Source organism: Rhinoderma darwinii, chromosome 5 (assembly GCF_050947455.1).
Source record: "Rhinoderma darwinii isolate aRhiDar2 chromosome 5, aRhiDar2.hap1, whole genome shotgun sequence".
Lineage (NCBI taxonomy): Eukaryota > Metazoa > Chordata > Amphibia > Anura > Rhinodermatidae > Rhinoderma > Rhinoderma darwinii.
Genome location: NC_134691.1, coordinates 161,616,479 through 161,896,269, shown reverse-complemented (window position 1 = coordinate 161,896,269; position 279,791 = coordinate 161,616,479). Strand labels below are relative to the sequence as shown.

At 42.8% G+C, this 279,791-nt stretch overlaps 1 protein-coding gene and 3 long non-coding RNA genes across 9 annotated transcripts; 3 read left to right on the top strand and 1 right to left on the bottom strand.

Annotated features, from left to right (window-relative positions):
- Nucleotides 1-45,630: 45,630 nt before the first annotated feature.
- Nucleotides 45,631-195,068, top strand: MYLK4 (myosin light chain kinase family member 4). 2 transcript variants are annotated; one of them, XM_075826693.1, is made up of 14 exons: nucleotides 45,631-45,947; nucleotides 151,075-151,171; nucleotides 152,228-152,816; nucleotides 158,738-159,123; nucleotides 164,591-164,696; nucleotides 164,899-164,992; nucleotides 177,813-177,922; nucleotides 180,363-180,504; nucleotides 182,845-182,915; nucleotides 184,083-184,211; nucleotides 188,509-188,661; nucleotides 188,809-188,899; nucleotides 190,676-190,748; nucleotides 193,389-195,068. In XM_075826693.1, exons 1-13 carry the CDS (start codon nucleotides 45,810-45,812, stop codon nucleotides 190,721-190,723), a joined length of 2,154 nt encoding a protein of 717 aa, XP_075682808.1. In that variant the 5' UTR covers nucleotides 45,631-45,809; the 3' UTR covers nucleotides 190,724-190,748; nucleotides 193,389-195,068. The 2 variants fall into 2 exon arrangements, with proteins under 2 accessions (XP_075682808.1, XP_075682809.1); XM_075826694.1 differs by lacking the exon at nucleotides 45,631-45,947 and adding an exon at nucleotides 98,664-98,738.
- On the top strand, nucleotides 59,961-61,460 carry LOC142651692 (uncharacterized). Its single transcript, XR_012847697.1, has 2 exons — nucleotides 59,961-60,051; nucleotides 61,325-61,460. It is a non-coding gene; the product is annotated as an uncharacterized LOC142651692 (long non-coding RNA).
- Nucleotides 181,981-234,383, bottom strand: LOC142651691 (uncharacterized). Of its 5 annotated transcripts, none has more exons than XR_012847692.1 (7): nucleotides 234,293-234,383; nucleotides 231,013-231,147; nucleotides 203,242-203,361; nucleotides 188,747-188,910; nucleotides 185,951-186,037; nucleotides 184,790-184,858; nucleotides 181,981-182,067 (listed from the first exon to the last, which is right to left on the bottom strand). It is a non-coding gene; the product is annotated as an uncharacterized LOC142651691 (long non-coding RNA). The 5 variants fall into 5 exon arrangements; XR_012847694.1 differs by having other exon boundaries at nucleotides 181,988-182,067; nucleotides 184,794-184,858; XR_012847695.1 differs by lacking the exon at nucleotides 188,747-188,910.
- A 75-nt stretch (nucleotides 234,384-234,458) lies between these two features.
- LOC142652798 (uncharacterized) lies at nucleotides 234,459-269,787 on the top strand. The gene is made up of 3 exons (XR_012847930.1): nucleotides 234,459-234,536; nucleotides 255,677-255,760; nucleotides 269,571-269,787. It is a non-coding gene; the product is annotated as an uncharacterized LOC142652798 (long non-coding RNA).
- The last annotated feature ends 10,004 nt before the right edge of the window (nucleotides 269,788-279,791 follow it).

Genomic DNA, 279,791 nt, shown 5'->3' with positions numbered 1-279,791 from the left:
GCTGAGCTACGCAGTATCCGTAACCCCCATAGCAGTTACGGAAGCAGCTTAGCAATCTACAAATGAATGCAAAGATTTATGAGAGAAAAAAAGGGGAAAAAGTGTTGTAACAAAGCTGTTCAAAATGCCAGAGGTCAGATTCTAAAAATCCCAACTATTATTTCATGGTGGTGGACTCATGAAGACCGTTATTAAATTGTCACTCCATTGAATTTTGGAGCTCTGTATCAGAAAAACTGAGCTTCGACTCACATAAAGATATATAATGAATAAGCCCGGATAAAGTTACCAGGGTGGTATGGATTAATTGTATAAAATTATATTTTCAACAACTTAGGAGTGGGTTACTTAGTAGTCCATGGTTCAATTTGACACAGATGAGTGGTTTTAAAATATCTAAGCATATTAGTACCAGATGCACATCATTGAGATCTGTGTATCATGAAAGATTTTCTGTAAGCCCAAAGATTCTACATTTCTCCCATAATATGGGAAACCGTTTCTCTAATGCCAGTCTATCCAATAACCAGGTTGTACCGATGATGGGAACTTTTTTCCCCACAGTGTTTGCTTAGCCCTCTTGGTATCCCTCACTCATATGTTTTCTCCTTGACTTGTCATCAGCTTTATAGGGATAACTTAATTTTGGCAATGTTCCTGTGATGCCACATTTCTTCAATGTATTGATGACAGTTTTTCATGGCACATCGTGTCAAATTATTTTATGCCTGTCTACTGATTAGTAACTTCTAACAATTTGATCCTGTACATGTTTTGTAAGCAACTTGAAGGACATGGATATCTTATTAGGATGCAGCCAAGAAAGAGCAAAGAAACCATATAGAACAGCTGATCTTTATTTGAGGTTAATCGGAATCACTTTTATCGGTGCCAGGTTTATACTGAAAACTATTAACTTAATTTTGAATTCTGTGATTGGTTAAATAATTGATTCCCCCTTTGAACCCCATTTTAAAGTTTATCTATAGATATTACCTACATATTAATATCAACACATTGCATGGCTTGTATACCATAGGCTGATGCAGCCCGTATAATAGTCCAGAGCTGCATACACAAGTCTGACAGTTGTTATTGGAAACAGTCGACAACATTGTTGACATACACATTCTTAACCCCTTAATGACCAGCCTATTTTAGACCTTAATGACCAAGCTATATTTTAAGTTTTTCCATCGTCTCATTGAAAGAGCTATAACTTTTTTATTTTTACGTCGACATAGCTTTATAAGGTCTTGTTTTTTGCGGGACAAGTTGTAATTTTTAATAGCACCATTTTGGGGTACATAGAATTTATTGATTAACGTTTATAATTTTTTTGGGGGGGGATAGAAAAAAACTGCAATTTCGCCGCACTTTTTTGCGTCCCTAATTTACGCCGATTACTGTGTGGTATAAATAACACAATAACTTTATTCAGCAGCTTGTTGCAATTGCAATGATACCAAATTTATATAGATTTTGTATGTTTTACTACTTTTACACAGTAAAAACAAATTTTTTTCAAAATTATTTGTTTTTGTGTCTCCATATTTGAAGAGCCATAACTTTTTTATTTTTTCGCCGATGCAGTTGTATGAGGGCTTTTGTTTTGCGGGACGACTTGTAGTTTTTATTGGTACCATTTTGGAGTAGATGCAACTTTTTGATCACTTTTTAGCACTTTTTTTTAAGGCAGGATTCAAAGAAAACAGCAAGTTTTGCATTGTTTTTTTATTTTATTTTTTACGACGTTTAGCCTGCGGGTTAAATGATGTAATAACTTTAGAGTTTGGGTCATTACGGACGCGGCGATACCAAATATGTTTACGTTTTTTTACTTTTTTTGTTTTTTAATAATAAAGCAGTTTTTAAGGGGAAAAAGTTTTTTAAACTTTTTTTAACTTTTTTACTAGTCCCACTAGGGGACTTCACTATGCGATCGTCCGATCGCATTTATAATACACTGCAATACTTCTGTATTGCAATGTATTATGCCTGTCCGTGTAAAACGGACAGGCATCTGCTGGGCCATGCCTCTATTAAGCCCCCGGCTGCCATCGGAGGCACAGACAATCGGCGATCTTATCGCCGGGTGGGATGAGAGGGAGCTCCCTCCCTCTCTCCAAAACAACGCAGATGTGGCGCTCGCTATTGAGCGCCGCATCTGAGGGGTTAAACGGGTGAGATCGATACTGATATTTTTCTCACCCGTTTGAGCAGGGATGCCCCCAGCCCTCAGCTACCAGAGGACATTTAACGGCTCCCTGCTCTGTTTATTTATTGCGATGCAGCGCCGTAAAAAGGCTATTGCATCGGAATAAAGCCCGTTAGTGGCCGCCGTAAAAACACTATGGGGCGGTCACTAACGGGTTAAAGTGGTAGTCTGGTTTCAGCAAATTAATGTTGTTTTTTTGTATAATTTAAAGATTTTATAAAATTTTTCAATATACTTTCTGTATTAATTCTGAACAGTTTTTAACCCCTTAATGACCGGGCCATTTTGCACGTTAATGACCAAGGATTATTTTTTGTTTTTTCACGGTCGCATTCCAAGAGTCGTAGCTCTTTTTTTATTCTGTCGACATAGCCGTATAAGGGCTTGTTTTTTGCGGGATGAGTTGTATTTTGTAATTGTACCATCTTTAGATGCTTATAACATATTGATTAACTTTTATTAACTTTATTTTAGGAGAGAATTGAAAATAAGCAGCTATTCCAGCATTGATTTTCACGTTATAAGTTTACGGCGTTTACTATGCAGCGTAAATAACATGTTAACTTTATTCTATGGGTCGGCACGATTACGGGGATACCAAATATGTAAAGGTTTTATATGTTTTTCCTACGTTTGCACAATAAAAACCCTTTTAGAAAAAAATTACTTGTTTTTGCATCGCCGCGTTCCAAGAGCCGTAACGTTTTTATTTTTCCGTCGATGTGGCCGTATGTGGGCTTGATTTTTGCGGGCCAATGTGTAGTTTTTATTAGTACTATTTTGGGGTACATAGGACTTATAGATTAACTTTTATTTTATTTTTTATGGGGGGAATGGGAGAAAAGAGAATTTTGACGTTGTTTTTTGCATTTTCTTTGGACGCCGTTCATCCGGCGGTTTAATTAATATGTTCATTTTATTGGTCAAGTTGTTACGATCGCGGGGATACCATATATGTGTATGTGTGATTTGTTTTGACCGTTTTACTAAATAAAACCACTTTTTGGGCCAAAAAAGTAGTTTTATTTGACTTTGACTGTAATTATTTTTATTTTTTTTTCACAAACTTTATTTAACTGTTTTACTTTTTTTTTTTTAGTCCCACCAGGGGACTTCACTATACGATGTGCCGATCGCATATATATTGCTTTGGTATACTCAGTATACCAAAGCATTATTGCCTGCCAGTGTAAAACTGACAGGCAACCTGTTAGGTCATGCCTCCGGCATCGCCTAACAGGCAGATGCTGAAGGCAGACCTGGGGGTCTTTGTTAGACCCCCGGCTGTCATGGAAACCCGACGGCGACCCGCGATTTGTTTGCGGGGGCGCCGATGGGGTGACAGAGGGAGCTCCCCCCTCTGTCAAACTCATTAAATGCCGCTGTCACTATTGACAGCGGCATTTAATGGGTTAAACTGCCGGAATCGGCGCGCGCTTCGATTCCGGCAGTTGCAGCAGGAGCCAGGCTGTGTATAACAGCCGTGCTCCTGCTGCTGATCGCGTGGGTACAGTGACAGTACCCGCGCCATCACAGGACGGATATATCCGTCCTCCTGCGCGAACTAGCAGCTGCTGAGGACGGATATATCCGTCCTTCGGCGTTAAGGAGTTAAGATATCTGCTTGCTGTTATTTCATAGAACCATTCATTGTTTACATCCAGTGGATACAATTATCCCAACCCCGCCCCCCCCAACCTCTTTCCCGACATCTCCTTCCCTCTCGCCGTGTTTGTTTTCTCTACCAATCGACGTGTCATTGCTTTTTATGTAACACATTTGTACATCTTACAAGCAATATGGTTCTATACACAACACCAGAACCAAGCTCAGTACATAAATACAACACCAGAACAAATACAGCTCAATTTAGTGCAACCCCTGCTGTATAGGTGTGTACAGCGTAAAACTACAGCTCCCAGCATGGCCCGAACAATGGTAAAGATATGCTGGGAGATGCTGTTTCACAAAAATAAATCCTATCATAATCACTTCAGATCATACAGTGACTACATTACTGATTAGAGGCAGAATAAACATTTACATTAGGTGACTCACCGGTGACGTCTCAGATTCTAGTTCTTTTTCTCCATCCGGTCCAGACCTCTATGATGAATTCTCCCGGTCACAGCCCATTTCTGCAGTTTGCCGCTCACATGTCTTCAGCTTCTCACTTTACCAACATTTCTGCACCTATAAATAAATATAAAGTTATCATTATACCACACACTACACCCCTAAATATAATAGTGCCATACACTGCACCTCTAATTATAATAGCACCATACACCGTGTCCCTCACACACACTGTGTCCCCTGTAGATAGTGCCTGCCATAGAGCCCCCTGTAGATGGTGCCCCCATATAGCCCACCCCTGTATATAGTGTCCCACAAATAACTCCCCCTATAGTGCTCTACAGATAGCCCACCCCTGTATATAGCCCCCTGTAGATATAGCCCAGCCCTGTATATAGTGCTCCACGTATAGCCCAACCCTGTATATAGCCCCCTGTTGATATAGCCCACCCCTGTATATAGTGCTCTACAGATAGCCCCCCCTGTAGATATAGCCCACCCCTGTATATAGTGCTCCACAGATAGCCCAACCATGTATGTAGCCCCCCTGTAGATATAGCCCACCCCTGTATATAATGCTCCACATATAGTCCACCCCTGTATATAGTGCTCCATATATAGTCCACCACTGTATATAGTGTTTCACAGATAGCCCATCCCTGTATATAGTGCTCCACATATAGCCCACCCCTGTATATAGTGCTCCACATATAGCCCACCCCTGTATATAGCCCCCCTGTACATATAGTCCACCCCTGTATATAGTGCTCCACTAGATAGTCCACCCCTGTATATAGTGCTCCACAGATAGCCCACCCCTGTATATACTATATACAGGGGTGGGCTATCTGTGGAGCACTATATACAGGGGTTGACTATATGTACAAGGGGTCTATATACAGGGGTGGGCTTTCTGTGGAGCACTATAGGGGGAGATATTTGTGGGATACTATATACAGGGGTGGGCTATATCTACAGGGGTGGGCTATATCTACAGGGGGGCTATATCTACAGGGGGCTATATCTACAGGGGGACTATATCTACAGTGGGACTATATCTACAGTGGGACTATATCTCCTGGGGGACTATATCTACATGGGTGGGCTATATACAGGGGTGGGCTATATACAGGGGTGGGCTATATACAGGGGTGGACTATATCTACAGGGGGACTATATCTACAGGGGTGGGCTATATCTACAGGGGTGGGCTATATCTATAGGGGGGACTATATACTATATAGCCCCCCTGTAGCTATAGCCCACCCCTGTATATGGTGCTCCATAGATAGCCCACCCCAGTATATAGACCCCCCCCCGTAGATAAAGCCCCCCGCGTGTAGATAAAGCCCCCCCATAGAAAAAGTCCCCCTTGTAGATGAAGGCCCCCCCCCCCTTCAGTATTAAGTTCAACTGTGTCTGCGACCTAAGGACGCAAACACAGTTGACAGCGGGACATACCCCCGCCGCACGGAGCAGTGGGACACCGCCTGGAATCCGGGACTGTCCCGCTGAATCCGGGATGGGTGGGTAGTCGTCAGGGGCTCTGGAGCGGAATCCCCGGCAATGCTATGACCGTGGATTCTGCTCCTAGTTCACATCCGGCCACCTATAAAGTAGATAGGATACTGCGCCAGACCTCCCTGGGAGCCGGAACCAAAAACGCTGCAAGTAATGTTTTTGGATCCGGCTCCCATGGAGGTCCGGCGCCGTACGGCACCACAACGGATGTCCCCTGTGCCAGAACAGATCCCATAGAAAGCTATGGGATCCGTTCTAGCATCAGTTTGCCTCCGGCTGTTCTTCAACACGCCGGAGGTAAACTGAAGCGGACTCCGTGCATATGTGAACGGCCCCTAACTAACCCATATTATGAAACCATGTACAATGAGATTTATTATATATTACTTTCTGTTAACTTTTGTTGACTGAAATGTTGCATTATTACTGAAAAAGTTCTGTCATGGTTTATCTTGAGTTAATCTTGAGGCGTTACATCATAAAAACCAACAATTTCAATACATACATGGGGAGATTTGCTTAGGCTGCTGTTTCATACGCCAGTCTTAGTATGAGTAAAATGCGCCTAATTTATTAAAAGACGCACATCTCTTAAGAAATGATGTGCATCTCTAGCCGTCCATGTGCCTGAAAGGGAAATCTATGCCAGTGTTAGGGATCTGCCAGGTACTTCATCTAGGTATACTCCTGGGATTAATCAATCCACACCTGAGGCCAGACCTGTTCGACTGACACCATCTCCCACCAACCAGGGTGGCAGGCTCAGGAGTGGGAGAGCCTATCGCGGCCTGGTCTGTCGGAGTTAGCTCCGCCCCCTGTCCTTTATTACCTGCCCTGTTCTCTCCCTCAGTGCTTGTAATTCTTTTGGATTCCTGGCCCCACTGCTGCTTGCTCCAGCCTGCTTCTGCCGTGCTTCTGCCTTGCTGCAGTTCTGCTTGACCTGCTTTGCTTTGCCCCTGGCTTGCTTCTGTCTCCGTGCCCGCCCGGGTGTACTTGTCAATTCGATTGGGTCTCATTCCTTCCCCTTGCTGAATTTTCCCTGAATAACCGGGTCAGTAACTCGTCAGGGGTCTCCCCGTTTTTCTGTAATTTCGGGTTTAACACAAGGTTCTCCTCCGTCTCCCCTGGTTGTTCCAATAATCCTGAGGTAGAGGATGTTCATCGGGAATTGTGCACTGTCTGGGCCCAGGTTCAGAAGAACCTAGAGGCGTCCCAGAGAGCACAAAAGATTCAGGCGGATAGTAGACGTTCTGCTAACCCCCGGTTTGTCGTCGGGGATTTGGTCTGGTTGTCGTCCAGGAACTTGCGCCTTAAGGTCCCGTCCAGGAAGTTTGCTCCCCGATTTATTGGACCTTATAAGATCATTGAAGTCCTCAACCCTGTATCCTTCCGTCTGGAGCTCCCCCCATCCTTTCGCATACATGACGTCTTCCATGCCTCCCTCCTTAAACGCTGCTCCCCGTCCTGGTCCCCCTCGAAGATACCTCCTGTTCCCGTTCTCACCCCTGAGGGGGTGGAATTCGAGGTGGCCAAGATTATGGACAGTAGGATGGTCCAGGGCTCCCTCCAGTACCTGGTCCATTGGAGAGGATACGGGCCGGAGGAGAGGACTTGGGTACCTGCCCGTGATGTTCACGCTGGGGTATTGATCAGGAGGTTCCACCTTCTCTTCCCCACTAAACCGGGTCCCCTTAGTAAGCGTCAGGTGGCCCCTCATAAAAGGGGGAGTACTGTTAGGGATCTGCCAGGTACTTCATCTAGGTATACTCCTGGGATTAATCAATCCACACCTGAGGCCAGACCTGTTCGACTGACACCATCTCCCACCAACCAGGGTGGCAGGCTCAGGAGTGGGAGAGCCTATCGCGGCCTGGTCTGTCGGAGTTAGCTCCGCCCCCTGTCCTTTATTACCTGCCCTGTTCTCTCCCTCAGTGCTTGTAATTCTTTTGGATTCCTGGCCCCACTGCTGCTTGCTCCAGCCTGCTTCTGCCGTGCTTCTGCCTTGCTGCAGTTCTGCTTGACCTGCTTTGCTGTGCCCCTGGCTTGCTTCTGTCTCCGTGCCCGCTCGGGTGTACTCACTTCGTCCTGGTCCTGACTGTTCGTTCGCCGCTCCGTTTCCTCGTGGCGTTCCGTGGCTACTGCCCCTTCCCTTGCGTGTTCCCTGTTTGTTTTCCTGTGCACTTAGACAGCGTAGGGACCGCCGCCCAGTTGTACCTCGTCGCCTAGGGCGGGTCGTTGCAAGTAGGCAGGGACAGGGCGGTGGGTAGATTAGGGCTCACTTTCCCTTCACCTCCTTCCTGCCATTACAGCCAGCTATGACATGGTGTACATTTTCACTATAATTTACGCCAGTAAATTAAAGTAAATTTGTTGGCTATGGCAGGCCACAATCCATAATAAAAATAAAAAGGTTTAATACATGAAATGATACTTGGCTGCAGTAACGGATGAGTATTTTTTCCACAATGAAATGGGGAGCCCCATTGTATATTATGTATTAATATGCACCATTTCCTGTTGATGATGACCAAAAGGTTGCTGGTATCTATCCTGTTCATGGTCTCAGCTGAGGCTAACTAGATAAAACAAACCCCAGTCTTCAAACTAACTTTGGGTAGGGGCTTTCAGTACTGTCTGTGTAGCTAGGTAAGTACTAAGAACTATGAATGGATAAGAAGCAAAGCAATGTACATAAACTAAACAAAATAATACATACACAAACTGACCATGAGTAGATAAGTTTAAGAGCATAAACAATAAAGGACGCAAACTGACCATGACATCATATGACTAGAGATGGACAAATAAGAAAGTAAGGATACTATCAAAAATAGAGCTGTTAATATTTTTTTTTTTTGTTATCAATTAACAAAATACAAAGTAAATGAACAGAATATAAATCTTAATCAAATCAATATTTGGTGTGACCACCCTTTGCCTTCAAAACAGCATCGATTGTTCTAGGTACACTTGCACCCCTCAGGGTAACGATGATGTGAACACAGCCTTAAACTGGGTGAAAAACAGCCAAACTCTGCTACAAAGGTGAGGTTGTGGAAAACTGTTTCATGTCACAGGTCCACCATGGCAAGACTGAGTACAGCAACAAGCTACAAGGTAGTTATACTGCATCAGCAAGGTCTCTACCAGGCAAAGACTTCAAAGCAGATTGGGGTTTCAAGATGTGCTGTTCAAGCTCTTTTGAAAAAGCACAAAGAAACGGGAGGACCGTAGATGCAGTGTTCGGCCAAGGAAACTTAGTGCAGCAGATCAAAAACACATCATGCTTACTTCCCTTCAATCTTGTCCAGCAGTGCCATCAGCTCAGAACTGGCAGAAACCAGTGGGACCCAGGTACATCCATCTACAGTTCGGAGAAGTCTGGCCAGAAGTGGTCTTCATGGAAGAATTGCGGCCAAAAATCCATACTTTTGATGTGGAAACAAGGCCAAGCGACTCAACTATGCACAAAAACATAGGAACTGGGGTGCAGAAAAATGGTAGCAGGTGCTGCTCTGGACTGATGAGTCAAAATTTTAAATATTTGGGTGTAACAGAAGGCAGTTTGTTCGCCAAAGGGCTGGAGAGCAGTACAATAATGAGTGTCTGCAGGCAACATTGAAACATTGTGAAGTCTACTTGCACATTTGGGGCTGAATTTCTGCAAATAGTGTTGGCGATTTGGTCAAGATTAACCCCTTCAGGACACAGCCTGTTTTGGCCTCGTGGACACAGATGATTTTTTTCAAATCTGACGTGTCACATTATGTGGTAATAACTTTGGAATGCTTTTACGTATCCAAGCGATTCAGAGACTGTTTTCTCGGGACATATTGTACTTTATGTTAGTGACAAAATTTGGTTGATAAATTCAATATTTATTTGTGAAAAACGTCAAATTTTATCAACAATTTGCATTTTTCTCAATTTAAATGTATCTACTTGTAAAACAGATAGTAATACCACACAAAATAGTTACTAGTTAACATCCCCCATATGTCTACTTTATATTTGCATCATTTTTTTCATGTCCTTTTATTTTTCTAGTTTGTTACAAGGCTTACAACTTTAGCAGCAATTTCTCATATTTTGAATAAAGTTTAAAAAGGCTATTTTTTCAGGGACCAGTTCAGTTCTGAAGTGGCTTTGAGGCCCTTATATATTAGAAAGTCCTCACAAATCACCCCATTTTGAAAACTGCACCCCTCAAAGTATTCAAAACCGCATTCAGAAATTATTTTAATCCTTCAGGCGTTTCACAGGAATTAAGGCAAAATAGAGGTGAAATGTAAAAATTTTTTTTTTTTTGCTGAAATTCATTTGTAATACATTTTTTTCTGTAACACAGAAGATTTTACCAGAGAAACACAACTCAATATTTATTGCCCAGATTCTGCCATTTTTAGAAATATCCAACGTGTGGCCCTAGTGTCCTAATGGACTGAAGCACCAGCCTAAGGAGCAAAAGGAGAACGTAGTGGATTTTGGGGCCTCCTTTTTTTAGGAATATATTTTAGGCACCATGTCAGGTTTGAAGAGGTCTTGTGGTGCCTAAACAGTCGAAACTCCCCAAAAGTGGAAACTACACCCCTCAAGGCATTTTCTAGGGGTATAGTTAGCATTTTGACCCCACAGTTTTTTTGCAAAATTTAGTGGAATTAGTCTGTGAAGATGAAAATCACCTTTTTTTTCTTCGAAAACATAGAATTGTTTCATTTTTACAAGGAATAAAGGAGAAAAGGCACCCCAACATTTGTAAAGCAATTGTTCCCGATTATGGCAATACCCCATATATGGTAATAAACTACTGTTTGGTCCCACTGCAGGGCTCGGAAGGGAAGGAGCGCATTTTGGAGCGCAGTTTTTGCTGGATTGGTTTCAGTGCCATGTCGGGTTTGCAACACCCTGGAAGGACCAAAACAGTGGAAATTCCCCAAAAGTGACCCCACTTCGGAAACTACACCCCTCAAGGAATTTTTCTAGGGGTATAGTGAACATTTTGACCCCACAGGTTTTTCGTAGAGTTTTGTGGAATTAGGCCGTGAAAATAAATATCAACATTTTTGTCCACTAAAATGTTGAATTTTTTCATTTTCACAAGGGATAAAAGAAAAAGCACCCCAACATTTGTAAAGCAATTTCTCCCAAGTACGGCAATACCCCACATGTGGTCATAAATGTTTTTTTTTATTAGAAATTAATTAACCCTTTCAGGATTGATCCCTTTTTGCGTTTTCATTTTCGTTTTTCACTCCCCGCATTCCAAGAGCCATAACTTTTTTATTTTTCCATCAATAGAATGGTGTGAGGACTTAGTTTTTGCGGGAAGAGTTGTAGTTTCTATTAACACAATTTAAAGTACCATAAAATGTACTGGGAAACTGAAAAAAAATAATTTGCGGGCTAAAATTGGAAAAAACTGATTCCTCCATTGTTTTCGGGGTTTTGTTTTAACGCCTTTCACCGTGCGGTAAAAACGACAACTTTAGTTTTATTCTGCGTCTCAATACGCTTACGGTGATGCCAAATGTATATGTTTTTTTAAATATTTTACTACTTTTACAAAGAAAAGACTATTTGTTAAAAAAAATGAATTGTTTTGTATCATCACATTCTGAGAGGCATAACTTTTTTTATTTTTTGATCGAGCGCTGTGAGGGCTTATTTTTGGTGGGATGAGCTGCAGCTTTTGGTCGTATCATTTTATGGTACATACAACTTCTTGATCACTTTTTATTACATCTTTTTTAGAGCTAATGTGACCAAAAAACATTGATTTTGGCGTTTTCAATTCTTTATTTCTTGCAGCGTCCACCGTGCGTAATGAATTACGTTTTACTTTATTCTGCGGGTCGGTACGATTACGGCGATACCATATGTATATAGTTTTTTTTTATGTTTTGCAGCGTTTGCACAATAAAGTTACGTTTCTATAAAATAATTTATTTTCTGACACCATATTCTGAGAGCCGTAACTTTTTTATTTTTTAGTCAAAAAAGCTGTGAGAGGTTTGGTTTTTTGTGGGACGGGTTGTAGTTTTTATTGGTACTATTTTGGGGTAAATGCAACTTTTTGATCACTTTTTATTCTACTGTATATCTTGGGACGGGTGGTAACCAAAAAATAGCGTTACTGGCATAGTTTTTCGTTTATTTTGTTTACGGCATTCACCATGCGGGAAAAATAACATGATAGTTTGGGTCGTTACGAACGCAGTGATACCAAATATGTGTACATTTATTTCCTATAATAAATGACTTATTATAGGAAAAAAAAAACACTTATTTTTACACTTTTATAAAACATTTTTATTAACTTTTTTTTACATTTTATACTTTATTTTTTTTATCTGCAGCTCTGATTGCTGCTAGAATACATTACACTACCTAGGTAGTGTAATGTATTCCAACTGTCAGTGTGACGTCACAGTCACTCTGACAGTAAGTCTACGAGGACCAGCCAGAGGCTGGTCCTCATAGGCTTCCGTACATGGCAGACCCGGAGGCCGTTGTCTGGCCTCCGGATGCCATCACAAGCATCAGCAACCCCCACAATTGCATGGGGGCTGCTAATGTGCTACAAACCCCCTAAATGCGGCGATCGCAATCGAGCGCCGCATTTAACGGGTTAATTGCCAAAATCAGCGGCGATGAGCCGCTGATCGGCAACACTGGAGTGCCAGCTGTCGGGAACAGCTGACCTCCCGGTTCCTTATGCACACCTTGTCGCCGACAGTGTGCATTGGGAACGACACAGTGACTTCCTGTCACTCTGACAGGAAGCCTATCAGGACCAGCCGGAGGTTGGTCCTGATGGGCTTCTGTCCATGGCAGACACGAAGGCCATTGTTTGGCTTCCGTTTGCCATGCTAACTATCGGCAAACCCCGCGATTTCAGACTGGGGTCTGCAAATATGCTAGAAACCCCTAAAATGCGGCGATCGCAACTGATCGCTGAATTTAAGGGGTTCATTCGCCAAAATCAGCGGCAAAGGACCGTTGGCCGGCAAGAGTGGAGTGTCAGCTGTCGGCGACAGCTGACCTCCCGATTCCTGGTGCACACTGTCGGCGACAGTGTGCACCGGAAACAACTCAGTAACCATACGTCCTCGTGCGGGAAGTAACCTCCTGCGACAAAGTATAGTTACTGACTCGTTCGGGGAGGGGTTAATGGTGTCCTCAATGCTGAGAAATACAACCAGATACTTATCCATCATGCAATACAATCAGGGAGGAGTCTGATTGGCTCCAAATGTATTCTGCAGCAGGACAACGACCCCAAACATACAGCCAATGTCATTAAGAACTATCTTCAGCGTAAATAAGATGATGATCTTGCCCCCACAGAGCCCTGATCTCAACATTATCAAGTCTGTCTGGGATTACAAAAACTGTGTGCAAGTGTACCTAGAAGAAGTTATGCTGTTTGCAAATGGTAGTCACACGAAATATATTGATTTAGATTAATTTTCTGTTCATTCACTTTGCATTTTGAAAAAACTATTAACACTTCTATTTTTGAAAGCATTTTTACTTTGCAACTTTTTTCCACAAGCGCCTAAAACTCTTGCACAGTACTGTATATACAGCATATATACAGTGAAGGAAATAAGTATTTGATCCCTTGCTGATTTTGTACGTTTGCCCACTGTCAAAGACATGAACAGTCTAGAATTTTTAGGCTAGGTTAATTTTACCAGTGAGAGATAGATTATATAAAAAAAAAAAACAGAAAATTACATTGTCAAAATTATATATATTTATTTGCATTGTGCACCGAGAAATAAGTATTTGATCCCTTTGGCAAACAAGACTTAATACTTGGTGGCAAAACCCTTGTTGGCAAGCACAGCAGTCAGACGTTTTTTTGTAGTTGATGATGAGGTTTGCACACATGTTAGATGGAATTTTGGCCCACTCCTCTTTGCAGATCATCTGTAAATCATTAAGATTTCGAGGCTGTCGCTTGGCAACTCGGATCTTCAGCTCCCTCCATAAGTTTTCGATGGGATTAAGGTCTGGAGACTGGCTAGGCCACTCCATGACCTTAATGTGCTTCTTTTTGAGCCACTCCTTTGTTGCCTTGGCTGTATGTTTCGGGTCATTGTCGTGCTGGAAGACCCAGCCACGAGCCATTTTTAATGTCCTGGTGGAGGGAAGGAGGTTGTCACTCAGGATTTGACGGTACATGGCTCCAGCCATTCTCCCATTGATGCGGTGAAGTAGTCCTGTGCCCTTAGCAGAGAAACACCCCCAAAACATAATGTTTCCACCTCCATGCTTGACAGTGGGGACGGTGTGCTTTGAGTCATAGGCAGCATTTCTCTTCCTCCAAACACAGCGAGTAGAGTTAATGCCAAAGAGCTCAATTTTAGTCTCATCTGACCACAACACCTTCTCCCAATCACTCTCAGAATCAACCAGAAGTTCATTTGCAAACTTCAGACGGGCCTGTACATGTGCCTTCTTGAGCAGGGGGACCTTGCAGGCACTGCAGGATTTTTATCCATTACGGCGTAATGTGTTACCAATGGTTTTCTTGGTGACTGTGGTCCCAGCTGCCTTGAGATCATTAACAAGTTCCCCCCGTGTAGTTTTCGGCTGAGCTCTCACCTTCCTCAGGATCAAGGATACCCCACGAGGTGAGATTTTGCATGGAGCCCCAGATCGATGTCGATTGACAGTTATTTTCTATGTCTTCCATTTTCTTACTATTGCACCAACAGTTGTCTCCTTCTCACCCAGCGTCTTACTTATGGTTTTGTAGCCCATTCCAGCCTTGTGCAGGTCTATGATCTTGTCCCTGACATCCTTAGAAAGCTCTTTGGTCTTGCCCATGTTGTAGAGGTTAGAGTCAGACTGATTAATTGAGTCTGTGGACAGGAGTCTTTTATGCAGGTGACCATTTAAGACAGTTGTCTTTAATGCAGGCACCAAGTTGATTTGGAGCGTGTAACTGGTCTGGAGGAGGCTGAACTCTTAATGGTTGGTAGGGGATCAAATACTTATTTCTCTGTGCACAATGCAAATAAATATATATCATTTTGACTATGCGATTTTCTGTTTTGTTTTTTTCATATATAATCTATCTCTCACTGGTAAAATAAACCTAGCCTAAAAATTCTAGACTGTTCATGTCTTTGACAGTGGGCAAACTTACAAAATCAGCAAGGGATCAAATACTTATTTCCTCCACTGTACATACACAACAAAGCAATGTAATAAATATCTCTTACATTTAACATATTGCTGTCTAGTAACAGAATGGAACCCCTTCAAAAATATATCAATAAGACGCTTTCGTTTGTCAAAGATGTCCTATTACATAAGCCCAGCCCACTTTTTGGAAAGCTGCTGTGGGTGGTGTAAATGCATTACAAGTCAAATTTCTTTGCGTAAAATGCGACTTTTAATGTATTTAGAAAACTGGCATAGAAAAGATGATTACATTTCCCCCACAATATGTGTACATTTTTTATATCCATGGTAGATAAATGTCCTCCTTCAACTGACCCTCACCTAGTAAAGCTGTAGGTTACATCTGCCTTCCTTTGATTCTACATGTTTTACACAGAGGTGTGAAATGTGAGATATTATCAAACTTTACTTATTCTCTTTACCTAGTTATGATCACAACTCTTACATGATGACAAATAATATTGTCCATGCAAATTTGTGTAGCACTGCAGTCATGTAATAATACATCATAAGTCAAGTCAGAACACTTTATAAGGAGTAGTATTACATGTGTCAGACATTCTTGGGTCCACTTTCATCTTCACGAACGCACCATGTTCTTTTCAGCCATTGCAATGCAGCCAAGTCATGTATCTAGCTACTCTGTTACTCTGAACCATATCTGCTTGTTTTTCTGCCATGCAGGCCAAGTCAGAGGTAAACGCAAAGAAATGTTCCTCTCAAAATTTACACTGCCTGGCTATGCACATTATTAAAAGTGTACCTCCACTATATATTTTTTTCTGAGATTGTGAGAAAATCAGCATTGGTATGTGCCCATGATCTGGGATTACATTTAAATTTCGTTGTACAGTCTTTAACCTAAACGGAAACTTATTTTGTCATGAACATTCTAAAAACTGATCTTCCGACATTTGTTCTTATTATTGTCAAAATACACATGGAGGGAACACACACCACACTGTGCTGCCATGTGGTGTATGGCCCCTTATTATAGAGATATTCTCCCCTAGAAGCAATGTTTCTAAAGGAGAATAACTCCATTATACAGCGTCCAGCGGAACGTGCCATGATTTTTCATGGATCGGACACATAAAATCTCTGTATGCCGCCATATATAATCAGAGCCATAGGTATGTAGTTTGGACCTAGCGTGTTGTTTATTCTATTTTACAGCTCCGTACAACTCAGAGGTTGTACAGAGTAATAACACACCTGTGTGTACGAGTATTAAAGGCTATGTAAATGTTTGAAAGTTTTATTTATATATATATATATATATATATATATATATATGTGTGTGTGTGTATTAGTATGATAATAAACTTTGTAAATACATTTTATTAAAAATTATTTTTAAGATACAGCTGCTCTGTATTCTTTAAACAGAGAAGCTGTATCTAGCGCATTTTACTGAATCCGTCAGTCCCGCGGACCTGATGGGTTCAGTGACATCAGGTCCTGCATGTCTCTGACACCCAGGATTCACCTGTAAACTATCACATCTAAATTATGAACTTAGATGTGATCGGTAACTACTCTATCCTGTAAGCCAGAGACACGCAGGACCCGCTGACTTTGAACCAGTCAGGTCCGTGGGACCGACAAATTCAGTGAATAGCGCTGGATCTTACAAAGTAAAAATAATTTTTAGTAAAATGTATTTACAAGGTTTATTAACACACACTAATACACATTTTTATTAAAAAAAACAAAAAACTTTCAAACATTTACATATCCTTTAACCCCTTCAGGACTGAGCCTGTTTTGGCCTTCAGGATGAAGCCGATTTTTCAAATCTGACATGTGTCACTTGTGGTAATAACTTCGGAATGCTTTTACATATCAAAGTGATTCTGAGATTGTTTTCTCGTGAGATATTGTACTTTATGTTAGTGAAAAAATTTGGTCGATAAATTCAATATTTATTTGTAAAAAACACCAAGATTTTGAGAAAATTTGCAAAAATTAGTATTTTTCTAAATATAAATGTATCTGGTTGTAAAACACATAGTAATACCACACAAAATAGTTACTAGTTTACATTTCCCATATGTCTACTTTATGTTTGCATCGTTTTTTGAACATTCTTTTATTTTTCTAGGACATTACAAGGCTTAGAACTTTAGCAGCGATTTCTCATATTTTCAAGAAAATTTCAAAAGGCTATTTTTTTAAGGACCAGTTCAGTTCTGAAGTGGCTTTAAGGGCCTTATATATTAGAAAGTCCCCCTAAATCACCCCAATTTGATAACTGCACCCCTCAAAGTATTCAAAACAGCATTCAAACCGTGTTTTTAACCCTTTAGGTGTTTCACAGGAATTAAAGCAAAGTAGAGTTTTTTCTGTACCCGAGAAATGCAACTCAATATTTATTGCCCAGATTCTGCAGTTTTTAGAAATATCCCACATGTGGCCCTAGTGTGCTAATAGACTGAAACACAGGCCTCAGAAACAAAGGATTTTTGGGCCTCCTTTTTTTAGAATATATTTTAGGCACCATGTCATGTTTAAAGAGGTCTTGTGGGGCCAAAACAGTAAAACCCCCCCAAAAGTGACCCCATTTTGGAAACTACACCCCTCAAGGAATTTATCTAGGGGTATAGTTAGCATTTTGAACCCACAGTTTTTTTTGCTAAATTTATTTGAATTCGTATGTGAAGAGGAAAATCTACTTTTTTTCTGAAAAAAAGGTACACATTTTTCATTTTTACAAGGAATAAAAGAGAAAAAACACCCCAACATATGTGAAGCAATGTCTCCCGATTATAGCAATAGCCCATATGTCGTAATAAACTGCTGTTTGGACACACAGCAGGGCTCAGAAGGGAAGGAGCACCATTTGGATTTCTGATTTTGCTGGAATAGTTTTCAGTGCCGTGTCGCATTTGCAATGCACTGGAGGGACCAAAATAGTGGAAACCCCGAAAAAGTGTCCCCATTTTGGAAACCACCCCTCAAGGAATTTTTCTAGGTGTAAAGTTAGCATTTTGACCCCACAGTTGTTTTGCTGAATTCATTGGAATTAGTCTGTAAAGGTAAAAATACACTTTTTTTTCTGAAAAAACTTAGCCATTTTTAATTTTTACAAAGAATAAAGGAGAAAAAGCACCCCAACATTTGTAAAACAATTTCTCCCGATTACAGAAATATGCCATATGTGGTAATAAACGGCTGTTTGGACCCACAGCAGGGCTTAGAAGGGAAGGAGCGCTATTTGGCTTTTGGAGCTCAAATTTAGCTGAAATGGTTTTCAGGTGTCCTGTCGCATTTGCAAAGCACCAGAGTGGCCAAAACAGTGGAAACCCACCAAAAGTGATCCCATTTGGGAAACTACACCACTTAAGGAATCTATCTAGGGGTATAGTGAGCATTTAGACCCTACAGGTCTTTTGCAGAATTTATTAGAATTAGGCCGTGAAAATCAACATTATTTCCACTAAAATGTTTAATTTTTTCAATTTCACAAAGGATAAAGGAGGAAAAAGCCGCCAAACATTTGTAAAGCAATTTCTCCCAAGTACGGCACTACCCCACATGTGGTCATAAATGTTTTTTCATTAGAAAGTAATTAACCCTTTCCGAACTGAACCATTTTTTGCATTTTGGTTTTCGTTTTACCCTCCCCGCTTTCCAAGAGCCATAAAAAAAAAAAATTTTCAATTTTGTGTATTTTTCTAATTTTTTTACATTACTTTAGAGAACAAAATGTGAAAAGGTTTTTTTTGGGACTTTAAATAGTTATTTAATTTTTTTGACTAATAAAAACTATTTACTTTTGTTTTTACACCCGCAGAGTATGGCTCAGCGCGAGAGCCCGCTCCATACATAACCACCCACATTCTATGTCGTGGTGCGCAAAATTACAATTTTCCTCTGATATGCCATTTTAGTGCACAATATGTTGTGCCCAGTTTGTGCCACTAAAGAAAAATACCTCATAAAATATTAACCAGTTTTTCCTGGGTATGGCGATGCCAGATCTGTGGGCGTAAACTGTTGTTTGGACACACTGTAGGGCTCAGAAGGGAGGGAGTGGCATTTGGCTTTTGGAGCGCAGATTTTGCTTGGTAGTTCTGTTTGCCGTTTTGCTGGTATTTCAGTTTATAATGTGGGGGCAAATGTAAGCTGTGCGGGGTACATCAGGGCATAATAAGAGGTTATAATAATGGGGTAAAGAAATAATAATCCGCAGATATGTGGCCAGTGTCGCACTGATAAATGGCACCCGATCTTTTCCGCTTTTGGAACACTTCACATTTTGCATCACCATATTCTGAGAGACAGAACTTCTTTATTTTTTTTTCACCTGAGCTGTGTGAGGGCTTATTTGTTGTGGGACAATCTATAGTTTTCATTGGTACCATTTTGGGGTACGTGCGATTTTTTAAAAATCACTTTTTATTCAATTTTTTGGCAAGCAAGGTGACCAAAAACCGTCAATTCTGACAATGTTTTTTGTTCTTTTTTTTTAATGCCGTTCACCCTGGGCTATGAATGACCATTTTACTTTATTCTGCGGGTCAATATGATTACGGCGATACCATTTGTATATCTTTTTTTTATATTTTGCAACGTTTGCGCAATAAAATCACTTATTTATAAAATAATGTATTTTTTGTGTCACCATATTCTGAGAGCCATAACTTTATTATTTTTCAGTCAAAAAAGCTATGTAAGGGCTTGTTTTTTGCAGGACGGGTTGTAGTTTTTATTGGTACCATTTTGGGGTACATGCGACTTTTTTATCACTTTTTATTGTATATTTTGGGATGAGTGTTGACCAAAAAATTGTGATTCTAGTGTTGTTTTTTTACTTATTTTTTTTTTACGGTGTTTACCGTGCGTGAAAAATAATACTATAGTTTTATCGTTTGGGTCGTTACGAACGCGGTGATACCAAATATGTGTACTTTTTTTAACGTGTTCATTTTTTCCCTATAATAAAAGTTTTATTATAGGAAAAAATGCAGTGTTTGTTTATGTAACTTATAACTTTTATTTTTACACTTTTTTTAAAAACATTTTTATTATCTTTTTTTGTCTTTTTTTACTTGTCCCACTAGGGGACTACGAGACTTGCAGCTCTGATCGCTGCTAGAATACATTACACTACCTATGTAGTGTAATGTGTTCTAACTGTTATTGTGACGTGACAGTCACTCTTGACAGGAAGCCTATGAGAACCAGCCTCTGGCCTCCGGTTGCCGTGCCAAGGATCACCAGCCTCCACAAATGCATGTGGGGGGGCTGCCGATCTGCTCTAAACCTCTTCAATGCGGCGATCGCAATCGACCGCCGCGTCTAAGGGGTTATTTGCCAATTTCAGCGGCGACGGGCCGCTGATCGGCAAAGGGGAGAGCAGGGCAGACACTTTGCACAGTTAACCGCCGCTGAGGTGTAGCGCCGCGCGGCGGTTAACTGTTAAAGCACGGACGTAACTGCACGCCCAGGTGCACGAAGTTACTGCTCACCTGGACGTGCATGTAGGGGTTAAAGGGAACCTGTTACCAGCATTTCACCTACTAAACCAGCAATACCTGGTGGAAGAGGGTGAAAAATCATTTTTATGTAACCTTTTCTATGTAGGCTCTGAACCTTTAGTATTCAGTTTTTTAGTGTTCCTGTGCTGTATGCTAATGAGCATAAAAGAGTCATACCTTCATTCATCAAGCATTTGCGAGTTTACCCCGCCTTCTTACTTTTGATTGACAACTTTTCGTTTCCCCCAGCACATTAGAAATCCAGCGCTTGCGCAGTAACTAGATTTGAGGCCTGGACGAAGCAGGGAAGTGTATCGGACCATACATGACGGGTTCATGTGCGCTATCTCAGACTAAATTTTGGCATTCAGGGCAAGCCAGTTTTCAACGGTGGGTGGGCATAAGAAGACTATACTGCGAGATTACTACAACAAAATGTTTGCAGACCGTTATTTATGTTCTGAGGGGGAGTTTAGCAGAGGGGATAAATTAATGAACTTCTGACAGCAGCGGCCAGCGAGGGGTGTGTAGAATTCAATAGGTGAAATGCTGCTGACAGGAATGTGTCATTCCTACCACAATGCGGCTGTCACGGCACGCGGTGTCGACCCACTGGGCTGTACCATGTAGCGGGATAGCAGCTGGCCAAACAGGTATAATGCAATGTCTATAGTTCTGAAAGGGTACCTGAGGCAATGTAGACAGTAGCGGTGGTTTCAGGCTAAGATGAGGCTCTGACAGTAGACAGACACCCGGCAGAGTGCAACACAATAGATGCAGCGGAAGACACAACACGACTCTAACTCTTGAAGGCACAGAGGCACGGGATACGGGGTACAGGCAGCAGGAACGGGAAATACTGGGAACTGGAATACACTAGGAGACTATTTGAAAGTACAAACTTAAGGTAACACAACAACGCTCGGGCAATGATCGAGAGGGCAGAGCCCCTTTTATAGTCCAGAGGCATTCTGGGCTAATTGCAGCTATTCTGCAAATGTGCGCGTACCGGCCCTTTAAGGCCAAGCAAACGCGGGCGCGCGCACCCTGTGGGAGACAGTGTCCGGACCAGAAAGTGAGTGCCGGCGACTCCCAGGAGGGAGAGGTCTCCGGGAACTCGCTCATCCATGGCCACGGCCATCAGAGGGTAAGTCAGGACGACGGTCCACGGCCATAGACGTTACAGTGGCTCATTCTTACTTTTTTACTGTAAGCTGTTCTTGTGATTTAAACTGATCAGTTAGCTTTTTAAACTTATTCAATTTAATTCAATAACATAGATTTTTGCATCCCATAGGAACAAATGGAATCCGTCAAAAGAGCCTTTTAAAATTCTTCTTTACAAAACATATGCTAAAAGAAACATATTGGAAAAGCTTGTTAACTTCATATAACACCTTGATCATTTTAGTGCCCTTACATTACAAATATGTTATGTTAGTGTTGATTACATCTAGGTGATTGACAGACATCAGTTAAATAAATCTTGTACAGATGGCTCATATTTGGAGGTTTATAAAAACCTGGATGTTTTTTTTGCTGGTCTGGCTGTAGGACAGAATCTCTTCCCTATCTCTGGACAGACATTCTGTAAGAGAGAAGAGAATGCCAAAGCCTAATGTCTGAACTCGATGGACCCTGTGTCGTCTTTCAGTCTAACTTTCAGTGTAACTAAATTCCATGCCTAGAGATCTAACTGATATCTTTCTGCCAGTATCGGTGAATGTGATGAAAATGTTTAGGACTTGTAGTTAACCGCATCAAGAGAAATAATTTAATGTTTAACTTCAGCTTATCAAATATTTACAAGGATTATATTGATAACTGACAATTCTACAGTTTGTCCACTGGACTGAATTTGTATGCTCCGAAAAAAAATTCACGTTTAAAGATCCACTGTTAATGATGTTAATGGAGTATTCCCAAAATCATAAATGATCACCTATCCATCATTTTCTGACTAATAGGACCCCCACCGATCGTGAGAGCAGGGGTCCAGAACCCCTAGATCCTCTTCACTGCACTCCCCACAGTGAGGAGGAGCTTGAACGAAGCGACGGTCGAGCATGTTCCTGCTGCTTTATTCACTGTCTATGAGAATGACGGAAACAGCCAAGTACAGTGCTCATTCCCATAGGCTTTGTATAGAGTGGCAGCGCGCATGCTCGATTGCTGCTCCATTCAATGTCCTCATTGCGGTCCAGCAGTGAGGTGGATCTTGGGGTTCGGGACTCCCTCTCTCACGATCGGTGTGGGTCACAGCGGTGGATACCCAGCGGTCAAAAATTTTGGGAATATCCCTTTAATGGAACAAAATCACAGATCTCTATAAACTTCCCAATGTTTAATGGGTCTCACAGTATTATATAAATAAAGCTTATTTGTTGTATAATTAAAAGTTTTGCAATTTTCGGATACACTTTGTACAATTTCTTACAGTTTTCAAGATCTCTACTTGTAGCAAGTTAATGCAGACATACATTGTTTACATTTAGAGGCTTAACCCTTTAGTGAACACTAATACGACTTTTTTATTGCAGTCACTATCACCCATCGGTGGCTCGCAAATGGGATTGTGAACCACTGATGGGTTTACAGGGACCGAACATAATCCCCCAGGTTGTAATGGCTGTATGCTTATTAGGCTGTCCCCAGAGGCATGGCATCATAGACTATCTGTGAGTTTTACACTGAAAAGATCGCATAGTGATGTCCCCTAGTGAGACTAACAAAGAAATAATTTATGTGAACTAAAGTTTATTAAAAAAAAAAAAAAAGTGCACAGTAGAAAGAAAAACAAAAAAGTGGTTTTATTTTGTAAAAGTGTAAAAAATAAAAGAACGCATATATTGTATCGAACAATGGTATAGAACAATAAAGTTAACACATTATTTAAACCACATGGTGAACAGCGTAAAAAAAACCTGCAAGAAATGACGACAGAATTTTATATCCCCCCTCCCCCCAAAAAAATATGAATAAAAAATAATATACCCCAAAATGGTAGCAATGAAAACTACACTTTTGCCACACAAAAAAACAAGCCCTCAAAATGTCCAGATCAGACAAATTAAAAAGTTATGGGACAGTTGAATTGGGCATTTAAATTTCAACATGCCTGATCCTTTGTTCTTGTGAAAGTTAATTCACTGCCAGAGGGGTCTAGCAGCAGCTAATTCCCATCCTCCATTTAAAAAACCAAAAACATGCCCACTCGACCGACAATACCCAGACCAGCGTAATTGTGTCCGTCTTCACAGTAGAACCCGGATCAATATCAATGTGACATCATCATGGCAGAACCCAGGCCACAACACTTGTGACATCATCATAGTAGAAACCAGAAAGCACTATTGTGACTTCATTACAGTAGAACTCTGGCCAGCATACTTGTGACATCGGAGTAGAACCTAGACCAGCACCATTGTGACATCATCACAGTAAAACCCAGACCAGCAGCATTGTGAGGTCATCAACGTAAAACCCAGAGCGCAACTATTGTTACATTATCACAGGCAAACTCAGACCAGCACCATTGTGACATCATCACAGTAGAACCAAGATGAGAACCATTGTGATATCATCACAGTAGAATATAGGCCAGCATCACTGTGACATCATTACATTACAGTAGAACCCAGGCCAGCACCATTGTGACAATATCAAAGTAGGACCCAGACCAGCACAATTTTGACATCATCACAGTAGAACCCAAGCAACCACCATTGTGATATCATCACAGTAGAACACAGGCACCATGGTAGCACCGAAGCCAGAACCATTGTGACTTCATCACAATAGAAACCAGACGTGCAAAATTGTGACTTCCTCACTGTAGAATCCAGACTGGCACCATTGTGACATCATGACAGTAGGACCCAGGACAGCACCATTGTCACATTATCGTAGTAGAGCCCAGGCCATCACCATTGGGATATTATCACAGTAGAACCCAGACCGAAACTATTGTCACATCATCAAAGTAGAATCCAGAGCAGCAACATTGTGATATGACAGTAGAAATCTGGCTTCACCGTTGTGACATCTTTACAGTAGAACCTATGTCAGCGCCATTGTGATATCATCACAGTAGAAACCTTGCCAACACTATTATGTAGCTGTATTATGGTAGGATCCAAGCTAGCAACATTGTGATATCATCACAAAAAAACTCAGACAAGCACAATTGTGATATCATTACAGTAGAAACTGGACAAGCACTTTTGTGACCACTTATGGGGTATTTCCGTATTCCGGAGAAATTGCTTTACAAATGTTGGGGGTGCTTTTTTTCCTTTAAGACTCTGTGGAAATGAAAAAAATTCTATGTTTTATTGCAAAAAGATTTTCATTTTCACGGCCTAATTCCAATAAGTTTAGCAAAAAAACTGGAGTAAAAAATGCTCTCTATACCCCATGATACATTTCTTTGGGGATGTAGTTTCCAAAATTGTGTCTCTTTGAGGGTGTTTCTAATGTTTTGGCACCACAAAACCTCTTCAAACCTGACATAGAGCCTAAAATATATTCTAATAAAAAGAAGGCCCCAAAATCCATTAGGTGCTGCTTTGCTTCTGAGTCCTGTGTTTGAGTCCAGTAGCACACTAGGGGCACATGTGGGTTATTTCTAAAAACTTCAGAATCTGGGCAATAAACATTGAGTTGTGTTTTCTCCTGGTAAAACTCTCTGTGTTAGGCCTCATTTACACGAGCGTGTGCGTTTTGCGCGCGCAAAAAACGCAGCGTGTTGCGCGCGTTGGCATTGCGTTTTGGCTGCGTATACGCAGCGTTGTTGCGTTTTAAACGCGCGCACGACTAGCGTTTGCAACGCGCGTCAAAAACGCAGAGGAGATTCATGGCAAGCCAGCCTACAAATAGGCCAGCTGGCCCAACCCCTGCTTGCTGGGAGAAGCAGGTTTAGCACCTTAATCTCCGCCTCTGCCGAGCTCGTCGATGTGTGGAATGTGGCTTTGGCATTATGTCGCACAGGTGGCGTGTCTTTGGGACGACAATGCAATTGTCCATGCAGAATGTGACACGTGTTATAGAATTGTGTGTCGGTCTGCATAACTTCTGCTGCATTAATGATGCTACCTTTGATGCAGCAAATATCCTTACAGATGCAGGCAGCAGCCTCAGTGTCCCGGTTATTCCTCTCGGCCGATCTCTCTCATCCTGCCTTCGCATGAGGGATACTTTGGCGGCATATTTTGAGTGTCGATCTGGAGCCGCACCGTGGGTGCGTGATGACCTTTGAAGGGTTCTCTGTTTGTCGGCTTCCCTACACACGTCACATGTGGGCTGGGGTTTTTCTGTTTTTCGTGGTTGTTGTTGGGTTAGGGACTTGCAAAACAAGAGGAGTCTTGACGCGGGCTGCGACCTTACATCTGTCGGGGTTTGAGCAGGACTTTAGAAAGTTGGCAACCTTCTTTCTGGAGATAGAATGTTGTGTGGGCTAAAGTTTGGAAAGGCCAATTGCTAGTGTACATAGTTTGCCTCGGGGCCCATGACATCACCTAAACGTCCGCACCTCTTGCAAACCATATCAAACCCCGAGTGATTAACTAAAACCTCATATCACGTGTGTATGCATTGGACCCAAATCCCAGAGGTGTGCGAGGGTATAGGCCAAGGAAATGTGGCCCAAACATTGTGTTGAGGGGTATCAATGAAAAACAACACGAAATATAACCATTCAACATTCAAGTTTTTAATACAGGGTTTTGCAAAAGCCCAAAAATGTTTCATCAAACAAAAAACACCAACATGGTGTATAATATAGATCCAACAAAAAAGAGGACGGCGAGTTGGCATCCCTGCACCAAAAAAGACTGTGGCGTCACAAATTCTGGCCTCCAACACACTTAAAGGTGTTGGTACTGGTGGCCCGGGGACGAATAGGCCTGCATTTCAGCACCACTATGCTGGACCTGGAGCTGTGTAGGTTGTTCCTCGGCAGCATAGTGGTGCTGATGTTGCCCGGGGTATGTTGGGCCAGGGAAGTGGGGAGCCATAGGGCGCATATACGGATGCGGGCGTTGCATCTGGGGGCCTGGGTGGAATGGGCCCGGCACCTGGGGCGTGGTGGCCGGCATGGCTGAACTGCGCCACTGTTCAATGGCCGTGAAGCACACGTTCGGATTGTGGGGCGGTCTGGAAGCGTCGATCAACGTCACGATCGACGCTTGCAGACGGCCCATACGGTCCATGGGGACCAGCCGGAGGAGGGGAACGATGCTTCGGCCAAAGGCGTCGTTCCCGTCCTCATCAGCGGCTCGCCTTAGATACTCCAGGACCCGGGCATCTACTTGCCCCGCTGCGGAGGCCTGTTGAGCACGGGCCCGGCGAGTGCGGGCACGCACGGGGTGCTCCTCTGCCGGAGAGGCGACGGCCCGTGCAGACTGGCCAGGGGCGGGCTCCAGGGGTGTCGGCTCTGGGCTAGGGCAGGACAGGGGCAGCAGGAGGTTCCGGCCGAGACTCGCCCACGTCTGTCTCTTCTGCGGTATCCTCCAAATTGTCTGTGGTTCTAGAATGAGGAAATTACGTTAGAACAGAATATATAACAATGCCTACAACAACACGATGGCAAACAGGACATGGGCGAACACACATTAGACACATGCAATGGCAGAAACTCTTACGTGCGCATCTCCATGATGTCCTTCAAGAACATCAGCTGTTGGGTATACATATAGGGTCGCTTGCGAGATGCGCCATCCCCGCTGCGTCCCCTTTCACCCATTTCACGCCGGAATTGGTCACGGCAGCTCCGCCACCGTGTTTTGATCTCTTGGACTGTTGGAGTTAAAAAACAGATATCATGCCATCAGAACTATTACCTCTCACTTAAATGAAGGGCCCTGCACTGCCAATTACGTGGTACACGGTGATGCGCCTGCTCCACAAAAGTTTCTCGTGAAAATGCGCAGAAGACACATACAGGGCCCCAGTTCTTCAAAAGGGATGACATGCTTTGCCAGAAAATGCCTGGTACTCACCCAACCGACTGCGGTCACGGGTTCGGCCACTCTCCCACTCCTGGCCGAACAGCTCCTTTGCGACCTCCTCCCAGGCGTCCTCCTTGGCCGTCCGGTTGTGGTACGCCTCCGAGCGAGTGTCCCAAATTTCTGGATGTCCCTGGACCAGGACGAGGAGGCGCTCCACGTCCATCCCACGCGGCATGGCAGCAGATGTTCACAGTGGAAGATACCTTCACAGTCTCCAGTCACTAGCCCTGCCCACTCGCAGTGGAAACTCAAGCACTTCCTGGTTTTTGTTTGCTTTGTCCAGCTTTATAGACTGTTTTTCATGGACATAACAAGTGATGCGTGATTTTCGCGCATGCAACGCAGGAGCGTCCGTGTGTCATGCGTTGTTTTCACGCACCCATTGACTTCAATGGGTGCGTGATGCGCGAAAAACGCACGATTATAGAACATGTCGTGAGTTTTACGCAACGCACGCGCACTGCGCAAAAATCACGCATCGTCTACACTACCCCATAGAGTAATATAGGTGCGTACGACACGCGTGAAAAGCACGCGCGTCGCACGCGCGTATATTACGCTCGTGTAAATGAGGCCTAACAGAGAAAGACGGATTAAATTGAATTTCTGCAAAATAAATGAAATTTGAAACTTTTACCTTCACTTTGCTTTAATTCCTGTGAAACGCCTAAAGGGTTAAGAAACATTTTAAATGTTGTTTTGAATACTTTGAGGGGTGCAGATTTTTTTTTTAAATGGGGTAATTTATGGGGGGTTTCTAATATATAGGTCCCTCAAAGCCACTTCAGAACTGAACTTGTCCCTAAAAAATAGGTTTGGGAGATTTTCTTGAAAATGCGATTAAAAGTTATAAGCCTTGTAATGTCCTAGAAAAATAAAAGAACGTTCAAAAAATGAAGTCAAAATAAAGTAGACATATAGGAAATGTTAAATAGTTGCCGTTTTGTGTGGTATCGCTATCTGTCTTACAAGTAGATACATTTAAATTGTAAAAAATGAACATTTTTCAAAATTTTACCAAGTTTTGGTGTTTTACACAAATAAATACTGAATGGATCGACCAATTGTTACCGTTAAAGTACAACGTGTCACGATAAAACAGTCTCCGAATTGTTCAGATATGTAAAACCACCCAAAAGTTATTACCACATAAAGTGACACATGGCAGATTTGAAAAAATGGGCTGTGTCCACAAGGCCAAAACTGTCTCTGTCTGTATGGGGTCAAAGTTAATAGTAAAATATAATATTATTTTAAATATTTTTGTAAAAGTAGTAATATCAAAGTAAACTATAGTCAAATGTATTTATTGCATATGTTTTTATTTCTTTTAAGGCAAAGTAAAGGAGACATAGAAAACCAGAAGGGTACATTAATAGTGGATGAAAGAATGGATAAGAATCAGATCCATGAGCAGAATTGTGACCTAAATGGCAGTATTTGTATGTCAATAAAACTTCTGAGAATGGACAGTATGGACATGTGCTGTACCAGTAAGAAAACTGAAGATATTGCTTGTTCCCACTTCCAAAAAGTCCAGATCATGAGATGTGTTTGGGAAGACAAAGAATCTGAAGATGGCACAGACAGTGAAGAGGTACAATATTTTAGATTTTCTTGCCATCTAATAAATGTTATACTTGTGATGTTGCTTGGCAGTTATTTGTTTAATCTAGTCAAACATGCATTCTCAATCTATCCTATTGGAAGAACATGTTCTAATGTTACTGCATTATCTTATCACTATATATATTTTTAAAAATAAATAAGTAGAATGAACTGTTGCGCCCCACTTTCAGGATATTCTGTAGAATTTTCTTGTGGATATATCCTAGACAGTGGCGGATTAAGTAGACCATAGGCCCTGGACTGTCCCACAAACATGGGCCCCCCTTCCCCACCGCCGCTCTGCCGTGTCTATAGCGAACACCACCTTTCTGTGCGAGCATTGACAAATGGGTGTTAGGATTCCCTTTGTCAAAGGAATGTGTCCCTACATGCTGGCAGTCTCCAGCCATCGCTTACTGCATCACACTGCTTAGGGACAATGGGAATGGTAACACCCATTTGTCTATTAGTCCTGGACTACACAAAGACTTTATGTGGAATACAAGGATTTTCTACAACAGACATGTCAGGAGAGGGGACAGACTCTCTATAAATCCAGTGACTTACAAGTGATGTCTTCTCTGATGGGAGTCGTTCTCTTTTCTTCTCCATCTGACACAGACCGTTATGGCGACTTCTCCTCATGAGACACCTTTGCTCCTCTATAGAAACACAAAAATTCAGACACCAAGGCCCAGGACCATACATTAAAGGGGTTGTCCAGGCACGGACCGGTTTTACATACTGATGGCCTATTGATGTGCCCGGACAACCCCTTTTACTCAGACTAATAAATTCAGACCCCAGACCAGATCCTAGAATACATACAGACGCACAGACCTTCTAAACTATTGCAGTCCCCAGACCAGACCCCCCCTAAATACAGACCCCAGAATAAGCATCCTAAATACAGACCTCGGACCAGACCCCTAAATGCAGACCCCAGACCTGAGCCCCTAAACAAATAATGACCCCAGGCCCCCTAAATAAAGACCCCTAAAGTAATACAGACGCCAGACCCCCTAAATACAGATCCCTAGACCAGATCCCCTAAATACAGACCCCAGACTCCTTAAACTAATACAGACCCCAGACCAGACCTCCTAAATACAGACCCCAGATCGTTAAACGAATACAGACCCCAGACCAGACCCATAAATACAGACCCCAGACCAGACCCATAAATACAGACCCCAGACCAGACCCATAAATACAGACCCCAGACCAGACCCCCTAAATAGATCCCAGACACCTTAAACTGGTACAGAGACCAGATCCCCTAAATACAGACCCCTTAACCCTTACACTCATACAGTGGCATCACTAGCACTGGGCTTTCGGGGCCCAAGCCCCGGACGTTTGGCCCGGAATGCTGGATCCCGAGGCAACTGCCACATTAGCTATAGGAGTCGCAGCCCACCACACCACGTCTTTAAAAAGTTAATATAGTATCTGGGTACTATGTAATAAACAAGGGTCCCTGTTTGTATAGTAATCATAATAATATACTTACCCTCCTCATTCCCGAGCGCAGCGGAGGTCCTGGTGTCTTCCCGCGTCATGACACCACGATGCTGTGCGCCACACACAATGTCACAACGCTGGATGCCGTCAGGACCTCCGCTGCGTCTGGATCTGAAGAAGAGGGTAAGTATAACGTTACTGTCTGCTGGGGCCCTGTAGCTAAGCCTACCTTGTGGTAGGCTTAGATAAATGATCTAACAGAGAGTATCACACATAGGACCTGTTTCTAAGCCTAACATATGGTAGGCTTAGATAGAGGGTCCAACAGACAGTATCACACATGGGCCCTGTATCTAAGCCCGCTGATTGACAGCGTCCATTACTAAGGCAGGGCTTAATGTTAGCCAGTGAAAAGGCTAACACTAACCCCCATTATTACCCTAATACCCACCGCCACCAAGGGTGCCAGTAAGAGCCGGCTACGATCCAGTACGATCCATCTGTTGTGATGGTCGGGTACTGGGGCGGCCGCAGCCTAGTATTATTAGGCTGGGAAAGCCCAAAAACAGTGTGCTTTCCAACCCTGGTAATTCGAGTCTGCTGCTGCTGTGTTGTATCTGGCTGGTTATAGAAAATGGGGGGGACCCCACATCATTTAAAAAAAATAAGTAAATAGATAATTAAAAAACCGATGTGGGGTCCCCCCCATTTTTCATAACCATCCAGAAACAACATAACAGCAACAGACTAGCACTGCCAGGGTGAGAAGGACCATTGTTTTTGGGCTTTCCCAGCCTAATACCAGTCTGCGGCAGCCCCAGTACCCGGCCATCTGTACAGATGGTCGGGTACTGGATCGTACACGGTGCTTACTGGCACCCCTGGTGGCTCTGGGTATCAGGGTAATAATGGGAGTTAGTGTTAGCTTTTTCACCGGCTCACATTAAGTACCGCCTTAGTAATGGACGCTGTCAATCAGCCAGCAGCTATTAATAAGGCAGTAGTAATAAAGTTTAAAAAAATACGAGGACTTAGAAAAAATATTTTATTGAAATAAAAAAACACCACACGACCCTCTTTAACCATTTTATTGAGAATAAAAAAACACCGTTATCGAAGTAGTCCTCGATAACAGCAGCATTTAAATCGTTAGAAAGAGGGGGCAAACCGCTCATCTAACAGCTCATCGCACCCCCTGCAACGCAATCATGGGGGGACGATGGCTACTATGGCTGCGTGGGGGCCTAATGAAGGCCCCCAGATCCGCCATCTTTGTGCTCCTATTAAGCCCTGCCTCCAGCAGGGCTTAATAGAAGCCTGTCAGAATCACGATATACTTCAATACATTAGTATTGCAGTATATCGTGGAAGCGATCTAACAATCGCTGGTTGAAGTCCAATAGGGGGACTAATAAAAAAAAAGTAAACATTTGTGAAATAAAGATTTTTTTTTTTAATGTAAAAAAAAAATGTAAAAGTAAAAAAAAAAAACTTTTTCCCCTAGAGCATAGTAAAAAAGTAAATAAATAAATAAACATAATTGGTGTCGCCGCGTCTGTAAAAGTCTGAACTATTACAATATACCATTTAACCCGCACGGTGAACGCCACAAAAAAAAATAAAAGTAAACGCTAGAATCAAAATGATATCATTAAAAACTGCAGTTTATCCCACGAAAAATAAGCTCTGATACCACTTAACCCTTTCATGCCGACAATCTGTACATACACGTCCTTTTCCCACATACCCCGTGTTACCAGGACGTGTATATACAGATCTCTGTTCCATCCGGCATAGCGCTGTGAAAAGCGCTCAGACACCGGCTGTGTCAGTGTCCCCGGCTCCCCAGCAACCTGCTCACTGACAGCTGGACCGATTGGTTCGGCTGGTAAGCATGTGATCTCCATGATTAACCCCTTCCCGACATTTGCCGTAAATATACGTCATGGAAATACCAGTGCTTCCCGCAAAATGTCGTATACTTACGCCAAATGTTTGGCACCAGCTCAGAAGCTGAGTCGGTGCCATAATCGCCGGATCTCAGCTGTATCTTACAGCTGACATCCGGCTGTAATGGCGGGGACCGAAATTAGCTTCGATCCCCGCCATTAACCCCATAAGTGCAGCGCTCAAACGCGATCGCTGCACTTAAGGTGTTTGCAGCTCATCGGAACCCCAGCAATGAAATTGCCGGGGTTCCGGTGGCTGCAATGGAAACCGGAGGCCTAACACTGGCCTCCCGGTCTGCCTAGCACCGAAGCCGATCAAGATCGGCTGATCGGCTTCCGTAGCTGCCGGCAAGATGGCGCCGGGTCAGGAGCTGATCCGGCGTCATCAGCGGTGGAAGTCAGCTGTACTGTACAGCTGACATCCACCTGTAACGGCAGGAACCGGAGCTAGCACCGATCCCTGCCATTAACCCCTTCGATGCAGCAATCGAAAGCGATTGCTGCATCGTAGCGGTTACTAGCAGATCGCCAGCCCTGACAGGCAATCAGGACTGGCGACTGCTGTTATGGCAACAGGAGACACAATGGTCTCCTGCTCTGCCATTACGGAAGCCGATTTAGGCCCCGCCGGGAGGCGAAGCCTAATCGGCTTGCTGTCAGTGAATGACTGAAAGATCTAATACATTGCACTACATAGGTAGTGCAATGTATTAGAAAAAATAAAATCTGACCGTTGGACCTTCAAGTCCCCTAGTGGGACTTGAGAAAAAGTTTAAAAAAAAGTGCAAAAAATAAAAGTTTGAAAACAATAAAAGTTTCAAGTAATCAAATAAAACACAATCCCCCTTTTACTCTTATCAAGTCCTTTATTACTGAAAAATAATAATAAACCATATGTATTTGGTATGGTAACGACCAGAGGTATCAAAATATTATATTATTTATTGCACGCGGTGAACAGCGTAAAAAAAACCGTAAAAAACTTTACCAGAGTTTCTGTTTTTTGGTCACTTTGCCCTACAAATATTAGAATAAAAAGTGATCAAAAAGTCGCACGTATCCAAAAATGGTACCTATAAAAAACAAGCCCTCATACACCTCCGTCGACAAAAAAATTAAAAAGTTATGGTTCTCACAACTTGGCGAAAGAAAAAATACATTCTTTTTACAAAAGTCATTTTATTGTGCAAAAAGTTGTAAAACATAAAAAAGTGCTATAAATTAGGTATCGCCGGAATCGTACTGACCCGCAGAATAAAGTTAACATGTAATTTATAACGCATGGTGAACGCTGTATAAAAAAAACCAAAAAAAGCTGTGCCAGAATTGCGTTTTTTTGTTTAACTGGCATCCCAAAAAATAGGATAAAAGGTGATCAAAAAGTTGCATGTACCCCAAAATGGTACCAATAATAACTACAGCTCGTCCCGCAACAAACCAGCCCTCATACCGCTACGTCTATGAAAAATAAAATTAGTTATGGCTCCAATAAGTCAGGAAATAAAAAAATATGCAGTTGTGCCCGAGGGGAACATTTCTTCTGTTTCAAGAGGCGATTTATCAAGGACCTAAAATTAGGGAACCAGGAAGGGGAGAGCCAAAACATATCCGCTGGAAGCGACGGTGCCCGTATTATACCAGGACAACACTTTCCCAGCAAAATTCCCCAAACTACAAAGGTGCGGAGTGTGGACCAAAAGGGGGATAAGAAATGACACCATTTATCAGTGCGACACTGGCCTGTGCAGAAAGGATTGCTTCACAGCGTAACACACATCTATGGATTCTTTTTTACCCCATTATTATACCACCTGACTATGCCCCTTATATACTCCGCCCCGCTTACATGTACGCCCACATTATAAATGGAAACACCAGCAATACTTAAACAAATATAGTACCAAGCAAAATCCGCTCTCCAAAAGCCAAATGGTGCTCCCTCGGCTCTGAACCCTACAGCGTGCCCAAACAGCAGTTTCCTTCAACATATATGGCATCGTCATACCCGGGAGAACCCTTTTAACAACTTTTGGGGTGTGTGTCTCCAGCGTCATAAGCTTGGCATGACATATTTGCCACTGAATGGCATATCTAGGGAAAAATATAAATTTTTAATTTGCACCATCCGCAGTGCATTCATTTATGGAAAAGACCTGTGGGGTGAAAATGCTCACTACACCCCTTAATAAATGCCTTGAGGGGTGCAGTTTCCATAATGGGGTCACTTCTCAGGGGTTTCTTTTTATTATTTCACATCTGAGCCTCTGAAAAAATCGCCAAATTAGGCCTCCACTCCGCATGGTACTCTTCACTCCTGAGCCCTGTCATATGTCCAGGCAAAAGATTAGGGTCACATGTAGGGTGTTTCTAAAACCGGGAAACACCGCATAATAATTAGAGAGCTGTCTTGTTATGGTGGCACAAGCCGGGCACAACATATTGGCATATCTATGGAAAAAAATCCCATTTTCACTCTGCAACATCGAGTGCACACTAATTTCTACAAAACACCTGCAGGGTTAAAATGCTTACTACACCCCTCGGTAAATGCATTGAGGGGTGTAGTTTCCAAAATGGGGTCACTTCTGGGGGGTTTCCACTGTTTTGGGCCCACAGGCGCCCAGAAACCAATCGAGCAACATCTGCACTCCAAATGGCGGTCCTTCCATTTTGAGCCCTGCCGTTTGCCCAAACAGCAGTTTATGACCACAAATTGGGTATTGCCATACTCGGGAGAAATTGCTTTACAAATGTTGGTTTCTTTTTTTCCTTTATTTGTTGAGAAAATGAAAAAATTTGCGCTAAAGCTACGTCGTCTTGAAGAAAAAGGATTGTTTTTATTTTCACTGCCCAATTCTAATAAGTTCTATGAAACATCTGTGGGGTCAAAACGCTCACTACACCCCTAGATGAATTCCTCAAGAGGTGTAGTTTCCTAAATGGAGTCACTTTTTGGGCGTTTTCATTGTTTTGTCCCCTCAGGGACTTTGCAAATGTGACATGGCCTCCGCAAATCATTCCTGCTAAATGTGATCTCCAAAAGCCAAGTAGCTCTCTTTCCCTTCTAAGGCTGGGTTCACACTACCACATTAACGTCCGTAATGGACGGACGTATTTCGGCCGGAAGTCCCGGACCGAACTCAGTGCAGGGAGTCGGGCTCCTAGCATCATAGTTATGTACGATGCTAGGAGTCCCTGCCTCTCTGCAGGACAACTGTCCCATACTGTAATCATGTTTTCAGTACGGGACAGTAGTTCCACGGAGAGGCAGGGACTCCTAGCATCGAACATAACTATGATGCTAGGAGCCCGACTCCCTGCATTGAGTTCGGTCCGGGACTTCCGGCCGAAATACGTCCGTCCATTACGGACGTTAATGTGGTCGTGTGAACCCAGCCTAAGCCTCGCCGTGTGTTCAAACAGCCGGTTATTAACACATGTGGGGTATTGTTTTACTCGGCAGAAATTGCTTTACAAATTTTACGGTGCTTTTTCTCCTTCAGTCCTTGTGGAAATGAGAAAAAATTAGCTAAACCTACATTCTTTGAAAAATTTAGATGGTCATTTTCAGGGCCTACTTCCAATAATTTATGCAAAAAACCTGTGGGGTCAAAACACTCACTATACCCCTAGATAATTTCCTCAATGGGTGTAGTTTCCAAAATGGGGTCACTTGTGGGGGGTTTCCACTGTTTTGTCCCCTCAGGGGCTTTGTAAATGTGACATGGCCTCAGCAAACCATTCCTGCTAAATGTGAACTCCAAAAGCCAAATAGCGCTCTTTCGCTCCTAAGCCCTGCCGTGTGTCCAAACAGCCGTTTATTACCACATGTGGGGTATTGTTTTACTCGGGAGAAATTGCTTTACAAATTTTGCAGTGCTTTTTCTCCTTTAGTCCTTGTGGAAATGAGAAAAAAAATCGCTAAACCTACATTTTCTTTGAAAAAAAATTTAGATTTTCATTTTCACGGCCTACTTCCAATAATTTCGGCAAAAAACCTGTGCGGTCAAAATGCTCACTATACCCCTAGATAATTTCCTTGAGGAGTCTAGTTTCCCAGATGGGGTCACTTTTGGGGGATTTTTACTGTTTTGGCACTGCAAGAGCCCTTCAAACCTGACATGGTGCCTAAAATATATTCTAACAATAATAAGGACCCAAAATCCACTAGGTGCTCCTTTGCTTCTGAGGCCGGTGCTTCAGTCCATTACCACACTAGAGCCACATGTGGGATATTTCCTAAAACTCCAGAAACTGGGCAACAAATATTGAGTTGCATTTCTTTGGTAAAACCTTCTGTGTTATAAATAAAATTGTATTAAAAATGTATTTCTGCAAAAAAATATGAAATTTGTAAATTTCACCTCTACTTTGCTTTAATTCCTGTGAAATGTGTAAAGGGTTAAGACATTTTCTAAATGCTGTTTTGAATACTTTGAGGGGTGAAGTTTTTAAAATGGGGTCACTTTTTGGGGGTTTCTAATATATAAGGCCCTCAAAGCAACTTCACAACTGAACTGGCCCCTGTAAAAATAGCCTTTTGAAATTTTCTTGAAAATGTGAGAAATTGCTGCTAAAGTTCTAAGCTTTGTGATGTCATAGAAAAATAAAAGGATGTTCAAAAAACGATGCCAATCTAAAGCAGACATATGGGTGATGTTAATTAGCAAGAATTTTGTGTATTATAACTGCCTGTCTTACAAGCAGATACATTTAAATTGAGAAACATGCTAATTTTTGCAATTTTTCGCTAAATTTTGGTGTTTTTCACAATTAAATACTGAACATATTGAGCAAATTTTGCCAGTAGCTTAAAGTGCAATGTGTCACGAGAAAACAATCTCAGAATCGCTTGGATAGGTGAAAGCATTCCGGAGTTATTACCACATAAAGTGACACATGTCAGATTTGAAAAATGAGGCTCTGTCAGGAAGGTCAAAAGTGGCTAAAGAGGGAAGGGGTTAACCAATCATGGTGATCTCTGAAAAGTTTGTTTACAAACAAACTTTTCCCGCTTGTCATCTCCTGTCAGCCTCCTTCACTCGGACTCATTGTGGAATTTCTCCATTGACTTTAATGGAGAGAGCAGGAGACTGATCGTGAGAAGGCAGAAGAAAAGTGAAAAATACATACATAAATACATACAGTTGTGTATATATATATATATTTACAAAGTATATAGAAACTATATACTTTGTATTCCCTGTGCCTCTTAGTTTTAGAATAGGCAGGCAGGAATAGTAGGTTAGTTAGGCTTTATTCAGACGAACGGAAAATACGCGCGTGCAACGCGCGTGATTTTCACGTGCGTTGCCCGTAGCTATATTTGTCAATGGGGCCGTGCAGACATGGCAGCGTTTTTTGCGCAGCGTTGCTCCGATGCCAAAAACTCACGACATGTCCGTTGATTCAGCGTTTTCAACGCATCACGCACCCATTGAAGTCAATGGGTGCGTGAAAACCACGCATGTGCCGTGCGAACTGCGTGTTTGCGCAACAGCTGTCAAAAGGATGAATGTAAACAGAAAAGCACCACGTGCTTTTCTGTTTCCGAACATCCAAACGGAGTGTCTTTGCGATTAGCGAACCCCGACAACCGAAGCTAACTTCACCGGGTTCGGCCAAACTCGGCAAAAAAATTTCCGGTCCGCGACGTCGGGAGACATTCACTGTGCATGGTGCTGAAAGAGTTAAACTGTTTCAGCACCATGGACAGTGACTTGCGATCCCAAAATACATGAACCTGTAAAAAAAACCGAAGTTCTAACTTACCGATTACTCCTGTGTCCTTCCTGCAGTCCGACCTCCCGGGATGACACTTCAGTTCAAGTGACAGCTCCAGCCAATCACAGGCCAAGCACAGGCTGCAGCCAATCACAGGCTGCAGCGGTCACTTGGACTGCCGCGTCATCCAGGGAGGTGGGGCCCGATGTCAAGAGAGGCGCGTCACCAAGGACGCGTCACCAAGGCAACGGCCGGGAAGTTCTCGGTAAGTAGGAACTTTATCTTTTTTTTTAGAGGTTTTTCGCTGTTGTGTTCGGCATTCACTGTCGAGGGTGCTGAAAGATTTAGCTCTTTCAGCACCTTGGACAGTGACGGGCGTCGACAAGCCTCATCTCTATGATGCCGGCTGCGCGAAAATCACGCAGCCGCGCATCAGACACGGATGACACACGCAGCTGTCAAATGGTTTTTGCGCGCGCAAAACGCTGCGTTGTTTGCGCGCGCAAAAACGCAACGCTCGTGTGAATCCAGCCTTAGCTTGATAACAAATAGTTAGTTAATTAGTTAGTTAATACATTTATTTATTCATACGCTAACTATTTAGTGTCATTTAATAATTTTTTTTCACAATTAATTTATCTTAATTTGTTCTGAGGAGTGATCTGTAGTGCGGTTTGGCGAGTAAATCGCAATTCATTATACGTGAACAGTTATAAAAAAATATCAGGAAATTATTTTTGGAAAAATCCTGTTTACTGCCAGACGCCCCACTCGTCCCTTGGAATCAGAGGAAGTGGGTAGGCTCACAGAGCGGCACTTTGTGGCACCTATCCCTGCAACAGCAAAGCAAACATTTCCACAGAGAAAATGCTGTGTCTGCACCAAAAGGGGCAGAAGGAGGGGTGCTCGATATCATTGCCCTGATTGCCCTTCCCTGCCACCCCTGTGTCTGATTGAATGCTATAAAACCTAACACACTAAGGTCCGCTTTTAATTCCCATCAGCAACTTTAGAAATATATGGCAACATTCTTTTATTTTTTTTATCCTTATTTTGTGTTTTCATACAAACGTAGCCACTTAAACTGACGAAAGTGGGTGGAATAACTTTTGCTTTCTGGAAAAAAATGAAAGAGCCAATTTTCCAATATATCCCTCTTTGAATACTGTAAGTGGTGTACTTTACTAAGTGGAGTACTTTTTAGGTCACGTTTGATTTTACTCCATAGGTGGAATGCAAAGACCATGTGGCATCATAAAATGGTTCATGCAAAAAACGCAACTTGAACGTTAAAAGGTACATGTTTGACTCTGGGCGTCATACCATGGCCAAAAAGCGGGTTACATGCACAAGTGGGGTATCGTTTTGCTCAGCAGAAGTTGCCATATAATTAATATGGTGATTTTTTACAATGGTGTGTGGAGTATACAAGAAAAATGCAGCCGAGTTGACACCAAAGTAGAAAAAGTGACCATTTTATTTTTTTGGTCTCATCCTCTAACAAAATTAGAAAAAAAATTAAAAGTGTGAATTTTCTAATACACCCCTTTTTGAATACCATAAGTGGTCTACTTTTCCAAATGGTGTACTTTGCTGGCCACTTTTGATGTTTTGGTACCACAGGTTTAGCACAAAGGCAGTGTGGTGTGATAAAATGGTTCATGCAAAAATTGCAAACTGAAAGTAAATCGGGGCATCTGTGATTTTTTATGCTATAACATGGCGAAAGAAAGGGTTGCGTGCATTTTTGTGGTATCCTGAAACTTAGGAGAAGTAGCCTACTATGTTTTAGGCCTTGATTAAAATTTTCTACAAATTTAAATAGCAAAAAAATATAGCCAAAATAACAAAAAATGGATCAATTTTTTGTTAGTAATATAAAATATGTGTTGCGTATGTAGTAAAACGATATATTTTTTGAAAGTGTGATTTGTTCTAAAAAATAAACCCCAAAAAAATTGTTACGTTACCCAAAGTAGTTTAACAGTTATGACAGTTTAAAAGAATGTTTAAAAGTTATGGCTCTCGGAATTTGGCGACACAAAATAAATTTTATTTTTTACCCTTTAGGTTTTTTTCTTGTAAAAGTAGTAAAATATAGAAAAAACGATATATATTTGGTATCACCGTAATCGTATTAACCCACAGAATAAAGTTAACATGTTGTTTTAATTGCATAGTGAATTCCGTAAAAACGATGCGCAAAAGACAATGGAGGAATCGCTGTTTTTTTCATTTTCTACCCCACAAATAATAAATTGGTGCTACGAAAAACTACAACTCGTCCCGCAAAAATCAAGCCCTCATAGGACTATATCTACGGAAAAATAAAAAAGTTATGGCTTTTGGAAGGTGGGGAGGAAAAAACTAAAATGAAAATCTGAAAAAGGGCTGCGACAGGAAGGGGTTAATGAAAAAATGCATATAGGTAGACTAAATGCCCTTAAACAAAAATAACAATGATTTCTTTATATTGTTGCACCGCTTAAAGGGGTTTTCCGATATCTATTTTTTTAAAATTTTTATCTCTCCACCTCTTATTTTCATCAATAACCCCCCCCCCCCACTGAATAACGTTTTTAATTTTTTTTATTTTTCCTTTGAGAAACACTTATTTGATTACATCTTGAGGTTTATTTACCTCTGTCTCTCTCTTCCGTCGCTCTTCAATGATCAGCGTATGCGTGATTCAAATACAGATTTGATGAACTTCGCACGGGCAAGTTTGCTGCGTCATCTACAGGAACTGCCCGCTACAGGAACGTCACTGATGACGCACCGTTCGTGGAGAAGCCAGCAAGAGGAGTTCGTCCGGAAGTTAAGAAGATAGAAGATCGGTCGGGACGTCATCGGAACTGCTAAATTCCATTAGTTGCGGAGTCATGTGACACTACTCACAATTAGAAGATATCAAGATCTTTCGATAAGTTAGTATATTAGAATGTTAGTTTAATATATATTTAAAATGTGTTCGGAAATAGTTTGTAAAAGGTGGAAAACCCCTTTAAGAGTAAAACATGGCTAACTGTAATCAAGACACCTGTCACTATATCATACTGATAACGGTTAGGGCAGCATAAATGTACTGACAGGTTCCCTTTAAAATGTAAAAAATGACATCCCTCTATGGCTCTGTTCACATAACAACATACAGTGACATTCTGTACATCGCTTATAGTCTCCCATGTTAAAAACCGTATACCGCACACTGTACATTTTATCCGGGATGTCTCAGCATTGAAAATGTAGTAGACTACGCTTTTCTATACAGCAAAAAAAAATATGTATCAACGTATACTAACCCTACAGCAGCCAAAAGGACACTCTTTTGGCCTCCACCGGGTGAATGAAGCCTTATGGATACATTTGGCGCATGCGCTGGAAGCTTTTCCCAAGGTATACGTCAAACGTAGGGCTCAAACTAAATGTCTAGTTATTTGTTTTTTAAGTAGAATCTTATGCTTAATCTGATGAAGGGCATACTGTATTGCAGTAGCAACAATGTTTGCCAACACTAAGGGCATGACCAGACGTGGCGGAATTGATCTGGAATTCCGCTGCGGACAGTCCGCTGCGGAAATCCGCAGCGTACACGTTTCTCCATTGCTTTCCTCACCTTTTTAGTGAGGTTCGTTTACACGTTGCGGAAAACTCTGCTGCGAACCATAGGCTGCGGTGCGGAATTTGGTGTCCGCAGCATACACTGGTTGTTGCGGACTTGTTGCGGACTCATTGCGGAATTTCTCAATTGACTTCAATGGAGAGTCAAAATTCCGCAATGAAGTCCGCAGATGTTATGTGTGCTGCGTAGCGTATTTGTTTTACGAACATTACATTTATTCATTCTGGCTGGACCTATGTATTTCTAGGTCTACAGCCAGACTGAAGCCCCATGCACACTAACGTAAAAACGCCCGTAATCACGGGCCGTTATTACGGCACGGGCAGGCCCATAGAAGTCAATGGGGCTCCCGTAATTACAGGTGACTACGTGTGTGCACCCGTAATTACGGGAGCGTTGCTAGGCGACGTCAGTAAATAGTCACTGTCCAGGGTGCTGAAAGAGTTAAACGATTGCCAGTAACTGTTTCAGCACCCTGGACAGTGACTACCGATCACAATATACATCAACCTGTAAAAAAAATAGAAGTTCCTACTTACCGAGAACTCCCTGCTTCTTCCTCCAGTCCGGTTTCCCGGGATGACGTTTCAGTCTAAGTGACGGCTGCAGCGGTCACATGGACTGCCGCGTCATCCAGGGAGGTCGGACTGGATGTCAAGAGAGGGACGCGTCACCAAGACAACGGCCGGTAAGTATGAAATTCTTTTACTTTTACTAGGGAAAGGGCTGTCCCTTCTCTCTATCCTGCACTGATAGAGAGAAGGGAAGCCACTTTCACCTCAATACGCAACGGCTAGTCCGCATCAATTTAATGCCCATTTTAGGCAGAGCCGCAACAGAATCTGCAACGCAGATTATGTGCGCCATTGATGCAGACAGTGGCGGAAGAAATACGCCACGTCTGGTCATGCCCTAATAGTAACAAAACTTGCCTTGTAATACTTTTTTATTCAACTTCATACTACGTTCACACGAACGTGCTTTTTCGGCCGCAATTCCCCCGAAAATCCACAGGAGAATTCATTTCATTCATTCATTTCTATGGGGCCATGCACACGACTGTAGTTTCCACAGTCCGTGCATGGCCCAGGAGCCTGGACCGCAGAAAGAATGGGCATGTCTTATTATGGCCGTGTTCTGCGGTCCGGACTCATAGAAAATAATGGACACGGCCATGTGCACGGCACAGGATTTGCGGGTGGCTCGCGGGTGACACTCCGCTACCGGCCGACCCGAAAATCACCACCGTGCACATGGCTACGGTCGTGTGCATGAGGCCTTACTCTTTCTCCATTTCCAGTGACACGAACACACGAAAGTGCTTTTGCGGCCGCAATTCCTCCGAAAATCCGCGGGATAATATATGTGTAAAAAGATCAGTTATACATCAGAGTCTCTCACAGTAATAAAGTTTATTTCTATCCTTTTAATCATTCATATTTAGTTTCAAGGCTGAAAAAAACGTGTTTGTATTAATATATTTCACTAGATGGCGATATAGTCTAGTAGCTTTCTGGGGCCTTAGTTATCTCTATGAGCGTATTATCCAGTCTGTCACTGTTTTATGTACTATGGGGGGAATATAACAAAGTTTCTATGCCAGTGTTTATTCAGTGGTGAACGGACAGCTGAAGATTCAACAAATTTGTTAAGAGGCGCCGCATAGCTGACCTAGAAACCGCAGCGTGTGCCTGGCAGCAGCGCATAAATTAATTGGGTGGCAAAGTGAGTGGGTAGCATATTATTTTATTTCAACAAAAATCACCTTAAATAGTCCACGTATATATATTTGTATAATCCCACATTTTAGTAAAAATACTTTTCTTATTACTAAAACTTAGTGCAAAAACAACCTTATTACCAGTGAAGCTGGACCATATTTAGTGTAATTACAAAGCTAAACTATGCTTTAGTTATATAATCTGTTATGTGATGGCTCCCTAAATAGAGTACTGCCTATAGGGAGTGAGTTTACACAACATACCATACTTTTCTAGTTAATCGTTGGGTTTTTCGATTTTTCAAAGGATTCGATTTGTAAGATTCTTATTTCAAGAAGGATTTTATTTTTTGTGCTACACAGAGAAATGCTGTCCCGTAGCCAAGGTAGCAGTAGATGATGCTTAAGGGCACATTCACACGTGGCGGAATTGCTGTGGAATTTCGCTGCGGACAGTCCGCAGTGGAATTCTGCAGCTGCCGTTTTTTACATTTGTTTCTATACATTTTTAGTAAAGTTAGTTCAGACGTTGCAGAAAATAACTGTGTGGAAATTAGGCTGCGGTGCAGAATGTTCCCTCCGCAGCATGATCATTACATTGCGGAGAAGAAGCGGAATTTCACTGCAGATTTCAGCCTTTGCAATGCAAAAACTGAAATCTGTGGCAAGTCCGCCGTGATATCTGCAACGTCTGAATTACCTGTCAAATATGCAAATGTTGGTGCAGATTTGTTGCGTAATTGCCTCAAATCCGCACCAACATTTGCAGTGCAAAAATTCTGCCATGTCTGAACGTGCCCTAAACATAGCTGGACATAGCTAAAACATAGGTAGTTGCAGTCATGCAAATTAGGAACATGTAACCCCACAAAGAATACAGTACCCAGCTCCCCTGTATGCTTCCTAAGGAATATCCTTATGGTTTAGTGCAACACCCAACTGTAAGGGTGGTTTTACACGTAGTGTTTTGGGGAAAACTGCAATGTTTTTGTTTTTTTTTTCCTGGAATTTTTTAGTGAAATATAAAAAAGGATACAGTTTAAACATTGCTTTTTTGTTTGTGGCATTTCTCTGGCCTTTTTTGGGTCAGTGGCGTTTTTTCCTTTTTTTTTTTAAACGCCTTATGTTCTAGGTATGGCATTATTTATGGTGTTTTACCCGTAGGCTTCTTTATAGGATTTGAAAAATGCATATTATAAATGTAATGAATAGAAAAAACGCCATAAGGAAACACATCAACAAATACGTCTGCCATTAAAAAAAAATCAGGCGTTTTTTAGATGCTTTTTTAAAAATAGTAGTAAATAATTGACACTTGGCAAGATTCCCTAATTTGTGTCATGACTGAATGAAGGTTATGGTACAACTCCGTAAACATTTTCATTCCACTGGAAAGCAGTCTTGGCTTCTAAGGGTATGTGCACACGATAGCAGGCATTTACGTCTGAAAAGACAGACTGTTTTCAGGAGAAGACAGCTGCCTCGTTTCAGACGTTAAAGCTCCTCCTCGCATTTTGCGAGGCGTCTCTGACAGCCGTAAATTTTGAGCTGCTCTTCATTGAGTTCAATGAAGAACGGCTCAAATTACGTCTGAAAGAAGTGTCCTGCACTTCTTTTGACGAGGCTGTATTTTTACGCGTCGTCGTTTGACAGCTGTCAAACGACGACACGTAAATTACAGGTCGTCTGCACAGTACGTCAGCAAACCTATTCAAATGAATGGGCAGATGTTTGCCGACGTATTGTAGCCCTATTTTCAGACGTAAAACGAGGCATAATACGCCTCGTTTACGCCTGAAAATAGGTCGTGTGAACCCAGCCTAACATTTACTACCCCAGCAAAGTATTCCCTCCAACTTTTCCATTGGGAAGTTGTAAAGGAGAAATCCTGTGCTGTTCATTGGGAGCTTGTGCCTAATACATTCTGCTACTGCTGATGGTGCTTGGCGTTCCTGCGTAGTCGACAAGTGCTAGAGTATCACAGTAAATATCTGTCGAGCATTGCCTCCCTCGAGCTTGTTCCTTACCCTAGCATCTGCTTCACACTTGTCATCTACTTGTCATATTATACCGTTTTAGGTACATTGAATTTGTTGATCCCTGTTACTGGATACAATCTGTCCGTTACCATGCCTCCTCTTGGAGCCTAGATTTCTTTCAGCTTGGACAGAGATTAGAGCCGTAGAAAAGTGTAAAATAACAAACCGAATATTGGAAATATGGACCTGCCGTTTCGGGGTAGATTTCTGTGGATTGCAGACAACCTGTGCGTTTTAGCATCATTACTCTGGCAACTATTGCGGAATGTTCTGCATATCAAGCGAGACCAGAGGAAAGCTGAGTCCGGAGAAACACAGGTAGCCCAACAAACTGCACAGCACAATGTATAGTAAAATACATTCTTTTCTGTTTTGAAATACCAGAGTATTTATTCTGTTATTGATTTATTCATATTAATAGATAGACTATAGGTGATTAATGACAATTAAGGTTGTATATGTATGATCACTATCTGTTTCTCTGGCTTTAGATCATATCAGGCCAAGTCCATAAACGTTTTGTAAATAAACCACACTTAATATTGTTATAGCACCTGCTATATTTTTGTTTTAAGTACAGAAATATTTGCTAAGTGCATATATTTATATTATGTTGATGTAATTTTGTGGCAACTAATGGTGAGTTATAGGGGCACGTATGTGTTTTAGCATGTTAAGTGCTGTATACGTTGCGTACATAGACTTTATAGTAAGGAGGGCACCCATAGACTTACCGTAAGAAATTTTGTATACAAATATGCACTAACATAGAGCATGGTCCACGAGGTCTTGGCTCCGGGACCAAATTGCTGTAGTAATTATTATTATTATTGTTATTATTAATATTATTATTATATATTTGTAGTCTAGATTCTTCTGTTATGACCTTCATGCCTATAACTGTTTTCTTCATCCTGAAAGAAACATGCACACATTGCGTAATTTAGTGCAGAAAATCTGCATCAAAACCGCAGGTAAAATCTGCACCTAGTAGTGCGGGTTTATTTTATGCGTTTTTATGTGCGGTTTATACATTTTGATGTGGAAATATGTGCGGGTTTTATGCTGCAGAGTTTGGTGCGTTTTTTAAAAAAAAACTTGTCAGTATTAATTCGCAGGCGGAAATGCAAGACAAATTGACATGCTTCAGATTTTAAAATACGCACAGCAGGTCAATTTACATGTGGGAAAATTCTGCAACGTGTAGATGAGATTACTTAAGATGTAATTTACTTTGCTGGTACTGTATTTTGCTGCAGATTTGCACAAGTGGAAAAAGGTGGTTTGTTTAATATATATATATATATGCATATGGATTAAACATACCACTTTTTTCACTTTTGCAAAATTGGAGTTCTGCCTTTTCCTTAATTTTATTTTAAGAAGATCCCTGGCCTGGATCTTGGGATTTGCACCCTGAATGTTTTTCAGTGCTGCTTTGGGCTATCTATCTATCTATCTATCTATCTATCTATCTATCTATCTATCTATCTATCTATCTATCTATCTATCTATCTATCTATCTATCCTCCTCCTCCTATCTATCTATCTATCTATCTATCTATCTATCTATCTATCTATCTATCTATCTATCCTCCTCATATCTATCTATCTATCTATCTATCTATCTATCCTCCTCATATCTATCTATCTATCTATCTATCTATCTATCTATCTATCTATCTATCTATCTATCTATCTATCTATCTATCTATCTATCCTCCTCATATCTATCTATCTATCTATCTATCTATCTATCTATCTATCTATCTATCTATCTATCTATCCTCCTCATATCTATCTATCTATCTATCTATCTATCTATCTATCTATCTATCTATCTATCTATCTATCTATTCAATTCAATTCAATTCAATGAAGCTTTATTGGCAGGACCAAATACATATTAGCATTGCCAAAGCAAGTAAGAAGTAAGGGAATGAGGGATAGGGACTGAGGGCTTGGGGATAGGGACACATCTAGGGTCGGGGTTATACAAGTCCATGGCATATCATGTCTCTCTCAGTCCATGGCATGCAGTGACATATTGTGCCGCTGTGCCCACTGTGGTTTCCTCTTCACCCAGCAGGATGTAGAGTTTCTCTTCCTCTTCCATGGAGCTGAAGTCCGGTAAGAGATCAGAGAGTCTCCTGAAGTGAGTGTCCCTTACTGCTGAGTATTTGGAGCAGTGTAGCAGGAAGTGGGCCTCATCCTCCACGGCCTCCTGGTCGCACTGTTGGCACAGTCGGCTCTCCCTGGGCTTGTAGGTCTGTCTGTGGCGCCCGGATTCGATGAGCAGGTTGTGGGCGCTCAGTCTGTAGCGGCTCAGGATCTGTCTGTCTCTGGGGTTTGGCAGTTTCTCCAGATATGGCGCCAGTTTATATTCCCGCTGTAGACTCCGGTATATTGTCAGTTTCTGGGATGTCTTTATGTCGTTCCTCCAGTCACTGATATACTCCTCTTGGTTCTCGTTTATTGTCTTCTTGATTTCGGCTTTTGTGAGGCCGCGCTGAGTGATATTTTCTTCAGGCCGGGTGAGGGTGAGATGTTCCGGGGGGCCTGGTTTACCTGGGACCCCTTGGTGTAACAGGGCTTTATGGTGATAGGAACTTTGCCTGCTGCTGTGTAGATGGGCCCAGAATGATAGCGCCCTCTTCTGGATTGTGAGGTGTAGTGGGAATCTGCCCAGTTCTGCCCGACAGGCACTATTTGAGGTGCTCCGATGGACTTGGAGAAGGTGTTTGCAGAATTCTAGGTGGAAGATTTCTGTTGGGCTGGAATCCCACCTTGACCAGTCTGGGTATGTGTCCGGACCCCAGACTTCACTGGCATACAGGAGGATTGGGGAGATGATGGAGTCAAAGATTTTCAGCCAGACCGTCACTGGTGGTTTGAGATGATAGAGTTTTCTTCTGATGGCATAGAAGGTTTTGCACGCCTTGTCTTTCAGAATCTCTATGGCTTGTTTAAAGCTTCCTGATTGGTTGATTTCTAGGCCCAGGTAAGTGTACCTGTCGGTCGCTGTGATTGTGGCGTTATTTAGTGTGAAGGTCGGGTGCTTGGGGGATTTTGAGTTTCTCTTCTGGAACACCATGATGTTGGTTTTCTTTGCATTGATGGGTAGTGCCCACGTGGAGCTGAATTTTTCTAGGATTTGCAGGTTGTCTTGGAGACCTTTCTCGGTTGGTGATAGTAACATAAGGTCATCTGCATACAACAGGAATTTCACCTGGGTGTCATGGAGGGCGAGACCTGGTGCTGAGGAGGATTCCAGAGCTGTGGCCAGTTCATTGATGTAGATGTTGAAGAGCGTTGGACTGAGGCTGCAGCCTTGTCTGACTCCTCGGCTCTGCTGGAAATCAGCCGTTCTTCTCCCGTTCACCTTCACGCTGCATCTGTTCTCTGTGTAGGAGCTTCTGATGACGTCATAGGTTTTACCTCCTATTCCGCTCTCCAGCAGTTTCAGGAATAGGCCCGGGTGCCACACTGAGTCAAAGGCCTTCTTAAAGTCCACAAAACAGGCATAAATCTTCCCATGCTTTGTATTGTGGACGTGGCTCTTGATGAGGCTGCGCAGTTTGTAGATGTGGTCAGTGGTGCGGTGGTTTGGCATGAACCCAGCTTGGCTTTGGTGGAGGACATTGTGCTGGGTGAGGAAGCTGAGGATTCTCTTATTCAGGATGCTGTTGAACAGTTTCCCCAGGTTGCTGCTGACACATATCCCTCGGTAGTTGGCCGGGTCGTACCTGTCCCCACTCTTGTGGATTGGTGTTATAAGGCCTTGGTTCCAGATTTGCGGGAAGTAGCCGGCACTCAGCACCATATTAAATAGTTTGACTATTGCGGCCTGTATTTCTGGCGGGCTGTGTTTTAGCATTTCTGGTGAGATTCTGTCTAGGCCGCTGGATTTTTTACACCTTATGTCTGAGGTTCTCTCTGTTACTTCTTGCAGTGTTATTGGTGTATCCAGGGGGTTTTGAGAATCTTTAAGTGTTTCCTCCATCGCCTTCAATTTTGATATTATTTGTTTTTGTTCTTGGCTTTGTTCTTCTTTCGGGATATCTTTGTAGAGGTCCCTGAAATATTGGAGCCAGATGTTGCCATTTTGAATATGAAGGTTGTTTTTCTTGCAATTTTTGCCCATGTGTTTCCATAATTCCCAGAACGAGTTGTCATGGAGGGCATCTTGGAGTTGGGTAAGTTTGGTGGAGATGTGCCTTTGTTTTTTCTTTCGGAGGATGGTCTTGTATTGCCTCTGTATGTTGCTGTAGGCCTCCTTCAGACCGGTGTTGTTTGGGTCTCGGTGCTTCTTATTTGAGGCATTTCTTAGGGTCTTCCGTACTTCTTTGCACTCACGGTCAAACCAACCGTTAGGATGTATTTCTTGTGGCCTCTTGTAGTCACATCTTTTCAGGTCAGACTTCTCTGCCATGGTATAGAATATATTATTGAGGTCATTTACGGCCTGATTGACCCCTCCTGGGCTTGTCTCATACACCTTGTTGTCTATCTATCTATCTATCTATCTATCTATCTATCTATCCTCCTCATATCTATCTATCTATCTATCTATCTATCTATCTATCCTCCTCATATCTATCTATCTATCTATCTATCTATCTATCTATCTATCTATCTATCTATCTATCTATCCTCCTCATATCTATCTATCTATCTATCTATCTATCTATCTATCTATCTATCTATCTATCTATCTATCTATCTATCCTCCTCATATCTATCTATCTATCTATCTATCCTCCTCATATCTATCTATCTATCTATCTATCTATCTATCTATCTATCTATCTATCTATCTATCTATCTATCTATCTATCTATCTATCTATCTATCCTCCTCATATCTATCTATCTATCTATCTATCTATCTATCTATCTATCTATCTATCTATCTATCTATCTATCTATCTATCTATCTATCTATCCTCCTCATATCTATCTATCTATCTATCTATCTATCCTCCTCATATCTATCTATCTATCTATCTATCTATCTATCTATCTATCTATCTATCTATCTATCTATCTATCCTCCTCATATCTATCTATCTATCTATCTATCTATCTATCTATCTATCTATCTATCTATCTATCTATCCTCCTCATATCTATCTATCTATCTATCTATCTATCTATCTATCTATCTATCTATCTATCTATCTATCTATCCTCCTCATATCTATCTATCTATCTATCTATCTATCTATCTATCTATCCTCCTCATATCCATCTATCTATCTATCTATCTATCTATCTATCTATCTATCTATCTATCCTCCTCATATCTATCTATCTATCTATCTATCTATCTATCTATCTATCTATCTATCTATCTATCTATCTATCTATCTATCCTCCTCATCTATCTATCTATCTATCTATCCTCCTCATCTATCTATCTATCTATCAATTCAATTCAATTCAATTCAATTCAAAGAAGCTTTATTGGCAGGACCAAATACATATTAGCATTGCCAAAGCAAGTAAGAAGTAAGGGAATGAGGGATAGGGACTGAGGGCTTGGGGATAGGGACACATCTAGGGTCGGGGTTATACAAGTCCATGGCATATCATGTCTCTCTCAGTCCATGGCATGCAGTGACATATTGTGCCGCTGTGCCCACTGTATTTTCCTCTTCACCCAGCAGGATGTAGAGTTTCTCTTCCTCTTCCATGGAGCTGAAGTCCGGTAAGAGGTCAGAGAGTTTCCTGAAGTGAGTGTCCCTCACTGCTGAGTATTTGGAGCAGTGTAGCAGGAAGTGGGCCTCATCCTCCACGGCCTCCTGGTCGCACTGTTGGCACAGTCGGCTCTCCCTGGGCTTGTAGGTCTGTCTGTGGCGCCCGGATTCGATGAGCAGGTTGTGGGCGCTCAGTCTGTAGCGGCTCAGGATCTGTCTGTCTCTGGGGTTTGGCAGTTTCTCCAGATATGGCGCCAGTTTATATTCCCGCTGTAGACTCCGGTATATTGTCAGTTTCTGGGATGTCTTTATGTCGTTCCTCCAGTCACTGATATATTCCTCTTGGCCTTTGTTTATTGTCTTCTTGATTTCGGCTTTTGTGAGGCCGCGCTGGGTGACATTTTCTTCAGGCCGGGTCAGGGTGAGATGTTCTGCGGGGCCTGGTTTACCTGGGACCCCTTGGTGTAACAGGGCTTTATGGTGATAGGAACTTTGCCTGCTGCTGTGTAGATGGGCCCAGAATGATAGCGCCCTCTTCTGGATTGTGAGGTGTAGTGGGAATCTGCCCAGTTCTGCCCGACAGGCACTATTTGAGGTGCTCCGATGGACTTGGAGAAGGTGTTTGCAGAATTCTAGGTGGAAGATTTCTGTTGGGCTGGAATCCCACCTTGACCAGTCTGGGTATGTGTCCGGACCCCAGACTTCACTGGCATACAGGAGGATTGGGGAGATGATGGAGTCAAAGATTTTCAGCCAGACCGTCACTGGTGGTTTGAGATGATAGAGTTTTCGTCTGATGGCATAGAAGGTTTTGCACGCCTTGTCTTTCAGAATCTCTATGGCTTGTTTAAAGCTTCCTGATTGGATGGTTTCTAGGCCCAGGTAAGTGTACCTGTCGGTCGCTGTGATTGTGGCGTTATTTAGTGTGAAGGTCGGGTGCCTGGGGGATTTTGAGTTTCTCTTCTGGAACACCATGATGTTGGTTTTCTTGGCATTGATGGGTAGTGCCCACGTGGAGCTGAATTTTTCTAGGATTTGCAGGTTGTCTTGGAGACCTTTCTCGGTTGGTGATAGTAACAGAAGGTCATCTGCATACAGCAGGAATTTCACCTGGGTGTCATGGAGGGCGAGACCTGGTGCTGAGGAGGATTCCAGAGCTGTGGCCAGTTCATTGATGTAGATGTTGAAGAGCGTTGGACTGAGGCTGCAGCCTTGTCTGACTCCTCGGCTCTGCTGGAAATCAGCCGTTCTTCTCCCGTTCACCTTCACGCTGCATCTGTTCTCTGTGTAGGAGCTTCTGATGACGTCATAGGTTTTACCTCCTATTCCGCTCTCCAGCAGTTTCAGGAATAGGCCCGGGTGCCACACTGAGTCAAAGGCCTTCTTAAAGTCCACAAAACAGGCGTAAATCTTCCCATGCTTTGTATTGTGGACGTGGCTCTTGATGAGGCTGCGCAGGGTGTAGATGTGGTCAGTGGTGCAGTGGTTTGGCATGAACCCAGCTTGGCTTTGGTGGAGGACATTGTGCTGGGTGAGGAAGCTGAGGATTCTCTTATTCAGGATGCTGTTGAACAGTTTCCCCAGGTTGCTGCTGACACATATCCCTCGGTAGTTGGCCGGGTCGTACCTGTCCCCACTCTTGTGGATTGGTGTTATAAGGCCTTGGTTCCAGATTTGCGGGAAGTAGCCGGCACTCAGCACTATATTAAATAGTTTGACTATTGCGGCCTGTATTTCTGGCGGGCTGTGTTTTATCATTTCTGGTGAGATTCTGTCTAGGCCGCTGGATTTTTTACACCTTATGTCTGAGGTTCTCTCTGTTACTTCTTGCAGTGTTATTGGTGTATCCAGGGGGTTTTGAGAATCTTTCAGTGTTTCCTCCATCGCCTTCAATTTTGATATTATTTGTTTTTGTTCTTGGCTTTGTTCTTCTTTCGGGATATCTTTGTAGAGGTCCCTGAAATATTGGAGCCAGATGTTGCCATTTTGAATATGAAGGTTGTTTTTCTTGCAATTTTTGCCCATGTGTTTCCATAATTCCCAGAACGAGTTGTCATGGAGGGCATCTTGGAGTTGGGTAAGTTTGGTGGAGATGTGCCTTTGTTTTTTCTTTCGGAGGATGGTCTTGTATTGCCTCTGTATGTTGCTGTAGGCCTCCTTCAGACCGGTGTTGTTTGGGTCTCGGTGCTTCTTATTTGAGGCATTTCTTAGGGTCTTCCGTACTTCTTTGCACTCACGGTCAAACCAACCGTTAGGATGTATTTCTTGTGGCCTCTATCTATCTATCTATCTATCTATCTATCTATCTATCTATCTATCTATCTATCTATCTATCTATCTATCTATCTATCTATCTATCCTCCTCATATCCATCTATCTATCTATCTATCTATCTATCTATCTATCTATCTATCTATCTATCTATCTATCTATCTATCTATCTATCTATCTATCTATCTATCTATCCTCCTCATATCTATCTATCTATCTATCTATCTATCTATCTATGTCATATCTATCTCATATCTATCTATCTATCTATCCTCCTCATATCTATCTATCTATCTATCTATCTATCTATCTATCTATCTATCTATCTATCTATCTATCTATCTATCTATCTATCTATCTATCTATCCTCCTCATATCTATCTATCTATCTATCTATCTATCTATCTATCTATCTATCTATCTATCTATCTATCTATCTATCTATCCTCCTCATATCTATCTATCTATCTATCTATCTATCTATCTATCTATCTATCTATCTATCTATCTATCCTCCTCATATCTATCTATCTATCTATCTATCTATCTATCTATCTATCTATCTATCTATCTATCTATCTATCTATCTATCTATCTATCCTCCTCATATCTATCTATCTATCTATCTATCTATCTATCTATCTATCTATCTATCTATCTATCTATCTATCTATCTATCTATCTATCTATCTATCCTCCTCATATCTATCTATCTATCTATCTATCTATCTATCTATCTATCTATCTATCTATCTATCTATCTATCTATCTATCTATCTATCTATCTATCTATCCTCCTCATATCTATCTATCTATCTATCTATCTATCTATCTATCTATCTATCCTCCTCATATCTATCTATCTATCTATCTATCTATCTATCCTCCTCATATCTATCTATCTATCTATCTATCTATCTATCTATCTATCTATCTATCTATCTATCTATCTATCTATCTATCTATCTATCCTCCTCATATCTATCTATCTATCTATCTATCTATCTATCTATCTATCCTCCTCATATCTATCTATCTATCTATCTATCTATCTATCTATCAATTCAATTCAATTCAAAGAAGCTTTATTGGCAGGACCAAATACATATTAGCATTGCCAAAGCAAGTAAGAAGTAAGGGAATGAGGGATAGGGACTGAGGGCTTGGGGATAGGGACACATCTAGGGTCGGGGTTATACAAGTCCGTGGCATATCATGTCTCTCTCAGTTTATGGCATGCAGTGACATATTGTGCCGCTGTGCCCACTGTGGTTTCCTCTTCACCCAGCAGGATGTAGAGTTTCTCTTCCTCTTCCATGGAGCTGAAGTCCGGTAAGAGATCAGAGAGTCTCCTGAAGTGAGTGTGCCTTACTGCTGAGTATTTGGAGCAGTGTAGCAGGAAGTGGGCCTCATCCTCCACGGCCTCCTGGTCGCACTGTTGGCACAGTCGGCTCTCCCTGGGCTTGTAGGTCTGTCTGTGGCGCCCGGATTCGATGAGCAGGTTGTGGGCGCTCAGTCTGTAGCGGCTCAGGATCTGTCTGTCTCTGGGGTTTGGCAGTTTCTCCAGATATGGCGCCAGTTTATATTCCCGCTGTAGACTCCGGTATATTGTCAGTTTCTGGGATGTCTTTATGTCGTTCCTCCAGTCACTGATATATTCCTCTTGGCCTTTGTTTATTGTCTTCTTGATTTCGGCTTTTGTGAGGCCGCGCTGGGTGACATTTTCTTCAGGCCGGGTCAGGGTGAGATGTTCTGGGGGGCCTGGTTTACCTGGGACCCCTTGGTGTAACAGGGCTTTATGGTGATAGGAACTTTGCCTGCTGCTGTGTAGATGGGCCCAGAATGATAGCGCCCTCTTCTGGATTGTGAGGTGTAGTGGGAATCTGCCCAGTTCTGCCCGACAGGCACTATTTGAGGTGCTCCGATGGACTTGGAGAAGGTGTTTGCAGAATTCTAGGTGGAAGATTTCTGTTGGGCTGGAATCCCACCTTGACCAGTCTGGGTATGTGTCCGGACCCCAGACTTCACTGGCATACAGGAGGATTGGGGAGATGATGGAGTCAAAGATTTTCAGCCAGACCGTCACTGGTGGTTTGAGATGATAGAGTTTTCGTCTGATGGCATAGAAGGTTTTGCACGCCTTGTCTTTCAGAATCTCTATGGCTTGTTTAAAGCTTCCTGATTGGTTGATTTCTAGGCCCAGGTAAGTGTACCTGTCGGTCGCTGTGATTGTGGCGTTATTTAGTGTGAAGGTCGGGTGCCTGGGGGATTTTGAGTTTCTCTTCTGGAACACCATGATATCTATCTATCTATCCTCCTCATATCTATCTATCTATCTATCTATCTATCTATCTATCTATCTATCTATCCTCCTCATATCTATCTATCTATCTATCTATCTATCTATCTATCTATCTATCTATCTATCTATCTATCTATCTATCTATCTATCTATCTATCCTCCTCATATCTATCTATCTATCTATCTATCTATCTATCTATCTATCTATCTATCTATCTATCCTCCTCATATCTATCTATCTATCTATCTATCTATCTATCTATCTATCTATCTATCTATCTATCTATCTCATATCTATCTCATATCTATCTATCTATCTATCTATCTATCTATCTATCTATCTATCTATCTATCTATCCTCCTCATATCTATCTATCTATCTATCTATCTATCTATCTATCTATCTATCTATCTATCCTCATATCTATCTATCTATCTATCTATCTATCTATCTATCTATCTATCTATCTATCTATCTATCTATCTATCTATCTATCTATCTATCTCATATCTATCTCATATCTATCTATCTATCTATCTATCTATCTATCTATCTATCTATCCTCCTCATATCTATCTATCTATCTATCTATCTATCTATCTATCTATCTATCTATCTATCTATCTATCTATCTATCCTCCTCATATCTATCTATCTATCTATCTATCTATCTATCTATCTATCTATCTATCTATCTATCTATCTATCTATCTATCTATCCTCATATCTATCTATCTATCTATCTATCTATCTATCTATCTATCTATCTATCTATCTATCTATCTATCCTCCTCATATCTATCTATCTATCTATCTATCTATCTATCTATCTATCTATCTATCTATCTATCTATCTATCTATCTCATATCTATCTCATATCTATCTATCTATCTATCTATCTATCTATCTATCTATCTATCTATCTATCTATCTATCTATCTATCCTCCTCATATCTATCTATCTATCTATCTATCTATCTATCTATCTATCTATCTATCTATCTATCTATCTATCTATCTATCTATCTATCTATCTATCCTCATATCTATCTATCTATCTATCTATCTATCTATCTATCTATCTATCTATCTATCTATCTATCTATCTATCTATCTATCTATCTATCTATCTATCTATCTATCTATCTATCTATCTCATATCTATCTCATATCTATCTATCTATCTATCTATCTATCTATCTATCTATCTATCTATCTATCTATCTATCTATCCTCCTCATATCTATCTATCTATCTATCTATCTATCTATCTATCTATCTATCTATCTATCTATCCTCCTCATATCTATCTATCTATCTATCTATCTATCTATCTATCTATCTATCTATCTATCTATCTATCTATCTATCTATCTATCTATCTATCTATCTATCTATCTATCCTCATATCTATCTATCTATCTATCTATCTATCTATCTATCTATCTATCTATCTATCTATCTATCTATCTATCTATCTATCTATCTATCTATCCTCCTCATATCTATCTATCTATCTATCTATCTATCTATCTATCTATCTATCTATCTATCTATCTATCTATCTATCCTCCTCATATCTATCTATCTATCTATCTATCTATCTATCTATCTATCTATCTATCCTCCTCATATCTATCTATCTATCTATCTATCTATCTATCTATCTATCTATCTATCTATCTATCTATCCTCATATCTATCTATCTATCTATCTATCCTCCTCATATCTATCTATCTATCTATCTATCTATCTATCTATCTATCTATCTATCTATCCTCCTCATATCTATCTATCTATCTATCTATCTATCTATCTATCTATCTATCTATCCTCCTCATATCTATCTATCTATCTATCTATCTATCTATCTATCTATCTATCTATCTATCTATCTATCCTCCTCATATCTATCTATCTATCTATCTATCTATCTATCTATCTATCTATCTATCTATCTATCTATCTATCTATCTAATAATATCCAAAAAAGAGGCAGCACTCCGCAGAAAATATAATAAAGGGTGTATTTATTGCCCCCTGTGCGTGCAACGTTTCAGCTCTATCCTCTAGAGCAGGGGTCGGGAACCTATGGCTCGCGAGCCAGATATGGCTCTTTTGATGGCCGTATCTGGCTCGCAGACAGGGCTCCTACCTGTCTATGGGAGGGATGCACGTTGCAGCCGCACAGCTCAGTATAGTACACATGACTATGAGAGCGGGGCTGCGGCTGTGTAATTCAGCCACAGCCCCGCTCCTGAGTCCTGACATATGCGCGCGGGGTCAGCATCATGTGATGCGGCCGGCGCTGCACTAATGATCTGCGGCATTGAAGACAGAACATGGCGGGCGCGCTACAAAGCACCCCCATGTTGTCTTCAGTGCCTGAACTGCCGCTCATTAGTGCAGCGCCGGCCGCATCTCCTCATGCTGACCGCGCGCGCACTTCCTGTCAGGAGCGGGGCAATGGCTGTATTACACAGCCGCAGCCCCGCTCTATAACGCCGGAGATCAGAGAACCTCTCATCTCCGCCGTTATTCCCGTGAATGCTGCGATCACAGCTGACTGCAGCATTCAGGGGAAAGTGAGAAGGGGGGATGCCCCTGGATCGCATCACAGGGAATTCCTGTGACGCGATCGAGGGCCATACCATATATGGGCAGACAGCCCAGGGTCTATTGACGGACCCCAGGGCTGTCTGACCATATCTCTTGTTGTTAGGATATACCCAAGTATGTCCTAACAACAGCCTGTGTACTATCTGTCCACAGGCTAATGTACTGGCACATATCTGATATATGTCAGTACATTAAAGTTTAAAAATAAAGTAAAAACAAAGTATGGTTACATTTTTAAAAAAATATACACCTTCACCTTTTTTACAATAAACATTAAAATAAGTCTCAATACATAAAATACACACATTCAGTAATGGCGCGGACAACAATGTTTTTGCATCATTTATGATGTGTACGCTGTAAAAAAATGAAATAAACACGGCTTTCATTCACTTATTAATGTGAGGCGCGAGGTGCGATGAATTTACCCTCCATGTTCCTCACATTAATAGTAATTAACCCCATCATGTACCTCGCCTATCTGCGCATGCGCGAGTTCAAAGAGACAGAGAGTCCTGGGTCCTGCCGCCGATGGCCATAGTGAAGCGCTCCTGCACGAAATGGTGAGTATATCTTAAATTCTATATTTTAAGGGTAAAAGTTGGGGGTCGTCTTATACGCCCAGTCGTCTTATACGCCGACATATACGGTAGTTCTTTGATGGCCTGATAAGCATTGGCGGCAGTGGTGAGCGGCAGGGAGCATGGACTACATTTCCCATAACTCCCTGCATAGCCGCGCCGTCTGCAAGCACGCACCTGCGTCCCCTAGTGAAGCGGCATCTGCCTCCTCCCTTGTGTCTCCCTTGGACGTTCCAGAAACCCCTGGCTGTGCTGCTGCTTTGAAGGTGAACATTATAACATGGAAATTGTTACACAGCCTCATGGTCAGCAGCAGTGAGCTGCATCAATAAAGGGGCTGTGTAATACAGTGTGTCCCACCAACCCCCCCTTCCCACTTCACCCCTGAAAATAATCCCACATAATCCATAATATAGCCCCCCCCCCCCAAAAAAAATAAAAATATGGCCTTAAAAAACATCTGCCACCCATATTACACTCTTGGGGGCTTTAAATTAATCTCTTGTGGGCATAAGAAACTGATTTAAAGGACCACTATCAGGGCAAAAATCTGTTCTGAGCGCTTTATTACAGCTCTGGAGGTCTCCCAGATGGGTCTGAGCCTCTCTTTTTTGTTCATTTTCTGTAAGACCAACACTTTTAAAAGGGCCACTGACAGATACAATTGCTCCAGCGGTCACTTAGTACACAAAGGAGTGTTCCTCTCTGCTGCACTAAGCCACCGCTGGACCTAAACAATAATTCGCTGTAAAATAATAAAATAGATAATTGACATAACTGACAATGCGTTGTGTGACATGTCCAACATTCCAGCTTCTTTCTTCTGCGAATGCCTCAAAGCTGGCATTCTCTCAACATCAGGTGGGAAGAATGCCAGCTTCCAGTCATGCGCAGGAAAAAGAAGAAGCCAGACTGCTGGACTGATGTCATGCATCGCAAGCTCACAATGTAAGTTATTTATTTAATTTTTTTACTGCTAATTACCATTGTTTCAGTCCAGTTGTGGCTTTATACAGCAGGGAGGAGCATTCCTTGCTGTACTAAGTGAACATTGGAGCGATTGATCTGTCAATGGCCCTTTAAACATATTGTACGGCTCTCGCGGAATTATATTTCAAAATATGTGGCGTTTACGGCTCTCTTAGCCAAAAAGGTTCCTGACCCCTGCTCTAGAGCCTTTCTCAAGCAAATAACATGTGATACATTCCAAGTATATAACATGGTGACAATTAAATCAGTGAATCAATAGTAATCAGAAAAAAAATGTACATCAGCATAACATACATATAATAATAAATATATAGTGGAAAATAACACAATAATATCAAACATTTAGTGTAAAGATAAGATGAATAATCAACGGTATATATGTCCAAAACCCATAATACAGTTAAAGTATCCAATTAAAGATAGTGTCCGCACATGTGCGTATCATGTGTGTGTATTAAAAACAAATTAAAACAGGAAGTCACCTCTTGGGATATAGTATCACGGCGCCGCCATGGCGATATGTAAGAAAGCGCTATTGCGCATGCGTAGGAATTTTGCAATGTATTAATTACTCCGGATATCCGGTATGTGAATCGCGCATGCGCAGAAGAGCGCAGACGCAACGCAGCCATTTTTAAATAGGGAAAGAATATTTCGTAATAGGGAATATATAAAAAAAGGTATGTATGAAATGCCAGAACATACCCAAATAGGAACAATATCGCTCCCAATCTAATTTAAATTAGAACTATATCTATAGAGAGTGCGTATATATCTCAACGGATATCTAAGTAGGATATCCAAAATAAAGCTAATAGGGAGGTAAGAACGCAGTTCACATTCAGAATTAAAATATTTTAATGAACATTGGAGTATATAGGTTGGTCAATGGCCATTTTATAAATGCCCATCTCCACCCCAATAGTGGAGGAACATAGACAATGAGGACATGTCATATGCCTCAATATCATAATGTTCCCCCGTAACCCCTATATATGTTATTTAGAACTTCAAAGTGAATATCGTATACCTCATATACGTCAAAAACCTCTCAATACCAAAATTGTTCAAAGTCTGTATATTTTTTACACCCTCTAAAGATAACGTGGCAGAATATATGTAATAGCATAATATTTTATATATTTTCATAATTCGATATCCGTAGAAGGATACAATGCAAAAAAATTCCATAAAATTTTTTTTTTATTGTTTTATTATTATTTTTCAATAGTGTTGATATATAGAAAAAATCGTGATGTACTTCGTCCGTAGAGGTGATCTTCCAACAAGTTCAAAAGAACGCTCTAGAGTAAAAAGAAGAAGATAATAAAATTAGTATCTCAAAAGGTTATAACCCTATGAATCAACATGTTAGTATTTATATCTATTGATAAAAACATCAAGCGCATCCACAATGGGGTATGATGAAATAAAGGAGAACTCACACCACCCCACTCAACACATAATCAACATTAAGTCCATTTGGTTTAAGGGTATTGAGCCTCTTAATCCATTGTAACTCCCTAGTTTTTAATAGTGTAATCCTATTACCACCTCGTCTTAGGGGGGGAATATGATCCAAGATCCAAAATTTTAGTTGATGTTCTGTATGGCCCATCTCCGAAAAATGTTTCGAAACAGGTAAGTCCAAACGTTTTTTCCTAATCGTGTATCTATGCTGATTTAGTCTGATTTTCAACTCTAGTGTGGTTTCACCCACATATAAAAGATGACAGGGACATCGTAGAACATAAATGACAAAATCTGTGTTACATGTTAGATAGTGTCTAATCTGAAAATTTCTTTGTGTAGTAGGATGTACAAGAGTTGGACCTTTTAACATATGACTACAGTTTATACAATTCAAACATGGGAAACACCCAACCTTGGGTTTAGTCAAATATGTTTGTCCAGTAGGTTTAAGGGACCCAACATCAGTTTTCACCAATCTGTCCCTGAGGTTTTGAGATCTGCGATATGATAGCAGTGGGTATCTCGAAAATTCCGGGATATGTGTCAAACAATTTTTTAGCATAGGCCAATGACGTCTGATGATTTCCGTAATGGCCTTACTCTGGTCCGTATATGTAGATATAAATGGGATACGATCAGTTTGTATTTTAGTTACTTTAGGTCTAAGGAGAATATCCCTATCTGTTTGTGACACCTTAGACTTATGTTCATTCAAGATTTTCATGGGGTATCCCCGAGTACGAAAACGGTTTACCATTTTTTCAAGGGTTACAGTGGCAGTATCTGTGTCGCTAACTATTCTTTTAACCCTCATCAGTTGACTACTTGGTAAGTTTTTTACCATACTGCGTGGATGATTACTGCTGTATAAAAGGAGATTGTTACAATCTGTTGGTTTAGTATAGAGCTCAGTACTAAAAATGTTGTTATTGACCTTAACCAAAACATCCAAAAATTGAATTTCAGTATCCGACTGTACCAGTGTAAATTTAATCTTGTCATCATATTCATTAATACATGAGAAGAAATCCAATAGCATATCATTATCCCCTGACCATATCATGAAAATATCGTCTATGTAACGCCACCACTTAATAACATGTTTAAAGTGGTTTGATCCATAGACGAACGCCTCTTCAAATTTGCGCATGAATATATTGGCGTAAGTGGGGGCAATATTTGACCCCATCGCCGTTCCTTGCAGTTGAAGATAAAAATTATCCCCAAATAGAAAATAATTCATACCTAAAACGATCTCTAATAATTGTAAAAGAAAGGTGCGGCAGTCAGGTGTGTAATCTGACGTGTCAAGAAAATTGCTGACAGCTTGTATACCCTTTTTGTGATCTATAACAGTGTATAAATTGACCACATCGAACGATACCAATGTAATTTTTAAATCTACGGGCAGAATTACTTCATTAAGTTTATTTAAAAAGTCGGATGTATCTCTAATATATGAAGCTGCCCCAATAGCATATAACCTCAAAATCTTGTCAAGAAAGATAGCAATGTGGCAAAAAATAGAATCTATCCCTGACACAATGGGTCTGCCAGGAGGATCAACCAGAGATTTATGTATTTTTGGAAGCATGTATAAAACAGGTGTTCTAGGTTGCATAATGTGTAGGTACTCTGCCAATTTATCATCTATGATTCCACCCAATACTGCTTCATCCAATAACTTTTTGATCTTTCTGCTAATTTCAAATTTGGGGTCATATGAAATCTGTTTATAAACTGTGTTGTCATTAAGCTGTCTCATAATTTCCTTAAGATATCCACTAGTATCCATTACCACTACCGCCCCACCTTTGTCTGCCGGTTTTATTGTAATATCTGAATCCCCAGCTAGTTCCTCTAGTGCTTTGGACTCCTCTGTAGTCAGATTAGGATGTGCAAATCTAAATACATCAGTACATTTTACTTTAAGATTCTCAATTTCATCTTTCACCGCTGTAATAAACGCATCAACAACCGGTAAATTGGTAGATGGCATAAAATTACTCTCTTTAAACAAACCAAACCTCCTAAGATTCAATTCAGAATTGGTAACGACATTTCGATCTAATAAGGGTTTATCTGAAAACCAACATTTTAGTTTAATAGCTCTAAAAAATTTAAACAGATCAGCTTCAATTTGGAACCAGTCTGTCAGAGATGAGGGGCAAAAAGAAAGCCCCTTCTCCAAGAGACTAAGTTGTGGTTCAGACAATACCTTAGTGGATATATTTACAACTAGCGTTTCCGTAGTGCCATCGAGCCCCTTTTCATCATCTGTCTCGGTCTGTTGCCTCTGTAATTCACGTCGCCAGTGGTGCCTTGATCCCCCACGTCTGGTACGCTTCCTGCTGGCGTTGAAGTTGCCGGGGTTTCCCCCAAAAAAGACGGGGAATCAGTAGTAGTAAGTCCACTTTGTAAAGTAGATTTTTTCTTCCTTCTGTTGTCCCGGTAGTTGAATTTGTCTCCATTCTCTATATTTTGCCAATTGTAGACACGTCCTTTAGAGTAATCCTCTGCATCTCTATTCCATTTTCTTCTTTTAACCTCTTCTTGTTCCATCCTTAATCTTTGAACTTGTAATCTGAGATTATCAGAGAACTTGACGTACTCCTGGTCATCAATCGTAGATTTTAATGTGGTATCAATCTCTTCCATATTTTTATGCACCGTCTGAATCTCTTGTTGCAAAAATTCCAGATTAAGTAAAATGACGTCAAAAGCATACTTGTTGGACATCTGTTTCAACCTGTTGCAATAAAATTCATTTTGAGAAAATAAATTTGGGCTCACGTTAGAGCGTAATCCTCTTGGTATTCGTTGATGTTTATAATATTCCCCCAGGGTCATCAAATGGAGTTGTAATGTAGTAGCTCTTTTTGTTTCATTTTCCATCCTTCTTTTAAGATCAGTGGAAGAGGGAGTGATGAGAAAATCCACCTCACCATCAAGGCCCATAAGAATCCGCTTGATATCCTCATCAGTATAGACAAATGTTTCAGGAGGCAAAGCATCTGTGGCTTCAGTAGTAGTGGTAGTCATATTTATAGAAAAAACCGTGCAAGCTAGATAGGTCAACAAGCTAGTGAAACAAATATATCCAGCAGCACCAGTATACGATGGGTGCAGATCCTCAAGAACAGACCACGTTCTAATTCCAATAATATCCAAAAAAGAGGCAGCACTCCGCAGAAAATATAATAAAGGGTGTATTTATTGCCCCCTGTGCGTGCAACGTTTCAGCTCTATCCTCTAGAGCCTTTCTCAAGCAAATAACATGTGATACATTCCAAGTATATAACATGGTGACAATTAAATCAGTGAATCAATAGTAATCAGAAAAAAAATGTACATCAGCATAACATACATATAATAATAAATATATAGTGGAAAATAACACAATAATATCAAACATTTAGTGTAAAGATAAGATGAATAATCAACGGTATATATGTCCAAAACCCATAATACAGTTAAAGTATCCAATTAAAGATAGTGTCCGCACATGTGCGTATCATGTGTGTGTATTAAAAACAAATTAAAACAGGAAGTCACCTCTTGGGATATAGTATCACGGCGCCGCCATGGCGATATGTAAGAAAGCGCTATTGCGCATGCGTAGGAATTTTGCAATGTATTAATTACTCCGGATATCCGGTATGTGAATCGCGCATGCGCAGAAGAGCGCAGACGCAACGCAGCCATTTTTATGGAATTTTTTTGCATTGTATCCTTCTACGGATATCGAATTATGAAAATATATAAAATATTATGCTATTACATATATTCTGCCACGTTATCTTTAGAGGGTGTAAAAAATATACAGACTTTGAACAATTTTGGTATTGAGAGGTTTTTGACGTATATGAGGTATACGATATTCACTTTGAAGTTCTAAATAACATATATAGGGGTTACGGGGGAACATTATGATATTGAGGCATATGACATGTCCTCATTGTCTATGTTCCTCCACTATTGGGGTGGAGATGGGCATTTATAAAATGGCCATTGACCAACCTATATACTCCAATGTTCATTAAAATATTTTAATTCTGAATGTGAATGGGGTTATACCACTGCGTTCTTACCTCCCTATTAGCTTTATTTTGGATATCCTACTTAGATATCCGTTGAGATATATACGCACTCTCTATAGATATAGTTCTAATTTAAATTAGATTGGGAGCGATATTGTTCCTATTTGGGTATGTTCTGGCATTTCATACATACCTTTTTTGATATATTCCCTATTACGAAATATTCTTTCCCTATTTAAAAATGGCTGCGTTGCGTCTGCGCTCTTCTGCGCATGCGCGATTCACATACCGGATATCCGGAGTAATTAATACATTGCAAAATTCCTACGCATGCGCAATAGCGCTTTCTTACATATCGCCATGGCGGCGCCGTGATACTATATCCCAAGAGGTGACTTCCTGTTTTAATTTGTTTTTAATACACACACATGATACGCACATGTGCGGACACTATCTTTAATTGGATACTTTAACTGTATTATGGGTTTTGGACATATATACCGTTGATTATTCATCTTATCTTTACACTAAATGTTTGATATTATTGTGTTATTTTCCACTATATATTTATTATTATATGTATGTTATGCTGATGTACATTTTTTTTCTGATTACTATTGATTCACTGATTTAATTGTCACCATGTTATATACTTGGAATGTATCACATGTTATTTGCTTGAGAAAGGCTCTAGAGGATAGAGCTGAAACGTTGCACGCACAGGGGGCAATAAATACACCCTTTATTATATTTTCTGCGGAGTGCTGCCTCTTTTTTGGATATTATTGGAATTAGAACGTGGTCTGTTCTTGAGGATCTGCACCCATCGTATACTGGTGCTGCTGGATATATTTGTTTCACTATCTATCTATCTATCTATCCTCCTCATATCCATCTATCTATCTATCTATCTATCTATCTATCTATCTATCTATCTATCTATCTATCTATCTATCTATCTATCTATCTATCTATCTATCTATCTATCTATCTATCTATCCTCCTCATATCTAGATAGATAGATAGATAGATAGATAGATAGATATGAGGATAGATAGATAGATAGATAGATAGATAGATAGATAGATAGATAGATCTATCCTCCTCATATCTATCTATCTATCTATCTATCTATCTATCTATCTATCTATCTATCTATCTATCTATCTATCTATCTATCCTCCTCATATCTATCTATCTATCTATCTATCTATCTATCTATCTATCTATCTATCTATCTATCTATCTATCTATCTATCTATCTATCTATCTATCATCCTCATATCTATCTATCTATCTATCTATCTATCTATCTATCTATCTATCTATCTATCTATCTATCTATCTATCTATCTATCTATCTCATTATGTCTGTCTGTCTCTCTGTCTAATCTATCTATCCTGGGAGTTGTGTTTATTTTGATTTTTATTGATTGTTTTCTTGGTCTAAGGCCACATTCATATGAGCGTACTTTGTCGGTATTTTGCATCAGTAGGTCTTAAACACATAAGAGGTCCAAATCTTTCCATTATACTTTTACTGTTTACTCCCCATTCCCGATTTGGCCTCTTTCTCACAGCAGTATATTGATCAGTATTTTGCTTCCCTCAAAACCAAGAGGGAAATAATACAGAGAAAAATACAGATCCACTCCTAGTTTAGGCTGAGGCTGGGTTCACACGACCTATTTTCAGACGTAAACGAGGCGTATTATGCCTCGTTTTACGTCTGAAAATACGGCTACAATACGTCGGCAAACATCTGCCCATTCATTTGAATGGGTTTGCCGACGACCTGTGATTTACGCGTCGTCGTTTGACAGCTGTCAAACGACGACGCAGGGCACTTCTTTGCAACGTAATTTGACCCGTTCTTCATTGAAGTCAATGGAGAGCAGCTCAAGATTTACGAGCGTCACAGACGCCTCGCATAATACGAGGAGGAGCTTTTACGTCTGAAACGACGCAGCTGTTTTTTCCTGAAAACAGTCTGTCTTTTCAGACGTAAAAGACAGTTCTCATGTGCACATACCCCGACAAATACTGACACAATATAATGACCAAAATACTGCCGTGTGAGGGTAAGGAGAAAACAGCCCTGTCATTTCAGCCGTAACGGCATGTGCAGGCGCTTGAACGCCGCATCCTTTACGGACGTAACTGGAGCTGGTTTTCCATGGAGTCCATGGAAAACGGCTCCATTTACGTCTGAAGAAGTGACATGACACTTCTTTGGCGCGGGCGTCTATTTACGCGCCGTCTTTTGACAGCGACGCGTAAATATACGCCTCGTGTGAACAGACAAACGTCAGCCCATTGCTTTCAATGGGCAGATGTTTTTCAACGCTTTCAAGCCGTATTTTCGGACGTAATTCCAGGCGTAAAACGCCCGAATTACGTCCATAAATAGGCCGTGTGAACATACCCTATGTGCACACGGGGTGGATTAGCTGAGGATTTTCAGCAACGGATTTCATTGTGGAAAATCTGCAGCATATTACAGTAGCAGCAAGTGGATGAGATTTGCATAAAAAATTTGCTGAAGAAATTTGCATAAATTGACCTGTGGTGCAGATTTTTAATCCACAGCATGTACATTTTTGCTGCGCAATCGCTACACTTTTGTTCCAAATTTTGGCATTGAGTTCATTGGTGAGGCAAAAGATGCAACAAATAGCAAACGTTTTGCGGCAGAAAAGTTGCAAATCTGTGGAAAAAAAAATACTTTTTCCTGTTTCGATTTAATTTTAAAAAAAAAGTCCCTACTTACTTCCCTAGCGTTGCCATAACGACCAGCTCCTTGCCCCCCAAGACCTCCTGGGATGACGTTTCATCCCATGTGAGTGCTGCAGCCTATCACAAGTAGTAGCGGTCACATGGGCTGCAGCATCATCACAGTAATTCGGGCTACATGGAGACCAGAGATGGGGGGCAGGGATGCGTTGCTATGGCAACGCCAGTGAGGTAGTATTGTTGTTTTTTTTCTGCTCTGATTTTTGCAGCGGCAAAGCACTGAACAAAATATCCCTGTATAAAAGTGGACAATTTTTCATTCTCCCTCATATAGCAATAACAAACATCTATTATCCAGTATTTTCTGTAACTATAATACTAACAATAAAAAACACCTACTGTATTTGTTTTAGACCTGTCTCTCTTCCAATCTTTACACCATGGGTACTTGACTTTAAACTAGAAATTGCAGCCAACGAGGGATTATAGTTATCAGATTTTATTCATGGCTTTCATTTGATTTCTCTCCAAGCTCCATCAGCACAATACCGGCACCAGTCACACTATCTGAATATAGCCCACAGACAGCTTGTCTCAGCCTACTGAATGGCAATAGCGCAACCCAGCTGCAGGTTCCATTCACAGAAAACATACCCTGTTAACCCCTTAGGACACAGCCATTTTTTTATTTTTCATTTTCGTTTTTTACTTCCAAGAGCCATAAAGTTTTTATTTTTCCGTCAATAGAGCGGTGTGAGGGCTTATATTTTGCAGGAGGAGTTGTAATTTGTATTGGTATCATTTAAAGTACCATATAATGTACTAGGAAGCTGACAAAAAATTATTTGTGGGCTGAAATTGGAAAAAAAACTGTGATTCCTCCATTATTTTTTGGGTTACTTTTTTACGTCTTTTACCGTGTGGTAAAAACAACAACTTAACAAATTTATATAGATTTTTTTTATATTTACTACTTTAAAAAACCCAAACTTTTTGATAAAAAAAAAATAGTTTTGTTTCACCACAATCTGAGAGCCATAACTGTTTTATTTTTCCGTGCATTGAGCGGTGTGAGGGCTTATTTTTTGCAAGACGAGCTGTAGTTTTTGTTGGTACATATGACATTTTGATCACTTTCTATTAAAAAATTTTTGGGAGCTAAGGTGACCAAAAAATATCAATTTTGGCAGTTTACATTTTTCACGGCTTTCACCGTGCGCGATAAATAACGCTATATTGTAATGGTTCAGACTTTTACATACGCTGCAATACCAATTTTGTTTACTTCTTTATTTTTTACATTACTTTAGAGGAAAAATGGGAAAAGGGGGGTTTTCTTTAACGTTACATTTTTTTTTCCACTACTAAAAACTTTATTTCACTTCTATTTACACATTTTATTAGCCCCCCTAGGGGAATTGAATCGTTAGATCACTGGTACAATATACTGCAATACTAATGAATTGCAGTATATCGTAATTTTCAAAACGGCCCGTCGGAGCAGAATGCCGTTTTTCCCATTGCAATCATTGGGCCGATGTTTGGAGGCGTTCTGCTTCTGATTTTTCGCCGTGTGAACATACCCTAATAGCAGCAGTCTGTCTATAACAAAAATGTCACCATTGACTTCTATTGAAAAATGACTTGCTGCGGTTTAAAAACGCAACATAAACGCACCATGACCGCACCGTTTGGCCTTACCCTTAGATTAAGGCCAAACGGTGCGTCGTTGACGCAGTTTTGTTGCGTTTGACTGCGCTATTGATTCCGTCAAAACAACGGAACCCATTCACAAAACATTAATTTAATTAAAAAAAGCTTACACAAAAGTGTACATAGACTTTAAATAGACTTAATAAAGTAAAGATGGTCAATGAATAAACATATTTCTCTAGGGGTCAGTGCACACGTTGCATAAATACTGCTGTTTTTCCGCAACGAAATTCGTTGTGGAAAATCCGCAGCAAGTACAGTAGCAGCAAAGTGGATGAGATAAAACAAATCTCATCCACACGGTGCGTAAATACTGAGTGTAACGTCTATGGCGCGGACCTTCGTTCTGACTTACCCTCTGACGGCCGCGGCCATGGACGCGTGAGTTCTCGGCGGCATCTCCCTCCTGGTTCAGAGGCTGTCTCCCACAGGGCACACGCGCCCACGCATGCAAGTCCATGGCCTTAAAGGGCCAGTGCGCTTCCAGTTGCAGAGAATCTGCAATTAGCCCAGAATGCTGCTGGACTATAAAAAGGGCTCTGCCCTCTTGAGCATTGCCTGAGCGTTGTTGTGTTACCTAAAGTTTGTCTTGCAGATGGTCTCCTAGTGTTTTCCAGTTCCCAGTGTTACCCATTCCTGCTGCCTGTACCCTGCATCCCGTGCTACCTTGCCTCTGTGCCGTCGAGAGTTGAAGTCTAGTTGTGTCTTCCGCTGCATCTACTGTGTCACACCCGCCGGGTTTCTGTCTGCTGCCGGAGCCTCATCTTAAGCCTGATTTACCGCTACTGTCTACATTGCCTCAGGTACCCTTTCTGGACTATAGACATTGTATTGTACCTGATTAGCCAGCTGCCTTCCCGCTACGCGGTACGGCCCAGTGAGTCCACACCCCACGCCGTGACAGTACGCTCAGGCCATGGACCCCGCTGGTCAATTCAAGGGCCCGTCACCCTCCCAAGCCATGCAGGCGGACCTGCAGGATCTGTGAGCACGACAGGATCAACTTCTTGTGGCAGTAGACTCCATGGCACAGCAGCTAGGGGCGCTAGCTGCTTACTTCTCTGCTCCTGTTCAAGCTCCTCCGATTGATCCTCCTGCTGCACCTCCTGGCAACTCCGGTTCTGATCCTCGATTCTCGCTGCCATTGCCACCTCGTTTCCATGGAGACGCAAGTACATGCAGGGGATTTCTTAACCAGTGTCATATCCACTTCACCCTGCACGCCAGAGCATTTCCTTCAGACGGAGCCAGGATCGCCTTCATTATTTCCTTACTTGCCGGCAAGGCCCTGGCGTGGGCGACCCCAATCTGGGAACGTCAGGGACCCGAGACTTCCTGGGGTTCATGCAGTTATTCTGTACGGTGTTCGAGGAGCCTGGACGAGTCTCATCGGAAGCTACTGCTATGCTGAACCTTCGCCAGGAGGATGCCTCCGTGGGCAAATACACCATCCAGTACCAGACCCTGGCAGGAGAACTGTCCTGGAACAACGAGGCGATGGTAGCTTCCTTCTGGCATGGCCTATCATCCGAGATCAAGGACGAATTTCCTGCTCGAGATCTACCATCTACCTTGGACGACCTGATTCTACTTGCCACTCGAGTGGACATAAGGCTCAGAGAAAGATCTCAAGAAGTTCGACAAGAGAGACGGCTTCCTAGACTGGTGCCCAACTTCCAGCAACCCCTCTTGCCTTCTTCTACTGCTCCACCCGAGGTCCCAATGCAGGTGGATCGGCTTAAACTGTCAGGTCAGGAGAAACAGCGCAGGCACACCTCTGGACTCCGTCTATACGTGGCCTCGCTGGCCATGTCGTGCGTCTGTGTCCCTAGAAGCCAAACAACCCCAACTCCTAGGATTGGTTGGAAAGACAACCCTGAGTGATACAGCATTTAATATTGAACTCTCCTCCAAAATGTTCATTCCTGTGACCATCGTCGCTGGCGAGAGGCCCCATCTGGTCTCTGCCTACCTGGACTCTGGCTCTGCAGTCAATTTCATCTGCCAAGACCTTGTGGATCTTCTTCAGTTGCCCACTGTCCTGCTGGAAAGGCCGTTGATCGTTGCCTCGGTAGATGGACTGCCGCTGCCTGACCCAATTTTGTCTGTGACCAAGCCGTTGAGGCTTCAAATGGGAGCCCTTCACTCTGAGCTCATCTCCCTGTTTGTCCTGCCCAAGGCCGTCAACCCCGTGCTGCTGGGTTTGCCTTGGCTCCGTCTACACGCCCCAGTCCTGGATTGGAACTCCGGAGAGGTTCTCCAGTGGGGGTCAAGTGTCTCAACTGCTGTCTGGGGCATATCCATCCACCTCAGTCTCCTCCACATCAGTCATTGGCAGAGTTGCCTCCTTGTTACTCTCTGTTCTCAGATGTCTTCGACAAGAAGGAAGCAGAGGCATTGCCACCACATCGAGCGTCTGATTGTCCTATTGACTTGGTTCCTCATTCGTCCTTTCGCGGCAGAGTATACCCTCTCTCCTTACCTGAAACCCAGTCAATGTCGGCCTACATTAAAGAGAATCTTGAGAGGGGCTTCATGCGTAAATCCTCAACCCCGGCCGGAGACGGTTTTTTCTTTGTCAAGAAAAAAGATGGATCCTCAAGAATTTGTCAATGACATTTTTCGTGATCTCCTCTATGTCTGTGTTGTGGTGTATCTCGATGACATTTAGATGTTTCCCCCGATCCAGTAACTCATCAGACACATGTCCGCCAGGTTTTGTTTCGATTAAGGGAGAATCACCTTTATGCCAAGCTGGAGAAGTGCGTGTTTGAAAAAAATTCTCTACCCTTCCTGGGATATATCATCTCCGATCAGGGCCTCAAAAAGGACACTGAGAAGGTAAAGGCTGTCCTGGAATGGCCACGCTCTCAAGGCTTAAGGGCCATTCAACGCTTCCTGGGATTCGCCAACTTCTACCGGCTGTTCATTCCCAACTTCTCTTCATTCACAGCTCCCATCTCTACCCTAACCAAAAAGGGCATGAATGCCAAGGTGTGGACTCCGGAAGCAGAAGGCCTTCACGTCAGCCTCTATTCTTCATCATCCTGATGTATCCCTACAGTTTTCGTTGGAGGTGGACACCTCCTCTGTCGGTGCTGGCGCACTTTTGTTACAGAGAGGTTCGATAGGCAAGACTGTGGTATGTGGCTACTACTTCAAACTTTTTTCTCCCGCAGAGCGCAACTACTCGATTGGGGATCGGGAGTTACTGGCCATCAAGCTGGCCCGGCAGGAGTGGAGACACCTACTAGAAGGTGCAGCTCATCCTATCCTGGTCTTCACGGACCACAAGAACCTGATCTACCTTCAGACGGCTCAACGGCTGAATCCTCGTCAAGCCAGGTGGTCGCTGTTCTTTGCTCGGTTCCAGTTTGAGCTCCACTACCGACCTGCCAACAAGAATATCAGGGCCGATGCCTTTTCTAGGTCATTTGAGACAGAGGACACTGTGGAGTCCCTACAGAATATTATTGACCCTTCCTGCATCTTCTCTGTCAACCCTTTGCTAGTTAGAGATATTCCTCCGGGAAGGACTTTTGTACGTCTGGCAGACAGAGGAAGAATCCTTCGCTGGGGTCACAGTTCCAAGCTGGCAAGTCACGTGGGTGCCCGTAAGACCCGAGACCTAATTGCCCATCAGTTCTGGTGGCCCACGCTGCCCAAAGACGTCATGGACTTTGTCTCCTCCTGTACGGTATGCAAAGCAAATAAAGTTGCCCACTCCAGACCAGCTGGCCTGCTCCAACCACTGCCTGTGCCTGATGTCCCCATGCGACATATTGCAATGGACTTTGTTACAGATCTTCCTCTTTCTGCTGGATGCAGTGTGGTCTGGGTGGTGGTGGATCGATTTTCCAAAATGGCTCATTTTGTTCCCCTGACTGGCCTGCCTTCTGCTGCTCAACTGGCCAATCTCTTTGTTAAACACATCTTCCGTCTGCACGGCTTACCTCTGCATATTGTCTCGGGTCGAGGGGTCCAGTTCACCTCGAAGTTCTGGAGAGCACTCTGCGGTCTCCTCGGTGTAAAGTTGGACTTCTCCTCGGCCTACCATTCCCAGTCCAATGGTCAAGTCGAAAGGGTTAACCAGATTATGGAGAAATATCTGCGGCACTTTGTCTCCAGGCGGCATGATGACTGGGTGCAGCTGCTCCCGTGGGCTGAGTTCTCCTATAATAACCATACTAGTGAGTCCACCACCTCCAGTCCATTCTTCATTGTCTATGGCCAACATCCTCGAATATCTCTTCCTGTCTCTACTATGTCCTAGGTGCCTGCAGCTGACTCCCCAGTTTCTTCCAGGTACAAAGGTCTGGCTGTCTTCCAGGAATATCCGGCTGAGGGTAACGTCTTGCAAATTTGCCCCCAGGTTCCTCGGACCCTTCGAGATTCTGCTGCAAATGAATCCTGTTTCTTACAATCTTCGGCTGCCTCCTACCCTCAAGATCCCTAACTCCTTACATGTCTCCCTGCTGAAGCCCGTGGTCCTGAACCGCTTCTCCAGGACTGCTAGTTCCGCAGTGGCTCCTGGCGGCTCGTCAGGGACTTTCGAAGTGAGGGAGATCCTGGCCACCAAGAAAGTGGGAGGAAGGACGTTTTATTTGGTGGATTGCAGGGGATTTGGTCCAGAGGAGAGGTCTTTGTTTGCCAGAGGAGAATGCCCCTGTCCTCGTGATGAAGTTTCTGTCCCGCTCTGGCCCCAAGAAGAGGGGGCGTAAGAGGGGGGATACTGTAAGGTCTATGGCCGCGGACCGTCGTTCTGACTTACCCTCTGATGGCCATGGACGTGTGAGTTCTCGGCGGCATCTCCCTCCTGAGAGACGCTGACACTCACTTCCTGGTTCAGAGACTGTCTCCAGCAGGGCGCGCGTGCATGGCCTTAAAGGGCCAGTGCGCGTCCAGTTGCAGAGAATCTGCAATTATCTCAGAATACTGCTGGACTATAAAAAGGGATCTGCCCTCTTGATCATTGCCTGAGCATTGTTGTATTACCTAAAGTTTGTCTTGCAAATGGTCTTCTAGTGTTTTCCAGTTCCCAGTGTTACCCATTCCTGCTGCCTGTCCCCTATATCCTGTACTACCGTGCCTCTGTGCCGTCTAGAGTTGAAGCCGAGTTGTGTCTTCCACTGCATCTACTGTGTCACACCCGCCGGGTGTCTGTCTGCTGCCGGAGCCTCATCTTAAGCCTGAATCACCGCTACTGTCTACATTGCCTCAGGTACCATTTCTGGACTATAGACATTGTATTGTACCTGTTTGGCCAGCTGCCTTCCCACTATGCGGTACGGCCCAGTGGGTCCACACCCCACGCCGTGACACTGACTTTGGTGCGGTTTTTCACCCAGTATTCCCTGCGGCACGCAGGGCGAATACGCTGCGTGCTTTTATGCAGTGTATCTGCCCTGTGTGAACTCAGCTTAGATGTGTGCCAGAATTCAGTGCAAACAACTCCAGTGTAATACAGTTGCTAAATTCAAGACTATATAAAGACAAAATGAACTTTGAAATGATGACATGTTCTGTGCATCATGGAAAACATACTAATATTCTCAATGAGGCAGCAGGTGCCCACTTGCTGAAGTAACAGTCAAGTAAATGGAGAAGTGAAAATGTGATGTATGTTGTTGACCTGTGCTCTTTCCTCACAGTACCTAATAGCAGAAACAAGATGCTAATGTACCTTCGTCATACACAGAGCCTTATGTAAAAGGAACATTCTGTAAACCTGAAGTCTTAATCCTAAAGAGTAAATAAAACCACACTTAAAGGGATTGTTCAGTTGTTGTTTTTTGTTTTTTTACGTATTTGTAGAATAGAAGATCATACAGTTTTCTAATATACATGTATTAAAAAATCTGCTCACATCCCTTTCTTATAGTGCATGAGGCCCCATTCACAGTGGAACGATACAGCCCACAGATTTGTCCTGTGTAATGCATCCACAGGCTAACTGAATATGACTAAACATGGCGTCAGTCATGTGACACACACACACACACACACACACACACACACACACACACACACACACACACACCATGTAACACCTATCATTCAGTTAGCAATAAGGTTAAATTACATGCATGTGTTTGGGCAACATGGAGATCACATTCATACGATTAGTGAGTAGGACTAATGATGATAAACAACTACTTCACTGTGTGTGTTTTTACTGTCCCTAGATGATTTTTAAAATGCCCACCTGTTTTTACGTGATGTTGTCATGTTGTTAATAAAGTTTAATATAAAAAAACAACACACACAGAGGAAACAGGGACAATAATATAAGAACTGCTCCTCACATACACTGACAGACATGATGAGACGTTGCTGTAGGTAGAAATACTCTGTAACTTCTGCTCATCAATAATCTACTATTCACCTGTTATATACCTGGACGGTGTTACCTGAATGCCAGTGGTCACCTGATATGGGTCACATGACTGTCGCCATCTTTAGTCCATTCATTTACCCTATGGATGCATTACTATGAACTTTGGGCTATACCAATTTTTTTTTTAAAGACAGAGGGAACTGCACTGATATAAGAAATGTATGTGACCTGAATTTTAAATACATGTATATTAGATATCTGTATGATCTCCTATTCTATAAATAAACTAATAATAAAAAATGTAGGCAACCGCTGGATGGTTCCTTTAATACAGATTTAAATTCTGGCGGTCATGGTTATAAATAAATAAATAAATAAATAAAGTGGTTCTGGACTATACAGATCCACTATTTATTTGACTTATTATTAACCTATGTATGGCATTCATGTGTACAATAAATAGCATGTATCATATTGAATACAGCAGGTTTGTGTATTCTTTTAGCAACCAATGACAGCATTGTTGATCTTCAGTAAAGGGACAAGTTTGTATTGTTGTGGATTTTGCATGGCGGGTCCCGCAAAGACCACCGCGGAATTATTCCTCCTAGCATTGACTTCAATGGTAGGTTCAGGCGGAATCCTCCTGAAGATCAGGCAGGATGCTTCTTTTTTCCGCTATCTGAAAAAAAAAAAGGGAAAAAGAAGCATCTGACTCCCATTGAAAAGTACACAGTGTATACATCCTGGAAACCGCAGGGAATTCTGCCTGAAAAACCACACCAATTTAGGGCAGAATGTCTACTGTGGAAATACTGCAGGAAAATTTTTTTTTTTAAACTTGTCATTGTGATGCGTCCCTCTGTTTTGGGTACAGTCCGGCCTCCAGGGATGGAGCTGTAATCCTTGTGACCGCTGCAGCTGCCTTTGATTGGCTGCAGCAGTCATAATGGATGAAACGTTATCCCAGGCTGTCGGGCTGCGCTCAGAACAGAGGGCCGCGTAGCTATGACATCGACCGGGGGGGGGAGTATAAGCTTTTTTGATTATTTTGAATTTAAAAAAAAAGCTTTTTTTCCTCATTTGCTATTTTTGCGGCGGAATCTGTTGCGACACACGACTCTTTGTTGCAGGTTTTACCTCCCCATTGAATTTGATAGGGAAAACCTGCAACAGAAGAGCGTAAATCGATGTGCTGCGGATTAAAAAAACGAATCGCGGGTCAATTTATGAACGCTTTTTCGGCTGATTTTTTTCCGCTTTATGTGGATGAGATTTCTTTAAATCTCATCCACTCTGCTGCTACTGTACCATGCTGTACTCATACTGTACTCATTCCGCAATGAAATACGCTATGTGTGTGTGTTCCTACCCTTATACGTTAGATATTGAGTTCAATATTAGCTGTATAAATCCATATGCATAAGCTCTCCTTAGTATATCACTTGTAATTTTTATATCTTCCTGTCATATAGATGGCATAAGCTAAATAAAACGGCAACATGACTTGTTTTATTTGTAAAGTAAAGTTACATTTTTTTTTTAATATATAGATATAAATTTTTAATTGGTGGACTAAAACCAGAAACATTTAAAATTCGCTAAATACAGTCAAAAGGTACACTAATGTATATGATCTAACACTTCATTGAAGCCAGATTCTTTTGTATTATTCCACATAGCGGCTAATATTCATTGAGACCTCATTGGTAGGACACTGTTTGTGTGCCCAATGACCAGAGGCTCAGAAATTACACCTTTGGTAGATAATAATGTTTATATCACAAAGTATGTTAATAACTTGTTGACTTGTGTTTTTGCTATTCAAGTACTTTGACCAATATGTGTCAATTTAGATTCACTGTAAATATTAGATTCCTTATAGTTTTCCCTCGAATTTGTGTCTAGTATTCACTGCGTGTCATATCAAAGGGGATGTACTTTACCATCTAACCGTGGTTCATTCATTTGCCATCTTCACACAGTCAAATTATGACAATACATTAACACCATAAATATAGTAAGGTAGATCAAAATGTATTATTCTGCCTGTCTGAGTAATAAAGTCTTTTTCTGTTGTTTATATTCTTATTTTTATATATATATATATATATATATATATATATATATATATATATATATATATATATATATATATATATATATATATATATTATATTATTTATTTATTTATTTTTAAAAATTTATATACATTTTTAGATATATATCAATTATTCATGCAATTGATTTGCAAAAGATTTTTCCAAAGAATCAAAAAATGATGAGGATCTGGTAGCCTCACCTCCCTATGCTTACTATTCCACTCTGTTTGCTAACTCCTTACACCTAAAAAGAGTGCCGGAGATCAGGGGATATAGCACAAGTGCAATCAGACGGCACTATCTATGTATCTACCTACTACCAGCCCTACGCGTTTCTTTACTAGATTGTATATCTGCCGTAAATCATCAGGGCCTTGCAGAGTCAGAGTATGATAACTTCTAGCATTCTAGAAGCGTACAATGTATTAAACACAGAATCGTTTGTAGCGTGGATATTAATGCCAGCCCAATATGTGTCACTTTAATACCATATTTTAGTAACATATGACACTTCTCCGATTCTCAAACATTGTCCATTTTTCTTGATCAAGTTGATTGAAAAATCATAAAAACAAATCAATTCGGTGCGAGACACATATGTATCCATCCATTCTATAGATAATGGGAAATCATTATAATGAAAATCTGCAAATGCATAGAACAGTTATGGTAACCTTCCGTGGTGTATTATATGTATGGTATAATATGGTGTAATCTATTGTCATTCACGAAACATAGCTTGAAGATCCTGTGCTCCAAAATATGTAAAAAAAAGATCACGCATTACTTTTAGTACTGCTGTCTTCCTTTGTAGTAGAAGTAAAGGGACCTTTGGGTCTCCTCCGGCCCTACATAGTTAGGCCTCATGCACACGATCATATTTTTTTCCTCCCGTAAATAAGGTTCCTTGGTCACACGTATTCGACCCGTATTCCACCAGTATTTACAGACCCGTGCCTGTAAATACGGGTCCGGTGTCACCAGTATTCCACCCGTATTTACGGACCCGTTTTCTCTGCACTAATCGGCAGCCCCTTCTCTCTATCAGGATAGAGAGAAGGGGCAGCCCTTTCGGGCAGACTTTCCGCAGTGATTGAAAGTAAAAGAAGTTCATACGTACCCCGGCCGTTGTCTTGGTGACACGTCCCTCTTTTGACATCCAGTCCGACCTCCCTGGATGACTCGGCAGTCCATGTGACCGCTGCAGCCTGTGATTAGCCTGTGATTGGCTGCAGCGGTCACATGTGATGAAACGTCATCCCGGGACATCGGACTGGAGGAAGAAGCAGGTAAGTTAACTTTTAATACTATTCACTCCAGCGGTAGTCACTGTCCCGGGTGCTGAAAGAGTTACTGCCTATCAGTTAACTCTCTCAGCACCCTGGACAGTGACTATCCCCTGACGTCGCCACCTATAATTACGGGAGCCCCATAGACTTCTATGGGCCTGCCCGTGCCGTTATTACGGCCTGAAATAGGACATGTTCCATATTTTTCAACGGCACGGGCACCTTCCTGTACGCAGACGGGAAGGTACCCGTGGCCAATAGAAGTCTATTGGCCTGTAATTACGGCTCGTAATTACGGGCGTTTTTACTTTTGTGTGCTTGAGGCCTTAGTACGGTTGAAAAAAGACACATGTCCATCAGGTTCAACCAAGGGATGGGAAAAGGGAAGGTCTTATTTTATTACAACTGGCTATACATCTGTAGAAAATTATTTTTTTGCTCTAAGGTTGCTTTTATCCCTTCTGGGTTAAGCAGCTGTTGCAAGTGAACACTGAGTTACAAATGTGAGATTTTTTTGCTTCACCTTTTGCGGTTATTAGATTGTTTTGTTTGTTCGCTGTTGAAAGCTTTCTATTTGACATAGGTTAGTCATGTGGCATACTGTACATTTTCAACCAATCTACTGTATCTCAAGGGGCATATAACTTTTATGATCTGATGAGTCCTTTTCCATGTTTGGTATGTCAACACAATGAGGGGATTTTATTAAGACTGACCTTTTTGAAAAAGTGTCGTAAGCAGCGTGATATTAAAATGATGCAAATTTTTTGCACCAATAGAGATTTTTTCATAAATTTTGATTTCCCTATGCCAGAAAGCTGGCGTAGAGTGTTTAATAAATTCCCCCCAACAGTTTTTCATTTACGTATGTTGCAAGACTAGACACATGAATGTGCCTATAATAAAGGATACTGGAATTGTAGCAGTTGCAAACTATAGGGTTTAACATTTATCCATGACCATGTAGCCAATATTTCTGGGTCCCCTTGACACTCTCAGCCTCTATGGCTTTATGAATTGATAGTATACTACCCGATGTATATATATGGAATGTGAATTAATTTTATGCATATGAATTACAGTATCTACGCAATATCTATGAATTACTGATGTACATTTATGCATTTTGGTGGGGTGTATTTACATGAAATTTGTGGATGTTTCTTGTCCTTACCCAGCCGGGTGTGGGACGTTTATTGTGATGCAGGATCACCTTATGAAATTTGTTGTAACATATTTAAATTTATACTTATTAATGATATTTATTAAACCCTCTAGCCGAGTGCCATCACTTCTATTTCTGTCCAATCCCCGTTTTCTTCCATTTTATCCTAAACTGTAGGGTTTGTTAGATGAACCTAATGTAGGGACTTCAAAACATTTTCTTTTTCAACAGGGCTACCTTGAATGTTCATTAAACTGACAAAATATACGTACACTAAATGGTTTTAATTGATGACTGTATATACATTTTGATAACAATCTATTTTATTATGACCTAGTATACAAGCAATATGTTTTAATTATCTATCATGTATGTATCGCTGAAATACCTCATGTATTTTCTTATATTGGCACTCTGTTCACTATACAGGGTGGGCCATTTATATGGATACACCTAAATAAAATGGGAATGGTTGGTTATATTAACTTCCTGTTTGTGGCACATTAGTATATGGGAGGGGGGAAACTTTTCAAGCTGGGTGTTGACCATGGCGGCCATTTTGAAGTCGGCCATTTTGTATCCAACTTTAGTTTTTTCAATGGGAAGAGGGTAATGTGACACATCAAACTTATCGAGAATTTCACAAGAAAAACAATGGTGTGCTTGGTTTTAACGTTACTTTATTCTTTCATGAGTTATTTACAAGTTTCTGACCACTTATAAAATGTGTTCAAAGTGCTGCACATTGTGTTGGATTGTCAATGCAACCCTCTTCTCCCACTCTTCACACACAGATAGCAACACCGCAGAAGAAATGCTAGCACAGGCTTCCAGTATCCGTAGTTTCAGTTGCTGCACATCTCGTATCTTCACAGCATAGACAATTGCCTTCAGATGACCCCAAAGATAAAAGTCTAAGGGGGTCAGATCGGGAGGCATTTCTTCTGCGGTGTTGCTATCAGTGTGTGAAGAGTGGGAGAAGAGGGTTGCATTGACAATCCAACACAATGGGCAGCACTTTGAACACATTTTATAAGTGGTCAGAAACTTGTAAATAACTCATGAAAGAATAAAGTAACGTTAAAACCAAGCACACCATTGTTTTTCTTGTGAAATTCTCGATAAGTTTGATGTGTCACATGACCCTCTTCCCATTGAAAAAACTAAAGTTGGATACAAAATGGCCGACTTCAAAATGGCCGCCATGGTCAACACCCAGCTTGAAAAGTTTCCCCCCTCCCATATACTAATGTGCCACAAACAGGAAGTTAATATCACCAACCATTCCCATTTTATTTAGGTGTATCCATATAAATGGCCCACCCTGTAGTATAGTATATGTTTAATACTAAAGACAATTTCACTTAAAATTTTGGAAGGAGGGTAAAAACCAATGCAAACCGCATACACTCTCGAAGCAGGTGTTGTCCTGGTCACACCCAAACCCATGATTCTGGTGCTGCAAGGTAGTGATAACCTCTATGGTACTCAATAATGTAAGATAGCAGCAATAGGGTTGTTTTATATGGATAACCTTACTTTAGATTGCAGGTGCCCTTTAAAACAAGGTGATTTGAGGGGGGGCGACTGGTTGTTTGATGTCTGAAATGTAAATGTTTGTTGTCAGAGTATTACACGGCTCCTCCTGAATCGACAGTTGTCAGTACATTCATTTCAATACATGTTAGGCTATGTTCACATCTGCGTCAGGGCTCCATTCCGACGTTCCGTCAAAGCTTTCTGTCAGAATGGAGCCCTGACTGACACAAACCTTTGCCTCTGTTATTCAAGGGTTCCGTCGGATTAAAAAATCTCCCACTGTTTTGTGTATACATCTTTTTGGCAAAGCTGTGTCTCTTCATAACATTGACTATAAAGAAATCATGTATGTAGTTAGATTCTGAAATAATATTTTACTCTACTCTATCTGACACCAGAAGAGTGAGCAGAGGGAAGGGGGTAATACATGCGCCTTTTGTTTTTAGCACAAATCAACGTAGACAAATGTAGTATTGATTTTGCACCCCACTAGACACTTTTCTAAATTGTCTAGGAAAAGGGGCATAGCTTAGCGGAATGGTGCGTTACTTAAAATGCACCCATGTGCACCAAAATTGCAACAAAATTTATGTGCAAAAAACTGGTATAAACTAAGCCAACTACGTCCTTATTCAGACTAACGTATTTTATGTCCATGTGCTGTCCAATGAAATAGCTTACAGCACACGGCCCCATGCAAATCAATGGGGCTATTCACATATGTGTGATTTTTCACGCAGTGTGTGCCCGTTGCGTGAATTTCACTGCATGTGCTATTTTAGTCCATTTTTGTGGACCACATCACCCATTGAAGTGGGGGTGTGTGTGTGTACTTGTTCACACAGTAAGGCCTTATTGACATGAGCGTATTTCACGTAAATAACTTTTGGTCCATGGTCAATAAACGTAAAATTATGCACGTCACACGGACCTATGCAAGTCAATGGGGCCATTCAGATATTCAGTGTTTTTCACGCAGCGTGTGTCCGCTGCGTGAAACTCACTGCATGTCCTATACTTGTGCATTTTTTGCGCATCACGCACCCATTGAAGTCAATGGGTGCGTGAAAATCACGGACAGCACACGTACGCACATCCGTGTGCTGTGCGTGATTCACGCAACAGTTGCTAAAGAAATTATGAGAAAAAGAAAAGCACCTCCTTCAGTTTATTTTGCTGACGTAAAAAACGCATAACATACGGATGACATACGCGCGTAAAAAACGCTGTCAAGCACCATACACTGATGTCACACGGAACTGCAACACAGGAAAAACACTGCATTTTTTACACGCGCAAAATGGACACGTTCGTGTGAATAAGGCCTAAAGGTTTGATGACAATTTTATTTTTTTAAGCCAATATCAGGAACGGAACCTAAAGATAAGAAATATATAAAGGAAGGCCTTAAAATATCTCCTCAGCTGGATCTAATTATGCTTTTGACTTAAAAAATGCATGCAATATCTGCATCAAATCTGCAGTGTGTTAACAAGTCCTTAAGGTACTTTTATACCAGCCAAGTTTGGGCGGTGCAACTAGCGCCGATCAACGAAACACCTCGGTGATCAGCGCAAGTTTGCTACGATCACAGGGAGCTAGTATGGGGATGAGCAATCGTTACTCCAAACGCTCGTCCCCATACATTTATATAATGTCGGCTGCATGTCTCCCTGTTTACACAGGGAGATGTGCTGCCGACAATGATAATATTTTCCACATTTAAAACGATATGATCAGCTGATGAACGAGCGTTTGCTTGTTCATCTGCTGATCTCTGCCCTGTTTACACAGGGCAATTATCAGGAATGAGCGTTCTTTGAACACTAATTTGCCCGATAATTGGCCAGCGTAAAAGAGCCTTTAGTCTCATGGAGATAACAATCTGGTAGATTTTCATGTCCTACATGCTAAAAATGCAAATCATTATGGCAGATAAACAGTCTCCATCTGGGTTTCTGTCTCTTTTGATGGCAAGAATAGTGCATTATCCACGGAGCACTCAACAGAACTGCAAGAGACCCCATTATAAGCCAATAAATTTGTCACAGCATCATGGCTCAACTATAATCTGAAGCCATGACACTAGTGTGAACACAGTCTTCAACCATTATCCTGGAATTCTTTGTAAATGAAACAGTTCAAGGAAATGTTCATTGAAAAAACACACTTGCTTCAAAGAGGCTTCCGCTTCTAGAAGTGTTTCCTGACGTTAAACTGATCACATGGTGTCCTGCTGCTGGCATCCCCATTCCTCAGCTTGAATCATTGGGAGACCGTATGTATTTAACCCGTTCCCAACTGTCTCCCAACGGTTGGCGGTGCAGGTGTGGAATCTACAGCGATGTCTTTTGGCATTGCTTTAGAGAAGGCTTATGAGCACTCCGGTGAGCGCCCATTCTCTAAGCAGGAGCTGTCACTAACAGCTCTTGTTTTTAGAGAAGTCTGCTGAATACAGCTGGGATTAGAGGAAACCCTGATCCCAGCTGTTTGACCATTTGATTGACACAGTCGGCGTGACTGCGGGCCTGATTAAAAGGGACTCCCTTCTTCAATTGTGTCAACAGAAACCCGGTGACGTCATCAGAAACTGGGGGAACCCTCTGCTGTCAGCCCTGGGGACCTAGAAAGGACGCTAGGGCTGTCTGTTCTGTAAGCCTTCTGGTACGGCATACTATTTGTTACCCTAACAGCAGCCTGTGTCATAATGACACAGTGTAATGTATTAGCATACAGGAGTATGCAAATACATTGTAAGTATAAAATAAAGTTACTAAAAAGTTATCCCTTCATAGGATTAATTAAAAAAAATGAACAAAAAAATAATAAAGGAATGTCTACAGAAAAAGCTATTATTTTCTATAAAATATATTTTACTGCCCATACATTACTTAAAAAAAACCTACACATATTAGGTATCTAGACGACTATAATAACCTGAAGAATTAGATAAACAGGTTATTTAGTGTAAAAAAGTGAACAGTATAAAAAATAAGCAAAAAAAACAATGATGAAAATAGCATTTTTCTATAGTCAGGCCAGAGCTACACTGAGACTTTTTGTAGCGCTACTGATTGATTTTAACTATTGATTGATAGCAGCACTTCACAAAATTACATGCAGCTCAATGTATGCATTTGGACCCCAGCTGTACTTTAATAGCTAAAATCAATCAGTACCAATACAAAAAGCCTCAGTGTAGTCCTAGCCGCATGTCGCAAAAATACATTATAAAAATGACACAGTAATTTATTTGTACCCCAAAACTGCACAGGTAAAAAATACAATTTCTCCCCCATCAAACAAGGCCTCAAATAGGCACGTCCGTGAAAAAAGAAAAGGCAGAAGGGCAACAAAACAACATTTTTAGCTAGTCGTTTGAACATTAAGGGGTTAAAGAAACAAATTAAATATTTATTTGTGACAAATTGGGAAAAAAATCCATAGAGACGTCACCTTGGCTGCCAATAGCAGCCTGCCTTGGTTATGTCAGTAGGACACCCCCTTTAAACACTTCCATAGACAATGCCTAATTGCTATTTCCATTTATTGTTACTGTTTATATATATATATATATATATATATATATATATATATATATATATATATATATATAGCAAATTCTGTAGTTTTATACTATAATGTTTCTGACATTGTTTATGTAGTTGCGGTGTAAAGGATAGGTCATACGTGTGCAGCATTGTTAAATAAATTCAGTTTGCACTTTGTCACTATATGTTCTGTGTAAAAAGATTGCACTCACAAAAAATGTATGTAAATAGACATGACTGCCAATACACAGGCTGTAGATACAGTACTCCAAATGTTATATAAAATGTATGTAAATAGACATGACTGCCAATACTACACAGGCTGTAGATACAGTACTCCAAATGTTATATAAAATGTATGTAAATAGCCATGACTGCCAATACACAGGCTGTAGATACTCCAAATATTATATAAAATGTATGCAAGTAGACATGACTGCCAATACTACACAGGCTGTAGATACAGTACTCCAAATATTATATAAAATGTATGTAAATAGACATGACTGCCAATACACAGGCTGTAGATACAGTACTCCAAATATTATATAAAATGTATTTAAGTAGACATGACTGCCAATACACAGGCTGTAGATACTCCAAATATTATATAAAATGTATGTAAGTAGACATGACTGCCAATACACAGGCTGTAGATACTCCAAATAGTATATAAAATGTATGTAAGTAGACATGACTGCTAATACACAGGCTGTAGATACTCCAAATATTATATAAAATGTATGTAAATAGACATGACTGCCAAAACACAGACTTTAGATACTCCAAATATTATATAAAATGTATGTAAGTAGACATGACTGCCAATACACAGGCTGTAGATACTCCAAATATTATATAAAATGTATGTAAGTAGACATGACTGCCAATACACAGGCTGTAGATACTCCAAATATTATATAAAATGTATGTAAATAGACATGACTGCCAATACACAGACTGTAGATACTCCAAATATTATATAAAATGTATGTAAGTAGACATGACTGCCAATACACAGGCTGTAGATACTCCAAATATTTTATTAAATGTATGTAAGTAGACATGACTGCCAATACACAGACTGTAGATACTCCAAATATTATATAAAATGTATGTAAGTAGACATGACTGCCAATACACAGGCTGTAGATACTCCAAATATTATATAAAATGTATGTAAGTAGACATGACTGCCAATACACAGGCTGTAGATACTCCAAATATTATATAAAATGTATGTTTTGCATCAACCCCATAGAAAAAGCATTTCACAGACTCTCTCTGTCTTTTAGTAGGTGATATATTGCATTTAAAACACATTCTGTTTTGCGTACTGTAGTAAGAAAGGAAACTGCCTTCAATGTACATGTGTTCTTCAGCTAATTGATTTGATACATGAAGTGTCATTTTTCCTTGTAAACCTTTCATCTACATCAGTTTTAGACACAATTCAGAGGCTTTTATTCTTTGAGCACTTATATCAAGTTGCATGAAACAAGCATAATTCTGACATGCAAGAACAGAGCTGCAGAGACCCTGTACAAAATGAAGCTTCTCAAATGTCCGGCAGGCCCCTGGCTGTCAAATTACATTGAAGTTAGAATAGAGACTCTTCCCTGTTGTACATCTGACGTCAGAGAGCTCAGTGCTTTTAGGACATACATTTGTCAGTCCTCTCCCTAATTATGCTTAAACTGAATAGGGCACCACTGGTTCTTTACAAGCCAGTGTTCTATCTTGTGAAAATTTTTCACCATCATCAGGATGAATGAGAAAACAACGTAAAGGAAGGAAGCCCTCTCCGGAGTTTAGACTGGTCAGTAAACAGCTGAGATTTACACAGAGGAAACAGAGAACTTCTTGTAGCCTCATCTTTTGAAATCTCAGCAGAATATTGAATTCCACAGAGTAAGCATTCACAATGAGTGCAGCCAATAAGATTTCCAAGACTTCACTGGTTAACTCTCTGGCCAAAAGGTATGATCCAAAAACGATACAAAATCAAGGGCCCACCAATATGCAAAAGACATCACAGACTCCCTTATCCACAAAGACTCCAACAAGCATAAACATTATGGATACAAAGCTGGACTCTGTAAGCCATAAAATTGACGCAATTCTGGTGGAACACGACAATGTTTTTGAAAAACTTGAAAATATCTCACAGGATATTGTGGACATTGAAAAAGACCTCCAAGGGCTCAAGACCGAGAGCACCAGAGCTGAAAAAGTGAATGAAAAATCGGACGTAAAAGATATGTTTTTAGAAATGAAAGGCCATTTTTTGGAAATGATCAGTTACCTTTCTTCAATAAATAGATATTCTGAAGAGCAGGCAAAAAGACTCGATGGAGTTGAAAAAATACTACTTGGCACACAAGGAGTGATCAATTTTCTAATGGAGCAGATTAAGTTATCTACATTGTTTGAGATGCTACAGAGAAGACAGTATTCAACACCGCCACCAAGAGCTGACCATAAAATAAACACAAATGAAAAGAAAGGTAATGAGAAAAATAAGGGAAAAAACTGTATAAAAAATATGGAGACCAAGAAGAAAAAAGATGCTAGCTTAAAAAAAAGAAATCACAAGGTGAGATCCTGCGTATAAGTCCAAATATATGGAAACATAGTTCCGTATACAGTACTACACCTGCTACTAATAATAGTAAGTGATAATTCTAAGGATTTACTGCTTTCTTACATTGACCATGCTTACAGTTACTAGTATGTAGTTTACACTTTGTAATTTCTAGTAGAGAATATTGCATTATTCATTTGCTATATAGAATTCTTGTATCTTTATGATTTGGGATGTATGTTTGAATAAGATTTGCATTATAGCAAAATGGCCTCTCAGTCAATAAATAGTTCTATAATTTAAGGGTGTTTAGAGTATTTTGATTTAGCTGTGAATAGTTGCTCATACATTTCATGTTGATTTCAAGTCGAGTTCATGTTTCTATTTTTTGATTAGACATCTGATGAATAAACTGATATCAATTTGCATTAGGGACACTTTTTTGCCGCATCTTAAGTGGAAATAAGTGCATCTACTGTGTGCGTTTATGGGGTATTTGTAGCAAAAATAACTACTGTTTGTGCTGTGTGCACCACTTTGTGATTCCTGTTAGACAAGTGGGCGTGGTCATGGGCAGAGTTACTTTTTAGCCATATTTATGAAATGTGACTTTTTTTCTAAAAAAAAGTCACAAACCAGTTCCATTTGCACACCACCAACAGGTTCAAAAAATAAACCAAAAGTACCACACTTTTTACAATATTAAAAGCGACAAATTTAACAAGTGGTGTGAAATTAGATAAATTTGATTTAAAAAAAAATGCTACAAAAAGACTGAAACAAAATGTGGACCATTTTCTGCCGCATATATGGATCCTGTAAAAAAAAAGTATCCAGGTTCAAAATGATACAAACGGATGAATTTTGGCATCACTTTGAATTCCATAGAATGGATGTTATTCATCATACCATCCTTTCCTTCGCATTTTTCCCAAAAGTATAAAAATAAATGCTAGGCTGAACTCAGCCTCCTTGTGTTCCTTGTTCTACCCAAATACAGAGCCCCAACTTGTCTCACACAATTCATAGATTATTTTTTGCATCTGTTTGTTTTTAAATATTTATATTGGCAGTTTATAATCTATATAGTGTGTTACTTTAATTAGAATTGAAAAGCAGCATCGGATTATCAGATTGACCGCTATTTATAACCGTGGTACATTTTGTAAATACTTACCCAGATGGAGTTTCCACTTTGCATGGTGAAAGTTATTTTCTGTTACCAGCTCAGTAGGGTCCACTCTCTACGTTCTTTTCATGGCAACGCTGACTAATTCCCTGTTTGTTTTATTGAAATCTCTTGCTAGCAGATGCTTTTTGAATTCAGAAAAGGCAACATATGTTGCTGTACAGAGCATACCACCTGTTAGTTAAAGATATGATTCCACATGGCTGTGAAAACACACTCTGCCGACCTTCCCTAATATGTGACAGCTCTGAACCAGAATGTTATTTAGGTTCTTTGCACATGGACTCTTCAAAGTCTTTTAGTAAAAGCATGACATATTTAAAACATAGGTAAGTGGGAAGAAAATACATAATTTATACGCTTATATAGTAATCTATTCCCTGATATAATATCAGAGTAATTTACTTTCGAAGAGGGAATGATTTAAATTGCCTATTATTACCCTACAAGGCTATCAGCAGAATACAGTTCAATTACAAAAGCCAATATTCTGCCTGAGTAACAACAGACACAGGCTCAACAACATCCTATGACTACTTTTAGGCAGCGGAAGAAGCAGGGAATTAGAATCTTCCCACTGCTTCCTGTTCTATTATTGGATCAATAAAGGTAAACCTACTTTTGAATGCCTTATAGAAACGCACACAATTGTATGTAGCACATTATTTCCTCAAAATATAATGTACTTATTGAGCCTCATCACTGGTCGAAGTCCATACCAAAAATTACAACTGTTTCTCAATTTATCTTTCATTTGTCGACTGAAACCAGTATAACATTAAAATAAACACAAAAGGAGTCAGTTATCTTGCTAAACAGAGATGGCTATACGTGTACGTAGCCCAAAAAAAGACCTTCTCAGCATATGATCACTTATCAAAACTACCTCCCCAGCTGCACTTCACCAACAAATTGGGAGCACAACACCAAGGAGGCCTTTTTTGAGAGACAAATATGAGAAGAATAATAATACTTCTTTCCTTTATACTTCTCTCTCCATTATGATATGGTACACGTTTTGGCACAAGAAAACACATGGAAAAACTGTATCAATACTGCACTCTGAGAATAAGGCCTTATGTTGTGGTCATGTTCTGATTTAATATTGTAGTGAAACCTATAATTGGCATTATAGAGGAAAATAGTATTAATCTAAAAGGTGTTATCCACTGTGCCTTAAGCCAGGTTTCTTACAGAATATAGCAAATATGTGCAGTATCGTGGCCATGTTTGCTAGAGCATTTTAAAATATTGTTATCAATATAGGGCCCAAAAAAATGTACATATATACAGTACTGTGCAAACGTTTTAGGCAGTTGTGGAAAAATGTTGCAAATCAACAATAATTTTGTAAAGGATCTGCGAGGCACAGCTTCTGTGTCAACGCCCATAGGTAATCAGTATGCACCTGCTTCTATGTCTGTGAGACTGACTCCATCTTCCACCACTCAGGATGGCAGGCTTAGGAGTGGGAGAGCCTATCACAGCCTGGCCAGACGGAGTTAGCTCCCGCCCTCTGTCTATTTATACCTGCCTTTCCTGTTCCCCCTTGCTTGTGATTCTGCTCGTTTGGTTTCCTGGCCCTGCTGCAGCTTCTGAACTATTTGACCCTGCTTCATACTGACCCTGGCTTACTGACTACTCTCCTGCTCTGCATTTGGTACCTCGTACACTCCTGGTTTGACTCGGCTTGTTCACTACTCTCCTGCTCTGCGTTTGGTACCTCGTACACTCCTGGTTTGACTCGGCTCGTTCACCACTCTTGTTGCTCACGGTGTTGCCTTGTTGCTCACCAGGTCCCTCACCCATCTCCGTCCCTGTGCCTACTTCTCCAGGAAGTTTTCGCCCACTGAGAGTAACTATGATATTGGCAACCGCGAACTCTTCGCCATTAAATGGGCATTTGAAGAGTGGCGCCACTTCCTGGAGGGGGCTAGGCACCAGGTAACGGTCCTTACCGACCACAAGAATTTGGTTTTCCTAGAATCTGCCCGGAGGCTAAACCCAAGACAAGCTCGATGGGCGTTATTTTTTACCAGATTCAACTTTTTGGTTACCTATAGGGCTGGGTCTAAAAATATTAAGGCTGATGCACTGTCGCTTAGCTTCATGGCCAGCCCTCCTTCGGAGGAAGATCCTGCTTGTATTTTGCCTCCAGGTATAATCATTTCCTCTATTGATGCTGATTTAGTCTCTGAAATTGCGGCTGATCAAGGTTCAGCTCCCGGGAACCTTCCTGAGAACAAGCTGTTTGTTCCCCTGCAATTCCGGCTAAGGGTACTTAGGGAAAATCATGACTCCGCACTATCTGGTCATCCAGGCATCCTGGGTACCAAGCACCTCATTGCCAGAAAACTATTGGTGGCCTGGGTTGCCTAAAGACGTTAAGGCCTACGTCGCCACTTGTGAGGTTTGTTCTAGGTCCAAGACTCCCAGGTCCCGACCAGCGGGCTTACTACGTTCTTTGCCCATTCCCCAGAGACCTTGGACCCATATCTCCATGGATTTTATCACCGATTTGCCTCCATCTCAAGGCAAGTCGGTGGTGTGGGTTGTAGTAGACCGCTTCAGTAAGATGTGCCACTTTGTGCCCCTCAAGAAACTACCCAATGCTAAGACGTTAGCTACCTTGTTTGTCAAACACATCCTGCGTCTCCATGGGGTCCCTGTCAATACTGTTTCGGACAGAGGGGTACAATTTGTTTCATTGTTTTGGAGAGCCTTCTGTAAAAAGTTGGAGATTGATCTGTCCTTCTCCTCTGCCTTCCATCCTGAAACTAATGGCCAAACTGAGAGGACTAATCAGTCTCTAGAACAATATTTAAGGTGTTTTATCTCTGACTGTCAATATGATTGGGTCTCATTCATTCCCCTCGCTGAATTTTCCCTTAATAACCGGGTCAGTAACTCGTCAGGGGTCTCCCCCTTTTTCTGTAATTTTGGGTTTAATCCACGGTTCTCCTCCGTTTCACCTGGTAGTTCCAACAATCCCGAGGTAGAGGTCGTTCATCGGGAACTGTGCTCAGTCTGGGCCCAGGTTCAGAAGAACCTAGAGGCGTCCCAGAGCATACAAGAATCTCAGGCAGATAGAAGACGTTCTACTAACCCCTTGTTTATGGTCGGGGATCTGGTGTGGCTATCGTCTAAGAACTTGCACCTTAAGGTCCCGTCCAAGATTTTTGCTCCTCGGTTTATAGGGCCGTACAAGGTCATTGAAGTCCTCAATCCTGTCTCCTTCCGACTGGAGTTGCCCCCATCTTTTCGAGTACATGACGTGTTTCATGCCTCCCTCCTTAAACGCTGCTCCCCGTCCTTGGCTCCCTCGAGGAAACCTCCTGTCCCCGTTCTCACCCCTGAGGGGGTGGAATTCGAGGTGGCCAAGATTGTGGACAGCAAGATGGTCCAAGGCTCCCTCCAGTACCTGGTCCATTGGAGAGGATACGGGCCTGAGGAGAGGACTTGGGTACCCGCCCGGGATGTTCACGCTGGGGTATTGGTCAGGAGGTTCCACCTTCGTTTCCCCAATAAACCAGGTCCACCTAGAAAGGGTCCGGTGGCCCCTCATAAAAGGGGGGGTACTGTAAAGGATCTGCCAGGCACAGTTTCTGTGTCAACGCCCATAGGTAATCAGTCTGCACCTGCTTCTATGTCTGTGAGATTGACTCCATCTTCCACCACTCAGGATGGCAGGCTTAGGAGTGGGAGAGCCTATCACAGCCTGGCCAGACGGAGCTAGCTCCCGCCCTCTGTCTATTTATACCTGCCTTTCCTATTCCTCCTTGCTTGTGATTCTTCTCGTTTGGTTTCCTGGCCCTGCTGCAGCTTCTGAACTATTTGACCCTGCTTCATACTGACCCTGGCTTACTGACTACTCTCCTGCTCTGCGTTTGGTACCTCGTACACTCCTGGTTTGACTCGGCTCGTTCACCACTCTTGTTGCTCACGGTGTTGCCGTGGGCAACTGCCCCATTTCCCTTAGCTTTGTGTATCCTTGTCTGTTTGTCTGTCGTGCACTTACTGAGCGTAGGGACCGTCGCCCAGTTGTACCCCGTCGCCTAGGGCGGGTCGTTGCAAGTAGGCAGGGACTGAGTGGCGGGTAGATTAGGGCTCACTTGTCTGTTTCCCTACCCCCATCATTACAGATTTCAAAAATAGAAGTGTTAATAGATTTTTTTTATCACTAAGTGAATGAACAGAAGAGAGATCTAAATCAAATCAATATTTGGTGTGACCACCCTTTGCCTTCAAAACAGAAAAAAAAATTCTAGGTACACTTGCATAAAGTTATGGATTTTTAGGATTATATTTAGGTGTATAATTAACCAGTTATACCAAACAGGTGATAATGATCATCATTTTCATATGTGGGTTGAAACACAGTCATTAAATGTAACAGAAACAGTTGTGTAGGAGGCTTAAAACTGGGCGAGGAACCGCCAAACTCTGCTGCAAAGGTGAGGTTGTGGAAGACAGTTTCATGTCACAGGTCCACCATGGCAAGACTGAGCACAGCAACAAGACACAAGGTAGTTATACTGTATCAACAAAGTCTCTCTCAGGCAAAGATTTCAAAGCAGACTGGGGTTTCAAGATGTGCTGTTCAGCTGTTTTGAAGAAGCACAAAGAATAGGGCAATATTGAGGACTGTAGACGCAATGGTCGGCCAAGAAAAAAGTGCAGCAGATCATGCTTACTTCCCTTCGAAATTGGAAGATGTCCAGCAGTGCCATCAGCTCAGAACTGGCAGAAACCAGTGGGACCCAGGTACCCCATTTACTACAAGCCATGACTAAGGACGCAGAAAGCGTCTGAAACGCGTAGGCTACTGCCTATATTGCCTATCATCCTTTGTACTCTGGACGAAACCCGTACTTACTTCACTGCTCTTAAAGTTTATGAAAATAAAACTTGGAAGAAGCTTCCCGTTTTTAATAGATGCACTAAATTCCAGCCCTGGATCCATTTCTTTACTTCCTTTGTCTATGCAAATCCGTGTGCCGACACGAGGACCCGTGCGCTAACTACCACACCCGTGATAAGGTGAGCTGGAGGAACCCTCCCATTTTTTGTTCTACACCCATTTACTGTTCAGGGAAGTCTAGCCAGAAGTAGTCTTCATGGATTTGCAGCCCAAAAGCCATACCTTCGACATGGAAACAAAACCAAGCGACTCAACTATGCATGAAATCATAGGAAGTAAGTTGCAGAAAATTGGCAGCAGGTGCTCTGGACTCATGAGTGGAAATTTGAATATTTGGCTGTAACAGAAGGCAGTTTGTTTGCCGAAGGGCTGGAGAGCAGTACAATAATGAGTGTCTGGAAGTTTGCGGCTGCATTTCAGCAAATGGAGTTGGGGATTTGGTTAGGATTATGGTGTCCTCAATGCTGAGAAATACAGGCAGATACTTATCCATCATGCAATACAATCAGGGAGGCATCTGATTGGCTCCAAATTTATTCTGCAGCAGGACAATGACCCCAAACATACAGCCAATGTCATTACTATCTTTAACGTGAAGAAGAACAAAGTGCCCTGGAAGTGATAATATGGCCCCCACAGAGCCCTGATCTCAAAATCGAGTCTGTCTGGGATTACATTACAGACCAGCCTACATCCACAGAAGATTTGCGGTTGGTTCTCCAAGATGCTTGGAACAACCTCCCTGCGGAATTACTTCAAAAATTGTGTGCAAGTTCACCTAGAAGAATTCCTGTTTTGAAGGCAACGGGTGGTCACACCAAATATTGATTTGATTTAGATCTCTATAAAAAGAAACTATCAACAATTATATACACTACCGTTCAAAAGTTTGCGGTCACCCAGACAATTTTGTGTTTTCCATGAAAACGCACACTTATATTTATCAAATGAGTTGCAAAATGACTAGAAAATATAGTCAAGACATTGACAAGGTTAGAAATAATGATTTTTATTTCAAATAATAATTTTCTCCTTCGAACTTTGCTTTCGTCAAAGAATGCTCCATTTGCAGCAATTACATCATTGCAGACCTTTGGCATTCTAGCTGTTAATTTGCTGAGGTAATCGGGAGAAATTTCACCCTATGCTTCCAGAAGGCCCTCCCACAAGTTGGATTGGCTTAATGGGCACTTCTTGCGTACCATACAGTCAAGCTGCTCCCACAACAGCTCTATGGGGTTGAGATCTGGTGACTGCGCTGGCCACTCCATTACAGATAGAATACCAGCTGCCTGCGTCTTCCCTAAATAGTTCTTGCATAATTTGGAGGTGTGCTTTGGGTCATTGTTCTGTTGTAGGATGAAATTGGCACCAATCAAGCGCTGTCCACAGGGTATGGCATGGTGTTGCAAAATGGAGTGATAGCCTTCCTTATTCAAAATCTCTTTTACCTTGTACAAATCTCCCACTTTATCAGCACCAAAGCAACCCCAGACCATCACATTACCTCCACCATGCTTGACAGATGGTGTCAGGCACTCTTCCAGCATCTTTTCAGTGGTTCTGCGTCTCACAAATGTTCTTCTGTGTGATCCAAACACCTCAAACTTCGATTCGTCTGTCCATAACACTTTTTTCCAATCTTCCTCTGTCCAATGTCTCTGTGCTTTTGCCCATATTAATCTTTTCCTTTTATTAGCCAGTCTCAGATATGGATTTTTCTTTGCCACTCTGCCCTGAAGGCCAGCATCCCGGAGTCGCCTCTTCACTGTAGACGTTGACACTGGCGTTTTGCGGGTAATATTTAATGAAGCTGCCAGTTGAGGACCTGTGAGGCGTCTATTTCTCAAACTAGAGACTCTAATGTACTTGTCTTGTTGCTCAGTTGTGCAGCGGGGCCTCCCACTTCTCTTTCTACTCTGGTTAGAGCCTGTTTGTGCTGTCCTCTGAAGGGAGTAGTACACACCGTTGTAGGAAATCTTCAGTTTCTTGGCAATTTCTCGCATGGAATAGCCTTCATTTCTAAGAACAAGAATAGACTGTCAAGTTTCACATGAAAGCTCTCTTTTTCTAGCCACTTTTGAGAGTTTAATCGAACCCACAAATGCAATGCTCCAGTTTCTCAACTAGCTCAAAGGAAGGTCAGTTTTATAGCTCCTCTAAACAGCAAAACTGTTTTCAGCGGTGCTAACATAATTGCACAAGGGTTTTCAAGTGTTTTCTAATCATTCATTAGCCTTCTAACACAGTTAGCAAACACAATGTACCATTAGAACACTGGAGTGATGGTTGCTGGAAATGGGCCTCTATACACCTATGTAGATATATTGCATTAAAAATCAGATGTTTGCAGCTAGAATAGTCATTTAGCACATTAACAATGTATAGAGTGTATTTCTGATTAATTTTATGTTATCTTCATTGAAAAAAACTGCTTTTCTTGGAAAAATAAGGAAATTTCTAAGTGACCCTAAACTTTTGAACGGTAGTGTATATATATATATATATATATATATATGAAATAATCTTTATTCATACAGCACCAACATATGCTGCAGAGCTTTACAATTTTGAAAGCAATTAACAACTAAAATGACAAATAATCAATACAAATCAACAAATAGTGAGACAAAAGGATAAAGGTCCCTTATCATTAGAGCTTACAATCTGAATGGAATGGGAGGTGTGACACATTAAAGAGGCTCTGTCACCAGATTTTGCAACCCCTATCTGCTATTGCAGCAGATAGGCGCTGCAATGTAGATTACAGTAACGTTTTTATTTTTAAAAAACGAGCATTTTTGGCCAAGTTATGACCATTTTTGTAGTTATGCAAATGAGGCTTGCAAAAGTCCAAGTGGGTGTGTTTAAAAGTAAAAGTCCAAGTGGGTGTGTATTATGTGCATACATCGGGGCGTTTTTAATACTTTCACTAGCTGGGCGCTCTGAAGAGAAGTAACATCCTCTTCTCTTCAGAACGCCCAGCTTCTGACAGTGCAGATCTGTGACGTCACTCACAGGTCCTGCATCGTGACGGCCACATCGGCACCAGAGGCTACAGTTGATTCTGCAGCAGCATCAGCGTTTGCAGGTAAGATCGACTTACCTGCAAACGCTGATGCTGCTGCAGAATCAACTGTAGCCTCTGGTGCCGATGTGGCCGTCACGATGCAGGACCTGTGAGTGACGTCACAGATCTGCACTGTCAGAAGCTGGGCGTTCTGAAGAGAAGAGGATGTTACTTCTCTTCAGAGCGCCCAGCTAGTGAAAGTATTAAAAACGCCCCGATGTATGCACATAATACACACCCACTTGGACTTTTACTTTTCAACACGCCCACTTGGACTTTTGCAAGCCTCATTTGCATAACTACAAAAATGGTCATAACTTGGCCAAAAATGCTAGTTTTTTAAAAATAAAAACGTTACTGTAATCTACATTGCAGCGCCTATCTGCTGCAATAGCAGATAGGGGTTGCAAAATCTGGTGACAGAGCCTCTTTAAATACAAGGTACAAATTTTATGGACCTGCCTCTGGTGTTGGCAAATAGAACAAAAAAATAAAGCTGCATGAACCTGTTAAAGGGGGTATCCCAGAATCTAACTATTTTTTAAAAAGCCCTATACCCTAATAACATACCCAAATATGTCACAAATACCTACTAGCTCATTTCCAGCTAGTCTTTCTGCCTCTGGCTCCACTGTGCCTCTGTCTCTCTTCTCTATGTAAAGTGGGCAGTCCTTTAGGGCTGCTCAAATGACCACTGTTTGCTTGTTTTTGCCCTCAAAAACTACTAGAGGACGTACCCCTGGGCAACTAGGTAGAAATAAACTTCTATCATGAAAAATGAGAGACCTGAGGTATTTTTGCTTCAGTTTTCTGCTATTTGGCATCTGATGTCCTCAGTTTATAGATGTTGTTAATCTGTATGACACGCGACCAATTCATGGACTCTAAAGTTGAGTGGGGCACACAGCGTTGCTGTGCTATGGAGTTGTCATGCGCCATGTAAGTAACATGGATGTGTTTATTGATTATTATTATACATACAGCTGCCTATATCCTTCACTCCATAGGGTGACTTGACTTTTCCTGCAAGTTTTATTGGTCATGATTATAGACTATCCCCAAATTGTGTCACTATATATGGCCTCCTTTTTCCTTCCCACCTTGAGAAAGCTGACGTCGAAACGCGCATTGGTGTCCTGAGGTGGTGGTGCTTCCAGTGGTTGGCTGTTGGAACGTGTCCCATGATGGGTCAGCATTGATTGGCACAATATGAGGTGCATATGTATGTATATGAAAGCACATTTGCTTTTATTAATGGGTATTGATATTCTATATATACAATAATGGTTTCCATATACCTCACTTGGGGTGCCCTTCATAGCTTGGTACCTTCCCTGAGTGCAAGTGTTGTGGGTTCCAAAAATTGTGATACATTTACTATATGTCTAATTTTTTGGCATATGTATGACTTTTTGATTCCTGTAATTTATACTTATGCTGGATAGTTGACCACCACCTTGGTTTGGTTTTAGTGACCTTTAATGTTTTTATCTTAAGACAGTTTATGTCCGTTTTTTTTACATCTAATAAAGATTTATTGTCATAATTATGATGGATATACAGTGTCAGGTATTGATCCAACAATGAATACAGACTAGGTCGGTCCTCACCAGTCTTCTCCAGCTTTCAAAACAGTCGGTCTCTCTCTCTTTCCACCTCCTCAGCAGCTTTTACAGCTTTCACCTCCTTGCTGCAACACCTCTCCTTTTTTCATACACGATAGTCACGCTAACTTTCTCCCAAAACTGAACATCGCTTGACGGTCTAACCACTGTTTTATACTCCAATTTCTGCCCCTAGACATGATGATGATCACATGCTTATGGGTCCGCCATCACCTTGTTACGGAACAGTAAATGCGGCCTTAAAATTGAGCCCGGGACGTACATCCCAGTGCACTAAATTTAGATGTGAACAAGAGAAAGCACCTTACCCACCCTCTTCTCCAAAGCAGCATATGGTAGTATATCTTCTCCCATACATTGACAGACAGTGGCCGTTTTCACCACTGCATAAATGCTACCTAGTGGAGGGATAAATAAGACAGCAGTACCCACCACACTTCACAGATTATACAATTAAAAAGTTAACATGTCGTCTTTACCGCATGGTGAACACAATGGAGGAATCTTTTTTTTTTTCCCACTCCACCACACAAAAAAAAAAATTTACATGTACATTTTTTTTTTCAGTTTCCCAGTATATTTAAAAATTACAAATTGTCCCGGAAAAAATAAGCCCTCATATGGCTATGTTGACGTAAATATAAAAAAGTTATGGCTTTTAGAATGCAGGGAGGAAATAACAAAAATGAAAAACCAAAGGGTTAAAGGGTTGGGAATTCTGCCTTATACTCTTACTGATGGATATGTCTGTCATTAACTTATGCAGGCTAGTATAACTTTAAAACTAGTAAATTTAGAGCAGTGAATGGCTTACATTACATATAATTTATGTATCGGTGAGTATGTAGGGCATTCATGTCTGCTTGTGTGGCATCATATACATCGGGGCTGTGTGGCATCATATACAGGAGGGCTGTGTGACATCTACAGGGGGCTGTGTGGCATCTACAGGGTGCTGTGTGGCATGTACAGTGAGGCTCTGCGGCATCTACAGTGAGGCTCTGCGGCATCTACAGTGAGGCTGTGTGGCATCTACAGTGAGGCTGTGTGGCATCTACAGTGTGGCTGTGTGGCATCTACAGGGAGGTATGTGGCATCATATACAGGGGGGCTGTGTGGCATCATATACAGGGAGGCTGTGTGGCATCATATACAGGGAGGTGTGTGGCATCATATACAGGGAGGTGTGTGGCATCACATACAGGGAGGTGTGTGGCATCACATACAGGGAGGTGTGTGGCATCACATACAGGGAGGTGTGTGGCATCACATACAGGGAGGTGTGTGGCATCACATACTGGGAGGTGTGTGGCATCACATACTGGGAGGTGTGTGGCATCATATACAGGTAGGTGTGTGGCATCACATACTGGGAGCTGTGTGGCATCATATACAGGGAGGCTGTAATTAGTGTCTAGGTGAACATGTGACCATCCTTTGGCTGTTTTCAGGGGGTTGGGACAAAAAAAGTCTGACCAATGAAATTCATCAGTTTCTTTAACGGCCATGAAAAACTGATGCAAAATGGATGTCAAACGGCCATTAAAAACGGACGGATGGACTGGAAATGGAGGAAAATTTAGAGACACACTGATTCAAAATGGCCATGAAAAACTGACCCTTGATCAGTTTTTAACCCCTTCCCGTCGTAAAACAACTTTCAGATTTTCATTTTCGTTTTTTCCTCCCCACATTCCAGAAGCCATAACGTCTTTATTTTTCTGTCGATATAGTACTATGAGGGCTTGATTTTTGCGGGACGAGTTGTAGTTTTTCGTAGCACCATTTATTTTGCCGTATAATGTACTAGGAAACGGGGAAAAAATTATTTGTGCGGTAGAAAATGAAAAAACAGCGATTCCTCCATGGTTTTTTGCGCGCCGGTTTTACGGAATTCACTGTGCAATTAAAACAACATGTTAACTTTATTCTGGGGGTCAATACGATTACGGCGATACCAAATAAATATATTTTTTTCTATATTTTACTACTTTTACATGTAAAAACCTAAGTGTAAGAAAGAAAATTTATTCTGCGTCGCCAAATTCCGAGAGCCACAACTTTTTTATTTTTCCGTCGATTAAGTGGTATGAGGGCTTATTTTTTGCGGCATAAGCTGTAGTTTTTAATAATATCATTTTGGTGTACATGCGACGGTTTGATCACTTTTTATTTCATTTTTTTGTGGAAGATGAGGTGACCAAAAAATAGACATTCTGGCGTTTACAATTTATTTTTTTTACGGCGTTCACCGTGCGGGTTAAATAATGATATATTCTAATAGTTCAGACTTTTGCGGATGCGGCAATACCAATTATGTGTATTTATTATTTTTTTTTACTATGCTGTAGGGGGAAAATGGGAAAAGGTTTTTTTTTTTAACTTTTAATTTTAAATTTTTTATTTTACACCCAAAAAAACTTTATTTAACTCATTTTTACTTCTTTTATTAGTCCCCCTAGGGGACTTCAACCAGCGATCGTTAGATCGCTTGTACGATATACTGCAATACTAATGTATTGCAGTATATCGTGATTCTGACAGGCATCTATTAAGCCCTGCCGCAGGCAAGGCTTAATAGGTGCACAAAGATGGCAGACCTGGGGGTGTTCATTAAGCTCCTAGGCAGCCATAGCAACCATCGACCACCCCCCCCGCGATTGCGTTGTGGGGGGCGCGATGAGCTTTTAGAGGGGGTTGCCCCCCTCTTTCTGACGATTTAAATGCTGCAGTCAGTATTGACTGCAGCATTTAACGAGCTAAACTAGCGGGATCGCGCTCGAGCGCGATGCCGCTAGTTACTCTGAAGTGTCGGCTTCCCCTACCCGACTTTGGCGTATGGATACGTCAAATGTCGGGAAGGGGTTAATGGACATTTTTTTTCACTGTCGTGTGAATATATATCATTCTGATAGTAGCCCGTCGCTTATCTTTGAAACACCTAAAAAGCGCTCATCTAACACTTTTTTTCCTGCTGCGTCATATATTACATATACAAATATAGACAATGCTTGTCTTTAAAATGCCTGGAAATAACTCATCTAGGTTAGACAATGTGCACATATTTAGCATTGCTATGCACAGGAAAATTAAACCATTCATTTTTGGGGTAGATGTTGATTAAACAAGCAACCTATTTTTTTTTCTGGTTTTGTCCATGTTTCCCTATATAAGACCTACAAAATAAAACAATATCAGTTACAAATGCAAGCAATAAGGAAGCCTATGTGACTTGCAAAAAAAAACCTTTTAGCAGAACGTAGTGTTAAAAACAGGGTTTATATAAAGGGTTTATATAAATTATGAAGTGCAAACAAGCCTTTAGGAAATATATACAATGCGTACCTCATGCACAAAATCACAGAGCTATATACTCTATGTCCTACTATATGAAATTGGAGGCATAGAAAGGTATAATAGAAGCCCCACCTGTATGGAAGCCCCATTACAGCTCCATGCCAAACCTACAGAAAAAAAGTACATGAGCTTTTAAATAGCCTTATGTTAATGAGATGATCACGCTATGGAGATAAAAATAACAACAAAGCGCACATCGTGCCTGAATCTGTATAGGTGTGGAGGAAAAAGAAAAGGGGTCAAATATACTGACCTGGTGAAGTTATGCTAGGAGCACAACATCCCAAATGGTGTATTCAAAGGTGCCCTTATCAGAGCTGGTTGCAGCCACAGTTCCCGATCCGGAGATTTGGAGTACACAAAATCCGCTGAACGAATCAAGTAAAAAGGAAAAAAGGTCGGAGAAATCCAAGGGCGCAGCCATATAAGAATGAGATACTTTAATTGTACATGTAACAACAAAATACTGTGTTTCGAAGCCGCACCGGCCTCTTCGTCAGGTCAGAGTACAAGTGATTATTCAGAGAAGGTTCACTGTTTATATAACCCAGAGAAACCGGATGACTACCGGGTCAGGTTAAAGGTCAGAGCAGGGTTGCAGGGTTGCAGCAAAACAAAGTCACACGACCACTGGCACATGACGTACATAACGACGGTGATGAAGACGGAAGCGAGAAAAACCAAAAACGACGTCTTCATCACCGTCGTTATGTACGTCATGTGCCAGCGGTCGTGTGACTTTGTTTTGCTGCAACCCGCCCCCTGCTCTGACCTTTAACCTGACCCGGTAGTCATCCGGTTTCTCTGGGTTATATAAACAGTGAACCTTCTCTGAATAATCACTTGTACTCTGACCTGACGAAGAGGCCGGTGCGGCTTCGAAACACAGTATTTTGTTGCTACATGTACAATTAAAGTATCTCATTCTTATACGGCTGCGCCCTTGGATTTCTCCGACCTTTTTTCCTTTTTACTGGATATGTTATTGAGATGTCACCCTTATATATCTAGGGTTTGAGAGAGATGTGATATCTACAACAGTGGAATCTATGAAAGGACAAAGTCTAGCAAGTCGATGGACGACATGAGACACGTGTAACCTTGGAAATGGGATCTCGCCTGTGACTCTATATGTGGCTCAGTACCTGGGATTATGCGGTCATTCACTGCACTCGTTTTCTTTCAAGTGACCAAAAACACTTAATATAGTTCCTGACAGCTGAAATATTACTGGATAAATCCATGACAATTAAAAAATAACATGGAATTAGAACACTTCAATACCATGTTCCTGCATCTTATCTGCATGAACAAGCTGCGGATACAAACAAAGGTCTTGGGAACTGCATTTCAGTACATAGTTTTTTAGTTCATTGCTAAACATAGCTCTCCATTTCACTTTACTCGGATTGGGCTGACAGAGTGTCTGCCAGATTACTGTAAGGCCGGGATCACACACACAGTTTTGATGCAGTTTTTGGTGCAGTTTTGCCAAAGCTAAAACTGTATCCAAAAGGAAGGAAAGGTATAAAGAAAAGAATGATGCATCTTTTTTCTTTTGTGTCCACTACTGTCTTTAGCTAAAGAAAGCAGCCAAAAGCTGCATTAAAAGTGTGTGTGTGATCCTGGCCTTATGGTGCTAGCTTCCCATTACACTTTGGAAATATATTCATATACATGCTAGCATACAGCATTTGCCCCATGTTCATAAATATACATATTGGAAAGGAGGTTACAGGGCCTTAGGGGGTTACACTGATACACAAAAGTATTGGGACACACCTCTTAATCATTTACTTCCGGTGTTTCATTCAGTCCCATTGCCACAGATGTATAAAATCCAACACCTAGCCATGCAGTCTGTCTTTACAAACATTTGTCATTTTTGAGAAAGTTATGAACAATTTTAGATTTATGCTAATTAGTTCTTAATGACCAACTGGGTGTTTTTAGCAAGTGGGCATTGTAAAGAGAAGTGTATGACACTGACCAATCAGCGTCATACACTTCTCTTCATTCCAGCCCAGCTTGTTTCACTGCACAGCGTGATCTCGCGAGATCACACTGTGACGGGACTTTCTCCCACAGGTCCTTTACCGGAGCGATGGAACAGACATCGCCTACAGCCATGCCAGTTTATCCAAATCTGCAGCAGCTGGAGGCGATGTCTGTTCAGTCTTCCATAGCTCCGGTGAAGAACCTGTGGGAGGAAGTCCCGTCACAGCGTGAACTTGCAAGATCACGCTGCGCAGTGAAACAAGCTGGGCATGAATGAAGAGAAGTGTATGACGCAGATTGGTCACTGATTGGTCAGCGTCATACACTTCTCTTTACAACATCCACTTGCTAAAAACACCCAGTTGGTCATTAAGAAACTAATCAGCATAAATCTAAAATTGTTCATAACTTGCTAAAAAATGATAGTTTTTCCAAATAAAAAACACTGTTGTTATCTACATTACAGCGCCGATCACATTAGGTAGGAGATACTCTTATAAACTGGTGACAGAACCTCTTTAAATGTAAAAACACCTTATCTCTACGACAAGGAGAGGATGTAATATATGAGAGGATTATTATAGCTTTACAAAAAATTACCAGAGAAATTTCCTCAGAGAATTGGAGAGAAATGTATTGGAGAATAATACATCAGACTATTTATGCGTTTGACCTTTGCAGCAATATATCCATGGATGTAAACAGAAATGTGAAAAATGTATGAAGAAAAAGCTGACTTACTACACGGGCTATGGTTTTGCCCGGAAATACAAGGCTTCTGGAAAGAAGTGCAGAGAAAATAAATAACTTAAATGAAATAAAAAATATCCATGGATATATAGTCGCATATTCTACGCTCAGATAGTAATGTGACTGTGAGAGATAAAACCCGATTTAGAGATTACAGTAGGCATGTAATGCTGATGACAGCAAAATAAGCCATTCTAGATCATTGGATATATATGTGTCCCGTCCCCCCCCCCAATATATGCACACTTTAGAACCATCGCAGGGAGGTTGATAATGCTAGAGTATAAAAATAATATGTACACAAAAGAACAAGGAAAAAAAAGATTTAATAAAAAATTAAGGAACATGATTATTTTTTTCTTCTCCAAAAGAGAAATAGACTTTACATTTAAGGAATTTGAATATAAAGAAAGGATATAAAGACAAAAGCAAGGTTGCAACAGGGGTGGGGAAGAAACCTGTTCGAAGAGAAGGTATAATTTAAGATTATCTATTTTTGTTTAAAACTTATGGAAATGTAATTTATGTATACAAGGAAAAAAACAAACAACTGTATCATTCTTTATATGCTATTAAACGGAAATAATAAAATATTTATAAAAACAAAAAAAACATCCACACAAAAAAACTGTCCCCCGGAAGCTTCATTGCATGGGTTTCCATGCCGAGGAGCTGCATGCAAGCCTTACATCACCAAGCATAATGCTAAGCGTCGGTTGGAATGGTGTAAAGCACTGGACTCTGGAGCAGTGGAAATGTGTTCTGTGGAGTGACGAATCACGCTTCTCTATCTGGCAGTCTGGTGGATGAGTCTGAGTTTGGCGAATGCCAGGAGAACGTTACCTGCCTAACTGCATTGTGCCAACTGTAAAAGTTTGGTGGAAAAGAGATAATGCTATGAGGTTGTTTTACAGAGAATGGCCTTGGGCCCTTAGATCCAATTAAGGGAAATATTAATGCTTTAGCATACCAAGACATTTTGGACAATTGTATGCTTCCAACTTTGTGGGAACAGTTTGGTGAAGGCCCTTTCTATTCCAGCATGACTGTGTCCCAGTGCACATAGCAAGGTCCATAAAGGCATGGTTGGGTAAGTTTGGTGTGGAAGAACTTGACTGGCCCGCACTGACCTCTTCCACATCAAACACTTTTGGTATGAACTAGAATGGAGATTGCGAGCCAGACACTCTTGTCCAACATCAGTGTCTGACCTCACAAATGCTATTCTGGATGAATGGGCAAAAATTCCCCCAGACACATCCAAAAATCTTGTAGAAAGCCTTCCCAGAAGAGTGGAAGCTGTTTTAGGTGCAAAGGGGGACCAACACCATGTTAACCCCTTCCCACATTTTCACGTACAGTTATGTGATGGGAGCTGGTGTTTTCCCGCAATTCCACATAACTGTACGTGAAAGAGATGGAGCTGGCTCAGGAGCTGAGCCAGCGACATCACCGCCGGGTGACAGCTGTATGTTACAGCTGGCACCCTGAGGTATCGGCCAGGACCAGAGCTAGCCTCCGAGCCGACCGATTAACCCCTCACATGCTGCGTTCAATAGAGATCGCAGCATGTGAGGAGTTTATAGCCACCGGCACCCCAGCAATGTGATTGCTGGGTTGCCGGTGGCTGCAAAGGCCTAATACTTACCTCCCGGTCTGCCAGTAACGGAATCCTCCTATGCCCCGTCATCGGCAGGGCCCAAAAGGCTTCCGGTACCATCGGCAAGATGGTGCCGGCTCAGCTTCCGGCTCAGAAGCTGAGCCGGCGTCATCAGCAGTGGGTGTCCGCTGTATGTTACAGCGGACATCCCATTGTAAAGGCAGGAACCAGAGCTAGCTCTGATTCCTGCCATTAAACCCTTGAATGCAGCGATCCAATGCAATCGCTGCATCAAAGTGGTTTGTATGAAATCGGCAGCTTGCCATGCGATAGCAAGGCTGGCGACTGCTACTATGGCAACAGGAGGCCTAACAATAGCTTCCTATCTGCCATTACGGATGCCGATTAGGCCCCGTCCGGAGGCGGAGCCTGATCGGCTTGCTGTCAGTGAACAACTGACAGTTCTAATACATTGCGTTACATAGGTAGTGCAATGTATTAGAACATCAAACAAACAGTTGGAGCTTCAAGTCCCCTAGTGGGACTAAAGAAAAGTGTAAAAAAAAGTGTAAAAAAAGTAAAAAAAAAAGTTGTAAAAAATACAATAAAGTCTCAAGTAATAAAATAAAACACAATCGCCCTTTTTCCCTTATCAAGTCATTTATTATTGAAAAAAATAATAAAGCAATACATATTTGGTATCGCTGCGACCGTAACGACCTTAACTATAAAAATATTATGTTATTTATTCCGCACAGTGAACACCGTAAAAAAACAACTTAAAAAATACTGACATAATTGCTATTTTTTGGTCACTTTGTCTTCCAAAAATTTAAATAAAAAGTGATCAAAAAGTCGCATGTACCCAAAAATGGTACCTATAAAAACGATAACTCGTCTCGCTAAAAACAAGCCCTCATACAGCTCTGTCGACGAAAAAATTAAAACCGTTATGGCTCTCACAACTTGGCGACAGAAAAAATTCATTCTCTTTACAAAAGTTATTTTATTGTGGAAAAAGTTGTAAAACATAAAAAAGTGCTATAAATTAGGTATCACCGGAATCGGACTGACCCGCAGAATAAAGGTAACATGTAATTTATAACGCGTGGAGAACGCTGTAGAAAAAGAACTAAAAAAATATGCCAGAATTGCTGTTTTTTGGACACCTTGCCTCCCAAAATAAAATGGATAACAATCAAAAAGTCGTATGTACCCCAAAATGGTACCAATAAAAACTACAGCTCGTCCCGCAAAAAAACAGCCTTCATACCACTACGTCTATGAAAAAATAAAATTAGTTAAGGCTCCAATAAGTCAGGAAAGAAAAAATATGCAGTTGTGCCGACCCGAGGGGAACATTTCTTCTGTTTCAAGTGGCGAATTATCAAGGCCCCTAAAATTAGGGAGCCAGGAAGGGTAGGGCCCAAACATATCTGCTGGAAGTGAGGGTACCCGTTTTATACCAGGACAACACTTCCCAGCAAAATCCCTCAAACTGCAAAGATGCCGAGTGTGGACCAAAAGGGGAATAAGTAAGGACCATTTATTAGTGAGACACCGGCCTGTGCAGAAAGGATTGTGTCACAGCGTAACAAATATCTATGGATTATTTTATTGTTTTTTTTACCCCATTATTATACCACCTGACTATGCCCCTGATGTACTCTGCCCAGCTTACATGTACCCCCACATTATAAACGGAAAAACCAGTAAGACTCCAAACAAAACTACCTCCATTCTGAACCCTACAGTGTGCCCAAACAGCAGTTTACTTCCACATAAATGGCATCTCCATACCCGGGAGAACCCTTTTAACAATTTTTGGGGCGTGTGTCTCCAGTGGCACAAGCTGGGCACTACATATTTGCCACTGAAATAGCATATCTAGGGAAAAATTGAAATTTTTACTTTGCACCTTCCGCAGCGCAATCATTCATCGAAAAGGCCTGTGGGGTCAAAATGCTCATTACACCCCTTAATAAATGCCTTGAGGGGTTCAGTTTCCAAAATGGGGTCACTTTTCAGCAGTTTCTTTTATTATTTCACATCAAAGCCCTGCAATTGTGATCCATACTTTGTAAATTGCAAAATTAGGCCTTAATTTTACATGGTACTCTTTCACTCCTGAGCCTGGTCGAATGTCCAGGCAACAGATTAGGGCCACACGTAGGGTGTTTCTAAAACCGGGAAACACAGCATAATAATTAGAGAGCTGTCTTGTTATGGTGGCACAAGCTGGGAGCCACATATTGGCATATCTATGGAAAAAATCCCATTTTCACTCTGCAACATCGAGTGCACACCAATTTCTGCCAATCACCTGTGGGGTTAATATGCTCACTACACCCCTAGGCGAATACCTTGAGGGGTGTAGTTTCCAAAATGGGGTAACTTCTGGAGGGGATCCACTGTTTTGGTCCCACAGGGACTTTGCATATGCGAAATCTGTACTCCAAAAGCCAAATGGCGTTCCTTCCCTTCTGAACTCTACTCTGTGCCCAAACAGCAGTTTATGACCACATATGTGGTATTGCCGTACACAGGAGAAGTTGCTTTACAAGTGTTGGGGTGCTTTTTTTCATTTATTTGGTGAGAAAATGAAAAAGTTTCAGCTAAAACTACGTTTTATTGAAGAAAAAGGATTTTTTTTATTTTCACTGCCCAATTCTAATAAAATCTATGAAACACCTGTGGGGTCAAAATGCTCACTACACCCCTAGATGAATTCCTCAAGGGGTGTAGTTTCGTGAATCGAGTCACTTTTGGGGAGTTTCCACTGTACTGGTACCTTAAGAGCTTTGCAAAAGTGACATGGTGTCAAGAAACCAATCCAGCGAAATCTGTGCTCCAAAAGCCAAATGGCGCTCCTTCTCTTCTGATCCTTGCCGTGTGCCCAAACAGCAGTTTATGACAACAAATGGGGTATTGCCGTACTCCAGAGAAGTTGCTTTACAAATTTTGGGGTTCTTTTATTCCTTTATTTGTTGAGAAAATGAAAAATTTTGAGCTAAAGCTACGTCTTATTGGAAAATAAGGATGTTTTTTATCTTCACTGCTCAATTCTAATAAAATCTATGAAACCCCTGTGGGTTCAAAATGCTCACTACACACCTAGATGGATTCTTCAAGGGGTGTAGTTTCCTAAATGGAGTCACTTTTTTGGTGTTTTCACTGTTTTGGTCCCTTAGGGGCTTTGCAAATGCGACGTGGTCTCCGCAAACCATTCCTGCTAAATTTGAGCTCCAAAAGCCAAATGGCGCTCTTTCCCTTCTAAGCCCTGCCGTGTGTCCAAACAGCCGTTTATGACCACATGTGGGGTATTGTTTTACTCTGGAGAGTGGTGCATTTTCTCCTTTAGTCCTTGTGGAAATTAGAAAAAATTAGCTAAACCTACATTTTCTTTGAAAGAATGTAGATTTTCATTTTCACGGCTTACTTCCAAGAATTTCTGCAAAAAACCTGCGGGGTCAAAATGCTCACTATACCCCTCGATAACTTCCTCAAGGGGTATAGTTTCCAAAATGGGGTCACTTTTGGGGGATTTCCACTGTTTTGGCACCGCAAGAGCCTTTCAAACCTGACATGGTGCCTAAAATATTTTCTAATAAAAAGGAGGCCCCAAAATCCCCTCGGTGCTCCTTTGCTTCTGAGGCCTGTGCTTCAGTCAATAAATGCACTAGGGCCACATGTGAGGTATTTCTAAAAACTGCAGAATCTGGGCAATAGATATTGAGTTGCGTTTCTCTGGTAAAACCTTCTGTGTTACAAAAAAAATTAATTTTTAAATTTCACATCTACATTGCCTTAATTCCTGTGAAACGTCTAAAGGGTTAAGAAACTTTCTAAATGCTGTTTTGAATACTTTCAGGGGTAAAGTTTTTAAAATGGGGTGACTTATTGGGGATTTCTAATATATAAGGCTCTAAAATCCGCTTCACAACTGAACTGGTTCCTGTAAAAATAGCCTTTTGAAATTTTCTTGAAAATGTAAGAAATTGCTGCTAAAGTTCTAAGCCTTGTAACGTCCTAGAAAAATAAAAGGATGTTCAAAAAACAGTGTCAATCTAAAGTAGACATATGGGTGATGTTAATTAGCAACAATTTTGTGTGGTATTACTATCTGTCTTACAAGCAGATACATATAAATTTAGAAAAATGCCAATTTTTGCACTTTTTCGCTAAATTTTGGTGTTTTTCACAATTAAATACTGAACGTATCAAGCAAATTTTGCCAGTAACATAAAGTCCAATGTGTCACGAGAAAACAGTCTCAGAATCGCTTGTATAGGTAAAAGCATTCCGAAGTTATTACGACATAAAATAAAACATGTCAGATTTGAAAAAATAGGCTATGTCCTGAAGGCCAAAACAGGCTCAGTCCTTAAAGAGGCTCTGTCACCAGATTTTGCAACCCCTATCTGCTATTGCAGCAGATCGGCGCTGCAATGTAGATTACAGTAACGTTTTTATTTTAAAAAAACGAGCAATTTTGGCCAAGTTATGACCATTTTTGTATTTATGCAAATGAGGCTTGCAAAAGTACAACTGGGCGTGTATTATGTGCGTACATCGGGGCGTTTTTACTTCTTTTACTAGCTGGGCGTTCTGACGAGAAGTATCATCCACTTCTCTTCAGAACGGCCAGCTTCAGGCAGATCACGCTGTGACGTCACTTCCCCAGGTCCTCCATCGTGTCAGACGAGCGAGGATACATCGGCACCAGAGGCTACAGTTGATTCTGCAGCAGCATCAGCGTTTGCAGGTAAGTAGTTACATCGACTTACCTGCAAACGCTGATGCTGCTGCAGAATCATCTGTAGCCTCTGGTGCCGATGTGTCCTCGCTCGTCCGACACGATGCAGGACCTGTGAGTGACATCACAGCGTGATCTCTCGAGAACACGCTGTCTGCACTGCCAGAAGCTGGGCGTTCTGAAGAGAAGTGGATGATACTTCTCGTCAGAACGCCCAGCTAGTAAAAGAAGTAAAAACGCCCCGATGTACGCACATAATACACGCCCACTTGTACTTTTACTTTTCAACACGCCCAGTTGTACTTTTGCAAGCCTCATTTGCATAAATACAAAAATGGTCATAACTTGGCCAAAAATGCTTGTTTTTTAAAAATAAAAACGTTACTGTAATCTACATTGCAGCGCCGATCTGCTGCAATAGCAGATAGGAGTTGCAAAATCTGGTGACAGAGCCTCTTTAAGGGGTTAATGCCTATGGATTTAGAATGGGATGTCATAAAAGCCCCTGTAGGTATAATATTTAGGTGTCCCAATACTTTTCACCATATAGTGTAGCTTAGCATGACAGTAGACAGTATAATAGTAGTATGGGAATCTATAAAAATGACAATAATTTCCAATATTTTTATTAATGGAAGGCACTGTAGTTACAATCTAAATATCCTGAGAAGAGCTTAGGATAACAGGACTATTTTCCTAAATTTCTTTTTAACCATTGTTTCTGACTAGATTACCTCCATTGTCTCTGGAAGATGTGTTCAGAAATTTACCAGACTCAAGACATATTTGCTTCTTGCACTCATTGTGGTTTTGTAGCTTGTTCCAGTTCTTCTCCTAAATTGTTATTTTGCAGTCCTCGTGAATGCTGTTACATAACACTCTAAAATATAATCCGTTTGGAACAGATTGAAACTATCTAAGGCACTCCGAAGATTGATGTGAGTGTGTAGGCAGCACATTCCCCATACGCATCATGAGAGAACATGATAGGCTACTTAGTAAATTGACGTCTGTTCAGGCATACTTTGTCCTCTGGAAAGTGTGCTATTGCACTCATCACCTCTCAAAAAATAGGAATCAGACTAGAGTATAATTCAATACTATTTCTCTGGTCAGATGTAAAAAGGAACAGACAACTATTGTTCCCACTGGATTTATATGAATCCAAACGTCCTGTGTTAAGATTATTCCAGAAGAGCTGAACTGCAGCTGTACTCCTAAGAATGGCTTGCATAACTAAAAATTACAGATGGAGAGCATGTATTACATTTTGTGTTATTCAGACAAATCTTTGTCGGTAATTTACTTATTATATGTGGGTGATGCAGAGGACCTATGGAGAAAGTGAACATAGTTTAATAGGTTAACTTGAGATGTGAGTCATGCTGTTCAGCAAACATAAATGGAAAATATGTGCAATACTGTAGCCAAATGACATTACAAACACTATTCATAACCAAGCAACACTCGGCTCTTTCATTTACTCTCATAAGCCCTAATGGAGAGGGCCACGCCAGTGGCAGATTAAGTAGACCATAGGCCCTGGGCTGTTACCCATAGTTGGGCCCCACTTCTCCACCGCCGCCCTGTAACTATTGTTAACACTTCCTTTTGGTCCAGACATTAACAAATGGGTGTTACTACTCCCCTTGTCAAAAGGCTGTGTCCCGACATACTGACAGTCTCCAACCATCGCTGACAGTATCGCACCGTGTAGGGACACATTCTCCTGACAAGGGGAATAGTAACACTTATTTGTCTATCAGCCCTGGACTGCACAAAGACTTTGTGAAATACAAGGATTTCCTATAATAAACATGTCAGTAGAGATGACAGATTGTCTATAAATCTATTGACTCACAGGTGACGACGTAGTTTTTTTCCTCTTCTCCATCCAGTCCAGACTTCATGACGACTTTTCCCGGCCATGACCCATTTCTGTAGAATTTGCCACTCAGATGTCTTTGGCTCCTCACTTTTCCAACATTTCCACACCTATAAACAAAGATAATATTATCATGGTGCCACACACTGTGCCCCTAAATATAATAGCACCAAACACTGCGCCCCTGAATAAAATAGTACAAACACTGTGCCCCTAAATATTATAGCACCATAGACTGCGCCCCTGAATATAATTGTGTCAAACAATGTAGATAGCACCACACACAGCCCCCTGTAAATAGTGCTACACAGTCCTCCCCCTCTGTAAATAGCGTCACATAGCCTTCCCCCTCTTGTATATAGTGCTACACAGCAATCCCCCATAGATATAGTGATACACAGCGCTCCCTTCTATATAGTGCTATACAACAATCCCCCCTTGTGTATTGTGCTACACAGCGTCTCCCCCCTTGGACCTGCAGCTCTTGTAATTGCTCAGTATAATGTCCCCCGTAGCTGCCCCCACAGTATATTGCCACCCATAGCTGCCCCCACAGTATAATGCCCTTCATAGCTGCCTCTACACAGTATAATGCCCCCATAGCTGCGACAGTATAATGTCCCCATAGCTGCGACGCAGTATAATGCCTCCATAGCTGCGACACAGTATAATGCCTCCATAGCTGTGACACAGTATAATGTCTCCATAGCTGCGACACAGTATAATGCCCCCATAGCTGGGACACAGTATAATGTCCCCATAGCTGCGACACAGTATAATGCCCCCATAGCTGCTACACAGTATAATGCCTCCATAGCTGCGACACAGTATAATGCCTCCATAGCCGCAACACAGTATAATGCCTCCATAGCCGCAACACAGTATAATGCCTCCATAGCCGCGACACAGTATAATGCCTCCATAGCCGCAACACAGTATAATGCCTCCATAGCTGCGACACAGTATAATGCCTCCATAGCTGCCTCCACACAGTATAATGCCTCCATAGCTGCTACACAGTATAATGCCTCCATAGCTGCGACACAGTATAATGCCTCCATAGCTGTGACACAGTATAATGCCTCCATAGCTGCGACACAGTATAATGCCCCCATAGCTGGGACACAGTATAATGTCCCCATAGCTGCGACACAGTATAATGCCCCCATAGCTGCTACACAGTATAATGCCTCCATAGCTGCGACACAGTATAATGCCTCCATAGCTGCCTCCACATAGTATAATGCCTCCATAGCTGCTACACAGTATAATGCCTCCATAGCTGCGACACAGTATAATGCCCCATAGCTGCGACACAGTATAATGCCCCATAGCTGTGACACAGTATAATGCCCCATAGCTGTGACACAGTATAATGCCCCATAGCTGCGACACAGTATAATGCCTCCATAGCTGCGACACAGTATAATGCCTCCATAGCTGCCTCCACACAGTATAATGCCTCCATAGCTGCTACACAGTATAATGCCTCCATAGCTGCGACACAGTATAATGCCCCATAGCTGCGACACAGTATAATGCCCCATAGCTGTGACACAGTATAATGCCCCATAGCTGCTACACAGTATAATGCCTCCATAGCTGCGACACAGTATAATGCCTCCATAGCTGTGACACAGTATAATGCCTCCATAGCTGCGACACAGTATAATGCCCCCATAGCTGGGACACAGTATAATGTCCCCATAGCTGCGACACAGTATAATGCCCCCATAGCTGCTACACAGTATAATGCCTCCATAGCTGCGACACAGTATAATGCCTCCATAGCTGCCTCCACACAGTATAATGCCTCCATAGCTGCTACACAGTATAATGCCTCCATAGCTGCGACACAGTATAATGCCCCATAGCTGCGACACAGTATAATGCCCCATAGCTGTGACACAGTATAATGCCCCATAGCTGTGACACAGTATAATGCCCCATAGCTGTGACACAGTATAATGCCCCATAGATGTGACACAGTATAATGCCCCCATAGCTGCGACACAGTATAATGCCTCCATAGCCGTAACACAGTATAATGCCTCCATAGCCGTAACACAGTATAATGCCTCCATAGCTGTGACACAGTATAATGCCCCCATAGCTGCGACACAGTATAATGCCTCCATAGCTGCCTCCACACAGTATAATGCCTCCATATCTGCTACACAGTATAATGCCTCCATAGCTGCTACACAGTATAATGCCTCCATAGCTGCGACACAGTATAATGCCCCCATAGCTGCGACACAGTATAATGCCCCATAGCTGCGACACAGTATAATGCCCCCATAGCTGCTACACAGTATAATGCCTCCATAGCTGCGACACAGTATAATGCCTCCATAGCTGCCTCCACAGAGTATAATGCCTCCATAGCTGCTACACAGTATAATGCACCCATAGCTGCGACACAGTATAATGCCCCATAGCTGTGACACAGTATAATGCCCCATAGCTGTGACACAGTATAATGCCCCATAGCTGCGACACAGTATAATGCCTCCATAGCTGCGACACAGTATAATGCCTCCATAGCTGCCTCCACACAGTATAATGCCTCCATAGCTGCTACACAGTATAATGCCTCCATAGCTGCGACACAGTATAATGCCCCATAGCTGCGACACAGTATAATGCCCCATAGCTGTGACACAGTATAATGCCCCATAGCTGCTACACAGTATAATGCCTCCATAGCTGCGACACAGTATAATGCCTCCATAGCTGTGACACAGTATAATGCCTCCATAGCTGCGACACAGTATAATGCCCCCATAGCTGGGACACAGTATAATGTCCCCATAGCTGCGACACAGTATAATGCCCCCATAGCTGCTACACAGTATAATGCCTCCATAGCTGCGACACAGTATAATGCCTCCATAGCTGCCTCCACACAGTATAATGCCTCCATAGCTGCTACACAGTATAATGCCTCCATAGCTGCGACACAGTATAATGCCCCATAGCTGCGACACAGTATAATGCCCCATAGCTGTGACACAGTATAATGCCCCATAGCTGTGACACAGTATAATGCCCCATAGCTGTGACACAGTATAATGCCCCATAGATGTGACACAGTATAATGCCTCCATAGCTGCGACACAGTATAATGCCTCCATAGCTGCCTCCACACAGTATAATGCCTCCATAGCCGTAACACAGTATAATGCCTCCATAGCTGTGACACAGTATAATGCCCCCATAGCTGCGACACAGTGTAATGCCTCCATAGCTGCCTCCACACAGTATAATGCCTCCATATCTGCTACACAGTATAATGCCTCCATAGCTGCTACACAGTATAATGCCTCCATAGCTGCGACACAGTATAATGCCCCCATAGCTGCGACACAGTATAATGCCCCATAGCTGCGACACAGTATAATGCCCCCATAGCTGCTACACAGTATAATGCCTCCATAGCTGCGACACAGTATAATGCCTCCATAGCTGCCTCCACAGAGTATAATGCCTCCATAGCTGCTACACAGTATAATGCACCCATAGCTGCGACACAGTATAATGCCCCATAGCTGCGACACAGTATAATGCCCCATAGCTGTGACACAGTATAATGCCCCATAGCTGTGACACAGTATAATGCCCCATAGATGTGACACAGTATAATGCCCCCATAGCTGCGACACAGTATAATGCCTCCATAGCTGCCTCCACACAGTATAATGCCTCCATAGCCGTAACACAGTATAATGCCTCCATAGCTGTGACACAGTATAAAGCCCCCATAGCTGCGACACAGTATAATGCCTCCATAGCTGCCTCCACACAGTATAATGCCTCCATATCTGCTACACAGTATAATGCCTCCATAGCTGCTACACAGTATAATGCCTCCATAGCTGCGACACAGTATAATGCCCCCATAGCTGCGACACAGTATAATGCCCCATAGCTGTGACACAGTATAATGCCCCATAGCTGTGACACAGTATAATGCCCCATAGCTGTGACACAGTATAATGCCCCATAGATGTGACACAGTATAATGCCCCATAGCTGCGACACAGTATAATGCCTCCATAGATGTGACACAGTATAATGCCCCATAGCTGCGACACAGTATAATGCCCCATAGCTGTGACACAGTATAATGCCCCATAGGTGTCACACAGTATAATGCCCCATATGTATGTACCTAATAAATAAAAAAAACATAATTACTTACCTATCCCGGTTCCCACGACGGTGGGTAATGCTTCTCCTCCTCTGCACTATACCGTGAGTGACTCCGTGCAGACAGGCACGATGACCTCACTACTGAGCGAGGCTCCAGCATTCATCCTGCGGATGCAGATTCAGTTGGAAGCAGGCAGCGCTGCATAGTTTTTTAAGATTGTGTGCGGCCGCCCGAACCGCCCATATTATAATCCGCCATTGGGCCACGCACAAGCACGGTCAACTCTTCATTGAAATCTATGGAGGCTATGGCATCCGCAAATCGGTCGGCGGTGGTTAGCGGACACAGAGGTTGTGCATTCCTGTGGTTTTGGCTTTTCTTTAGGGGGCTGTTCACATCTGCTTTGAAGGCTCGTTTAGGGACCTCCGTCACAGATTCTGTTGTCTTTGCCGGACATAATAGCGCAGCATGCTGCGTTTTTATGTCTGTAAAAATGATGGAAACCATGATGAAGACCTGACGAAACACATTTAAAGCAAATGGGTTTCGTTGGGCACCGAGGTTTCTGTCATGCAACGGATCCTGAGCTCCTGATATTCTTGGTGTTCTGCTCCTATGATGGAAAGGTGTGAATGAGCCCTAAGAGACATTTAATTTGAACGTAAATATGTGTTGCATATATCAACTCCTCACATCTTACAGTTCTTTGCAAAGTCCATTGTTTTGGCTTAAGGGGGTCTACTTGAGTACGCATTTCATTCAGAAACTTAATTTTTCATGACATTTTGCTTATAATCGCTGTTTGATTCAAAGTTGCATAAGGGTGGTTGTGTGTAATAAAATATTATGTTGTATTTTTGCACACAGTATGCTGCGTCAGAGCTTTTGACAGCACAAGCTCTTGTTTATGTAGGCGGATGTGGTATATATGAATTCTGCACACCATGGCTTATTATTTTTACATTGTTTTTGTGTGTCAACCTCTGTGTATGGTTGACACTGTTTGTATGTGAGTTTTAGGGTATGTTCACACGCAGTGACAAAATACATCTGAAATTACGGAGCTGTTTTCGCCTGAAAACATCTCCTGATTTTCAGACGTTTTTGTAGCAACTCGCGTTTTTCGCTGCGTTTTTTACGGCCGTTTTTGGAGCTGTTTTTCAATGGAGTCAATGAAAAACGCCTTCAAAAACGTCCCAAGAAGTGTCCTGCACTTCTTTTGACGAGCCGTCATTTTACGTGCCGTATTTTGACAGCAACGCGTAAAATAAAGGCTCGTGGGAACAGAACATCGTAAATCCCATTGCAAGCAATGGGCAGATCTTTGTAGGCGTAATGGAGATGTTTTTTCAGGCGTAATTCGAGGCGTAAAACGGCCGAATTACGCCTGAAAACACTGCGTGTGAACATACCCTTAGGAGCTTTTTTTTTTTTATTATTCCTGTTTGTTACAAAGTTATGTGAAGGTGGACATGGCTGCCAACAGCACTTCAAGACATTTCCAATCGTCTGGTTGTCTGCTTTCACCAAATATATGGTTTGCGGGTGCACTCACTTTTTAAGGTGTGTAATCTCTGTATTTAATCGGTTGTTACATTTAAAAAATTTGCGGATTAAAACCAGGTTTTTGGTCTCTCCAGTTCTGGTGATTTTATGAAGATATGTGCATGTAGACACAGGCATAAGAGGTATATATAAACTCTGCACATTTTGCACTTTTATTTTTACAATGTGTTGCGCATCAAATTTTCTGCTTTGCTGACACTAGCCACAAATATAAATTTGTGTGCATTTTCTATGAAAATCGCACTTTGACACAAAGCTGAATGATGGTGCCTGTGTAGATAAAGTGCTGAGTGGCATTATGACAATGTGCTAGGTGTCTTTTTTTTTTAAATGTATAGGTATGTGAGTTTAGTATGATTCTTTATTTTGTAATTTAGTTTTTTTTCCGCTGAATGTCGATTCCACAGTCCTTCTGTAAGGGAATTGTAGATAGAGCTTCAGAAGAGCCCAGTCAGTGTCTCTGAACGATCTTGCAGCAATATTCTTGGCCACGCATCCTTCTTATGAGGACTACATAAGCAGATTTCAGCACCACCAAACTCTAGTTCAGCTGTAATAGCGGTACGTGATCTATAGAACTATGGAATAAATATTGCACGTACTTATATTGTGTTTGTGTTGTATTTTGATAACACAACCACTTTTTCCATGCTTAGAGTAGGGCAATAGTTGAGAACTGCAGAGAAATATCTGACTGCTTCAATATTTATGCTGAAGGATTAATTAATTTGAAAACAGATAGTCCAGATAGCTTCCATGAATTCTGTTACGGTGTATTAATGTCACCAATAAAGTGTGAAATATGTTGTCATTTCCAGTGACTGATGGAAAGTAGCAAGTGTGTTGAACCGCCTTCAATGAAGCCTCCAGAATTTACTTATCATATGGAGCAGTGTTTTCCTAATGTTACAGTATACTTCCTGCATCTTAAATTCACCTATATAGACATCTACGTATATGTCTAACACGTCCTACACAAGTCCTACATTTTGCTTGTGTTGACTAGAATAAAATATATAATGAGGGGGAGGGAAGAGAGGAAAGAATGTGGTCTCTCTATATTGAAATAATATATACATTTTATTAGTAATTCCTAAAATGGCAAAATCATAAAAAATTCATTTGATGCCGCTGGGTCTGTGTGAGTGACCCCTATACTCACACCCCAAAGTGGGCAATAATGTCTACAGTATCTACTGGGTATCGAGTTAAGGACAAGTCTGTTGGTTGTATTGAGTGCATGTAGGCACTTGACGACAGTATGTGACTGTGGCACCTGGTGTGGGGACCCCACCATCCCCTGCGGTGGCCCACGGCGCCAGGAGGGCAATGGTGGGGCAGCGGTGTGGACAGTCGATACCCAATGCAGGGTACAAGGGGAGAGTGTGTGACTGCTTAGCAGTAATGCTGTTAGGGCAAACAGACGGACGCAGTCGCCTTCAGCGGCGCCCAACAGCAAGGAGCAGATGCAGTGGGGCGGCGGTACGGGAGGCAGCGTCCGGTGTCAGACGCTAGTACCCAAAGGCACCTCAGTAGAGATGCTGCTGGGGCATCAAACAAACGGACGCAGACGTCTGCAGCGGCGCCCCAAAAACAGGAGCAGCCGTAGTGGGGCCGTCTGTTTGATGTCATAGCAGCATTACTACTAAGCAGGCACTCACTCTCCCCTTGTACCCTGAATTGGGTACCGACTGTCCGCAACACTGCCCCACCATTGCCCTCCTGGCGCCGCTGGGGACGGTTGGCTCCCCACACCAGGTGCCACAGTCTCATCCTGTGGCCAAGTGCCCGCCTGCACTCAATACAACCAACAGACTTGTCCTTAACTTGATACACAGTAGATACTGTAGGCATTATTGCCCACTTGGGGGTGTGAGTATAGGGGTCACTCACACACATCCAGCTACATCAATAAAATTTTTAATGATTTTGCTATTTTAGGAATTACTAATAAAAGCTATATATTATTTCAATATAGAGAGGCCACATTCTTTCCTCTCTTCCCTCCCTCTCATTATATTTGTTCAATTTAGGTGGTGTACACCAGTGTGGTCTATTTATTCACATAACTCTTTGTGTAATTGGTGGCTATCTCCTGATCACTAACTAGAATAGAATGAATTAGCAGCCACATTTTTTTTGCTGTTCGTGTTTTTTCACAGTGAAAAGAGAACTTCCAAAACCCCTTATTTACGTCTTTGTTTACTGTATTTTTTAAGAGATTTTTTTTTTGGTTGAAGCTATGCTCTTAAAATGATTTTATCATGTGAGATAGACATTTTCATGGTATAGTAGTTTGTAGTAGCTCCAATTAAGTGATATTATTATTATTATTATTATTATTATTATTATTATTATTATTATTATTATTATTATAATAATAATAATAATAATCTTTATCTAGCACTTTATAATCGGGGTAGTAGCTAACATGTAAAATGACAAACAATTAAGGAAATTAGCAAACAATTAGACAAATGGAGAAAGGTCCTCCCCATAACAGCATACAATCTAAATCCCAGATCCGTTCCATCACCTCTTTAGGGTGTCTGTTTGTACACCAATTCTGTACACAGGTATACAGAATTAGTTAATAAATTACATTTTAAAGATGTGGGTTAAGGGGTTTTCTGCCTATATGGCATCAAGGTATCTAGAGATTCCTATAATCACCAACAGCTCTGACTTGTATTGGATAACTGATCTGGGCGGCTGTTATAATGTATCGTACTCAAATTGAATCACCAGGATCACCTTTTATCGAGGCCGATTTGCCTCTGTGTATGTTTGGCAATTAGCCTCTGTTCACATCTCCGCTAGGAATTCTGTTTTTCTGTTCCATATTAGGAGCAGAAAAATGGAATTCAATGCTGTGACGGATCCATCGCATGACGAGCACCAATGACACCTAACAAACCCCATTGACTTTACTGGGTTCAGTGGGGTTTCCATCATGGTGTCCATCATTTTACATGTTGTGCTATTTTTTCCAGAATTTTTGACTGAACTGACGACAGAGGCTTTTAAGGGTCTGTTCACATCGCATCTGTTCACATCTCCGTCACAGATCCGCTAAGAAATGCCAGACAAAATAGTTCAGCTTGCTGAGCTGTTTTGTCCGTTGAAACAATGGGACATCATGACAGTAACCCGTCAGAATCCATTAAAGTCAATAGTGTCGTAATAAGAAAATGAATCCCTGGGCGGCTATGGAACAAAGTTTTACTAAAATTCCACCAAAATCACTCCCATGGATAAGTGATGTACAACGGTGTACGATCAGGAACCATCCTACCATAGGTACAATACTAAAGTCCTGCCTGAATGATAAAGTTAAAAATTCTATCATTCCATCTCTGTCTCCAATGATGGCAATATTAGGAAATCAAGACTGTGGCCCAGGAATGGAAGATACGATATTTTGCGTATGGTATCTAAATGGTCATTGTGTGATACACTTTGGTAGTGGGAGTAATTGGCTATCATACCTATTAGGGACCAAAGACCACTGTCCATTAGGTCATTGGTGTACGATGCAGCGCAGAGATTTTTTTTACCACATTGCATGATAGAAGTAATTTTGAAAGGGAACTGACGGGGTTTGTATGTATAATACAGGAACCTATGCATCACATCCTGTCCAAAATATATGATATCTTGAATTCCAATGTAGCGCAAGAAATTCCTAGGTATATGCAACATTGAGAAAAAGACCAGGGTCTCACTCTAGCCTATGAACAGCAGAAAATAATATTTAGACAGATACATAAGTCATCGGTAAACTCAAGATACCGGGAAGCCAGTTATAAGTTACCCTCATGGTAATACAGGGTCCTAGTGAAATTACACAGGATGTACCTAGCAGTTTTACACTTCTGATGCAAATGTAAGGAGGAAGAGGGGTCTATGTTACCCGCCTATTGGTAATGCAAAGTTCTTAAAAATTTGGGAAAGCAATTAAAAAGGTGGTAGGAATGGGGATCCCATTGGGTGCTGCCCTGTTCCTTCTTCTTCTTCACTTTAAGACTCCAATGGAACCCTCATCGAGACTCTTGTTACATTTTTTGATCATGAGCGCTCAAGCATGTACTCCGGCTCTATGGAAGCAAACCAGTGCCCCTCCTGCCTCATTGTGGGTTTCTAAAAGCAACGATATTAAGGGATGAAAGAGTTGAACTCTTAATTAAGGGATACAAGTGAAAAATTCAATATAACTTATGCCCCTTTAAAGGGAATTTCAAAACACCATAAGTTACATAGGGGGATTGAGGGGAGGTAGGCTGGTTTATTCTTGTGTTTTTGTTTTCTACTTTCTTTTTGTTCTTGTCTTTTCCTTTTCTTTATAACATCATTTAGAAGGAGTAGATGAAGTTTCCTTTTTCGTTGAATAGTCAGACATGGGGGAATAGGTCCAAAGCTGAATTCTCTTTTTGATTTTGTGTTTTATTTACTAGAGTATAATGTATAAGCGGAGAACCCAAAGGGATATTCTCTGTATAAATGTACATTTAGATATTGATTATCTTTGACGTGAGAATTGTAACCACTTTTTGCATGAATAAAGAATTTTTAAAAAAAAGGTTTTGTCGGGCACTGTGACGGATCCAGCACTTCCAGTTTTTCATTATTCTGCTCCTATGACAAAGCAGAACAATGGTAAAGCAAAATGCAGATGTAAACAGAAGCCTAACAGATGTTCACTCTGCCATCATGGTTTCCATTTTTACAGAATCCATGACAGAAATTTTATAATCTGTGATGATCAGTTATGATCCTTTTTTTTTTTACTCTAATTGACTTATAAAAAGCACATTAAATGTAATTTTTTTTTACTGAATAGAATAGCGCAGCATGCTACGCTATTATGTTTTTTAAAAAGCAACAGAAACCTGGCGGAAAAGAACTAGGACTCTGTTCAGATCTGCGCTAGGTTTTATGCTTTTCTATTCCGCCATAGGAACAGAAAAATGGATGTGCCAGATCGTCGCATAGAGGAAACCAAGGTCGTCCAACAGAACACATTGACTTTAATGGGTTCCGTTGGGTTTTCGTAATTTTTACAGACAAAATAGCGCTGCATATTTCGCTATTTTGTACGGCAAATATGTCAGAAGCTGCGACGGGGGTTCTCAAAGGATGATGCAGATGTAAACAGAGCCTAAGGGCCTGTTCACATCTGCGTTGAAGACGTCGTTATGAACGTCCATTACAGATCCGGCCAAAAATATTGGAAAACAATAGCACAGTATGCTCCGCTATTGTTTCCGGTAAAACCACAAACACCCTGACGGAAAGTCACATTTTATTCAGATTTCAGTAGTCAAAATGGATTTTCATTTATGATTGTTTGGCTGTTTTTAGCTCTGCTATATTAAAGGAACCACACTTTCATCAAACTTTTTATATGTCATAGAGACATATCAAAAGTTTGGATCGGTGGGAGTCGGTGTTGCTAAAAACTAACGTACAGAAGTGCTCAGCTGAGCACTTTGCACCTTCAGCTGTGATCAACGCTCCTTGTCAGGTGGAAGACAACTCATAGAACGTCTATGTGAGCCATCTTCAGGCTGACGGTGAGCACTGATCATAGCTGAAGGAGCAAAGTGCTTAGCTGAGCGCTTCTGCACCATCGTTTTTAGCAACCGTGGGGGTTTCAGCACCCAGACCCCCACCGATCCAAACTTTTGATATGTCTCTATGACATATCAAAAGTTTGATGAAAGTGTAGTTCCTTTAATATAGTAGAGCTAAAAACAGCCAAACAATCCTAAATGAAAATCTATTTTGACTACTTAAAGCTGAATAAAATTTGAAACACTTTCATCAAAATATCTCCAAGCCTAATTGAAATGTTGATAGAATTTTTAGCAGCATTTGATGACGCTCCTGTGCTACCTGGTCTACACTCCAGCACTGACCTCAATTTGTGAGCAAACACAAATTTTCAAGGCACCAGTATTACAGGACAATTTGCCTTTATGGTACAAAAATGTCAACATTTCAGCCAGTGTTAAGCAAGTGTACAAACAAATGCCACCACTCACAGTATTTAACCTCTTAATGACCAGCCTATTTTGTACCTTAACCCCTTAAGGACGCAGCCTAGTTTTGGCCTTAAGGCTCAGAGCCCATTTTTCAAATCTGACATATTTCACTTTATGTGGTAATAACGTCGGAATGCTTAAACCTACCCAAGCGATTCTGAGATTGTTTTCTCGTGACACATTGGGCTTCATGTTCGTCGTAAAATTTGGTCGATATATTCAGTGTTTATTGGTGAAAAATTGCAAAATTTAGAGAAAATTTGGAAAAAATTGCATTTTTCAGAATTGAAATGCATCTGCTTGTAAAACAGACGGTTATACCACCCAAAATAGTTGCTAGTTCACATTTCCCATATGTCTACTTTAGATTGGCATCGTTTTTTGAACATTATTTTATTTTTCTTGGACGTTACAAGGCTTAGAACATAAACAGCAATTTCTCATATTTTTAAGAAAATTTCAAAAGCCTTTTTTTTAAGGTACCCTTGAGTTCTGAAGTGGCCTATGTATTAGAAACCCTGATAAAATACCCCATTTTAAAAACTAGACCCCTCAAAGTATTCAAAACAGCATTTAGAAAGTTTTTTAACCCTTCAGGCATTTCACACGAATTAAAGCAAAGTGGAGGTGAAATTTGCAAATTTCATTTTTCTTGCTGAATTTCAATTTTATTCATTTTTTTTCTGTAACACAGAAGGTTTTACCAGAGAAACACTACTAAATATGTATTGTCCAGATTCTGCAGTTTTTAGAAATGTCCCACATGTGGCCCTACTGCGCTCGTGGACTAAAACACAAGCCCTAGAAGCAAAGAAGCATCTAGTGCATTTTGAGGCCTCTTTTTTATTAGAATATATTTTAGGCAGCATGCCAGGTTTGAAGAGGTGTTGAGGTGCCAAAACAGTAGGAATCCCCCAATAGTGACCCCATTTTGGAAACGACACCCCTCAAGGAATTCATTTATGGTTGTTGTTACCATTTTGACCGCACAGTTTTTTCACAGCACGTATTTGAATTGGGCTGTGAAATGAAAAAAATGTCATTTTTTCCAATAAAATGTCATTTGTGATCAAAATTTCTTATTTTCACAGGGAAAAAAATACCCCATTTTGTTTCCCAATTTGTCCTTAGTGTGGCAATACCCCATTTGTGGTGATAAACTGCCGTTTGGGCCCATGGGAGGGCTCAGAAGGAAAGGAGCGCTATATGTTTGTTGGAGTCCAGATTTTGCTGGATTGGTTTTCGGGTGCCATGTCGCGTTTGCAGAGCCTCAGAGGTATCAAAGCAATGGAACCCCACCAAAAGTGACCCCATTTTGGAAACTACACCCCTCAAGGAATTCATTTGTGGTTGTTGTTAGCATTTTGACCACACAGTGTTTTCACAGCACCTATTTCAATTGGGCTGTGACATTAAAAAAATGACATTTTTTCCAATAAGATGTAATTTTTTATCAAAATTTCTTATTTTCTCAGGGAACAAAATAATTAATTTTGTTGCCCAATTTCTCCTGAGTGCAGCAATACCCCATTTGTGGCAATAAACTGCCGTTTGGGCCCATGGGAGGCCTCAGAAGGGAAGGAGCGCTGTGTGTTCTTTGGAGTACAGATTTTGCTGGTTTGGTTTTCGGGTGCCATGTCGCATTTGCAGAGCCCCAGAGGTATCAAAGCAACGGAAACCCATCAGAAGTGACCCCATTTTGGAAACTATACCCCTCAAGGAATTCATTTATGGGTAATGTGACCTTTTAGACCCCATAGTTTCTTCACAGAACTTATTTGAATTGTGCTGGGAATTAAAAAAATATATATTTTTTCCTATAATATGTCATTTTAGCTCAAAAATTCTTATTTTCACAAGAAATAAAATACTCCATTTTGTTGCCCAATTTGTCCTGAGTGCGGCAATACCCCATTTGTGGTGATAAACTGCCGTTTGGGCCCATGGGAGGGCTCAGAAGGAAAGGACCACCATTTGGCCTACTGGGGATTTTCTAGTGCGAAGTCATGTATGCAGAAGCACCTGAGGTACCAGTACAGTTGAAACCCGCAAGAAGTGCCCCCGTTTTAATAACTACACCCTTAAGGCATTCATCTAGAGGTGTAGTGACCATTTTGACCAGAGACCTACACCCCATAAACTGTAATGTGGGTTCTCCCGGGTATGGCAATACCCTACATGTGGCTGTTATCAGCTGCCTGGACACACAGCAGGGCTCAGAGGGGAAAGACGAGGGGGGATAAGCTGTGCGGAGTGGAGTGCATCAGGGTAAGTAAAATTGGGGTAAATTATAAACCAAGGGATGTAAGATACATTTTAAAACTGACTTTCATACAGAGCTCTGGTTATTCGGGACACGTTTCACATTGATATATTGTGTCATCCCTTATAGCAGACTTTGCACCTCTTTTGACTTTTTCCCTTCTTGCCAGTTTGGGGAACTTCTCCTGGAAAGTGTTGCCGCCTTGGTACGATGCGTGTGGCCCCGCTTCCAGAAGTACTGGGTGCCCCCCCTTCTTGGTCCCTAAAGATTAGGTTCTTGATAATCACCTCTTGAAATTCCAGGAAAGTTCCCGTCTGGCCTGCACATCGACGTAGCACGTACGCATTGTACAATGCCATCTGTATGATGTGCCCGGCCAGCTTCTTATACCACACCGCATGGCGCTGTAGGGCTTCAGGATTTGATCCTACAAGTCCATCCCTCCCATGTACCTATTGTAGTCCAGGATGCAGTCTGGTTTGGGGGTGGCCTTTCCTTCATATATCCTAAACCTGTAGGTATACCCTGATGCACTCTCGCAGCTTATACATCTTCACGCCATACCTTGCCCTCTTACCCGGCAGGTACTCGCGGAATTGAACCCTCCCTTTAAAATGTACCAGGGACTCATCAATAGAAATACACTTCTCGGGGGTGAATGCTTGGGAAAACCGGGCACTGGAACGGTCTAATAGGGGTCTCCGTTTATACAAACGGTCAAAACTGGGGTCATCTCGGGGTGGGCACGGCTCATTATCAGTATAATGTAAGAAGCGAAGTATTGCCTCATTTATTTATTTTTTTAGGTTCCAGTTCAGTTCTGAAGTTGCTTTGAGGGGCCCATATATTAGAAACCCCTATCAAATATGCCATTTTAGAAACTAGACCCCTCAAAGTATTCACAACAGCATTTAGAAACTTTATGAACCCTTTAGGTGTTTCACAGAAATTTAGAGCAAAGTAGAGGTGAAATTTACATATTTTTTTTTGTCAGAAAATCCTCTTTATACCATTTTTTTTATAACACAAAAGGATTTATCAGAGAAACGCAACTTAATACGTATTGCCCAGATTCTGCAGTTTTGAGAAATATCCCACATGTGGCCCTAGTGCGGTAATGGACTGAAGCACCGGCCTCCGAAGCAAAGGAGCACCTAGTGGATTTTGAGGCCTCTTTTTTATTAGGCACCATGTCCGGTTTGAAGAGGTCTTGTGGTGCCAAAACAATGGGAACCCCCCAAAAGTGACCCCAATTTGGAAACTAGACCCCTTGAGGAATCCATTGTAGTTTTCTTGGGGTGCATGCGGCTTTTTGATCAGTTTTTATTCTATTTTTAGGTGGCGTGGTGACTAATAAACAGCAATTCTACTATTGTTTTTTTATTCTATTTTTTTTACTGCGTGCACCGTGCGCTATAAATGACATATTCACTTTATTCTCCGGGGCGATACGATTACGGCGATACCAGATGTTTATAGTTTTTTTTTTATGTCTTATGGCGATTGCACAATAAAATACATTTTGTAAACAATCATTTACTTTTTGTGTTGCCTTATTCTAAGAGCCATAACGTTTTTATTTTTCAATCAATAAAGCCGTGCGAGGACTTATTTTTTGCGTAACGAACTGTAGTTTCGATCAGTAACATTTTTCGGTACATGCGACTTTTTGATCTCTTTTTATTCCATTTTTTGGGAGGTGAAGTGACCAAACAATTGTGATTGTGGTTCGGTTTATTATTATTTTCCTTTACGGCGTTCACCGTGCGGGATAAATAATGAAATAATTTTGTAGTTCAGGCCGTTACGGATGCGGCGATACCAATTATGTACAGTTTATTTGTTTGTTTATATATTTTTATTAATAATAAATGACTGATAAGGGAAAAAGGGGGGTTTTTACTTTTAATACTTTTAAAACTTTTATTTTCTTATTTTTACACAACTTCTTTTAACTTTTTTTTTACTGTATTACTTTGTCCCACTAGGGGACTTGAGGGCAGGAGGCCCTGATCGCAATTCTAATACACTGCACTACATGCGTAGTGCAGTGTATTAGAACTGTCAGCTACTCACTGACAGCAAGCATAGTGGGTCCTGACGTTGTCAGGACCCACTAGGCTTCCGTCTATGGCATAGCCGGACGCCATTGTTTGGTGTCCGGTTGCCATAGTCACCATCGCCGGCCGCTATCGCGTAACAGGCCGGCGATGGCAGCTTAACCCCTAAAAAGCCGCGATCTCTATAGAACGCAGCTTTTAAAGGGTTAATCAGCGGGGACACAGCGATCGGTCCCCGCTGTAGGAGCTGTGACAGCTGCTGAACAAGACAGCAGCTGTCACAGCTCCTGTATGTGTCGGGAGGACGGCCGAAACGGCCGTTACTCCCGAGACGTACTATTCCGTCATGGAGCGCGAACGATACAGCTGCCATGACGTAATAGTACGTCCAGGAGCGGGAAGGGGTTAATGACCAAGCTATTTTTTACGTTTTTCAATCGTCGCATTCCAAGAGCTATAACCTTCTTATTTTTGCGTCGACATAGCTGTATAAGGTCTTGTTTTTTGCGGGACAAGTTGTATTTTTTAATAGCACCATTTTTAGGTACATATTATTTATTGATTAACTTTTATTAACTTTTTTTTGGGGGGGAATAGAAAAAAATCAGAAATTTCGCCCCTCTTTTTTGCGTTCTAAATCTACGCCGTTTACCGTGTGGTATAAATAACACAATAACTTTATTCAGCTGGTTTTTACGATTGCAACGATACCAAATTTGTATCGTTTTTGTATGTTTTACTACTTTTACACAGTAAAAACGCTTTTTTTTCAAAATTATTTGTTTTTGTGTCTCCATATTTGAAGAGCCGTAAAGTTTTTATTTTTTCGCCGATGCAGTTGTATGAGGGCTTTTTTTTTGCGGGACGACTTATAGTTTTTATTGGTACCATTTTGGAGTAGATGCGACTTTTTGATCACTTTTTATCACATTTTTTTAAAGTCAGTATTCACAGAAAACAGCAATTTTTCCATAGTTTTTTATTACATTTTTTACGCCGTTCACCGTGCGGGTTAAATAATGTAATAGATTTATAGTCGGGGTCGTTACGGACGCGGCGATACCAAATATGTGTAACTTTTTAACTTTATTTTGTTTTTTTAATAGTAAAGCATTTTGTAAGGGGAAAAGCTGGGTTTTTCATTTTTTTCACATTTTTTTTTAAATTAACTTTATTAAACTTTTTTTTCACTTTTTTACTAGTCCCATTAGGGGACTATAATATGCGATTCTGCGATCACATTTATAATACACTGCAATACTTTTGTATTGCAGTGTGTTACTGCCTGTCCGTTTAACACGGACAGGCATCTGCTAGGTCATGCCTGCGGCATGATCTAGCAGGCATTCACTCCAGGCAGACCTGGGGGCCTTTATTAGACCCCCGGCTGCCATTAGAGACACAGACACTCGGCGATCGTATCGCCGGGTGTCGGTGGGGGAGAGAGGGAGCTCCCTCCTCTCCAAAACCACTCAGATGCGGTGCTCGCTATTGAGGCCTCTAGCAGCTGAGAGCAGGGAGATTTGACATCTCCCTGCTCTGTAAACTTATTCCTATGCCGCGACGTAAAAAGTCTATGGCATCGGAATAAGAAACACGATGGGCCGGTCACTAACGGGTTAAACACAATTGTGGTGTTAACCCTACCAATTTAGCATCATCATCATCATGATTAAAAAGCAGCAATAAAACAAAAACAAAATCAACATAATAAAATGTGCTGCTGTTCAATAATGAGGATGACTGTAACGACGGGGGTAGGGAAACGGACAAGTGAGCCCTAATCTACCCACCACTCTGTCCCTGCCTACTTGCAACGACCCGCCCTAGGCGACGGGGTACAACTGGGCGGCAGTCCCTACGCTCAGTAAGTGCACGAGACAAACATACGAGGGAATACAAAGCAAGGGAAAGGGGCAGTTGCCCACGGCAACACCGTGAGCAACCAGAGTGGTGAACGAGCCAAGTCAAACCAGGAGTGCACGAGGTACCAAACGCAGAGCAGGAGAGTAGTCAGTAAGCCAGGGTCAGTATGGAGCAGGATCAAATAGTTAGGAGCTGTAGCAGGGCCAGGAAACCACACGAGAAGAATCACAAGCAAAGGAGGAACAGGAAAGGCAGGTATAAATAGACAGAGGGCGGGAGCTAGCTCCGTCTGGCCAGGCTGCGATAGGCTCTCCCACTCCTAAGCCTGCCATCCTGAGTGGTGGAAGATGGAGTCAGTCTCAGAGACGTAGATTCAGGTGCAGACTGATTACCTATGGGAGTTAACCCCGAAGCTGTGCCTGGCAGATCCTTTACAATGACAATAATGATGCAAAGTGGACATTTGTTTGTACGCTGGCTTGTCAGAGGCCTCGCATGGCCAAAACGTTGCATTTTTTTTTACCATGCTTTAAAGAAGTTTTTCCACTACAGTTAGTGATTACATATTGCTAGAATAGGCCACCACTTACTGATCACTCGGGATCCGACTGCCAGGACCCCCACAATCCTATAAGGGTATGTGCACACGATAACGTCAATTACGGCTGAAATTACGGAGCTGTTTTCAGGAGAAAACAGCTCCTGAATTTCAGACGTAATTGCTCGTACTCGCGTTTTGCGAGGCGTCAATTACGGCCGTAATTTGGAGCTGTTCTCATTGGATTCAATGAAAAACGGCTCCAGTTACGTCCCAAGAAATGTCCTGCACTTTTTTTTGACGAGGCTGTTATTTTACGCGCCGTCTTTTGACAGCGATGCGTAAAATGACAGGTCGTCGGCACAGTACATCGGCAAACCCATTGAAATGAATGGGCAGATGTTTGCCAACGCATTGGAGCCGTGTTTTCAGGCGTAATTCGAGGCATAAAACGCCTCCATTATGCCTGAAAATAGGTTGTGTGAACACAGCCATGTGGCTACTTCACTGATTTCCCCAGTACAGCAAAGCACCTGGCTACCACAACACAGCCACATTCACTGTCTCTTCATTCCCCAGATCAGCAGAGGTTCCAGAGGATGAACCCCCACGATCATAATGATGTGTTGCATCCTAGCGATAATATGGTGGAATAAACTTAGCATAGGTCATCAAAATCAGATCGGTGGGGGACCCCCACCAATGAGTTGTCTAAAGGGGCCACGGCCTCTTCATTGTTTACCAGGCACAGCACTGTACACTTCTGTAGCGGCTGTATCTGGGATTGCAGTTCTGTTCCCATTCAGGTGAATAGGGGCGGGCTGCAGAGAACTGCAATCCCAGGCACAGCCGCTACGGAATTGTGCAACACTGTGTCTGGTAAACTATAAATGAGTAAATGCCGCGGCCCCTAAAGTCACTTGATCAGTGGGGATGCCAGGAGTCGGACCCCCACTGATCTAGTATTGGTGACCTATCTTAAGGATAGGCCATCAATACAAAGTCCTGGAAAACCCCTTTAAGGCCACTTTAACACGCCAGTATTTTGGTCTGTATTTTGCTTCAGTATTTGTGAGCCAAAGCCAGGAGTGGAACCTACACAGAGAAATAGTATAATGGAAAGATTTGCACCTCTTCCGTGTTATAGAGACACTCCTGTTTTTTTGGGCTCACAAATACTGATTCAAAATACTGACCAAAATACTACCTAAAAGTGGGCTAAAGGGGTTGTACAGGATTAAAGAATAGGGCTACTTTCTTCCAGGGACAGCACTACACCTGTACACAGGTAGTGTTAGTATTGCAGCTCGGTTCCATTGAAGTGAATAGGGCTGAGCTGCAATACCAAACAGAACTTATAGACAGGGGTGCAACTGTTTCTGGAAGAAAAGAGAGATGTTTTTCTAATCCTGTACAATCCGGTAAAGGTGTTGCCTAATCAAATAAACTTGATGGCCTATCATCAGGATATCTTATTGGTGGAGTCGGACTCGAGGCACACTCATTGATAAACTATTTGAAGGGGGGGGGGGCTGCTTCTCCTTCATTTCAAACACAGCTCCATAGTGCACAACACAGTCACACTCGTAGCGGAAGCGCACATTATTAGGCTATGCTCACACAGGGTGGATACGCTGCGTAAAGGTGGTACACAGCGTATCCGCCCTGGCGGCCGCAGGGAATTTCTTGCCGAAAAACCGCACAACGTTGTGGTGCAGTTTTTCGGCCAGAATGTCCCCTGTGGAAAACTGCACGTTAAAATAAAAACATACTTACCCTCTGACGTCCTACAGACCGGCCTCCTGGGATGACATTTTATCCCATGTGAAACGTCATCCCAGAAGGCCGGCCTGGAAGAAGAAGCACAGTATTCTGGGTAATTATAAGATTTATTTTTTTCTGAGTTGCGTTTTTTGTGGCGGAATCGCAGCTTTCCTGCAGCAGAAAATGCAACATCTGCTATTTGTTGCTGCTTTTTCCTCCCCGTTGAATTCAATGGGGAAAACCCGCGAAAAACAAGAGCAGCAATGACGCAAATACAATTGACATGCTGCGGATTAAAAAAACGCACCAAAAAACGCACCACACGTCAATTTCGGAGTGTTTTTTCCACTCATCATTTACGCAGCGTGTAAATGAGATTTGTTCAAATCTCAACCACTCTGCTGCTACTGTATTATGCCGCAGTATTTAACCCCTTAATGACCGCCGATACGTCTTTTTACGGCGGTCATTAGTGGGCTTTATTCTAGAGCGCCGACAAACTACGTCGCTGCTGTAGAATAAAGTAAACAGAGCAGGGAGCCGTGAAATCTCCCTGCTCTCAGCTGCCAGAAGCAGCTGAGGGCTGGGGGCGTCCCTGCTCTGCCGGGTGAGATCGATATTAGTATCGATCTCACCTGTTTAACCCTTCAGATGCGGTGCACAATAGCGTGCACCGCATCTGAATGGTTTTGGAGAGAGGGAGGGAGCTCCCTCTCATCTCACTGACACCCGGCGATAAAATCGCCGAGTGTCTGTGTCTTCTATGGCAGCCGGGGGTCTAATAAAGACCCCCAGGTCTGCCTGCAGCGAATGCCTGCTAGATCATGCCGCAGGCATGACCTAGCAGATGCCTGTCCGTTTTAAACGGACAGGCAGTAATACACTGCAATACAAAAGTATTGCAGTGTATTATAATAGCGATCGGAGGATAGGGAAGTCCCCTAGTGGGACTAGTAAAAAAGTAAAAAAAGTTTAATAAAGTTAATAAAAAAAAAAAATGAAAAACCCAGCTTTTCCCCTTACAAACTGCTTTACTATTAAAAAAAACTACAATAAAGCAAAAAAGTTACACATATTTGGTATCGCCGCGTCCGTAACGACCCCGACTATAAAGCTGTTACATTATTTAACCCGCACTGTGAACGCCGTAAAAAATAAAATAAAAAACAATGGAAAAATTGCTGTTTTCTGTTAATCCTGACTTAAAAAAAATGTGATAGAAAGTGATCAAAAAGTCGCATCTACTCTCAAATGGTACCAATAAAAACTGCAAGTCGTCCCGCAAAAAACAAGACCTTATACAGCTATGCCGACGCAAAAATAAAAAAGTTACAGCTCTTCGAATGTGACAATGGAAAAATCTAAAAAATGGCTTGGACATTAGGGCCCAGAATGCCAGCAGGGGGAAGGGGTTAAAGAGGCTCTGTCACCAGATTCTCAAATCCCTATCTCCTATTGCATGTGACCTATTGTAGAGAAAAGTAACGTTTTTTTGTTTTTTTTAAACGTTCATTATTGGCCAAGTTATGAGCAATTTTCTATATATATGCAAATGAGCTTTGAAATGGACAACTGGGCGTGTTTTTTTTCCTATGTCCAACTGGGCGTGTATTGTGTTTTTAACTGGGTGTGTTTACTTGTTTTACTAACTGGGCGTTGTGAATAGAAGTGTATGATGCTGACGAATCAGTGACCAATCAGCATCATGCACTCCTCTCCATTCATTTACACAGCAGCATCACGTTCTTACTAGAATGATGTGCAGCCACATACACAGATATTAACGTTAATCAAGTGTCCTGATAATGAATACACATGAACTCTGGCCTGGACATCATGTGTATTCAGAATCCTGACACTTCTGAATCTTTTCTGTGAGATTTCCAACAAGGGAAACGAAATCTCGTTTACCTCGTAATCTCACGAGATTACGCGTGGTTTGCTGGAATCTCACAGAAAAGATTCAGAAGTGTCAGGATTCTGAATACACATGACGTCCAGGCTGGAGGTCATGTGTATTCATTATCAGGACACTTGATTAACGTTAATGTCTGTGTATGTGGCTGCACATCGTTCTAGTAAGAACACTATGTGCTGTGTAAATGAATGGAGAGGAGTGCATGATGCTGATTGGTCACTGATTCGTCAGCATCATACACTTCTATTCACAACGCCCAGTTAGTGAAACAAGTAAACACGCCCAGTTAAAAACACAATACACGCCCAGTTGGACATACGAAAAAAAACACGCCCAGCTGTCCATTTCAAAGCTAATTTGCATATATATAAAATAGCTCATAACTTGGCCAAAAATGAACGTTTTTTTAAAAAAAAAACGTTACTGTTATCTACATTGCAGCGCCGATCACATGCAATAGGAGATAGGGATTTGAGAATCTGGTGACAGAGCCTCTTTAAGCTACGTATGAACTTACCCTTACAGCTTAATACTGTGCTCCACCGCTACAAATGTGTTGACATTTTACACTATAAGGCCTCATTTACACGAACGTAATATACGCGCGTGCGACGCGCGTGCTTTGCACGCATGTCGTACGCACCTATATTAGTCAATGGGGCAGTTTAGACGATGCGTGAATTGCGCTCAGCGCGTGTGCGCAGAAAAAAACTCACGACATGTTCTATAATCGTGCGTTTTTCGCGCACTCACGCACCCATTGAAGTCAATGGGTGCGTGAAAACCACGCATGCCGCACGGAAGCACTTCCGTGCGAACTGCGTGATTCGCGCAAGAGCTGTCAAACTCCTGAATGTAAACAGAAAAGCACCACGTGCTTTTCTGTTTACAAACATCCAAACGGAGTGTCAAATTCGAGATGAGCGCACCGAACTTTACCGGGTTCGGCCAAACTTGTTTTGACCGAAACCGGTAAAAAATGTTCGGGTACGCGACGTCAGGAGACAGTCACTGTCCACGGTGCTGAAAGCGTTAAACTGGTTCAGCACCATGGACAGTGACTTCCGCTCCGAAAATCCATGAACCTGTAAAAAAAAAAAGACGTTCTGACTTACCGATAACTCCGGTCCGACCTCCCGGGATGACAGTAAAGTCCAAGTGACAGCTGCAGCCAATCACAGGCCAAGCACAGGCTGCAGCCAATCACAGGCTGCAGCGGTCTCATGGACTGCGGCGTCATCCTGGGAGGTGGGGCCTGATGACAAGAGAGGGACGCGTCACCAAGGCAACGGCCGGGAGCCCGGACTGGGGGAAGCAGGAAGTTCTTGGTAAGTATGAAAGTCTTTTTTTATTCACAGGTTGGTGTATATTGTGTTCGGCATTCACTGTCGAGGGTGCTGAAAGAGTTACTGCCGATCAGTTAGCTCTTTCAGCACCTTGGACAGTGACGGGCGTCGACTAGCCTCATCTCTATGATGGCGGCTGCGCGAAAATCACGCAGCCGCGCATCATACACGGATGACACACGGACCTGCCAAGTGCCTTTTGCGCGCGCAAAACGCAGCGTTTTTTGCGCGCGCAAAACGCACACGCTCGTGTAAATGAGGCCTAAAGCTGTGTAACAAAAGAAGGGAAAGGAGCGCTCGCTAGAGAACTGCTTTAGACAGCTTATCGTCGGCGGTGCCGACAGTCGGATCCCGCCAATCAGCTATTGATGGCCTATCCTTTATTTCACCAGACAACCTTTTTAACCCTATTTAGTATGGTTCAAATGTACTCAGTAGAACATAAAATATGATGGATGGATGGGTGATAGATAGATAGATAGATAGATAGATAGATAGATAGATAGATAGATAGATTCACACTTTTCTGATTATAATGCTTCTTTGAATAAAAACAGGCAGCACACTGACTACTGCAGCCTGAGCCTGATAAATGAAAGTCAATGAACATATGCATGTGGGTGACTTGGTAAGCAGACACTCCAGTTATTCTAGCTCTGTGTCCCTCGTAACCCTAGGTTCTTTTTATAGCTGAACTTGATGTCTGACTCCCACGTCTGTTTTTCTGTCTGAGAGGATACAAGGTGGGAGTTTTTTGGGAAGGTCAAAAACCTAGAGCCATTTAGGTTTTCAAAGCCATCACTTTTTCTTTTTTATATTGTTAACTGCTTAAGGACCGGCCTATTTTGGATCTGAAAAGGGTTTTCCCCACTAAGAACATTTATAACCTATCCACAAGATAGGTGATAAATGTATTATCGCAGGGAGCCCCACAGCTGCGACCCCCAACGATCATTAGGATGGGGCTCCCGAACCCTTCCCCCGTTCCTAGTCACCAGAGGCGTAGCTAAGTTCTCCTGCACCCGGGGCAAAGATTCAGATTGGCACCCCCCCCCCAACTTATTTCCCGACATCTCCTTCCCCCTCGCCATGTTTTCTTTCCCTACCAATCAATGAGGTGTAATTTTTTTTTCACAATTTTTTTAAAGTAACGCGAGTATAAAAGCATTTCTACATTTTACAAGCGATGTAGTTCTATGATGTAATTAACATAAAAATAAATGAACAGAAAATAAATTAAAGAGGCCACACACAGCCCCCTGTAGATAGCGCCACACACAGCCCGATTCCCCCCTAGTAGATAGCGGCACACCCCCCCCTTCTCGATAGTGCCACACACAGCCCGCTGCCCCTTTGTAAATAGCGCCACACTCCCCCCCCCTTGTAAATAGCGCCACATTCCCCCGTTTTAAATAGCGCCACACTCCCACCCTTTGTACTTAGCGCCACACTGTGAACAGACCGGTGAGCGGTAGCCTACCGCTACCACTCTCCGCTCTGCCTGGTGTGATTTACCGGAGAAGCCGAGGAGGTCATTCGGCGCAGGCAGCGACGGAGTTCCTTCTGACTAGGGTTGGTGACAGCCAGGGTCGGCTTTAGCTTGGATGGCGCCCTGTGCGGGACTCTCTATTGCCGCCCCCTACACAAACCAAAACGTAACCACATATATGGACACACTAGAACATATATACTGTACCTACATAAAGACAAATATTTAGACGTACAGGCAAATATACATACACACATCTGGAATATATACATACAGGTAAATATATAGACGTACAGACACATATACACACACACACACACACACACACACACACACACACACACACACACACACACACACACACACACGCACACACCGGCAGATAAATACACAGACAGGAACATATACAAATACATAAAAGGCACAAATATAGAAGCACAAAGACACATTCACAAACAGACCCATATATACGCACACAGGCACATATGTACACAGCACAGATAATGTAGTAGTGTTACCTGCAGTCCTATGTAACACCACAGATAACACAATGATAACTCTGAGTACAGATAATGTAGTAACATAGTGATAACTCTCTGAGTACTGATAATGTAGTTGTGTCCCCTGCAGTCCTATGTAACACCACAGATAACACATTGTGCTAAATTACAATCTCAGCTCTGCTACACAGTACAGATAATGTAATAGATGTTTCCTGCGGTCCTATGTAACACTACAGATAGCACAGTGATAACCCTCTGAGTACAGATAATGTAGTAGATGTTACCTGCAGTCCTATGTAACACCACAGATAACACATTGTGCTAAATTACAATCTCAGCTCTGCTACACAGTACAGATAATAAACCAACCCAAGAAAATATGATCGACTACAGCACAAATGTAGAGAAAAATACAAATGATTCTTTATTGGAATAAAAACATGAGACAGATAAAAATGGAACTAGGGGATGAGTCACACAGTAAAAAAGGACGTCTGATCAGTCAAACATGCCAGGTATGGATATTGTGTCCACGTATTGTGTAATAGCAAAATAGGAGTAAATGCATGTAGTCACATAAAGAGCCGTGTCTAATGAAAAACAGCACGGATATAATCAAGGTACATCAGATGACAACAGCACAAATCACAGAGAGGTAAAAAAGCAGATGCCGATAGCTGTGGTAATTACAGAATACGTATATACCATCAATAATAATTACAACTAGTTACCAATGTAATGTGCACCAAGTAGTGCCAGAAAGTGCTTGAGATCAGAAGATGACCATAAATGATGAACATAATGGAGCTATGCTTGCTACACAGGACAGAAAAGATAACACTACATACCAGTGGACATGATGGAAACAGGGATGAAACGTCCTGACCCGACGCGCGTTTCGGCGATTGCCTTTGTCCTGTGTAGCAAGCATAGCTCCATTATGTTCATCATTTATGGTCATCTTCTGATCTCAAGCACTTTCTGGCATTACTTGGTGCACATTACATTGGTAACTAGTTGTAATTATTATTGATGGTATATACGTATTCTGTAATTACCACAGCTATCGGCATCTGCTTTTTTACCTCTCTGTGATTTGTGCTGTTGTCATCTGATGTACCTTGATTATATCCGTGCTGTTTTTCATTAGACACGGCTCTTTATGTGACTACATGCATTTACTCCTATTTTGCTATTACACAATACGTGGACACAATATCCATACCTGGCATGTTTGACTGATCAGACGTCCTTTTTTACTGTGTGACTCATCCCCTAGTTCCATTTTTATCTGTCTCATGTTTTTATTCCAATAAAGAATCATTTGTATTTTTCTCTACATTTGTGCTGTAGTCGATCATATTTTCTTGGGTTGGTTTTCTGTCAATTTCTGATCGACGCACCAAGTATATCTTGGTTACTTCGTAGGATTCAATATATAGTGCATCTATTATGGCCAGTAATGTTGTCTCATAGTTCATTTTGTTGATACTTTCTAGCACTATTTTCCATTGCATCCTATGTGTTGGTATTTTATCGGTCTTGTACAGTACAGATAATGTAGTAGATGTTACCTGCGGTCCTATGTAACACTACAGATAGCACAGTGATAACTCTGAGTACAGATAATGTAGTAGATATAAGGGACAAACACATGCAGACAGAGACACACACACACACACACACACACACACACACACACAGTAACATATACACATACAAACACAGAGACACACACTGTATTCACACTACACACACATATACACACAGACACTCACCATGTCTCCTTGCTGACAGCATCACAGGTCAGGATGGGCTGTGGGCGGAGCTTCCTCTCTGCTTCTCGGCATGTGTAACTTCAGAGCTGGAAGGCTGCAGCACGGGAGTGGACCTGTCCCCTGACCTGAGTCATCTGACCTCATGTAACTGATGTGAGGTCAGGTGACAAGTCAGGTGACTTAACTGGTCCACTCCCTGGCCGTCACAGACCCCAGTCAGAACGCCCTCATTTCCTGGCTCTTCCTAAGCTGCTGCAGGTGTCCGACATACGGGGCGCCTGTCAGCAGCGATCAGCTGCTCTTCGGTGCCCCCCCCTTCCCTTGCGCCCGGGGCACATGCCCCGCCTGCCCCCCCTAGCTACGCCCCTGTAGTCACTACACGGAGACAGCCGAGTACAGCACTTGGCTGTTTCCGTTAGCAATTTTTCTGTTTGATTATTGTCACATTCCAAGAACCATAACATTTTTATTTTTCCGTCGATGTAGCTGTATGAGGGCTTGTTTTTTGCAGGACAAGTTGTATTTTTCAATGGCACCATTTAGGGGCATGCATAAATGATTGATTAGCGCTTTTTATTTTTTTTTGCATTATTTTTCGCTGTTTATCATGTGGTCAAAATAACAAGGTGATTTTATGTCACGGATCGGTACGACTACATTTAAGTATAGGTTTTTTTATGTTCAAGTACTTTTGCACAATGAAAACATGTTTTATTGAAAAAAGTAGTTTTGGTGTCGCCGCATTCTGAGAGCCATAGCTTTTTTATTTTTCTATCAACTAAGCCATATGACTATTCATTTTTTGTGGGATGGGTTGAAGTTTCTATTGGTACTGTTTTGGGGTACATATGATTTATTGATTCATTTTTATACAATTTACCTTTATTCTACAGGTCGTTACGATTGCAGCGGTACCAAAGATGTAATTTATGGTGAACTATTTTTAAGAAAATGAAATAATTTTTATTGAAAAAAGGATGAAAAACGTTTTTTTTTTATTTTTTTTTAATTCATTTTCTGTTGGGGAGGCTTTTTAATTTATTTTACTTTTATTAAACCTAATTTAACTTTTTCGCTTGATTGCTTACATACAGTAATGCTTTGGAATACTGACTCGCTTGTCAATTCTGTGAGGCCATTGGCCACACTGAAGTCTGTGAGGGTTACAGAAAGAGCGGACCGCTGCTTGCTTGGCTCTTATCATAGATCCCATAGATGTCAATGGAGAGGGCCATGCTCAAGCACACCGCACAGAATTACACCTATCCTGGATTTATGGCATATCCTGTGGATGGGAGTACACCATTAACATGCTATTTTTTTGACTAAAGTAATAATAGAGAAGCAACTGTTTTATACATATGTATCAATCCCCATAGATACGTCCTTTGAGCTGGTCACCAGTAGGGAATTTGGCGATGACATACAGATTCTTCCTTCTTTGTGAGTCAATGTATAAATATTTTAATGTAGACTCCTTGAATACTTTCTTATGATGGCTTATTATACAAGGATCATTATTGTCAGTGAATTGTGGGTAATCATTTTGCTCTGAATTTGGTGGAGTATTAACTGAACCTTAACCCCAAATGAAATGTATCTTTTTATTAACTTTTTGTAGTTAAAATATATACTAAAAAACACTCTTGTTTTCTAATCTTCTACTATTTTCTCATTATTTTGCTGAAACCGGACAACCCCTTTAACACCTTCCCGCAAAATGACGTGCCTGGTACGTTGGGATTGCAAGTAACTTGCTCCAATCCGACGTACCAGGCACCTCAGTACTTTTTACTGTCATTGTTTCATGTCAAGTAACACAGTGACATAACTGCCAATTCAGCTCTAAAGCATAGTTGCCGGTCAGGAGATGCCAGCATGGGATCAATCAGAATGGTCCCGTGCTGGCGGGCGCTGTGATTGTTCAGTCTGTATTGACTGGCCAATCACAGCAAAGAAGGATTGTTTTGCTGGCATCTCATGTTCTGTCAAGCTCACTTGTGGCCTGGAGCTTGACAGAGCCAGACGCCGTGCCAATTGAGCTAAAAAGTTCAAATAGAGTTGGCGATCAGTCCCCTCACCAGCTGATAAAACACCACAACCACCATGATCTGGCGATCAGTGTCACCAGACCTGTCATCACCTGTACACCCCTAGCTTGCCCACTGCCCGAAGTCTTGGTTAGGAAGCAATGATACCTCACATCTAGAACTTGGTAGGTAGGGTATCCCCACTTTCAAATACAGCACGGTCACTGGTGGACGCTCCGCTCCCCAGTGGCATAACTACCGCTATAGCAGCTGTAGAGGCTGCAACGGGGCCCGCAGCATGAGGGGGCCCGTGCCGCCCACCGGCACGGCCCCCCCATGGCCGGAGGCTCCGCTAGCAGCCGCTATGGCTGCTACAGCGCGACGCCACTGAAGGGGTTGTTCCTACAAAAGACATGCATCCCCTATCCACAGGATAGGGGATACATGTGGGATCGCTGGGACACCCAGCGATAAGGAGAACGGGGGACCGAAAGTCCCCCGAAGTTCTCCATGACAAACCTCGGACTTCCGGGGTCTGTCTGCAGCTCCATAGAAATGAATTGTGCGCATGCGTGACCAGCGCTCCTTTCATTTTTATTGAACTGCGCAGACCCTGGAAGTCTGAGGTTTCTCATGGAGAACTTCCGGGGACTTTCGGTCCCCCTTTCTCCTTATCACTGCCAGCGATCACACATGTATCCCCTATCCTGTGGATAGGAGATACATCTCTTTTGTAGGACAAACTATAGGCTGTTTTTTGTTTATCTACATTGGGGGCTGTATGGCGTTATCTACAGGGGGGGCTGTAAGGCGTTATCTACAGGGGGGCTGTAAGGCTTTATCTACAGGGGGCTGTATATGGTGCTATCTAAAGGGGGGGCTGTATGGTGTTATCTATAAAGGGGCACTGTGTGGTGAAATCTGTAGGAAGGCACCATCTACAAGGGCGGGTTGTGTGATACCCAGGAGAGGGGGGGCCTCAGTCAAAAGTTTGCTATGGGGCCCAGTCTTTCCTAGTTACGCCCCTGCCGCTCCCATTGGTCAGTTGGGATATATAATAAAACAAACACTGTCATCGCCTGTTATCAGACCTTTCATCGCCTGTCATCAGACCTGTCATCGCCTGTCATCAGACCTGTCATCGCCTGTCATTACACCTGTCATCAGACCTGTCATCGCCTGTCATCACCTGTTAGAAATAATGGCCCAAAGGCTTTACACCCGCTGATGAGGCATACAAAATGTTATGCTCGGATACGGACTCAGCAAGTAAAGGTTTGTGCTTTCATCTGATTCCGTATCTAGCGAAACTGACTCTCAACCCCCCCGTCAGCGCCGAAGAGTCGCAGGTCCTGCTACGCCCGAGTTGTCATGGGTAACTGCTGACAATTATAGCCCTTAACTGCCTGATTTTACAGCCTCCTCAGGTATTCAGTTTGATGCCACAAGAGGCCATTGATTTTTTTTCCCCCTTTTTTTTTTTGGGCTCCCTAATAAATTTGATGGTTGAGCAGACAAGCATTTATGCTGCTCAGTTTATTTCCCAAAACCCTGACTCCTACTATGCCAGAGGCCAAAATTGGATTCAAACAAATGCAACAGAGCTGCGCAAATTTTGGGGCATAGTTTTAAGTTTTGGCATTATAAAATTCCCACTATTAGAGATCACTGGTCCCCCTATATATTATACAGCACCACTCTCAATCGCACCATAATGAGCAGGACACATGTTAAGGCGTTTAATTAAATTCCTGCATTTTAATGACAATTGCTGCCCACCCCTAGATGCCCCAAATTTTGACCACCTCTTCAAAATAAGGCCAATAATTGACCATTATTGTCAAACATTTTCCCAAAATTATACCCCTATATGGAATATTGCGGTGGATGAATCCCTTGTTTGTTTTAAGGGAAGTCTCAGGTTTAGGCAGTACCTTCCAAACAAAAGTGCCCGGTATGGTATTAAATTATATAAAATCTGTGAGAGTGCCAGAGTGTATACCCATCGCTTCAGAGTCTATGAGGGAAATTGATCCCCCTGAATGCCCCCCTTCCTATGAGTAAATGGGAAGATTGTGTGGGACCCGCTGCTTGACAAAGGGTACCATTTATACATAGACAATTTCTATAATAGAGTCCTTTTGCTCAAAGTCCTTGAGTCCCGATACACATTGGCCTGTGGCAAAATCCCAAAAAATGGAAAGGCCTCCCCAAAACTCTGCTGGGACAGTCGTTAAGGGTGGGAGAGAGCAGGGCCATTTGCAGCGAAGATCTGCTGCTCCTCATATACAGAGACAAAAGAGACACCCTGACCATCATTCATGTTAGACCTGTAAGCAGGTCCACCACCCAAGCCCTCAAACCCCTGTGCATACATGAGTGCAATAAGTGTTTTAAAATTTACCACACTTTAGATTTTTAATTTTCTTCATCCACCCTTATATCTTGCATATTGGCCATACAAATTTTTTTTCACTGACAAGCCTGTTTGCTTTTTGTAATATTGGTAAAAATTACTAAGAATTAGTAAAAATTCTCACTATACCCAGTACACTATACCCTGTAGGCAGCTTTGATAGTAATGGAGGGAGTGTCCCTCTCACCCTGGTTGTAAAGCTGATTGAGATGATAAAATGCAGGGTAGATGTGTTACCTTAGCAAAAAAAATTTGCACAGGTTTTTATTAAATCTCTTTTCTGGGCTGCATTTTATGGAATCATGGGTAGGTTGGCAGTGGGACTTGCCATTCCACCTCCCTCTAGTGCAGGATTTCCAGGCTGCCCACTTCACAACTAATAATTCTCAATATACCCTAGATCAGAGATCTCAAACTCGGCCGGGTAAATTGGCCGCACATAGAAAAAAATGTGAAGTTAACAGGCCGCATTACTTTCAAATTTGATACAACACAAAAGTTTTGTTAATCAATTAGTTATTCCAACTACTATAACAATACTACATTACTATAACAATACTACATTACTATAATAATACTACATTACTATAACAATACTACATCTATAATAATACTACATTACTATAACAATACTACATTACTATAATAATAATAATAATAATAATAAAAAAACATTACTATAACAATACTACATTACTACATCAGTTGGCAGCGTTTGGCAGACACAAGAATATCAAGATTGGGACAGCCCCTTTTTAGATAGTGCCACAGTGCCCTCTGTAGATAATGCCACACACCCACCCGTAGATAATGCCACAGTGCCCTCTGTAGATAATGCCACACTGCCCTCTGTAGATAATGCCACAGTACTCTCTGTAGATAATGCCACAGTGCCCTCTGTAGATAATGCCACAGTGCTCTATGTAGATAAGGCCACAGTGCCCTCTGTACATAGTGCCACACACACACACACACACACACACACACAAACACACCTCCCTGTAGATAGCTCCATTAGGGCTCCCTCTAGGAGTGGAATCCCCAGCCTTAGGCTGGGCATTCCTCTAATGGAGGAGCCCCTGACGTCACTGTCCATAGACAGTAATGTCAGGGGATCCTCCTGGACCGGAATTCGATGTCATGGGCAACCCCAGAGCAGAGCATTAGTATAGGCTCTACTCCGGAACTCTGTCGAAGACCCTGACATCACTGTCCATATATGGATAGTGATGTCAGGGGCAAGTACAGAGCTGGAGTCCCGGCAGAACGCTACTAGCTCTTTGCCTGGGACTCCAGCTCTGCTCCTGACATCACTGTCCATGTATGGACAGTGATGTCAGGGGCAAGCCCAGAGCCAGAGTCCCGGTTAGAGCGCTACTAGCGCTTACTTTGACACCTCAAATGCTCTGTAATCATGGCACAATGTGATAAATACCACCAATGTAGACCTCAAATATTGCATAGTGCTCTTTCTTTCCTGACCCCTACCGTGTGCCTAAACACCAGTTTACATCCAAATATGGAGTGTTGCCGTAAATTGTCTACAAATTTTGTCATGCTATTTCTCCTATTACGCCTTGGGACTAAAACCACATATTATTGGAGAAGATGGGATTTTTCCCTATTCATGGACCATTTCTAACAAGCACCTGTGGGGACAAGTTTACCAGGCCACTATTTTAATTCCTTTATGGATGTAGTTTCCAAAATGGTATAATTTTTGGGGGTTTCCACTGTATTGATACCTCAGGGGCTCTGCAAATGCAACATGCCGGCCTAAGACCATTCCAGCAAAATCTGTGCTCCTAAAGACAAAGATCCTCGCTGTTTGCCAATACTGCAGTTTATGACCACATATAGGGTATTTCCGTGTTCAGGAGAAATTGCGTAACAAATTGTGGGGTATTTTCTCTCCTATTACTTCTTGTGAAAATGTAAAATATGGTGCAAAAGCGACGTAGAAAAATGTTAGAAAAAATTGTAGAAAAATTGCAGGGGCTCAACAAATGCGACATGGTGCCTGAAAACTAGTCCACCAAAATCTTGCCACCGAATGACAAATAGTGCTCTGTCCCTTCTGAGCCCTGCCATGTGCCCATACAGCAGTTCAAGGCCACATATGGGGTATTTTCTAGTTCAAAAGAAATTGGATAACAAATTTTAGGGTGCTTTTTCTCCTATTAAATTTCTCATTTGTACGGTAACTTCTATGTAACATTTGTCGGGTCAAAACTATCACTTTTCCCCCTAGATAAATTCCTTGAAGGGTCACTTTTTGGGAGTTTCCTTTGTACTGGTACTTGCAATTTTAAATAATTTGAAGGGTGAGTTTATTAAAATGGGTTCATTTATGGAGGTTTCTATTAAATAGGTCCCTCAAAGCCAGTTCAGAACTTAACTGGTCCCTAAAAAATGGGTTTTGGAAATTTTGTTGAAAATGTCAGAAATTGCTGCTAAAGTTGTAAACCTAATAATGTCCTAGAAAAATAAATGGATGTTCAAAAAATTATCCCAACATAAAGTAGACATGTGGTAAAAGTTAACGATCAACTATCTTGTGTGGTATCACTATCTGTCTTATAAACAGAATAATCAACATTTTGAAAATTGCTAATTTTTCTAAATTTTCAGTAAATTTTGAATATCTTAATGAATAAACGTATAAAAGCATAATGCCAAAAATTTACCACCAACATAAAGTACAATGTGTCATGAAAAAAACAATCTCAGAATCACTTGGATAGGGAAATGCATTCTAACGTTATTACCACTTAAAGTTACTAATGTCAGATTAGAAAAAAGGGCTCCGGCGTTAAGGCAAAAACTGGTAGCGACGGCAAGTGGTTAAACATAAAATCAAAACAAATAAAAATTAACAACAAACTCAACTTCACATAAAAATCCTTATTTTTCTTGCTCCGTTTTGTACTATATCACAATTTAAAAACTTGGAAATTTAGTTGGAGGGGGCTGGGTACACTCTACACAGTAAGTTTGGCCATTTTGTTGAAAGAGATCTTCTAAATTATAAGTAGTAGCAAACAGATGCGGTTACAGTACCAGCAGTAGGATACACATAGTAGCATTAACAGTAGTACCAATAGTACCAGCAGTAGTACATAGACAGTGACACCAGCAGTAGTAACAATAATACCAGCAGTAATACACACAAAGTGTATTCCTGGGCAAAACTAAAAGTGGGGCCCCAAATGCTGAAATATTGTACCAACAATCACATACTATTGTCGCTATACAAAGATCAATATTACCAATAATAACACAACACAAGATCCAAATAATACTACCACACTATAATCATTATACCATTACCACTCAATAATGACTCAATAATACCATTACTGAATAAAAACCATTATACAAAGACAAATATTCCTATAGCGGTAAGATACACTGGCAGGAAGTCTGCAGACTTTATAAGTGAATACAGTACAGTTAAATCAAATGACTTACAGTTGACGTTTTCTCTGATTGGAATCATACACTTTTACCCTCTTTTCCATCTGACCATGAAGATTTCAGCCAGGACCTCTGTACCTTTTACAAACCTACACAAACTCTCCATCCTACTGTGACTCCCAATTCTGTGCCTGTTACTGCCCCATCTGCCCCTATTACTTTAAATGCTGTGCTGCACAGTGCTCTAAATACAATACTTCAGAAATAATAGAGTACTAACTATAATTACCCTCCCAAAAAGTGCCACACAGACAGCACCACTGAAAACAATAGTGCCCCAAAAATAATAGTGCCAAACAGATAGTGGCCCATATTGTTTCCCAGACATTAGTTGGGCCCCGAACGATAACAGTGCCCACACACTAAGGCCGGACTCACACGAGCGTGTGCGTTTTGCGCACGCAAAAAATGCGGCGTTTTGCGTGCGCAGAAGGCACTTAACAGCTCCGTGTGTCAGCCCCGTATGATGCGCGGCTGCGTGATTTTCACGCAGCCGCCATCATTATGACACTCCGTTTGGATGTTTGTAAACAGAAAAGAACGTGGTGCTTTTCTGTTTACATTCATAGTTTGACAGCTGTTGCGCGAATCACGCTCGTCCCATGGAAGTGCTTCCGTGGGGTGCGCGTGATTTTCACGCACCCATTTCAATGGGTGCGTGATGCGCGAAATACGCACAAAGAACGGACATGTCGTGAGTTTTTCGCAGCGGACTCACGCTGCGTAAAAATCACGCAATTGTCTGCACGGCCCCATAGACTAATATATGTCCGTGCGACACGCGTGAAAAATCATGCGCGTTGCACGGACGTATATCCCGTTCGTCTGAATAAGCCCTTATAGTGATCTTCTCAGTGCCCTCAAACAGTGATAGTGCCCCTTTTGGGCTCCATACAGTAAAAATGCCCACCTCTGGACATCGAACATAGTAATAATGCTCATCGTTGTGCACCCAACAAAGTAATAATGCTCCACTTGTACCTCTAAACATTAATAACGTGGCTTTGACAGTAATAATGCCCCCTTTCTGCCACAACAGTAAAAATTACCCTCTTTGTGCCCACTTCACGGTAAAAATGTCCACCTTCGTGTCCCCTACAAAGTAATAATGCCTCTTTTGTACCCACTAGAAAATAATAAAAGGTGGACATTTTTATTTTGTGGGAACCCAAAAGGGGTTATTATTATTATTATTATTATTATTATTATTATTATTATTATTATTATTAATAAAAACCTTTCTGTCCCCAAACAGTACTAACAACTTAATTTTTGTCCCCTGATAGGGAAACGTGCCCCATCATAGCAAAATTGTACCCCTCATAGAAAAATATTGTCTAGTCATAGTAAAATAGTTCCCTCATAGTAAATAGTGCCCCTCATAGTAAATAGTGCCCTCTCATAGTAAATAGTGTCCCCTTTTTTCTCCTGAAATTAATTAAAATAAATTAAGTTATACTCATTTTACCCTAATCCCACTATAAGTTGAGCAGTTGAGGCCTCTTCTGTCCTATGACGTCAGCTTCCCATCGTATGTGGCGCCGTGCAGAGATGTCATTACGCCGACTGAGATGGGAAAGAGGCAGCCACGCACAGACAGAATGGCAGAGTTCCTGTACGTAATGGCAGGCAAGAGAGCCTGTGGCTCCATGCTCTGACATTTTTCTTTCTTATTATGCCACTACTATTGAGACATTTATGTAACAACTGCCACTAGCCATTTCCAAATAATGCCTAATGGTATTTCTGCACTTGCTGTATATTTGTTAGTGATTGTACTTTAATATCTGTCTCTTAAACATATATGAACTGATTCCAGTAGGTGACTGCTTTCAGTGTGAGTTATATTTTATCTCCTATTTTAATGCCAGTATTTTTACTGTGCCTTTGTAATTTATGTCATAAAATTTAATTTAGACGTACGTTTTTGTACTGTGCAAATTTCTGTAGGTTGTTATGATTGGGTTAAGTCCCACAGAACATAATTGAGCTTATATATGGCCTTTTTATGCAGGTTGTAATGTGTTTGTTTTTAAGCCTAATTATGATATTTTTGGTGAATAAATTGAAATGTTTCTTCATCAACATAGATCATCAAGGATCAAATCACAGGTGAAAAGAAGAAAACTGTGTCTTTGAGTTTAAAAGGGACAAAGTCGCTGAAGAAAAAGAAGCCACCGGATGCAGGTATTTTCCAATGTACATCACACTAAAAAGTGTAAAAAAAAATCTTAATTTATTTCTGCTATCTTATTTCTTAGTCCAAACCCCATTTGTTTTCCTTGCTATTCATTATTTTGATGGCAATTAAGCATTGGTCGATGTGAAATGCTTTTAAGAAAGTGACAGGAAGAATATTATATTAATATGTTAAATGTGTGTATTCTGCTTCATAGTACTGTAAAGAAAAAAAGTACAGTAAAAACAGTACTTTATAATAAATATAACAGTCTTAAACTTTTGAGGTTTATCAGATAACTTTACCAATTCATATTTTTTATTTAATTTTCATCGATTTAAATTATATCTTGATAAATACACTATAATGTTTCTAATTTAGCATATGAATGTCAAGATAGAAACTACAGAAAGTATATTACCAGAGCCCAGTAGGTGTCAGTATTATTATATTTTCCGATTTACCAATTGTCTATATTACAATTTCTTAACATTATGCCAAGCAGATATCTAGGTTAATGTAATAACTATTATAGTGCTGTATTGGCCTTTTAAGCTTGGTGATGATGCTTTAAGTGTTGTTTTGTATGGCTATTGCTACTCACTACATATAAACAAGCCTTTGAGCCTTTGCATTAAAGAGGACCTGTCATCTCTTCCGACATGTCTATTTTAGTAAATACTTACATTCATAGAATGTTGCATTACGCAATTCCTCTGTTATTCCTCATGGAAATTAATAAACTAACAACTGAGTGTTACCATTCCCCTTGACAATAAGGCATGTCCCTACACAGTCTGACAGTGTAAAATCAGTGCTGGCAGTGTCACACTGTGTAGGGACACACGCTATTGACAAGAGGAATGGTAACTTCCCGTTTTTATTTATTTACATTTTCAAGATGAATAACAGTGGAACAAAGCGAAGCATATTTGTAATAAAAGATACTCCAGCATTGTTAATTCATGAGATATACAAGTATATAGGAGAGGTGACAGGTCCTCTTCATGTACAAACTAATCAGACCTGCTATTATACGCTTGCTGTACTGTCATTGCTTTTAGAGCGATCTATCCAAAAGACACAGTTCTGCAGATATAAAGAAAAGGTCCAAAAACTCAATAGAGAAAATGCAGAAAAGGCATCGATTATATTGGTTGAGAAAAAGTCTCCTAAAAAAAAGGAAGAAGAGAACTTTATATCAATAGATATTCCAAACTCACATACTGGTGCTATTGATCAAGCTGCCAGTCCTGTTTTTTATTGTGTGGAAGAAGATGGGGTACCTGTGTGTGTGAATGATGCAACTGCTCAAGCATTGCTAGAGGTCAGCGGCAAAACTGAGGCTACAGAAGAAATATTTGACAGTATTCTGGAGAACAAGGAAGAAGATGAACTTGTTATTTTACTATCTGAAGATGCAACAAGTGTAGAAATAGAAAAGAAATATGAAAAGCACAAAGGGAAACAAGAGGAAGATGATAAACTCCATAATATTACATTAAGTGAAGACATTAAAGCTGAGCAGGGCTCCACAGGATCACTAACATCAGAAGATCTACTCCGAACAGTCAGTGGTACTGACACATCTGATCGTCTTTCTCCATGCAGAGCTTGTGAGGACAATGAAGATGAAACATCTATAGAAGAAAGGTAAGGAATAGCTAAACCTTTAATTCTGCTTGAGCGCAGTTTATTCCAATCATACCTTAGATGAACCTTATTATATATTACATGTAATGCCGTTTCCAAGCTCTCTGAATATGCAGCTCCACTTTGAAGCTATAGTTATTTATTCATTACTGTTTATTATATAGCACCAACATATTCCGCAGCACTGTACAGAGTTTGTCATTGCTCATATCAGTCTCTGTTCCCAGTGGGGCTCACAATCTAAATTCACTATCTCAAACACACACATACACATCAATTTCATAGGAATCCAATTGATCTATCAGTATGTTTTTGGATAAAGAGTGAGAAAACTAGAGTACCTGTAGGAAATTCACAAAAAAACACAGAGAATATACAAACTCCTTGCAAATGTAGTCCTAGGTCAGATCAGAATCCAGGACCTCGGCGCCGAGTCACTGTACTTTCACAAATGATTAAGAAGTTGCTTTCATAAGAACTTCCTAATATACTTATATTAGTTACATAGTTTGTACGGTTGAAAAAAGACACATGTCCATCAAGTTCAATCAAGGGATGGGAAAGGGGAAGTAAAAAATTTCTACACATATTTTTTTGTTCTAGGAAATTATCTAACCCTTTTTTACTGTCCCTGCTGTGACCAGCTCCTGCGGTAGGCTATTGCATAAATTCACCGTTCTCACAGTAAAGAAGGCTTGTCGCCTCTGCAGGTTGAACCTTTCTTTCTCCAGACGGAGGGAGTGCCCCCTTGTTTTTTGAGGGGGTTTTACATGGAACAGGATTTCACCATATTTTTTGTATGTGTCATTCATATATTTATATAAGTTAATCATGTCCCCCCTTAGTCATCTTTTCTCAAGGCTAAATAGGTTTAGTTCTTTTAATCTTTCCTCATAACTTAGATTCTCCATGCCCCTTATTAGCTTCGTTGCTCTTCTTTGTATTTTTTACAACTCCAGGGCATCCTTTCTATGAACTGAAGCCCAGAACTGAACTGCATATTCTAGATGAGGCCTCACTAATGCTTTGTAAAGTGGCAATATTACATCCCTGTCCCGCGAGTCCATGCCTCTTTTGATACACGACAATATTTTACTGGCCTTTGAAGCTGCTGATTGACACTGCATGCTCTTATTTAGTTTATGATTTACAAGTACACCCAGATCCTTTTCAACAAGTGACTCCCCCAGTGTAGCTACTCCTAGGACATATGATGCATGCAGGTTGTTCGTACCCAGGTGCATAACTTTACATTTATCTACATTAAACTTAATTTGCCAAGTGGACGCCCAAACACTTAGTTTGTTTAAATCTGCCTGCAATTCACAAACATCTTCCATAGTCTGAACTATATTGCATAGCTTGGTGTCATCTGCAAAAATAGAAATAGTGCTATTAATCCCATCCTCTGTATCATTAATAAATAAGTTGAATAATAGTGGTCCCAGCACTGAACCCTGGGGTACACCACTTATAACCGGGGACCATTCAGAGTAGGAATCATTGACCTCAACTCTCTGGATACGGTCCTTGAGCCAATTCTCAATCCAATTACAAACTATACTTTCTAAACCTATAGTCCTTAATTTACCCATTAGACGTCTATGGGGGACAGTGTCAAATGCCTTTGCAAAGTCCAAAAAGACTGTATCCACAGCGGCCCCTCTGTCTAGGCTTCTGCTCATCTCTTCATAAAAACAAATCAGGTTGGGTTGACAGCTTCTGTCCTTTGTAAAACCGTGCTGGCTGTCGCTTATAATACTATTTATTGTCACATAATTCTGTATATAGTCCCTCAATAGCCCCTCAAACATTTTCCCCACAATTGATGTTAAGCTTACTGGTCTATAATTACCCGGCGAAGACCTAGAGCACTTTTTGAAAATAGGCACCACATTTGCGCTGCGCCAGTCCCTTGGCACTATACTAGTCATGAGAGACTCTCTAAATATTATGAAGAGGGGGACAGAAATAACTGAACTAAGCTCCTTAAGAACTCTAGGGTGTAGCCCATCTGGTCCCGGGGCCTTGTGTACGTTTATTTTATTTAATTTAGCTTGCACCATATCTACATTCATCCAATTCAGTATATCAACTGATATATTAACAGCACTGGCAGCGGCTACATCAGCTGCTCTTTCTTCTGTTGTATATACAGAGCGGAATAACCCATTTAGTAACTCTGCCTTCTCTTGATCCCCTGTCACCAACTCCCCATTACCACTATCTAAGGGTCCTACATGTTCAGACCTTGGCTTTTTTGCATTTATATGCTTGAAGAATTTTTTAGGATTTGTTTTACTATCCTTGGCCACCTGCCTTTCATTTTGTATTTTTGCTGATTTTATTATCTTTTTACAGATTTTATTAAGCTCTTTATATTTTACAAAGGCTACAGCTGTACCCTCAGATTTGTATTTTTTAAATGCCCTTTTTTTGTCACGTATTGCCCTTTTTACAGAAGGTGTAAGCCATGTGGGGTTTAATTTTAGTCGTTTATACTTTGTTACCAGTAGGAATAAATTTTGCACTATAATTACCCAAAGTAGATTTGAAAATCTCCCATTTATCATTTGTCCCATTATTTAATATTAGTTCTTCCCAGTCTATATCCTGAATTGCAGCCCTCATCCTGGGGAAATTGTCCTTCTTAAAATTAAGTGTTTTTGCCCTCCCAGCCTGTGTTTGTTTTTTACAGTATAGGTAAAATATAACTATATTATGATCACTGTTACCGAGGTTTTCACGAACATTGACATTCCCAACAAGCTCTGCATTATTAGAAATTACCAGATCCAACAGAGCTTCACCTCTAGTCGGGTCTTCCACAAACTGGCCCATAAAATTTTCCTGCAACAGGTTGAGGAAATGTCTCCCCTTTGCAGTTGAAGCCGATCCATGACACCAATTAATATCCTGGAAATTAAAATCTCCCATTATCACAACAGAACCCGCCTGTGCAGCCCACTCCATCTGTTTATATATTTGACCTTCTATCTCTTCAGTTATATTGGGGGGTCTATAGATTACACCAAAAGTAATTTTTTCAGTGTTTACCTCCCTTTGTAATACCACCCACAAGGTTTCAACCTCCTCACAATCTTCACCCTCTAATGTCTCTTTCACACTCGCCTTCATATCACTTCTCACATACAGACATACACCACCGTCTTTTCTATTTGTCCTGTCTTTCCGAAACAGTGTAAAACCCTGTAGATTTACAGCCCAGTCATGTGAAGAGTCGAGCCATGTTTCAGCAACACCAACTATATCTATATTTTCTTCCAGTATCAAGGCCTCCAGCTCCCCCATTTTGCTTGCTAGACTTCTGGCATTTGTGAACATACACTTTAACTTGCCTTTAAATGTTTCACTTTCAGTATCAGAATTGTGATTATTTGACATTTGGGCTTTTTTATTTTCACTGCTGTTTTGTAACGAAAGGATCTCTTGTTGCCTAGTCCTGTCCCCACCGTCTGTTTCTCCCCCCACCAATATAGTCTGACCCCTCTCTAACCTAACTATCCCTTTATTTTCTACATTGGCCTCCCTCCTCAGCCCTAGTTTAAACACTCCGCCACCCCAGCTAGAATTCTCTACCCCAGCACAGCGGACCCCCTTCCATTTAGGTGCAAATCATCTGCAGAATACAGTTTGTACCCCAATGAAAAGTCAGCCCAGTGCTCTAGGAACCCAAAGCCTTCTCCTCTACACCAAGACTTAAGCCATGCATTTAACTCCCTGAGCTCCCGCTGTCTTTCCTGTGATGCGCATGGCACAGGCAGTATTCCTGAGAATACAACCTTGGAGGCCCTTCCCTTCAGCTTGTAGCCTAGTTCTTTAAAATTATTCTTAAGGCTCCTCCACCTACCATTTATTCTGTCGTTGGTACCCACATGGACCACGACAGCTGGATCATCACCAGCCCCTCCCAGCAATTTGTCCACCCGTTCCACCACATGCCGAACCCTGGCACCAGGGAGACAGCAAACCATTCGGTTGAGGCGGTCTTGGCGACAAATTATTCTATCCGTCTTCCTGATTATAGAATCCCCTACAACTATCAATTGTCTTGGCTTACCTGCATTACCATCCCGCCGACTACTAGCTGGGCTGTTCTCCCGGCTGTTAGGGAGATCAGTATCCACTAGGGCTGCCATTTCTGAGACTGACACCCTCGCATCATCACCGAACTTGGCAATTTTGCTCTGAATGTCAGAAACCGGATCGGCCTTCCTTTTCTTTGACCCCTTTCTACTGCCCCTAACTACATTAACCCAGCTACTTACCTGATCCTGCTCACCCATGTCTTCTCCCTCCAGTTCTAACCCACTAACTGCATGCTCCGTGAGCAGCAAGCTCAGCTCAAGATTGTCTATCTTCCTCAGTGTTGCATTCTGCTCCTCCAGATCTCTAATGCGAGCTTCCAGGTGAACAACATGCCCACATCTGCCACAGAGATATTCACCCTGGAACTCCGGCTCCAGTCGTGCATACATATGGCAAACTGTGCACTGAAGAAAACCTCCAATCTTGCTATCCATTATCCAAGTTACAACAAAACAGTGAACAATTTTCAAAGTAGATATGTTTTTTTTTTATAAAACAGAGTTTTTTTAAATAGTTTCCCATTCCGTGCTACTTTACACATTGCTGGCTACTGTCTATTGTAGCTTGTATTCAGGAACCATCAGCTGATTACAGGCTGCCGTATTGGAAAGCTGGCAGAGGGCAAAATGTCACTGAGGGCAAAATATTGTACTGCACATACACAACCACACACTGCCAACTTTCCACAAATTATGATAATTATGCATAATCTATAAAAGTTTTTATGTTTATTCCTATTACACGCAAGCAATCGTTTTTATAAATACTTTATTTGATAACATTTTTAAACAAATGAACAGTGTAATAACTAAATCACAAATATAACAAAGTTCAGTTTATACTAGTGACAAAATAGTACTTATTATACAAAGGTATCATTCACGTGGCAGAGCTGTGGGCTCTGAGCCTCTATGGAGTCCCTACGGCTCTGGAGGGGCGCAAGGCTTCTAGGGGGAGAAAACCTCCATGATACAGCATCTGACAGAGCATGCCACAAGTTTTTCTGTCAAATAAATACATATGAAATTGGAGGCATATGGAGGTATAGTAGGGCCCCAAACATGCATGAGGCGTTATACTGTATGTACTCTATATACTAAGAAAGTTGAAACAGAGAGTTTCTTTCACTGGTTGGGGAGCAACCTTCAGGGGAAGATGGGGACAAGTAATGTAATTTAAAGTGTTATTCCCATCTAATACATTTATGGCTTATCCATGGAATATTCTATAAGTGTCTGCTAAATTCGGATCCCAGCTTTGGGACCCGTGCCTTTCTCCAGAATAGTGGTCACCCCTGTCCAGCCTGGTAAAGGGATCGTTGCCCGCAGCATCCAGGCTGAGAAATCATTTAGAAGTGGCTGCACACATGCGCAGCCACCTCTCCATTGATTCTCCGTCTCGATCTGGCGGGATAGGGGTAGGTAATCCCTGTTCTGGAGATGGGTATGAGCTGAGACACACCTATTAGACATTTATGGCATGTCTTGTGGATATGCCATAAATGTCTTAGATGGGAATAACCCTTTAAGTCTACAGTGACATTAATATAAATCATTCATGCAATGTCATCCTAGCATATAAATACCTAATTGCCAAATTTCAATTATATTTCATTTAACATGCTTCAGATTAAACATTTTAATAGAACATATAAAACATATTAGTATATAATATATTTCAATAGTGAAATTCAGCAACATTATATTTGCAAATGTCAAAATGTCAGATTTTTGTGTCTTAGTGCAGTACGTCCTCTTAGTAAATATACATAAGTTCTAAATGACAACCTGTAACTAAATGTTATGTTTTAGTTTGGGGAATGAAGAGGATATAGAGCTACTGGTCACAGAAGTAGACAATGAAACAGAATTGGAGGAAGAAGACAAAGAAGAAGTGGAGGAAGAAGAAGGAGGAGATGATGAAGAAGAAACTTTAAAAGATTTCTTACAAAATGATGACAGCTGCCACGATGAGCAGAGCTGTAATAGTAAGAGACGGGTAACTGACGATGATCATACGAAAGAAGACCACAAGAAAAGCAGAATAGACACAAAAGACAAGGTGGAGGGGACCTTACCGGAGGATGGTGAAGAAACAATAGACAATTTGGCTTTTAACCAGGAGGAGCAAATAAGTGAGAGCCTTGAAGAAAATAAGGAATCGCCCATAAAGGAAGAAGAGAGATTTTTAATTCTCGGTAAGAAATCATGTTCAGTTGAGAACATGTATATAATGCCCCATTTCCAAATCCTCAAACCAATGCAGCTCTGGCCTGACACTTGTTAAACTGCAGCGGTTTCTAATGTGTAGCTTGCTAAGTGCTAAGTCAGCCGTCTGCCAGTGTTAATGCCCATATAGCAGGGTTTTACAATTCACACAAATACCTGCAAATGATTGGCACAAACTACTTAAAATTATGCAATACCACAGCCTAAATATATACTGTATGCTGTTCACAGCGAGTCTATGTAAAAGACAGCCCTGCTACATGGATTTTTTTTGTACTCTAGGGTTCTAACCTATACAAGATAGCAACTGCTTATATAGCAGCATTAACCCTTTAATGACCAGACCCTTATCAGTTTTTAGTAAGTGCTGGTGTAAAGACTATATATTTCTCCTTGTTATGTTATGAAAATGATTTTGATGTTTTTTTCTTCTTGACAGACAGGTCTTTACTTTTTGTACTATTTTTATGTAAATTTGTTTGCATTTATGGTGTTATTACAGTTTTAGTGTATGAAAATAGTGAAACAAATACACATTTCATACTATACAGTATATGTACTTATGTTGGATTTACACTTTATCTAACGTAGACGCTATCATGTATCACAGGGTGAAGGACAGTGACATTCTGTTACTTGGAAAACAACATCTTATATTTACATATTTTTTAATAACAGGCATAGTTTGAAGCTACTTGGCTCCATTGCCTGTGACTGCATAGGATCTATATACAAAATAAAAACCCAGCCTTCAATAATGTAATAGTATATACAGTAGTTTTATATAGTATCTGTATGTCATTAGCATGATTTGTTATTGTGCCTTCACACTGATCGTAGACAGCCGTGCTGTTATCTTATATAGCATAGGGGCTTATGGGATCCCCAGGAGTAGGAGGCTGGTTGCAACGGCTACATTGACACCTCTATGTCTATGCCACTGTTATGTTTTAGTAAAAACTAATACAAATGAATATATTATACAATCATATATGTACTATGTATACAGTGAAATTGATGAATTAGGTCTACAAATATCTAAAATTATACAGTGTATTTCTACTGTATGATCTTGCACTGCTGTATTCATGTCAGGATACATTTGTCTGTCACTGGATTTTAAAAGTAACATGGAAACATTGGGGCAGATTGACTAAGCTGTCTAAGATTTAGACAGAATAAACTTAGACCAGGCAGTCAGAAGATGCACCAAATGTATCACTGTGGTGCACGCTATATAATACATTTGGCACATCTTGCTTGCCATGCTAGACACTTTTCTCTTCCTTATACTTACTCTTGGTTGGCTTACTTTTCATTTGGAGCATTTGAAGCCACGTCCTCTTCCCTTCTAATCCACGTCACGTTTTCTAGACACTTTTTGGACATGTTTTTAAATTAGTCTAAAATAATTTACTCAAAAACTAGCCAACTTTGTTCAATTTTGGTGTATTTTACGACACAGTAGTAAATCTGACCCATTGCTCATCGTCGCAACATCTTAAAGAAGGTTTCCCACCTAATATTTTATGACCGGTCAACGACCTGAGATTTAGACCTGTTTACCAAAGGGCACATTGCATGAAAACGTTGTGGCAATGCCATCTATCTAGTTGGGAAGGGTAAAAATTCTCCAGTCATGAAAGAATTTTAAAAAACACATACAATAAACAAATCAAATTTGTTGCCAAACTCCTATTAAAATATACTTTCACCTTTGGTCGACCAACATGTATACTCTGGGTAAGGTAATTGTATAAACAGCATTTTACAAGCAGGAGCGATCCAATAATAGATTTTCATGGCAGTTAGAAATTACTTTATCCCTTTAATGATCATTTTTAATTTTAGGTTTTCGCTCTTCGCCTTCCAAGAGCCATAACTTTTTTATTTTTCCATTGACATAGCTGTATAAGGGCTTTTTTTTTTTTGCGGGACGAGTTTTAGTTTCTATTGGCATCATTTAATGTACCATATAATGTACTGGGAAAGTTTCAGTTTTTACGACACAGCTTATATGTATCTTAAATACAAAAAGATGTATCAATCACTATGAGCCGAATCCATATATCTGTAACTGTCCTATTCATCTGAATGGGGCTTGCAGAAATCTATTGCATAAGGTGAAGTCTACTTTTTTCAAAACGCGTCATAACCCGCATGTAACACATGCGAATTTCGATGCGGATTTGCTTTGCAATCCGCGACAAAAAAAAGTCTTCAGTCTAATACAATAACATTTTGGGTAAGTTCATTTATTTACATCATATATAAGTCAATCAAACCCTTACGAATATATAAGGGTCCAGCATAAACAGAATTTCCTAAAATATACTTATGAGAAACACTATCTTTACAAATGTGCTGCGTGTCTGCTTGTTAAGTACATAATACCATTTATAACAGCAGCCATCTTAAACTGTCATCGTTTCTTCTAACATAAAAACAGGAAAGTTAAGTTTGGTTCTTTGTGACTTCCTTACTGGATCACTCCTTTTTGTAAAGGGGGTGTTTCTGTAATAGATTCGGCAATTGCTATGTATGTATACAGTATTTTATTTCACCCCTTTGCTGGATTCACAGCTACACTGCTCATTGCTGCTGTATGATCGCCTCTATGCTACCTCAGCTCCTAATATATATATATATATATATATATATATATATATATATATATATATATATATATATATATATATATATGTGATAGATAGAGATAAGAGCGCAGGATATTCTCTTCTATGTGTGCTGTGTATAGGAGACATGATAGCCACTAAGCTCCACCCACTAGCTCAGGGAGAACTAAGAATTAGAGATATATCCTGCAGAGAGGAAAACTGCTAAATAATGCAGAATACAAGTCATATAATGGGAAGAAATAGTGTTATCCTCATGTACACACATATGACAGACAGCTTATTCTGAAAAGTCATCTGAAAGTTTAGGTACGCTTTAGGATATTAGATGTTTTCCTGCAAATTTTGCAAAAAGTGTATATTTTTTATTGGTTATGAAAAGGACTATGAGTGTTATTCCCACGGAGTTAAATAATTTTAAAAAAAGTGCCAATGTACTTTCCATATTTGTTAAGAAAATGAACTTCCAAAATGTGAAAAAGGAAATAGTTCACTGTGCATGTAGAAGTCTTGGAAATTCTTGAAATGATATCAGCCTCTTGGTCATTTCTTTGAAAGTGAATATGTTTTAGTGGAATTTGAAATCCAAAAGGGAGTTAAACATTGAATGTAAATCCAAAGCTTCCCATAAATGGACAGATAATATCATGTAGGATGATTTCTGAAATTCCAGCTATGCAATGGTATGGCCTAGACATCATGAGCAAAATGAGACCATACATAGCTGGCAGGGATATGGCTGGGTATAATATGATAATATGATCAGTAATTTGATGATGTAGTATACAGTGAGGGTCATGTGTAAAATGAGAGTTGGCAGTATCTTAATAGTATAAACGCGCACCAAATTTATGGCAGGAATTAATAACACAAGAAACACATTTCTGAAAAGAGGCTTTAGGGCTTATTCACATGAACGTATAATAGGTCCGTGCTACGCGCGTGATTTTTTGACGCGCGTCGGACGGACCTATATTAGTGAATGGGGCCGTTCAGACAGTCAGTGAATTTCACGCAGCGTATGGGCGCTGCGTGAAACTCATGACATGTCCTATATTTGCCCGTGTTTCGCGCTGCACGCACCTATTGAAGTCAATGGGTGCGTGCAAATCACGCTCGGCACACGGAAGCACTTCCGGGTGCCACGCGTGATACGCGCTACAGTAGTAAAAACTATGAATGAAAACAGAAAAGCACCACGTGCTTTTCTATTTGTAAACATAAAACCAGAGTGTCATCATGATGCCGGCTGCGTGAAAATCACGCACCATATGCTGATGACACACGGACCTTTTGCGTGCGCAAAACGCAGCATTTTTTGCGCGCTCAAAACGGACACGCTCGTGTGAATCCGGCCTTATTGTGGTTCCACGGCTAATACAAGTAGTAATTGCAGTTATTTTTTTCTACATATTCTTCATAATTACCCCTTCCTACACGTAAATTAATGGGCTAAGGGACTGGTATTTGTGCCTGCAGCCCATTCATTTACAGACTAAGTTTGATGGCATTGTGCGCTCCTACACACTGTATTGTGAAAGTAAACTGAAGGAAGGCTTGTAATATGCAGAGAAGACGTGTATTCTCTGTACAGAGCAGCTGTATCGTTCGCTATGACCTGAATCTGTCAGTCCCGCGGACCTGACGAGTTCAGTGACAGCGGGTCCTGCGTGTCTCTGACACGCAGGATCCACCTGTAATCTATCACATCTAAATTCATAACTTAGATGTGATAGATTACAGGTGTATCCTGCGCGTCAGAGACACGCAGGACTTGTTGTCACTGAACCCGTCAGTCCCTGGGACCTTACGGGTAATGGATTTAGCACTAGATACAGCGACATGTATAGAGAATACAGAATACTCTTCCGTGTTTTGGACCCACTCCTGATTTTGGCTTCTAAATACTGAAGCAAAATTCTGACCAGAATACTGAGGTGTGCATGAGGCCTAACCTTTTTATAAAAAAAAAAAATTGCCTTTCAAAGGTTTACATAGCCTTTAATTAATATCAGCACTAATTTTAAATAATAAGAAAGCCCTATGTGTCTCATGAAAAAAGAAACAACACATTTTGAACTAGACTAAGAAACAAAAAAAAAACCCTCACCTTTAGGGTATGTTCACACAGGGTGTGTGCCACAGGGAATTCCGGCCGAAAAATGCACCAAATTGTGGTGCAGTTTTTCGTCCAGAATGTCCGCCACATAAAACTGCACAGAAAAAGGATACTTACCATTGCGATGTGTCCCTCCGAAGTCCTGACTTCATAACGCTCTGAAGCCCTGGGATGACGTTTCATCTCATGTGACTGCTGCAGCGGTCACATGGGATGAAACATCATCCCAGAAGGCCGACTTGGACAAAGAAACACAGACTTCTGGGTAAGTATAAGATTTTTTTTTCTGAGTTGCGTTTTTTGCGGCGGAATCGTAGCGGTTTTTCCAATCAGCATTTACGCAGTGTGTGGATGAGATTCGTTCAAATCTCATCCACTTTGCTGCTACTGTATTATGCTGCGGCTTTTCCTCAACTAATTCCATTGCGGAAAATCTGCAGTATTTACGCAACGTGTGAACTGACCTGACCCTTGGGTTTCAGCATTCCAAAGGGGAAATTTTGTTCTGGGCATAAAGGACCAAAATACTCTCCTATCCAGGTATTTCTAAAGGGTTCATTTACTTTATCTTGCAACTGTAAACATGAATATGTTAATGAAGCCTTGCAATTTCTACAAAGACACTTGTCACCCATCTCTGCTTTGGACATAACCTTTTATTTGCTTTGAAATCCCTTATAGATGTCACACCTCCACCTCCAGCCCCTTTTGATCACAGAATTGTGTCAGCCAAACGTGCTCAGATTAATAGCTTTTACAACGTGGAAAAGACGCAGGTGATTGGTGGGTAAGTCCTTAACCTGCTATTTTCTATATTTCTGTTATAAACAATACCCAAATCTTAGCAAGAGAAAAAGTTCCTATTGAGTAGCAGATATGACGTCATCAGTCATAATTCAGCTACAGATGTGATATGCTGGATCTCAGTGATTGTGTTTTTTTACATGTTTTTTATCAAATATAAATGCAAAGTTTTGTTTCATTTACAGTGGGAGGTTTGGTCAAGTGTACAGATGTGTAGAGAAAGCTTCAGGACTTACCCTGGCAGCGAAAATTATCAAAGTTAAAGGACATAAGGAAAAGGTTTGTGACATAATTTTTTTTTTTTTAAAGGCAATTTTTTTTAACACCTAATAACAAACAGCGGTACAAGTACAAAGGCAGAAAAGCCTACATAATACATAGGGGAGAGAAAACAATACTACCAATGTAGAAGGTCAGTTATGAAATGAAACATACAAGTATAGTGTGGACACATCAATATGCATACATATTAGAAAACAAAAACGTAACAAACAGCCTTTCTTTATCAGCAAAAGAATATGCAAGATAGCCTGATGAGTACCCGCCAAGGGAAAGATGCAATGGAGGACTGGGGTACACAAAGTGACGGCAGCAGAGTCAACATACAGATATCCTGGACAATAACAATTTGAGAGCTAGTATGGGGATTGGCCACCCAAGAGTTCCATATCTCCAGAATTTTTTCAGGACATCCCCAAGCTTCATATGTGAGTTTAAAACATGGAAGGGTAGAGTTAGCCAACGCAATCCATGCGGACAACGTAGGAACCTTAGCAGGGGCGTAACAAGGAAAGACTGGGCCCCATAGCAAACTTTTGACTGGGGCCCCCCCTCCCCTGGGTGTCACACAACCCCCCCCCCTTGTAGATAGTGCCTTTTTTACAGCCCCCCCTGTAGATAACGCCATACAGCCCCCCTCTGTAGATAGCGCCATACATCCCCCTGTAGAGAACGCCATACAGCCCCCCTGTAGATAACGCCATACAGCCCCCCTGTAGATAACGCCATACAGCCCCCCTGCAGAGAACGCCATACAGCCCCCCCTGTAGAGAACGCCATACAGCCCCCCCTGTAGGGAACGCCATACAGCCCCCCCTGTAGAGAACGCCATACAGCCCCCCCTGTAGGGAACGCCATACAGCTCCCCCCTGTAGGGAACGCCATACAGCCACCCCCCTGTAGGGAACGCCATACAGCGTTCCCCCCCTGTAGGGAACGCCATACAGCGTCCCCCCTCCCAAAAAAATGCGACCTACAGTGTGTCCTACAAAATACATGTATCCCCTCTCCACAGGATCTCCACAGGATAGGGGATACATGAGTGATCGCTGGCAGCGATAGGGAGAACGGGGGACTGAAAGTCCCCTGAACTTCTCCATGACAAACCTCTGACTTCCGGCATCTGCGCAGCTCAATACAAATGAAAGGAGCGCTGGTCACGCATGCGCACAAGCACGACCGGCGCTCCATTCATTTCTACGGAGCTGCCGACACAGACCCCGGAAGTCCGAGGTTTGTGATGGAGAACTTCAGGGGACTTTCAGTCCCCCGTTCTCCCTATCAATGCCAGCGATCACACATGTATCCCCTGTCCTGTGGAGATCCTGTGGAGAGGGGATACATGTCCTGTGGAGATCCTGTGGAGAGGGGATACATGTCCTGTGGAGAGGAGATACATGTCCTGTGGAGAGGGGGGGGGATACATGTCTTTTGCTCTATTTTGCGCCTTCAGGACCAGACACCGTTTAGCCATTTTTAGCACGTGTTAGTTAAATGGCTATAACTTTTTTATTTGTTGGGCTAACGACGTGATTTTTGCGACGTTTTTTCCGTAGACAATGCAGGTTTAATTTTTTATAGTTTTTATACACACCTTTTTTGCTATTTTAGAATTTTTATTCATAAAGTTTGAAAATAATAGTAAAAAAATAAGCTTTTTTACATTTCAGCAATTTTTTTTTTGGTAATAACATAGTTTTACCCTAAAATAGACCTTTTATTTGTGATCGCCATTGTCTACCGTAAATTTTTATATATTACATGTCTATATTAGGGTAATTGGGTCAGCGCTAGCGGTACAACAATGATTGGCGGGGGGGGAAACGTTTTTTTTTGGGGGTGGGTATTTTATGTGTATTTATTATTTACATTTTTTTTGCACTTTACTTTATTAATTTTTTATTACTATGGTCTGTCCCCCAAAGGTCAAAGAAGACCTTTGGGGAACTTTATATATTTTTTTTCTTTCTTTTACACCATGTTTTTCCACTGTAACTGGAGCTGCAAAGCAGCCCCAGTTACAGGTGAAATCAGCCCTCTCATAGTGACGATTTTCACTAATAGGGCTGTGCTGGGTCTAGTAAGACCCAGCTGCAGCCTGCCACTAACGGCACCCGGCGATCATGTGACCAGTCACATGATCACCGGGAGGAATAGAGACAGCGCCGCTGCTGCTGTCTCTATTCCTGTACACAGCGCGCATTCAGCGCTGTGTACAAGTGATCAGAGAAGACAGAAGCAGCGAAAGCTGCTTCTATCCTCTCCTCAGGGTCCCCGGCAGTCACTGACAGCCGGAGACCCGACATTCAGCTGCCCGATCCCGCGGGCAGCAAGTTAAAACCCGAGCCGTAGAAAGTCTATGGCTCGGGTTTTAAGGACCCTGACCGCTGGCCGTAAAAATACAGCCAGCGGTCGGGAACCAGTTAATGGCAGAGCGGGGAGATACCTCCCTGCTCTGCCGTAGTGTTCAGTGGCGTCCCGCTGTAGCAGCCATAGCGGCTGCTAGCGGAGCCTCCGGCCATGGTGGGGGCCCGTGCCGGCGGGCGACACGGGCCCCCTCATGCCGCGGGCCCCGTAGCAGCCGCTACTGCTGCTACGGCGGTAGTTACGCCACTGAACCTTAGGATGTTTCCAGTGCAGGAGTATTTTTTTTTTACCATAGAATAGTAGTAATGTCATTAGAGATCTAACAGCCAAAGTAGGTACAGTTTCTTCCACCAGCAATAAGAGACAAATTCTAGGGTCAAGAATACGAGTGAGACCTAGTTTGAGCTCAAGAAATGTAAGTAGTTCAGCCCAGAAAATATTAATAATTGGACTTTCCCAGAACATATGCAGGAAAGATCCCTTAGCTCCCTGGCAACATGGGCAAACAGGAGTAGGTATATATCCCATTCTAAATAATTTGGAAATTGTGTAATAAATTTGGTGGAAAAATTTTACTTGAATAAGTCGGTCTCTTGTAGGTTCCAAAGGACCTGTCAGAGCAGATAGCATTTCTTTGTGATCATCCACCGATATGGAGGGAAGAGTCTGAGACCATTGGTCCAGGGCTCTATCAAGTTTATTAGAAGATACATCAAGCAACTGCCGATAAAGTGTGGACAATGGTTTAGCCAACGTCTCCTGTGTCATCCAATCCTCCACTGGGGACGTAAAGTCTGACATTATATCCTGCTATTTGCGACCAAAGTGCATGTCTAAGCTGGAAATAACGGAGCCTGAGATGAGTTGGAATCTGGTGATTGGATCTAAGCTGTGTGAAAGTGGCAATCTTATTCTCCACTACCACATCCTCCAAGGTCAATAACCCAAGGGTTGCCCACTCACTAGGGTTAGGAAGTCTTCTTACGGTTGCTGCGGTAAAAGCGGGTTTTACGATAGTGGCATCCTAGGTGATCAGGACTCCCCCTGTGACTTAAATAGCAGCATTGTTCTCTGCCAAACCTTCAAAGTAGTCTGCATTGGGACTGTAAGCATGTGGGCGTGGGGGGGGGGCTGCCGATAAATAGAGTTCACTAGGGCTTTATATAACCAAGAAGTGAAGCCTCCAGCTCAGTGCAGGGGTTAAAATGTCTGAGTAAACCACCACCAAATGTACACCAATTGGCTGGCGAGGAAGTAAAGATATAAATTTGGTAGAGCCAACACCCCCTGCTCAGTGGGGAGTTGCAGCGTGCCCAGAGCAAGTCTAGGGCTGCCTCCTGCCCAAATGAAAGATCTAAGATCTTTATCGATATGTAGAGTGACAGTGGAGAGTTATGAAAAATATACAAAAACCTGGGCAGGGACTTAATTTTAAATAGATTAATTCTGCCCATAGCTGTGAGAGGGAGATGTCCCCATCTATCAAGGTGTATCTTAAGAGACTGTATCAAAGGAGTGACATTATCTGGTATGGGTCTGATTATTGGGCCTGATTACTGCACCTAAATAAGTAATTTTATCTGCCCACTGTGGTGGGGAAAGAAGTGCAAGCCCCCCGCTGCATCGTCTATCACCATCACCAAGGAATTTGACCAATTTATACGAAGTCCAGAGAAGGACGCAAATAAATCAAATAAAGACTACACTGCCCGCAGAGTTGGACCCGGATCATTAAAGAATAGGAGCGTATCATCAGCAAAGAGAGACACGTTCCTCGCTTCCACCCATCACAAAGCCCTTTATGTCAGGAGAGGCCCTTATAGCCAACGCAAGATGCCTAATGGCCAATGCAAAGAGGGAGGGTGAGAGTGCGCAACACTGTCTAGTCCAGGGGTCTCAAACTCGGCCGGGTAAGTGGGCCGCATATAGAAAAAATGGGAAGTTGACGGGCCGCATTACTTTCAAATTTGATACAATACAAAATTAGTTATTTGAACTACTATAACACTATATTACTATAATAATACTACATTGCTATAATAATACCGCTAGGTTTAAAATTTGAGATATTTCTCCATGTGCTTATTTCAACAATCCAGCTTTCCAGTTTAAGTATCGCTAAATGCAGTCCGGAGGCTCAGTTAGCAGCGTTTGGCAGACACACATGTCAAGTTTGGGCAGCCCCTTTTTAGATAGTGCCACAGTGCCCTCGGTAGATGCTGCCGCAGTGCCCTCTGTGGATGCTGCCGCAGTGCCCTCTGTGGATGCTGCCGCAGTGCCCTCCGTGGATGCTGCCGCAGTGCCCTCCGTGGATGCTGCCGCAGTGCCCTCCGTGCATGCTGCCGCAGTGCCCTCCGTGCATGCTGCCGCAGTGCCCTCCGTGCATGCTGCCGCAGTGCCCTCCGTGCATGCTGCCGCAGTGCCCTCCGTGCATGCTGCCGCAGTGCCCTCCGTGGATGCTGCCGCAGTGCCCTCCGTGGATGCTGCCGCAGTGCCCTCCGTGGATGCTGCCGCAGTGCCCTCCGTGGATGCTGCTGCAGTGCCCTCCGTGGATGCTGCCGCAGTGCCCTCCCTGGATGCTGCCACAGTGCCCTCCCTAGATGCTGCCACAGTGCCCTCCCTAGATGCTGCCACAGTGCCCTCTGTGGATGCTACCGCAGTGCCCTCTGTGGATGCTGCCACAGTGCCCTCTGTGGATGCTGCCGCAGTGCCCTCCGCAGATGCTGCCGCATTGATGTCAGGGGCTTGCCCAGAGCTGGAGTCCCTGAGCAGAGCCACTTCTAGCACTCTGCCTGGGATTCCAGCTCTGCTCCTGACATCACTGTCTATATATGGACAGAGATGTCAGGGGCAACCCCAGAGCTGGAGTCCCAGGCAGAGCGCTAGTAGGCTCTTCCTGGGACTCCAGCTGTGCTCCTGACATCACTGGGACTCCTGCTCTGGGGAAGCCCCTGACATCATTGTCGATGTATGGACAGCGATGTCAGAGGCTTCCCCAGAGTCCCAGAGCAGAACCTATACTAGCGCTCTACCCGGGACTCCGCTCTGGGGAAGACCCTGACACACTGTCCATATATGGACAGCGATGTCAGGGAATTCCACAGAGTCCCGGAGCAGAGCCGATACTAGCGCTCTGCCGGGGACTCCTCTCTGGGGAAGACCCTGACACACTGTCCATATGTTGACAGCGATGTCAGGGAATTCCACAGAGTCCCGGAGCAGAGCCTGTACTAGCGCTCTGCCCGGGACTCCGCGTCTGGCGAAGCCCCAGACATCGCTGTTCATATGTGGACAGCGATGTCAGGGAATTCCAGAGTCTCGGAGCAGAGCCGATACTAGCGGCTCTGTGTCCGACGGCCCGCAGATGACAGCCCCAGGGGCCGCATGCGACCCACGGGCCGCGTACATGAGACCCCTGGTCTAGTCCCTCAGGCTAGTGCGAATGAGAGGGAGATGTGACAATTGGTCTTAATACTGGCTATAGGTTGGGAGTATAATAGCTGCATCCATCGGATAAATCTGTTTCCAAACCAAAGTTACCAAGTACAGACCACAGATAAGACCATTCCACCGAGTCAAACGCCTTTTCAAGATCTAGGGAGGCAACAATTCTGGTTCCCCCGAACCCACAGCAGGGGACATGTTAGTAAAAAGCCTTCGAAGGTTAACATCTGTGGCCTTCCCGGGCATAAAACCTGACTGGTCCGGATGGATAATATAAGAAATGATTTTTTGCAGACGCATTGCTAGATTTTAGGCCAATATTTTAATGTCACAATTAAGGAGTGAAATAGGCCAGTAGGAGCCACAATCTTTCGGATCTTTACGGGGCGTAGGGATCAGTACTACAAGAGCCTCTCTCATGGAGGGAGGGAGGATATCGCCCACATCAAGGGATTGGAAAGGTTAAGCAAATGAGGGGCTATTAATTCAGCATGCCGTTTATACCACTCTATGGGCAGGCCATCCAGTCCCAGGGTTTTCCGGTTCGGAAAGGAGCCAATAGACTCTACGTAATTTCCTCTATAGTCAAAGCAGCTTCGAGAATACCAACCTCCTCCCTATCCAGGGTAGAGAACACAATACCATCCAAGTATGCCTCTAGATCAGAAGTGGTGGTGGAAACCTTAGAGTAGTATAAGTCAGAGTAAAATTTTGCAAAAACTTCATTAATGGCCATGGGGTCACTAACAAGAGGTTATTTCCAAAAAAAGATTTTGGGTAGTGTCTTCCCTAGCCAGGTATGTCAGCAAAAGACCATTTTTGTCTCTGTGCTCAAAAACCCTCAGTCGAGAATACAAGGTTTTTTTCTTAGTAAGTTCAGTTAATAAAAGATTATATTCTCGTTGTTTTGCGGAGAAGGCAGTAAAGGCTGAAGACTCCTTAGTCCTGAGATACTTTTCCTCTGCCACAGCCAACTCAGCTTCCAAAACTTGTACGCTGCTGAGCCAGCCCCTTTATATAGAAGCGTATTGCCCATATAACTGCCCCTCTAATATATGCCTTGAAGTCAGATTGCTATCTGCCAAATCCAGATTCGTACTCCAGAACCCCACAATTTCTTTCTCCAATGTAGTTGCAATCACAGCATAAGAGAGCCAAAGGGGACTTAGTCTCCAGATCTTACGCTTTGAAATTTCAGGTAACCCCAGAGTAACCACGAGGGGACAATGATCCGATATTCCCCGACTAAGGTATTGCGCATCCACTACATATGTCAATGAGGCAGCATTACCAAATGCCAAGTCAATTCGAGACAAGGACCTATAGGCTGGTGAGTGGCAGGAATAAGCCACAGAGTTAGGGTAACGAGCCCGCCAAATTTCCCGCAGATGATACATGGCAGCCCAATCAGTTAAAGGGAAACCAGAACCTGGAACTCCCCCCAGTTTATCTAGACCAGAAGGGGAGCAGGACCAAGTTCCGTTACTAGCATCATTATATCAGTGAGTAGTTGGATAGAAGCCGAAGGAGGATTATAAACATTCACTACAATAAAGGAAGTAAGGTCGATTTGACAAAACAGCACAATAAACCTACCCCGTGGATCCGTTTTAACACTTGAACATCACATTCTAGAGATACATGAACCAGCAAGGAGACCCCACAGGAGTAACAGGCGTAGAAGGCGTGATAACTATGCCTGACCCAAGGCCTGCAAGGGCTCACAGCTTGGAACCAAGTAGATGGGTCTCTTGCAGTAGAACCATGTGCAGATTGTATGTAGAGAGGAAATTAAACACCAGAGCCCGTTTGAATTTGTCATTTAATCCTCTCACATTCCAGAAGATAATTTTAAGATATCGTAGCGCCTCCATGAGTAATAATAAGGGCAATAACAAATTTTGGGAGCAGCAACACACTGGGGTTGAATATTGCAGTTGTGTCTCCTATGAAAATCTCTAACTCCAGCACCTCCACAGACGAAGGGTTGTGACATTTAAGACATTATGTCACTTTATGCTCTATAGTGTCATTTGTTCTGTAGAAAATTAAAGGGTATGTGCATCTTTAAGCATCATGTGATATGTAATTTTGGCAAGTTAGATGATAGCTAATGAGGGTGTCCATGAACTGTGACTCTTACTGATTGTTAGGCCTCATTTACACGAGCGTGTGCGTTTTTCGCGCGTTTGTATTGCGTATGGTCTGCGTATACGCAGGCTTGTTGCGTTTTTTACGCGCGCAGGACTAGCGTTTGCATCGCGCATAAAAAACGCAGAGGGGATTATTGGGACGCCTGCCTACAAATAGGCCAGCTGGCCCAACCCCTGCTTGCTGGTAGAACCCAGTTTTGAACCTTCTTTCCGCCTCTGCAGAAACAAGCGTGTGTTTTTCCCTTTACGTTGCAATTGCCTTGACATCCAACTATTATGGCTTCGCCATCGCTGGCACGTGTGCTTCTTCTCTGGATGATCTCACGTCGGTTTGGCGAGCGGCGACACATGCTGCAGCACCGGACGTCTGTAAGAACTCGCATTTGGGTTCATCCACTTGTGGCGCAACGTACTATAAAAGGCCATTTCCATACCCTGTATGAGGAGTTGAGGCGGCATCCCGAAAAATTTCGTGCCTTCTGCCGCATGTCTGTGGCCGCGTTTGACCTTCTTCTTGCGCAAACTCGCTCTGGTCTCACCTACCAGAATACCAACATGAGACGCTGCATTTCGGCCGAAGAACGGCTGCTTGTGACCTTGAGGTATGTGTGAAACGGATTGCACTTAGACCATGCCGCTGTCTGCTTATCCAGCCCTCCACTAACATATGTTCTGCCTTTGTATTTCTTTCTCGTTTTTTCTAAGATTTCTGGCCACAGGCAATAGCTATCATTCGTTGCATTTTGAATTTCTTTTGGGAGTGACCACCATTTCGTTCATTATCACATCCACCTGTGTCGTGTTGTGGCAGAGGTTAAAGAGCACGGTCATGCCGCAGCCCACGACAGAACAGTGGCTAAGTATTTCGGAGGGATTTCTTAGAGCGACAGAATTTCCGAATTGCATTGGTGCCGTAGACGGCAAACACATTCGTGTGAGAAAGCCCCCACGCAGTGGCTCCCAATACTTTAACTACAAGCAGCTTTTTTCTATGGTCTTGTTAGCCTTGGCGGACACCAATTATAGTTTCACTATTGTTGACATTGGCTCGTATGGAAGCTCCGCTGATGCACGCATATTCCGTTCTTCAAGAATGGGAAAACGACTCCTCAATAGGCGACTGGCGGTGCCGGAACCTTCCATCCTCCCGGGCTCCAGTGGCCCCCCTATCCCGTATGTTATCGTTGCGGATGAGGGCTTTGCACTCACTAGGCAAGTCATGCGTCCCTTTGCAAGAAGGGGCTTGGATGACCGTCGGCGCATGTTCAATCTCCGCCTGGGACGAGCTCGGCGCTGTGTGGAATGTGCCTTTGGCATTATGTCAAACAGGTGGCGTGTATTTCTCTCAACCATGCAATTGTCCATGCCGAATGTCACACGTGTTATACAAGCGGGTGTAGTTCTGCATAACTTCTGCCGCATTAATGATGCTAACTTTGATGCAGAATATATCCTGACACATGCAGGCACCACTGACAATGTCCCGGTGAATCCTCAAGGGCGTTCTGTCTCTTCTGGCCTTCGCGTGCGTGATACGTTGGCAGCATATTTTGCGTGCCCATCTGGACCAGCACCGTGGGGGCCAGAAGACCTTTGAAGGGGTGTATGTTCTTTGGCGGCTTCACTACCCACGTGTCATGTGACCATGTAACTATTGTGTGTATTTGTGGGTTTGGGGTTGGGTTAGGGACGCGCAAAACCAGAGGACCCTTGACGCGCGTTGCGAGCTTACATCTCTCAGGGGTTCAGCAGGACTTTATACAGTTGCTGAGTTACTTTCCCCATATATCCTGTTGTGCCGACTACACTTTAGGACCGTCCAAGTGCAAGTGTAGTTCGTTTGCCTCGGGGCCCATGGCAGGACCTAAACTTTGCAATCGCTTTCAAGCTATGTCAAACCCCGACAGATGAACTAAAACCTTATATCACATGGCCATGCATTGGTCCAAAAGGCCAGAGGTGTGTGAGAGTAGGCAAAGGAACATTGTGGCAAACCTTGTGTTGTGTGGTCTAAATGAATAATAACATGAAAGCAAACCATTAACCATGATTATTTTTCTTAATGGCTTTGGAGCCAACTAAAACGTTTTGCACCTAAACATACACACGAAGAACATGGTGTAACGAACAAAAAAACAACAGCGTGCGCACACAACAAACGTGGGCAGCCTTGCACCACACACAACATTGCCGTCCAAAGATATTCCCACCAACACACTCACAGGTGTTGGTATCTTTGTCCTGGGGAGGCATATTCCTGCATATCAGCACCACTATGCTGGACCTGGAGCTGGGTAGGTTGTCCCTCGCCAGCATAGTGGTGCTGATGTGGTGGGTGGAATGTGTGCCCTGGCAGCTGGTGAGCCATAGGGCGCATGTAGGGATACGGCCGTACCATCTGGGGAACAGGGTGGAATTGCCCAGGCACCTGGGCCGTGGGTGGCGGCATGTAATTATTTCGCCACTGCTCTATTGCCGTGAAACACATATGGGGATTGTGTGGCGGTCTGCAAGCGTCGATCAATGTGACGATCGACGCCTGCAGACGGCCCATAAGGTCCATCGGCACCAGGCGTAGGAGGGGGACAATGCTGCGGCCGAAGGCATCATTCCCATCCTCCTCTGCGGCTCGCCTGAGATAGTCCAGTACCCGCGTATCCACCTGGGCAGCTGTGGAGGGCTGTGGGGCACGAACACGCCGACTGCGGGCTCGCACGGGCCGCTCCTGGGCTGGAGAGGCAACCGGCCGTCCTGACTGGCCTGGTGCGGGCTCCTGGGGTGTCAGCTCGGGGCTAGGTGGCAGGATATTGGGAGCAGGGGGTTCGGCTACAGACTCCCCCACGTCAGTCTCCTCTGCTGTGTCCTCCAAATTGTCGGTGGTTCTACAAGGAGCAAAAAAAGTATGACTACAATATCTAACATTGCCCACAACAACACGTTGGCAGACAGGACCTTGGCAAACACACATTACACTCATGCAACGGCATAAACGCTTACGTGCGCATATCCATGATGTCCTTCAGGAACATCAGCTGCTTAGTATATATGTAGGGCCGTTTGCGAGATGCCCCATCTCCGCTGCGTCCCTTGTCACCCATCTCTCGCCTGAATTGATCACGGCAGCTCCGCCACCGTGTCTTGATATCTTGGACTGTTGGATGTAACAAAAACATAACACGCCATCAGAACTATCACCTCTCACTTCAAAATGAAGGGCCCTGCAATGGCAATGCGGTGGGACGTGGGGAAGCACCTGCTCCACCAAAGTTTCTCGTGCTAATGAGCGCAATACACATACAGGGCCCAGGTTTTCGATAGGCATGACAGGCATTGACAGAAAATGCCAGGTACTCACCCAACCGAGTGCGGTCCCGGGTTTGGCCAGTCTCCCACTCTTGCCCAAAGAGGTTTTTGGCCACCAACTCCCATGCGTCCTCCTTCACCGTCTTGTTATGATACTCCTCACATCTGGTATCCCATATCGCTGGATGCTCCTGGACAAAAAGGATGAGGTGCTCCACATCCATCCCGCGCGGCATGGCTGTAGTATGGCTGTGAAACGCTCAAAACTATCCGCACACAACTCTCCTGGCACTGGCTAGACTTGCCCCCTCGCACTTGAAAGGCAGGCACTTCCTGGTTTGGAGTAGCTTTGTGTAGCTTTATAGACTAATTAGAATGGACATAACAGCTCTTGCGTGTTTTTCGCGCATGCAACGCAGGACCGTCCGTGTGGCATGCGTTGTTTTCACGCACCCATTGAAGTCAATGGGTGCGTGTTGCGTGAAAAACGCAAGAATATAGAACATGTCGTGAGTTTTACGCAACGCACTCACGCAGCGCAAAATTCACGCATCGTCTAAACAGCCCCATAGACTATTATAGGTGCGTACGACACGCGTGAAAAGCACGCGCGTCGCACGCGCGTATAATACGCTCGTGTAAATGAGGCCTTAGAATGAGTGGGCCATGGGTCTCTTCTGAGCAATGTACTTCTTTACTTTAACTTGTTAATTTCCATGTCTTTGAGTTATGCTGATGGCACTCAAATTCAATAGGGTTGTAATGCGCATGACATGTCAGAAGGTGTTTAGATTACAATTGTACATGACCTGAGCTGATGTTGCATATAAACTATTCACCATATTATATGCTATGATGCTCCAACATACTATTTCTACATAAAGTAAATTTATTTTAATTTGACATCTATGAAAACTGATGGATTCTGGATTGTCAAATTTTTGACTTGTTAGACAGTAAGGGCTCATGCACACGACTATATTATAACTCCGCACAACCTCCAAGTTGTATACAGCCGTAAAACTGTGCCCATACTGTACCTTTGTATGCCTCTGAATTCATATGGTGATATATGGAATGTTTTCTGTTTTAGATTCTAAATTGGATGCTAAATGTATGGAGGTATTCTACCCTGGTAGTAACCCCTTACTCTAAAAGAACCAGATTATCAGACTTTCTTGGTTATTAAATGCTGTATCAGAGGAATTCTGCTGTTTATAGGAAATAATTAGAATTTAGGAACAGTCTTTTTAATTTAAATATATTCAATATCATGTAATTTTTCTTATTCAACGTGCAAGAGAACTGAAATCATGCACAAAAAATGGCAACTGGCCAACTTGTGAAAGAGTACATAATATATGTCTCCAATTTGTTTTACTGGAAACCCATATGATGAAAAATTGGCAACGTTATATGGAAAAGATTGCTGCATATATCCAATGATCTAGATGTTGTTGAACAAAAAATAATTTTGTGCGTGCCTTTTCAATTTACACATGAACACAACTTTAGTATTAAGTATTAAAGAATAATTTAACCTTTATTTACAGGAAGAAGTGAAAAACGAGATACAAGTTATGAACCAGCTAAATCACACAAACCTCATCCAATTATATGATGCCTTTGAATCTCGAAATGATGTCATCCTTATTATGGAATAGTAGGTGCTTTATATATATATATATATATATATAGCAGAAGAAAATTTGCAGCACTCCAACATGAAAAAAATGGTGGTTTATTCAATCCAAAATAACAGCTGTTATTTTGGATTGAATAAACCACCATTTTTTTCATGTTGGAGTGCTGCAAATTTTCTTCTGCTATATATTATTATACGTCCGAGGATCGGGACGTTTTTGCCTGGCACCTGGTCGATTATTTCTATGTGAGTGCTGCTGTCTTCTTGTGTGCTATATATATATATATATATATATATATATATATACATATATATATATAAATGTTTTTTTCTGCATACAATTCACACATAACATTTTGTGTTTTTGGTTTGTAAGTGAAAATAAAGCCGTCATCGATATACTAGCCCTGAATTGCCATATGTGTAGGAGGGTTATGCTAAATATACGGATTTAAGGCTCTGTGTCAGAAAAACCGAGTCACAACCGCCTATAAAGGTACATTAAAAATGAGTCATCAGAATATTTTGGACATGCCGGTGGGCGAGGGGAGCCAGCAGTTCATGAATATCGAGGACTCCTGAGGGTGCACACATCATTGAGCAGACTCATGACTCGTGCTGAGGCTGATAAACAGTGATTTAATGAAAACTAGTACAAAAAACAAGTATGTAACACACCACTATCATCAGGATGTCGGTCTCTACTTTATGGTGCCCTCCTAAAACAAAAAACCAACACATATTAGGTATCCACAGGATACAACTTGAAGAATGAATTTATCAGATTATTCAATGAGAAACATAGACCATGTAAAAATAAACAAAAAAATGTTGGAAATAGTTTTTTTCTATGTAAAAAAATGATATGATTTACATGCTAAATTATATGTGCCCTAAAAGAGCGCCGAAAAAAATACAATGTCTCCCGCATAGGACAAGATTCCATACAGACACCAATGAAAAAGTAAAAGTTATGGCTGCTGAAATGCAGAGGCAAAAATGAAAAAATATACCTGCTCATTAAGGCCAAATATGCCTGGTCATTTAAGGGTTAACATAGTAGGGCATTACATTATAAGCCATTTGCTAATATACCCGAATTGCTCCCTTTAAAAACTGGCGCAATTTGCGAGATATTCTCCCTGTTGTTTTCAATATTACCCAAACAGCTCTCACTTTGGCAATACACGCAGATGGGGTGTTGTCTGTTTTACATACCGGAAGTGTTACATTGGGGGTTATTTCACATATTTATCAGTTGTTGATCAGTAAATTTTTTGATAACTACCCCCTGATGGCTTCTAAAAAATGGGAAAGAGATATGGGTCCCATCTCTGAAGAACAATGGATAGATATTATAAAAGCAGTTCTGAATACTTCTCTTAGTGAGGCTGGGCGCCTTTCTCAATTATATATTATCCATAGAGTATACAGGACTCCTAAATTTCTTTTTCATATTGGGGTAAGGAGTGATTCGAAATGCCCCAGATGCGCGGAAGAGGAGGCTGACCATATGCATATGTTGTGGTCCTGCCCACAGTTAACCACGTACTGGATGGATGTACTGAAGGTGATTCAGGAGGCCTATGGACCTGTGTTGCAAGGGACTCCTATGGAATGCGTTTTGGGATGTATTATGGACACCCCACCCTCTACTTTGGAGCGGTTGGCTATTGTAAGGTTGCTATATATAGCTAGAAAACTAATTGCCCTACATTGGATACAAGGCGCCCTGCGGACTAGGAGCGAATTCATTGCAAAAGTGAATAAAATGATTGTATTGGAAAAGGTTGTCTATGTAAAGCGCAAAACGCTTAAAAAATTTGAATCCATATGGGGACCATGGGTAGGGGTAATGGAATCTGTATTATAAAATTTATTCAGGGACTCTGTATGACCGCCAGCCTTTACACGGTATTGGGGTTATGTTTATAGATGTGGGATAAGGAGAAGGGGGGAAATAGAGAGGATTAAATATCTGCCATATATTATATCTGTTTTGTATTATACATGCTTGTACATGATTAAGCTACTTGACATTTGGAAAATGATCTGTCCCATGTATCTTGTATTTTGTGAATAATGTATTCGATATTTGGTACAATTTCTATTTCATATACTATCTAATTTGGAATTTTGTGACGGTGCCTGGGGGGAGGGTTTGGGATAGGGTTTGTTTAGTATGTTTTGTACTATATAATTTTGAAACTTCAATAAAAAAAAAAATTATCTGATTTTAAAAAAAAACAGCTCTCACTTGTAAAGGGGATGCTTGCAGTCATACAGTAAATAAGTATTCCGGAATTGTCTATGATATTGTATTATGATATTGCTAAAGGATTAATATTGTATTGACTTTACATATAAAACTATGTGCAAGTAAGAGACTATTTAGTTCCAAGTTTGGAGGAAATGTCTTCAGCCATCAATTCATGTGGATTACTTCTTGTTTTAACAGTGTAGATGGCGGAGAATTATTTGACAGAATTATTGACGAGAACTGCAATCTCTCTGAAGTCGACACAATATTATTTATAAAGCAAATCTGTGAAGGAATTCAGTACATGCATCAAATGTACATTATACACTTGGACCTTAAGGTATTGTCAATTTTAACATACGTAGAAATCTTGTCATTGTTATGGTAGTCTTCACTTTGAAATAAAGTTCTGGCATGGGATGTACACTTGTCTCGTGCCTAATGGATACTCAATTGGTGTCAGTGCTGTGGGTTATAGGTTTGGGTAGAGGCTTAAGGTGCAATACAACATATATATTCTGATATATCATTCAGAAAAAAAATACCAGTATCTTATATATATATACAGTATATATATATATATATATATATATATATATATATATATATATATATATATAGCAATAGAAAGCAGCAGCACTCACTGGAAACAGGTGTATAGGTGCCAAGCAAGTCGTCCAGATCCAAGGACAAGGCAGTATATAAAAGTAGAAATCTTGCAGCACTCCAAAATGTGAAAAATACGTGGTTTATTCAGCCAACAAACAGCGACGTTTCTGTCCAACAATAGGACCTTTATCAAGCATGGTGACATACCGAGTAATAACGGTTTATAAAGAGCAAAAAAATCATTTGCATAATTGATCTCATTAAAATACAAATAAAGTGCAAAGTGCAAAAAATACAAAGTATTATGTGTATGTATGGTATCAAATACAATCGAAACATTGATACATAAAGTGCAAGTGCATATACATATATAATAAACAACAATACCGCATAATAAATATGCAACATTACTTCTAGCACTCATACAACATAATCATATATACAGCAGTTGTGTCAGAACTAATCATGCTAGTTCCACTCACCAATCAGAGCTTCAGGACCTTCTTAGTGCAAATCGCATACAGGTTATGTATATATCCGCAATCATTTCACAAAACGTGGTATTGCAAAATGTGTGGGTGTGTGAATGTGTTGCCGACATCCGGTTAGAAAACCGGAAGTCCTGCGTCGCTATGCAACAGGATGCTTCAAGAGCATAATGATGACAACGTATTCTCCGCCCCGAGCACCTCACTCGCAGAGCGTCCACCGTTGTCAGGCAACCACCAATCACAAGGCTCTTTGTGATTAAAGGGATAAGTATTGTAACGCAATTGTTGCTGGTATAGTGTATAGTCCCAACCAGGAAAAAGATCAAAACTTAATCTAAAATGTGCTCGTAATTATAATCAGTGCTGATATAGCGATATCTCTAGCGATTCACATATGTTGACGGATAAAGAGCACCTAGAGGTCCACACGCGGGTATACCAGATCCCTGGCCACACTTCCGTGGTCAAAAGGGTTCTAGTCCCCAGGATCTACAGGATTCATCCAAACACATTTTCATGTATATGGGGAGTCCAAAAGATCACGAACGTGTAACGGACCTATATTCATCGATGCAATACCAAATCCACAAAAGCGATATTTATATTAATAAAATGTTTATGTCTGAGTAATCAACCCAATATCATCTACTGACTATCACCATTACTGACAAGAAATAAGCAATGTATAATCAAAATTATCTTTATTGTATAGGTTGGAACTAAGTCTAACATCAGCAATCAATTTTGGCGAATACATTTGAACCAATGATGATAAGAGAATGGTCCCGAAGTTCTGCTGGGATCTAGAATGATACAAAACAAATATATTAGTAACAAAAAAATACTAATAAAGAATAATATAATAAAAACATGTCACCAAAAAAGATGACCAATGAGGACCTATAGACAAGAATACAATGGGAAGAAGGGGAGGCAAAACGTTACATAGTAATCCTGTCCACATTGAACTCTACATTGAGTCCATTAGGTCTCAATGTATTCAGTGAGAATATCCATTTCAGTTCCCTCTTGTGTAATGCCATGTGTCTATCACCACCATTGTGTAGTGGTGGAATGTGGTCAAGGTTCATAAATTTTAGGTCTCTCTCAGTGTGTCCTTTCTCAGAAAAGTGTTTCGCAACAGGCAAATTTATGTATCAATGTTTCGATTGTATTTGATACCATACATACACATAATACTTTGTATTTTTTGCACTTTGCACTTTATTTGTATTTTAATGAGATCAATTATGCAAATGCTTTTTTTGCTCTTTATAAACCGTTATTACTCAGTATGTCACCATGCTCTTGATAAAGGTCCTATTGTTGGACAGAAACGTCGCTGCTTGTTGGCTGAATAAACCACTTATTTTTCACATTTTGGAGTGCTGCAAGATTTCTACTTTTATATATATATATATATATATATATATATATATATATATATAAACTGTATAATCATCATATAATATATATAATCAGGTACATTCTATAAATAAGATAAGATGTACAATGTCAGCTAAAAGCTAAATGCATATTGACACTTTTAACAATTTTACTTCTTCCTCATATAATTTCAGCCAGAGAACATTATGTGTGTGAGTCGAGCAGATTATCAGATCAAAATTATTGATTTTGGCCTGGCTAGAAGGTAAATATTTTATATTCCAAATGTTGTAGAGGGACACGAGATGTAGTTTTATTCAAATTCATTAAGTAGAAAGCCGTAAAATTGCACATATTTTTTCGCAAATCTATACCTCATAGCAGACGTAGATGTCTTAAATTTCCCCCTGCTGCATTGCAAATCTTTTGGCATCCTTGTTGTCCAACATAAAACTTAGCGTTTAGTAGTTGTTTTATTCAGCCCTTTCTTCTGTATAACAGACAGCCAATCAGAAAACCACAATAAAGAAGCATTGCAGGCTCCACGTCTTAGTTGCCTACGGCTCACTAAGGCTCTGTTCACACTGCCACTAGTCTTTATTCTGTTGGGTTTGCGTTGCTCTTTGACAACAAGAATAGCGTAGTCTGCTGCAATATTCTTACCTTGAAAAAAATGGCAACCTAACACACCCATTATAAGTCTGTAGGATGCATCAGGATTTATAGGAATATATTTCAAAATGGATCTGTCAAAGATCTCATGGCTCTGTTAATAACAAAAGCCATGATGCTAATGTGCACAAAGTCTACGACGGACAACAGAGAATTATGGTTTTGGGTGTAAATCCCATTTGTACCTCTTAGGTCACAGTTGACCGGTGTCATCACCTGGTTTCTTGGGATTATGTACATGGCAGATCTAGGGTACTACATGAAACAGATACTGTATATATGTAAAGTATTTGTAGTTAGTTGTCTGAGTATTTATTCCATTAGCAGTGTGGATTTAGCATGGATATTATTTTACAAAAAGAAAACCAAATGATTTCCACACACTATTACATTTTACAGGTAAAATGATTTGCAGGTTTATTCTCCGAGGTGAAGCTGATTATTTAGCCATAGACTGAAAACATTTCGAGTACAGCACATAGGCTGTCACATTGTTTATAGGACCTGCTTAGATGTGATTTATGTGGACTACCCGCCTAAGTATTTCTCCTGTAATGTTCCCTGCCAGTTTATTCCGTTCCAGTTATTAGTCATTGTATCTATGAGCCGTGTTTATGTTCTGTGTCAGACTTTATTCTTCCTGCAGAGTAGGATGTGTGGAATGTAATTACTATGCAGCCAAAACCCGATCCTCTGTTAGATTTTATGCTATGTCATGCCTTTGAAATTATACTTTATCTTTCTTTTATTCGTGGTCTAGGTATAAGCCAAGGGAAAAATTGAAAGTGCACTTTGGTACGCCAGAGTTCCTTGCCCCTGAAGTTGTGAACTACGATTTTGTCTCTTTTCCCACAGACATGTGGAGTGTAGGAGTCATTGCCTACATGCTGTGAGTTGGCCAAAAACATAAGTCTGTTTTGTGTGAAATATGCTTTATCTCATTTTTCTTACATTTAGATTTGGTTTCTATCCTATGTAGGATCATTTGCTGAACTAGCTTTTGTACAGGTCTTTTAGGAATAACATGGGTGGCGCAGTTGGAACAGCGAGGGTAGCTGAAGATAAATATTTTCATCTTTTCATATACCAGACTAGAGTGAGCCAACAGCAAATTTCATTATCATCCATTAAATGGAGTGATCACAATCACATTACATGAAAAGAGACCTGTGGTGCACATACAAGTTCAGGCTATTACATTGGCAAATAACAAACGTATTAGACATGCACTCAATGGAAACATGACTGAAGTAAATGCATTTCATTTACAAGACATAATTTTACTTATAACTTCAACAATAGTGAATTTTGTTTTACCTCCCCCACCATTTAAATAAATAAATAAATATATATATATTAAGTGGTCTTCCCCATGTGAATAGGGTCTCTTCCTCCACTGTGCTATTTCTCCACTATGTGCTACCTTTGTGATCTACTAATTTGCTAATTCGCTTTTACCGTACTCACACACCATGTCCAGGTTGCGGCCCCCGAGGCTCAATTACTGGTCACTAGCTTTAATCTTTTGGGGGGCATCTGAAAGACAGTTAAAAGTTAAACCAAACAAGTCCTAACAGCTGCTGTTACCAATGTTCTGATAGCACCATACTAAAGGCCCTATTACACTGGCCGATCATCGGACATTGCTTGAGACATCGTTGATCGGCGCTCGTTTGCTCCTGTCACACGGAGCTATGGAACGCTCCGATCGCTCGTCCCCATACATTATTATCATGTTGGCAGCGCGTCTCCCTGTTTACACAGGAAAATTTGCTGCCGACAAGGATAATATTTAACTTTTTTTAAATTATACGATCAGCAGATGATCGAGCATGTCACGATCTGTTTGTATGTGGACCCACTGGGCCGTACCGCCGTAGCACAAGGGTACCCGTAGTCGTTCAGACAGTAATGGAGGATCGGCACAGACGGGACACTGGCAGCAGACACCAGGCATGGTGTAACAGCAGGCGTGACCAGGGGCACAACACGACTACAACTTTCTAAGGCACAGGAACAAAGGTAGCACAGGATACAGGTAGCAGGACAGGCAACACTGGGAAAAGGATAACACTAAGGGACCATTTGCAAGACTAACATGGGTAAAAACAAGAATGCTCAGGTAATGAATGAATGAAAGGACAGAGCCCTTTTTATAGTCCAGGGTGATCATAGGCTAACTACAGATTTTATGTGTGCACTGGCCCTTTAAGGCCGGGCGCCACGAGCGCGCATGCACACCCTACGGGAACCAGTGCAGCGATGCAGAAGTGAGTGCCGGCGTCTCTCAGGAGGGAGATGCCGCCCGGCACTTACTTGTCCATGGGTGTGGCTGTCGGGGGGCAGGTAAGTACGATGGTCCGCGGCTGTGGACATTACAGAGCATTTGCTCGTTCATCTGCTGAGCGCTGCCCTGTTTACACAGGGCAATTATCGGTAATGAGCGTTCTATGAACGCTTGTCTGCCCGATAATCGCCCAATGTAAAACCCCCTAAGGTTTGGTGTAAAATCAATAGGTCGTAATGACCCTTGAAGAAATTAGGCAAGATTGAAACGCGTAGGGTCAAAAAAATACTCAGTCAGAAAGGCAGTGTGTCTAAAGTAGGGAGAGAATAAAGGGTACAAACCTGTGTTTAACCTGAAGTGTGTCAGGGATATAGGCAATGAGTACAGTCCCCTCCAGAACACGTAATGCAATGAGACAGGTTTACTATCTAGAAAAGACATAATAAGTATATTAGTGATACCAGAGTGTATTATATAGGACAATTGCCCACAACAGGGATACGTCCTCTCACAGAGATTCACTTGAGTGCAGGTTTGTTTATAGCCACCTTTTTCACTATAGCCACCTGTTATTAATAAGCAGCCATATTAACAACGTTTTCTAGTGTGGAGTGCAATAAACAGACAACACATCTGGGAACCTGTTCTAATATTTTTAAGGTTTACACTGGTGCGATATTTTAATGCATATCGAATAAAATTAATTTTAAGTTCCAAAATGTAATCCGCGAATATTAGATCATGTTTCCCTGCATTTAGCTTCATATTTTACCAGTATCCATGCCAGAGAAGATTTCTAAATCCTGCAACGATTACTGATCATGCCACCGTCCGATCCAGCTGTGTTATACACAGAGTGACCAATAGGACATTTTATGTAAAGTGGTTATCACACAAATATTGCAGACATCCGATTACTGGGACGTATAACAAGGTGAAGATGACATTTTTCAGTAGCTATCAGTGTATAAAACAGGACATAACGGGTAAATGATCTGATCTTAAAATCTTAGAATGTGGGATGATTGTGGGTAAACTATTGGTCAACTGGTGGAAATCAACAGTTCTTAAAGGGAACCTGTCACCAGCATTTAACCTATTAAACGAGCAATACCAGGTGGTAGTTGGTGAAAAATCATTTCTATATAACCTATAATTGTCTTCTTAGTCGGCTCTGTAGCTTTAGTATTCAGTTTTTTAGTGTTCCCACACCGTATGCTAATGAGCATAAAAGAGTCAAATCTTCATTCCTCAAGTCTTTCCGAGTTTACCCCGCCTCCTTACTTTTGATTGACAGCTCCACGTCTTCACCCAGCAAACAAAATCCCGCGCTTGTGCATTGATGTCCTCTTCTGGTGTGTGCGCACAAAGGGAGACAGGATTATTACGATAAAAGGCGCAAAATGTTTGCAGACCATTATTTACAGTCGGAGGAGGAATTTAGGAGAGGGGATAACGGCAATGAACTTTTGATAGCAGCGGCCAGTGAGGGATACGTAAAGTTCAATAGGAGAAATGCTGGTGGCAGGTTCCCTTTAAGGTCGGGGCTTTTACACAGCCTGATACTAGCCAGAAAAATGACGACAGAGCATGTCAATCGGCACTCGTTAGCTCTATTCGCAAGGCATGATTGTTAATCTATGGGGACGAAAAATCGTTAATAGGATCGTTCACATAATCATGAATTGTTTACACAAGGTGATGTGCTGCCGACTAGTGACCATTTTTTGGTTAGCATAAAAGATCCGATCTGCCAATTAACGAGCTGATTGTTCATCAGCTGATTGTTGCCTTGTTTACACAGGGCAATATGAACGCTCGATTGTCGGATCATTGACCCATGTAAAAGGACCTTTACAGGTTTCAAAAAGTGGCGAATAAGACAGAAAATGGACTGATTTAAATGGCTGTGGTGATAAACGGCTATTGTTGTTTCGTTGTTTTGTGACATGTACAGGCAAAAAGGTGTGTAACCAGTTATGAGCAAAAGGCAAAAGTATTAAGTAAGTGGTCATGATAAATTAGCTACAGAGGGTACTATTATATACTAAGTACTATATTACCGGCTTAGGACAGTAGTGACATCTTCTGAGGCAGTGACTTATAGGGAAACTACTTGTATGTGGCAGTAGTTACTATAGACGTCAGACTTTCTTTTGGAGGACAGCTATATGTGTTCTTCTGTAGGTCACCTAGCCTACCAGTACTGTGCTCAGCTCTATTAATATTTATCAAACCAGTGCTGGCCCCGTTGCTGTAGCACTAGTGCCTAGCAGCAGCGGGTCCTAGATTTGAAATCAAACATCTGCAAAATTTGCACAAACTGATACGTTAACTGTGTTTCTATGGGAAATTAGTTTCTAACCCCCTTGGAAACAAGACATATTGTACATACTGCAGCACTTAGTGCTACACTATATAACCAACACAAAATATACAAATACATTTGTATGTCTGGCTTCATGTACTAAAATGCTTTCTGGATTGAGAAACTGGTTTACAGGACAGTTATCTAACCTATAGATGGCACTAGTTTTCTTCATGTTGAAAGACAGCTATTTGTGTATTTTTCTTAGGGAGAGCTGCCAAAAGTCTCCATTCCATTTGCTGGTTCTTCTCAAGGAGAATCAATATTCCACTGAGGCAGCTATGAAAAATAATAGTAGGGGCTTTGTTCTGTAATAGAAATATAGTTAATTCTAGAGGCCTAGTTCATGCTGTGATGTAAACCATGGTGTCCAATAAAGACTATTACTATTATCAGCGTTGACTATCTATCTATCTATCTATCTATCTATCTATCTATCTATGGCGGCATGCATACCAAATGTTATTTAATATCTACAATTTTTTTTAACTTATTTCAAAATCAAATGTTATAATTTTTTTTAACCATTAGGTTGAGTGGGCTCTCACCATTTTTAGGGGAGAATGACAATGAAACACTAAACAACATCCTAGTATCCCAATTTGACTTTGAAGGAGAAGAATTCCAAAATATATCTGAATATGCTAAAGATTTTATCACTAAGTTGCTGATAAAGGAAAAATGGTAAGCAAGGTCTTATAAACTATTTTTACACACAGCGTTATAAAGAAATAAATGCAGTTCTATGTTTTTCACTATGTTCACATACCTAACGTATGCATTAGTAATGTTTATGGGTTCTTTGGATGTCATTATTTGTTTTCTCTTTAGCTGGAGAATGAGTGCAAGTGAAACTCTAAAACATCCATGGCTGATAGACTCCAAACTGCACTACATAATTAACCAGGAGATTGCTTCAATGGTATGTTCCACCTTTAGACATGCAAAAAAAAAAGACAACATATTTTCCATATGCATAACACAGCTTATGGGCATGAAATGTTAGATATGTGAAAGAATGCTTAACCCCTTAAGGACACGGCCAATTTTGGCCTTGAGGACAGAGCAATTTTTTTACATTTCCCTCTTTGAATCCCGACGCTCATAACTCTTTTATTTTTTGTACGACGTAGTTGTATGAGACTTTGTTTTTTGCGGGACGAGTTGTACTTTATGTAGATACCATTTTTTGGTACAAATACATTATCGTTTAATTTCTATACATTTTTATTTTGGTGAAAATGCAGAAAAAAAGCAGTTCCGCTGCAGTTTTAATATTTATTTTTTTACACCATACACCGATCATAAATAACATTATATATTTGTTGTACAGGTTGTTATGGTCGTGGCAATACCAAATATGTCTATATTATTTCATGTTTTGGGACTTATATTTTAAAAAGTTTATTTATTATAAAAAATGTGTGTTTCTGTGTATTTTTTTACTTTTTATTTATTTATTATTAATTTTTTTTTACATTCATTTAACTTTTTTTTTTTAATCCCATAAAGGGATTTATCATTTTGATTTTTATTTTGTAACTGCAATGTACTGGCATAGATCTATATGCCAGTACATTAGCCTGTTACTGATCGTACACAGGCAGTTGTTAGGGCATACCTCAGTATGCCCTAACAACAGGAAATATGTTCAGACAGCCCTGGGGTCCTTCAATGGACCTTGGGCTGTCTGGCCATATGAGTTGTGGGCTTTGATCGCGTCACAGTTATTTTCTGTGACGCGATCAATGTGCAGTCCCCTCTCTTTGAACGCCGCGATCAGCTGTCATCGCGGCGTTCAAATGGTTAACGGCGGAGAGAAGATGTTTCTCTCCTCTCTGCTGTCAGAGCGGGGCCGTGGCTGTGTATTACAGCCTTTGCCCCGCTCTCGATCGCGCGCACAGACGGCTGTCACACAGGACGAGTATGCTCGTCCTAATGCACAAACTGCTCGCCGCTCAGGACGAGCATACTCGTCCTGTGTCGGCAACCAGTTAAAATACTCACATTTTGGGCTAACTAGAGAATATAAAGAAAAAACTTTTTTTTATGGGGATACGCCCAATATATTTGCTATAAACTAGATAAATACATGGGGGCATCAGTGGCTGATAAACTGTCATTAGCAGCTGACAATATATTTGTGGGCACCTGTTGCTTACTGTTAGATACTGATATATATATATATATATATATATATATATATATGTGTGTGTGTGCGTATAAATATATATATCAATATTGTTTGACACAAGCCAATCTAGAATTGGCTAAATTGAAAAAAAATAAAGTTGTGAAAAGCAGTACCTGCAAGGTTCAATTAATTAGGTGCAAATGGAAGTCTGGACGTATTGTCATCAGCATTTCTCAGTAGTGCAGCCACAGTTTAGGTACAGTCTTGGGCCTGTAACTTCTAGCAATTATATCTCAGCAAAGATGTTAAAAAAATAGTTTCCATGTTTTTTAATTCAGAATAGAGGGCATTTTATTATTTTCTTCTGATAGGTCTTTATTAACCCAAGTAATGCCATAAGACAATATTTTGGCAATGCACATTCCAAATTTTTAGAATACCTTGCTATCTTACAATATGTCCAAGTCTTACAATATGTCTCATGTTTATCGCCTTCTTTCCTTTATATGCCTTCCCTTCATATATGCTATAAAACAAATTTAATTATTGTTATTTTCATTCCAGAAAAATACAGAAATCTGTACTGCGTCTGAGGCACCTGTGGGTCAGTGACATATTCCAGACTTGTTATAAGCAGGTTTGTTGAAATTTGGTGGCAGAAATAAAATGCTCGGTTTTTACGGTTGTTTGATTTAATGTATTGTTTAATAAGAACCTCTATGTGCAAAACACAGGATATTTATTAATTCATTAACCCCTTCCCGGAATCCGCCATATATATTTGGTGCACGTCGTGTGTCGGAGTATGGAGTGGGCTCACAGACTGAGCCCGCTCCATAGGACGAGCGTGTCGGCTGTACCTTACAGCCGAAACTTCAGTGTAAAGAGCGGTATATCATGCAAGCGATCCAACGATTACTTGCTCAAGTCCCCTTAGGAGGACTAATAAAAAAAAGTAAAAACCAGTTAAATAAAGTTTTATATATATATATATATATATATATATATATATATATATATAAAAAGTTCAAAACCTCCCTCTTTACATTTTCCCCCAAGCACAATGTAATTTTTCTTTAAATTAACATAACTGATATCACTGCATCCGTAAGTCCGAACTATTACCATATAGTATTATTTAGCCTGCACGATAAACGCCGTAAAAAAATAAAACATTAAACTGCCAGAATCACGGTTTTTTGGTCACTTCATCTTCCACAATCAATTAAATAAAAAGTGATCAAAAAGTCTCATGTACCACAAAATGCTACAAATAGAAACTACAGCTCACCCCGCAAAAAATAAGCCCTCATAACGCTCAATCAGCAGAAGAAAAAAAGTTAAGGCTCTCAGAATGTGCTGACAGTTTTATCTTTGTAAAAGTAGTAAAACATAAAAAAACTATATAAATTTGGTATCGCCGCAATCGTATTGGCCCGCAGAATAAAGTTAACATGCTGTTTTTACCGCACAGTGAATGCCATAAAAACAAAAACCCCCAAGAGATTCAGGATTCACAGTTTTTTTCCTATTCTACCCCATGAAGAAACTTTTTCCAGTTTTCCACTAAATTTTATGGTACAATAAATGGTGCCGTGGAAATCTACAAGTCGTCTAACAAAAAACAAGTTCTCATATGGCTATATCGACGGAAAAATAAAAAAAGTTATGGCCTTTGGAAGGTAAGGAGGAAAAGACGAAAGTGAAAATAAAAAAAACGGCTGCGGCGGGAAGGGGTTAAACTTGTGGTTGATATAATCACCATTTATTTGAACGTTTTCTATTAATTTCTTGCCTTTTTAGTTAGTTATTTTAATTGATTTAACTGATATTAATTTAGTAAAAATATGTCGGTAAGGAGTTGCAATATATAGACTGTCCAGAAATGGTAGAATCGATTTGAGATTTGAAGTGAATCAGAGTGATTTGCATTTTGAAGAATCAATAGAGAATAATGTATATATGTATGTATGAATAAATTAATGTATGAATGCCTTACATATTGCTAGAAAGCAGTAGTGTACAATCTAGTGTACAGGTATAAAAAAATCTGACAAATATAAATTTATGTAAAACTAAAATTAAAGCTGCTGTTCAAATGTATATTGTGTAAGAGAAATCACTATTAACTTGGCCTCATTGCCATGTGCATGTATTTACTTTTTGAATGCATTTTTGACTTTTCGCATTATTATTAAACCAACCTTCCACCTTTGGGACCACTTTTTCCCTTAGCCACTCCCTAGATAATTTTTTAATATTGTGTTTTTTATCTATGATCCACTGTCTGCTATACTGCTGATCTACCACCATCTTTTTTTGGAAGTACCTGATTCAGATGCTGCTGCCTTGTATGACTGCCTGTGTGCAGAGGACAGCCAATACAAAAGTATAGCTGCACACGGGAACTCGATATATCATTCTAAGGGGCAGTAACAATGCTGTGCTTAAATGGGTGATATGTTGTATCTCCTGCTACTAAAGAATATACAGTATACAGCCTCATAACCTTTGCGTGACAAGGGCCCTGTTACTAAAGAATATACGGTATACAGCCTCGTAATCTGTGCGTGACAAGGGCCCTTATATGTCTATGGCATTAGGGAGAACAGCAGGAGACGGGAAAAGCACCAAAATAAATATTGTAATATAATAATTTAATAAATATCATTATTTAATACAGATAATAGGAATTACTCCCTTGGGTGGAGTTTTCTTTTAAGATTATCAGGCACAAACATGAATTCTTTAAACACAATTTCTATACATGTCCTAGAAAAATAATTATCATTGTAATGGTCAAAACTAGAGAAAGGACAATTTCTTTTCTCCGTTGTTTCTCCCAAAACACTCTCATGTGCTAAGATATTTTTGTTTAACTATCTGAAGGTTCAACTCCTTTTTTATCATTGTAGGTTGTGGCATTTCAGGTTAAAGTTTATATTGTCATTATTGGACAGCATTCTTGAATTTTACATATATATACATATATATATATATACATTTTGTAAGATTTTCCTTATAGCAGCACACCTCAAGTTGCCACCCTGTCATCATATATTGTTACTAAAAGAGTGGCATTTACTGTCTGTTGCTAAGGAGAATTTGGCAGAAGAATCTTAGCAAAAGGAAAGTTTAACCTGAAATTCTGGCTAATTTTCCTTTCAAGTAATAAAGGTCTGGAGAGAAGTATAGCCTAAAGTAATAAAAAGAATGAATTAGGGAAAAAAAACTAAGTGAACTGTTGAACTAACAAGTTCTGTATTTTGTTTTTCAGAAACACTGCTGTGTGGCGTCTGCTGTGAGACATTTTAGCAGTTCTGGTGCTGTGACCTTCCGTGTGATGACTTGGGCATTTACCAGCTGGACCATTGCCAATTCAACTAAAGGCGGGTCTTGGCATAACTAGGCTAACTTCACCACTTCCTCTCTCACAAGCTAAAACTGCCTTGCTCAAGAGTCTCACCAACTATTTCCAAGGGTTTGAGATTCTCAGATGTCCTTTCCTGTTACATTGGTTTCTGGTTGTTATATAGTTTTGAAAATTTCATAACATTCACAGCTGTACTACATGCCCAAATCTGGGCTCTCTCCTATCATACACTTTACTTACTTACACACATTTGTGCTAAATAAGTGTATTTGACATTGGATTTCAAGCTGTTACGCCCTTTTAGCCTGGAACACTATCAGTGTTTCCGTGTCTGGGTGGTCTGGTTCCAATAAACTGAGCAGTTTGCAATCTAATAAAAGGATGAATCACAGCCATAAGCAATAAGTTATGTGTAGTGCAGATTCTTTATAGTCATTACGTTGGAGGAAATATGTTTTTCTGCAATTGGTGACACTTTTGACTGGACCAACTTGATATTTATAATGTAAAACTTTAACTTTGTCAGACTTGAGATATTTTGTTGCTGCTGTCTGAAAAAAGTTGCATTTTTATAGTCAATCAATATCATATTGTTTCAGCTTATCATGTTTGTAGTTGATCCATCAAAACATGTCCAAAATGAACTCAATCTGTAAATACAGGCAGCAGAAATGTACAAGTGAATATATCTCGATAGAAGGCATTTATGCCAGGAGCAAAGCAGGACCAGGACAAGGTATTCTGGTGCCCTAGGCAGACAAGGCAAATGGGGCTTCCCCCCATCTCCGCTTCTTTCTTTGTCAGTGTCTTGTCACTGCATTGGGGCTGCACTGCCAGTAAGGGGTTAAGCAGCGCCCGTCGACAGCACAACGCTCTGATGTGACATAAATAAAGCAAGCAGCAGTAACCATCAATAAATTCAGAAAATATTTTTTTTCATTAAAATTGCTATCCCCCTAGTATGAGCAAAGGTAGCGTCCTACCCGTCGTCCAGGCCCTGGAGTAAAGTACCAGGGATAATTAGCTGAACTGACTTTTAGAAAGATCACTGCCAATCCTAGTTGTATATGATATCTGGTACTGCACTGTGATACAGGAATCTGCATATGTTTATGTATGTAAGTACCTGAATGTGTAAGAGTATAATGTGGCTGCAATGTCTTATCTGTGAAACCAGAAAACAACTTCTCAGCAGGAAAGTTTCAGAATACGTGTCCACCACCATACAAGGGTTTGAATGGTATCGGAATCTGTGTCTACTTGCTTCATTTGGGAATGCAGTCCCTTGCTTTTGCAAGAGGATAAAATGATTCATAAACTGTCTAAAATCCTCAGACTTAAATGGATTATATGGGATTGTTAAAAAAGATCTGTTTTTCGTCCAGAAACAGTGTCATTCTGGTCCATGGACTGTGTCTGATATTGCACCTCAACCACGATCCATTGAATACAGGTGATCTGCAATGCAAGACATAGCCCATTGTAAAGAGTAGAACTCTTGCTGGAAAATAAAAACATACCCTTTTTTTTATTCTTGTACAACCTCTTTAAATACAGTTGTTTTTATTTCCCTTACATGAATATGAAACTTATTGTAACACGGTTATTATGTTCATGTTTTGTTGCCAAAAATGTTTTACAAAATTTCTCAGTTTTCCCGTTCTTTATAATGTCTGTAATTCTAACACCACGTGAACAATTTCCAGCTCTTTATAAATAGTAATGGAAATAAAACACTGGCAAGTAATATGAACCAAAAATGCTTGTGTATTGCTGGCCTGAGTTGTAGGGAATAATGCATTGGACTTATCCTGCTTTAATGTCAGTTTAAGGCTTCATGCACACGACCGTGCTCGTAATTACGACTCGTAATTACGAGCACGGGCGGGCACGGCCGGCCGCGGGCAGCCGGCCGCTTTTGCGAGCCGTGCTGTCATTATAAAGTATAGCAGCACGGCCCGTAAAATAGAAAAATAGAACATGTTCTATTTTTTTAACGGCACGGGCACCTTCTCGTGAGAAAAACGAGAAGGTACCCGTGGCTAACAAAAGTCTATGAGCCCGTTATTGCGGGTCGTAATTACGACCCGCAATAACGGGTGTTTTTACGGTCGTGTGCATGAGGCCTAACACTGTTTATTCATAGAATACCTAGATACATAGATGGTTTTAAACAGGATTGAATAAAGGAATATGTCTGTGCACAGGGTGCAAGCCTGACAGGACTGGATCCATCCACCCTCCAAAAAGGAGAACCAGGCAGCATATCCAATGAAAAAGGAACTTTTTATTCAGCCATGCAACGTTTCAGCTCCTTAGAGCCTTTCCAATGAAAGGCTCGAGAAAGGCTCTGAGGAGCTAAAATGTTGCATGGCTGAATAAAAAGTTTATTTTTCTTTAGATGTACTGCCTAATTCTCCTTTTTGCAAACCTTGGTGGGGTTTCTGGTCCTGGGAACTCCACTGATCATTAGGGGTAATAAGGGGCCATGACTGCCTTCAGATTGCCCTGCCCTTTTGGCTCGTAGCTCAGAGACCTCAGAGTATTGCTGTTGGCCTCTCCACTGGCATCAATGAAGCTATTATGCGAATTAGGCAGTAGCTACACGTCGACTGTGGCCATGACACATTGCATTGCATTGTCGTGTTTGCTGCATCGCAGTAATAAAAAAGAATGTGGCTGTGTTGCGAACCGCAAGTTTGAATTATTTGCGGCTGTCGTGTTGCGGACGTGGCCACCTACAGGTTGCAAAGTGGCCACATTTACTTTCATTACTGCAATGCAGCCAGCGCAACACTGTTATCACATAGCAATCTTTGGCCATGCGACGTGTAGTGACCAAAGTCGCCTTGTAGCCTCAGTCTTAATGTTCTGAGATCATAAATATCACTTTCTCCTACATATACTATATCATCAGTGGATAACTATAAAAGTAAAGTCACGCCAACTACATACCTTTCATTTTTGCATTTCCATTATTTTATGGAGGACATTTCAGAGTGGACCTCTGAAATATAGTAGGAAAATGTAGCATCTACACGCACAATGGAAAGTACACTCTAATCTACCAACCCCCCTTTATGATATATCATTTGAGAGATCAGTGGGGAAGAAATTATGGCAGTAGTGCCGATCCTATTTACTTTTGCAGACTTTTCCAAGGCGTGTATATGTATACAGTGGATTTTGAGCTTTGTTTCAGTAAAACAGAGCTCTAACTGCTTTAAAGATATTTGCAAAATATTTTTTTTTTCTGCTCCCGCATTTTAAAATGTGGGGAAGTGAAATGTAGTGAGGTGTATTGGCTTACCAGGTACTTCATTTTACAGGTAGCTACTCCGTTCCGGGCTGCCGATAGGTCACGTGATCTCCAATTTGACGCCTACAGCGTCTGTTGTAGAGACCGGAAGTCAGTCTCTCAATGCAAGTGTATGAGAACCTCAATGTGAGTCTCAGATTTGCATTGAGAGACTTTATTCCCGTATCTACGGCAGACACTGTAGGATTTGGGTGGCCAGAATGGAGCTCGTGTGACCCAACAGTTCCCTAGAACGAAGCAGCTGTCTGTAAAATAAAGCACCCGCTAAGCCAATACATCTCACTACATTTCACTTCATCACATTTTCAAATGGGGTGGCAGAGCTCTTCCATAATCAGTACATGATATTGGACTTAAAAATTAAGTTAAGTTAAAAGGTAAGCGATTCACAAAGTTTTTTGATCTTTTAACCGGATTTAGCTCTAAAGTTTTGAACACAAGTTTACACTTTAGGCTTCGTTCACATCTGTGCCTGGGTTCCGTTCATGGGTTCCGTCAGTCCTTTCCGTCAGGGGAATCCATGAACGGAAACCATAGCTTTGAGTTTGCATTACCATTGATTTCAATGGTAATGATTCCGTTGCTAATGGTTTCCGTTTGTCTCTGTTCTGTAAGGTTTCCGTTTTTTCAGCGGAATCAATAGCGTAGTCGACTACACTATTGATTCTGTCAAAACAATGGAAACCTTACAGAACAGAGACAAACGGAAACCATTAGCAACGGAGGCATTACAATAGAAAGCCTTACTTATAAAAGTAAAAAAGTTGAATAACATTGTCTTTAATTATCTAGCACTGATCTTAAGGCCTCATTCACACGACAGGGTCCGAGTGTCGGCCGGGAAAATCGGCCGTTTTTGGCCGATTTTCCCGGCCGGTTTGCATCCGATTTGCATCCGTTCCGATTCCGTTCCGGGCCGAGTTGCCGTTTTTACCGGCCGATTTGCATCCGTTTTTTTCCCTGTCCGTTTTAAAATCGGATGAATTTCATTTAAATTTGTTGCCACACACAGCCCTTTGTAGATAATGCCACAGCCCCCCTGGTAGGTAATGCCACCCAGCCCCCTGTAGGTAATGCCACCCAGCCCCCTGCAGGTAATGCCACCCAGCCCCCTGTAGGTGATGCCACACAGCCCCCTGTTGGTGATGCCACCCTGCCCCCTGTAGGCGATGCCACCCAGCCCCCTGTAGGAATACCACCCTGTCCCCTGTAGGTAATGCCACCCAGCTCCCTGTAGGTAATGCCACCCAGCCCCCTGTAGGTAATGCCACCCAGCCCCCTGTAGGCGATGCCACCCTGCCCCCTGTAGGTGATGCCACCCACCAGCCCCTGTAAGTGATGCCACCCACCCTGCCCCCTGTAGGTGATGCCACCCTGCCCCCTGTAGGTGATTCCACCCTGCCCCCTGTAGGTAATGCCACCAAGTCCCCTGTAGGTAATGCCACCAAGCCCCCTGTAGGCGATGGCACCCTGCCCCCTGTAGGTGATGCCACCCTGCCCCCTGTAGGTGATGCCACCCACCAGCCCCCTGTAGGTGATGCCACCCACCCTGCCCCCTGTAGGTGATGCCACCCTGCCCCCTGTAGGTGATTCCACCCTGCCCCCTGTAGGTAATGCCACCAAGTCCCCTGTAGGTAATGCCACCAAGCCCCCTGTAGGCGATGCCACCAAGCCCCCTGTAGGCGATGCCACACAGCCACCTGTAGGCGATGCCACACAGCCCCCTGTAGGCGATGCCACCCTGCCCCCTGTAGGCGATGCCACCATGCCCCCTGTAGGCGATGCCACCCTGCCCCCTGTAGGTGATGCCACCCTGCCCCCTGTAGGTGATGCCACCCACCAGCCCCCTGTAGGTGATGCCACCCAACCTGCCCCCTGTAGGTGATGCCACCCTGCCCCCTGTAGGTGATTCCACCCTGCCCCCTGTAGGTGATGCCACCCAGCCCCCTGTAGGTGATGCCACCAAGTCCCCTGTAGGTGATCCCACACAGCCCCCTGTAGGTTGCACCCATCCCCCCCCCCCTTCCAGGAGAAGTCACTGACTTCAATGTCCATATATGGACAGTGTAGTCACTGACTTCTCCTGAAGAGGAATTCCCTGCCACAGGTCGGGAATTCCGCTTCAGAAGTGAGTGACGTCACTGTGTCCATATATGGACAGTGTAGTCACTCACTTCTCCTGTAGCGGAATCCCCGGCCATAGAGTCGGGGATTCCGCTGCAGAAGTACGTGACTTTGCTGTGTCCATATATGGACAGTGTAGTCATGCACTTCTCCTGTAGCGGCATCCCCGGCCATAGAGTCGGGGATTCCGCTGCAGAAGTGCGTGACTTCGTTGTGTCCATATATGGACAGTGTAGTCACTCACTTCTCCTGTAGCGGCATCCCCGGCCATAGAGTCGGGGATTCCGCTGCAGAAGTGCGTGACTTCGCTGTGTCCATATATGGACAGTGTAGTCACGCACTTCTCCTGTAGCGGCATCCCCGGCCATAGAGTCGGGGATTCCGCTGCAGAAGTGCGTGACTTCGCTGTGTCCATATCTGGACAGTGTAGTCACGCACTTCTCCTGTAGCGGAATCCCCAATCCCCGGCCGGGGATTGGGGATTCCGACTCCTACAGCGAGCAATAAAAGACCCTCCTCCTCCTCACATGCACTCTGCACTGTGAGGAGGAGGAGAGAGTGCGCGAGCGACGGTAGACCCGGCCATCACTCACATTCCGGTGATGGCCGGGTATTACCCGGCCCCATAGACTTCTATGGGAGCCGGGCGGCCGGGCACCCGGCTGAAAATAGAGCATGTCCTATTTTTTGACGGCCGGTTTTACCGGCCGTCAAAAATTCGGTCGTGTGAATAGCACCATTAGGGGTCTATTATTCCTAATGCAGCTGGGTGCCGGCCGATTTATGAACGGCCGGCACCCGGCCGGGAAACTCTGTCGTGTGAATCCCGACTAAATAGGAACCTGTATTATATCACAGAGTTGTATTCACAATTCTGCTGACACTTCTTTAACAGCTTAGCTTCTATCATTTTACGTGGAATATTTCTAGGTGTAAACCGTAAAATGGTATTCAAAAGGTCAACATGAACTTAAAATCAGATCTCCAGCATTTCTCAGCAGTGAGGCTTATTTGCCTTAATATAGGTGTTGCAGTGAACTGATACTCTTCTTGTTCTTGTTTGTGATTTATTTACTTGTGTTGATAACCATTGTATTCTTGCTATAATATAAATCAGCCCTTCATACAGTCACTTTGTTGTTAGCTTGTAGTGGGCTTGTGCTTTTACACAGCAGCCATTCTGAACAGACAGAGCTACAGTGTAAGGCGGGGGTTAGGGGTATGTGAGCAGCAGTGTGAGCCCCTTTTGAGAAAAGAAATGGATCTCAGACTCTCATAACTGTCCCCTAATGGAGCAGAGCAAAAAACGCAGCCAACGCAGAATAAAATAAATAGCAAGTAAGCATTATCCAAAGATAGTGACACAGGCTTTTAAACCCACAACCATGCATCCACTTTAAAAGGGATTGCCAGTTTGGACAACCCCTGTTCTTCTGATTGGTCCCCTGATGATGTGTTGATCGTTGCTGGTTCTTGATGGGACATCCCTTGATCAGCTATAAATTCCGGGGTAGTCAGCTGGTTAATGTTTATCTCTCCTGCAGAGTTGCATGATGAATGAAACTTAAAGGCTATGTACACCTTTGCAGGTCAGTCACTGTGTTAGTAAATAGTCTTTATTAAAAATTATTTTTACTTTTTGAGATACAGCTGCTCTGTATTCTCTATACAGAGCAGCTGTATAGTTCGCTATGACCTGAATCCGTCAGTGCCGCGGACCTCACGGGTTCAGTGACAGCGGGTCCTGCGAGCCTCTGACACGCAGGATCCACCTGTAATCCATCACATCTAAGTTTATGTGATAGATAACAGAGACACACAGGACACGAGAATCCATCAGTCCCGCAAATCTGACAGGAGCAGGATCTAGTGCAAGATACAGCTGCTCTGTATAGAGAATACAGAGCAGCTCTATCTGAAAAAGTAAAAAACTATTTATAAAGTTACACCAATCACACTGGAATAATTAATAAATAATAAATACTGTATATTTACTGACCGTAAATACTGCATGGACGTGTGCATGGGGCTTAACACCTATTTTTCAGAGGCTGATTTCTCTTGAAATCAGCCCTGTTTTTTTTTTCTACCCACAATAGCCATGTAACCATGGCCTAAAAGTATGGCTTATCATGCCATCCACACTATTTTCATTAAACATATTGGCCACATGTAGCTCTAAGAAATAAACTATTCTGCGATCTGTCCTTAAAATTTCTCATGACTCATGATATGTATCTCTACTGCTATAGACTGTAAGCGGTTGTTCACACGTAATGGAATTGCTGCAGAAAATTTCTGCAGCAATTCCGTTGAAAGTATCAGACTTTCCGTTGCGGCAAAATCACACATTTTCCTGAGTTTTTAACTGCAGAAAATGGTGCGTATTTCGTTGCGTTTTTCACAATGCAAGGAGATGGTGACATCTCCTCTGAAAAATGCAGCAATTCAGTCCACTTTCCGCAGTGGGAAAATTGACATGCTGCTGTCCGAAAAATACGGGGGTCAATTTCTGCTCAGAATTTTTACGCAGCGTGTGGATGACATTTGTTAAATCTCACCCAATTTGCTGCTACTGTATTCTGCTGCATATTTTCTGTCCGCAATTCCAGACAGAAAATACGCAGCAATTCTGCTACGTGCGGACAAGCCCTAATACAACTGTCACAAGTTCTATGGCAGCCCTTCAGACATTTATAAATATTTTCCACCAGCTATGACAAGCCACTTTCCTGCCATAAACTTTTTGGAAATACAAATTTCAGAAGTGCAATTGATGTCATCAATGGTCTTAAAAAAGATCTCAACTGTTTCATAAATACCGAGCACACCACCTAAGACCCTGTTATACTTAATTTACTTTATGGCAAATTGAAACATATGCCCCAATGTGCACTAATGTGAAAATAAATATTGTCATATTAAATGTTGCTTCATTATGAATGTGTATAATTTGATGGATACTTACATAGTTAGAAATGGTGAAAAATCTCAATTTAATGGGAGTCCATTCTCCCTTACATTCTATTTTTCACCAAGATTAGACTGGTCTCAGTAAGTAAACACCTTGTATCATGACTCATTGCCATGAAAGAGGATATGTGCGCTGTCCTGGCATGTCTGTTTATTAAATGATTGTATTCTTTGTGAAATAACAATTCTAGAGCATCTTTTCTTAGAACTATGCATTGTGCCATTCCTCTGTTATTCCAATTTGAAATGTCTGAATAATTTGACAACTGGGTGTATCAATAGGGTGTGTCCCTACACAATCTGAGACTGTCGGCACTGATTGGACAGTGTCAGAGTGTGTAGAGACACGCCCCTTTTACAAGGAGACTGGTAACACCCAATTTATTCATACATTTCCAGGAAGAATAACAAAGGAACAGCTCAACACAGATAGAAAAGATGCTGCAGCATTGTTATTTCAAGGGGAATGCAAGTATTCATGAAACATGTCCTTAAACCTGGAATTGTCATTTTTTTGGGCTAGCCTTTAAAAGTGTAAAGATTCCGCCAATAAAAACTGCAAATGTTAGGGAGAATGGACTACAAACATTTAGGGGCCTTTAAAACAAAACAAACTATTTTTAGTTCTTTAACACTTAAATGTAATACTGTATATTTATATGCACAATTGTAAATTGATGTTCATCTCGATGCTGATTGCACATTATTTCAGTGTATTTTCTCGCTTTTCATGTTTACATTATGTTTGCTGTATTTATTGAAGTAGGGTTGAGTGGAATTGACACAATCGGGTTTGGTAAGGTTTTTGGGAGATCTCGCTGTGAGAATACAGTATTAGCTCTCGCAGCTTGTCCATTGCATTGATTTTCTCAGCATCATCACATTTTGAATAAATCTTTTAAACCTATAGCAAAACTTTACGTTCCGCTTTACAGAGAAATTAACATATATTTTATACGTACTATTACGTACATATAATTTATGTTCTATACGTAAATTAGGAAAAAATATTCGATATACAAACAATTACATAAGCAAGTACATTAGACTTTATATTCACGTCTGTGAATCAAGTGGTGTTGCCCTTAGCATCCATTGAGATTACAGCTGTAATTTTTCTTGCATAGTTTGCTATTGGCAACCCTTCTACGTTCTTTTGTCCTGTTTATTATAAAGACCTACCCTTATGTTCCTATAGAACAGATCCTTTTTTTTGTCAATACGAAGTACCACAGTTCTCGAAGTTGTATTATATGGAACCTTACTTGAAGGCAATTGTACATTATATTTATTTGCTTATTACCTGAATTATATCACGTAATGCTTGTACTTAACACTCACCACTGTATTGCTGTAACATGATGTATACTCTTCTGCTTGATTAAATGGAGTTGTAGAATGTTTCACAACAATGTCATTTATATTTTTCTTCCTACTTGTGTTGAAGTTATGGTTAAAATACTGTAGATTAAATAAACATACATTTTATTTAAATATAATGTGTCAGTTACAGTATATGCTCTCAACATGTGATCTAAAACATGATTTACTTAAAGGGAATGTGTCGCTAGAAATTTATTTTTATTTTTTTCAGTTAAACAATGAGTATATAACTGATTACACATTGTTTTAATGTTTTAACATTTTTTCACAAGTCAGAAAATATTATAAATTAGATTCTAATTTATAATATTTCCATGTGTTGGCCCCTAGAGGGAGCAGTTTCCACTGGTTTGGCCACTAGAGGGAGCAGTTTCCAAAATTACAGCATGGTCACTGTGGTAAAGCAACCTCATTGATTTCTGCTGCAAATTTGGGGTGGACACACTCTCCTCTAGTATCCTCACACAATCCCTCCTCCCTTCTTCTGGCTAGTGCCAGGCGGGGGCAGGGTTTGAATGTCTTCAAATTGCCTACACGGTGCCGCCATTTTCTGAGCGTCTTACAAAATTCTTGCCGCCTACGCTCCTTTTCCTTGCGCCTTCGCTTTGTTGAACATATGGCCGGAAGCCGCGGCTGGAAGTCGTCATCTTACTGTCTGGCAGCAGCTTCCGTTCCACATGAAAATGACGCCGGATTTCTCTCTAAGAACAAGCTTCGTTCTGGTCTGTGTGTGACACAGACGGCGCACGCTTCTGAGAATGGAACGACTCCCGTTCGCATTTTCTATGCGATTGTATGTGCCGTATAGCACCTTAGTATGTGTCGTTAATCCGCACATACAGAGATGAAAAAAATGGCAGCCTCATAGAGAAGTAAAAGTGTTATTAAAAAGTTGAAAGTGACAACATAAATAAAAAAAAATCTTTACATTACATAAAAAGCAATATAATTACTAAAAATAGATAAATCATGACACCTTCCTTTTAAACATTCAGTTTAGTTTCTGATTAACCCCTGAACACAATATGATGTTTACAGGAGGGTAGCTAAAGGCTTATGGGCCCTGGTGCAAGAATTTAGCTTGGGCCCCCCTACCCCTCCCCAACACCACCAGACCTTTGCACATGCCTATGCCCAGCTGCCTTGCCGACAGACTCCATGAATGTCACCACAGTATAATGCCCCCCATAGCTGCCCCACGGTATAATGACACCACACAGTATAATAACCCCATAGCTGCCCCCCACACAGTATAATGCCCCCCCCACAGAGTACAATGCCCCCATAGCTGACCACCACAGTATAATTGTAATGACGGGGTATGGAGACAGACAGGTGAGCCCTAATCTACCCGCCACTCAGTCCCTGCCTACTTGCAAAGGCCCGTCCTAGGCGACGGCGTACAACTGGGCGACGGTCCCTACGCTCAATAAATGCACGACAGACAAACAGACAGGGGTACACAGAAGCTAAGGGAAATGGGACAGTTGCCCACGGCAACACAGTGAGCAACTAGAGTAGTGAACGAGCCGAGTCAAACCAGGAGTGTACGAGGTACAAATCGCAGAGCAGGAGCGTAGTCAGTAAAGCCAGGGTCAAAATGAAGCAAGGTCAATAATCATAGCAGGAGCAGCAGAGCCAGGAAACAGGAAAGAATCACAGGCAAAGGAGGAGCAGGAAATGCAGGTATAAATAGACAGAGGGCGGGAGCTAGCTCCGTCTGGCCAGGCTGTGATAGGCTCTCCCACTCCTAAGCCTCCCAGCCTGAGTGGTAGAAGATGAAGTCAATCTCTCAGACTTAGGAGCAGGTGCAGACTGACTAACCACGGGTGTCGACACAGAAGCTGTGTCTGGCAGATCCTTTACAGTAGCCCCCCTTTTATGAGGGGCCCCTGGACCCTTTCTAGGTGGACCTGGCTTTTTGGGGAACCGAAGATGGAACCTCCTGAGCAATGCCCCAGCGTGAACATCCCGGGCGGGTACCCAAGTCCTCTCCTCAGGCCCGTATCCTCTCCAATGGTCCAGGTACTGGAGGGAGCCTTTGACCATCCTGCTGTCCACAATCTTGGCCACCTCGAATTCTACCCCTTCAGGGGTGAGAACAGGGACCGGAGGTTTCCTCGAGGGAGCCAAGGACGGGGAGCAGCGTTTAAGGAGGGAGGCATGAAACACGTCATGTATTCGAAAAGACGGGGGTAACTCCAGTCGGAAGGAGACAGGGTTAAGGACTTCAATGACCTTGTACGGCCCTATATACCGGGGAGCAAATTTTTTTGACGGGATTTTAAGGCGCAAATTTTTTGAAAATAGCCACACCAGATCCCTGACCACAAACAAGGGGTTAGCAGAACGTCTTCTATCTGCCTGAGTCTTTTGTATGCTCTGGGACGCCTCTAGGTTCTTCTGAACCTGGGCCCAGACTCTGCACAGTTCCCGATGAACGACATCTACCTCGGGATTGTTGGAACCACCAGGGGAAATGGAGGAGAACCGTGGATTAAACCCAAAATTGCAGAAAAGGGGGGAGACCCCTGACGAGTTACTGACCCGGTTATTAAGGGAAAATTCGGCGAGGGAAATGAAGGAGACCCAATCATATTGACAGTCAGAGATAAAACACCTTAAATATTGTTCTAGAGACTGATTAGTCCTCTCAGTTTGGCCATTAGTTTCAGGATGGAAGGCCGAGGAGAAGGACAGATCAATCTCCAACTTTTTACAGAAGGCTCTCCAAAACAATGAAACAAATTGTACCCCTCTGTCAGAAACAATATAGACAGGAACCCGATTGAAGATGCAGGATGTGTTTGACAAACAAGGTAGCTAACGTCTTAGCATTGGGTAGTTTCTTGAGGGGCACAAAGTGGCACATCTTACTGAAGCGGTGTACTACAACCCACACCACCGACTTGCCTTGAGACGGAGGCAAATCGGTGATAAAATCCATGGAGATATGGGTCCAAGGTCTCTGGGGAATGGGCAAAGAACATAGTAAGCCCGCTGGTCGGGACCTGGGAGTCTTGGACCTAGCACAAATTTCACAAGCGGCGACGTACACCTTAACGTCTTTAAGCAACCCAGGCCACCAATAGTTTCTGGCAATGAGATGCTTGGTACCCAGGATGCCTGGATGGCCAGATAGTGCAGAGTCATGATTTTCCCTGAGTACCCTTAGCCGGAATTGCAGGGGAACAAACAGCTTGTTCTCAGGAAGGTTCCCGGGAGCTGAACTTTGATCAGCCGCAATTTCGGAGGCTAAGTCAGAATCAACAGAGGAAATGATTATAGCGGGGGGCAAAACACAAGCAGGATCTTCCTCCGAAGAAGGGCTGGCCATGAAGCTACGCGAGTAATATTTTTAGACCCAGCCCTATAGGTGACCAAAAAGTTGAATCTAGTAAAAAATAACGCCCATCGAGGTTGTCTCGGGTTTAGCCTCCGGGCAGATTCTAAGAAAACCAGATTCTTGTGGTCGGTAAGGACCGTTACCTGGTGCCTAGCCCCCTCCAGGAAGTGGCGCCACTCTTCAAATGCTCATTTAATGGCTAAGAGTTCGCGGTTGCCAATATCATAGTTACTCTCAGTGGGCGAGAACTTCCTGGAGAAGTAGGCACAGGGACGGAGATGGGTGAGGGACCTGGTACCCTGGGACAAGACAGCACCCACTCCCACCTTGAGACGGAGGCAAATCGGTGATAAAATCCATGGAGATATGGGTCCAAGGTCTCTGGGGAATGGGCAAAGAACGTAGTAAGCCCGCTGGTCGGGACCTGGGAGTCTTGGACCTAGCACAAACTTCACAAGCGGCGACGTAGGCCTTAACGTCTTTAGGCAACCCAGGCCACCAATAGTTTCTGGCAATGAGGTGCTTGGTACCCAGGATGCCTGGATGACCAGATAGTGCGGAGTCATGATTTTCCCTAAGTACCCTTAGCCGGAATTGCAGGGGAACAAACAGCTTGTTCTCAGGAAGGTTCCCGGGAGCTGAACTTTGATCAGCCGCAATTTCGGAGGCTAAGTCAGAATCAACAGAGGAAATGATTATACCGGGGGGCAAAACACAAGCAGGATCTTCCTCCGAAGAAGGGCTGGCCATGAAGCTACGTGAGTAATATTTTTAGACCCAGCCCTATAGGTGACCAAAAAGTTGAATCTAGTAAAAAATAACGCCCATCGAGGTTGTCTCGGGTTTAGCCTCCGGGCAGATTCTAAGAAAACCAGATTCTTGTGGTCGGTAAGGACCGTTACCTGGTGCCTAGCCCCCTCCAGGAAGTGGCGCCACTCTTCAAATTCTCATTTAATGGCTAAGAGTTCGCGGTTGCCAATATCATAGTTACTCTCAGTGGGCGAGAACTTCCTGGAGAAGTAGGCACAGGGACGGAGATGGGTGAGGGACCTGGTACCCTGGGACAAGACAGCACCCACTCCCACCTTGAGACGGAGGCAAATCGGTGATAAAATCCATGGAGATATGGGTCCAAGGTCTCTGGGGAATGGGCAAAGAACGTAGTAAGCCCGCTGGTCGGGACCTGGGAGTCTTGGACCTAGCACAAACTTCACAAGCGGCGACGTAGGCCTTAACGTCTTTAGGCAACCCAGGCCACCAATAGTTTCTGGCAATGAGGTGCTTGGTACCCAGGATGCCTGGATGACCAGATAGTGCGGAGTCATGATTTTCCCTAAGTACCCTTAGCCGGAATTGCAGGGGAACAAACAGCTTGTTCTCAGGAAGGTTCCCGGGATCTGAACCTTGATCAGCCGCAATCTCAGAGACTAAATCAGAATCAATAGAGGAAATGATTATACTTGGAGGCAAAATACAAGCAGGATCTTCCTCCGAAGGAGGGCTGGCCATGAAGCTACGCGACAGTTTATCAGCCTTAATATTTTTAGACCCAGCCCTATAGGTAACCAAAAAGTTGAATCTGGTAAAAAATAACGCCCATCGAGCTTGTCTCGGGTTTAGCCTCCGGGCAGATTCTAGGAAAACCAGATTCTTGTGGTCAGTAAGGACCATTACCTGGTGCCTAGCCCCCTCCAGGAAGTGGCGCCACTCTTCAAATGCCCATTTAATGGCTAAGAGTTTGCGGTTGCCAATATCATAGTTACTCTCAGTGGGCGAGAACTTCCTGGAGAAGTAGGCACAGGGACGGAGATGGGTGAGGGACCTGGTACCCTGGGACAAGACAGCACCCACTCCCACCTCGGAGGCGTCAACCTCCACGATGAATGGCTCCATTTGGTTAGGCTGAATCAGCACAGGGGCCGAGATAAAGCACTTCTTAAGGACCTCAAAAGCCTGGACCGCCTCTGGAGGCCAGTGGAGGAGGTCAGCACCTTTGCGAGTAAGATCCGTAAGAGGCTTAGCGATGACCGAGAAGTTAGCAATAAATCTCCTGTAATAATTAGCAAACCCCAGGAAGCACTGTAACGCCTTCAGGGAGGCAGGTTGGACCTATTCAGCCACAGCCTGAACCTTGGCATTGTCCATGCGGAATTCATGAGGAGTGAGGATTTGACCCAAAAATGGTATCTCCTGCACCCCAAACACACATTTTTCGGTTTTAGCAAACAGTTTTTCCCGAAGGGCCTGGAGCACCTTCCTGACATGCTCAATGTGGGAGGACCAGTCCTTGGAAAACACAAGTATGTCATCAAGGTACACTACAAGAAATACCCCCAGGTAGTCTCTTAAAATCTCATTTATGAAATTCTGGAAGACCGCGGGAGCATTACACAACCCAAAGGGCATGACGAGGTATTCGAAATGACCTTCGGGCGTGTTAAACGCAGTCTTCCACTCATCCCCCTCTTTGATGCGGATAAGGTTATAAGCCCCCCGTAGATCAAACTTAGAGAACCATTGTGCCCCCTGAACCTGATTGAAGAGATCAGGAATCAAAGGAAGGGGATACTGGTTCCTTACAGTGACCTTATTCAAGTTTCGGTAGTCAATGCACGGCCTAAGACCACCATCCTTCTTCCCTACGAAGAAGAAGCCAGCACCTACCGGAGAAGTAGAGGGGCGAATGTAACCCTTGGCCAGGCATTCCTGGATATACTCTCTCATGGCTTCACGTTCGGGACAAGAGAGATTAAATATCCTATCCTTAGGGAGCTTAGCTCCTGGTACCAAATCGATTGCGCAATCGAATTCTCTATGAGGAGGTAACACTTCGGAGGCCTTTATAGAAAAAACATCAGCGAAGTCCTGAATAAACTCAGGTAGAGTGTTCACCTCCTCAGGGAGAGAGATAAAATTAACAGAAAAACATGACGTCATGCATTCATTACCCCATTTGGTAAGACCCCCAATATTCCAGGTAAACGTGGGATTATGCATCTGCAACCAGGGAAGGCCTAAAACCAAATCGGACGATAATCCCTGCATCACCAGTACAGAGCACTGCTCCAAATGCATGGAGCCAACAAGGAGTTCAAAAACAGGGGTATGCTGTGTAAAATAACCATTAGCAAGAGGAGTGGAGTCGATACCCACTACCGGGACAGGTTTAGGCAAGTCAATCAATGGCATAGCTAGAGACATAGCAAAATCCACAGACATAATATTAGCAGAAAACCCTGAATCCACGAAGGCACTGCCGGTGGCAGACCTACCCTCAAAAGAGACCTGAAAGGGAAGCAAGATCTTATTAGGTTTCATATATACGGGAAATACCTGTGCGCCCAAATGACCTCCCCGATGGTCACTTAGGCGCGGAAGTTCTTCCGGCTGCTTATTCTTATGCCTAGGACAGTTGTTCACTTGATGCTTGTCATCCCCACAGTAGAAGCAGAGACCATTCTTCCTGCGGAACTCTCTACGTTGTTGGGGAGACACGGAGGCCCCGAGTTACATAGGTTCATCCGAGTTTTCCGTGGAAGAATGAAGCAACGGAACCTCGGGAGCCATCATGGGGGGGTCAGAGGGGAAGGCATAAAAACGTTCCAGTCGTCGTTCCCTGAGACGTCGGTCAAGACGTACCGCTAAAGCCATAACCTGATCTAGGGAGTCAGAAGAGGGATAGCTAACTAACAGGTCTTTCAGGGCGTTCGACAGACCCAATCTAAACTGGCACCTCAAGGCAGGGTCATTCCACCGAGAAGTTACACACCACTTCCTAAAGTCAGAGCAGTACTCCTCAACAGGTCTCTTACCCTGACGTAAGGTCACCAGCTGACTCTCGGCAAAGGCAGTCTTATCAGTCTCGTCATATATGAGCCCGAGAGCAGAAAAGAGAAGATCAACAGAGGAAAGTTCAGGGGCGTCAGGAGCCAAGGAGAAGGCCCATTCTTGGGGCCCGTCCTGGAGCCGGGACATAATTATACCCACTCGCTGGCTCTCAGAACCTGAGGAGTGGGGCTTTAAACGGAAATAGAGCCTACAACTCTCCCGAAAGGAGAAAAAAGTCTTCCGGTCCCCTGAGAACCGGTCAGGCAACTTGAGGTGGGGTTCAAGAGGTGAGGTGGGGGGCACTACCAGGGTAGCATCATGCTGGTTGCCCTTCTGAGCCAGGGCCTGGACGTTTAGGCAGAGGCCCTGCATTTGCTGAGCCAGGGTCTCAAGGGGGTCCATAGTTGTGTCAGGGACAGGGTAGAAAAGGTGTGCTCTAATCTACCCGCCACTCAGTCCCTGCCTACTTGCAACGGCCCGTCCTAGGCGACGGCGTACAACTGGGCAACGGTCCCTACACTCAATAAGTGCACAACAGAGAAACAGACAGGGGTACACAGAAGCTAAGGGAAATGGGGCAGTTGCCCACGGCAACACAGTGAGCAACAAGAGTAGTGAACGAGCCGAGTCAAACCAGGAGTGTACGAGGTACAAATCGCAGAGCAGGAGCATAGTCAGTAAAGCCATGGTCAAAATGAAGCAAGGTCAATAATCATAGCAGGAGCAGCAGAGCCAGGAAACAGGAAAGAATCACAGGCAAAGGAGGAGCAGGAAATGCAGGTATAAATAGACAGAGGGCGGGAGCTAGCTCCGTCTGGCCAGGCTGTGATGGCCAGGCTGTGATAGGCTCTCCCACTCCTAAGCCTCCCAGCCTGAGTGGTAGAAGATGAAGTCAATCTCTCAGACTTAGGAGCAGGTGCAGACTGACTAACCACGGGCGTGTCTGGCAGATCCTTTACAATAATACTCCCATAGCTGCCCCCACAGTATAATGCCCAATAGCTAACCCCACAGTATAATACCCCCATAGTTGCCCACACAGTATAATGCCCCCCCCCATAGCTGCCACCACAGTCTAATACCCCACCGTATAATGCACCCCATAGCTGCCCCCACAGTATAATGCCCCCATAGCTTCCCCCCCACAGTATAATGCCCCCCATAGCTGCCCCCACATTATAATGCCTACCCACAGCTGCCACATACAGTATAATGCCCCCCATACAGTATAATGCCCCCCATACAGTATAATGCCCCCTCATACAGTATAATGCCCTCCATAGCTGCCACATACAGTATAATGCCCCCCATACAGGATAATGCCCCCCATAGTGGTCCAATACAGTGTAATGCCCCCATACAGTATAATGCCCCCTCAGCAGCTACCCCCCTCCCATATCCAGTATAATACCTCCATATGTATGTACCTAATAGAAAAATAATGAAGTAAGTACTTACCTATCCCCGTTCCCACGACGGGTGGAGGATCCTTCTCCTCCTCTGCACTGTGCTGTGAGTGACTCGGTGCAGACAGGCATGATAACGTAACTAAATTGCGCCTGCCGGCGCCGAGCTGCTCGCTGCTCAGTGAATTCTGGAGCAAGGCTCCAGCATTGAACCCAACTGAATGCGCGTCCTGCGGACACAGAGTCAGTTGGAAGCGGGACTAGCGCGGTCAGCGCTGTGTGTCAATGGGGGCCCTGCGGCTTAGGGGCCTGGTCGCAGTTGCAACTGTTGTGACCTCTTTAGCTACGCCACTGGATGTTTATGCATGTCATGGAATGCTTTGTGTTAAGGCATAAAGCCGTACATGTACAGGGTGATCACAATATACAAAGAAGCTGTGCCCGTGCATCAGCGAAAACAAGGTGGAGATTGACAGCTGTAACGCTGTAACCTCTGCTACCGGCCATTTAACCCCTTAGATGCTCCAGAACTCCCTCTGTCTGTCCTTCGGCGCTATGGCTTACCATTGAAGTCAGGGGCCTAATAAATCATGGCATAAGTATCTGACATCTAACAATCGCTGCTTTAAGTACCGTAGTGGAACAAAAAAAAGTAAAATTAAGTTTAAAAAGTTTAATAAAACAAAGTCTCCCTCACACTAAAATAAACAAACCCCATAAGATGGTGAATTTGTTGTTGTTTTTTCTTCCAACCCCAAAAAATATATAAAATGTCCCACAAAATACAAGCCCGCATAAAGCTACGACAGAAAAATATAAAAATTATGGCTCTTGAAATGACGATGAAAAAAACAAAAAAAATTGATATTGGTATTTTTAGGCTATGTATACCTTAGACGGTTTGTATTTTTTATTCTAAGCAATTTTATAATTGACTGTTGTTATTAGAGAATTTATTTTTTGCAATACAGCTTCTATGTATCCTATACATAAAAGCTGTATCGTTCTCGCTCAGACGATTTTGTCAGTTCAGCTGAACTGACGGCCCGACTGAGGGCTGAGAGTGTGTCCTGCATGTCTCTGACACACAGGATCCAGCTAATATGGATCACATCTAAGTTCATAAAAACTTTTTTAATAACAGTCAATTCAAAAAGTTTTTCATAGACTTTAAGGCCAAAAATAGGCTGTTAAAGTGATTGTCATAAGTGCAAAACCCTGTCTATTTGCCCTCTTTTTGTCTTATGAAAAACAAAATTCCAAGCATTAATTTGCTTGCGTGCTGTGTAATATTACAGTACATTTCACCTGCAACAGGCACTACAGGGAAAATGTTTGTCTGCTCGTAGCTTCCGATTGCGATATTAGCTGATGGCTGAGGGTTTCTGCATTTGGTTTCCATTTGAGTAAGGCCGGATTCACAAGAGCGTGTGCGTTTTGTGCAAGCAAAAGGCACTTGACAGCTCCGTGTGTCATCACCATATGATTGGCTTCAATGGTTGCGTGATGCGCGAAATACGCACAAAGAACGGACATGTCGTGAGTTTTTCGCAGCGGACTCACGCTGCGTAAAAATCACGCAACTGTCTGCACGGCCCCATAGACTAATATAAGTCCGTGCGACGCGCGTGAAAATCACGCGCGTTACACGGACGTATATCCCGTTCGTCTGAATAAGCCCTAAGGGTTTTCCAGTTGGGACAACCCCTATAAACTAAGTACACATTGCTCTACACTGAAAAGTTAACTCCAGTAGAAATGCTTTATTAAAATATAAACTATTAAAATACTACCAGCATTTTAATAGGTTGATCTGGGACAAGTGGTCAACTAAACAATTCCTGAATTTTAAAAAAACTATTTATTGAGAATCCTTGCAAAGTAATTTTGCCTCCCAATGGAGATCTATCAAATATTCCATGTACTCCTGGACTACAATGTCCTTTTGTTAATTTTTCTAATTCCATGAAATGATGTAGAATTTAAATTGGTTTTCCAGTAAACAATCATATACACCATTCAGCCATATCATTAAAACCACCTGCCTAATATCTCTCGTGCCGCCAAAACAGTTCTGACCCCTCGAGGCATGGACTCCACAAGACTTTTAAATGTGTCCTGTGGTATCTGGCACCAAGATGTTAGTAGCAGATCCTCAAGGTCCTGTAAGTGGTGAGATGGGACCTGCATGGATTGGATTTGTTTTTCCAGCACATTCCACGGATGCTCGATCAGATTGAGATCTGGACAATTTCAACACCTTGAACTCTCTGTCATGTTCCTCAAACCATTCCTGAATAACTATTGCAGTGTGTCAGGGAGCATTATCCTGCAGAATGAGGACACTGCCATTAGAGAACACCGTTGCCATTAAGGTGTGTACTTGATCTGCAACAATGTTTAGGTAGATAGTACGAGTCAAAATAACATCCACATGAATGCCTGGTCTCAAGGTTTACCAGCAGAAGATTGCCCAGAGCATCACATTGCTTCTGCCAGCTTGCCTTCTTCCTATAGTGCATCCTGGTGCCATCTCTTCCCCAGATAAGTGACGCGCATGCACCTGTCTATGCACATAATGTAAAAGAAAACATGATTCATCAAACAACATTGCTGTGGTCAAGTTCTGATGCTAAGGTGCCCATCTTAGGCACTTTCGATGGTGGACAGGAATAGGCATGGGTACTCTGACCAGTCTGCAGGTACACAGCCCCAAACACAGCAAACAGCAATGCACTGTGTATTCTGATACATTTTTTATTTTTCGGCAATTTACGATATCGTAGCTTTCATGTGAAATAAGACCAGACAGATTACACTCATCAATGAGACTTGTCATCAGTTCACCAGTTGTCCTTCTTTGCACCACTTTTGGTAGGTTCTAACCACAGCATTCCGTGAATACCCCACAAGAGCTGTCGTTTTGGAGATGCTCTAACCCAGTAGTCTACCCATCACCATTTGTCCCTTGTCAAAGACGCACTGATCCTTAAACTTTTTTTTACTGCTACCAACACATCAACTTCAGGAACTGACTGTTCACTTGCTGCTTAATATATTAATCTCCTTGACAGCCGCCATTGTAATGAGATAATCAATATTATTCACTTCACCAGTCAGTGGTTTTAAAGTTATGGCTACACGGCGTATAAGTGATTGGCAGTGGCAGCGTTAAACAATTATCTCAACTCAAAGTTTGGAATGTTTTCATTTTGTGATAGTGACCAATACAAAATATCTTAAAATCCTTATTATTTTCTTAGGGATTAATTTTTGGATGGCAAAGCTTTAATGAAAGTCCAGTCTAAAACTTTGAAATGGTGGTTTACGATGAATGTACATTCTATGTTCCTTGTGTTTTAGTCTTGAATACGTGTTCTATCATTTGCTTTCTTACTCCCATTGTTTAACTTTCTTTGTTTGTTTTCCACTCTGGCTAAACTCTTCCTCACTCTCTCTAATGTATAACATCTTGGCCAAATACAACATTTCCCATAGAGTGCTTCCCTGAAATGGCTTCAGCAGGGCGGGTATGTGGGTAAGGCGCACGTCACTGCATCTGCAGGAAAAACACTGCTGAACTGCAGCTTATTCATACCTCTAGGGTCATGACAGTCTGACGCTGCTTTACCGAAAAACACAGTGGGACACGCCAACAGAGTTCAGAAACCATTTCTGTGAGCCTGTTCAGTCTTGGGTTTGGATGAAATGTAAAGGACAATGACCAAGATTATTGTTTTGTGTTGAAAACCTTATCTGAGAGGAGAGCATATTGTACAGACTGGAAAAATACAGTCAACAGAATCATAACGCTGACTATACATGGAGAATACTGCCCGCTGAATGTTAATCAGGGGGGATTAACATTAGCCTCTGCTAATCCTGGGGAAGAAACGATTTGGATCAGCTAAAAAATGAAACATCGCTGATCTATTTTTTTCCCTGAGAGCATATGTTTTATGGTGTCTGGCAGTACATCCTACATATTCGATTATCAATGGATCCAGACAAAAATGAAGATTTCCACCAGCTCAGACCTAAAAACACGGCTGAATGTCTAGTCTACTCTCTAAATAAATTTTTGGAAAAACTTCAAAAGGTAACAGAGATAAAAATCAGGAAACAGTCAATTTCGGTTTCAGGCCATGATTTACCTTCTTTAGTGTTCTGTTCATGTTTGCCAAATTGTCAAAATGTTGTACCAGTTTTCTGATTGGCAACACAAATGCCATATTCATCCAACACAAATGACAACATTGGTTTATGTTAGGAAAGTGGGATGTGGCCTCCTAGTCGCATGGGGTTTATCCTATGTTGGGAAATTCAGCACACACCTAATAGGGGCACCAGACAGGTGTGCCAATCTTCATAAATTTGCCCATTTAAAGGAACCTTTCAGTATTAGTATAATTATCAGGAATTCTGCTTGACTCTATGTGGATAACCTTCCACTCACATTCTAAAAAGACCCGGCCCAGGGATCCTATTAAGAAGAGATAAGGATTATTACAGAGTGGATTGTGTCCCCTTTCTTCTCACACTATCCTCAGTTGGGATTGCAGTCAACACATACGAAATATTATTATTAGTTGAGACTTTTTGATCACTTTTTATTTCATTGTTTGTGGAAGATGAAGTGACCAAAAAACAATGATTATGGCGTCTTCATTTTTATTATTTACGGCGTTCCTCGTGTGGGTTAAATAAAGATATATTGTAATAGTTCGTGCTTTTACGGATGCAGCGATACCAGTTACGTTGTGTTAAATTAATAAAAAAAAATTACGTTGTGCTTGGGGGAAAAGGGAGGTTTTTAACTTTTAATAATTTTATATATATATATACACTACCGTTCAAAAGTTTAGGGTCACTTAGAAATGTCCTTATTTTTGCAAGAAAAGCACAGTTTTTTTCAATGAAGATAACATTAAATTAATCAGAAATACGCTCTATACATTGTTAATGTGCTAAATGACTATTCTAGCTGCAAACGTCTGGTTTTTAATGCAATATCTACATAGGTGTATAGAGGCCGATTTCCAGCAACCATCACTCCAGTGTTCTAATTGTACTTTGTGTTTGCTAACTGTGTTAGAAGGCTAATGGATGATTAGAAAACACTTGAAAACCCTTGTGCAATTATGTTAGCACCGCTGTAAACAGTTTTGCTGTTTAGAGGAGCTATAAAACTGACCTTCCTTTGAGCTAGTTGAGAATCTGGAGCATTACATTTGTGGGTTCGATTAAACTCTCCAAATGGCTAGAAAAAGAGAGCTTTCATCTGAAACTCGACAGTCTATTCTTGTTCTTAGAAATGAAGGCTATTCCATGCGAGAAATTGCCAAGAAACTGAAGATTTCCTACAACGGTGTGTACTACTCCCTTCAGAGGACAGCACAAACAGGCTCTAACCAGAGTAAAAAAAGAGAAGTGCGAGGCCCCGCTACACAACTGAGCAACAAGACAAGTACATTAGAGTCTCTAGTTTTAGAAATAAACGCCTCACAGGTCCTCAACTGGCAGGTTCATTAAATAGTACCCGCAAAACGCCAGTGTCAACATCTACAGTGAAGAGGTGACTCCGGGATGCTGGCCTTCAGGGCAGAGTGGTAAGGAAAAAGCCATATCTGAGACTGGCTAATAAAAGGAAAAGATTAATATGGGCAAAAGCACACAGACATTGGACAGAGGAAGATTGGAAAAAAGTGTTATGGACAGACGAATCGAAGTTTGAGGTGTTTGGATCGCACAGAAGAACATTTGTGAGACGCAGAACAACTGAAAAGATGCTGGAAGAGTGCCTGACGCCATCTGTCAAGCATGGTGGAGGTAATGTGATGGTCTGGGGTTGCTTTGGTGCTGGTAAAGTGGGAGATTTGTACAAGGTAAAACGGATTTTGAATAAGGAAGGCTATCACTCCATTTTGCAACACCATGCCATACCCTGTGGACAGCGCTTGATTGGAGCCAATTTCATCCTACAACAGGACAATGACCCAAAGCACACCTCCAAATTATGCAAGAACTATTTAGGGAAGAAGCAGGCAGCTGGTATTCTATCTGTAATGGAGTGGCCAGCGCAGTCACCAGATCTCAACCCCATAGAGCTGTTGTGGGAGCAGCTTGACCGTATGGTGCGCAAGAAGTGGGAGGGGCTTCTGGAAGCATGGGGTGAAATTTCTCCCGATTACCTCAGCAAATTAACAGGTAGAATGCCAAAGGTCTGCAATGCTGTAATTGCTGCAAATGGAGCATTCCTTGACGAAAGCAAAGTTTGAAGGAGAAAATTATTATTTCAAATAAAAATCATTATTTCTCACCTTGTCAATGTCTTGACTATATTTTCTAGTCCTTTTGCAACTCATTTGATAAATATAAGTGTGAGTTTTCATGGAAAACACAAAATTGTCTGGGTGACCCCAAACTTTTGAACGGTAGTGTATATATATATATATATATATATATATATATATATATACACACTGATCTTGTTAATGACATTACCAGTATGTTCATGCCACTGATCATAAATTTTATTTTATTAAAAACTTGTCACTCTAATAGATAATGCACTCTATTGGATAGACAGAGACAATGTAATAAAACAGTTAAATGTTGCCCCTAATCTGCAAAGGTCACCAGTTATTTATAGTCCGATCACTATATTATTACAATTATACACTAGTCCTAGCACCGTCAACAGGTATTCTTGGGTTCATGGAGTTTAATATACTGCAGACACTTACTAGGTTATTTAATAGGTAATAATGGATTTCTACCACCCTGTGATAAATCTAATGCAGACTGGACTAGAGACCATGTACAGGGCTGCACGCACAATCTCTAAGGCACTTAAGTGCTCAACACAGTGCATGATTCACTCTTTTTTCCAGAATTTACAGAACACCTGTTCAAAATCCGAGTCCAAATATATTTTTACAACTTTAATATAGTTGAATCCCTAGAGGCACATTCTAGGTGTCCCTTTAATTAATTCTAAGTTAAAGCATTTTTGTAAAAATATTTTTATGCTGAATTTAGAATTTGCTTTACTCCTACAAACGAATAGAGAGTATTAAAGAATGGTCCTGTTCAAGTGATGGAATATTAAATTAGATTAAAAACATATCCCTTCAAATGGTTATGTTTAACCCAATAAAACCCACATGACACGATTTCCAAACAACTTTTTTTCAATAATCTGTATTATTTTTATAACACCAAAACTGAAAAAAAAAAGGTATCTGCAAAACGTATACTTTTTTTAAACATGGATGTCTATGGGCGACGGATAGCATCCGTCACAGCCATCCAGTAACAAAATGTTTACGTCCTGACGGAACCCAATGACTTTAATGGGCTTCGTCGGGTTTCGGTGAGGGTGCCCAATCGTTTTACCAGAAGAAATAGCGCTGCATGCTTTTTTCACGTGAACTCTGATGCAGATGTGAGCCGAGGCTTAAAGGCTATGGAAACCTTTGAAGACTTTTTTTTTAAAATTATAGTGATAGTGAAACTTTGTTATTGATTTTCATTAAAAAATGTTTTTACTTTTTGTGATACAGCTGCTGCGTATCCTGGATACATAGAAGCTGTATCTTGCACTGAAATCCGAATCCGTCAGTTCAGCAAGACAGATGGCTTCAGTGACAGCGGGCCCTGCGCGTCTCAGCATCAGCGAGTCCTGCGTGTCTGACACTCAGGAACCACCTGTTATCGATTACATCTAAATTGATGTACTCAAAGCAACCAAGCCATAGTGTAACAAAGTACAAACACATTCCTCACCAGTTGAAACAGCAATACAGTATATTTATATATATATATATATATATATATATATATATATATATATTGGTAAAAAAAAAAAACAGCACTGTTGTCAGACGATCAGTTGGGTGCAAATAAGCCCCGATAGGACAAGTGACCAGTGTCCCAATCTTTTGAAAAACCAGCGGGGAGACCAATAGTGTCCAGTATTGGGTCTATTCTAGGAAATATCTTGTAACGGCAGCGGTCGCAGACCGCAGACCCCTTTCATTCTGCTGACGAGGATGCCAGCACATGCGGCCGTCCTGTCCTGCAGTGACCACTAGGGTGTGCGCACGAGCTCATTCCCGGCCTTTATAGGCTAACGTGCACACATGTTAAGAATTGACTAATTACTCCCACATCACCCTGGACTATAAGAAGGGCCCTGCCCCTTCACTCCTTGCCTGAGCGTTGTTAGTAATTCCCATGTTAGTCTTTGCAAATGGTCACTTAGTGTTTACGTTGTTCCAGTGTTCCCGTGCCGTGCTACCTGTATCCTGTGTCCCGTGCTGTGTTATTGTTCCTGAGCCTGTTAGTGAATCGTGTCCTGCTGCTCTTGTTGTCATCCGCCACGTCTGGTGCAGCCTACTGCACCTGTTGTCGTCTGCCACGTCTGGCGCATCATACTGCACCTGCTGTCATCCGCCACATCTGGCGCAACCTGCTGCACTCACCTCCATCCGTGCTAAAGCGTCTGCCACTGTCTGGACTATTCAGGTACCCTTGTGCTAAGTCACTCGACTTAGCCATGATTAAGGGCACAGCCAGTGCCTGAAACGCGTAGGCTATCTATTGCCGCATATCACCACCTTGTCTTTTCCTCCTGGTGTTTTTTTCAAGCATTTATCTTGTATTCCAATAAAGTGGAAACCTAGTTTTTCCTATCAACATCTTTATCGCTGGATCTCCTCTGGTTTTTTCTTCAACCCTTGTGCTGGACTTTGTATTGACTGGGTGCTCTGAAGTTTGGCCAGTGTGACGCATCTCTATCTTTTTAGATAAGATTGTATGACAATTTGCCATTGAAGTACCCTCTTATATACGAGACACCTCTGATTTTTTACTGAAGATTAAAGATGTTCAGATTCCGAATGTGGCCCTCCTATGTTCGTTCGATGTGGTCAGTCTGTACACGTCGATCGACAATGGTAGAGGCCTGCACATGGTCTCTAAAGCCCTATCACACAGTGACTATACAGAAGAATGCATTGTATTTATACTTTCATTGTTGGAGACAGTTTTATATTCAGCGGAGAGGAACCGCAATGGGTGCCAATGTGGCACCAACCTATGCCAATATACATATGGCAACCCTATAGGGGGAGTCGATCTATGTATCCCACCACTTCAGACCATGGAATAACTTGACATGTTTCATAGATTTGTAAACAGTATAGATGTGGATATACAATTCACCTTAGTACATTCTGATACATCTATTCAATTTCTAGATACCACAATAACCAAAGCTGGTAGAAAATTGACTACTGATATCTATACAAATAATCTTCTAAAATTTGAAAGTTGCCACCCGAGATGCTTGGTGAGAGCTCCCCCTTATTACCAACTACTGAGGGTAAGGCGCATAGTTGATACCGAAGAAACAACTAAAACCAGATTTAATGAGATGTGTAGGAAGTTTATATAAAGGGGTTACCCTAAAAAAACTGATTCAATTACACAGAGATAGAGTAGAGAAATCCAGTAGAGAAGGGTTCCTTTCCATGGAAAAACCAGATAGTACCCAAAAAGGTATGTCGGAGGATACCATTTATATCCACATATACTGAAGCCAGTGATGAAATAGCATAAATTATACGTAAACACTAGCCGATATTGAAGAGTAATTTAAATCATGTTCCTGAGTTCGATCTGCCATCCCTAATGTTGTACAAACATTCTAAGAATTTGAAAGATAAGTTAGTGAGAGCAGATGTGGGCACGTCTACAAAGACGGTACAGACATTCCTGGGGACAAAAAAAGCTAGGATTTCACCCGTGCCTTAATTGTGTAAACTGCATTAATATGTCAAAGGGAGAGACGTTCGCTCACTTATTGACAGGGAAAGAGTTTTGGATTAAGCATTACTTAACGTGTTCATCTAAATATGTTATCTATCTGCTACAATGCCCGTGTAACCTCTTTGATGTAGGAGAGACTACATTGGGCTGTAAGACACAGATGAATAATCATAGATTTACGATTCGTAGCAAAAGATTGGACTTGCCACGTCTTGTACTGTCCGCCACGTCTGGTGCAACCTGCTGCACCTACCTCCATCCGTGCTGAAGCCACAGCCACTGTCTGGACTAGTTCAGGTACCCGTGTGTTACGAATTGCTATAGACTTTTGTATAGACTGTGACTAGGCCAGCTGCCTCTCCGCTACGGCGGAGCGGCCTAGTGGGTCCACATACCCTGTGATCGTCACAGTATGCATCTGAGTCAGATAGTGGTAACAAAAGAGTGGCTATATTTATATTTATTTTTATTTTGACTCTCCAAATGAGGCTTTGTTGGCTCCCTATGTGGACGGTGTGCACACGGTGCGTTCTTTGCGCATCATGTTACGCATTTATCCCCGGCAGGAACGAGACGCCTCCATTTATGTGGAGACGATCGCTCAGTGAGAGAAAAGTTTGTCTCTAAGGGTAAAATAATGTATTTTGCTCCCCAAGTATATATATCCTGCTACAAAGTGCAAGGAGACATGGGAAGTTTTGATATTTTTGTTTGTATTCCACTCAATATACAGCTCATATAGCAAACGTATGCAGCTCATGTGGCTAATAGAATGCCTGAGCCACAATGAGCATGCGCTTGATGAGCTCGGTCTCACTGAACTATTTTGCGTATCACCCCTCGGATGCATATTGAGTACGGGCATGCGCAGAATTCAATACCAACGCATGCGCAGTAAGATTATGTAGATTCTGGGAAGTTCGCCATTTAGAAAATCTATGAAGGGATCAGGAGAGTGGTGAGCCTGGGAAATATTATTTTAATTGTAAACACGTCTATTTATTAAATTGCACTTGACACTTTATTAATATTTATATAGTTAAAATAGAATATTTATTGATGCTCACTATTAACTGTAAATCGCTACCTTTATATGAATTGCACAGAAATGCCCTATACTATTTTGTACCACATTGACACTGTTATACTGTATAATTTTATATTTAAAAAAAATAATTAAATTATTTTAATTTATTTAATGAATTGTTAAAACCTGAGTATTTATTTGTGCACTGCTCACTCATTATATTGCTTGGGAAAAGCCCCATCGAGAAGGGCTGTAAGGTCGCATGTGGTGAATAAAATTATCCACTTTTTCACTATCTATGGAAGTGCTGCCTTGATTTTTTTGGAAGTATATATATCAACTACACACACGGCACAATATTACCATTTGGCAATGCTATGAAAGTCTCTGGATTGTTGTTTGTAATAAAAATAATTAATTGATTGAATAAATAAGCACTAATTATTTATTTATCTATAAATGTTTTTAACCCGTTCACTTACAGGGGAAGCTGGTGCTATCTACATGGGAAATTTGTGTGGCACTATCTATCTGGGCAGTATTTACAGTGGGCACTATATGTGGGCACTATTCTGCAGGGGGTGGTGCTATGTACAGGGGGAGTGGTGCTATCTACAGGGGGTGGCACTATCTAGGGGGTTGTGGCACTATCTACATGGGCACTGTGGCACTATATGGGCACTGGCACTATATGGGCTCTATCTACAGGGGACACTGTGGTGCTATACATGGGCACTGTGTGTAGCACTATCTATGTGGGTACTATCTACAGTGGGCACTGTGGCACTATCTACAGGGGCATTGTGGCACTTTCTACATAGGCACTGTATAGATTTTAGGGGTTGGGACAACATTTTTTAATTCATCCATTTTCTTAACGGACATGAAAAACGGGTGGCATCGGTGGTTAAAAACAGTCAGACAGCTGTGAAATGGATGAAAATTTTGAGACACACTGATGCAAAACGGCCATGAAAAACTGACAGTTGATCCATTTTTAACAGCCATTTTTTCACTTCTTCATTCTCCCCTCACAGTGATTCAGACTGACGGAGATAGAAGACGACTAAGGCTGGGTTCACACAACCTATTTTCAGACGTAATGGAGGCGTTTTACGCCTCGAATTATGCCTGAAAAGACGGCTCCAATACGTCTGCAAACATCTGCCCATTGCTTGCAATGGGTCTTACGATGTTCTGTGCAGACGAGCTGTCATTTTACGCGTCAAAATACGGCGTGTAAAATGACGGCTCGTCAAAAGAAGTGCAGGACACTTCTTGGGCCGTTTTTGGAGCCGTTTTCTCATAGACTCTATTGAAAACAGCTCCAAAAACTGCCAAGAAAACGCAGCGAAAAACGCAGCGAAAAACGTGAGTTGCTCAAAAAAACGTCTGAAAATCAGGTGCTGTTTTCCCTTTAAAACAGCTCCGTATTTTCAGACGTATATTGTTAATCGCGTGCACATACCCTAAGGGTATGGTCACACGCTTAACAAAAAACTTCTGAAAATACGGAGCTGATTTCAGAGAAAACAGCCTCTGATTTTCAGGCGTTTTTGAAGCTGAAAATGAAAGTTGGAGCTTCTTTTGAGGCTTCTTTTCAGGCGTTTTTTGAGGTGTCTTTGGAGCTGTTTTCAATAGAGTCAATGAAAAACGCCTCCAATTACGTCCCAAGAAGAGTCCTGCACTTCTTTTGACGAGGCTGTATTTTTACGTGCCGTCTTTTGACAGCGACGCGTAAAATGACAGGTCGTCGGAACAGTACATCGTAAAACCCATTGAAAGTAATGGGCAGATGTTTGCCGACGTATTGGAGCCGTTTTTTCAGACGTAATTCGAGGTGTAAAACGCCTCGATTACGTCTGAAAATAGGTCGTGTGAATCCAGCCTGAGGGTATGTGCACACGGTAGCAGGCTTTTACATCTGAAAAGACAGACTGTTTTCAGGAGAAAACAGCTGCCTCGTTTCAGACGTAAATGCTCCTCCTCGCATTTTGCGAGGCTTCTCTGACAGCCGTAAATTTTGAGCTGTGCTTCATTGAGTTCAATGAAGAACGGCTCAAATTACGTCTGAAAGAAGTGTCCTGCACTTCTTTTGACGAGGCTGTATTTTTACGCGTCGTCGTTTGACAGCTGTCAAACAACGACGCGTAAACGACAGGTTGTCTGCACAGTACGTCGGCAAACCCATTCAAATGAATGGGCAGATGTTTGCCGACGTATTGTATCCCTATTTTCAGATGTAAAACGAGGCATAATACGCCTCGTTTACATCTGAAAATAGGTCGTGTGAACCCAGCCTAATTGTTACAGAGCTGCAACAGTGTATACATATACATAGAATATGCCTTCAATGGGAAGGTGAAACGTTGCCTCTATGTTGGGTGAATAAAAATTTTAGATTTTTATAATATTGGAGTGCTGCCTCTTTTCCTCTGGATTGCGATTATATATAGTATTCAAAAAATAGGCAGCGCTCCGTAGTAAATGTGAAAAAAGGTGGGTACTTTTATTGCCCCCAGTGCAACGTTTCAGCTCTGTCCTCTAGAGCCTTTCTTTGAGTGCTGCCTATTTTTTGAATACTACGTAATTTGGAACGTGGTCTGTTCCTGGGGGCCTGCACCCACAGTTTGCCAGTGCTGCTGGATCCATTTGTTCGTTTATATATATATATATATATATATATATATATATATATGTTTTTTCACATTTTTTGTGATTTGTCTGCTCATAATAAAAATTTGAAAACATGGAATTAATTAAACTAAGCTAGAAAATAAAAGCCTCCTAAGTCTTGTAAATAACAACAAAGTAAAAATAGTTATAATATTCAAAGCGGTTGCAAAGATATTATCGTTTAAAGAAGTGCGTATTTTAAAAATGGAAAATTTTACAGGGCATCAATGACTCTTGGCCATGAAAGGGTTAATCAAACGGACATTACAAAACGTTAAACTTTTTAAATGAAAGTAAAAAAAAAATATTTTGCATTTATTTCGTATTATAAGAAAATGAGAAAATGGACCACACACGTTATGCACTAGAATCTTTATGTACAGATGGGATCTGAGGTAACAAACCTCCTGTATACAAAAAAAATCACACAATAAATGTATTCATGAAATTAGCATTCTTTTTCACTAGTGCTTAATTGTAAAATACAAATTCTGAACAGAAATTATTACCATTGATAATAAAAATGCATTAATAATGTGAAAATAATAAAAAAACTAATAAAGAAAGGAAATATTCCTTTCAACAAAAATAACTAAACATATATATGAGATTTAATAATGATATGTTATTCTCCTATACTCTGTATCAAGCTGTTACCAATAACATCTAAGTTATGAACTTAGATTACAGGTAGATCCTGCTTGTCGGAGACACGCAGGACCCGCTTTTACTGAACCTGTCAGTGCCGCTGACCTGACGGATTCAGGTGTCATCGCTAGATACAGCTTCTCTGTAGACAGGATACAAAGCAGATGTATCTCAAAAAGTAAAAATAATTTTTTAATAGAAAGTTGCACCAAACACACACATTTTTTATTATTTATTGAAATAAAAATAAAAATAAAGAAACGATTTCAAAGGTGAAAGAAATCTTCTATATGTGTCCCAGGAGATCAGACATTTCCCACTCCTTCTCCTCACAATTCTATGACTGGCTGTAAGACAACCGGCTGAAGCAGGATTCTCTCCCATCTGTCTGTCTGCAGTAGGACATACCAATAGTTAAGCCCAAAGTTGCACCATTCACCAGCCAAAAATAAAACAGATCAGCAGGAAGTTAAATGGTCAATAACTTTTCAACAAACTTTGCATAAATGTATAGTACCAATGAATATAAGAAACTTAGTATTTTATCTTATTAGAGAAAAATGCCTCTTTCTCACTTATCAGGATACTTTCCTCCCCACCCCCATCCTTACTGTTCACTCAATCTGAATTTACTGCTATTCCTGTCTCCTCTAAATTAGACAGACTCTCACCTCACTGAGAGCTCTGTTTATAGCTGCCCATAGAAATCTGGAAGGGGGGGGGGGGCTGAGAGAGACACAGACGCTGCCGCAGCTTGCTGTTAAGTGTTATATCTACTGTGAGACAGTGACAGGTAAAGTCATTGAGGGAAGGTACATTTCCCCTAGAATCCTGTCATATGTATCCTAGGCTCCAGGGAATGAGTAGTTTTTGCAATAGAAAGCTCTAGCTTTCCAATCTCGGCTTAAGGAAAAGCCGGAAAAAGGGCCTGGAGTTGGATTGGGGAAGAGCAGGGTGGGTTCCCCAATCCCTAGTCCATCTCTGTTTGTAGGACAAGGCTGCTGCTCAATTAGCTGCACCTGCAGCCTGTATATAAAAAGGTGCAGACACAGTGTGTGTCAGTCTCACCCCTGACTCAGACCAGAGACTACTAAGGCTGGAGTAGCCTGTATTCTATGTGAGTAAAGACCTGTGTTACTTTGTGTCCAGTGCCTGGTAGGAAGGCACTTGGTATAGTTAGATAATATCTTGTTTAGTTAGTGCTCAGACGAGCAGGATTTATTTTGTATTTTGCCTTGTTGTACAAGAGGCTGTTTCTTTGACAAGAATAAAACACAGGCAAAGCCCTGTTATGAACTTTAATGCACGGTGTCCCTGTCTCTGGCTACTAAGAAACCGCTGTACCAACCTCTCCTGATGCTAAACCCCCACACTACCCAAAGTGCTGGATTCTCAGCTATACTGCTCATTACTGCTGTATAATCCCCTCCATTCTTCTGCAGCCTCTCTATTTCTTTCATAAATAGAGATAGGAGAGTAGGATACTTCCCCTCCCCTATGCTGTGTAGAGCAGACATGATAGCAGTTAGGCTCCGCCCACTAGCTCAGGGAGAATTAGAGATAAAGCCTGTGGAGGGGAAAACTGCTAAACAATGCAGGATACAAGTCATAAAATGGCCAGCAATAGTGTTATTTCTCACACAACTACTTATTCTGAAAAGTCACCTGAAAGGTTAGGTAGACTTGAAAGGGGAAGAAATATTAAATTTATCTATTAATTAAATCAAAACATAAAACATCGTTTCATACAGAAAATGTTGCAAAAGTGTTTCTGCATCAGAAAAATTCCACATGGATATTTAAATCATGTACGTGTTGCAAATTTTTTTTTCCAACCATAGGAATATTTGGTGCAATTTTCCTCAGCGGATTTTACTTAAACGAAAGTTACGTCATGTGTGACTGCACCCAAAGGCCGGGTTCCCACGGAACAGATACGTAAAAACTACGCAGCATATCCGACTTGGAACCCGCAGTACATTCCTTCCAAAAACCGCACCACATTCTGCATTTTTTCGGATGGAATTTCCGCTGTGGAAAGCAGCTGTAAAAACCGCTCATACTTACGTAGGCCGTTGTTATGGCGATGCGTCATTGCAGTCCGGTCTGGCCTCCCTGGATGACGCTGCAGCCCATGGGACCGCTGCAGCCTGTGATTGGCTGTAGCAGCGGTCATTTGGGATGTAACGTCATCCCAAGAGGCCAGCCTCTGATGTCATCCAGGCCAGCCACCTGGGATGGTGTATTATCCCATTTGACCACCGCAATGTCATCCCAGGAGGCCGGACTGCAGGAAGAAGGAGGGCGTTCTGGGTAAGTATGATTTTTAAAATTTTTCCGTAGTTGCCATTTTTGCGGCGTAATCTCTGTGAATATGCCGCAAAAGTCGCAACACTTGACTTTCTGTTGCGGTTTTGCATCCCCATTGGATTCAATGGGGGAAACCCACAACGGAAAATAACAAAAAAAACAGCATCAATTGACATGCTTCAGAATTAAATTCCGCACCGCAGGTCAATTTATTAACGTTTACGCTGCAGGTTTTTTTCCGCAGCGTGGGCATGAGATTTTCTAAATCTCATCCCCTTTGCTGCTACTGTAAATGCTGTGGAATTTCCGCACATAATTCCATTGCGGAAATTCCACAGCATTTACGCTATGTGGGAACCCGTCCAAAAGCATAAATTGTTTCTTGGGTGAGTGCTTCTTTTTATTCTACCCCATAAACTACCAGAATATTGTATATACTGTATGTGTATATATTTATATATTATGTCAATCAAATATTTAATTTAAAATGGAACACTGCTTAGGCTTCATTCACATCTGTGTCAGGTCAGGGCTCTATTCTAACGTTCCGTCTGAGCTTTCCATCAGAATGGAGCCCTGACTGAAACAAATGGAAACCATAGGTTTCCATCACTATTGCTTTCAATGCTGACGGATCCGGTGCCAATGCTTTCCGTTTGTCTCAGTTGTGCAAGGGTTTCGTCGTTTTGACTACGGTATTGATTGCGTCAAAACGACGGAACCCTTGCACAACTGAGACAAACAAAAACCATTGGCACCGATCCATCACCATTAAAATTAATGGTGATGCAAACGGAAACCTATGGTTTCCGTTTGTTTCAGTCAGGTTCCCGTTCTGACGGAAAGCTCAGACGGAATGTTAGAATAAGGGCCCTGACACAGATGTGAACGAAGCCTAAATGCTTTATTAATCTAAATATCATAATATTGTAAATAATAAATTAACATTGTATAATATTCACTTACTAATTGTAATTTAAGTTTTAATAAAACCATAAATGTTCCACATAGAATAATAGAGGAATGGACCACACAGGTTGTTCTCTTCAATGTTTATGTACAGATGTGATCCGAGCTAATAAACCCCAGCTCTGACTCTCATGTAGAAGGCACAATAGGTGTATTCATTTGGACAGTGTTTTGGTACAATACAAGTATTCACAGGGAATACAACTAAACATCTCGTAACAGACAATTTATCCACTGAACAACAGGTCATCATGAGAACGCGGTTCAGATCAGTGTCGGACTCAGAGTTGGACACAGACTGTAGAGGGCCCTGTGCAAAGAATGTGCCTGGGCCCCCCATAACCTAACCACGCCCGCACGCATATAAAACTATACAAATCTATATTTCACATTTAATTACTAGTTTAAAACACAAGTGACAAACATAAATAATAAAAAATAATTTCCATATTTAACAACTGAGTATAACACAAAGCACTCATGTAATTAACTTATAATGACTTTATCTTGCTCATTGCACTGTCACTTCTCAAGCAGGGCTATCAAGCAGCTTTGCTGTTTTCGTCACTCTCGACCATCTAATCAGGAAGTGGCCGGGAAGCAGCAGGAGCCAAGAAAGGCAGAACGGGGTTTAGGGGGCCTCGTTCTAGAGATAAGCGCACGTCCCAATGGTGGAACCCGCATCTATGGGACATTTATGGCATATACTGTGGATATGCCACAAATGTTAAAGAAGGCAGCCCTTGAACTGTCCACTGAGCTCCACTCCAAACATTTTCTACAGAGAGGGCAGCAACCGCTACCTCCTAGTTCTTTTTATTTTCAGTCAGTCCCCTTCATGACGCTCAGCACACACCACACAGCACACAGTAAAAGCACTGGCAGGCTCAGGGGGCGGAGCAAGAAGAACCCTAACACTGATTGGCTGAGATGCTCAGCCAACCATTATTAGGCTTAATTTAAGCAGCGCCGCTATCCCGGATCAATAACCGGTCCGAAGATAGCGATGCTTCTTGCTAGGTGCGACGCACTCTATCTGGTGATCCTGGTCACCTAGTGAGCGTGATTGTCAGATGTTGCACTGCATCTGACAGTGACGCTGGTTACTAGGTGATGAAAACCACCAGAGAGAGTGCGTCGCCTCAGCAGGCCCCTCCCCTCCTAATAAGTTTTCTAAGTAATGGATGATCGGCGCAACCTCGCGGCAGACGGAGAGGCCCCCACCTTGTGCACTTTTGGCAAGTGCAACTCACAGATTGGGCCCCCTCACTTAACATATGTTATTGATTGCATCAATAACATATGTGAAGGAAGGAGGCTCAATCTGTGAGTTGCCGAAAGTGCACAGGGAGGGAAAGGGGCCCCCCTCCATCTGCTGCACAGCTATGCCGATCTATGTGCACAGCGTTTAGGGCAGCTGAGCGGGCTCCCATCCCCCCCCAGGCACCTGTGCAGCCGAACCAGCTACACCGGCTATATGTCCGCCCCTGGTCGAACTGATATGTCTGGGCCCGCCAGACGAAACGAGGGCCTACTGTCATACGGAACAGAACGTGCATACAGAACGTGCGCACGTCTATTTTTTTTAATTATATCCCTAATTATAATGTTCTAGTTGTGCACACTTGTAATATCATTAATGCATTCTAATAAGTTATTTGTGAATCAACCCATAACATTTGTACCTAGCAAGTGATGAAGTCCAAATCAGCTTTAACTATGGATGTCATCTACTGGACCTTTGTGGACCATTAAGTGCAGAACCTGGGACCATCAACCTCTGATACTCTGGTTGGCCAGTCTAAACCTGGTCCTGATTCCTATAAATAGACCAATTGTGCAGCAATTTTGAACCGACCAGTATTTTCATTAAAAAGCTAGTGGCATTCAAAAATGTACAATTCAATAATACTGGGCGGATAAAAACTCATGTATAAATTCCCAGTAACTCACCGGTACAGTAACATCTGGGGAAAAAAAACGGAGCAAAACACCAAAGACGTGTGAACTAGGTCTATTAGAAATAGCTTTCTTCATTGTAAATATCATAACTCTCAACCATCCCGGATTCAGCGCGACAATCCCGGATTTAAGGCCAGGACGTTGATACAGTTGAACCCAATGCTGAAGCAGAGAACCGTGAGCTCCCTGCTTCAGCATTAGTACAGAGGACTCCCCGGGCACACCGCTACTTTAAGCGCTGAGCCCGGGGAAGCCCTTGACGTTACTGTCCATATATGGACAGTTAAGTCAGGGGCTCCTCTTGGAGCGGAATCCCCTACCAGAGCGACGGCAACGCTCTGGCCGGGGATTCCGCTCCAGGAGGAGCCACCGTCGTCACTGTCCATATATGGACAGAGATGTCAGGGGCTCCACCTGGAGTGGAATCCCCGGCTACAGTGGCCGATGCTCTGGCTGGGGATTCCGCCCCTAGAGGGAGTCCCAATGGCTACAGAGGGGGTGAAATTATCTTTAAGGGGCTGTGGCACTATGTACATGAGCACTGTGGCAATATCTATGTGGGCACTGGCACTTTATATGTGGGCACTAGGGGGCAGCTAAGGGGGCATTATACTGTATTGGGGTGTCTATGGGGCATTATACTGTATGGGGAAGCTATAAGGGCATTATACTGTATGGGCAGCTAAGGGGGCATTATAGTGTATGGTGGCAGCTGAGGGGGCATTATACTGTATGGGGGCAGCTAGGGGTGAAATATACTGTATTGTGGCAGCTAAAGAGGCATTATACTATATGGGGCAGCTATGCAGGCATTATACTGTATGGAAGAAGCTATAAGGGCATTATAGTGTATGAGCAACTGCGGGGGCATTAAACTGTATGAGGGCAGCTATGGGGGCATTATACAGTGTGGGAGAAATCTATAGGGGTATTATACAGTATGGGAAGCTGTGGGGGCATTATAGTGTCTGGCGGCAGCTAAGGGACATTATACTGTATTGGTGCAGTAATAGGGGCATTATACTGTATGGGGCTGGGGCATTATACTGTATAAGAGCCACTATGGGGGCATTATAATGTATGGGGGCACCTATGGGGGCATATTTACTGTATGGGTCATCTATGGGGCAGTATGGGGAAGCTATGTGGCAATATACTGTATTGGGCAGCTATGGGGGCATTATACTGTATGGGGCATCTGTGTGGACATTATGCTGTATGGGCGCAGGTATGGGGCATTATGCTGTATGGGGGAATTTTTGGGCGCAATATACTGCATGGGGGCATCTGTGTGGGCAGTATACTGTATGGGGGTATATGTGTGTGCATTATACTGCATGGGGCATCTGTGTGGGCATTGTACTGTATGGGGGCATCTGTGTTGGCTTTATACTGTATGGGTGCATCTATGGGGACATTACACTGTATGGGGCAGCTATGGGGGCATTATACTGTAGGGGTCAACTATGGGGCATTATGCTGTATGGGGAAGCTATGTGGCATTATACTGTATGAGGGCAGCTATGGGGCATTATACTGTATGGGGCATCTGTGTGGGCATTATACTGTATGGGGCGGCTATGGGACAGTATGCTGTATGGAGGAATTTGGTTGGGCATTATACTGCATGGGGGCATCTATGTGGGCATTATACTGCATAGGTGCATCTGTGTGGGCATTATACTGCATGGTGGCATCTGTTTGGGCATTTTACTATATGGGGGCATCTGTGTTGGCTTTAGACTTTGTGGGTGCATCTATGGGGGCATTATACTGTATGATGGCAGCTATGGGGGCATTATACTTTGTGGGGCAGCTATGGGGGCATTATACTGTATGGGGGCAGATATGGGGCATTATACTGTATGGGGCAGCTATTTGGAATTATACTATGTGGGAGGCACTATGGGAGCACGATACTGTGTGGGACAAACCGGGCATGTATGGGTGAGGATTGGGAGGGATTAGAGGTGTGGCTTAAAAGGGAAATAAAACTTGCCGATTGTCCCTCTTTGTATTACTTAAAAGTCAGGAGGTATGTAAATATAGATGAAGAGGTGTTTCATTGTTTTGTTTATTCCACTGCATGTATTTTGGTAGAATAAATGAGGAAATTTTTAACACATTTTAAGTATACAGTATGCAGTATATATTGCAGTTCCCCTCTTCAGGCAGCAGAGGGCATTGTGGTTACAGCAGTTAAGCAGCATGCACCATATACAATGGTACAGTAGCAGCTGTTTGGGACATCAGTGTAGTTAAGTGGTATCTTATTACTGTTTGTGGTAGTCGTATAAAATGATGTGATACAAAGCAAATAACAGATGACATACAGTCAAGAAGGAATATTGCTTTTCCATTGATGATTCTCATGATGTCATGAAATCAAAAGAATTATGAAATCAACTTTCTGTCCTTGAATGTATTATGTTGTAAAAGAAGCATAAGGATTTCATTTACTGAACTAGCAGTTTTTCTCTCCATAAGTGTTCACCATTACAGGGCATAGGATCATTTGTCAGAAATCCTATAGGGGAAGCTACTTCATGAAAAAACAAAACAACACATATGCTGAGTTTTTTGTTGTTATTCAGATTATCAGGATTTATTAGATTGACTATATTACAGAGACAAGTGAAGAGCTTTAAAGAGGCTCTGTCACCAGATTATCAAATCCCTATCTCCTATTGAATGTGATGGGCGCTGCAATGTAGATAACAGCAAAGTTTTTTTGTTTTTTTAAACGATCATTTTTGCCCAAGTTATGAGCAATTTTATATTTATGAAAATGAGCTTTTCATTGGACAACTGGGCGTGTTTTCTCGTGTATTACCAACTGGGCGTGTATTGTGTTTTTACCAACTGGGCGTGTATTGTGTTTTTACCAACTGTGCGTTGTGAATAGAAGTGTATGATACTGACAAATCACCCATAGGTGATACATCGGCTGAAAGGCGTCCAAAAGGTTAATATGCTCGTCTCTAGGGAGTTTACTATGCTTACCTGCACATGGTGATGCTGCTGCAAATTCAACTGTACGCCTGGAGCTGTGGTGTCTTCTCTCTTCCGACGCCAAGGTTGAAGGACCTGTGGGTGACGTCACGCTGTGTCTGCAGTGAAAGAAGCTGGCTGGGAATGATGACGTCACCCACAGGTCCTTCAACCTTGGCGTCGGAAAAGAGAAGACACATCAGCTCCAGGCGACAGAGGGTACAGTTGAATTTACCAGCAGCATCACTATGTGCAGGTAAGCATAGTAAACTCCCTAGAGACGAGCATATTAACCTTTTGGACACCTGCAGCCGATGTATCTTCTTTGTCCGACGACAAGGTTGAAGGACCTGTGGGTGACGTCACGCTGTGTGTCTTTAGTGAAAGAAGCTGCGTGGGAATGATGAGAAGTGTATGATTCTGATTTGTCAGTGTCATACACTTCTATTCACAACGCCCAGTTGGTAAAAACACAACACACGCCCAGTTGGTAAAAACACAATACACACCCAGTTGGTAATACACGAGAAAACACGCCCAGTTGTCCATTGAAAAGCTCATTTGCATAAATATAAAATTGCTTATAACTTGGGCAAAAATGATTGTTTTTTAAAAAAAACAAAAACGTTGCTGTTATCTACATTGCAGCGCCCATCACATTCAATAGGAGATAGGGATTTGATAATCTGGTGACAGAGCCTCTTTAATCCTATGCACCACTTTCTTTATACAGGTAAGGCCTCATGCACACGACCGTGTTTGAGCGTGACATTTTGTTTTTGACGAAGTAGTCAATGTGCACTATGTAGAATTACCAGGATTTCTAAACAAGTGATCATGTGTCAAATCTTCATAAGAGTTTATTATTTTGTGACAGACTGATTCCATAAAGATCCATTTCAACATAACGTACATGCCATAGAGGCATTCGTGAACCTGCTAAAAAGAAGCATCCTTCCAGATTGTTGCTGTCAGCACCATGGTGTTCTTTTTGATGATGTGCAACATTTTTTTAGTCACTGAAAGTCAATAGGGGGAATATATTAAGACTGGCGTTTCAAACTGTGAGACACACTGTATATATACCCTTATTTTATTGAGCAATAAAGACAAAGAAAACACCATTGGGTGAGTGCCACTCTTTCTCTCTATTGTTGTATGCATTAGGGGGGATTCACACGAGCGTGTATTCAGTCCGTGCGGGCCGCGTGGTTTTCACGCGGCACGCATGGACCAATACAAGTCTATGGGGCAGTACAGACAGTCCGTGCTTTTTGCGCAGCGTTTGTCTGCTGCGCAAAAAGCGCGACAGGTTCAATAACTCTGCGTATTTCGCGCATCACGCACCCATTGAAGTCAATGGGTGCGTGAAAACCACGCAGGTTGCACGGAAGCACTTCCGTGCGAACCGACTGAAACAGCGCACCAGCTGTCAAAAGGACGAATGTAAACAGAAAAGCACCACGTGCTTTTCTGTTTCCGAACATCCAAACGGAGTGTCTTTGCGATGAGCGAAGCCGGACAAGCGAACCGAACTTCACCGGGTTCGGCCGAACTCGTTTTGGCCGAACCCGGCAAAAAAATTATCGGTACGCGACGTCAGGAGATAGTCACTGTCCATGGTGCTGAAAGAGTTAAACTGTTTCAGCACCATGGACAGTGACTTCCGATCCCAATATACATGAACCTGTAGAAAAAAAAACGAAGTGTTAGGGATCTGCCAGGTACTACGTCTAGGTATACTCCTGGGATTAATCAATCCACACCTGAGGCCAGACCTGTTCGACTGACACCATCTCCCACCAACCAGGGTGGCAGGCTCAGGAGTGGGAGAGCCTATCGCGGCCTGGTCAGTCGGAGTTAGCTCCGCCCCCTGTCCTTTATTACCTGCCGTGCTCTCTTCCTCAGTGCTTGTAATTCTTCTGGATTCCTGGCCTCACTGCTGCTTGCTCCAGCCTGCTTCTGCCGTGCTTCTGCCTTGCTGCAGTTCCGCTTAACCTGCTTCGCTTTGCCCCTGGCTTGCTTCCTTCTCCATGCTCACGTTGGTATACTCCACTTCATCCTGGTCCTGACCACTCGTTCACCGCTCCGTTTCCTCGCGGCGTTCCGTGGCTACTGCCCCTTCCTTTGCGTGTTCCCTGTTTGTTCTCCCGTGCACTTAGACAGCGTAGGGACCGCCGCCCAGTTGTACCCCGTCGCCTAGGGCGGGTCGTTGCAAGTAGGCAGGGACAGGGCGGTGGGTAGATTAGGGCTCACTTTCCCTTCACCTCCTTCCTGCCATTACATAATTACAAGCCCTTACCTAGTCTACCATTTCTCCTACGCTGACGCTATCATGGACCCCCTTGAGACCCTGACCCAGCAGGTGCAGGGCCTCTCCCTACAGGTCCAGGCCCTGGCCCAGAGGGTCAACCAGGGTGACGCTGCCTTAGTAGTACCCCTCACCTCACCTCTAGAACCCGACCTCAAGTTACCTGACCGGTTCTCAGGGGACCGTAAGACGTTTCTCTCCTTCCGGGAGAGTTGCAGACTGTATTTCCGCCTAAAACCCCACTCCTCAGGTTCCGAGAACCAGCGGGTGGGTATCATCATATCCCGACTCCAGGAAGGGCCCCAAGAGTGGGCCTTCTCCTTGGCTCCTGACGCCCCTGAACTTTCCTCTGTTGATCGTTTTTTCTCTGCCCTCGGACTCATTTACGACGAGACTGACAGGACTGCTTTAGCCGAGAGTCAGCTGGTGACCTTGCGTCAGGGTAGGAGACCGGTTGAGGAATACTGTTCTGATTTTAGAAAGTGGTGCGTAGCTTCTCGGTGGAACGATCCGGCCCTAAGGTGCCAGTTTAGGTTAGGATTATCTGACGCCCTGAAGGATCTGCTGGTTAGCTACCCCTCTTCTGACTCCCTTGACCAGGTTATGGCCCTAGCAGTACGACTTGACCGACGTCTCAAGGAACATCAGCTTGAACGTTTCAGTGTTTTCCCATCTGACTTTTCTGCGATCCCCCCCGAGGTCCCGTCTCCTCGCCCCTCCACGGAGGACTCGGAGGTACCTATGCAACTCGGGGCCTCCATGTCCCCTCGACAACGTAGGGAGTTTCGCAGAATGAATGGTCTCTGCTTCTACTGTGGGGACGACAAGCATCTACTGAACACCTGTCCCAGGCGCAAGAATAAGAAGCCGGAAAACTTCCGCGCCTAAGTGATCATCGGGGAGGTCACTTGGGCGCACAGGTATTTCCCGTTAATGTGAAACGCAATAAAATTTTGCTTCCCTTTCAGGTCTCGTTTGCTGGCCGGTCTGCCACGGGCAGTGCTTTCGTGGATTCTGGCTCATCTGCTAATATCATGTCTGTGGAATTTGCTATGTCTCTAAAGATGCCTTTTATTGATTTACCTTATCCTATCCCTGTAGTAGGTATCGACTCAACTCCCCTTGCTAATGGTTATTTTACTCAGCATACTCCTGTTTTTGAACTCCTGGTTGGCTCCATGCATTTGGAGCAGTGCTCTGTACTGGTGATGCAGGGATTATCGTCTGATCTGGTATTAGGTCTTCCCTGGTTGCAGTTGCATAATCCCACGTTTGATTGGAATACTGGGGATCTCACCAAATGGGGTAATGAATGTCGTATGTCATGTCTTTCTGTTAACTCTATTTCTCCCCGGGAGGAGGTAAACACGCTTCCTGAGTTTGTTCAGGACTTCGCCGACGTGTTTTCTAAGGAGGCCTCCGAGGTGTTGCCCCCCCATAGAGATTATGATTGCGCCATCGATTTGGTGCCTGGTGCCAAGCTTCCTAAGGGTAGGATATTTAATCTTTCATGTCCTGAACGTGAAGCTATGAGGGTGTATATCCAAGAATGCCTGGCCAAGGGTTTCATTCGCCCCTCGACTTCTCCTGTAGGTGCTGGCTTATTCTTCGTGGGGAAGAAGGATGGTGGTCTTAGGCCGTGCATTGATTATCGTAACCTGAATAAGGTCACCGTAAGGAACAAGTACCCACTTCCTTTGATTCCGGATCTTTTTAATCAGGTTCAGGGAGCCCAATGGTTTTCTAAGTTCGATCTACGGGGGGCATATAACCTTATCTGCATCAAAGAGGGGGATGAGTGGAAAACTGCGTTCAACACACCCGAGGGTCATTTCGAATACCTGGTCATGCCCTTTGGGTTGTGTAATGCCCCTGCTGTCTTCCAGAATTTTATTAATGAAATCCTGAGAGATTACCTGGGTAATTTTCTTGTTGTGTACCTTGATGACATACTGGTGTTTTCCAAGGACTGGTCCTCCCACGTGGAGCATGTCAGGAAGGTGCTCCAGGTCCTTCGGGAGAATAATCTGTTTGCTAAGACTGAAAAATGTGTCTTTGGGGTACAGGAGATACCATTTTTAGGGCAAATCCTCACTCCTCATGAATTCCGCATGGACCCTGCCAAGGTTCAGGCTGTGGCGGAATGGGTCCAACCTGCCTCCCTTAAGGCGTTACAGTGTTTTTTAGGGTTCGCCAACTATTACAGAAGATTTATTGCCAACTTCTCGGTCGTCGCTAAGCCTCTTACGGACCTTACTCGCAAGGGTGCTGATGTCCTCCATTGGCCCCTTGAGGCCGTCCAGGCCTTTGAGACCCTCAAGAAGTGCTTTATCTCGGCCCCCGTGCTGATTCAGCCCAACCAAGAGGAGCCATTTATTGTGGAGGTTGACGCATCCGAGGTGGGAGTGGGGGCCGTCTTGTCCCAGGGTACCAGCTCCCTCACCCATCTCCGCCCCTGTGCTTACTTCTCTAGGAAGTTTTCGCCCACGGAGAGTAACTATGATATTGGCAACCGTGAACTTCTAGCCATTAAATGGGCTTTTGAAGAGTGGCGGCACTTCCTGGAGGGGGCCAGACACCAGGTAACGGTCCTTACGGATCACAAGAATCTGGTTTTCCTAGAATCGGCCCGGAGGCTTAATCCTAGACAAGCTCGGTGGGCACTATTCTTTACCAGATTTAATTTCTTGGTTACCTATAGGGCTGGGTCCAAGAATATTAAGGCTGATGCTCTGTCACGTAGTTTCATGGCCAATCCTCCTTCCGAGAAGGATCCTGCTTGTATTTTACCCCCTGGTATAATCGTTTCTGCCACGGATTCTGATTTAGCTTCTGATATCGCGGCTGATCAGGGTGCAGCTCCCGGGAACGTCCCTGGGGACAAACTGTTTGTTCCCCTGCAATACCGGCTAAGGGTACTCAGGGAAAACCATGACTCCGCTCTATCTGGTCATCCTGGCATCTTGGGCACCAAACACCTCATTACCAGAAACTATTGGTGGCCTGGGTTGACTAAAGACATTAGGGCTTACGTCGCCGCTTGTGAGGTTTGCGCTAGGTCCAAAACCCCTAGGTCCCGACCTGCGGGCCTACTACGTTCCTTGCCCATTCCCCAGAGACCTTGGACCCATATCTCCATGGATTTTATCACCGATTTGCCTCCATCTCAGGGCAAGTCGGTGGTGTGGGTGGTAGTAGACCGCTTCAGCAAGATGTGCCACTTTGTGCCCCTTAAGAAGCTACCTAACGCCAAGACGTTAGCTTCTTTGTTTGTGAAACACATCCTGCGTCTCCATGGGGCCCCAGTCAATATCGTTTCTGACAGAGGGGTACAATTTGTTTCCTTATTTTGGAGAGCTTTTTGTAAAAAGTTGGAGATTGATCTGTCCTTCTCCTCCGCCTTCCATCCCGAAACTAATGGCCAAACGGAGAGGACTAACCAATCCCTGGAACAATATTTAAGGTGTTTCATCTCTGACTGTCAATTCGATTGGGTCTCATTCCTTCCCCTTGCTGAATTTTCCCTGAATAACCGGGTCAGTAACTCGTCAGGGGTCTCCCCGTTTTTCTGTAATTTCGGGTTTAACCCAAGGTTCTCCTCCGTTTCCCCTGGTTGTTCCAATAATCCTGAGGTAGAGGATGTTCATCGGGAACTGTGCACTGTCTGGGCCCAGGTTCAGAAGAACCTAGAGGCATCCCAGAGCGCACAAAAGATTCAGGCGGATAGTAGACGTTATGCTAACCCCCGGTTTGTCGTCGGGGATTTGGTCTGGTTGTCGTCCAGGAACTTGCGCCTTAAGGTCCCGTCCAGGAAGTTTGCTCCCCGATTTATTGGACCTTATAAGATCATTGAAGTCCTCAACCCTGTATCCTTCCGTCTGGAGCTGCCCCCATCCTTTCGCATACATGACGTCTTCCATGCCTCCCTCCTTAAACGCTGCTCCCCGTCCTGGTCCCCCTCGAGGAAACCTCCTGTTCCCGTTCTCACCCCTGAGGGGGTGGAATTCGAGGTGGCCAAGATTATGGACAGTAGGATGGTCCAGGGCTCCCTCCAGTACCTGGTCAATTGGAGAGGATACGGGCCGGAGGAGAGGACTTGGGTACCTGCCCGTGATGTTCACGCTGGGGTATTGATCAGGAGGTTCCACCTTCTCTTCCCTACTAAACCGGGTCCTCTTAGTAAGGGTCCGGTGGCCCCTCATAAAAGGGGGAGTACTGTTAGGGATCTGCCAGGTACTACGTCTAGGTATACTCCTGGGATTAATCAATCCACACCTGAGGCCAGACATGTTCGACTGACACCATCTCCCACCAACCAGGGTGGCAGGCTCAGGAGTGGGAGAGCCTACAGCGGCCTGGTCAGTCGGAGTTAGCTCCGCCCCCTGTCCTTTATTACCTGCCGTGCTCTCTTCCTCAGTGCTTGTAATTCTTCTGGATTCCTGGCCTCACTGCTGCTTGCTCCAGCCTGCTTCTGCCGTGCTTCTGCCTTGCTGCAGTTCCGCTTAACCTGCTTCGCTTTGCCCCTGGCTTGCTTCCTTCTCCATGCTCACGTTGGTATACTCCACTTCATCCTGGTCCTGACCACTCGTTCACCGCTCCGTTTCCTCGCGGCGTTCCGTGGCTACTGCCCCTTCCCTTGCGTGTTCCCTGTTTGTTCTCCCGTGCACTTAGACAGCGTAGGGACCGCCGCCCAGTTGTACCCCGTCGCCTAGGGCGGGTCGTTGCAAGTAGGCAGGGACAGGGCGGTGGGTAGATTACGGCTCACTTTCCCTTCACCTCCTTCCTGCCATTACACGAAGTTCTGACTTACCGAGAACTCCCGGCTTCTTCCTCCAGTCTGACCTCCCGGGATGACAATTCAGTCCAAGTGACAGCTCCAGCCAATCACAGGCCAAGCACAGGCTGCAGCGGTCACATGGACTGGTGCGTCATCCAGGGAGGTGGGGCCCGATGTCGAGAGGCGCGTCACCAAGGACGCGTCACCAAGGCAACGGCCGGGAAGTTCTCGGTAAGTACGAACTTTTTGTTTTTTTTCAACAGGTTTTTCTATATTGTGTTCAACATTCACTGTCGAGGGTGCTGAAAGAGTTAGCTCTTTCAGCACCTTGGACAGTGACGGCCGTCGACTAGCCTCATCTCTATGATGGCGGCTGAGCGAAAATCAAGCAGCCGCGCATCAGACACGGATGACACACGCAGCTGTCAAATGGGTTTTGCGCGCGCAAAACACAGCGTTGTTTGAGCGCGCAAAAACTCAACGTCCGTCTGTATCTGCCCTTAAACTCATTTTTGTTGGTGGAAAATGCACCAAATAATAAGTGCACACCCTTTAATATATTTGGCGCATCTTTGGCTGCCCTAATCTGATGTTTTCCCCCCCTACACACACACACACACACACACCCACCCACACACTCATTTCATTTTTCTCACCACTCTGGGCAAATTTTAGTGCAACTATGGTGTGTGCCATAATTTGCAGTTTGTAATGCCAAAATCTGGCGTAAACATTTTGATATATTCCCCTCTATAGTCTCAACTAAATACGCTGGCAAAGTTGTTGTTTGCTTTAGTTCTAAGCAAATAGACTTCATACATTTGTTCTTAGCATTCATATTTAAAATGAATGTTTTTAACACATTTAAAGATGAATGTGCCATCGTTCTTTCCCCCAAAGCTACTGAAGACTGACAGATGTACATCAACATCTCCAGAATCGCTCGCTACTCCATCAAAAGCCTCATTGTGAAGCAGCACACTGGCTACTTGCAAGCTAAATACCTATGGAGAAAACATTCCAGCATCACATATGAATGTTCCACATAGCCCACATCAAAGCAAGCAAATAGGATTTAAGCAAAAAAAATGATCCCGTATTTAAAGGAGTTATCTAGTTTAGAAAACCTATTTTTATATGCCCTAATAGGGAATTCTGAGCTATAAGGTTATTCACATCAGGCAGTTCTTGATGTTGCACTCATTTCTGTTGTTCTTAAACTGGATTCAAGCATACTAGAAGGATCTGTTTTATTGTTCCAATATAACATTGAAGTATCATGGGAGGACTTGTTCAACGACATTATTTATTGCACTTTTTTCATGAAATTTGATAGTATTTTAATCTTATTTTGTTTATATACAATCTTTTTTTGATATAATATTTAGAAATATGTGATCGAATAGCTTTGCTTTTTTTGCTTCTCATGGTCTGTACCTTCTTGTTTATTACGTATCGGTATGGCACCTTTTAATTGTTTTGAAAATGTTTTTGTCTGTTTTGTCTACACCGCGTTCCAAATTATTATGCAAATTTTATTTTTCGCTGATTTTCCTAAAGAGTGGATGCAAATGACAGTCAGTATAATCTTCAAGCCATCAACCGTTAGAGTATAATGCAAATTTTATTGAACAAATCTCCTAATGATAACAGATTTTTTTTTAGAAGTAAAAAACTCAAAATGCACTGTTTCAAATTATTATGCACAACAGAGATCAAAACAGTTAAAGGTTGTAAAGAGAACTAAAATGGTAATTTGTTGAATTTGCAGCATCAGGAGGTCATATTTACAGAAATCAAAAGCTCTTTCAATAAAAAAAAACTTAGCAGGCCAAGTTACATGTTAACATAGGACCCCTTCTTTGATATCACCTTCACAATTCTTGCATCCATTGAATTTGTGAGTATTTGGACAGTTTCTGCTTGAATATCTGTTATGGCAGGAAGGAGGTGAAGGGAACAAGTGAGCCCTAATCTACCCACCGCCCTGTCCCTGCCTACTTGCAACGACCCGCCCTAGGCGACGGGGTACAACTTGGCGGCGGTCCCTACGCTGTCTAAGTGCAAGGGAATACAAACAGGGAACAAGCAAGGGAAGGGGCAGTAGCCCACGGAACACCGTGAGGAAACGGAGTGGTGAACGAGCCAGTCAGGATCAGGATGTAGTGGAGTATACAAACGCAGCGCACGGAGCAGGAAGCAAGCCAGGGGCAGAGCGAAGCAGGATAAGCGGAACTGAAGCAAGGCAGAAGCACGGCAGAAGCAGGCTGGAGCAAGGCAGCAGTGGGGCCAGGAATGCAAGAAGAATAACAAGCAATGAGGAAGAGAAAACGGCAGGTATAAATGGACAGGGGGCGGAGCTAACTCCGACTGACCAGGCCGCGATAGGCTCTCCCACTCCTGAGCCTGCCACCCTGATTGGTGGGAGCCGGTGTCAGTCTAAGAGGTCTGGCCTCAGGTGTCGACTGATTAATCCTGGGAGTATACACAGACGTAGTGCCTGGCAGATCCTTTACAGTACTCCCCCTTTTATGAGGGGCCACCAGACCCTTACTAAGAGGACCCGGTTTAGTGGGGAAGAGAAAACGGCAGGTATAAATGGACAGGGGGCGGAGCTAACTCCGACTGACCAGGCCGCGATAGGCTCTCCCACTCCTGAGCCTGCCACCCTGATTGGTGGGAGCCGGTGTCAGTCTAAGAGGTCTGGCCTCAGGTGTCGACTGATTAATCCTGGGAGTATACACAGACGTAGTGCCTGGCAGATCCTTTACAATATCTTTGCAGGATGTCAGAATAGCCTCCCAGAGCTTCTGTTTTGATGTGAACTGCCTCCCACCCTCATAGATATTTTGCTTGAGGATGCTCCAAAGGTTCTCAATAGGGTTGAGGTCAGGGGAACATGGGGGCCACACCATGAGTTTCTCTCCTTATATGCCCATAGCAGCCAATGACACAGAGGTATTCTTTGCAGCATGAGATGGTGCATTGTCATGCATGAAGATAATTTTGCTACGGAAGGCATGGTTCTTCTTTTTGTACCACGGAAGAAAGTGGTCAGTCATAAACTCTACGTACTTTGCAGTGGTCATTTTCACACTGTCAAGGACCCTAAAGGGGCCTACCAGCACTCTCCCCATGATTCCAGCCCAAAACATGACTCCGCAACCTCCTTGCTGACATCGCAGCCTTGTTGGGACATGGTGGCCATTCACCAACCATCCACTACTCCATCCATCTGGACCATCCAGGGTTGCACGGCACTCATCAGTAAACCACACGGTTTGAAAATTAGTCTTCATGTATTTCTGAGCCCACTGCAACCGTTTCTTCTTGTGAGCATTGTTTAGGGGTGGCCGAATAATAGCTTTATGCACACTTGCAAACCTCTGGAGGATCCTACACCTTGAGGTTCGCGGGACTCCAGAGGCACCAGCGGCTTCAAATACCTGTTTGCTGCCTTGCAATGGCATTTTAACATCTGCTCTCCTAATCCTTTTAATTTGTCTGGCAGAAACCTTCCTCATTATGTCTTTATCTGAACGAACCCGTCTGTGCTCTGAATCAGTCACAAATCTTTTAACAGTACGATTATCACGCTTAAGTTTTCTTGAAATATCCAATGTTTTCATACCTTGTCCATGGCAATCCTTTTTCTTTCCCATATTGCTTGATACCTGTGGCCTGCTTAATAATGTGGAACGTCCTTCTTAAGTAGTTTTCCTTTGATTGGGCACACCTGGAAAACTAATTATCACAGGTGTCTGAGATTGATTACAATGATCCAAAGAGCCCTAAGACACAATACCATCCATGAGTTTAATTGAAAAACTAATAATTAAATGTTTATGACACTTAAATCCAATGTACATAATAATTTGGAACACGGTGTATGTGATTCCATTAAAACCTGAATCAATATTTTGTTCATTTTATGTACGTTCGCGTTTGTACACACACTGCTTTCTTTCTCTGACTGGCTCATCTTAGACATTTATGGCATATCCACCCCCTGTCAAGCCCGATGAGGCAGCTAACGAATGGAGAGGTGGTCGCAGACATTCAGAACAGAAGATTCTCCTATATTAAAGGGTGTAGCGCCGGCAGCCACGGGTCTCACTCACTCCAGCAAACGCCAGCCTGCTTTTCCTAATCGCCGGCGTCTCCCTGCCCAGGGACGCCGGCACGCACTTTTCACTCCTCCTTCCCCGGCCTATGCCCATAGGGTGCGCATGCTCATCTCAGTTCTTAAAGGGCCAGCGCATGCACCAGGAATATTGCCCCCAGTCTATCCCAGCACACCCTGGACTATTTAAGGAACTCTGCCGACTTCCTCAGTGCCTGAGCAACGTTATTTCTAACCCAGAGTTAATCTGCGAAGGTTCCGTATCCTGTTCCCAGTAACCTGTGTCCGTGGCTATCTTGTATCCTTGTCCATTCCTGTATCCCAAGTCCAGTGTTCCATGACGAGCCCAGTGTTTGTGTCTAGTCCTGTATCCTGAGTCCAGTGTCCGTGACCAGTCCGGTACTCATGTCCAGTCCTGTATCCTACTTTCAGCAATCCTGCACCAGCCTGCTTTCAGTAATCCAGCACCAGCCTGCTTCCAGTAATCCGGCACCTGCCTACTTTCAGTACTCTGGCACAAGCCTGCTATCAAGGTACCATCTACCATTGACTGTCCTATACCTGTCTGGCCAGAAGTTACTCCGTTACGGCGGAATAGCCCAGTGGGTCTACATACCCAGTGGACGTTACAGTTTGCTCAGGCCATGGATCCCGCTGGCAAACCCAAGACGGCGGTTCAACTTATGCAAGATGATATGAGAGACCTCCGATGATGCCAGGATCAGCTGCTACTGGAGGTTAATAACATCACCAGTCGCCTGGATATCGCTACTGTTCCTACTCCGGCAGCTCCACAAGCTGTAGCTCCATCTACTCCTCAGCCAGCCATAGTTTCATTCAGCTCCGGAGAAGGAATTCAATTGCCACATCCACCCCTGTATGATGGGGACTCCAAAACCTGTCGAGGCTTTCTCAATCAATGTAAAATCCACTTTAAATTGCATTCCCATCTGTTTCCATCAGACCAGATGAAAATAGCCTTCATCGTCTCCCTGTTATCTGGCAAGGCCTTGGCATGGGCTAATTCTGAGAAAGTGAAGGACCGGAGTCCATTAGTCTGCATCTCTTCCTGGACACATTCCATACCATCTTTGAGGAACCAGGCCATAAGTCTTCAGCCGCTGCTTCGCTTCTGACCAGGAGCAGCAGCACAGGTCTTCTGCTAACTTATGTATGTACTGCGGCTGCAAGGGCCATTTTCTGCGCCTATGTTCCCATAAGCCGGGAAACTGCAGTACTTAGGGCTAATAGGAGAGACTACCCTAGGTGGACCGATGCCTTCTGCAAAATTCTCTCCTAAACTCTATTCCTGTAACAATCACCTCTGGTGAAGAATCACATTCTGTTTCTGCTTATCTGGACTCTGGAGCGGCTGCGAACTTCATTCATCAGACCTTAGTAAACCGTCTCCACCTGCCCACGACTCCTCTGGAGAAACCTCTAGCAGTATCTTCCGTGAATGGTCAACCATAGCCAGATGTCTCTATCACAGAACCTTTGAGGTAACATGTGGGTGTTCTAGACTTGGAACAAATAGCCTTCTATGTGCTGCTTAAGGCTATTAATCCAATCCTGCTGGGACTACCATGGCTTTGCCATCACGCTCCTGCCCTCAACTGGAATACCAGAGAAATTCTGCAGTGGGGATCGCGATGTCTACACCGCTGTTTGCCTGACGTTCGTCCTGTCCAATCTCCGGTGCCTCAGTCATCCCCTGGTCTACATCCGCAATATGCCTGCTATACAGACATGTTCAGCAAGAAGGAGACTGAGACCTTCCCTCTGCATCGCCCATACGACAGTCCAATAGAGTTTCTTCCTGGGACTTCACCTCCTCGAGGACGGGTATATCCTCCCTCTCTGCCCGAGTGCCCGAGACCCAAGCCATGTTGGCATATGTCAAGGAAAACCTTGAGGTTTATTAAGAGGTCAGCGTCTCCAGCTGAAGACAGATTTTTCTTTGTGGAGTAAAATGATGGATTCCTCTGGCCCTGTATCGACTATCATGGTCTAAATAAGACCACTGTCAAAAACAAGTACCCCATGCTGCTTATCTCGGAGCTTTTTAACCATATTCATGAAGCCAAGATTTTCACTAAACTGGATCTCCCTGGGGCTTATACCTTGATCCGTATCCGCAGGGTTGACGAGTAGAAAACTGCATTCAACACCCGAGATGGCCACTATGAATATCTCGTGATGCCCTTCGGTTTGTGTAATGCTCCTGCTATGTTCCAGGAATTACTGAGCAATATTTTCCAGGATCTGTTGTATGTCTGCATGGTGGTTTATATATGACAGCTTGATCTACTCACATGATCTGACTATGCATGTTCGCCAAGTCCTTTTCGCGGTTAAGGGAGAACAACCTCTACGCTAAATTGGAGAAATGCATCTTTGAAAAAATTCCTTTCCCTTCCAGGGCTATATTGTCTCTGATGATGGACTCCAGATGGATCCAGAGAAAGTAAAGTCCTTTCTAGATTGGCCCGCACTCAAGGTCATCGTGCTATACAGAGGTTTCTAGGTTTTGCGAACTTCTACAAACAGTTTATCTCTAACTTTTCCTCGTTTACCACTCCCATCTCTGCCCTCCCCAAAAAGGGAGCAAATGCAAAGGAGTGGCCCTCTGAAGCTAAATTTGCCTTCTCAGAGCTTAAAAGTCCCATCAGTTCTCGTTGGAGGTTGACTCCTCTTCCATTTGTGCTGGAGCACACCTCTTCCAAAGAAACTCTAAGGGAAAAAGCAGTTTCCTGCAGCTTTTTCTCGAAACTCTTCTTGGCAGCGGAGAGGAACTATTCTTTTGGAGATTGTGAGCTTCTAGTTGGCCCTAGAAGAGTGGAGACATCTGTTGGAAGGTTCGGCACACCCAGTTGTCATTTACACAGATCACAAAAAGCTTATCTACATAGAGTTGGCACAACGATTAAATCCATGTCAAGCCAGGTGGTCGTTTTTCTTTGCCAGGTTTAATTTTCAACTTCATTTTCGTTCAGCAGACAAAAACGTCAAGGCAGATGCTCTATCCCGCTAGTTTGAATAAACCGACCATGAAGAGGATCTACTGCACATTATTGACCCCTCACGCATAATAGCTGTTTCTCCTCTGTAGATTAAGGACTTTCCTCCAGGGAAAACCTATGTCTCTCCCGCAGACAGGAATAAAATTCTCTCCTGGGGTCACAACTCCAAGTTGGCAGGTCATTCTGGCATTCGAAAAACCGGGGATTTCATCACATGCCACTATTGGTGGCCCACGCTACCCAAGGATGTCTCCACCTGTACCAAGTGTGCCCAAAACAAAGTTGTTCATTCCAAGACTGCGGGTTTACTCCAACCTCTGCCAGTTCCTCATAGTCCCTGGCAGCATATTGACATGTATTTTATTACAGATCTTCCTCCCTCTGCTGGATGCACCACTGTCTGGGTCGTTGTAGATCATTTCTCCAAGATGACACATTTCATCCCTCTTTCTGGTCTTCCCTCAGCTCCTCGGTTGGCAAATCTTTTCATTCAGCATGTCTTTTGTCTGCACAGATTGCCTCTCCACATTGTCTCTGATCGTGGCATCCAGTTCACATCCAAATTCTGGAGAGCACTGGGTAAACCTCTGGATGTAAAACTGGAATTCTCTTCTGCGTACCATCCACAATGCAATCGCTAAGTCGAACTAATTAATCTTATGCTCGAAAACTATCGCCGACATTTTTCAGCTTAACATGACAACTGGGTAAAACTCCTTCCATGAGCCGTATTCTCATATAATAATCATACAAGCGAGTCCACTGCTATTTCTCAATTTTTCATAGTTTACAGTCAACATCCTCGTGTGCCTCTCCCTGTGCCTGTTACCTCCAAAGTTCCCACAGCTAATATTCTCACAGGGTGCACTCGTTCCTGGCCTTTAAAGGCCCACACACGCACCTGTAAAAAGCTTTAAAAAGTTCCCCCTTTAGAAAGTGCAGCATAGTTCCCTTGTAGGTAGTGCTACACACAGTACTCCTAAAACAAATAAACAGAACATACTTACCTATTCCTGTTCCTTCGCTGTCATCCAGCGATGCAGGCCTTGCATCTTCTGACCAGGCCTGCTCCAGCGGAATGATGCAAGCGGCACAATGGCATTATCACGCCACCTGCATCACAGGATAAGCACTGAATGGCGGGGAACTGATGGTTCCCTTGCACATGCTAGCACTAAGTGAGGCTGTTCAATTCTATCTGTGTCCTAAGGACGCAGATACAATTGAGTGCCAGGGGAACCGCGTTCTGGATCTCGCTTCTCCAGATGTTATTTAACAACCAGTTCGGGGAACCGGAGAGCTGCTCGGCCCATGGGCCTATTTTTTGGGAATAGCCTTAAGCTGTAGCTCCATCCGCCCCATTGTTAATCTGGCTCTGCTTGTACTTCTCTACACCATAATCTGCATATTTTATACTTTTTATTGACTATGAGTTATGACCCTTACGAGTAGATCACTGTTGGTTGTTATTCTTTTTACATCTACTTTTCTTGATTTTCTAAATACAGACATTTATATAAATATCTACTTGATTTAATTTGTTAGAAATTGCAGTAAATAACAGTAGCACATGAAATTCATGGCAGATTTTTAGGAAAGTTGTGCAGTGTGTATATTACACGTGTGTTAACATTACGGGGAAGAACAGACAGCCATAATACAGACACATTTTAAACCCTCAATTACGGCCGATGATCGTTCTTCTGAAATGAACGTAACCCCTTAACGACATTCCACGTACATGTATGTGGTAGCCGTTAAGGGGTAGTATGGAGTGAGTTCACGAGCTGAGCACTCTCCAAACTAAGTGGGTGTCAGCTGTGTAATACAGCTGACAGATAGCTGCAACTGGCGGAATCAAAGATCACTTTTGATTGCACCCATTCAACTCCTTAGGTGCCGCGGTCAATCACGACAGTCGCATCTAAAGAGTTAAAATGAGCCGTGTGGCCCTCTCCGGCGTGCCATAGGGACTAATGAAGGCACTCAAACCTGCCAGAGCCCCTATAAAGCTCTGCCTATGGCAGGGCTTCATAGCAGACTGTATGAATCACGATATACTACAAAATATTAGTATTACAGTATATCATGTAAGCGATCCAACAATCGCTGGTTCAAGTACCCTAGGGGGACTTCTAAAAAAAATGTAAAAAAAAGTTAATCAAAAAACAAAATAATGTTCCAAAAAATAAATATTAAAAGTTTAAAACGTTTCCCAGTACATTATGTGGTACATTAAATGGTTAAATGATACCATGAAAAACTACAACTTGTCCCGTGAAAAAAAAAGGCCTCATACGGCTACGTCGACAAAAATAAATAAAAGTTATGGCTCTTGTCGACAAAAAAACAATAAAAGTTATGGCTTTTGGAAGGCGGGTGTAACGTCCGCAACCGCAGACTCCTCTCATCCTGCCGACGCCTTCCTTCCCGGAGATGCCAGCACATACGGCCGCCTTGGCCTGCAGTGACCACTGGGGTGCGCGCGCGAGATAGTTTAGAATTGTCTAATCACAGTAGGGCCAGCACGCACAAATGTTTAGAATTGTCTAAACACCCAGGACTTTAAGAAGGGCACTGCCCCTTCACTCATTGCCTGAGCGTTGTTGTGTTTTCCCGTGTCAGTCTAGCAAATGGTCCCTTAGTGTTTTCCTGTTCCCAGTCTTCCCGTCCCTGCAATGCAGGCGGATATGCTACTCTGCCAAATCTGCAGTTCTCCTGACACTTGCTCCTATTGCCTCTGCTGTTCCTCCTGCTACACCTCCTGGCAGTACTGATCCCCCGACTACACCTCCTGGCAGTGCTGACCCCCGATTTTCTCTGACACTACCTCATCACTATGATGGAGACGCGAGTACCTGCAGGGGATTTCTGAACCAGTGCCAGATCTACTTTAGCCTACATGCCAGAGCATTATCTGCTGACGGAGCAAGGATCGCTTTCATCGTCTCTCTCCTTACTGGCAAGGCCCTAGCATGGGCGAATCCCATCTGGGAACGTCAGGGACCAGAGACCCGGGACTTCCAGTATTTCCTACATATTTTTCGCATAGTGTTTGAGGAACCTGGACAAGTCTCCTCAGCATCTGCATCTCTGCTGACCCTTTGCCAGGGGGACAGCTCCGTTGGTGAGTACGCCATTCAATTCCACCCCCTGGCGGCAGAGCTGTCCTGGAACAACGAGGCCTTGGGGGGCTACATTCTGGCAGGGACTGTCTCCTGAGATTAAAGACGAGCTCGCCGCTCGTGACCTGCCACCTACCCTGCATGACCTCATACTTTTAGCCACCCGGATTGACATGAGGATCCGGGAGCGATACCAAGAGGCTCGCCGGGAGGCAAGATTCTCACCTGCGGAGTCTATGCAGGTGAACCTGTTTAAACTGTCTGTCCAGGAGAGACACCGCAGACGCACTTCAGGACTTTGTCTGTATTGCGGCCTCGGTGGCCATATTGTGCGTTGGTGTCCGCAGAAGCATGCAAAACTCTCGTGTCTAAGATTGGTTGAAGAGACAACCGTAGGTGGAACGGCGCTAGGGAGAAAGTTCTCCTGGAGTCTGTCCATTCCCGTGACCATAGTGTCTGGTGAAAAGACGCACCGGGTCTCTGAATATCTAGACTCAGGGTCCGCAGCAAACTTCATCCGGAAAGACCTAGTGGATCTTCTTCAGTTACCCACAGTCCCCCTGGGGACATCTTTGGCTGTTGCCTTGGTGAATGGACTGCTTCTGCCCGACCCAATCATAGCTGAGACCAAACCGCTGAAACTCCAACTCTCAAGTCACGGTCAAAAACAAATATCCGTTACCCCTAATCTCCGAACTATTTGACCGCATACGAGGAGCCAAGATCTTCTCTAAACTGGACTTGCGTGGGGCTTACAACTTGATTTGAATCCGTAAAGGTAATGACTGGAAGACGGCGTTTAACACTCGAGACGGACACTATGAATACCTGGTGATGCCCTTCGGTCTGTGTAACGCCCCAGTGGTCTTCCAGGAGTTCGTCAATGACATCTTCCAAGACCTCCTCTATGTCTGTGTTGTGGTCTATCTCAATGACATTTTAATTTTTTCTACATATCCGACGTCTCATCGAACACATGTCCGTCAAGTTCTGCTGCGACTAAGGGAGAATCACCTGTATGCCAAGCTGGAGAAGTGCGTGTTAGAGAAAAATTCTCTTCCTTTCCTGGGCTACATCATCTCGGATCAAGACCTCAAGATGGATCCTGAGAAGGTAAAGGTCGTCCTGGAGTGGCCATGTCCTCAAGGCTTGAGGTCCATACAGTGGATTTTGGGATTCGCCAACTTCTACCAGCAGTTTATCCCACACTTCTCTTCACTGACGGCTCCCATCTGTACCCTCACCAAGAAAGGTATGAGCGCCAAGGTGTGGACTCCAGAGGCAGAATCTGCATTTAATAGCCTTAAGAGTGCCTTCACGTCTTCCTCAACCCTCCATCATCCCGATGTATCTCTACAGTTTTCGTTGGAGGTGGACGCCTCCTCTGTTGGTGCAGGCGCACTTCTGTTCCAGAGAGGCTCCAAAAGGAAGTCAGTGGTATGTGGCTATTTTTCTAGACTTTTTTCATCCGCATAACGCAATTACTCGATTGGGGATCGGGAGTTATAGGCCATCAAGTTGGCTCTGGAGGAGTGGAGACATCTACTAGAGGGCGCAGCTCACCCCATCCTGATATATACTGACCACAAGAACCTCACCTATCTCCAGTCCGCCCAACAGCTGAATCCCCATCAAGCCAGGTGGTCGCTGTTCTTGCTCGGTTCCAGGTGGTGCTCCATTTCCACCCTGCCAACAAAAAATGTGAGGGCCAATGCCTTGTCCAGGTCGTTCGAGACAGAGGACACTGTGGAGTCTCTGCAAAATATCATTGATCCGTCCTGCATCCTCTCTGTTAATCCCCTGCAAGTTAAAGACATCCCTCCGGGGAGGACTTTTGTACGCCTGGCAGACAGGAGGAGAATCCTTTGCTGGGGACACAGTTCCAAACTGGCGGGGCACGCGGGTGTCCGTACAACCCAAGATCTGAATGCCCATCAGTTCTGGTGGCCCACGCTGCCCAAAGACATTGTGGACTTTGTCTCGTCCTGCACGGTGTGCACGGCTAACAAGGTTGCTCACTCCAAGCCTGCTAGTCTGTTCCAGGCGCTGCCTATGCCCAATGCCTCCTGGCAGCATATAGCAATGGATTCTGTCACGGACCTGCCCCCCCCTCTGCTGGATGCAGTATGGTCTGGGTGGTGGTGGACCAATTCTCGAAAATGGCACATTTTGTCCTGCTGACCGGCCTATTTTCTGCTTCTCGACTGGCCAATCTCTTCATCCAACACATCTTCCCCGTCACGGCTTCCCTCTGCATATCGAGTCTGATCGGGGAGTTCAGTTCACCTCAAAGTTCTGGAGAGCCCTCTGTAAACTCCTTGATGTGAAGTTGGACTTTTCCTCAGCTTACCACCCCCAGTCCAATGGTCAAGTTGAGAGGATCAATCAGATCATGGAGAACTACCTACGACACTTCATCTCGTGGCAGCATGATGACTGGGTGAAGCTACTTCCTTGGGTCGAGTTCTCTTATAACAACCACACAAGCGAGTCCACTGCTGCCCCACCGTTCTTCATCGTTTACGGCGCCAACACCCACAAATTCCTCTCCCGGTGTCAGTTACATACCAGGTGCCCACTGCGGACTCTGTATTTAGGGACTGCAGATCTGTCAGTAAACCCAGTCCTCTATTCTACTGGCGGTCGACTGCATGAAGCGTAAGGCAGACACAAGGAGAAGAAAGCCGCTTCAGTTTCTTCCAGGTATCAAGGTCTGGCTGTCCTCTAGGAATATCCGGCTGAAGGTGCCATCACACAAGTTTGCTCCCAGGTTCCTCAGACCCGTCGAGATCCTGCAACAGATCAACCCTGTCTCCTACAAGCTTCGGCTGCATCCTACCCTCAATATCCCCAACTACTTTCGTGTTTCCCTCCTGAAACCTGTGGTCCTGAACCGCTACTCCAAGACTCCTGGTCCTGCAGTTACCTCCGGCGGTTCATCTGATACATTTGAAGTTAAGGAAATCCTGGACACCAAAAAAGTGGGAGGAGGAACCTTCTATCCAGTGTTTTGTAAGGGATTTGGTCCAGAGGAGAGGTCCTGGGAGCCAGAGGAGAACCTCAATGCTCCTACCCTCATTAAGAAGTTCCTCTCTCGCTCTGGTCCCAAGAAGAGGGGGTGTAAGAGGGGGGATACTGTAACGTCCGCCGCTGTATACCGCAGACTCCTTTCATCCTGCCGATGCCTTCCTTCCCGGAGATGCCAGCACATGCGGCCGTCCTGGCCTGCAGTGACCACTAGGGTGCATGCGCGAGCTCAGTCCCGGCCTTAAAGGGCCAGCGCGCACATATGTTTATAATTGTCTAATCACCCTGGACTTTAAGAAGGGCCCTGCCCCTTCACTCATTGCCATTGTGTTTTCCCGTGTCAGTCTAGCAAATGTTCCCTTAGTGTTTTCCTGTTCCCAGTGTTCCCGTTCCTGATACCTGTATCCTGTATCCCGTGCTACCTTGTTCCTGTGCCTTAATAGAGTTGGAGTCGTATAGTGTTACACCATGCCTGGTGTCTGCTGCTAAGATCCCATCTGAGCCTAGCCATCGCTACTGTCTTCACTACCACAGGTGCCCATGCGCGTACTATAGGCTTTACTTGGTACACTGTTTGGCCAGCTGCTATCCCGCTACGGCGGTACGGCCCAGTGGTTCCACATACCCACAGATCGCTAAGCGGGAGGAAAAAACTAAAATTGGTTCTGTCATTAAGGGGTTCGATCTCAATAGAACCTTTTGGTGATCTATGTTTGATTCAATAGTCTAGTATAGATAGCATTTGGTGTTACAGAGTTGGATTTGGATTTCTTGAACCCACCAGAAGAAATTTTTCTGAGGGCCCATACTCCATCTAAACAGAACATATCCCCTCTTAGTTGCATTGTACTTCGTTGTTATTATTGCACACCCAGGTCAATTTTAAGGTCAGGTTATTTATGAATAAATCAATAAAAAGGAGCCCACCGTGGCAAGTGACTTTTCCTGTGCCAAATTGTGTTGTTTTTTTTTTAAAGATCTTATAATTTTAAATCTTCTATATCTATCAGTGTGTTACCAGGGAGGAAAACTGTGGAAGATGACCATGGATCAACACCCAATAATTACTAAGATATGAATGCTGGAGCTTGCAGGTAAAATAATTAGGATTAGATCTGATCAGATTTAATAATACTCATAAATGGTCTCCACCAAGTGTTGCTGTCCCTTGACTAAGCCCCAAACCTATATCTCAAGACAGCCATGTAAGTTTAAAAAATTTAGCAGCACTCAGTATACTCAGTGTTAAAAACTATTATGTATTGACATTTATCAAATCCTCTAAATGCAAAGTACAAGTGTACTACAAAGTTCAAATTTAAGTATAGGCCCGTCATTGTATGGAATTTAGGTATTTAATTAATGGAAAAAGATGCAATCAAATAATTTGTTTACCAAATTCCGCAGCTGCCTCCTTTACGAAAGAGAGAAAAAGGCACAAATTACCTGGCATGCTGCTTTTTGGTTTATACTATTCCTATGCCCCAAGGGAAGTGGTTGTGGAATACAATTTAGAAAGTGGTTGTAAAAATGTGTGGTTTTATCTTAACCTTAAAAACATCTCAGGTTATTGGGATTAGCCATTGCCGCTTTCCTGCATGCCTTCAATTAGCTGCATAAAAGAAAAACCCACAGCTTTAGGACTGAAAATAGATGGACTGAAGTGACGCAAATTCCACTAGATGAAAGAGCAGATTCCAGAAGGGTAATTAAAAGCAACTGAGAAACTAGTATTCGATACAACGTTTACTCACCTGAACAAATAAACTGAGAACTGTAACGTGGCTTTAACACTGAGATGTGGGAACGAGGCAAAGGGTTTTGCTAAGGTCAAAGGAAGGCCCGACTATACAAGAACACTAAATCTGTCTGTTTCAACACCGCTTTGTGTCAGTGGGAGTTCAGCCAGTGAGGTGAGGCCAACATCATTGAGGGGGTCACGCTACAAAAAAACAGTTCTTAAAATTTGAATTCAACTGTTGTCTCTTATATGTTTTTTACATTCTTTGTGAAATATGGAATAGTTAACAAAAAGTACCTAATTTAAAGGGAGGCACCAGAAAATGAACACCCAATAATTACATACTGAGGATGGGTTTAGATGCCAATATTTGTCTAGCTTACCAATTGATATGAAACTAGCATCTACTATCTCGTATTGTAATATATTGGTTCAATCAGCGAAACTTTCAACATTTTTTAAAATGTGAAAAAAAATATCATATTATTAACACACTATAATCCCCAGTGATTGCCATAATCCACGCTATAGTCCCCAGTCAATTTATTATCAGATTTAATGGAAGCTGAGTGCAGTTAGACTGAATTTATGGAATCTGCCGAGAACGATACAGCTTCTATGTATACAGGATACATAGAAGCTATATCGTCAAAAGTAAAAAGAATGTAATAAAATCAAATAAAAAAACTGCTGAAAAAACACAAAACACATTGATTTAATAAAAAATTAAAAAATAATCAACTCAAAGGTGTTACATATACTTTAATTAAAGAATTAAAATGTTTGATAAACCTGGAGATAATGTGTGGCGGAAGTGATTTGCCGCTGCTCACTGCTCACTGCTCGTGGAATTCTGTGGTAGAAGACACACGGTCACACTGAATTGCTCCGTTCCACTGTCAGACACCACAGACTTAAAGGGAATGTGTGGCTATTTTTTTTTTTTTTTTCAGTTAAACAATTAGTATTGGAGTGATTACACATTGTTTTAATTTTGTAATTTTTTTTCACAAGTCAGGAAATATTATAAATTAGATTATAATTTATAAAATTTCCATGTGCTGGTCACTAGAGGGAGCAGTTCCCAAAACTGCAGCATGATCAATGTGGTAAAGTAACCTCATTGATTTATGCTGCAAATTTGGGGTGGACACACTCTCCTCTAGTGTCCTCACACAATCCCCCCTCCCTTCTTCTGGCTAGTGCCAGGAGAAGGAAGGGTTTGAATCTTCAAACCTCCTACACTGTGTGCCGCCATTTTCTGAGTGACTGCACAGTGTAGGAGGATTAGAAACAGGGCTCAGCAGACAGTATCACACGAACATACACGAACATAAATTACCTGCTCCTGCCGCCGCCACCTCCGCTGGTCTATGCTCCTTGCGCCTTAGCTTCGTTGAACATATGGCCGGAAGCCGCTGCTGGAAGTCATCATCTTACTGTCTGGCAGCGGCTTCCGGTCCACATGAAAATGGCGCTGGATTTCGCTCTGCGAACGAGCTTCGTTTTGGTTTGTGTTGGAGTGGCACATGCGCCGTTCCCACACACACAGCGTATGCGTCTGTGAATGGAACGGCTCCCGTTCGCATTCTCTATGGGGTTGTATGTACCGTATTCCATCTCTGTATGTGTCGTTAATCGACACAAACAGAGATAAAAAAAAAAATGGCAGCCCCCATAGAGAAGTAAAAGTAAGAACACAGTAAAAAGTTTAAAGTCACAACACTAATAAATAAAATTTTTGTTTATATTTTATTAAAAGCAATATAATAAAAAAAAAAAAAATCATGACACCTTCCCTTTAAGTGCCCACTAAGGTGACGATTGCACAGTCTAGTACAAGCACTCTTTGACGATTAGCCGGTGTGGAGTTGAACGCTCTTACTGGCTATTCTGGAAATAAGGTGCTTAGGGGGTTTCAGTCCCTGACACTGACTACGGCGTGCTTGGATCCAGAGCAGCTGAACTTGCTTGCCATCATCTGGAGAGGTCTGTGGCTGGAGTATAGGACGTTCTTGACAGTGGCGTAGCTATAGGTGTCGCAGTCGTATTTTTCTATTATGCACATATGGCGGCATTATACTGTATGGGGGCTGATATGGCAGGGGGATTATACTGAATGGGGGCTAATATGGCGGCGGGGCATTATACTGAATGGGGGACTGATATGGCAGGGCGTATTATACTCTATGGGGGCTGATTTTGCGAGGGGTATTATACTGTATGGGGGGCTGATATGGCATGGGGCTAATAAGGTGGGGGGCATTATACAGCATGGGGGGCTGATATGGGGGAATTATACTGTATGGGGGCTGATATGGGGGGCATTATACTGTAGGGGGAGCTGATATGGGCGGGCATAATACTGTATTGGGAGCTTATATGGGGGGCATTATACTGTATGGGGAGCTCATATGAGGGGCATTATACTGTATGGGGAGCTCATATGGGGGGCATTATACTGTAGGGGGGGGCTGATATTTTTATACTGATGTTTTATATGATGCCTTCAGGCACCGTAAGCTATGCAGGGTCAGTGCCGTAAGCAGAAGACTTCGGTATCAGTATAGTGGCCATGCTGGGTTATTGCAGCCCTGCTTCTATTCATGTCAATAGGAGCAGAGCTTCAGTACTGCAGGACGGCCGCTATACAGTGGTTGGAGCCATCTGCTTCCGGCACCGACCATGTGTAGCTGCCAGCACCCGGAGGAATCAATAGCGCAGTGGACTGCGCTATTGATTCCGGCAAAACAACGGAACCCTTTCACAACGATGACAAATGGAAACCATTAGCAAAATTTCCGTCACCAATGGCTAAGGTTACAATTGGCTTTTTCGTTGAGGGGTTCCCCCGAGGGAAAGCTCAGATGGAACCCCTCAACGGAAAACAAGGCTTATGTGAACACAGCCTAATAGTGTCATGAGAGATCTGACTGCGATAGTTGGTATAATTTTTTCTACCAATAACAAAAGACAAGTTCTCGGATCAAGTATACGAGGAAGTCCAACTTTAAGCTCATGAAATTCCAAAACCTAAGCCCAGAAATTATTCCCAGAACATGTGTATGAAGGAGCCCTCAGCACCGTGGCACCGTGGAAAGACAGGAGTAGGCATGCGTCCCATTCTAAATAATTTGGAAGGGGTGTAGTCAATTTGATGGAAACAATAAGTCGGTCTCTTGCAGATATTAAAGGACCTGTTAGAGCGGATAACATTTCTTTATGATCATCTGTAGATATAGAGGAAAGAGTCAGAGACCAATGATCCAAGGCCCTATCAAGTTTTTTAGAGGATACAGTTAGCAATTGTCTATCAAGTGTGGATAATGGTTTAGCCAATGTCTCTTGTGTCACCCAATCCTCCACCAGGGACGTATAAAGTCTAACATTATATTCTGCAAATTGTGACCAGAGGGCATGTCTAAGCTGGAAATAATGGGATTTGGTGTTTGGACCGAAATTGTGCAAAAAAACAAAACAACACTTTATCTTCCACTACCACATCTTCCAAGGTCATTATACCCAGGGTTACCCACTTACTAGGGTTAGGGAGGCCTCTCAACTGCGGCAGAAGCGGGTTATACCAGAGCGGTGTCCTAGGTGACCAACGCACCACTTTGGAGTCAAAAAGCAACTAAGATCTTCAGACCTTCAGGGTAGTTTGCATTGGCACCGTAAGTGCGTGTCCCGGAGGGGGGGGGGCCTGTCTATAAATAGAGTTCACCAGGGCTTTATAGGAACCGAGAAGCGAAGCTTCCAGCTCAGTACAGGGATTAAAGTGTCCATGGGTAAACCACCACCAAACATATACCAGTTGGCTGGCAAGAAAATAGAGGTATAAATTCTGGAGGGCCAGTCCACCCTGCTCAGTGGGCAATTGTAGTGTGCCGAGAGCAATTCTAGGAGTACCCCCTCCCCAAATAGAAGATCTAAGATCTTTGTCAATATTGGAGTACATGGATAACGGTAGCCATACCGGAGAATTGTGAAAGAGGTACAAGAATCTAGGTAGTGACTTCATCTTAAACAAATTAATTCTGTCTGTAACTGTGAAGGGGAGGTATTTCCATCTATCAAAGTCTATTTGAAGATGTTGTACCAAAGGAGTGAGATTGTCAGGTATAAAAGTAGAAATATCTGGGCTAATCACTATACCCAGATAAGCAATTTTATCTGCCCATTGTAATGGAGAAGGGAGTGCAGTTTCTGTAGCCAATTTTCTATCGCCATTATCAAAGACTTTGCCCAATTCACACGAAGGCCAGAGAAGGATGTAAATAAATCAAATAGAGATAACATCTCCTGTAGAGATGGACCTGGATCATTTAGGAATAGAAGCGTATCATCTGCGTAGAGAGGGACACGTTCCTCCCTTTCACCAATCTCAAAACGCTTTATATCAGGATAGGCCCTTATAGCTAGCTAGTGCTAATGGCTCAATGGCCAGTGCAAAAACAAATGGGGACAATGGGCAACCCTGTCTAGTCCCTCGGGCAAGTGTGAATGAGGGGGAGATATGACAATGGGTTTTAACACTCGCTATGGACTGGGAGTATAATAACTTTGCCCATCGGATAGACCGGAGTCCAAATCCAAATTTACCTAGCACAGACCACAGATAAGACCACTCTACCGAGTCGAATGCCTTCTCAAGGTCCAAAGAGGCCACAATTCTGGAGCCACTTGACCCTACAGTAGATGATATGTTAGTGAAGAGCCTTCGAAGGTTAAAGGGAATGTGTCGCTAGAAATGTTTTATTTTTTTAGTTAAACAGTTAGTATATACATGATTAGACATTGTTCTAATTTTTTTTATTTTTTCACAAGTCAGGAAATATTATAAATTAGATTCTAATTTATAACATTTCCATGTGCTGGTCACTAGAGGGAGCAATTCCCAAAATTGCAGCATTGGCATGTGATAAAGCAACCACGATGTTGCAAAATTGGAGAAGACACACTCGCTCTAGTGTGCTCAATTAATCCCCCTCCCTTATCCTGGCTAGTGCCAGGAGAAAGGAGGGGGTTGAATGTTCAAACCTCCTACACTGTGTGCCGCCATTTTTTGAGCGAATGCACAGTGTAGTAGGCTTACATACAGTGGTAATCACACAGTAAAACACCAACATACACAAACATAACTTACCTGCTCCTGCCGCCGCCGCTGCTGCTGCCCAGTCCGCTCCGTCCGCTCCCTCCGCTCCTAGTCCTTGCCTCTGAACACATGTCCGGAAGCCGCGACCGAAAGTAGTCACCTCACTGTCCGGCTGCGGCTTCCAATCCACATGAAAATGGCGCCGGATGTCGCTCCGCCGAAGACCTTCCTTTTGGAATGTGTGGGAGCGGCGCATGCGCTGTTCCCACACAGGCGACGTACACCATAGTTAATGGAACGGCTCCCATTCGCATTCTCTATGGGGATGTATGTGCCGTATTCCATCTCTGTATGTATCGTTAATCAACACATACAGAGATGAAAAAAAATATGGCAGCCCCCATAGTGAAGTAAAAGTTAGAAAAAAGAAAAAAGTAAAACACAAACACACAAATAAATAACATTTATTTTAATAACACAGTAAAAGCAAATTTATATAAAAAAAATAATTCAGCGACACCCATCCTTTAACATCAGTGGCTATCCCTGGCATGAAACCAGATTGGTCTGGATGAATAAGATGAGAAATGATTTTTAGCAGACGCATTGCTAATATTTTGGCTACTATTTTAACATCACAATTGAGGAGTGAATGAGCCACAATTTGTAGGATCTTTACAGGGTTTAAGGATCAGGACTATAAGAGCCTCTCTCATAGAAGGGGTAAGAGTATTCCCCCCCATTGAAAAAGGTTAAGCAAATGAGGTGCAATCAGTTCAACATGCAATTCATACCACTCTATAGGTAAACCGTGTAGACCCAGAGTTTTCCTGTTTGGAAAGGAACTAATAGCCTCAGTAACTTCCTCTAGAGCAGGGGTCTTAAACTCGGCCGGGTAGGTGGGCCACATATAGAAAAAATGGGAAGTTGATGGGCCGCATTACTTTCAAATTTGATACAATACAAAATTATTGTTAATCAATTACTTATTTGAACTACTACAACAATACTGCATTACTATAATAATAATACTACATTACTAAAGTAATACCGCTAGGTTTAAAATTTTAGATATTTCTCCACATGCTTATTTCAACAATCCAGTTTTCCAGTTTAAGTGTCGCTAAATGCAGTACGGCGGCTCAGTTAGCAGCGTTTGGCAGACACACATGTCAAGATTGGGCAGCCGCTTTTTAGATAGTGCCACAGTGCCCTCTGTGGATGCTGCCGCAGTGTCCTCTGTGGATGCTGCCGCAGTGCCCTCTGTGGATGCTGCCGCAGTGCCCTCTGTGGATGCTGCCGCAGTGCCCTCTGTGGCTGCTGCCGCAGTGCCTTCTGTGGATGCTGCCGCTGTGCCCTCTGTGGATGCTGCCGCTGTGCCCTTTGTGGTTGCTGCCGCAGTGCCCTCTGTGGATGCTGCCGCTGTGCCCTCTGTGGATGCTGCCGCAGTGCCCTCTGTGGATGCTGCCGCAGTGCCCTCTATGGATGCTGCCACAGTGCCCTCTATGGATGCTGCCACAGTGCCCTCTGTAGATGCTGCCATAGTGCCCTCTGTAGATGCTGCCACAGATTCCTCTGTAGATGCTGCCACAGTGCCCTCTGTAGATAATGCCACAGTGCCCTCTGTAGATAATGCAACACACCCCTAGATAATGCCACAGTGCCCTCTGTAGATAATGCCACAGTACCCTCTGTAGATAATGCCACAGTGGCCTTTTTAGATAATGCAACACACCCCTAGATAATGCCACAGTGTCCTCTGTAGATGCTGCCACAGTGCCCTCTGTAGATGCTGCCACAGTGCCCTCTGTGACCACTGGGACTCCTGCTCTAGGGAAGCCCCTGACATCATTGTCGATGTATGGACAGCGATGTCAGAGGCTTCCCCAGAGTCCCAGAGCAGAGCCGATACTAGCGCTCTGCCCGGGTCTCCGCTCTGGGGAAGACCCTGACACACTGTCCATATATGGACAGCGATGTCAGGGAATTCCACAGAGTCCCGGAGCAGAGCCTATAATAGCACTCTGCACGGGACTTCGGCTCTGGGGAAGCCCCAGACATCGCTGTTCATATGTGGACAGCGATGTCCGGGAATTCCAGAGTCTCGGAGCAGAGCCGATACTAGCGGCTCTGTGTCCCGCGGGCCACAGATGACAGCACTAGGGGCCGCATGCGGCCCGCGGGCCGGGTGCTTGAGACCCCTGCTCTAGAGTCAGATCAGCCCCCAGCAAATCAACATCTTCTTTATCCGGGGTGGGAATTACAATAGTGTCTAAGTATGCCTCTAGATCTGATGGATTATTATTTGAGACCTTAGAGGAGTATATATCGGTTTGTTGATGAATACTGCAGATCCATTGTGCACAAATCTGAGTTTTGCAGGGTATACCATAGAATAGACTATGTTTTTCTCTCACAAACATTTCTTGGCCTCCGTAAAATGCTGCCTCTGTTTTTGTACCTCCAACAAATAGTCAGGGAAGACTCTCACAACTTGGTTAGTATGATTTAGAGGCCCCTGTTTCCTTGCAAGTTCCAGCAATTTGTCTCCTTCTTTGAAAATCAGAAACTTGGAGATGAAGGTGCGTGGCGGTGCGCCAGGTGGAGGAGCTCTAGTCGGGATCCGATGTGCCCGTTCCACACAGAACATAGGGGAAAAGGCAGTATTCCCAAATATTGACTTGAGCCAAGCAGTTCTCCATGTCATTAACCTCAGCACGCCATGTGGACTGCTGTGATTCTAAAGTGTCGACTCTCGATCTCAGGGGAGTCACCACATCTTCTATGGCCTTCAGCATGTCCAGCATGGCTGGCTCAGGAGGGGAGTCATCCATAGTGGAAGGAGAGGCGGAGGCCTCAGAAGGATTATAGGCATAGGTAAGGGGGAAGATCCTCCATGCGTAACATGATGTCCAGATTACATCTGTGCAGTGTATAGAAGGGCAGAAGGAAGGTGGTAGTGTACCGCATGTTTCAAAATTTAACCCTTGCAGATCTTGATGGGGGGTACACCCAGGGGAGCAAGAGGCTGCAGGATACACTCATCACTATGTACCCGGACTCCGGCATGTCTGTAAGGTGGTTACCAGGCAGGCAGAGCAAAGTCAAAATGGCGGCCGCGTCTCCGCCCACAACTGTCTAAATGAATAACGCCCTCAAGGCTTCACAAGTAACTGGGAGCAGCGTTGGAGCCAGCCAGGAGTCCAGCTGGCAAGCCTGTTATCCCCTGAGCACCAGAGAGCGTGATGCGTTAGCCAGACGAGCGTCGGACCCAAATTTAAGCCCCGGCTTCAGACCGGATGGTAGGCCGCAATCTAAAATATCAGGAAAAGAGCCAAAGGGCCCAAAATGTTCAGTGGATGATGCTGGCGCTGGAAAAAGTACGTGTTTGGAGGTAAGGATGGCTCTGGATGTGGCTTGGTGAATTGCAGCACACTCCAAGTGCGTCCGTTTAGCTCTGCCGCAAGCCTTATTAAAGGGGTTTTCCCATAATCATTATGTAATGATGGGGGTAGGGAAAGAGACAAGTGAGCCCTAATCTACCCGCCACTCAGTCCCTGCCTACTTGCAACGACCCGCCCTAGGCGACGGGGTACAATTGGGCGACAGTCCCTATGCTCAATAAGTGCACGACGGACAAACAGACAAGGGTACACAGAAGCTAAGGGAAATGGGGCAGTTGCCCACGGCAACACCATGAGCAACAAGAGTGGTGAATGAGCCGAGTCAAACCAGGAGTGTACGAGGTACCAAACGCAGAGCAGGAGAGTAGTGAACAAGCCGAGTCAAACCAGGAGTGTACGAGGTATCAAACGCAGAGCAGGAGAGTAGTCAATAAGCCAGGGTCAGTATGAAGCAGGGACAAATAGTACAAGAAGCTGCAGCAGGGCCAGGAAACCAAACGAGAAGAATCACAAGCAAGGAGGAACAGGAAAGGCAGGTATAAATACACAGAGGGCGGGAGCTAAATCAGTCTGGCCAGGCTGTGATAGGCTCTCCCACTCCTAAGCCTGCCATCCTGAGTGGTGGAAGATGGAGTCAGTCTCACAGATATAGAAGCAGGTGCAGACTGATTACCTATGGCCGTTGACACAGAAGCTGTGCCTGGCATATCCTTTACAGTACCCCCCCTTTTATGAGGGGCCACCGGACCCTTTCTAGGTGGACCTGGTTTATTGGGGAAACGAAGGTGGAACCTCCTGACCAATACCCCAGCGTGAACATCCCAGGCGGGTACCCAAGTCCTCTCCTCAGGCCCGTATCCTCTCCAATGGACCAGGTACTGGAGGGAGCCTTGGACCATCTTGCTGTCCACAATCTTGGCCACCTCCTTCTTCCCTACGAAGAAGAAGCCAGCACCTACCGGAGAAGTAGAGGGGCGAATGTAACCCTTGGCCAGGCATTCCTGGATATACTCTCTCATGGCTTCATGCTCGGGACAAGAGAGATTAAATATCCTACCCTTAGGGAGCTTAGCTCCTGGTACCAAATCGATAGCGCAATCGTATTCTCTATGAGGAGGTAACACTTCGGAGGCCTCCTTAGAGAACACATCAGCGAAGTCCTGAACAAACTCAGGTAGCGTGTTCACCTCCTCAGGGGGAGAAATAGAATTAACAGAAAAACATGACGTCAAGCATTCATTACCCCATTTGGTAAGATCCCCAGTATTCCAGTCAAACGTGGGATTATGCAACTGCAACCAGGGAAGGCCTAAAACCAAATCGGACGATAATCCCTGCATCAACAGTACAGAGCACTGCTCCAAATGCATGGAGCCAACAAGGAGTTCAAAAACAGGGGTATGCTGTGTAAAATAACCATCAGCAAGAGGAGTGGAGTCGATACCCACTACCGGGACAGGTTTAGGCAAATCAATCAAAGGCATAGCTAGAGACATAGCAAATTCCACAGACATGATATTAGCAGAAGACCCTGAATCCACGAAGGCACTGCCGGTAGCAGACCTACCACCAAAAGAGATCTGAAAGGGAAGCAAGATTTTATTACGTTTCATATTTACGGGAAATACCTGTGCGCCCAAGTGACCTCCCCGATGATCACTTAGGCGCGGAAGTTTTCCGGCTGCTTATTCCTACGCTTAGGACAGTTGTTCACTTGATGCTTGTCATCCCCACAATAGAAGCAGAGACCATTCTTCCTGCGGAACTCTCTACGTTGTTGGGGGGACACGGAGGCCCCGAGTTGCATAGGTACCTCCGAGTCTTCCGTGGAAGAACGAAGCAACGGTATCTCGGGAGGTATCATGGGGGAGTCAGAGGAGAAAACACAAAAACGTTCAAGTTGTCGTTCCCTGAGACGTCGGTCAAGTCGTACCGCTAAAGCCATAACCTGATCTAGGGAGTCAGAAGAGGGATAGCTAACTAGCAGGTCTTTCAGGGCGTCGATAGACCCAACCTAAACTGGCACCTTAAGGCAGGGTCATTCCACCGAGAAGCTACGCACCACTTCCTAAAGTCAGAACAATACTCCTCAACAGGTCTCTTACCCTGACGTAAGGTCACCAGCTGACTCTCGGCAAAGGCAGTCTTGTCAGTCTCGTCATAAATGAGTCCGAGAGCAGAAAAGAAAAGATCAACAGAGGAAAGTTCAGGGGCGTCAGGAGCCAAGGAAAAGGCCCATTCTTGGGGCCCGTCCTGGAGCCGGGACATAATTATACCCACCCGCTGGCTCTCAGAAACTGAGGAGTGGGGCTTTAAGCGAAAATAGAGCCTACAACTTTCCCGAAAGGAGAGAAAAGTCTTCCGGTCCCCTGAGAACCGGTCAGGCAACTTGAGGTGGGGTTCAAGAGGTGAGGTGAGGGGCACTACCATAGTAGCATCAAGCTGGTTGACCCTCTGAGCCAGGGCCTGGACCAGTAGGGAGAGACCCTGCATTTGCTGAGCCAGGGTCTCAAGGGGGTCCATAGTAGTGTCAGAGACCAGGGTAGACTAGGTATATAGGCTTGTTATTATGCAATGATGGGGGTAGGGAAACAAATAAGTGAGCCCTAATCTACCCGCCACTCAGTCCCTGCCTACTTGCAACGACCCGCCCTAGGCGACGGGGTACAATTGGGCGACAGTCCCTACGCTCAATAAGTGCACGACGGACAAACAGACAAGGGTACACAGAAGCTAAGGGAAATGGGGCAGTTGCCCACGGCAACACCGTGAGCAACAAGAGTGGTGAACGAGACGAGTCAAAGCAGGAGTGTACGAGGTACCAAACGCAGAGCAGGAGAGTAGTGAACAAGCCGAGTCAAACCAGGAGTGTACGAGGTATCAAACGAAGAGCAGGAGAGTAGTCAGTAAGCCAGGGTCAGTATGAAGCAGGGACAAATAGTACAAGAAGCTGCAGCAGGGCCAGGAAACCAAACGAGAAGAATCACAAGCAAGGAGGAACAGGAAAGGCAGGTATAAATAGACAGAGGGCGGGAGCTAGCTCATTCTGGCCAGGCTGTGATAGGCTCTCCCACTCCTAAGCCTGCCATCCTGAGTGGTGGAAGATGGAGTCAGTCTCACAGACATAGAAGCAGGTGCAGACTGATTACCTATGGGCGTTGACACAGAAGCTGTGCCTGGCAGATCCTTTACACATTATTTACCACCTATACAGAGGATAGGTAATAAATATCTGATTTATAAAGGTCTGGCCGCTGGGACCCCCACTGATAATGAGAACAGGCTTAGCTTGCTGTTCCTGGGAGTCCCATAGGAATGGAGTGGTAGTGCGCATGCTCGACCACCACTCCATTCATTTCTATGGGACTACCAAGCATTATCTTCGGCAACCCCATAGAAATGAATGGAGCGGTGGCCAAGCATGCGTAAGCCCGTTTTCGTGATTAGTGGGGGTCCCAGCGGCCGGATCCCCACCTATCAGATATTTATCACCTATCCTGTGAATAGTTAATAAATATTGATTATGAAAAAAAACCTTTTTAAATATTGATTAGGAAAAAACCCCTTTAAGGGCTTAATAGGAGCAGGTAAATAGCACGATACACTGCAATACATAGGTATTGAAGTGTATTGTACCAGGGATCAAACGATCGCTTGTTCTAGTCCCCTATGGGGAAAAAAACCTTTTCCCAGTTTTCCCCTAAAGTAAAGAAAGAAAAACAATCGTTATTGACACATTTGTAAAAGTCCGAACTATTAAAATATTATGTTATTTAACCCGCCAGTTGAACGCCGTAGGAAAAAGGTCACTGCGCTTCCCCCCAAAAAATGTTTAATTAAAAAAAGAGTTTTAAAAGTCGTATGCACCCCAAAATAGTACCAATAAAAACTACAGCTGGTCTCACAACAAAAGAACGTCAAACCGCTTTTATCTGGATGGAAAAATAAAACAGTTATGCGTCTCAGCATATGGCGACACAAAATATATATTTTTTTAACAAATAGTTTTTGTTTTTTTTAAAAGTAGAACATCATAAAAAAAAATTATATACGTATTGCCATTATTGTACGGACCCTCAAAATAAAGTTAACATGTAATTTTTCCTGCACTGTAAGCACCATAACAACGAAAAGCAAAAAACAATGGAGGAATGTTTTTTTTTTTCCAATTTACAGGCCACAAAGAATGTTTATTTCTGTTTCCCAGTTTGTGACATTATAAACCACAACTTGTCCCTCAAAAAACAAGCCCTCATACAGTTAGCTATGTCGACGAAAAAATATGTTATGGCTATTGGAAGACGGAGGATGAAAAAAAGAAAATTAAAAACCCCAAAAATGTTAAATTAATGTGCTCTAGCTATTGGGAATACTTACTAAAGTCCCTCAGAAATATTAACACTCTTACTTATGAAGACTATTAGATTATGTTTTTTCCAGACTATGCGCAGACGATCCAAAAGAATCGTATGAAATTTGTTGATGTAAAAAAAAAGATTGAAACTTCCTGATATTCAATATTTGTTATTATTTCCTTCACATGTAATTTACAATGGAATGACTATTTGTTTTTCTTGTATTCATCTCAGAAAGATGCTGAAAAGCTTTATTCCAAAGTGGAAATGTAATCATTCCACCATAACGTTGTTTTTTTTTTTTTACAGATTGGTCGCTCTTCCTCTTGGAGGGGTCTCTGGTATGGCTGATGTTGACTGTACTGAGTGCTTTTCTCCCATTAAGCATTGCCTTTGAATGGGTCCCCATGTACGTTCATACAGCTGACCAGTATCCTGTTCTGTACTGATGAGGGGCAATATTTGGAAATATTTTGGTCTTATTGGTATAACGGCATCAGCCCCGGTGTGATAACAAATTACATTAAGTGGTCAGATATTAAAAGAATATGATATAGATTCAGCAGAAATTATTTTTTATGTTTAACTTTCTATCTGCAAAAAGCAGAAGCATGTTCGAGTGAAGTAGTCTATTTAGGGAGAAGTTCTTTTTTGCACCATGAATGGATTATTTAGGATTTATTTGGGGGACTATGGATCAATAAATATTTGGGGTCTTTTTTTCTCCTTACTTAAGTCTTATTAAAATGTTAATTGTTACAACCAGCGGGATGTGGACCCACTGGGCTACTCCATCAGTGAAGGTAGCGGCTGGCATCGGATAACAGGACACAGGCAGGTAGCTGGTAACAGGCAGATAGCAGGTAACTGGATACAGGCTGGTAACGGATTACTGGATGCAGGTGGGTGCCAGAATACTGGATGCAAGCAGGTGCCCGATTGGAATAGCAGACAGGATACAGGCTGGTAATGGACAACTGGATACAGGATGATAACTGCTAGCAATAGCAGACAGGATACAGGCTGATAACTAGTAGCAATAGCAGACAGGATACAGGCTGATCAGGTGCATACAGGAACATATGCTGGCTAACTCTAGGTTGTTCCAATATTGCTCAGGCAGGGTTTGTCCAGTGAAGCAAAGCAGCCGAAGGGTATGTTCACCCGGCAAACAAAAAAGGCTGTAAAATACGGAGCTGTTTTCGAGGGAAAACAGCCTCTGATTTTCAGCCATATTTTATGCATCAAGCTTTTTTTGATGCGTTTTTTACGGCCGTTTTTGGAGCTGTTTTTCTATTGACCCAATGAAAAACGGCTCCAAAAACGGCTCAAGAAGTGACATGCACTTCTTTTTACGGGGAGTTTGTTTACATGCCATTTTTACAACCGGCTGCGTAAAAAAACGCCCCGTGGGATCGAAACGCAGTTTTTTCAATTTAAATCAATCCTTCTGGGGCCCAAAGGAAAATAATTACCCGGCAAGACAAGCCTTACCTGGAAGAGAAATGGGGAGAGCACAGGGCTCAGGAGTCTTTGAAAACGTATAGCTCCTGAGTCGCCAGCTGCCTTGCTATGTATTAGGAAGGAGGGAAGGCTCTGGGAGGAGCTGAAGGTCAAGCGGGCCAAAGCGGACGTTGCAAGCTGTTACAGGAGGCCAGCAATATCTGCGAGGGTGAAGGAATTGAAAGAGCAGATTAACCTGTTGTAGAACAGATGCTTGAGCTTGGTCGAAGGCGGTGGGCCCTTCAGGGAGAAAATGATCACTGAGACCAGGTTCAGGCCAATGTCCGAGGGGCTTCGGGCAGGGAACCAGTAGGAGGGGGAGCATGAAGATGGCGGTAGTCTGACTGGTGGCATGCGTCTATCCAAGCAGGTCCTGTACAGCGGAATCCTGGCCAGGGAGGTGGCTCTGCCCCTAGTCCTTTTCCTGTGGTGAGGACCTAGGGCCGGATGTCAAGGTAGCCAAAAGAGGAGGGAAAGTGAAGACGACCGAAGAGGTGAGCCTGTTATATGCCCGCTTGCACGCTGTGCCAGCTGAAAAGTCACGACGCTGTACAAAATTGGTTTCTCAGCCCAGCCTGAGTACTGTTGGGTGCTTCGGTGCAGGAGAGTGGGGAGAGCACGGTAGCAAGATGGCGCCAGACGTTGTCTCCGCTTGTAGTAGTGGTGGCGGTGTCGAGAAGGGATCAGCCGGACATGCAGCGTGACATCACTAGTCTCGGAGCTTCATGCCGCTCCCCAGTGGCAAGGGGATGTGGTCAACTTCTGAATGTTGTGGTATCAGTCCCGGCACCCTGGTCGCTTCTGTGGAAGTTTGTGCCAGTGGCTGTGGTGCGGGGAAATGTATGAGCAAAGTTGGTGAAGAGGTCAGGAGACTGAAAAGTGTGATTGCCATGGATATTCATGTGGTTACCCCCAAAACTGCAGGGAAAGTCGTAGCAAAATCAAAGCACCTCAATGAAGCTGAGAGTGGCATGATATCAGTGGGCTGGGCTTCAGCTGGAGGCGGAGTTAAGTCTGCTTCCCAGGAGAAGACCCCCATCTCAGCTACTTGATGAGGTGGAGAGTAGAAGAAACAAAAACAAACATTATATGTGGAAACCCATAGAGAATGTAAATAAAAAGGAAATGTGTTTTTTTGGCCCCTAAGCCCCTTGGCCCAGCCGTATGGGCAAGTGTTCTTGGGGTGGAGGGGGAAGGTTTGAATGGGGAAGAGTGTATGATTGTTGAGGAACTAGGCGAGGAGAGGTATGCTGCTGTGCAAGAAGCTCAGACAGAAGAGAATGCAGGAGTAAGTATTGGAGGGGGACAGAGTAAGGGAATTGGTCTAGCTGTTCCAGACATTCCTCAATCTGCTGCAACCACTGCTGCAATTACTGCTGGCATAAGGAGTTATGCCAGCATGGCGGCAGGGTGAATGGGAGCATCCCCTTTGTCCCTGGGCTCTGGGGACGGCGCATTGCAGCGGTGTCTCTTGGAGGCTCTCAAGAGAGTGGAGAGATTAATCCTCATAGAGGGTAGATAGGTGAGCCTGACCTTTTGGATTGATAGGCATGTTCTGGGGTCTTTCCGAGAAGAGAGGGGAGGTGAAACCGTATGGTCCCTCCAAACAGTTGGGCAAGGGACCCGTTGGAATGCGGCCTATCTTAGATGGAGGGGTGAGGAAGGATGCCCAACTAGATCTAGGGTTCTGGCGCTTCTCTTTAAGATGTTGCGGCAGGCAATCAAAGGCATACTGGATCTGGAGTACAAGTCTACGGCCATTTCGCGTGTACCCACGCTTGGTCAAGCACATCTATGCCCTGATCCATGCCTACCGTACCCCCGAGTTTGATGTCAGTTTTGTTCGTCCAGAGGGGCTCAAGCTCTTCTGGGGGAACTATGAACTGGTAAAGAACGAGCCTGGCTAGAAAGGTTCGCCATCCAGGCCATGACCCGCCAAAGTGAGGTCAAGAAGGTGACTGTGATGACCAAAAATGAGTCGCTTTCTTTTTATGATATCATGATCTGGCTCGGGTCCTTTAGTGACGTTGTGGAAATGCCCAAGAAAAATCAGGACGAGCATGGCATTTGGTCAGGGGCCTGGATGTTCATGGTAAAGCTTAATCGTTCAGGCAACTTAGTTGCCCACATCCCTTCCTCAGCTTATTTGGGAAGGGATAGAATTCTGGCTTTCTACCAGGAGCAGGCAAAGCTTTTCCACAGGTGAGGTGACCCCACACATTTTAGTACCAACTGCAACTTACAGAATGTGAGCGTTGTGTGGGAAAATCGGACAGCTCGTCGCATCCTGTGTGCAGATTTGCTATCACTTTTGTGGTGACTTAGGTTTAGTCCCATATCTTTTGCCAAAGCTGTTTCTGCCCAGGGGAGGTAAGCAAAAAGGCTTACTCTGCTGGGAAGGGAACTAGCAGGGGAGAAGGACCTAGGGGGCTAAGGAAGGAAGGAAAAACACCTGCCCATTTAAGGAGGATGGAGAAGCGGAGGAAGAACAGAGAACAGGAGAATATCCAGGAAACTGGGGTGAACCCTGACCCTGTCCAATTAGCTGCTGAGGCCCCCGGGGACAGCGAGCTAGACGAGGACGTCAGGAGGATTAATAGAGAAAATGACACTTCTGAGTTCTCTCATCAAGAGAGTATGGATGAGGGTGGCAGGGATTGGCTAGAGCAACGGCAAAAACTGGGTAGAAGGAAAAAGGAACATCAGGGTAATGTAAGATCTTCCCCCCTCTGGAGCAAATGCTAAAGTAAATTGAAGCTGGCTCACCTCTGATTGGTCTCTCCAGCCGGTTTCGGGCCTTGAGGAGATCTCGGCTTCCTCCCAGGTAGGGGAGAATGAGAACCAGGGGCCGGAGGAGGAGAGGGCGGTCAGGCCTCCAAGGGGCTGTAAGTCCCCTCTCCCTGAGAATGCAAGGTCCTCAGAGGGGGAGATTGGCCCAGAGAACAGGAATGAAGGAGATCCTGAAGAAAACGACGAGGTGGATAATGTGGATAAAAAGGTGTCACGACTGGTTCGTGGACCCACTGGGCCGTACCGTCTTGGCGGTATGGCAGCTGGCCAACAGGACGCAGGTAAATGTTTATAGTTCGTATAGGGTACCTGTGGCAGCTCAGATAGTAGCGAGGCAGGCTAGGCAGGAACTTGGCAGCAGGTGGACGTCAGGTGTGGAGAGGCAGGTCAGGCGTAGAATACAGTACAGCACGGCTACAGCAAGCACGACACTAGATTCAGGATACAGGAACAGGAAACAGGAACAGGAAAACACTGGGAGCAGGAAACACTAGGGGGCCATTTGCAAGACAGACTAGGGATACAACAACAAGGCTCAGGTGTGGGAGGATGGGGCTGGGACCTTATTATAGCCCAAGGTGCTCTGGAGCAATTAGCTCAAATCACCAACATGCTTCTTAAGTCTGGACTGAGCTCGTGAGCGCACCCTGGTGGTCATAGTAGAGCAGGACGGCCGTATGTGCAGACATCGAGAGAAGGGTGTCGACTGGATGGAAGGAGTTCGTGATCAGCGACCACTGACGTTACCGTATCCCCCCTCTTACGCCCCCTCCTCTTGGGACCAGAACGAGAGAGAAACTTCTTGATGAGGGTAGGAGCATTGAGATTCTCCTCTGGCTCCCAGGACCTCTCTTCTGGACCAAACCCCTTCCAATCTACTAAATAAAAGGTTCTTCCTCTTACTTTTTTAATGTCCAAGATCTCCTTAACCTCGAAGGTGTCTGAAGGGCCGCTGGAGGCAACAGCAGGGCTTGGAGTCTTGGTAAAGTGGTTCAGAACCACTGGCTTCAAGAGAGAAACATGGAAGGAGTTGGGGATCTTGAGGGTAGGAGGCAGCCAAAGCTTGTAGGCGACAGGGTTGATCTGCTGTAGGATCTCGAAAGGACCGAGGAACCTGGGAGCAAACTTGCATGACGGTACTCTTAGTCGAATGTTCCTGGAGGACAGCCAGACCTTTGTGCCAGGAAGAAACTGAGGTGGTTCTCTTCTCCTTGTGTCCGCCCTCCGTTTCATACGATCCACCGCCATCAGGATGGAGGATCGAGTTTGCCGCCAAATTTATAGAAAGTCCTTGAAGGCTGCGTCAGCAGCTAGTACCTTGGATGAATCAGGAACCGGGAGAGGTATTCGTGGGTGTTGGCCAAGGACTATGAAGAACGGAGTGTTCCTTGTGGACTCGCTGGTATGATTGTTGTAGGAGAATTTAGCCCACGGGAACAACTGTACCCAGTCATCATGTTGCCTAGAGACGAAGTGACGCAGGTAGTTCTCCAAGATTTGATTGATCCTCTCGACCTGTCCATTGGACTGAGGATGGTAGGCCGCGGAAAAGTCCAACTTCACACCTAGAAGTCCGCAGAGGGCTCTCCAGAACCTCGAGGTGAACTGAACCCCCCGATCAGACACAATATGCTGTGGCAAGCCGTGCAGGCGGAAGATGTGTTGGATAAACAGTTTGGCCAGTTGGGGAGCAGACGGAAGACCGGTCAGAGGAATGAAGTGGGCCATTTTTGAAAATCGATCCACGACCACCCAGACAGTGCTGCATCCAGCAGAGAGGGGCAGGTCCGTAATAAAGTCCATAGCTATATACTGCCAGGGAGCATCGGGCACAGGCAATGGCTGGAGCAGACCAGTGGGTCTGGAGTGAGCGACCTTGTTAGTTGCACACACAGAGCAGGAGGAAACAAAGTCCAAAACATCTTTGGGCAGCGTGGGCCACGAGAAATGACGGGCAATCAAATCCCGGGTCTTACGGATCCCCGCGTGACCTGCCAGTCTAGAGGCGTGTCCCCAGCGGAGGACTCTCCTTCGGTCAGCCATGCGCACAAAAGTTCTCCCTGGAGGAATGTCCCCAACTTGCAGTGGGTTGACAGAAACAATACAGGACGGGTCGATAATGTTCTGGGGCATCTCCATAGTGTCCTCCGTCTCGAAAGACCTGGATAAGGCATCGGCTCTCACATTCTTGTCAGCCGGGCGATAATGGAGCTCAAACTGGAACCTGGCAAAGAACAGTGACCACCTGGCCTGACGAGGATTCAGCCGTTGGGCTGTCTGGAGGTAGATGAGGTTCTTGTGGTCCATAAAAATCAGGATGGGGTGAGCTGCGCCCTCTAGTAGATGTCTCCACTCCTCCAGGGCTAATTTGATGGCCAGTAATTCTCGATCCCCAATCGAGTAGTTGCGTTCTGCGGAAGAGAAGAGCTTAGAAAAATATCCACATACCCTTGACTTGCCCTTGGAACCTCTCTGGAACAGGAGTGCAGCAGCACCGACAGAGGACGCGTCCACCTCCAACGAGAACTGTAGGGAAACGTCTGGATGATGGAGGATAGAGGCTGATGTGAAGACACTCTTCAGGGTATTGAATGCGGACTCTGCCTCAGGTGTCCACACCTTGGCGTTCATGCCCTTCTTGGTGAGGTTAGAGATAGGAGATGTTAATGAAGAGAAGTTTGGGATGAACTGTCTGTAAAAATTGGCGAATCCCAGAAAGCGCTGTATGGCCCTCAAGCCTTGAGGACGTGGCCATTCCAGGAGGGACTTTACCTTTTCAGGATCCATCTTGAGGCCTCTATTCGAAATGATGTAGCCCAGGAAGGGTAGAGCATCTCTCTCAAATACGCATTTCTCCAATTTGGCGTACAGTTGATTCTCCCTTAATCGCAGCAAGACTTGACGGACATGTTTCTGATGCGTCATAGGATATGGAGAAAAAATTAAGATGTCATCAAGATAGACTACTACACAAACATAAAGGAGGTCACGGAAAATGTCATTCACAAACTCCTGGAAGACCGCGGGAGCATTACACAGGCCGAAGGGCATTACTAGATATTCATAGTGTCCGTCCCGGGTGTTAAATGCAGTCTTCCATTCGTCACCCTGGCGAATCCGGATTAGGTTGTAAGCCCCCCGCAGGTCTAACTTGGAAAAGATCTTGGCACCACGTATACGGTCAAATAATTCTGAGATCAATGGCAATGGATATTTATTTTTCACCGTGATCTGGTTGAGTCCCCGGTAGTCTATACAGGGACGAAGAGAACCATCCTTCTTTTTGACGAAGAAGAACCCGGCTCCTGCCAGGGAGGAAGACTTGCGTATGAAGCCCCGCTCCAAGTTCTCTCTAACATAGGCGGACATAGACAGAGTCTCTGGCAGAGAGAGAGGATATACCCTGCCACGGGGAAGGGAAGCACCAGGAACCAGCTCAATAGGACAGTCATACGCCCGATGTGGGGGCAGTGTCTCCGCTTCTTTCTTGCTGAAGACGTCCGCAAATGAAGCAAAATGACTAGGCAATCCTGCCAGTGACTGAGGCAGAGGAGACTGAGCCAAACGAATCTGTCCCAGGCAACGATTGTGACACTCGGGGCCCCACTGGAGAACCTCTCCAGAGTTCCAGTCCAGGACTGGGGCATGTAATCGGAGCCAAGGCAGGCCCAGCAACACAGGATCAACGGCTCTGGGTAGGACATAGAACGACAGCAGTTCAGAGTGCAGGGCCCCTACTTGGAACCTCAGTGGTTTGGTCACAGCAACAACTGGGTTAGGCAGGGGTAGACCATCTACAGAAGCAATTGTCAACGGGCTCTCCATAGGGATGGTAGGCAACTGAAGAAGGTCCACGAGGTCTCTATTGATGAAATTAGCCACGGATCCCGAGTCCAGATACGCAGAGACCTGATGCATTCTCTCGCCGGACACTATGGTCGCTGGTATGGACAATTTGGATGAAAGTCCCTTTTTACCCAGGGTTGTCACTCCTAGCAACCCTAGGCTTTGAGGCTTTAGGGGACATAGGCGCACAAGATGGCCACCGAGGCCGCAATAGAGACAAAGTCCCGAAGTGCGTCTGCGTTGTCTCTCCTGGGTGGATAGCTTACCACGGTCCATCATCACAGATTCCTTAGGAGGATCGACATCTGAGGACAGCAGGGGTTGCTGCAAAGTAGGTCCCAGACTAGGAGGGTCTCCATCCCGACGAACCTCTTGGAGGTGTTCTCGGATCCATATGTCAATCCGGGCGGACAGAAGGATGAGGTCATCCAGGGTAGATGGCAGGTCTCGAGCGGCAAGTTTGTCCTTAATCTTAGGGGACAGTCCACTCCAGAATGCCGCCACCAGAGCCTCATTGTTCCACAACAGTTCTCCCGCCAGGGTGCGGAAGTAGATGGCGTACTCACTCACGGAGGTGTCTCCTTGGCGTAGTTTAATCAAGGCAGCCGCTGCAGATGAGGCCCGTCAAGGCTCCTCAAATACCATGCGAAAGGTCCGGAGAAAGGCTTGGAAGTCACGGGTCTCAGGTCCTTGTCTCTCCCAGATAGGGTTCGCCCATGCAAGAGCCTTTCCGGTGAGGAGAGAAATGATGAATGCAACCTTTGCGCCGTCAGATGAAAATGGAACACAGGCTGAAATGGATCTGGCACTGGTTCAAAAATCCACGACAGGAACCTGCGTCTCCCTCATAGCGGTCTGGAAGTGGCAAAGAAAAACACGGGTCGACACGGCCAGGAGGTGTAGTCTGAGGATCAACACTGCCAGGAGGGATAGTAGGAGGAACAGCAGCTCTTGCTTCCTGCTGACGAACGAGAGTGTTCAAAGCTTGGAGGAGTTGGTCCTGTCGAGACTGGAGATCCAGCAAATCCGCCCGCATCTCTTGTGACGTTGTCATGGTCTTGGATTGACCAGCGGGGTCCATGGCCTGAGCCTACTGTCACGACTGGTTCATGGACCCACTGGGCCGTACCGTCTTGGCGGTATGGCAGCTGGCCAACAGGACGCAGGTAAATGTTTATAGTTCGTATAGGGTACCTGTGGCAGCTCAGATAGTAGCAAGGCAGGCTAGGCAGGAACTTGGCAGCAGGTGGACGTCGGGTGTGGAGAGGCAGGTCAGGCGTAGAATGCAGTACAGCATGGCTACAGCAAGCACGGCACTAGATTCAGGATACAGGAACAGGAAACAGGAACAGGAAAACACTGGGAGCAGGAAACACTAGGGGGCCATTTGCAAGACAGACTAGGGATACAGCAACAAGGCTCAGGCGTGGGAGGATGGGGCTGGGACCTTCTTATAGCCCAGGGTGCTCTGGAGCAATTAGCTCAAATCACCAACATGCTTCTTAAGTCTGGACTGAGCTCGTGAGCGCACCCTGGTGGTCATAGTGGAGCAGGACGGCCGTATGTGCAGACATCTCTTGAGAGAAGGGCGTCGACTGGATGGAAGGAGTTCGTGATCAGCGACCATGGACGTTACAAAAGGTGGAAAGGGAGATGGACACCTCGTAGTCTTTGAAAAGGAGTAAGGTATCATTTTCCTCTGAAGCCGAAGGGGATAGGAGGGAGAAGAAAAAGGCTGTCTAAATTAATCACCAATGATGGTGGCACTTGCTCCATTGAAGCTGGCATCAATTAATGTCGCCAGCATTTAGTCGAATGTGGCTCGTTTCATGGCGTTTGATTTTTAAGCTGCGTTGAAGCTGATATTTTATTTTTGCAAGAGACCAGGCTGCCAGATTTGGCGGACACGTTCAAAGCAAAAAGGAAGTGGAGATCTGGGCCCTCATATTGGTCTGGTGTATAGTGGGGTGGCGGTCCTTTTTCCCGCTCCAGTAGAATGCAGACGGGTGATTGATTTAGAAATGGGGAGGTGTTTGAATACTGATGTCCTCATGAAGGGACAGGAGCTTTGTTTGATTAACATCTATGGTCCCCAAACTAAGTGGGACAGGAAGTGTCTCTTTATAAGGATCAAGCCATATCTTTTTACAAGTTGTCAGGTGGTCTTTGGAGGGGACTTCAATACTGTCAGAAGGCTCGAGATAGAGGTGGTCACAAAGACCGGCTGTCATGATAGATATCACGGTTCTCACCTGGTTCATTTGTGGATCCTCTGTGTAGTCCGGGAGATGGTGCTAGTAACCCAGGGCACCGCTTGGCACAGCACGTTTAGTGCCAGCCGGATGTATAGGTCAGAAGTTAGGACAGGCAGCAGACGTCGTTACGTGTATC

Coding starts and splice junctions, on each gene's coding strand:
- MYLK4 (XM_075826693.1), top strand. CDS start 45,810: ATGGACCTGCCGTTTCGGGGTAGATTTCTGTGGATTGCAGACAACCTG. Junction 159,124..164,590: donor AGAGAGATTTTTAATTCTCG/GTAAGAAATCAT, acceptor AATCCCTTATAG/ATGTCACACCTCCACCTCCA. Junction 184,212..188,508: donor GGAGTCATTGCCTACATGCT/GTGAGTTGGCCA, acceptor TTTAACCATTAG/GTTGAGTGGGCTCTCACCAT.